This window comes from Lathyrus oleraceus, chromosome 4 (assembly GCF_024323335.1).
Source record: "Lathyrus oleraceus cultivar Zhongwan6 chromosome 4, CAAS_Psat_ZW6_1.0, whole genome shotgun sequence".
Taxonomy (NCBI): Eukaryota; Viridiplantae; Streptophyta; class Magnoliopsida; order Fabales; family Fabaceae; genus Lathyrus; species Lathyrus oleraceus.
This window is the reverse complement of record NC_066582.1, coordinates 354135409-354423766: the sequence shown is the minus strand read 5'-3', so window position 1 is coordinate 354423766 and position 288358 is coordinate 354135409. Positions and strand designations below refer to the sequence as shown.

Genomic DNA, 288358 nt, shown 5'->3' with positions numbered 1-288358 from the left:
GATCTTTGAGGCAATGCAATGTTATGATAGGATGTCATGAGGGATCTTAGGGACAAAATTGGGGTCTTACAGATGCCCCTATTTAAGGTCATTCTAGCCGGAGAAGTGAAGGTTAAAATCTTCATCTCGACGCGGTAGAATGGGCTTAAATAACAATAATGAGACAAATTTTGGTCCCTAAGAGACCTCATGATGCAAATGTATGAATGTAAAACAAACAAAACTCTGTGGGGATATGGGTCCACAAAAAAGAAAAGACGATCCATCGGAGTAATACACTCACCAGGAACAGAGACTCTAACAGGATTCTTATGGGGATAAGAAAAAGAATGCGTGAGCAGGACACGACTCTGAATTAGGGAAAGCAAGAACTTGACACTACGTGAGCAGGACACGACTGGACTGGAGACCTCAATGGGGAGTAAAGGACTCAAACTGGGAAAAAGAAGAAGTTTCCAAAGGGAACACATCCATTGGAAAGACTCAAGCTGATTCAAAGATGCGTGTATTGGGGAAAACGCCAACACAGCAAAACTATCCACAAAGGAAACTTCGGATAAAAATCCGGACTCGGACTGGAGAAAAAATCACAAAGAACCTCCCTGCCGGGGAAACATGTATATATTGGGGAAAACGCCAATACAGCAAAGGGGTAAAATACAACAGAAACTCCTCTAGGGAATGCCTAACAAAGAGACTCTCCTGGGGAAAATCTGCAAGATGAGGTGTTATCGGTTACTGGGTAACAAGCTCAAAGAGACATGTGATCTAAACACCGGTTACTGGGTGAAAGAACAACAAGCTCAGGAAGAATGAATATCTAAGACCGGTATAAGGGTGAGAGATATCAATCAACCAAAACATATGAGAAAGACTTGAAAAAGGTACATCAACTCAGGAAAATCTGACTCCACAGGGGACCAAGGTCATAATAGGGAGCAGAAAGGAGGGAACACCAGGGATACCGGTTACTGGGTATATAATAGGTGACCGACCAAAGCGTGAATTGGTATATATGCCAAAACACTCATCATCTGAAAGGAGGGCTTGAAGAAGCAAATCGACTTACAGGATGGGGAAGGAAAAAGGCTTCAGCCAAAGAGTGCATGAGAAATAATATCCATTACCGTCAGAACATGGATAGTATACTCGCATGAGATACATCATCTATTACCGTCAGAACGTAGATAACATACTCGCACGGAAGGAACACCAGAGATACCGGTTACTGGGTATATAATAGGTGACCGACCGAAAAGAGAAACAATCGTTACCAACAACAAACAGGGTAAACGAAAGATAACTCGCTGGGGATAAATTGCAAGCATCCGGCAATTATCCAGGAGACATATCATCGGCTACTGGGAGATACGCTCAAAAAAGGAGAACAAAGAATATTCGATTCCGCAAAAGGAACACGAATCTTACTCGACTGGGGAAACACAACAGGTTTCGACTGAAGAGTGCATGAGATATATTATCCATTACCGTCAGAATATGGATAGTATACTCGCATGGAAGATTATCCACAACCGGTTACTGGGTTAATAAAGGATAAATCAACTGAAAAGAAAGGCATCGGGATACCAAAACTAGGTATATAATGATGACCAATCAAAGGGAGCAACCATCATTACCAATCAAACGGGTAAATGAAAGAGGACTCACCGGGGATGCATTGATAAAAAAATCAATGATCCGGGGAACAAATCACTGGTAAACGGTGAAAGGACCCGCTGAGGATAAAATTGCTAGCCTTCGGCAATTATCCACAAAAACATGTTGGGGATACAATTGCTTACTCAAAGCAATTACCCAGACAAGGGAATATCAACATCAAATAGTGGATGAAGATAACCAACAAGAGTAACCATCATCGGTTAGGATGAATAACAAGGTTAACTCTGCAAAGGGGAGAATAAAGGATTTACAACTACCAAATACTAGGTAGAAGACCAAAGACTCTGGCTGAGGAAACAAGAGGTTTACCACTACCGACTACTGGGTAGAAAACCAAAGACTCAGTTGAGGCTAAAATTGCTAGCATACGTCAATTATCCACAAGAAAGCACAGACTCCGCTAGGGAGATAACATTAACATAGGATTTACAACTACCGAATACTGGGTAGAAGACTGCAAAATCCACCATCAACCAGAATGAACCACAAAGGTTACCTCTTCTAGGGGAATAGAGATAGGACTTACAACTACCGGTTACTGGGTAGAATACCAAAGCCTCTGCGTGGGGAGTGAAAGGATCACAATTCCGCACGGGGAAACAAAATAGGGTTTAAAACTACCAGTTACTGGGTAGAAAACCACAAACAATGCTGGAGAGCAAGAAAATAGGATTTACGACTACCGAATATTGGGTAGAAAACCACCAAATCTGCTGAGGAACAAAATATTTACAACCGCAGATTCCACAAAAGGGAAAAAAGGTACATAGGATTTATAACTACCGGTTACTGGGTAGAAAACCGCAAAGGATAGGACTTACAACTACCAGTTACTGGGTAGAGGCCCAAAAAGATAGGACTTATAACTACCGGTTACTGGGTAGAAGGCCCAAAAATCCGCTGGGGATATGATGAACTATTGCCGATTACTGGGCGAATATTCATTTATTCCACAGGGAAGCACAAGAGACAGTTGCAAAAGGCCAATTCAGGATCAAACCAAAAAGGCCAACTGAATCGAGACTCGTCCTAATGAGAATATAACTCAATAGGAAAATCCATCCCAATATATGTGTTGGGAGGAAACGGAAACAACCGTCATCCACGAGGATATATCTCAGTGGGGAACTGCAGAAGGGATGACAGACACTTTCTGCTTATGGGGCTGACTCTATGTTGAGAGATTAAACACCCAACATCTGCTTGGGGAGATCTACTGGAGAGATCTATGTCACCAATAGCAGGAGACAACAAACAAAAGATATATGTCAAGAATGCAACATGAATATCTGAATGTTAAAAGTATGCATGAATATGCGTGATTTATGTTTGATGAATGCTGACAAAACAGACATTTCTAACACAAACAGGTCCAGGAATCAAACGCCCGGTACTACACTTCTAGAGGAAAAATCCAAGAAATCCAACTGGAAAGCCAATCTGCTGGAGATTTGAATGCTAAAAAGCAAAGATCTGCTGGGAAAAATCCAGAGATATCAAGAAATCACAAAATCTTTGAGCGATGGATCATCAATCAACCCAACCGGGGAACAGAAGTTCATAATAGGCAGAAACTGCCACCAAAACAACTCTGTTGGGGAAGCGGAGAAATCACGAGATTTCTGCAAGGGGATCATCAGTCTCAACTGGAAAAAAAGGAGTTTACTGCATAAGCAGAAACTGCTGAAGAGAACAGAACACACAAGTAGAATATGGCCGCACAAGCAACTCTACCGGGGATACTGTCAGCAACTTCATTGGGGACGAATCCACTGAGGGAGAAAAGATCACGCGAGTAGATTCTGCCACACAAGCCACTCTACTGGGGATCAAAAGCATCAGAAAATCACCAAATCTCTGCAGGGGAGAAAATCATCATAGATACAATCCATCACCACAAACACTGGGGATTTATCTGAGGCAAAGAAGGAGAATTGGGGATCAACCACCAAATACCAAACCTTCCAAAAGGAAACCACAACTGCTGAGGAGGAAAGAATCACTGCTCTGCTGAAGGGAGGAGAGGTGAAAACCTCAACAAGCACTCTGATGGGGAGATAGCATAGATGAAGTACATCATACCAACAACTCCGCTGGCGACTTCACTGAGGAGAGAATAACGAAGTACCGGGATGTCAACCCACCATCTACCGAATCTTCCAGGAGGAAAGCACCCATGCTGGGGAGAGAATATTGCTGGAGAGGAAAACTGAAGTTTCCAACAAGCACTCTGCTCTAGGAACACAAAATCTCAACAGAAGCTCTGCTTGGGGAACAACCCCAACAACAATCTGGAGAAAGAGGATACAACCATGCCAGGAATATGAACAAATGTCTTACCCTGTTGGAAATCATGCCACCCTTGAGAGAGCACTGAGAAATTCTTAAGTATCCTTTCATCATTGTGAATGTTCACTTTTTTTAAAACAATTTTGAAATTTTTTATTGTTTAAAACAATGACATTTTATCAATTAAAACATGCAAAACATTTGTTGAAATGAAACAAATAAGATGTAAATAATTGGATAAAAGCTCAAATTTATTTATGGAATGGTAGTCTGCAAATGGCAAGACTCCATAGATCTGTACAAATTTGAAATCAGTGATATATATTGGAAGAGGGCTACATTGAACATAATGACCATTTTCTCTACCAATTTGAATCCGATGTATTCGAAGCTTCAGTAGATGACGAATCAAGAATCTATGACGAACAGACGACTGCGGAACAGAAAGTCTTGTCAGGATGCAGTTACTTGCCAAATCCCTAATTTTTGACTAGATTGCCCCAGGGTGAGGTACTCAATCTAGCGGGATGCAAATTCACTTTTTTTCAAGTCTCTAATTTTTGCCTGGATCACCCTTCTGGGTTTTCCACCGAGACGCTCATTTTTTCCTAAGCCGCCCTTTCGGGTTTTCAACTTAGCGAGCTATTCTGTTTTTCTTTTAGGCAAAGTATTTCTTGACTGCATCTGAATTCACAAGACGAGTGAAATCCTCCCCATCCATAGTTGTAAGCATCAAAGCACCGCCTGAAAAGGCTCTCTTGACAACATATGGACCTTCATAGTTTGGAGTCCACTTGCCCCTGGAATCGGGCGCGAAGGACAAGACTTTCTTGAGCACAAGGTCACCTTCTCGGAATACACGAGGCTTGACCTTCATACCGAATGCTTTCTTCATTCTCTGCTGATATAACTGACCATGACACATGGCAGTCAACCGCTTCTCTTCAATCAAATTCAGTTGGTCATAACGACTCTGAATCCATTCAGCATCAGTCAACTTGGCTTCCACCTCTACTGGGAGAACAGCCTCCATGCCGTAAACAAGAGAAAAAGGGGTTGCCCCCGTTGAAGTGCGGACAAATGTACGATAACCATGCAAAGCAAATGGCAGCATCTCATGCCAATCTTTGTACGTAACCGTCATCTTCTGGATAATCTTCTTGATATTTTTGTTAGCAGCTTCAACAACCCCATTCATCTTGGGTCTGTAGGGAGAGGAATTATGGTGTGCAATCTTGAACTCAGCGCACAACTCTTCCATCATTTTGTTGTTCAGATTAGATCCATTATCAGTAATGATCTTATCAGGCACACCATAACGGCATATCAGCTGATTCTTGATAAACTTCACGACCTCCTGCCTGGTCACATTAGCATACGACGCCGCTTCAACCCACTTGGTGAAGTAATCAATTGCTACGAGAATAAACCTGTGACCGTTGGACGCTTTTGGTTCAATCATGCCGATCATGTCGATTCCCCACATAGAGAAAGGCCATGGTGATGAAATCACATTCAGAAGTGTCGGAGGAATATGAATCTTATCCGCGTAAATCTGACACTTGTGGCATTTCTTCACATATTTGCAGCAGTCAGACTCCATTGTCAGCCAATAGTAGCCTGCTCTCAACATCTTTCTAGCCATGGCGTGTCCATTGGAATGAGTACCAAATGAACCCTCATGGACCTCAGTCATCAACAGGTTTGCTTCGTGTCTATCCACGCATCTGAGCAAAACCATGTCAAAATTTCTCTTGTACAGCACTTCACCACTGAGGTAGAAACTGCCTGACAACCTTCTCAGAGTTTTCCTATCTTTTACAGATGCCCCAGGTGGGTAGACCTTGTTCTGGAGGAAATTCTTGATATCAAAATACCAAGGCTTGTCATCATTCACTTCTTCAACTACAAACACGTGAGCTGGTCTATCCAAGCGCATCACGGTGATGTTGGGAACTTCATTCCAATACTTGACCACAATCATTGAAGCAAGCGTAGCAAGTGCATCTGCCATCCGATTATCCTCTCGAGGAATATGATGAAAGTCAACTTCTGTAAAGAACGTTGAAATCCTCCTCGCATAATCTCTGTATGGAATAAGACTGGGTTGATTCGTCTCCCACTCACCCTTGATTTGATTGACAACCAAAGTCGAATCACCATAAACGTCGAGGTGCTTGACCCTCATATCGCTGCATTCTTCCAATCCCATAATACAGGCTTCGTACTCAGCCATATTATTCGTGCATTTGAATGTTAGCCTTGCTGTAAACGGAATATGTGTGCCATGAGGAGTAATGATTACTGCCCCAATTCCATTTTCGTACTGATTTACAGCGCCATCAAACACCACCGTCCATCTGGAACCAGGTTCTGGACCTTCATCAAGTGTAGGCTCGTCACAATCTTTCATTTTCAAATACAGAATCTCCTCATCTGGGAAGTCGTACTGAACAGACTGATGATCTTCAATCGGATGGTGCGCTAAATGGTCAGCCAAGATACTACCTTTGATAGCTTTCTGAGCTCGATATCATACTCAGACAACAACATCTGCCAACGGGCAATCCTCCTGGTTAAAGCAGGCTTCTCGAAGATATACTTGATTGGATCCATTCTGGATATCAACCAAGTTGTATGATTTATCATGTACTGGCGCAAACGCTTAGCAGCCCAAGCCAAAGCACAACACGTCTTCTCAAGCATTGAGTATCGAGACTCACAATCAGTGAACTTCTTACTCAGGTAGTAAATATCAGATTCTTTCTTTCCCGATTCGTCTTGCTGACCGAGTACACAACCCATCGAGTCTTCAAGAACAGTCAGATACATGATCAGAGGTCTTCCTTCTACAGGCGGAGACAAGATCGGAGGTTCAGACAGATATTCTTTAATACTGTCGAAAGCTTTCTGGAAATCCTCGGTCTAATCATGAGACTGATCTTTCCGGAGGAGCTTGAATATCGGCGCACATGTGGCAGTCATGTGGGATATAAATCTGGAAATATAGTTCAAGCGACCAAGAAAACCTTGGACTTGCTTCTCAGTTTTGGGCGCAGGCATCTCTTGTATTGCTTTGACCTTTGCAGGATCAACCTCAATACCTCTCTTGCTGACAACAAAACCCAATAACTTGCCGGAACGGACTCCAAATGTACATTTGTTCGGATTCAGACGAAGCCTGAACTTCCTCAGACGCTGAAAAAGCTTCAACAAATGCTCAACATGTTCAACTTCCGTTTGTGACTTAGCAATCATATCATCGACATAAACCTCTATCTCCTTGTGCATCATATCATGAAACAAGGTAGTCATAGCTCGTTGATATGTGGCTCCGGCGTTCTTCAAACCGAAGGGCATCACTCGATAATAGAATGTTCCCCAAGGTGTGATGAATGTTGTCTTCTCCATATCCTCGGGTGCCATCTTTATTTGATTATATCCGGAAAATCCGTCCATAAATGAAAAAACTTTGAATTTAGTTGTATTGTCTACCAACATATCAATGTGTGGTAGAGGAAAATCATCTTTCGGACTAGCTTTATTCAAATCTCTGTAATCAACACACCTACGGACTTTCCTGTCTTTCTTAGGCACGGGCACAATATTGGCCACCCATAGAGGATATGTAGAAGTCACCACAAACCCCGCATCAATTTGCTTCTGAACATCCTCTTTGATCTTCACTGCCATATCTGGATGAGTTCTTCTGAGCTTCTGCTTCACAGGCACGCACTCAGGCTTCAGTGGCAGGAAATGTTGCACAGTATCTGTATCTAGACCTGGCATGTCTTCATACGACCAAGTGAAGATATCGGAATATTCTCGTAGCAAACTGATCAACCCCTTCTTGACAGACTCTTCAAGGAGTGCCCCAATCTTCACCAACCGAACACAATCTTCAGACCCCAAGTTGACTGTTTCCAGATTCTCAAGGTGCGACTGAATGATCTTCTCCTCGTGCTCAAGGAGCCGAGTGATCTCATCAGGAATCTCTTCAACATCATCTTCCTCTGCCTCGAATACAGGGAATTCAAAATTGGGAGATGGTGTTGGATCATTATGTTCAATGGGTTTAAGAATCAACCTGCATAATGATTTTTGATAATGAAAAGCTTCAGAATTTAAACAAACAAATCATTATGCAGATGAAATGATTGCTTTTATTCTTGTTTTTTAGAGTTTTTTGTGATCACCGATTTCATGCAAAAAGCAAAAAGTGAAAACAAATGGAAAAACAAATGTTTAACATGAGTTTATTTGAATGAAATATCATTGTATATATGATGCCAACAATGTCATCACTTCTCCTTTTGGCATGGGAGAAGGGTTTTTAACAAAGTGAACATATTATGCTGACTTATGAATGACCGTAGGAACATCCACAGCGACCCAATTGTGGCAAATCCCGCTAGGGATAACAAAGTTGTCAGTATCCTCCGCATCCTCTTCCAGAATAGCAGCAGCTTCGTCAGCTCGATCGGCGTGGATGAAACCTCCACCCTTGAACAACCCCTTCTTATTGAAGACCCCAGAAGAATAGCCAATGCCATCCCGGGACTTATTATCTTCCAGCTCAATCATCTTTCCTAACCCAGCAACTGCACCACATTCAATGGCCAGTTTCGCATCTCGGTAGGAAGCAAATGAAGGAGACTTCTTCTCAATCGGCTCAGCAATAGATAAAGCTTGGAAAGGCGTTCCAACTTCATCCTCAGCATCAATATATGAGAAAGAAGACAAGTGGCTAACCAGGAGAGCCTTTTCTCCCCCTACCACAACTAGTTTCTTATTCTTAACGAATTTCAGCTTCTGGTGTAGGGTGGATGTCACGGCGCCAGCCTCGTGAATCCATGGTCTACCAAGGAGACATCTATAAGATGGGTGGATATCCATAACCTGAAAGGTAACTTGGAAATCACTTGGTCCAATCTTGATCGGGAGATCAACTTCCCCAATCACAGTCTTACGTGACCCATCGAAAGCTTTCACAACAACACCACTCTGCCTCATGGGAGGCCCTTGATATGACAATCTCGAAAGAGTGGTCTTCGGCAATACATTCAAAGATGACCCAGTGTCCACCAACACATTGGACATGGCGTCGCTCTTGCAATTCATGGATATATGTAAAGCCATGTTGTGGTCTCTTCCCTCCTCAGGGAGATCAGCGTCACAGAAACTCAAAGTGTTGCAAGTAGTGATATTTGCAACAATGCCATCAAACTGTTCAATAGTGACGTCGTGATCAACATAAGCCAAGTTCAATACTTTCTGCAGAGCCTCCCTATGGGGTTCTGAATTCAGAAGCAACGATAGCACGGATATCTTGGACGGCGTTTGTAGAAGCTGGTCTATAACGTTGTACTCACTCTTCTTGATGAGCCTCAGCATCTCATCACAATCTTCATTCACAGTGCCACTCGGGCCAACAGAAGAAGTAGGAGTCTTTTGTATAGAGGAGGGTTTTACAACAGCAAGTGCCGGGTTTGGAGGATTAACAGCATTCCCCACCGGACGCTCAACAGAGTCAGCCTTAGCCTACGGCTTCGGCACTGAAAACACACGACCACTACGGGTCAACCCGCTCACATCAGCAATACTAACAACAGAGGATGAAGGCAACGACACTTCTTTCCCATCTTCCACAGCAACTGGATTATAGCGGAATGGAACTGCTTTATCAGACGAATAAGGCACAGGACCTGCAGGCTTGATAATCAACGAAGGAGAAACCTTCTGCTTGCTGCCATCATAGCGAATGACAACAGGCTCAGGAATCTTGAACACCGGAGAAATCACATTCACCTCTGGTTCGTCTTCATCAACATTTCTGTTTTGAAGAATCACAATAGTCCCATCATCTAGCAATTCTTGCAGCTCTCTACGCACTTGGCGGCAACCCAGAGGATTGACAGAGCAGATACGGCATTTGTCATGGTCGTGCTCCATATGACTGTAATCACACAGTAGACGATGCAACTCAACCAATGACTTTCGAATATGGCTTACATATTTGACCTTATATTTGCCAGGGCAATCCTGGACCATGTTAACCGACTTCCCATGCTCGGGCAATGGGTTCTTTGTAACATTGGGGCCTGAGTCCTCAAAGCTCAGAATGCCGCATCTCATAAGGTCTTGAACCTTAGTCTTCAATGGATAGAAATTTTCTACATTGTGACCCGGAGCACCCGAGTGATAAACACAATGCTGGTCGGGCTTGTACCACCACTGCGGGTTAGCAAGTACAGCCGGAGGCTCCCTAGGAGTAATCAATTTCCGCTCTATTAAAAAGGGATATAGCTCAGCATATGACATAGGAATTGGATCAAAAATGATCTTCTTCCTTTCATAATTCAAATTAGCTTGATTACTATTGCGAGGCTGGTAGACCTGCTGCTGAGGGCGATGCTGTTGTTGATACTATTGAGATTGTTGTTGACTATTGTGCTGTTGATGTTGATATTGCTGATTATCACGGAAGACAGGTGCTATATGAGCCACTTGGTGCTGATTGCTGGCATGACACACTGGCTTCCTTTTGGCAGAGGGTCTTCTGGGTTTAGCATGGGATTGCACAACATGTGCCTCCCCATCTTTCTTCTTAGCAAACGCCCCATACCGCTTGCTAGAAAAGCCTTCGTCCTTGGATAAACGTCCTTCACGGACTCCTTCCTCCAATTGCATCCCCATGTTCACCATCTCGGTGAAATCAGAGGGAGCACTAGCGATCATTCGCTCATAGTAAAATGAACTCAAAGTCTTCAAAAAGATTTTGGTCATTTCCTTCTCTTCCAGCGGAGGAGTAATCTGAGCTGCCAGCTCTCGCCACCTCTGGGCGTACTCTTTAAATGTCTCTTTGTCCTTCTAGGACATGGCTCTGAGCTGATCACGGTCCGGAGCCATATCCATGTTGTATTTGTACTGCTTGATGAAGGCTTCGCCAAGATCATTGAAGGAGCGGATGTTTGCACTATCTAGGCTCATATACCACCGAAGAGCTGCACCGGATAAACTATCCTGGAAGTAATGAATCAGCAGCTGATCATTATCTGTCTGAGTAGACATTTTCCTGGCATACATAACCAGGTGACTGAGCGGGCAGGTGTTCCCCTTATACTTCTCAAAGTCAGGGACTTTGAATTTGACGGGTATCTTCACACCGGGAACCAAACATAATTCAGCAGCAGACTTGCCGAACAAATCCTTTCCTCTAAGGGTCTTCAATTCCTTGCGATGTTCAAGGAATTGGTCGTTCATTGCGTCCATCTTCTCATTAACATTTGGACCCTCAGACGGCTCAGAATGATAGATGGTATCGTCTACCCTGGGAATGGTATGCACGACAGGAGGAGGCATCGCAAGGACCGGGCTAGATGCCGGCATGGAAGCAAATGTCGGAGCTGGAATATCAGGCATAAAACCAGGAGGCATCCCCCACAGGAACCCGGGCGGCATGGCTGTTGGCACAAAGTGGGCACTAGCAGCTGGCACTGTTGACGAAGCAACCTCAGATATAACAGTCCTCTGGGGAGGAGTTGTAGGTGGTGGAGATGGCTGGTTCTGAGCAGCTAAGAATTATTCCATCAGAGCGCTCAGTCTGGCGACCTCTTCCTTCAGCTCACGATTCTCTTATTCGATGTGATCCATCACTCTTGCAGAGTTGGCTCTGGTGTAGTACCGATAAGTCAGCTTGTCTTCAAAATAAATGAAGAGCACAGAGTTAGGCCACAGACAAGAAGACCGGAATGACACCTGCTTATGCATATGATGCATGCAATTCTCGTGCACATGATTTATTTTTATTTTCGAAGGAACTTTTAGGGTATTATTTGCAATTTTTTGAATATTAATCATTTTAATCGCATATGGAAAATATCTCATCAAATATATTTGAGTAAAAGAAGTACAGCATTGTCAATTACAAGAGAAAGGGAAACTAAACATCCTATGGATCCCTAGAAGCTCGGGATGCCGGAAGATAAGTTGCACGAAGCCTCTTAATCTCTCTCATATGCTGCTTCCATATCCGCCTTATCTTTGGCGAGTCTGTCATACCTCCTTTTCCAGAACTTGGAAGACTGAGGAAGTAGAGAAGTCCAAGTATCATCAGGATCATCAATGACCTGATGTTTGAGAAACTCGATCAGAGCGTCTTTCTCCTTCAGCTGTTGAAGCAACTCTTCTCTTTCACGGATCCAGGCACGTGAAAGGTCTTCTCCTCTCAACTCCTCTACGCCTTGGTTAGGGAGGGTTGAAGGCCCAGCCGCAACCAAAGGTGTAGGTATCGGATAATCATATGGCATGAGATACTCAGATGCTCTCTTCCTTACCCAAGTAGTGTATGGCTCCAAAGCTATGCAGTTCTTCGGACCCAATTCACTTCTACCCTTCTTGTGAATCTTCCGCCAAGCGCGGACCATCCTGGTATTCAGGCCTTGGGGATCTTTACCCTCCTGAAAGAGCACACCTTCTAACAGAATGTTATTAGGTTTATCCTTTAGGGGGAACCCAAGCTGACGACGTGCTATCACGGGGTTGTAGCTAATCCCACCACATGTACCAAGAAGAGGCACATTGGAGAATTCACCACAAGAATCGATAATCTGGACACCGTCATATGCACGATCATACCAAGAGATATCATCATTAGTGAGAGACATAAGTCTCGTAGACCACCGTAGACATCCCTTGTTCTCCTTGAAAGCGACCGTCTGAGGTAAGTGAGAAATAAACCACTTATACAACAGAGGCAAACAGCACACAATAGCACCACTAACCTTCGCATTCCTCAGATGCAAAGAGACATAGGCATCACCCAACAGAGTCGGAACAGGATTAAGAACATAAAAGATCCTAACAGCGTTGACATCCACAAATTTGTCGATGTTGGGGAACAATACCAATCCATAGATGAGAAGCACAAATATAGCCTCAAAGGCATCCTCACTCATGGCCTTCCCATAAACGGTAGCTTGAGCGACGGGGAACTCATAAGGGAGGCCTTAAATTCCACCTTTAGAAGTCATATGGGCTTTAACCAAGGATTCATCTATGTGCAACATGTCAGCTATCTCTCGAGAAGTAGGAATACTCTCCAAGCCACTGAACGGCACCTGATCCAGAATCGGAATACCCACAAGATGAGCATACTCCTCAAGGGTAGGCAATAGCTGAAAGTCTGGAAAAGTGAAACAGTGATACAGGGGATCATAGAATTGAACCAGAGTATTCATCAACCCTTCATCAACCTGAGTAGTCAGAAGAGGCAGAAGCTTTCCATAACGAGCTTTGAAACCCAAGGGATCTAATACATAAGATGTCAGATTACTTAACTCTTTCAGATCTGGGCTGTCTAAAGCTGTACTTCTTTGTATGCTTTGAAACCCATCTTTCGAATATTATCGAAGGAACGAATACTCGTATTCCAAAAATATTCTCAAGAGAGACTCTTATGAGTGTAGTATCGCATAACAAACGCATCAGATCTTACATCTGAACGACCTCCGCACTACATCCTAAAAATAGGCCAAGATGGGCTTGGTAAACTAAGGTCCTTGGCTTCTACGGCACACATCGGAAGAATAATGCCTAACAACAAATAACTTGTGTTACATCATTAATCCAACATGACCTCCACCAAGTGAATGGACTCGCAAGTCAACTTGCTAAGGAATAACTCCACACAAGTGGACGAGACTATGCCATTCTCCTATCATAAGGTGCACTCGAGTTCGGGTATAGAACTCATCTCACAGAGATCACCAAGCAAGCAAGCAATTGATATATCAAGCAAATCAATCATTACAAGCAATACAGTAATCCCAAATTGTACAAAAATATGTCATAAACAATATATGACAACAATTGTGAAAAGTAGGCAAACCCACTAGGAATTTTGTCATCCCCAGCAGAGTCGCCACTTTTCTGTAGCGTTGTATTCGTCACTTTATGATTTATTGACTAAATCAAAAGCAAAGCATACAAAGATAGAGTCGCCACCGCACTTTTATTTATCCAAAGGAATGGCTAAAAAGCGAACAAAAGCCTAAGAAGTTTTACACATAGAAAACTAATGAAAGGTCAGAGATCTGGGTAAGGGGGTAATTATGCAAAGGGAAGGTGTTAGGCACCCAATGCATCCTAGGTACTCCTAGGGAACCCTTTTCACAAATTGTTGCAAAAGATATTGTTTATGAAAATATTTATTGTGCAAACATTGATTGGGAGGATGAGAAAAGAATATACAATTTTTATTATTTTTGTGTTTGAACGGATGAACCCGTTGCCTATGTACCTCTCCATGGAAGGTAAGGATCAAAACGCCGTAGTTCGGCTAAAAGTTTTCCAAAAAGTAAGTGGATTGATTTTAAACAAAAGCCTTAAGGTCTTTCATTATCCACGGGAGAAAACTCAACCTATACAACCACAAGTCCACCATGTGAGAAAAGCTTCAACTTGCTAGTGAGGGACCATGCCCTATAATAAGCAAGGAAGTCTTACAATTCAATCACTAAGGACAAAAGGTGAGATTCACATCAACCACTAAGATAATTGAGATCTATGGCTAATGTATGAAAACTTATCAAGAAAGTGGACTTGAGCCACAAAACAATTGAATGAGTGAACTTAACCAATTAGGATTATTCACAAAAAGATGGTCAAAGTATGATTAGAATTCAATTCAAAAGAAGTATTGTGAAAATGAAGTTTGAAAACTCGAAGGCTTAAGGCCTAGGTTTCTAGTTTAAAAAGAAATGAAAATGTTTGCACAATATTTTTTGGTTTGAGTTAACATGCAAATGGAGGTTTAAAGAACAAAAAGGTGGGAGGTTAAGGGATGCAAAACTTCTTAGATGTCCACCTCTAGAGATCATATGTAGATGATCCAAGTGATTCCTTTGGAAAAGGCAACAAGCAAATAACAAGTAAACAAAGTATCAAGCGAAGCCAACATAAATGGAAACCAGATGCCAATCAATGGACTTACACTAGACTCACAAAACAAAGATGGATACCGGATGCCAATCAATGGACTTACACCAATCTCACAAAACAAAGAGAACATGGATACCGGATGCCAATCAATGGACTTACACCAATCTCACAAAACAAACATGGATACCAGATGCCAATCTATGGACTTACACCAATCTCACAAAACAAACATGGATACCAGATGCCAATCTATGGACTTACACTAGTCTCACAAAACAAAGGAAATAAATGCAATAAGCAAAAAGGAAACAAGTTGCCAATAAATGGTCTTACACTCGACTCCAAGGAAATGGGATGCCAATCAATGGTCTTAGTCCCAACTCCTACCAGATCATAGGAAACAACTGCCAATAAATGGACTTACAATCGACTCCTCAATGGATAAAGCAAAACAAGGAAACAGGTAACCAATCTATGGACTTACACCTGACTCCATAACAAATGATCATAGAAAACAGATAGCCGATCAATGGTCTTACATCTGACTCCTCACATAAACACACATGCTATGAAAAGCAAAAGCAAGCACATGGAATGATGGAAGTAGATATGCAAAAGCAAACATGAAAGATGCACAGTTAAGCAATCAGTTAGCACACACTATACACAATCAAGAGGCTCAATCAAGGTTGGGCTTTAGAAACAAGCCAACTGGAATGGGGTGTTTTGAGCTCTTAACCCTAACATTGAGAGTTAGGGTGAAGCAGATGAAATGGAGAGGAGGGTTATGCCTCATAGCTCTTATCCCTGGCCTGGGAGAGCTTTAATCAATAGAAAGTGTGGGAGTTCAGAATGAGGGAACTCTTCTCCACATATGGTAGACTCTATAAGATCTTGGGTTCTTATTCACAATGCATCAACACATGGTGTGAGCAAAGTGAATGACACAACTGAATAGCAGGGGATGGATTGCACATCCCTTTTATCTGCCAATTGCCTCTTAAGAGGACTTTACCTGCTTGGCACAAAATTAAACAAACAAAAACAAGGCCTCTTAAGGAGGGCTTCAGACAGGTGCCTGCCAATAACAACAGGTCTTCCAGACTACATGCAGATTAGGGGTTATACCTAAGTGGCATGCCAACCACAAGCAAAAGCAAAGCAAAGTTCAAATGAACTTAAAGCAACTTAAGTACCTATGGAAACAACTAAACAAATCAGTACAATACTCAGACAAACAAACAACAGTCAACAACAAACAGACAATCCCAATGTACAACACATAAGCCATAAGGCAAACTCAAGTGACTTATCATCAACCTACAAAACAGCAAATGTTAGCAATCAAAAGCAAATATCAACATTCAAATGGTGAAGCAACATCAACCATGGAATTTGGATGCTTGAACCTGAAATTCAAAGCTCACATGTAAGTACAAACCACTAGGTCAAAACCTAGGGTCAAAGGTGAAGAAAAAATTCAAAACAGGAGCTGAAATTCAACACAATGCAACTTCAAACACATATTAACATGGCCTAAAAAGGATCACATCAAAATCATCAAGCAAAGGCATTTCATGTGCAAAGGAAGTCAAAGACAATTTCAAAGCTCATATTTGGACATCATGAAGGAAAATTCCAAATCAAATCAGAAATGATTCAAATAATTATGGAAAAATTCATGAGCATTCAACACATCCAATATGATCATCATACAAAAAATCAGAATCATCCAAGTTCAAATGGCATGGAAATAAAATGGCACAAGTTGATCAACCAAATGTGTGACCCAAATTGTCACACCATGCAAACATGCGTATAAAACAGAAATGGAGCATGGGAAAAATGTCAAACCAAAACCAAAATGTCAATTAACATGTCAAGAATCATCATGCAAAATTTGGTTGCAATTGGATCAATATCAAGAATTTCACAATAGAAAGAGTAAGGCAAGGTCACAAATGTACACATGATCACATATTCTAACACTAATCAAAATCCAGCCATGCACAACTTCAAAAATTATCATCATCAAATAGAAGACATCTTAATGAACAAGTAGCAAAAAACCAGGGATTATTTGGAGCATTTTTTAATTTATTGTGAATTTTTAAAGTTGGAGAAAAAAAAATGAAATCAAAATGGACATGTACATGGAAAATAGGAGGGAAATGTAGAAAATGGAATTAAGTTTGAAAAGATGCTTCACGCTGGAATCGAACTTGGTCCAAATTTAAATGAGGCGCGCTAAATAAAAGAAAATCAAAAACGCCACAACATGGAATCGAAGCGTGTAACATGGATCAAACGAGGCTTGGGCGCGTTCTTCATCAAGAACCCTAGCGAACTAGGTTGGACGCTAAGCCGTCACTATGCCGTCGCTAAGACGATGATCTTCATCTTCACGAAGATGATGATGAACAGTATGAAGTTCATCAAAATTTTTCCAGAATTTCTCAGATTTTACAAAAAATTATACCAAAACGAAGCTCAAGCAATGGAGATTATAGATCAAGCATCAATTCATCCTAATTCAACATGATTCATCCAAATCGAAGCAAATAAAGTTTGACATTCAAAACTTCAATCAAGCATATCTCTCTCAATTCTTATCCAAATCGCACGAAATTTATATCAGATTGATCAACATCAAATGTTCTACAATATTATACACATAAAACAGAGAATTAAGGTGATCGAAAATGTGACCTCTTGAAGATCAGTTCTTGAATTTTTGCAGATTCCAGGCCAGGCAAGCATGCAAATCCACTCCAAATCACTTGTTATGAAGTTTGATGATGAAATTGAGGCTTGGAAACGTGTAGATCTAGCTCAATTTGCATTTGCCATTTTTGAGTTCTTGAACTTCAATGCTTGATTTCTACACGAATTCACCAATCCAAAGCTTGATATGCACTAAATCCACACCAGAGAACAAGAATATGGAATAAAAATGCAAGGTTATTTGAAGATTTTTCAAATTTTGGTTGAGAGAAAAAAATGGAGGGAAAAATTTCTTAGATCTAGAAATGGTGAAATGATCAAGTTTTTCTCAAATTCTGTTAGGGTTTCTATTTATATGATGTCCTAATCTCAATTTAATTAAAAGTTAATCATGTTTAGTTGAAATTAATGAAAATAAGGTGTTATGACCAAAACTTGAAAATTGCATGGTGCATGTAGTAAACCCACGTGAACAGTGCCATGTAGCTGATTATTTTTACTCAAAATCAATTTTTAAACACATTGGCAATGGTAAAAAGCTCCCATGATGCACTATTTTTAAATTTGCCATTTTCCCTCCAAAAAAGTCATGAAATAACAAATGATTATGTGATGAGATTTTATGTAATGTGATGCATGATTTGGAAATTAGAGGTCAAGAGAAGAATATTGCAAAAAGAACCACTCAATTTGGAGCTATGAATCAAAAGTTATGCCCACTTGAAGTCCCATGCACACTTGGCAATGATTGGATCATATCTCCTCAACCACACATCAGATGCTCATGATCTTGGACATTTTGGAAATGGGAGAGAAAGATCTACAACTTTCATGTTCAACAAAATTTCATTTGAAGCTCTTTTGATGATGTAAAATTGAGTTGAAGTTGGTCTAAAACCTTGCCATTTTTGGAAAGTTGAAATTATAGGTCACTTTCCATTTTTCGAAACTTTTGACTTGACTTCTAATTCTTCAACCTTGATCTTTGACATGATGAATAAGCATGATTTGGACATGAGTGGGATGAAGGAACTAAATTCTCACAATCAAAACCCACAGTTGACTTTTCATTTTACTGCTTAGGTCCTTAGATGACCTGAAAATGTTCTGATGAATTTGGGGCCTCAACCACTTGGGAATTTACTCCAAAATGAACCTCTAGCTCATATAAGCTCCATATGATGATCACATGATCCATTTCTCAGGAAAATACCATCTGCTATTTGTACCATGAATTCACCTGATGCCTTGACCTATTGACTGCTTAAGCTACAAGTAACAAAGGTTAATGACATATTTTTGTACATTTTTGGTTAGTGATTAAAAGAAACGCAATGACATACAAATGCAAGCAATGCTTGGTGATCAAGAACACTCTCAAAGAATATCCCACCCACATGGAAGGAAGCAAGGTGTCCAATGATCCTTGAGGCAATGCAATGTTATGATAGGATGTCATGAGGGATCTTAGGGACAAAATTGGGGTCTTACAAGAGTTAATGGCTCAACCACAACCATAGACATAGGTCTTTCACAAGGATAAGGCATCTTCAACTCCATAGCTCTTTTCTTCACCCAAAGAGTGTAAGCTTCCAAAGCAACACAATTGCACGGACCAAACTCGGGTCTTCCTTTCCTATGCACGTTATGCCAAGCATGCACAATCTTATGCTTCAAATGTTGGGGATTGATCGTCAAAATAGCAAGTGTACTATTTTGCCTTTTATAATAATAATGGGGAAATTCCCCGAATGTCGATCTCAAGGACTGCACGTTAATATTGAGTTTGAATTATCATTCAATTAAACAAAAAGTATTAATTTGGGTTTTTGAGTGTAAAAAGAAAATAATAAAGAAATATGAAAATAAGGGTTTATAGAGAAAAAGGAACAATGCCAGGGAAGGTGTATGAATTATTTCTGTAACAACTCTGAGTTACTATTGCATCAACAAATATCAATTACTACCACTTCTCAAGGGTATTTTCTCCCAAGTCCTTGGTGAGAAAACCTTTAATCAATATACCCTAATTCCTATGTCCATAGCCAATCAGGGTGAAACTAAGCTGTATAATATCAAGAATGCTCTGGTTCATACAGGGTATCCCTAGTCCTAGGTGATATCTACTGCAGAGTAACCTGATGAAAACCTTATCACTGGCGGTCCAGCCTAAGTGATAACCATAGATCAATCCCAATTGGTCCGAAAGAGAAAGCAATAAACACATCAAAAGGTTACCGTAAACAAAATATTATAAATGCAAATGTAAACTCAAATTCATTACAATTTTAAATCAGGGACAGCCCCCTAGCATTGAAGGGTTTAGCTACTCATATTGTTTAAAACAAATTCAAGATAAAAATTTCACATTACAAGTAATTGGATAACTTTGATCTTCAATCGCTCCTGCTCATGAATCTCTCCAGCTCTCCAAATTCCTTGATCTCTGTAATACTTGACTGCTTCATAATATTGTGGTTTGCTGTATTCCATGATGAGTTTTCATTTGGTAGAAGACCTCTTTTTATAGTTAAAGCTCCCAGCAGCAGTTGGACAGGTCCACAGATGTCTCCACAAAGCCCGAAGAATGAAAAGCCCGGAAAAATTGGAAATATTGGGCTTGGGCTGACACAGCCCGTGTCAGCTGACACGGCTGGCTGTGTCATCCTATTGGTTCTCCTGACAAGCCCATGGCATGCCCAACACGGGGTGAAGTTCTGCCTGACACGACCCGTGTCAGCTGACACGGGTGGCCGTGTCAGGCTACTGTTTTCTTCTTTTGTTTCCCTTTCCCTGACATGGCCCGTGTCAGGTGACACGGGTGGCCGTGTCAGGCCTCCTGTACCGGGATTTTCTGATCTTTTGCGTGTCGGTCTCTCGCACTGTCGTGTTCTGAGTTCTCTTGTTCTTCTACCTGGATCTGTCGGACAAACACACAGCTATCCCACGCATAAAATCACGATACACAAAGTAAAACCTAATAAAGATTAAAAATGCGTAAATAACATAACGGAACTAAAACTAATCGAATTGTACCTTAAATGCTTGCACAGTGTATCAAATGTCTTTGTTTAGCGTCGGATCAGTAATGAAAACTTACTATAAATGGTGACTGATCACAACCCCAAACTTAGCTCATTGCTTGTCCCAAGTAATGTTTTGGTATCACTCACAGAATTCTTTATGCTTTCCACCACTGCTGAGATCATTCGCGAACGTCTTCCTTTTTCTTCCACAAGTCCTAGCCATCCTCGTAAGTCATCACTCACACTTCAACTTTAAAGCACCGTTTCACCTGTCAGCTTATTCCACATTCTCACCAATTCTCTCAGGGTTAACTGTTTACACTCATAATTCAAAGTATGCAATATCACTCATAAGTTTGAATATTCTCTCTTTTCTCATCACCTACACACAACACACACAGTTTTGAGGTATTTAGGGTCGTAGCTTGGCTTGGGTTAGGGTATGAATTAGAAAGGAAAACACGGGGCTTTTGGTTCAGAGTCGATGTTACATCCTATGTTTGTTTCTTTTATTTCCTCGGTTTTCTTTCTTTCTTGAATTTTTACCGACTGCCCTTTTACAGTGCTTTTTCTTTTGAATCATCGATTATTTGATTTTTATTTTTCTTTCTTTTTCTCGATTCATCAGTTTTTCTTATTTCTTTTGTTTTTTCACTTTCTAGGGCTTTGAGAGCTTTCGGGGCTTTTACCCCAAACTTAGCTTTTCAACACATTTGGAATGTATTCTTATGAGTCTGAACAGGGTGAGGAAGTATTTTTGGCCAATGGTAACATTCATGGTGTTTTAAACAAAAAATGGATATAGGCTCAAAGGGGGTTAACGAAGGATATAATAATGCGAGATGGCTAGAAAGGCTCGGGGTTAATTACAAACAACGTGCCTCAGTGTGTGTATCATGCAGTGACAGTCCCAGAGAGTCTATGCAAATTTAGAGTGATAAAGACAAACATGAATGACGCTCATGATGATTAATGTGTTTGGCCTTTTCTGACTCACTTGGTTTGGTTCAGCTTTGACAGGATCCACATTGCTTCTTAATTTGGTGCAATTGCTTTCTTACTTCGGAGTGTGCAGGATACTTGTGTCGGTTAAGCTGTATACGTTGCGTCCGATCTTTACTTTCAGCAGTGTCACTTTCTGGGGAGATCCTTCACAACAAGCCATGGTGAGTGGTGTGATCTTTCATCCACTCTCACTTGTGATCATTACTTTAACAACCTGTCAACACATACTTGCAGCATAATGTACATTCAACAGACAAATTCAATACAAAATAAAAAAGTAAAAGTAATGCAATTTAAACAAGTAATAAAAAAGTAAAAATAATGCAATTTAAACAAGTAATAAAAAAGTAAAAATAATGAAATTTAAAAAGTAAAAACATAAAATATCCCCCACACTTGAACTCAACATTATCCACAATGTTTGTGAATAAGCGCGGAGGAGAGAACTCACAGGGTCCTACAGGAGGTGGTTACGGAAACTGCAACATCAACTGTCGCATCATGCTGCTCATGTCATCCAACATCGCGCCCTGACGGGCTTGCTCGATGCCTTGCCTTTGCTGTTCAGCCTCAAGTCACCTATTTCGGTCTGTATCCAGCCCCATTGGTCAGTTGACCAAGATAAGGAACCCGCCGCCTGCTGGTCGGGTTCCTAATACGGTGGGGAAAACTGCTCAGGCGGTGCTTGCGGATCTTCCTCTTCTATTGCCGTTCCTTCTGCCTGATCATCTACAAATTAGTCACCTGCATAAAAATGGTCAGTGTCGTGGCCCTCATCCACATCCGGATCGGCACTCACATACAACCAATTCGCACAATCAGTAATAACCACTCTGTCCGAATCCGACAGAGCGATGATAAACCGTTTATGAATGAGGACGGAATAGTAGGTGGGGGCAACCGCAATCATACCTTGGGCAATTAGAGCAGACATGTCAATTTTAGTATTACCTGCAATTGGCGTATCCTCGAGTAAAACAGCCTGATACCCGAAATGCAATGCAATTTGGGTGATCATACCTCACACGAAAATGCCTCCGGAGTTTGCTCGGCCGACTCTCCCCAGGTAATCTGCTGCAAAGGCAGCTACATTGATGGTCTTGTTCTGAGCCATCGAGTACATGAAAAATAACTCTCTCTGAGTAGCTACTCCAGTGTTGTCGCCTCTACCAAAAAATGTGTAGGCTAAACCTTTTTGGGCATACCTGAAACACGGATTCTGGATGCCCGATGCTTTGGCACCTTTAGAGGAGTAATCCATCCTCCCAGTTATGGCGATCCAGAAATCCTTAGGAGAAAATCCGTTTGGGACCGATTCGGGTCCGTTCAGCAGGAGTCGGAGTATAACAGCTAACTCCTCAACAGACAATTCATGGTAATTGTTAAACAACCGGAAGCGTAGAGTACTGAAATAATACCTGGTTGTGTTAACCCACTGCTTTTTCGAGGTGAAACTCCAAGGTGCTGAGGAACTCGAGAGTAATGCGCTCGTAGGTCGGCACCTCCAAACTCATAAACTCGAGCATGCCCAAGACGTGGAACATTCGGTATACCTCAATTTTCAATCCTAGATCGATCAGAGTCTTCTCACACATATACCGGGTCGGCGTGAGCTTACGTTTCCGGTGAATTTGGTAACGTCGCTCTTGATCCGGGTTGTCAAACACAATATTGTGGGGATTAGGATTCCGGCTCGGGCGCTTGCGAGACTTCGCCATCTCTGCACGTTGTTGCTTTCTGGTAAGGATTCTGTTTGAGGACATTTTAGACCTGTAAAAATAGCAAAATTCCGAACTTTTGAGTTAGAAAAATCTAAAACCGTGGTTGCGACCGGGACGGCGAGGTGAGAAATATTTGTGAAGGGTGTTTGGGCTATAGGTGAGTGGAGCTTGGTTGCATGTAAGGTTTTGTGTGGTGAGGTGAGTGAATTTCAATCGGGTTTGTTAGAGAGTGGGAGAAGAAGATGAAAAGTATGAGAGAGAGTATTGAAAAGTGAAGTAAAAATATGATAATGATGAGTGATTAAGGAAAAAATATGGTTGAGAGTGGTTTAAGTGGGTGGGCCCCACGAAAATTCAAATTTTTCAAAAAAAATTCAAAAAATCCGCACGCCTGACACGGTCGTGTCAGGCTACTATTTTTACCATTTTTCCAACTTCTTTTACAGTGGTCCTGACAAGGCTGGCCGTGTCAGGCCATTGTTTTTGTAGACATCCTTTCCAATTTTTCCTCTCCTGACACGGCCCGTGTCAGCTGACACGGGTGGCCGTGTCAGGCTATCCTTTTGGCTGGTTTTTGGTTTTCTTGTCAAGTCAACCGCTGGTTCCTCTTGCTCCTCCCCGTGGCACTCTTGTATACCTACAGACACAAAAAAATGCTTAGAAATAAAAAGCGTGGGTTGCCTCCCACGAAGCGCTTCGTTTAACGTCGCATGGCTCGACGGTTCTTCGTCTGCTTAGGTGCGACGGACTTTTTCTATAGGACCATTCTCCTGGTCTTGTATGTAACGTTTCACTCTCTTCCCATTTACCTTGAACGTGTCTCCATTCACTGGATTTCTTAGTTCAACAGCTCCATGGGAAAATACCTTTTGTATCTCAAAGGGTCCCGACCATCGGGACCTCAGTTTCCCTTGGAAGAGTTTCAACCTTGAGTTGAATAATAGCACCAGTTGTCCTTCCTAAAGGTCTTTCTTCTGAATGCGCTTGTCATGCCAGGTTTTGGTTTGTTCTTTGTAGATCTTAGCATTCTCAAACGCTCGATTCCTGAACTCTTATAGCTCTTGTAATTGGAGGATCCTAGACTTTCCCGCTTTGGCCAGATCATAGTTGAGGAATTTGGTGGCCCAGAATGCCCTATGCTCCAATTCTAGTGGCAGGTGACAAGCTTTACCATAGACTAACTGATAATGGGACATACCTATTGGTGTTTTGAACGCTGTTCGGTATGCTCAGAGTGCGTCATCGAGTTTGATTGACCAATCCTTTCTAGAGGCACTGACAGTTTTTTCCAGGATTTGCTTGATCTGCCGATTGGATACCTCAACCCGTCCACTGGTATGAGGATGGTATGGAGTGGCGATTCTATACTTGACATTGTATTTCCGCAGTAGGTTTTCCATCAATTTATTTAGGAAGTGGGTACATTCGTCACTAATAAGTGCTATTGGTACCCCAAACCGTGCGAAGATACAATTCTTAAGGAAGTGGGTGCATGTGTTTGACAAGAGGTTTAGGCCTCCTACCCTTGGTTGCTTTTTGTGAGCTTTTTGTGAATTTTAATGGCATGATTCATGTGGTTACATTTTGATTTGGGGGCAACTCTTGGTTACCCTATTTTGTTTCTCTAACCTGTTTGTTGAGTTTTGTTTTGTGAGGGCTCATATGACTCTTGCAGAGATGGTTTGCCTGGTATTCCACTTTATTTGTGGGATACCGCCTGGAGGTTTCATTCCGATTACCTATACTGACTCACTTTCTTTGATGGTGTTAGCTTGGGAAGATCTCAGGGTTTCCTTGTTCCGTTAATTACTGTTACTTCGGATCTTTATCCGTGTGGTACTTTTACATTTTCCCGTATTTTTACCGCTTTCTTAGCTGGAAGACCTCGATAGGAGGCAATGTTTTGTGTGTTTACTTTATGCAGGTTCCTTCGTCTAGGATTTCCTTTTTGCATGAGCATCCCTAACCCTACCGACTCATTGATTTTTCTTCTCCTAAGAACACGTTAACTCCTTCTACTACAGGCGAGTAAGTCTCCAAAGGTCGAGCATCCGGTAGATTGCGTAGTAACGTCGTTCGTCCAAAACCCAATCCATAACCCCGTAGTTAGCCGAACTACGGCTTGCTCTGATTCTCATTCCAGATGAGATACGTAGGCATAAGACGCGATGTCTTAGCGAGCACAATTACCCTTAACCCCTAGGTAGCCGAGCTACGAAGACTCTGATTCTCATATTCAGATGAGATACGTATGCAGTGGATGCGACATCCGTGCGAGTCATTTTCTTTTGACCCTTTTTTTAGTAAATAACACATTAGGTAAACCCACACCCTTTAGACAAGAACTACAAAAGTGGATCCCGTAGAGTACTACGGATGCGTAGGGGTGCTAATACCTTCCCTTCGCATAATCGACTCCCGAACCCAAGATTTGGTTGCGAGACCCTGTCTTGTCCTTTCCTTTTTCCAGGTTTACTTCGAGCGTTTCCTTTCCCTCCTTTGGGATAAATAACGCACGGTGGCGACTCTTCTGTCTTTCTTCGCCGGTTGTTTTTTTTCGCATTCCATTTTTCAGGTTGCGACAGCTGGCGACTCTGCTGGGGACCCGGTTTCCCTAAGCGAGTCCCTCCTAGCTTTTGTAGGTTGTTTGTTTATTGGGTGTTTATTCTTTTGTACAGTTATTTATCTTTCAGCATTTACCTGCTTTATTGCATTGTGTACATATGACTGCCGTATATGCTGGTTCTGTTTGTGAGATGAGTTCTATAACCGAACTCGAGTGCACTTAGGATAGGAGAATGGCATAGTCTTGTTGTCTTGTGTGGAGTTATTCCTTAGCAAGTTGACTTGCAAGCCCATTCACTTAGTGGAGGTCATGTTGAGATCAATAATGTCACACAAGTAAGTTGTGGTTAGACATTACTTTTTCCAATATAGACCTTAGAAGCCAAGGACCTTAGTTTACCAAACCCATCTTGGCCTATTCGTAGGACGTAGTGCGAAAGTCGTTCAAGTGTAAGATTTGATACGATTGTTACGCGATACTACACTCATAAGAGTCTCTCTTGAGAATATTTTTGGAATACGAGAAGTCGTTCCTCCGATAATATCCGAAAGATGGGATTATGACTATGGGAACCTTTTGTAGAACATGTTTGGCAGGTTTAAACCTTAGTACACTCCCTTTTGGTGGTTCTTAACCTAAACTCCATGCTCGTGACTTGCAACAAACCCTTGATTCATGGTTGATCCGTTCAGGTATCCTTAATATCAATGAAACTTGGGTGTTGATAAGGTGTAAACCATAATCCACCAAAAATGGATGGTTGATATTAAGGATAACATGATCCATCCCATGACCTTTGTTTGGTGTGCTTTACTTGATCCTCTTAATTTCTCTCTAGGCAGTGCAACCTGACAGATGTTCAAGCGGATCCAGCAATTCTGATTGACATGCCATTGCATTGCATAACATCATCTGCATATTTGCATCCAACATCTCATGCTTATTCATTTGCAGGTGTCGCATTACGCGAAAAACCGGTGGGAAAAGACACAAAGCCGCCACCGTGCGTTATTTATCCCGAAGGAGGGAAAGGAAACGCTCGAAGTAAACCTGGAAAGGACATGGTCTCGCGACCAGAGATTGATAGGATTGGGAGTCGGTTATGCGAAGGGAAGGTATTAGCACCCCTACGCATCCATCGTACTCGACGGGATCCATGCTCAGAAAGAATAGAAGAAAGGTTGCTAGATAAGAAAGGTTGCTAGATAACTGCTCAAACACTACACACACGCTGGAATCAAACACAGATGAAAGACGGAAGAAGAGAACTCGGCAGGATATCGCATCCTGGGCCTACGTAGTTTGTCAGACCCAAACATCAAAGTCGACGTAGTTCGGGGAAAGGGGAAACGTGCTCGCTAGGATGTTGCATCCTATGCATACGTATCTTCTCTAACCAGAGGAAGAATCAGAGCACTCGTAGCTCGGCTAACGCACGCCAAACAAAACACACAAACTGGAAATGGAATGCCAATCACTGGTCTCACATCCAACTCCAAACACATAGGAAAACATGGAAACCGAATGCCAATCGCTGGACTTACATCAGACTCCGAACCAACAAAAACACACAGGAAACCGACTGCCAATCGCTGGACTTATGTCAGACTCCAGACAAACAAACACACAGGAAATCGACTGCCAATCGCTGGACTTATGTCAGACTCCAGACCAACAACACACACAAAAAGGCTGAAAAAGCAAAAGGTTGCCAGGAGAGATCAGCTCAATCTCCTGCCTATGTACCTCATCTGGTATGAGGATCAGGGACACGTAGTTCCCCTTAACAGGGAAATAAATTTCTATCCTAACCAGAGACTAGGGAGATAACAAGCTACTAGGGAGACTACGACTCGAGCCTAGAAGTTGTCATGCACACGATCCCTATGTTGGGGTCTCTAATCCTAACTTGTACAGGAAGCAAGCTAGCCTAAACAGCACATCAGCAAACACAAGCACAAGAGAGCAAGCACGCACACTATATGCAAACAAGTGGCTCATACAAGGCTAGGCTTTAGTCAAGGGGTCAAATCAACCTCGACAAACAAGCCAACTGGAAAGGGGTGTTTTGAGCTCTTAACCCTAACATTGAGAGTTAGGGTGAAGCAGATGAAATGGGAAGTGAGGGTAAGACCTCACAGCTCTTATCCCTGGCATGGGAGAGCTTGAAACAATGAAAGTGTGGGAGTCCAGAATGTGGAACTCTACTCCACATGACTGACACAACAAGATTTTGGGGTTTTTATTCAAAGTGCATCAACACATGGTGTGAACAAGATGAAAGACACGACTGAATAGCAGGGGATGGATTGCACATCCCTTGTATCTTCCAATGCCTCTTCGCTTAGGAGGTCTTTGAATGTACAAGGCACAAAGATAAACAACCACAAATATTGCCTCTTAAGGAGGGCTTCAGACAGGTGCCTGCCAAAGTAACATGACAGGTCTTCCAGACTACGTGAAGAGTAGGAATTTACCTAAGTGGTATGCCAACCACAAGAAAAGCAAAGCAACTCAAATAATGAGTTAAAGCGGCTAAAGTACCTGTGTAAACAACCAGACAATCAGTATAGTATTCAGACAAACTATTCACAGACAAACAAACAGTACAAGGCCTAAGAGGAAAGAAACTCAAAGTGTTTCATCATTCAAAGATCCTACAAAACAGCAAATGTTAATCAACCAAAATAATTTGTATCTCAAGTGATGAGATCATATCAACCAATGTGGCTAATTGCTTTGAAACCTGAAATGCACAGCATTCAACACATCCAATACAATCATCATACAAAAAATCAGAATCAACAGAGGTCATTTGATATGGAAACAAAATTGCACAAGTTGAACGTCAAATTGTGTGACACAAATTGTCACACCTTGCAATCATGTGTATAAAAAAGAAATGGCAAATGAGAAAAATGCACAATCATGCCTCAAACATCCATCAACATGTTAGGAACAATCATGCAAAATTTCATGGAATTTGGATCGATATCAAGCATTTCACAATAGAAAGAACAAGGCAATGTCACAAACGTACACATGTTCAATCAACTTAACACAATTTAATTTCCAGGCATGGTAAAATCACAAAATCAAAACCATAAAATTCTAGACATTTCAAGGATCATGTGGAAAAAAACCTGGTATCATTTGGACTATTATTCTATTTGTTATGATTTTTGGAAGTTCATGTATAAAATGAAATAAAAATTGCAAATCATGAAGAAATAATAAAAATGAGTTATTGAAATTCCCACCGCGTTCCCAAAACGACGCCGTTTTGGATAAGTGACATAAAAATGAAAAAAAGAAGCAGAAACACGTTAGGCTAGGATCGAAGGGGGGAAGCATGGATCAAACCAGGCCTGGGCGTGTTCTTCATGCAAGAACCTTAGCGCCATATCAGATTTGCACCAGACGGACGCAAAATGGACGCTAGGCGGACGCTACATCGTCTTCTTCGCGAAGACGATGATGAATAGTACGAAGCTCAAAATATTTTTCCAGAAACACGAAATAATCATACCAATCGAAAGCTCTGACATCACACATTCCAAATCAATGATTAATTCAGTCTAAAACCTCATAACAAAGTCAAATCGAAGAAAAACAAAATGATCATACAAACTTCTACTAAGCATAACTCATGCAATATTTCACAATTTTCCATGAAATTCATACCAGAATCATCAGTGTTAAAAGTTCTACACGTCTATGTACATAAATTGGTAAATAATGGAGATCGAAATTTCACCTTCTTGAAGAACAGTGCAACGAAAACGCGTGCTACAGCTCTCTCTAGCTCCAAATATTCTTCTCAACTAGTATACTGAAGCTTGATGTCAAGTTTTGCAGCTAAAATCAACTCAAACGAGCTCAATCTTCAAAATTCATCTCCATCTTCAAGCTTGTGGTGTGTATGGTTCTGGCACGAATTGGGCAAAATAACAGTTGATTCTTGCTCTAAACTTCACCAGGATCAACAATCCACCAAGAAAAATGGTGTTTATGCGTGGAATTTGAGAAATCAAAATGAAGAGAAAAATGAGAATGGAAATGGATTTCTAGATCTGAAAGCTTGTGTTCTCTCCAATACAGTTACAATTAACCTTATATATGTCCTCCTAACCAATCTGAAATTATCACTAAGCCAAGGTTAATGGAGATTAGGAAGATATAAGGTCTATGAACCAATTGCTATTTTCACCTCATGCATGAAAAACCCACGTGAACAGTGCACAACAAAGCCCGAACTCACTCAAAATCAGCCCATGCACACATTGGAAATGGAATTATGTTCATATGATCAACCAATTTTGATTTTAGCAATTTCCCTTCAAAAATAACATGCATGAGCAAATGGTTGTATGAGTGAATTTCATGCCAAGTAGTGAGTGATTTGAAAAATTCATGTCATGAGGAGAATTATGCAAAAAGGAGCACTCAAATTGGAGTCTTGGTTCAAAAGATATGGCCATTTGAATTTTCATGCACCCTTTGCAATGATTTGATCATAACTCCTTAACCATTCATCATAAATTCATGATCTTGGACTTTTTGGAAATGGGAGAGAAAGATCTTCAACTTTCACGTTGGACAAAATTTCATTTGAAGCTTCTTTGATGTTGGAAAGTTGAGTTGAAGTTGGTCCAAACACTTGCCATTTTTGGAAACTTTCAAATTACAGGTCACTTTCCATTTTTGGAAACTTTTGATCTGGCTTCAAAATCTTCAACGTAGACACTTGTCATGATGAATGAACCTCTTTGGGACATGAATGAAGTGTCTCAAACCATTTCTCTTCCTCCTAGCCCTCAGTTGACTTCCAGTTGACTTTCAATTGAATTTTATGGGCCTCAGATGACTTGGACATGTACTGATGACTTTTGAGCCTCTAGCCTTTGGTCAAGTTGCTTCAAAATGATCCTTGATTCACACAAACTCTCTAGAACAAACATAGGGCCTTCATCTTATGGAAATGCTTGGTCTCTTGCACAGATGAATCCTCTTGATACCAGTCTTGACTGATAAGATGCAACATGATATGCAATGACAAGGTAATGTTAATGTGATGTTAGTGTAATGTCAATGACCTAAAAATGAAATGAACGTACAAATGGGGGGTGCAAATTTGAGGTGCTACAGCTGCCCCTGTCAGACCTTTAAGGTAAACAGGGATTGAATACCAAAGAACCGTAGAAATTTGCACTCTGCGGGGGATGAGTCAAAGAAATGTGGGGCCATTTACCGATGGCGGCTGCAAAACAAAACCTCAGCAAAGCGAGGCCATTTACCGATGGCGGCTTTACATGAAACTTGATATTTACCGATATCAACGTCAGCGAGGCCATTTACCGATGGCAACTAAGCTGGGCATTCGATATTTAAAGGAAGCGGGACCATTTACCGACGGTGGCTTCAAAAACAACTTTATATTTAAAGGAAGGAAGACCATTTACCGATGGTGGCTTCAAAACAACTTGATATTTACCGATATCAACGTCAGCAAGACCATTTACCGATGGCTGCTGGGGAACAGATGTCACAGAAAGCGAGGCCATTTACCGATGGCAACTAAGCTGGGCATTCGATATTTACCGATATCGAAGAAAGCGAGGCCATTTACCGATGGCGTCTCCAACTGGGGAGGAAAAAGATATTTACAGCTGGAACCAGACAAGACGTTTACCGACGACTCTACTAGGGATTTGATATTTATCGACTGGTCATTTACCGACGACTGGGAAAACTCGATGTTTACCGACATCGAAAGATGATGTTTACCGATATAAAAAAAAAGGATAACCAGACATTTACCGATGATTGGGATGGGACTCGATGTTTATCAACATCGAAAGATGATGTTTACCGACATCAAAAAAGGATGACCAGACATTTACCGATGACTGGGATGGGACTTGATATTTACCGACATCGAAAGATGATGTTTACCGACATCAAAAAAAGGATGACCAAACATTTACCGATGACTGGGATGGGACTCGATGTTTACCGACATCGAAAGATGATGTTTACCGACATCAAAAAAAAGAACACATACGGGTGTCGACATGACACTTACCGGTATCACAAGGATGACATCTACATGTGTCAAGACAAGACCAGACACTTGTCGAGGACTACGCTGGGGAGTCACGCTTTCCTTTCACGGACGGTTGAGTACATAAACCTCACTGGGGATTATCAGTCCTGAATGCTGTCAGGAACAACTGCTGCAAATGTGCCATACAGATGTTGAAATATGATCCGTCTCTGATGGGGATATCATCCAATCTGGTGTAACACATGTATGCATATGTTTGAGGTTTTATGTCGTAATGCTCCATACCGAATGGAAATGCTACGCGATTTGAGGATGCAATGATTACTACATGCAGAATGCAAAATGATGAAAACTCCTGCTGGGGAGTAAATGATCGCTCTGCTGAGCGCCCAAATCTGATTGGATCTTCCAACTTTGTGGGGACAACATAACAATTCTGCTGCGGGTACTTGCTGATCAGACACTCTGGAAACGACAGAGAAACCAACTCAACTGGGGAGTCATTTGTTGGGAGAACACCAACCTCTCAATCATGTTGGGGAATAGCACTGCTACTGGGGAACAGATGATCCTTACTGGGGATGACCTCTACTGCACCCGATTCGCTTGGGGATTCCGCTGGGGAAAATAAACAAACAATTCCACCTCCGTTGGGGGAACTGCCACTCAACCTTGCTGGGGATTACAACACTTCAGACCTGGCTGCTGAGGAACAAACTATCCACGGATACCTTCGCTGGGGAAATAGTAACCTTCAGGCTCGCTGGGGAACAAACTATCCTTAGACCTGCTGGGGAAAACTGCCACCTGCAGACCTGGTTGGAAAACATCCTCAACCTTGCTGGGGATTGCAATCAACTTCAAACCTGACTGTCGGGGCAACACTGATCTTGAAAATGCTAAGGAGACAAGTTCTGAACTTGCTTTGGACGACCCAACCTCTCACACTACTAGACAGTGTTGAAACACCTCTGAACAAACTGTGGCTCACCTGCTCTAGCCAACAATCAAAGATAATGACCTGCAAAACAGCAAGACATACATGCCCCAGGGGATGGTATGGATAAAATACACCCAAGTGTACTCAACATTCAAAATGATTTTCAAATGTTTATCTTTCTGCACATTATTGTCTAGCCTTCATGTTTTTAGATGCAATGTTTATCAAAAATTCGGACGTTTTTGCAAACAAAACAGTAAAATAAAAACAAGAGAGCAATTTATCTGAATAACGACTTTTATTGATTGAAAATGGGCCTGAAAAGGCAAATACATCAGGAAGCAATTCCTAGGAAGAGGTAATTACGCACAAAAGGAAATGAACTATCCTATTGGCAATGTGAACACGTCATCCACTATTTTCCAATTCTGTTATGACTCGCAGATCCTCAATTTCCCCCAAATTCCTTGCTTTCCGAGAAGAACGATTGGACCGATCATATCTTTCGAGATGGTAGACACTGAAGCGCGATGAAGTACAGATAACTCAGACTGTAGTCTTCGCTTTAATCCCTCTTTTGCCTGGATCGCCTTTTCAGGTTTTCAATCCACCGGGATACCCATTTTTGCCTAAGCCGCCCTTGCGGGTTTTTGACTTACCGGGTGTACATATTCTTTTTATTCTTTATCCCTAACTTTTGCCCGAACCTTTTTCTTCTTTTTTCTTGGTTCGCCGGGATGCCCTTTTTTGCCTGGACTTTTTATTCTTTTCGTCCAGCGGGTCAGTTTATGCGAAGTATATTTTGACTACATCTGAGTTCACAGGGGACGGAAAATATTCACCATCCATAGTTGTAAGCATCAAGGCTCCCCCAGAGAAAACCTTTTTAACAACATATGGACCTTCATAATTCGGAGTCCACTTGCCCCTGTTATCTGTACCGGGAGGAAGGATCCTCTTCAAAACCAAATCACCTGTCTGATAGCTTCGAGGATGCACTTTCTGATCAAAGGCCTTCTTCATCCTTCTCTAATACAACTGCCCATGGCACACAACTGCTAACCGCCTCTCTTCGATAAGGCTCAACTCATTAAACCTTGTTCGAATCCATTCAGCTTCGTCAAGTTTGACATCCAACAGGACTCTCAGGGAAGGAATCTCCACTTCAACAGGTAGGACAGCTTCCATACCATACACAAGGGAGTAAGGGGTTGCCCCGGTCGATGTACGTACTGAGGTACGGTACCCATGCAAAGCGAAAGGCAGCATCTCATGCCAATCCTTATACGTCACGACCATCTTCTGCACAATCTTCTTAATGTTCTTGTTTGCCGCCTCTACAATACCATTCATCTTCGGTCTGTAAGGAGAAGAGTTGTGGTGTTCGATCTTGAAATCTTTGCAGAGCTCCTTCATCATCTTGTTATTGAGATTCGAACCATTATCAGTAATGATTCTCTCGGGAACTCCATAACGACAGATGATTTCCTTCTTAATGAACTGGGCAACCACTTACTTGGTAACATTGGCATAGGAAGCTTCTTCCACCCACTTGGTGAAGTAATCAATCGCAACCAGGATGAAGCGATGTCCATTAGAAGCAGTAGGTTCAATCTTCCCAATCATATCGATGCCCCACATCGCGAATGGCCAAGGCGAATTCATAACATTCAGAGGGCTTGGTGGCACATGCACTTTGTCTGCATAAATCTGACATTTATGGCACTTCCGAGCGCATTTGAAACAATCGGATTCCGTGGTCATCCAGTAATAATCGGCTCTCAACAACTTCTTGGCTATTGCATGACCACCAGCATGGGTACCGAAAGATCCCTCGTGTACTTCCTGCATCAACATGTCTGCTTCGTGTCTATCCACGCATCTGAGCAGAACCATGTCAAAGTTCCTCTTGTACAACACATCATCCTGATTCAAATAAAAGCTTCCAGCTAGCCTTCTCAGGGTCTTCTTGTCATTCTTTGACGCTCCTTCAGGATACTCCTGACTCTTGAGGAAATTCTCAATGTCATAGTACCACGGCTTCTCATCAACGACAGACTCGGCTGCAAACACATACGCAGGCCTCTCGAGTCGATTCACAGCAACGTGTGGCACATGATTCCACCAATGGACTTTGATCATAGAAGACAAAGTAGCCAGAGCATCGACCATCTGATTTTCATCTCGGGGTACATGATACAACTTCACTGTCTTGAAGAAAGTCAGGATCCTTCTGGTGTAATCTCGATAAGGAATCAAATGCGGCTGATGAGTATTCCAATCTCAATTGACTTGGTTAATCACTAGAGCGGAATCTCCATAAATGTCCAGAGTTTTGATTCTTAGATCGATGGCTTCTTCAATCCCCATGATACAAGCTTCATACTCAGCCTCGTTGTTGGTTACGTCAAAAGTCAATCTGGTAGAAAAAGGTATGTGTGCACCTTTAGGATTAATAAGTACAGCCCCAACACCGTTGCCATTCACATTCACAGCCCCATCAAACATCAATGTCCACTTGTCATCAGGATCCGGTCCTTCCTCGACAAGAGGCTCTTCACAATCTTTCATCTTTAGATACATGATGTCTTCATCAGGGAACTCAAACATCATCGGCTGATAATCATCGATCGGTTGCTCGGCAAGGTAGTCTGACAGAATACTACCTTTGATGGCCTTCTACGACGTGTACTGGATATCATATTCTGTTAAAATCATCTGCCAACGAGCAACACGTCCGGTGAGAGCCGGCTTCTCAAAGATGTATTTCACTGGATCCATCTTAGAAATCAACAAGGTAGTATGGTTCAACATATACTGTCTTAGTCGGCGAGCAGCCAGGCTAAAGCACATCAAGTTTTCTCGAGCTACGAATATCTTACTTCACAGTCGGTAAACTTTTTGCTAAGGTAGTATATAGCATTCTCTTTTCGACCAGACTCGTCATGCTGTCCCAATACACACCCCATCGAGTTCTCAGTCACTGAAAGGTACATTATCAGAGGCCTCCCAGGAACTGGAGGTATAAGGATTGGAGGTTTCTGCAAATACTCTTTTATCTTATCAAAAGCTTTCTGACAATCATCATTCCACCTGATTGCTTGATTTTTTCTTAGCAATTTGAATATCGGTTCACACGTGGCAATTAGGTGAGATACAAACCGTGCGATGTAGTTCAGTCTCCCTAAAAACCCACGGACCTGCTTTTCCGTTTTTGGTTCAGGCATCTCTTGAATAGCTTTTACTTTCGCTGGATCAACCTCAATCCCCTTCTCACTAACAATGAAACCCAACAGCTTACCGGATCTCACTCCATACGTACACTTGTTTGGATTCAGCCTCAGTTTGAACTTTTTCAGCCTTTCAAACAACTTCTGCAGGTTTACCAAGTGCTCCTCTTCTGTTTGAGACTTCGGAATCATATCATCCACGTACACTTCAATTTCTTTGTGCATCATGTCATGAAAGAGAGTCGTCATAGCCCTCTGATAGGTAGCACCGGCATTCTTTAGCCCAAATGGCATCACCTTATAGCAAAACGTGCCCCAAGGTGTAATGAATGTCGTCCTTTCCATGTCTTCTAGCGCCATCTTAATCTGATTATAGCCAGAAAATCCATCCATGAAAGAGAAAACTGAGGATTGAGCCGTGTTATCAACCAATACATCAATGTGAGGTAATGGGAAGTCATCTTTTGGACTGGCTCTGTTTAAATCCCAGTAATCGACACACATCTTGACTTTACCATCCTTCTTCGGCACGGGAAAGATGTTGGCCACCCAAGGGGGATAACTGGTAACTGCCAGAAAACCCGCATCCAACTGCTTCTGAACCTCTTCCTTGATCTTGACCGCCATATCAGGACTAGTTCTGCGAAGCTTCTGCTTTACCGAAGGACAATCTTCTCTGAGAGGTAGCCTGTGCACCACAATGTCTGTACCCAACCCAGGCATATCTTGATACAACCAGGCGAATATCTCCACATATTCTCTCAGCATCTCAATCAGCCCTCTCTTGACAGATTCCTCTAAAGCAGCCCCAATTCTGATCTCTCTCCTGGCGTCCTTAGTACCAAGGTTAACAACTTCCAACTCCTCCTGATGAGGTTGGATGACCCTTTCCTTCTGCTTCAATAATCTGACCAGTTCTTTGGGGAGTTCACAATCTTCCTCACTCTCCTCTTCAACTTGGTAGATGGGATTATTGAAATCATACTGAGCCATAACATAATTTTTTTAATGTAGTCCGCAAGATCAATTCTGCATGTTTAATGCTTTATTTTAGAAAAGAGTTCAAGAAAGTCACAAAATCAAAAAAACATTGCCATTTTTATTGTTTTGAAAAAGGAAAATAAAAACAAAAAGACAGTGAGCACAAAATTTGTTTGCAAAACGTCCTTTATTAATGATATCATTGAAAACATGATGTGGCCCTACAATGAACCACTACGCCTCCGGCAGAGCGTAGGGTTTGTATGCAGAATGAAAAACAAAAGAAAATTACTCTGTCTGAAGAGTAACTTGGACTATTTCTTCAGCCTTCCAATTGTTGACCGACTCCCCTGGAGCACACGGGCGCACCCAGTTGTCCACCTCATAATCACTGTCACCATCTTCACTACCGGTTGCAAAGACGTCACCGTGATTCATCAACCCCGCGCTGGTGAAGGTACTCGGCCCTTTCTACTCACCCTGCTCTGCCTGAAGAGGTTGGTAGCCAATACCGAATTTGTCTTCTTTGACGGGCAGGTCAACCATCTTGCCCCATCCTTCTGCATTACCAGACTTGACCACCCCCACAGCCTGCTTGTAGGACGCGATTGAGACACCTGGCTTCTTCTGCTCAGCAAAAGCCACCTTCTCGATAGCAACGGTCTCAAACGCTTGGCACAGAGTTTCATGGATCTCGCCATCCACCTCCACATACTTGAAAGAGGATAAATGACTCACCAGAATATCCTCCTCGCCGCACACAGTTACAATCTGACCGTTCCATACATACTTCAGCTTCTGATGGAGAGTTGATGTCACCGCCCCAACCCCATGTATCCAGGGACGCCCCAATAGACAACTATATGCTGGTTGAATATCCATCACATAGAAGATAACATCAAACACTTCTGGGCCAATCTTCACGGGCAATGTGACTTCACCAAAAACAGACCATTTGGATCCATCAAATGCACGAACAATGAGATCACTCGGAGTGAGGACAACCCCTTCAATATCAATCTTGCTCAAAATCTTCTTGGGCAACACATTCAACGAGGATCCAGTATCCACCAACACATGTGACAATACTGCGCCCTTGCATTCCATAGTGATATGCAGAGCTTTGTTGTGATTACAACCTTCAGGTGTCAAATCCAGGTCCGTGAACCCCAAACCATGCCGTGTGCTGACATTCGCAATAACACCCTCCAACTGGTTGACAGAAATCTCCTGAGGCACGTAAGCCAGATTCAACATTTTTAGCAAGGCATTACGGTGTGCCTCAGAGCACAATAGCAATGAGAGTATAGAAATCTTGGACGGAGTTTGATTCAGCTGATCCACAATCTTATAATAACTTTTCTTAATGATCTTCATAAACTCCTCCACGTCTTTCTCAAATGAACCCTCAGGCGCCTCCTTTTGTACAGGTTCTTCCTCAACCACAGCTTGCTTACCTTTTGCCTTGGCAAGAGCCTCGGCATCATTGTCCCTCAGAGTCTGTGGTGCAAACAGACGCCCACTTCTAGTGAACCCTCCAGGTCCTCCCACATTGTCCACAACCGGACCAACAGTTACAGGAGCTCTACTTGGCAAACCAATGGTCACTAGAGCCTGATTCACTGGCCTTGCCTGACTTTCTTCCCTTCTGTTGTTAGGGTAAGCATTATCATACTTCCACGGAACGGCCTTACTATTCTCAATAGGTCTTCTATTAGAAGCAACAATAGTAGTAGGAGCACCCACAGTTACTGGCGCAAATATGGTCACCGGAGTACCAACAGTTGCGGGCGTATTAACAATTCTCGGGGCACGTCCAGGACCCTCGGACGGCTTGAAATAAATGGTGACAGTTGAGACCACCCCACGACCTTTCTCAGCCCGAGTAAACTGCAGGCAACCCTCATCAATCAGTCCCTGGATACCTTTCTTCAACTTCTCGCAACCATTCTCTCGATCCACACAGTCTAAACAGCCCTCATCACAGCCCGAGAACACTCCCCTTTTCAGCAGACGCTCTTTCACAACCAGCAATGATGTCTGAACCTCATTAACACTGACTATCAAATCTAAGGCCTCCTCACCTTCCATATTATTCACCCTATGCCCACCATGCTGAGGCATAGGATTATTCACAACATTCGGCACCGGAGCAAAATTGATTGTCTTGGCATCAATTAGATCCTGGACCTTATGATGAAAAGCCCTACAGTTTTCAATATGGTGTCCTGGCGCACCGGAGTGAAAGTCACAATGGACATTGGCATCATACCCAGCAGGTATCTTCGTTAACGGAGCCATGGTGCGTAACTCAACAAACCCTAACCTAAGCAATTCGGGCAGCAACTCAGCATACGTCATCGGCAACGGGTCGAAACGACGATCCGACATTCTCTGTCTCGGCTGAAATGGACGTTGTTGTTGTTGTTGTTGTGGTGGTGGTGGTGGTCCTCTTTGTTGTTGTTGTTGTCGTGGTTGAGGTGCTGGGATAGTTACAGCAGCAATCTGGTGATAATGTCCTCTGTTTGTATTCCTTTAATGTTGCACAACATTAGTCTCACCCTCCCTTCTTCTGGGTGCCCCAGCAAATGGCTTCTTTGAACTTGAAGATGAAGAACCAGAATCTTGAATCTTACCTGCTTTGATGAGACTTTCAGTCCTCTCTCCACAGATAACAACGTCTGAAAACCTACCGAACGGGCAACTCCCCATACGGTCCATAAACACACCTTGCAAAGTCCCGATGAACATGTCGGTCAACTCTCTCTCCAACATAGGAGGTTGCACTCTTGCGGCTAACTCACGCCATCTCTGGGCGTACTCTTTGAAACTTTCCCCAGACTTCTGACACAAGCTCTGTAACTGAGTTCGGCTCGGAGCCATATCCACATTATGCTTATATTGCCTCAAGAAGGCTTCACCCAGATCCCTCCAGCTTCTAACAGATTCTCTCTTCAGATCCATATACAAGTCCAAGGACGCTCCAGACAAGTTGTCCTGGAAAAAGTAAATCCACATCTTCTCGTCATCTGTGTATGCTGAGATTTTTCTGTAGTAAGCCTGCACATGGGTGCGAGGACAAGAAGTGCCATTATATTTGTCAAAAGATGGCGCCTTGAATTTGTAAGGAATCCTCAGCCCATCAACCAATCCCATATTCGTCACTTCAAATCCCAGAGAGTTTTGACACTCCATGGCTCTGATCTTCTCAGCCAGGGCATCGACCTTTCTGTCCCTTTCTTCAATCCTTCCCACATCATCATCCTCACTAAGGAGAGTAAACATATCTTCTTGTCTGTCAACTAACGGAGCAGGCTGACGAACAGGAGCGCGGGTCACTCTGGCATTAGCAGTCTCAGCAGCAATAGGTTGTCCATTGATCCGGATACCCCTCAACTCATCACCCACAACGTAGTTGTTGACGGGAACACCAGCAGTAGCAGTGTCATTGATTGGGCCTCCCTCTGGAAAAGTATGGTTGACGGGTGGAATTGCAGCTTCTTGTCTCTGGACAAGGGCTCGAAGTTCCTCTTGACCTTACGCAACCCCTTGCATCATATTCATAAACTGGGTCATGTTAGCCCTCATCTCAGCCAACTCAGCTTGAACTTGATCCATGTCTCTCTGTTGATTCTGTTGATTCAACCTGGTCGCGTAGCGGTGCGGACGTTGATCAGCAATCCTGCCTAAAACAGGAACCAGAATGAGAAGTCTTCTTCAAGAATACTTGTAATGCAAGAATGAATGTGTATGATGTGCATGATGCATATGATGCATATGATATGTTTCATCATTTCCCAAGCATTCAAGAGCCTTATTCATTTTTGAAAAATGGCAACCTGCAACATAAACAACAAAGAAGCAACCTTCACAGGATAATGAGCACAAGGTGAAACATCAACAATCTCATCTATATGCATGAGAAACAAGGATCATACAACATAGTTCAATCACAAATTCAAGTCATCAGAGTACAAGGAATCCCATCCAACAATCCTGGAGGTGATTCTCACAATAAACAACAAGAAAAACTAAGAAAGTCGTCCTCCAGGAATGAGAGTCCTCAGGTACTGGCACTGATCAATCAACCGGTCACATTCTGAACACTCGGGTAAAGGGGTAATCTTCTCCTTCAATTTCCTTCTGAGCTCCACAACTTCTTCTCCAAGTTGGCTCTCTGATGCATGCCTCAGGTCTACCTCCTTCTTCAACTGAATATCCTTGTCTTTAAGCTGCTTTTCCAAGTCTCGTATCTTCTTCTGGTAATTGACTTCCGCTCTTTGCAACCTCAATCGCTCACGGTGTTCTTCATCCAACATTGCTTCTACTTTCTCATAGGACCTCTTTTTGCTTCCCAATCTGCTGGCACTTTCACCTTGCACTCCTTTGAGTTTATGGGCCAGACTCATCTTATCAGCTTTGGCTTTGTACAACTCCATCTGGATATCTTGTTCCTTCTCTTTCAACCGACAATTCTCCATTAAGGCTTGCTTGTAATGCTCAACAGGCACATTCTCAGAAAGGATCAAAGGTGGTTGCTCCTGCAGTGGCTCCATCCTATCATAGGGCAACAAAAAGGTCTCAACTCTATTCTTGACCCAATCAATGTAAGCAGGCATAGCAATAGCAAACTTCTTCCCTAGAACAGATCCATCTCTGACACCAATAGTCTTCCAAGCCCTTCCCACTTGCTCCAATCTAGCTGGGTCACTCCGCTTCTCAAAATACACACTCTCAACTATCTCAGCATCTAGCGGTCTTCCATTCATAACAAATCCCAACTTACGAAGAGAAAGAACCGAGTTGTAATTGATGCAACCCTTAGTCCCTATAAGTGCCACATTACGAAACTCTCCATAGCTCATGATGACATTACGTACATTTAACCTGTAAGCTTGCCACCTGATATCATAGGATGTGAGAGACATGATCCTCTGAGTCCACTTATGAGTGTTCTGAGTATCCATAAAAGGTCCACTGGTTGGCAGGAAAGACAAGAACCACCTGAGCAGCAATGAGAGACAACACCTGATAGCTCCACCCTTGCCACGCCTGCTGTGTATAGCATAATAAGTGTCAGCTAACAAGGTAGGAACCGGGTTTCCTCCAATGAAAATAGTGATAGCAGCAAGATCCATAAAATTAGGCATACTCGGGAACAACACAACTCCATAGATCATGATAGCCAACTGAGCATTGAAAGCTTCCCAATTTCCTTTCTTCACTTCTTCCTTAGCCATTCTCACCAAGTACTTCAAGGACAAACGCACGACATCACCACTCGACTTCCAATTGTCACTCACTTCTTTGATACTCAAATAAAGAGTCTTAGCAACAACCTTGAAATCAACCTCCTTTGGCACATCTAAGAAGGGAACCTGATATCTGATCGGGACATTCATCAGGATAGAATACTCTTCAAGAGTGGGAGCTAACTGATAATCCTGAAAGGTAAAGCAGCGGAGCTCTGGATCATAGAACTGTAGGAGAGTCTGCAACGGTACTGGGTCAACCATCATCTTCAACAACATCAGAACGTCCCCATACTGATCATCAAACACCTTTTGATTACCGCCGGCCACAAGATTGCTCAACTCTACCAAAGGTGTCAATGGCTCACGGTGAAAACTGTAGGTGCAAGTCTTCCTCTTCAACTCTAGAATGGTTGCCATCTCAACAAACTCCTGAATGAACCTGGGAAATAATATGCATGAGGAGATTAGTTTCTTTTCTTCTTTTTTCCGTTTTTATTTTTATTTTTTTTGCATTATTTTTTTTGAAAATAAACATGCTATGATGCAAATGATGCAATTATGACTGGTTGGCTGTGTATCACGGAGCATAGGATCAGAACTTCGGCATCGGAACCGGAACCCACAAATCAAAGTCATCTGAAACCCATGCTTCAAAACCAAGTCACCAACAAGAACCAAGAGTCACCAACAGATACAGTCACCAACAATACATGTAATGATTCATTCCCTCCCCACTCACGGGTGTCATCTAGGCCAGGGTAAGGTCAAGAGAAACGCAGGATAAACAACCCTTTCAAGAATATCATCATGTACACACCAGATGTATGCAACGATAATACCCCATCAGGATCTAAACTGCTCGTGATGCCATGTTCCGCCAAGTGGCGCTATACCACCCGCTTCCCATGAATCACTCTATTCCTAGGTATCCTAGAGTTCACTCGTAGCCTGGCTATTGGGCCTTTTACCTCTTGTAACTCCCACCCCACAGAGAGACAGACACACAGCCAGCACAATGAAAGTATGATGCGTGCAAACATAAATGCAAACACATACAACCACAACATAATCATAAACGGAATAAATAAAACAGTAAAAGCAACCAAACCCTATCCTAAAGAGCGTTGGGATTGACTCGCTTAGGGAAGATAGACCAGCAATAGGTCAACCTCTCGGGATAGTCCCCAGCAGAGTCGCCAGCTGTCGCATTACGCAAAAAACCGGCGGGAAAAGACACAGAGCCGCCACCGTGCGTTATTTATCCCGAAGGAGGGAAAGGAAACGCTCGAAGTAAACCTTGAAAGGACGTGGTCTCGCGACCAGAGATTGATAGGATCGGGAGTCGGTTATGCGAAGGGAAGGTATTAGCACCCCTACGCATCCATCGTACTCGACGGGATCCACGCTCAGAAAGAATAGAAGAAAGGTTGCTAGATAAGAAAGGTTGCTAGATAACTGCTCAAGCACTACACACACGCTGGAATCAAACACAAATGAAAGACGGAGGAAGAGGACTCGGCAGGATATCGCATCCTGGGCCTACGTAGTTTGTCAGACCCAAACATCAGAGTCGACGTAGTTCGGGGAAAGGGGAAACGTGCTCGCTAGGATGTTGCATCCTATGCATACGTATCTTCTCTAATCAGAGGAAGAATCAGAGCACTCGTAGCTCGGCTAACGCACGCCAAACAAAACACACAAACTAGAAACGGAATGCCAATCGCTGGTCTCACATCCAACTCCAGACACATAGGCAAACATGGAAACCGAATGCCAATCGCTGGACTTACATCAGACTCTGAACCAACAAAAACACATAGGAAACCGACTGCCAATCGCTGGACTTATGTCAGACTCCAGACAAACAAACACACAGGAAACCGACTGCCAATCGCTGGACTTATGTCAGACTCCAGACCAACAACACACACAAAAAGGCTGAAAAAGCAAAAGGTTGCCCGGAGAGATCAGCTCAATCTCCTGCCTACGTACCTCATCTGGTATGAGGATCAGGGCGACGTAGTTCCCCTTAACAGGGAAATAAATTTCTATCCTAACCAGAGACTAGGGAGATAACAAGCTACTAGGGAGACTACGACTCGAGCCTAGAAGTTGTCATGCACACGATCCCTACGTTGAGGTCTCTAATCCTAACTTGCACAGGAAGCAAGCTAGCCTAAACAGCACATCAGCAAACACAAGCACAAGAGAGCAAGCACACACACTATATGCAAACAAGTGGCTCATACAAGGCTAGGCTTTAGTCAAGGGGTCAAATCAACCTCGACAAACAAGCCAACTAGAAAGGGGTGTTTTGAGCTCTTAACCCTAACATTGAGAGTTAGGGTGAAGCAGATGAAATGGGAAGTGAGGGTAAGACCTCACAGCTCTTATCCCTGGCCTGGGAGAGCTTGAAACAATGAAAGTGTGGGAGTCCAGAATGTGGGACTCTACTACACATGACTGACACAACAAGATTTTGGGGTTTTTATTCAAAGTGCATCAACACATGGTGTGAACAAGATGAAAGACACGACTGAATAGCAGGGGATGGATTGCACATCCCTTGTATCTTCCAATGCCTCTTCGCTTAGGAGGTCTTTGAATGTACAAGGCACAAAGATAAACAACCACAAACATTGCCTCTTAAGGAGGGCTTCAGACAGGTGCCTGCCAAAGTAACATGACAGGTCTTCCAGACTACGTGAAGAGTAGGAATTTACCTAAGTGGTATTCCAACCACAAGCAAAGCAAAGCAACTCAAATAATGAGTTAAAGCGGCTAAAGTACCTGTGTAAATAACCAGACAATCAGTATAGTATTCAGACAAACTATTCACAGACAAACAAACAGTACAAGGCCTAAGAGGCAAGCAACTCATAGTGTTTCATCATTCAAAGATCCTACAAAATAGAAAATGTTAATCAACCAAAATAATGTGTATCTCAAGTGATGAGATCATATCAACCAATGTGGCTAATTGCTTTGAAACCTGAAATGCACAGCTCAAAATGTGAGATCAAACCACTAGCTCAAAGGCTAGGGTCAAAAGTGAAGCTAAGAGCCAAAACAGAAGTTGAAATTTAACACAAAGAATCCTTAATCAAATGAGAACATGTCATAAAAAGAACCAAATAAAAAATCATTAGGCAAGGGCATGTAATAAGCAACAGAAGTCAAAGGCAAATTCAAAGCACACATTTGGTCATTGAGAATGAAAATTCCAAATCAAAACAGAAATGATTCAAATAATTATGGAAATTTTCATGAGCATTCAACACATCCAATACAATCATCATACGAAAAATCAGAACCAACAGAGGTCATTTGATATGGAAACAAAATTGCACAAGTTGAACGTCAAATTGTGTGACACAAATTGTCACACCTTGCAATCATGTGTATAAAACAGAAATGGCAAATGAGAAAAATGCACAATCAAGCCTCAAACATCCATCCACATGTTAGGAACAATCATGCAAAATTTCATGGAATTTGGATCGATATCAAGCATTTCACAATGGAAAGAACAAGGAAATGTCACAAATGTAAACATGTTCAATCAACTTAACACAATTTAATTTCTAGGAATGGTAAAATCACAAAATCAAAACCATAAAATTCTAGACATTTCAAGGATCATGTGGAAAAAAACCTGGTATCATTTGGACTATTATTCTATTTGTTATGATTTTTGGAAATTCATGTATAAAATGAAATAAAAATTGCAAATCATGAAGAAATAATAAAAATGAGTTATTGAAATTCCCACCGCGTCCCCAAAACGACGCCGTTTTGGATAAGTGACATAAAAATGAAAAAAAGAAGCAGAAACACGTTAGGCTAGGATCGAAGGGGGGAAGCATGGATCAAACCAGGCCTGGGCGTGTTCTTCATGCAAGAACCCTAGCGCCATCTCAGATTTGCACCAGACGGACGCAAAATGGACGCTAGGCGGACGGTACATCGTCTTCCTCGCGAAGACGATGATGAACAGTACGAAGCTCAAAATATTTTTCCAGAAACACGAAATAATCATACCAATCAAAAGCTCTTACATCACACATTCCAAATCAATGATTAATTCAGTCTAAAACCTCATAACAAAGTCAAATCGAAGAAAAACAAAATGATCATACAAACTTCTACTAAGCATAACTCATGCAATATTTCGCCATTTTCCATGAAATTCATACCAGAATCATCAGTGTTAAAAGTTTTACACGTCTATGTACATAAATTGGCAAATAATAGAGATCGAAATTTCACCTTCTTGAAGAACAGTGCAACAAAAACGCGTGCTACAACTCTCTCTAGCTCCAGATATTCTTCTCAACTAGTATACTGAAGCTTGATGTGAAGTTTTGCAGCTAAAACCAACTCAAACAAGCTCAATCTTCAAAATTCATCTCCATCTTCAAGCTTGTGGTGTGTATGGTTCTGGCACGAATTGGGCAAAATAACAGTTGATTCTTGCTCTAAACTTCACCAGGATCCACAATCCACCAAGAAAAATGGTGTTTATGCGTGGAATTTGAGAAATCAAAATGAAGAGAAAAATGAGAATGGAAATGGATTTCTAGATCTGAAAGCTTGTGTTCTCTCCAATACAGTTACAATTAACCTTATATATGTCCTCCTAATCAATCTGAAATTATCACTAAGCCAAGGTTAATAGAGATTAGGAAGATATAAGGTGTATGCACCAATTGCCATTTTCACCTCATGCATGAAAAACCCACGTGAACAGTGCACAACAAAGCCCAAACTCACTCAAAATCCGCCCATGCACACATTAGAAATGGAATTATGTTCATATGATCAACCAATTTTGATGTTAGCAATTTCCCTTCAAAAATAACATGCATGAGCAAATGGTTGTATGAGTGAATTTCATGCCAAGTAATGAGTGATTTGAAAAATTCATGTCATGAGGAGAATTATGCAAAAAGGAGCACTCAAATTGGAGTCTTGGTTCAAAAGATATGGCCATTTGAATTTTCATGCACCCATTTGATGATAACTCCTTAACCATTCAACATAAATTCATGATCTTGGACTTTTTGGAAATGGGAGAGAAAGATCTTCAACTTTCACGTTGGACAAAATTTCATTTGAAGCTTCTTTGATGTTGGAAAGTTGAGTTGAAGTTGGTCCAAAAACTTGCCATTTTTGGAAACTTTCAAATTACAGGTCACTTTCCATTTTTGGAAACTTTTGATCTGGCTTCAAAATCTTCAATGTAGACACTTGTCATGATGAATGAACCTCTTTGGGACATGAATGAAGTGTCTCAAACCATCTCTCTACCTCCTAGCCCTCAGTTGACTTCCAGTTGACTTTCAGTTGACTTTTATGGGCCTCAGATGACTTGGACATGTACTGATGACTTTTGAGCCTCTAGCCTTTGGTCAAGTTGCTTCAAAATGATCCTTGATTCATACAAACTCTCTAGAACAAACATAGGGCCTTCATCTCATGGAAATGCTGGGTCTCTTGCACAGATGAATCCTCTTGATACCAGTCTTGACTGATAAGATGCAACATGATATGCAATGACAAGGTAATGTTAATGTGATGTTAGTGTAATGTCAATGACATAAAAATGAAATGAATGTACAAATGGGGGGTGCAAATTTGAGGTGCTACAGCAGGGTATTCCCTTTTTAAGGGTGTCGCAACCTGAAAAATACAGTGCGAAAAAAACAACCGGCGAAAGAAAAAGACAGAAGAGTCGCCACCGTGTGTTATTCATCCCAAAGGAGGGAGAGGAAACGCTCGAAGTAAACCTGAAAAAAGGAAAGAACAAGACGGGTTCTCGCAACCAAATCTTGGGTTCGGGAGTCGGTTATGCGAAGGGAAGGTATTAGCACCCCTACGCATCCGTAGTACTCTACGGGATCCACTTTTGTAGTTCTTGTCTAAAGGGTGTGGGTTTATCTTGTGCTGTTTACCAAAAAAGAAGGGTTAAATGAAAATGACTCGCGCGGATGTCGCATCCACTGCATACATATCTCATCTGAATATGAGAATCAGAGTCTTCGTAGCTCGGCTGACCTATGGGTTGGGGGATGTGTGCTCGCTAAGACATCGCGTCTTATGCCTACGTATCTCATCTGGAATGAGAATCAGAGCAAGCCGTAGTTCGGCTAACTACGGGGTTATGGATTGGGTTTTGGGCGAACAACGTTACTACGCAATCTACCGGATGCTCGACCTTTGGAGACTTACTCGCCTGTAGTAGAAGGAGTTAACGTGTTGCTTTGGGTTTTAGGGTTTGGGATGCTCAAGGGCAAAAAGGGCAGTCCTTGACGAAGGAACCGCGCTACCTGCAGGGATATGAATACAAAACACAAAACATGTATCTCAAAGTAAAATGCCACCAAGGGGCTCAAACGTTGCCTCCTATCGAGGTCTTCCAACTAGGAAAGCAGTAAAATACGGGAAAAATGTAAAAGTACCACGCGGATAAAGATCCGAAGTAACAACAATTAGAGGAGTAAGAAACCCTGAGATCCTTCCAAGCTAATGCCATCAAAGAAAAGTGAGTCAGTACAGGTAATCGGAATGAACCTCCAGGGGTTATCCCACAAATAAAGTGGGAAACCACGCAAGTTATCCCTGCAAATGTCATGTGAGCCCTCACAAAAATTCAACAAAAGGGTTAGTGAAACACCATGAGCATTTTTTTCATGAACAACAATATGGTTTCAGAAACCTCAAACCCTGTGGCATACACTCAAAAATTAAACGGTTAAACATTCAAGGCATTGTTTATACATTCATATACATATTAAACCCATGGGCAAAGGTAATAGGAATAATGGCAAACCTGATTGGAGAGCTTGATTGAAATTGAGTTGCACCCGTTAGGTTTACAAAACAATCTTCAGGGTTTATGTGAGGCAGAGGTGATTCTGTGTAGTTGAGTTCCCTTCGGGGTTTGGAGGCTGCTCTGAACTCCGTTAGGTCTTCTCTCACTATCTTTTTCCTCAGGGTTTTGTTCCAAGGAAACCTCAGAGTATTTTGCTTCTCTTCAAAATCCCCCTTTTTGTTCTGTGTTCTCTCAAGTGAAGCCTTGGTATTTATAAACTGAATTTCATGGTTTTGTGGGCTCAAATGAGAGAGACCCAAGTCCAAAATTTTTTATTATATTTTATTTATTTAATTATTTATTTAATTAATTAATTAATTAATTAATTAATTAAAAAAATTTATTATTTTTTTATTTTTTTATTTTTTTTTGTAAAAAATTATATTTATTTTTTTCGTTTTTTTTTTTTTTCCAGATATAATTCTAATTGACATGATGAAATGCAATATGAAATGCTAAATGAATGCATGAATGAGGAGAGAAAATTTTGGGGTGTTACAAAGGGGGGGCCTTAAAATCGAATAACCAGTGCATCGCATACCATGCAAAGTCCCGATCAACATGTCGGTCAGCTCTCTCTCCAACATAGGAGGTTGCCCTCTTGCGGCTAACTCACGCCATCTGTGGGAGGTTACTAACCCTTGTTTGTTTTGCAGGTGTCACCGCAGTGTCTAATGTTTGTTCCCTGTTTCGGCAGTTATTGGTCCCAAGCGAGTTCACAAGTACCCGACAAAGGAAAACCGTCCACGACTAGCAATGGACCAGATACAGAAAGAAGTGGCTGATATGCGTGAAAGGATGGATCAGTTCATGACATTGATGACTGGTATGGCAGAAGGCCAGGTGAAGCTGAAGGAATTGGTTGAGCAACCAAGGCCCGATCCAGAGGTGGAAATACCAAGTGCTGAGGGGAACCCTGGTAACCCTGGGAACCCTGGTGACCCTGTGAACACTGGAAATGCGGGTAACGCGAATGCTGATTGAAACCCGGGTAATGTTGGCAACACGGGAAATGTTGGGAATGGTATTGGCGGAAGGTACAATGTGAATCAAGGGATTCGGATTAACGGGCGCCCCGTTACTGAAGATTATTAGTATGATCAATTCTCTGTGCACGACGAAGCTCACGAGACCACTTGCCGTATGGATAAGCTTGCTGAGAAGCTCAAATCTTTGGAGGCTCAAAATTCCTTAGGTTTTGATGTCACCAATCTTGGTCTGGTTCAGGGAGTAAGGATCCCTCACAAGTTCAAACCCCCTACTTTTGAGAAATACAACGGGGCTTCTTGCCCACGCACTCATCTTCAATCTTATCTGGGAAGGTTGGGAGCTCACACTGAAGATGAAAAGCTGTGGATGTACTATTTTAAAGACAGTTTAACTGGAGCTTCTCGTGAATGGTATTCTCATTTGTCTCGTACTACCATCAAGAGCTGGAAAGACTTGGCAGAGGCTTTTGTCAAGCAATATCAATACAACTTAGACATGGCTCCAAATCGGACCTTGTTGCAAGGAATGTCTCAGACTGCCAAGGAAACCTTTAGAGAATATGCTCAGCGTTGGAGACAGATTGATGCATTCGTCCAACCCCCTATGTCTGAAAGGGAGATGGCGGACATGTTCATGAACACTCTTCAAGGCAATTATATCGAGAGATTGGCTGCTTGCCCGTCAATCAGCTTTGCAGAGATAGTGATTGCTGGAGAAAGGATCGAGAGTCTGTTGAAGATGGGCCGAATTCAAGACAACAGTGCTTCCAACTCATCAGTTCCCAAGAAACCGTTTGCTGGTAATGGTCAGCGAAGCAAAGAAGGTGAGACGAGCATTGTATATGCCGACAGAGGCAGGGGCAGAGGACGCCCTAATTATTATCAAGATCAAGTGGCCGCAGTCACTAATCCAACACCTGTTCCTCAACAGCAACCCAGGTATAACAATCAACAACAAGGAGGTAATCCGGGTCAGCAGAGACCCTATCAACAACATCCAAGGCAGGCGGACCGGGTCATTTAGCCAATCCCAATGCCTTATTCTGTATTACTTTCCAAGCTGATTGACATGAATCTGGTTACGTTGAGAACTCTGGCCCCACCGGTCGATCCCAACAATCTGCCTAGAGGTTATGACGTCAACGCGATATGTGCTTTTCACTCCAACGCACCTGGCCATACTACAGATAATTGCAAGGCTCTCCAGCTAAAGGTACAAGATTTGAGAGATGCCCAGGCCATAAATTTTTCTTCGATGCCTAATGTTATCCAAAACCCGATGCCAACTCACGGCGGGCAGAGGATTAATGCTGTTGATAGTGGGGAAACTTTGAATTTGGTTTCTGATGTGACTAAAGTGAAGACTTCGCTATCGGTGGTCAAAGACCGACTCTTGAAAGGACAGATTTTCCCGGGTGGGGAAGAGTGCAGAAATTGTCAAGACGCCGAAAACGGATGTGATAGTTTGAGAAGGGGTATTCAGCAACTGATAAATGAAGGTTGTCTTCAGCTCGATCAGACTCGTCCAGTGAAGAATGATGTGTCGACAGTGACGTTTTATTTCACTCCTGAAGAAATATATGTTCCCGAGAGACCCTCTCCGACAACAATATATTTCCTAGAAAGTCCAGCACCAATTTACTCTGACAACCCTCAACCGACTTTGATTGGTCCGGTCACCATCACGGTATCAGGACCTGTTCCGTATGAGAAAGACAGTGCTATCCCGTGGCACTATGGGGATGATGTCTACTGCCAGGGGCAGAAAGTTAACGGAGAAGACATTGACATTGGTAGCTCCGCTGAGTGCCCATCAATCCACCGAAGAGGTTACTACCGAGGAAGCTCCTCCTAAGACCGCATTCGAGAAGGAAGTGGATGCGTTTATGAGGATTATCAAGAAAAGTGACTACAAGGTAGTCGACCAGCTAAATCAGACACCCTCAAAGATCTCCATTCTCTCACTGTTGATGTGCTATGAGGCACACAGAGCAGCCCTGTTGAAAGTACTGAATATGGCATATGTTCCACCAGAGATAATTGTTAACCAGCTGGAGTCGGTAGTTTCAAATGTAAACGCTAGCCATGCGCAAGGTTTCACCGATTATGACCTGACGTCTGAGTGTAGGAATCACAATAAGGCCTTGCATATCACAATGGAATGCAAAGGGACGGTGCTTTCCCATGTTTTGGTTGATACAGGCTCTTCTCTGAATGTTCTTCCAAAAAAAGCCTTGATGAAGTTGGATTGCGACGACACCACCTAGAGGGCTTTTGATAGCTCTAAGCGAGCTGTTTGTGGCGAAGTTGATTTTCTAGTTAAGATTGGACCGCAGGTATTCAAGAGTACCTTTTATGTGATGGATATCCAGCCTGCCTATAGCTGTTTGCTAGGTTGGCCCTGGATTCACGTTGTCGGTGCTGTTACTTCTACTCTCCACCAGAAGCTCAAATATGGACTAGAAGGTCAGATCGTCACTGTCTCTGGTGAAGAGGATATTTTTTTTAGCCACCTGTCTACGTTTAAGTATGTGGAGATGGATGGCGAGATGCATGAGATGCTGTGTCAGGGCTTCGAAACTATAAACATCAGTGAGGTCGCGCCCGAAGCTGTCTTTTCACCTGAGTTTGAGAAGGTCGGGACTTCTATCTCTTCATACAGGCAAGTTGTTGAAGTGGTTAAGGTTGGTAATGCCCAAGGCTGGGGAAAATTTGTGGAGCCAATCATAAAAGAAGACAAGTTTGGATTGGGGTATACTCCGGGGTCTCAGAAGAATGAAGCCGGTACTTTCTCCAGCGGGGGTTTGGTTTCTCCCCACACCGTCAATGCTGTAGAGGAAGACAACACTGACAGCGACTGTGACTTAGATAGATGGATTCGCCCGTGTGTCCCAGGAGAAAAGCTCGACAATTGGTCGTCTGAAAAAGTCGTCCGATTTACTCTACTGAAGGAGTAATTTTTATTGTTTTCTTTTTATCACATGCATAACAAAGTCTTACACTTTGACCAAGGTGTAATGACTCATCTGTAGGGCCATCCATTTAGTTACATTTCGCAATTATTTTCATCATCAATAAAGGACAGCTTTTGCAAACAATTTTGTGTTCTCTTTCTTTCTATTATTTTTACTTTTACAAAAACGGAAATGTTTCTTTTTCATGTTTCTTTTTCGTTTTTCTTTCCAAAAAACACCTCGTAAAACTGATCACCCGGATCTCACTGCTATGGCCATGTATGACTTCGACAATCCTATCTATCAAGCCGAAGAAGGGGTTGAGGAAGATTGTGAATTTCCTGAGGAGTTAGCCAGGTTGTTGAAACAGGAGGACCGAGCCATCACACCTTATCAGGAGGTGGTTAAGACCATCAACATTGGTACCGAAGACGACAAGAAAGAGATCAAGATCGGTGCCAGTCTACAGGCCGAGAGGAAAAGATCGTTGATCATGTACTTGACTGTGTTAGAAAGGTCAATGGGTTGTGTGCTCGGTCAGCATGACGAGTCAGGTCGAAAAGAGCATGCAATATACTACCTTAGCAAAAAGTTTACCGACTATGAAAAAAGATACTCACTGCTCGAGAAAACTTGCCGCGCTTTGGCATGGGCTGCTCGCCGACTAAGACAATATATGTTGACTCAGACGACTCTATTGATATCAATGATGGATCAAGTCAAGTACATTTTTGAAAAGCCAGCGTTTACCGGAAGGGTTGCTAGGTGGCAAATGATGCTGATAGAGTATGACATCCAATACACTTCACAAAAATCCATCAAAGGAAGTGTCTTGTCAGACTATCTTTCCGCGCAACCGATTGATGAATACCAACCTATGAGGTTCGACTTTCCTGATGAGGACATCATGTTTCTCAAATCGAAAGATTGCGAGGAACCACTTCCGGAGGAGGGGCCTGACCCTGAATCCAAATGGATTATGATGTTTGATGGGGCGGTCAACGTCAATGGTCGCGGAGTTGGTGCAGTGTTGATCACACCGGAGGGGGTTCATATGCCATTTTGTGCCAGAATAACTTTTCCTTGCACTAACAATGAAGCCAGACGAAGCAGAATGGGTCTGTTCTCGATACAATCAGCTAAGCCTAGTTGAGGAAAAGAGACTAGCAGCTATATGCCATGGCTAGCTATCTCAGAGACGGACGAAGAGAGCGTTTGATCAGAAAGTGCACCCTCGGGAGTATCGAGTCGGTGAATTCGTACTCAAAATAATTCTTCCTCCCAACACAGATCACAGGGGCAAATGTACACCGAATAACGAGGGTTCTGTAAGATCCCAATTTTGTCCCTAAGATCCCTCATGGCATCATATCATATCATTGCATTGCCTCAAGGATCATTGTACACCTTACTTCTTTCCCTATGGGTGGGTTATCTTTTTGAGAGCGGTTCTTGATCACCAAGCATGTTTGCATTTGTATGTCATTGCTTTCTTTTAATCACAAACCAAAAGTACAAAAATATGTCATCTAACCTTTGTCTTGCAGATGAAGCAATCAACAGTCAAAGCAGTTAAAGGCATTCATTGAGCAGTAGATGGTGGTCATTCTTGAGATTTGGACCCCACCATCATTCACAAGAGTTCATATGAACCATGATGTTATTTTAAAGCAAAATCCCAAGTGGTAGAGGCTGGAATCTCATCAGAACATTTGCCAGGTCATCTGAAGACCTAGAAAGTCAACTGCAAAGTCAACTGTGGATTTGGAGGTGGGAAGTGATTAGAAATACTTCATTCATGTTCAAACAAGTCTCATTTGACATTTCCAACATTCACATTGAAGAATTTAAAGTCAGGTCAAAACTTTCCAAAAATAGAAAGTGACCTATAATTTGAATTTGCCAAAAATGGAAAGGTTTTAACCCAACTTCAACTTCATATTACATCTTCAAGAAATCTTCAAATGAAATTTTGTTGAACATGAAAGTTGTATATCTTTCTCTCCCATTTCCAGAAAGTCCAAGATCATCAATTTCTCATGTGTGGTTAAGGAGATATGATCAAATCATGGCAAACTATGCATGGAACTTCAAATGGACATAACTTCTCAACCAAAGCTCCAAAATGGGTGGCTCTTTTTGCATTATTCTTCTCTTGACCTCTAATTTCCAAATCATGCATCACATTACATAAATTGTCATCACATGATCATTTGGTAATTCATTGGTTTTTGGGAGGGAAATTTTAAAATTCAAATTTGGTGCATTGTTTGAACTTTTGACCATCACCATTGGCTCCAAAATTGGATTTTAAGTGAAAATGAAAGAAAATTCGTGCACTGTTCACACATGCATTCCATGCATAAGATAAAAAACTCATTTTTGCACATACACCTCATTTTGGTTAATTTCACTTACCAATTGGCTTAAGCATGATTTAAACAGGATTAGCACAGCATATATAAGGAAAACCCTAACTGTTTTCAGGGATGAGCAACCATTTTTCATATCTAGATCAAGAATCTCAAGTTTTTCTCTCAAAAATTTCTTCCAAATTCTTCACATCCAAGCACTTTCTCTTGCTTGATTCTTACTCCTGAGGTCTTATTGAGAAGATTTACACGTGGAACTGAAGCAATCCATGCCATATTGAGCTATACTCGAAGATGGAAGCATCAATGGTGATTTCAAATTCTGTGGAATTCAAGTGTGTTTGAGCTGCAATTTCATCATCAATCAACTCCATAAGCGTTGTAGAATAGAATTGGAGCTATCACAAGCCTTGAATCAAGCCAAATCCAGTTCTGCTCTTCAAGAGGTTACAAATCGAATCTCTCATTTTTGAATTTCTTTGCCATGTTCTTGTAGATCTAAGTATGCTGATCATTTTAAGCCTTGAATCATGCAAATTGGTGCTGTTTGGAGTGAGATATGATTGTTTGAAGTTTTGATGATTGAATCTTATTTTCTTCGATCCGTGCGTGTTTGGATGTTTTTGCATGAAATAATTGTGGATCCTTGATGTATGTTGAATGCACTACATGATGTTGTGATTGATTTCAATTTCTGGACACATTTTTTGTTTTCTGGAAAATCCAGATGAAGATCTTCATGATATTCATCTTCAACCTTTGCATGTTCTTCGTTTCCAGATTTGCCACGACCTTGCTTCCAATTTGCTACGAAATTTGAATTTAGCTACGAAATGCATTGGCGCGCTAGGGTTTGAGCTATACAGTGTCGTTTTGAGCGCGCGCCCCTTTTGAATGTTGCCTGATTTCGATTCCTGGCCAATGCAATTATTCAAATGCTTCTCATATTTTCTCATTTCCCTCCTTATTCCATATGCTATGCTTCACATGTGTTTTTTTAATTTTTTTTCATCTTAGAAAATTCATATCAATTTGAAACTTAATCCAAAAATTACCAGGTATTTTGCATTGTGATCCTGATTCTCTCTAGTTTTTTATCATCATGATTTCACAAGTTGTGCTTGGCTGGATAATTTTTTGTGCTAGAATGATTGAACATATGTCCATATTTGACCTTGCCATGCTTATACCTTTGTGAAATGCTGGTCTTTGATCCAATGCTTCTAAGTTTTTGCAAGATGAACCTAGACACATTGCTTGACATTTTGGTGTTGATTTGGTATTTTTATCAATTGTCATTTCTGTTTTATGATTGTGCTAAGTTGGTGCGACAATTTGTGTCACAACTTTGCTTATCCAACTTATATGATGTGTTTGCCTTGCCAAATGATCTCCAATTGTCCTGATTTCTTGTATGATGTATGTTATGGATGTTGTGAATGAGCATGAATTTTGTTGGAATTATTTGAATCATTTCTGATTTAATTGAGATTTTTCATTCTGGTTGATTACATTTGAGCTTCAAAATTGCCTTGAACTTCAATTGATCATGAAATGCATTTGGTGATTGATTTTGATATGAGACCTTTTGGAATGTGTCAAGATGTGTTTGAAGTTGATTCATGTTAAATTTCAGCCCCTGTTTCAAATTTTGTCTCCATCTTTGACCCTAGGCTTTGACCTAGTGGTTTGTTGCTTATGTTTGAGCTTTGATTTCAGGTTAAGCATTCAAGTTCCATAATTGGTGATGCTTCATGATGTGAATATTGATGTTTGATTGTGATTACTAACATTGTGTGTTTTCCTTTGGCTTACACCTTTTGTACATTGAGATCATCTGTTGCTTATTGATTGTTATCTGTTTGTCTGAGTTTTGTACTGATCTGTTTAGTGTTTCCACAGGTACCTAAGTTGCTTTAAGTTCATTTGAACTTTGCTTTTGCTTGGTGCTTAACCACTTAGGTATAATCTCTAATCTTCATGTAGTCTGGAAGACCTACTGTTATTGGTAGGCACCTGTCTGAAGTCCTCCTTAAGAGGCAATGCTTGTGATTGTTTAATTTTTGTGCCAAGCAGGAAAAGTCCTCTTATGAGGCAATTGGCAGATAAAAGAGATGTGTAATCCATCTCTTGCTACTCAGTGTGTCATTCACTTTGCTCACATAATGTGTTGATGCATGGTGAATAATAACCCAAGATCTTATAGAGTCCATATGTGGAGAAGAGTTCCAACTTTCTGAACTCCCACACTTTCCATTGTTTAAAGCTCTCCCTGACCAGGGATAAGAGCTAAGAGCTTAAATTACCCCATTCCAGTTAGCTGTAAAGCCTAACCTTGCTTGAGCCTAATTGATTGTATATAGTGTGTGCTAATTGACTTGTTTGTCTGATTACTTGGTTCATCTGTACATGTTTGCTATGTGTGTCTTTGTGCATTTATCATCATCACTTGTATATCATTTCATAATCGTTGTTCATATCTTTGTGACACTTTTGTTTGCCCATTGAGGAGTCAATTGTAAGTCCATTTTTTGGCATTTGTTTCCTATGATATGGTAGGAGACTAGTATAAGTCCATTGATTGGCATCTGGTATCCATTTTGTTTTAGGAGACTAGTATAAGTCCATTGATTGGCATCTGGTATCCATGTTTCTTTTTGTTTTAGGAGATTGGTGTAAGTCCATTGATTGGCATCTGGTATCCATATTTCTGTTTGCTTTGGGAGATTGGTATAAGTCCATTGATTGGCATCCGGTATCCATTTTGTTTTATGAGATTGGAATAAGTCCATTGATTGGCATCCGGTATCCATTTTCTCTGTTATTTGTTATTTACTTGTTGCCTTATTCCTAAGGAATCACTTGAATCATCTACATATGATTTCAAGAGGTGAACATCTAAGAAGTTTTAATCCCTCACCCTCCCACCTTTTGTTTCTTTAAACCACCATTTGCATGTTAATCAAAAATTGAAAACTATTGTGCAAACTTATTCACTCCTTTTCAAAACTAGAAACCTAGGCCTTAAGCCTTTGATTTTTCAAACTTCATTTTCATAATACTTCTTTTGAATTGAATTCTAATCATACTTTGACCATCTTTTGTGAATAAATCCTAATTGGTTAATTTCACTCATTCAATTGTTTTGTGGCTTTGTCCATTCTTGATAAGTTTTCATACATTAGCCATAGATCTCAATTATCTTAGTGGTTGATGTTAATCTCACCTTTTGTCCTTAGTGATTGAATTGTAAGACTTCCTTGCTTATTATAGGGTTAACCCCTCACTAGCAAGTTGAAGCTTTTCTCACATGGTGGACTTGTTGTTTGTATAAGGTTGAGTTTTCTCTCGTGGATAACGAAAGACCTTAGGGCTTTTGTTTAAAATCAATTCACTCACATTTTGGAATTATTTTAGCCGAACTACGGCGTTTTGATCCTTACCTTCCATGGAAAGGTACGTAGGCAACGGGTTCATCTATTCAAACACAAAAATAATAACTTGTATATTCTTTTCTCATCCCTTCAATCCATGTTTGCACAATAAATATTTCATAAACAAATAACATTTCGTACAACAAGTGTGAAAAGGGCTCCCTAGGAGTACCTAGGACGTTTTGGGTGCCTAACACCTTCCCATTGCGTAATTAACCTCTTACCCAGATCTCTGATCTTTTCATTAGTTTTCTATGTGTAAAACTTCTTAGGCTTTTGTTCACTTTTTAGCCATTCCTTTGGATAAATAAAAGTGCGGTGGCGACTCGATTCTTTGTATGCTTTGCTTTTGGTTTAATCAATAAATCATAAAGTGACGAATACACCGCTACAGAAAAGTGGCGACTCTGCTGGGGAATTCCGTAGTCCTTGGTGGTTTTGCCTACTTTTCACCCTTGTTGTATGATATTTGTTTATCTGTTATATGACATATTTTTGTACAATTTGGGATTACTGTATTGATTGTAATGACTGAATTGCTTGATATACAACTGCTGTTTGCTTGGTGATCTCTGTGAGATGAGTTCTATACCCGAACTCGAGTGCACCTTAGGATAGGAGAACGGCGTAGTCTCGTTGACTTGTGTGGTGTATTCCTTAACAAGTTGACTTGCGAGTCCATTCACTTGGTGGAGGTCATGTTGGATTAATAATGTCACACAAGTTATTTGTGGTTAGGCATTATTCTTTCAATCATGTGCCTTAGAAGCCAAGGACCTTAGTTTACCAAGCCCATCTTGGCCTATTTTTAGGACGTAGTGCGGAGGTCGTTCAGATGTAAGATTTGATACGATTGTTACGCGATACTACACTCATAAGAGTCTCTCTTGAGAATATTTTTGGAATACGAGTATTCGTTCCTCCGATAATATTCGAAAGATGGGATGATGACTATGGGAACCTCTTGTAGAACATGTTCGGCAGGTTTAAACCCTAGTACACTCCCTTTGGGTGGTTCTTAACCGAGACTCCATGCTCGTGACTCTCAACAAACCCGTGATTCATGGTTGAGTCATTCAGACATCCTTAATATCAATGGAACTTGGGTGTCGATAAGGTGAAAACCATAATCCACCAAAATGGATGATTGATATTAAGGATGATTGAGTCGGTTCATGCTTCGTTAATATCAATGGAACTTGGGTGTTGATAAGGTGAAAACCATAATCCACCAAAATGGATGATTGATATTAAGGATACTATGAGCTTTCCCATGACCTTTGTCTGGTGTGTTTTACTTGATCCTTGAGTGTGATTGCTGCATTCATACATTCATGCATTCATCTGCATTCATGTCATCAGAAAAATCAGAAAATTTTCAAGGAACTTAAAGGGTTTATTTGCAAAATTTTCAGACATGGAAAGACCAAAAAGGCATACAAAGAAGTACAGCTTCAGACAACCCGATTTGAAAGAGTTAAGGAATTTGACATCCTATGTATTAGATCCCTTGGGTTTCAAAGCTCGTTATGGGAAGCTTCTGCCTCTTCTGACTACTCAGGTCGACGAAGGATTGATGGGCACTTTGGTGCAGTTCTATGATCCTCTGTATCACTGCTTCTCTTTTCCGGAATTTTAGTTGTTGCCTACGCTTGAGGAGTATGCTCATCTTGTGGGTATTCCTATTCTGGATCAGGTGTCGTTCAGTGGCTTAGAGAGTATTCCGACTTCTCGAGAGATTGCAGACTTATTGCACATAAATCACTACGCCAAAAAGGTTTTTTAACAGCGCATCTTAGACAGCGCTTTTAAAAGAAAGCGCTGTCTAAGGTTAAAATAAAAATAAAACACGGAAAATGTTCTAAAAAAATAATGAAAGCGCTGTCTAAGGGGGGGTCTTAGACAGCGCTTTTAGAAAGCGTTGTCTAAGACCCCCCCTTAGACAGCGCTTTTAGAAAGCGCTTTTAAATATAGACCTTAGTCAGCGCTTTTGAGAAAGCGCTGTTTAAAGTCTTTCAATTAAAAAGAAAAGGATAATTTACCTAAGTCCAGTGTTACCCCATTCAAACCAAAACCTGCTTCAAGGCTCACCGTACTCCCTCCGTCTCCTTCGCGCTGGAATCGCCTCCGGCAGCGGCGGAGGGCATATCATCACTTTCGTTACACCATTAAGACCGTCTCTTCGTCCTCTATCACAAATCAACCTCAATGCCTCTCAATTTTCAGTCAAACATCCAAACCAAACCAAAATCAAATGAACCCTAACTCACTAAATCTTGAATTAAACGCGAGCAAAGGGAGATTCGGAGACCAAACCATAAGGGATTGGCTCCATGGACTACAAAATACACCATAGTAAGGAGAATCGATCGAGAAAAATGGAATTTCACCAACCTGTAAGACGGCGGAGTGGACCGGTGAAAATTGAATTCAGAGCGAACGAACATGAAGATGAAGGCGCCTTCAGGTAATCTTCAGAATCCCCTCCTTCTTCCCTTTGATTCTTCTATTTTGTGCGATGCTTCTTCCTTCTTCTCCTCTTCGCGTATGCTTCTGTGATTGTTGTGTATGATGAAAGATTCATTGAAACTCTGTTACGTGAATTCTTGTGTGCGTCGCGTGTGAACAAATGCTCTGTGTGAATCGTTGTGTTTATGAATAATGTCATAAGCTCTTTTCATAAGTTTTCGAAAATAATCTCGGATGACTTATGTCAATTGATGAGTTCAAATAAGTTAATTCAAACAAACCCTTAAAGAATGATGTATGAGTATGAGAAATACTTGAGTTTAATTTTAAGATTGCAATACAATACAAAGTAATAAGCAGTTCATCATTGGCTTCTTTTACATTTTTGTTAATTTTATTTCTATATGATTAACTTTGGGATTCTTTGTGTTTAGGATTTTGAGCACTACTACTGCAAGTGCTAAGATTTTGCTGGAAGATGTCTTCTCTTACTTCGATAGATTTGTCTCATCACAATAGTAATGGAAATTTGAAAAGTCTAGACACACTATGTCCTGTGGCAGAGATTGGGGAAATTGATTTTTCTAAAGTGTTAGATAAGCCAAGGACTTTGAACATAGAGAGACAAAGATCATGTGATGAAAGATCAATGAGTGAACTATCAATAGGCTTTTCTCCTCGGCAACTGTTCGCAAAACCTGATATGTTTTCTCGCTTTGGAGATCATCTTGATTCTCCTATGCAAAAATCAGGTCTTAACACTCCAAGATCATTAATATTGGACTCTAATTCAATATTTCCTGAAGCTTGGGAAGCTCTGAGGCGTTCTTTGGTACATTTTCGTGGTGAGCCAGTTGGGACTATTGCTGCCATGGAAGATTCTGATGAGAAGCTTAACTATGATCAGGTAATAGGCGTTTGTAACCTTTTTTTGAGTACGATTTTACAACATGTTTTATTTTTATTATGGATTTGTACTTATAGTTCTTGTGAAAGTATCTATCATTTTAAGTTACTATGGAGGCCTAATGTGGGATGTTATCTTTGTACCTAGGTTTTTGTAAGAGACTTTGTTCCAAGTGCTTTGGCTTTTTTGATGCACGGGGAACCAGACATTGTTAAGAATTTTCTCTTAAAGACACTTCGTCTTCAATCATGGGAGAAAAAGATTGATAGGTTTCAGCTGGCAGAAGGGGTGATGCCTGCTAGTTTTAAGGTGTTCCATGATCCAGTCAGAAACCGCGAAACCCTGATAGCAGATTTTTGTGAAAGTGCAATAGGCAGGGTTGCTCCGGTTGATTCTGGATTCTGGTGGATTATATTACTTCGTGCATACACGAAATCTACAGGACAGAATTGGTCATTTAAATATAAACCAACAAAGTTGGGAAAATATTGAACAATAATCAAACTCAACACAATCTGTTTTTATGCTAGTACTGAATCAAAAGAGAATGAGATAAACAATCTAGCAGAGTTATACTAGATGTAGGCATTGACAGAGGATTTACTATGACTTTTATTCCTAGTGGTTAATTTATCCATGATTTTATGATTTCAGGGTGTTTATGGGTATCCAATTGAAATTCAAGCATTGTTCTTCATGTCTTTGAGATGTGCCTTGCAATTGCTTAAGCCAGATCCTGAAGGGAAAGAGTTTATGGAACGAATTATAAAACGTTTGCATGCCTTAAGCTATCATATGAGAAGCCATTTTTGGTTGGATTTGAAGCAGCTTAATGATATATATCGCTTCAAAACAGAAGAGTACTCCCATACTGCAGTGAACAAGTTCAATGTTATTCCCGATTCTTTACCAGATTGGATTTTTGATTTCATGCCTCATCACGGTGGATACTTTATTGGGAATGTGAGTCCTGCTAGGATGGACTTCCGCTGGTTTTGCCTTGGTAATTGCATTGCAATTTTGTCCTGCTTGGCAACTCCTGAGCAGTCAGTTGCAATCATGGATCTCATTGAATCACGGTGGGAGGAACTAATTGGGGATATGCCTGTCAAAGTTTGTTATCCAGCCCTTGAAACCCATGAATGGAGAATCATAACAGGATGTGACCCCAAAAATACTAGATGGAGTTACCACAACGGGGGATCTTGGCCAGGTATTCTTATGCTACCATTCTTAATTTCATAGAACAAGTGTGTGTGCGTGTGTATGTAAATCTATAGTAAAAATACACCACTTTTGAGGGAAAGCAAACTACATTTCATCAATAAACAAATGCAGTAGAAACATAGGAATAATATAATAGATGTAGATGATACGAGTGCAGAATACTATAATAGATGTAGATGGTATGAGTGCATGTTTGGTTCAATGGTAAGTTTGGCAGAATTACGATGTATCATCGTGATTTTGATCAAAACTACACTACTAGCTTGCCTCAAATAAGGGATACTCTAAAGCCAGAAAAAAGAGATTGAAATTTCCACTTTATATTTTGAACTCTTTTAGTATTTGCTTTTTTTTTTAATATGGTGATGATATTGGTTATGGTGTTTACAGTCATGTTATGGTTTTTGTCTGCGGCGACCATCAAGACTGGGCGACCCCAAATTGCAAAACGTGCCCTTCAAATTGCTGAAGCTAGATTGCTAAAAGACAACTGGCCGGAATATTATGTGAATTGTTCTAATTGCTTCATTTTTATTTTATTAGCGTCCTACAAGCTTTTCGGGCCCAACGAGATATCCAAACCTCAAGGAGGGGCGCCAACTCCATTACATGGATTAAAGTGGCGGTATATTTTTAATTACCACATTTTTTATTATATTAGTGATGACACTTGATAAAACTTAGGATTTATAATCCATATTTTTTTTTCATATGTAGTGTCCTCAACAATGTAATCAAATAGATTGCGGGTATTTCATGTTGAGGTTTATGCGAGATACTCTTGCTTTGGGCCGATTAAAGATTCCCACCGATGTATGTATTTCTAACTTATGAGTTATTTTTATATTTACACATATCTCATATAATTAAATAGTTGGAATTAATTCAAAATATGTTATATTATTATGTAGTACTTTGATGAATTCAAGTGTGCATTTTATACAAAGGATCAAGTGGACGAAATCAAAGAGGAGTGGTGTCAATTCATGATAAAGCTCAATGTTTGTTCATAAATTTGTGTAATTAATGTGTACATTTGTAGTATATGTTATGACTTGTAAATGTGTACATAAATTTGTATATATTTTGATACATTTAAGGCAAAATTGGTTTGAATTGGTATATATATATATTTGTTAGCCAAAAATTGGTAGAAAAAAGGCCAAAATGGCATATATAAAATGTGATAATTGTCTGTCAAAATCTGGTTGAAAACAGGTAGAAATTCTGGTTTATAAACCTGGAAAAAATGTGGTTCAAAACAAAAGCTTCAAAAATTTTTGTATACCTTAGACAGCGCTTTTGTAAAAAGCGCTGTCTAAGGGGGGGATTAGAAAGCGCTTTAGGCAAAAGCGCTGTCTAAGGGGGGGGGGCTTAGACAGCGCTTTTTGAAAAGCGCTGTCTAAGGTATACCTAAAAAAATTAAAATAGGAGGGTCTTAGAAAGCTCTTTTGGCCAAAGCGCTGTCTAAGGGGGTGGGGCTTAGACAGCGCTTTTCAAAAGCGCTGTCTAAGGTATACCTAAAAAATTTAAAATAAGAGGGTCTTATAAAGCGCTTTTGGCCAAAGCACTGTCTAAGGGGGGGGGGGGCTTAGACAGCGCTTTTAAGATTTAAAAAAGCGCTGTCTAAACCTTTAGCAGCGGAGGTTTAGACAGCGCTTTAAAGCGCTGTCTAAGGCTAAAAAAAGCGCTGTCTAAGGTCTTGTTTGTTGTAGTGGATGAATCCCTGATTGAAGCGCATATGACCACCAAGGGTGGAATTCAGGGTTTTCCTTCTGATTTCCTCGTTGCTCAAGCTACCGTTTATGGGAAGACCATGAGTGAGGATGCCTTTGAGGCCATATTTGTGCTGCTCATCTATGGTTTGGTATTGTTCCCCAACATCGACAAATTTGTGGATGTGAATGCCATTAGGATCTTCTCTATTCTTAATCCCGTTCCTACTCTGTTGGGTGATGCCTATTTCTCTTTGTATCTGAGGAATGCAAAGGGTGGAGGAGTTATTGTGTGCTGTTTGCCTCTGTTGTATAAGTGGTTTATTTCTCACTTACCGCAGACGGTTGCTTTCAAGGAGAACAAGGGATGTCTACGGTGGTCTACGAGACTTATGTCTCTCACTAATGATGATATCTCTTGGTATAATCGCGTGTATGATACAGTTCAGATCATTGATTATTGTGGTGAATTCCCTAATGTGCCTCTTCTTGGTACATGTGGTGGGATCAGCTACAACCCTATCTTAGCACGTCGTCAGCTTGGGTTCCCCCTAAAGGATAAACCTCATAACATTCTGTTAGAAGGTGTGTTATTTCTGGAGGGTAAAGATCCCCAAGGCCTGAAAGCCAGGATGGTCCGCGCTTGGCGCAAGATTCACAAGAAGGGTAGAAATGAGTTGGATCCGAAGAACTGCATTGCTTTGGAGCCATATACTTCTTGGGTCAGACAGAGAGCTTCTGAGTATCTTATGCCATATGATTATCCGAGACCTACGCCGTTGGATGTGGCTGGGCCTTCAACCCTCCCTAACCGAGGCGTAGAGGAGTTGAGAGAAGAAGACCTTTCACGTGCCTGGATCCGTGAAAGAGAAGAGTTGCTTCAGCAAATCAAAGAGAAGGACGCTCTGATTGAATTCCTCGAGCATCAGGTGATAGATGATCCGAATGATACCTGGACTTCTCTGCTTCCTCAGTCTTCCAAATTCTGGAAGAGGAAGTATGATCGACTTGCTAAAGAGAAAGCGGATATGGAAGCAGCATATGAGAGAGAGATCAAGAAGCTTTGCGTATCTCGTCTTCCAGCATCTCGAGCTTCTAGGGATCCATAGGATGTTCAGTTTCATTTTCTCTTGTAATGATCATCAATGATGTACTTCTTTGTCTTGAATATATTTGATGAGATATTTTTCCATATGCGATTAAGTGCTTTAAATTTCAAAAATTGCAAATAGAACCCTAAAAGTTCCTTGAAATAAAAACAAAGCATATGCACAAGCATTGCATGCATCATTTTGCATAAGTAGGTGTTGTTCTGGTCTCCTTGTCTGTGGCCTAACTCTGTGCTCTTCATTTATTTTGAAGACAAGCTGACTCATTGGTACTATACCCGACCCAATTCTGCAAGAGTGATGGAACAACTTTAACAAGAGAACCGAGAGCTAAAGGAAGAGGTCGCTAGACTGAGTGCTCTGATGGAGCAATTCTTGGCTACTCAGAATCAACCTTCTCCACCTCCTGCAACTCCTCCCCAGAGGATTGTTATATCCGAAGTGATTTCTTCAACTGTGCCAGCTGCCAGTGCCCATTTCATGCCGAATGCCATGCCAGCCGGGTTTCCGTGGGGTATGCCTCCAGGTTTCATGCCAGATATTCCAGCTCCTACTTTTGCTTCTATGTCGGCATCTAGCCCGTTCCTTGCAATGCCTCCTCCTGTCGTGCATACCACTCCCAGGGTAGACGATACCATCTATCATTTTGAGTTGTCTGAGGGCCCAGATGTTAATGAAAAGATGGATGCGATGAACGACCAATTCCTTGAGCTCCGCAAGGAATTGAAGACCCTCCGAGGGAAAGATTTGTTCGGTAAGTCTGCTGCTGAATTATGCTTAGTTCCCGGTGTGAAGATACCTGTCAAATTCAAAATCCCTGACTTTGAGAAGTATAAGGGGAACACCTGCCCGCTCAGCCACCTGGTCATGTATGCCAGGAAAATGTATACTCAGACTGATAATGATCAACTGCTGATTCATTATTTTCAGGATAGTTTGTCTGGTGCAGCTCTTTGTTGGTATATGAGCCTTGATAGCGCAAACATCCGTTCCTTCAATGATCTTGGCGAAGCCTTCGTCAAGCAATACAAATATAATGTTGATATGGCTCCTGACCATGATCAACTCAGAGCCATGTCCCAAAAGGACAAAGAGACATTTAAGGAGTACGCCCAGAGGTGGCGAGAGCTGGCAGCTCAGATTACTCCTCCGCTGGAAGAGAAGGAGATGACTAAAATCTTTCTGAAGACTCTTAGTTCATTTTACTATGAGCGGATGGTTGCGAGTGCTCCCTCTGATTTCACCGAGATGGTGAACATGGGGATGCGTTTGGAGGAAGGTGTCCGGGAAGGACACTTGACTAAGGATGAAAGCTCTTCTAAACGATATGGGGCGTTTAAGAAGAAAGATGGGGAGGCACATGCTGTGCAATCCCATGCTAAACCAAGAAGACCCTCTGCCAAGAGGAAGCCTGTGCGTCATGCCAGCAATCAAAACCAGGTGGCTAGTGTAGCACCTGTCTTCAGAAATAATTATCAGCATCAGCATAATCAGCAACAACCTCAGTATCAACAGCAACATCGTCCACAGCAACAGGCTTACCAGCCTCGTGGCAACAATAATCAAGCTAATTTGAATTATGATAGGAAGAAGATCACTTTCGATCCTATTCCTAAGTCATATGTTGAGCTTTATCCCTCTTTAATAGAGCGGAAACTGATTACCCCGAGGGATCCTCCGGTTGTGCCTGCTAACCCGCAGTGGTGGTACAAGCCCGACCAGCATTGTGTTTATCATTCTGGTGCTCCCGGTCACAATATCGAAAACTGCTATCCATTGAAGACTAAGGTTCAAGACCTTATGAGATGCGGCATTCTGAGCTTTGAGGACTCAGGCCCCAATGTTACGAAGAACCCATAGCCCGAGCATGGGAAGTCGGTTAACATGGTCCAGGGTTGCCCTGGCAAATATAAAGTCAAATATGTGAATTCATATTCGACAGTCATTGGTCGAGTTGCATCGTCTGCTGTGTGATTACAGTCATATGGAGCACGACCATGACAAATGCCGTATCTGCTCTGTCAATCGTTTGGGTTGCCGCCAAGTGCGCAGAGAGCTTCAAGAGCTGTTGGATGAGGGTACCATTGAGATTCTTCAAAACAGAAATGTTGATGAAGACGAACCAGAGGTGAATGTGATTTCTCCCGTGTTCAAAATTCCTGAACCTGTTGTCATCCGTTATGATGGTAGCAAGCCGAAGGTCTCTCCTTCTTTGGTCATCAAGCCTGCAGGCCCTGTGCCTTATTCTTCGGATAAAGCTATTCCCTTCCGTTACAATCCAGTTGCTGTGAAAGATGGGAAAGAAGTGTCGTTGCCTTCAACCTCCGTTGTTAATATTGCTGATGTGAGCGGGTTGACCCGTAGTGGTCGTGTGTTTTCTGCACCCCCAAAGCCTCATGTTGTTTCTGATTCTGCTGAGCGTCCGGTTGGGACTGCGGTGAATGTTCAGAATCCGGCACTTGCTGTTGCTAAACCCTCTTCTGTACAAAAGACTCCTACTTCTTCTGTTGGCCCGAGTGGCACTGTGAATGAAGACTGTGATGAGATGCTGAGGCTCATCAAGAAGAGTGAGTACAACGTTGTAGACCAGCTTCTACAAACGCCGTCCAAGATCTCTGTGTTATCTTTGCTTCTGAATTCAGAACCCCATAGAGAGGCTCTGCAGAAAGTATTGGACCTGGCTTATGTTGATCATGATGTCACTATAGAACAGTTTGACAGTATAGTTGCAAACATCACTGCTTGCAACACTTTGAGTTTCTGTGACGCTGATCTCCCTGAGGAGGGAAGAGACCACAACATGGCATTACATATTTCTATGAACTGCAAGACCGACGCCATGTCCAACATGTTGGTGGACACTGGGTCATCTTTGAATGTATTGCCAAAGACCACTCTTTCGAGATTGTCATATCAAGGGCCTCCCATGAGGCAGAGTGGTGTTGTTATGAAAGCTTTCGATGGGTCGCGTAAGACCGTGATTGGGGAAGTTGATCTCCCAATCAAGATTGGACCAAGTGATTTCCGAGTTACCTTCCAGGTTATGGATATCCACCCATCTTATAGTTGTCTCCTTGGTAGACCATGGATTCACGAGGCTGACGCCGTGACATCCACCCTACACCAGAAGCTGAAATTCGTCAAGAATAAGAAACTGGTTGTGGTAGGGGGAGAAAAGGCTCTCCAGGTTAGCCACCTGTCTTCTTTCTCATATATTAATGTTGAAGATGAAGTTGGAATGCCTTTCCAAGCTTTATCTATTGCTGAGCCAAGTGAGAAGAAGTCTCCTTCATTTGCTTCCTATCGTGATGCGAAACTGGCCATTGAATGTAGTGCAGTTGCTGCTTTGGGGAAGATGATTGAGCTTGAAGACAATAAGTCCAGGGCTGGCATTGGCTATTCTTCTGGGGCATTCAACAAGCGAGGACTGTTCAAGAGTGGAGGTTTCATCCATGCTGATCAAGCCGAGGAAGTTGCTGCTATCTTGGAAGAGGATATAGAGGACTTGAGCAACTTTGTTATCCCTGGCGGTGTCTGCCACAATTGGGTCGTTGTGGATGTTCCTACGGTCATTCATAAGTCAGCGTAATATGTTCACTTTGTTTCAAAATCCTTCTCCCATGCCAAAAGGAGAAGTGATGACATTGTTGGCAGCATTTATACAATGATATTTCATTCAATTAATGCATTGTTAAACATTTGTTTTCACTTTTTGCTTTTGCATGAAATCAGTGATCACAAAAAACCCTAAAAACAAGAATAAAAGCAACCTTTTTCATCTGCATAATGATTTGCTTGTTTAAATTCTAAAGTTTTTATTATCCAAAATCATTATGCAGGTTGATTCTAAAAGCCATTGAACATAATGATCCAACGCCATCTCCCAATCTTGAATTCCCTGTATTTGAAGCAGAGGAAGATGATGTTGAAGGGATTCCTGATGAGATTTCCCGTCTCCTTGAGCACGAGAAGAAGATCATTCAGCCGCATCTCGAAGATCTGGAAACAGTCAACTTGGGGTCTGAAGATTGTGTTCTTATGGTGAAGATTGGGGCACTTCTTGAAGAGTCTGTCAAGAAGGGGTTGATCAGTTTGCTACGAGAATATTCCGATATCTTTGCTTGGTCGTATGAAGACATGCCGGGTCTAGATACAGATATTGTGCAACATTTCCTGCCTTTGAAGCCTGAGTGCGTGCCTGTGAAGCAGAAGCTCAAAAGAACTCATCCCGATATGGCAGTGAAGATCAAAGAAGAGGTTCAGAAGCAAATTGATGCGGGGTTTCTGGTGACTTCTACATATCCTCAATGGGTGGCCAATATTGTACCTGTGCCTAAGAAAGACGGAAAAGTCCGTATGTGTGTTGATTACAGAGATTTGAATAAGGCTAGTCCGAAAGATGATTTCCCTCTACCACACATTGATATGTTGGTAGACAATACAGCTAAATTCAAAGTCTTTTCGTTTATGGATGGATTTTCCGGTTATAATCAAATCAAGATGGCACCCGAAGATATGGAGAAGACAACATTCATCACACCTTGGGGAACATTCTGTTATCGAGTGATGCCCTTCGGTTTGAAGAACGCCAGAGCCACGTATCAACGTGCTATGACTACCTTGTTTCATGATATGATGCACAAGGAGATAGAGGTCTATGTTGATGATATGATTGCTAAGTCCCGAACGGAAGTTGAACATGTTGAACATTTTTTGAAGCTTTTTCAGCATTTGAGGAAGTTTAGGCTTCGTCTGAATCCAAACAAGTGTATATTTGGAGTCCGTTCTGGCAAGTTGTTGGGATTTGTAGTCAGCGAGAGAGGTATTGAGGTTGATCCTGCAAAGGTCAAAGCAATACAAGAGATGCCTGCACCCAAAACTGAGAAGCAAGTCCGAGGTTTTCTTGGCCGCTTGAATTATATTTCCAGATTTATATCCCACATGACTGCCACATGTGCGCCGATATTCAAGCTCCTCCGAAAAGATCAATCTCATGATTGGACCGAGGATTGCCAAAATGCTTTCGACAGTATCAAAGAGTATCTGTCTGAACCTCCGATCTTGTCTCCGCCTGTAGAAGGAAGACCTCTGATCATGTATTTGACTGTTATTGAAGACTCGATGGGTTGTGTACTCGGTCAACAAGATGAATCAGGGAAGAAAGAATCTGCTATATACTACCTCAGTAAGAAGTTTACTGATTGTGAGTCTCGATATTCTACGCTTGAGAAGACGTGTTGTGCTTTGGCTTGGGCTGCTAAGCGTTTGCGCCAGTACATGATAAATCATACAACTTGGTTGATATCCAAAATGGATCTGATCAAGTATATTTTCGAGAAGCCTGCTTTAACTGGGAGGATTGCCCGTTGGCAGATGTTGTTGTCTGAGTATGATATCGAGTATCGAGCTTAGAAAGCTATCAAAGGTGGTATCTTGGCTGACCATTTAGCGCACCAGCCGATTGAAGATCATCAGTCTGTTCAGTACGACTTCCCAGATGAGGAGATTCTGTATTTGAAAATGAAAGATTGTGATGAGCCTACACTTGATGAAGGTCCGAAACCTGGTTCCAGATGGACGATGGTGTTTGATGGCGTTGTGAATCAGTATGGAAATGGAATTGGGGCAGTAATCATTACTCCTCATGGCATGCATATTCCGTTTACAGCAAGGCTAACTTTCAAATGCACGAATAATATGGCTGAGTATGAGGCCTGTATTATGGGACTAGAAGAATGTATTGTTTTGAGAATCAAACATCTTGATGTGTATGGTGATTCGGCCTTGGTTGTCAATCAGATCAAGGGAGAGTGGGAGATGAGTCAGCCAGGTCTCATTCCATACAGAGATTATGCGAGGAGGATTTCAACATTCTTTACAGAAGTTGACGTTCATCATATTCCTCGTGAGGATAATCGTATGGCAGATGCTCTTGCTACGCTCGCTTCCATGATTGTGGTCAAGTATTGGAATGAAGTTCCCAACATTACCGTGATGTGCTTGGACAGACCAGCTCACGTGTTTGCAGTTGAAGAAGTGAATGATGACAAGCCTTGGTATTTTGATATCAAGAATTTCCTACAGAAGCAGGTCTACCCGCCTGGGGCATCTGTGAAAGACAGGAAAACTTTGAGAAGGTTGTCAGGCAGTTTTTACCTCAGTGGTGAAGTGCTGTATAAAAGAAATTTTGACATGGTTCTGCTCAGATGCGTGGATAGACACGAAGCAAACCTGTTGATGACTGAGGTCCATGAGGGTTCATTTGGTACTCATTCCAATGGACATGCCATGGCTAGAAAGATGCTGAGAGCAGGCTACTATTGGCTGACAATGGAGTCTGACTGCTGCAAATATGTGAAGAAATGCCACAAGTGTCAAATTTATGCGGATAAGATTCATATTCCTCCAACATTTTTGAATGTGATTTCATCACCATGGCCTTTCTCTATGTGGGGAATCGACATGATCGGCATGATTGAACCGAAAGCGTCCAATGGGCACAGGTTTATTCTCGTAGCAATTGATTACTTCACCAAATGGGTTGAAGCCGCATCGTATGCGAATGTGACCAGACAGGTGGTCGTGAAGTTTATCAAGAATCAGCTGATTTGCCGTTATGGTGTGCCAGATAAGATCATTACTGATAATGGATCTAATCTGAATAACAAGATGATGGAAGAGTTGTGCACTGAGTTTAAGATTGCACACCATAATTCCTCTCCTTACAGACCAAAGATGAATGGGGCTGTTGAAGCTGCTAACAAGAATATCAAGATTATCCAGAAGATGACAGTTACATACAAAGATTGGCATGAGATGCTGCCATTTGCTTTGCATGGATATCGTACATCTGTCCGCACTTCAACAGGGGCAACCCCTTTCTCTCTCGTGTTTACGGCATAGAGGCTGTGCTCCCAGTAGAGGTGGAGATCCCATCAATGAGAGTCTTGATGGAAACTAAGTTGACTGATGCTGAATGGATTCAGAGTCGTTACGACCAGCTGAATTTGATTGAAGAGAAGTGATTGACTGCCATGTGCCACGGTCAGTTATATCAGCAGAGAATGAAGAAAGCATTCGATAAGAAGGTCAAGCCTCGTGTGTTCCGAGAAGGTGACCTCGTGCTCAAGAAAGTTTTGTCTTTCGTGCCCGATTCCAGGGGCAAGTGGACTCCAAACTATGAAGGTCCATATGTTGTCAAGAGAGCCTTTTCAGGCAGAGCTTTGATGCTTACAACAATGGATGGGGAGGATTTCACTCGTCCTGTGAATTCAGATGCAGTCAAGAAATAATTTTCCTAAAAAAAGTATACAAATAAAAACAGAATAGCTCGCTAAGTTGAAAACCCGAAAGGGCGGCCTAGGCAAAAATGAGCGTCTCGGTGGAGAACCCGCAAGGGTGATCCAGGCAAAAAGTTAGAGACATAAAAAAAAATATTTGCATCCCGCTAGATTGAGTACCTCCCCATGGGGAAATCTAGGCAAAAATTAGGGATTTGACAAGTAACTGCATCTTGACAAGACTTTCTGTTCCGCAGCTGTCTTTTCGTCAGAGATTCACGATTCGTCGTCGACTGAAGCTTCGAATACATCGAAATTCAAATTGGTAGAGAAAGGATCATTATGTTCAATGTAGCCCTCTTCCAATATATATCACTGATTTCAAATTTGTACAGATCTATGGAGTCTTGCCATTCGCAGACTACCATTCCATCAAATCAATTTGAGCTTTTATCCAATTATTTGCACTCTTATTTGCTTTAATTCAACAAATGTTTTGCATGTTTTAATTGATAAAATGTCATTGTTTTAAACAAACAAATTTTTCAAATGGTTGTTTTAAACAAAGTGAACATTCACAATGATGAAAGGATACTTAAGAATTTCTCAGTGCTCTCCCAAGGGTGGCATGATTTCCAACAGGGTAAGACATTTGTTCATATTCCTGGCATGGCTGTATCCTCTTTCTCCTGATTGTTGTTGGGGTTGTTCCCTAAGCAGAGCTTCTGTTGAGATTGTGTTCCCCAACCAGAGCATTTGTTGGAAACTTCAGTTTCTCTCTCCAACAGTATTCTCTCCCCATCATGGGTGTTTTCCCTCTGGAAGATTCAGTAGTTGGTGGGTTGACATCCCGGTACTTTGTCTGCTTCCTCAGTACAGTCGCCTGCAGAGATTGTTGATATGATATACTACATTCGCTATATCTCCCCATCAGAGTGCTTGTTGGAGTTTTCACCTCTTATCCCTTCAGCAGAGCAGTGATTATTTCCTTCTCAGCATCCTGGTAGTTTCCTCTTGGGAGGTCCAGCATTTGGTGGTTGATCCCCAGCTCTCCTCCTCATCCCCAGTGGAGCCACCAGTAGATTTGTGGTATGATGGATTGTATCTGTAATGTTTCCCTGCAGAATCCCCGCCAAAGTCGGTATCCCCAGTAGGGTCGGTTGGTGATCTATCATTCATAGAGTTTGGGTGATTTCCTAATGCTTTTGATCCCTAGTAGAGTGGCTTGTTGCAGAATCTACTTGTGTGATCTATTTTTCCCTCAGTGGGTTTATCCCCAATGGAGTGGCTGACATGTATTCCCAGTAGAGTTGCTTGTGCGACTAGATTCTACTTGGGTGTTCTGTTCTCTTCAGCAGTTCTCGCTTGTGCAGTGAACTCTTGTTTCCCAGTTGATACTGAGGATCCCCGCAGAAATCTCGGGATTTCTCCTTTTCCCCAACAGATTTGCTTTTGTGGCAGTTTCTGCCTATTGTGAACTTCTGTTCCCCAGTTGGGTTGATTGATGATCCATCACTCAGAGATTTTGTGATTTCTTTGATATCTCTGATTCTTTTGCTTTCCAGGCAGATCTTTGCTTTTCAACATGTAGATCCAGCAAATTGGCTTTCCAGTTGGATTTCTTTGGTTTTTTCCTCTGGAAGTGTAGTACCGGGCGTTTGATCCCTGGACCTGTTCGTATTAGAAATGTCTGTTTTGTCTGCATTCATCAAACATAAATCACGCATATTCATGCATACTTTCAACATTCAGATATTCATGATTGCATTTTTGCCATATATCTTTGGTTTGTTGTCTCCTGCTAAGGGTGATATATATCTCTCCAGTGGATCTTCCCAAGCAGATGTCGGGTGTCTAATCTCTCAATATAGAGTCAGCCCCATAAGCAGAAAGTGTCTGTCTTTCCTTCTGCAATTCCCCACTGAGATATATCCTCGTGGATGACGGTTTCTTCCGTTTCCTCCCAACACATATATTGGGATGGATCTTCCTATTGAGTTGTATCCTCATTAGGACGAGTCTTGATTTAGTTTGCCTTTTTGGTTTGGTCCTGAATTGGCAATTTTTCAACTGTCTCTTGTGCTTCCCTGTGGAATAAATGAATGAATTGCCCAGTAACCGGCAATAATTCTTTTTGTCCCCAGCGGAGTTTGGGCCTCTACCCTTATACCGGTAGTTATAAGTCCTATGTTCCTTTTCCTCTTTGCGGAATTTGTGGTTATATACCTTTTATTCCTCAGCAAGAGTCGATGGTTTTCTATCCCGTATTCGGTAGTCGTAAATCCTAGTTTTTGCTTGCTCCTCAGTAGTTGGTGGTTTGTTATAAACCCTAGTTTGCTTCCCGTGTGGAATTGCGATTCTTTCATTCCCATGCGGACGTTTTGGTTTTCTACCCCGTATTCGGTAGATGTAAACCCTATCTTTTTATCCTCATCAGAGTTGTTGGCTACTACCCGGTATTCGGTAGTTGTAAGTCCTATCTCTTCTCCCAAAGCAGAGGTAACCGTTGTGGTTCATTCTGGTTGATGGTGAGTTTTGGTCTTCTACCCAATATTCGGTAGTTGTAAATCCTATGTTGTTGTTGTCCCCCTAGCGGAGTCTGAGCTTTCTTGTGGATAATTGCCGGATGCTAGCAATTTTATCCCCAGCCAGAGTTTCTGGTCTTCTACCCCGTATTCGGTAGTATTTCTTGACTTTCCCTTTTTTTTTTAGGCAAAGTATTTCTTGACTGCATCTGAATTCACAGGACGAGTGAAATCCTCCCCATCCATTGTTGTAAGCATCAAAGCACCGCCTGAAAAGGCTCTCTTAACAACATATGGACCCTCGTAGTTTGGAGTCCACTTGTCCCTGGAATTGGGCACGAAAGACAAAACTTTCTTGAGCACAAGGTCGCCATCTCGGAACACACGAGGCTTGACCTTCTTATCGAATGCTTTCTTCATTCTCTGCTGATACAACTGACCATGGCACATGGCAGTTAATCGCCTTTCTGCAATCAAATACAGTTGGTCATAACGACTCTGAATCCATTCAGCATCAGTCAACTAGGGACTGGAGGGTATAATTTTTCTCTTTTCTTTTGAAAAAATTTGAAATTTTTTTCCTAATTTTTTATTTTTTCATCTTTTTCACCCTTTTTTTTTTACATTACATTTGTAATGCCCCAGTTTGACTGGTTTGCTGATTCTCATGATACAGTTGAATGAGCTTCTTTTCATTGCTCAAGTGCTCGGGTAATCTCATCAGGAATCCCTTCAACATCATCTTCCTCTGCTTCGAATACAAAGAATTCAAGATTGGGAGATGGCGTTGGATCATTATGTTCAATGGGTTTAGAAATCCCTGCATAATGATTATGGATAATGAAAAGCTTTTGAATTTTAAACAAGCAAATCATTTATGCAGATGAAAAATGTTATTTTCTTGTTTTTCAGGGTTTTTTGTGATCACTGATTTCATGCAAAGAGCAAAAAGTGAAAACAAATGGAAAAACAAATGTTTAACAATGCATTAATTGAATGAAAACATCATTGTATTAAATGCTGCCAACAATGTCATCACTTCTCCTTTTGGCATGGGAGAAGGGTTTTGAACAAAGTGAACAATTACTCTGATCTATGGATGACTGTAGGAACATCTACAGCGACCCAATTGTGGCAGACACCACCGGGTATGATAAAATTGTTCAAGTCTTCTGCATCCTCTTCCAAAATAGCAGCAACCTCTTCAGGTTGATCAGCATGGATGAATCCTCCACTCTTGAACAAACCTTGCTCATTGAACGCCCCAGAACAGTAGCCAATGCCAGCCCGGGATGGGTTAACCAGGAATAAATCCATCAACAGTACTTAGTCTGGAAAATTCCTCCTCGAGTTCACAATTCTCTTGCTCAGAACGGTCCATAAATCTGGCAGAGTCGGCTCTGGTATAGTACCGGCGAAGTGCGTCTTCAAAATAAATGAAGATCGCAGGGTCAGACCACAGGACGGGAAGCTGAGAACGACGCCTGCTTATGCAAATGATGCATGCAATGCTCGTGCAGATGATTTGTTTTTATCTTAAAGGAACTCGAGGGTTTTATTTGCAAACTTTGAAATATTAACATTTTGATCGTATATGAGAATATCTCATCAGATACATCAGGTGAAAAAAGTTTCCCGGTTTTTTCCATGTTTGAAAACTTTTGCAAATAAACTCCTTTGAGTTCCTTGAAAATTTTCTTTTTATCTGATGATATGGATGCAGATGAATGCATGAATGCATGAATGCAACAATCACACTCAAGGATCAAGCAAAGCACACCAGACAAAGGTCATGGGAAAGCTCATTGTATCCCTAATATCAATCATCCATTTTGGTGGATTTAGGTTTTCACCTTATCAACACCCAAGTTCCATTGATATTAACGGTACATGAACCGACTCTAACATCCTTAATATCAATCATCCATTTTGGTGGATTATGGTTTACACCTTATCAACGCCCAAGTTCCATTGATATTAATAATGTTTGAACGACTCAACCACGAATCACGGGTTTGTTGAGAGTCACGAGCATGGAGTCCTAGTAAAGAACCACCCAAAGGGAATGTACTAGGGTTTAAACCTGTCAGACATGTTCTACCAGAGGTTCCCATAATCATCGTCCCATCTCTCGGATATTGTCGGAGGAACGAATACTCGTATTCCAAAAATATTCTCGAGAGAGACTCTTATGAGTGTAGTATCGCGTAACAGTCGCATCAGATCTTACATCTGAACGACCTCCGCACTACGTCCTAAAAATAGGCCAAGATGGGTTTGGTAAACTAAGGTCCTTGGCTTCTAAGGCACATGATTGAACGAATAATGCCTAACCACAAATAACTTGTGTGACATTATCAATCCAACATGACCTCCACCAAGTGAATGGGCTCGCAAGTCAACTGGCTAAGGAATACTCCACACCAGTCGACAAGACTATGCCATTCTCCTATCCTAAGGTGCACTCGAGTTCGGGTATAGAACTCATCTCACAGAGATCACCAAAGCAAACAACAATTGTATATCAAGCAATTCAAACATTACAATCAATACAGTTATCCCAAATTGTACAAAAATATGTCAAATAACAGATAAACAGATATCATACAACAAGGGTGAAAAGTAGGCAATACCGCCAGGGAAGGTCTAATGTTATCCCCAGTGGAGTCGCCACTTTTCTGTAGCGGTGTATTCGTCGCTATATGATTTATTGATTAAACCATAAGCAAAGTATACAATGAATCGAGTCGCCACCGCACTTTTATTTATCCTAAGGACTGGTTAAAAAGCGAACAAAAACCTAAGAAGTTTTACACGTAGAAAACCAATAAAAGATCAGAGAATCTGGGTAAGGGGTAAATTACGCAATGGGAAGGTGTTAGGCACCCATCACGTCCTAGGTACTCCTAGGGAGCCCTTTTCACACTTGTTGTATAAAAATATTTATTTGTTTTTGACATATTGTGCAAACATGAATGGGATGATGAGAAAAGAATGTACAAGTTAATTATTTTTGTGTTTGAACGGATGAACCCGTTGCCTACGTACCTTCCATCAAAGGTAAGGATCAAAACGCCGTAGTTCGGCTAAAAGATTTCCAAAAACATGGATGAGTTCATTTTAAAACAATAGCACTAAGGCTTTACGTTATCCACGGGAGAAAACTCAACCTTATGAAACAACAAGTCCACCATGTGAGAAAAGCTTCCACTTGCTAGTGAGGGGTTAACCCTATAATAAGCAAGGAAGACTTACAATTCAATCAACTAAGGACAAATAGGTGAGATTAACATCAACCAACTAGGATAAATCAAACCTATGGCTAATGTATGAAAACTTAACAAGCATGGACACAGCCACAAAACAATTGAGTGAGTTGGGTTAATTGATAATGATTATTCACAAAAGGATGGTCAAAGTATGATTAAGATTGATTCAAAGAAGTGTTATGAAATGGAGTTTGAAAAGTCAAGGACTTAGGGTCCAGGTTTCTAATTTGGAAAGAGATGAAGATGTTTGCACAACAAGTCAAAGTTTTTGAAAGCAAAGTGTGAAATGGTTTAGGACAATGAGGGTATGGATGATGGAATGTAAAACTTCTTATAAAGGTTCACCTCTTGAAATCATATAGAAGATGATTCAAGTGTGTCCTTAGGAATGAGGCAACAAACAAATAAAAATAAAGCAAGGCGATACCGGATGCCATCAATGGACTTATACCAATCTCACAAACAAAAGCGGATATCGGATACCAATAAATGGATTTACACCAATCTCCTAAAACAAAACAATGATACCGGATGCCATCAATGGTCTTATACCAATCTCACAAAGCAAAAGCGGATATCGGATACCAATAACTGGGTTTACACCAACCTCCTACAGTAAAACAAAACTTGGATGTCGGATGCCAATCTATCTGGACTTATACTAACCTCCAAAGTATGGTCATAGGAATACAAATGCCACATCACAGGGACTTACAATTTGATCCTCTCATACAACAAACAAGAGCAAAGAAGATATGAGTGACCAGTGAGGTCATACACTCTATCCTTCCATATCATGGGAACAAAAGCCAATCAACATGAACTTACAATTGTCCTCAATGGGCAAACAAACATAGATCACAAGGATATGCAATAATGATCATATAAGAATTAACAATCAATAATGATGAATGCACAATGGCAAGTAAGCAATCATGTTCAAATGAATCAAATAATCAATCAAACAAGTTCAAGTAGCACACACTATAACCACACAATTGGGCTCAAACAAAGGTTGGACTTTAAAAGTCAACTGGAATAGGGTGAAAGGCGCTCTTAACCTTGACATTGAGAGCCAAGGTGAAGCATATGAAAGGATATGAGGGGTGTGCCTCATCACTCTTATCCCTGGTCAGGGAGAGCATTGAATATCAGAAGGTGTGGGAGTTCAGAAAGATGGAACTCTCTCCACAAGTTAGACTCGATAGATCTTGGGTTTTTACTCACTATGCATCAACACATGTGGTGTGAGCAAGGCGAGTGACTCACAGAATAGTAGAAGATAGGCTACATATCTTTTTTGTCTACCAATTGCCTCACATGAGGTCTTTACCTGCTTGGGGACAAAGTTAAACAATCACAAACATCGCCTCTTAAGGAGGACTTCAGACAGTTGCCTGGCTAAATAACAAGCCAGGTCTTCCAGACTACATGGAGACAAGAGAGTCTACCTCAATGCTTAAGCAAAGCAAAGCAATAGCTAGTTCTCAAAGAACTAAAGCGACTATGGTACCTGAAATCAATCAAATATAATCAGTATTCAAGTCATAAAGTCAAAACCAACAAGGTAATGAACCAACAGACAACACAATCAATCACAGGTGCAAAGCACAAACTCAAATGAAATGAGTTAGCATCCTACAAAATAAAACAAGTTAGTTCATGATAATCAAATAAACCAAAATCAATCAACTTGAATTAAGCTCTTCAAAGTATTTGATTCTTAACCTGAAAAAACAACTCAAATGTGAGAAGTAAGACCACTAGGACAAGCCTAGGGTCAAAAGGAGGTGAAAAATTCAAAACAGCAAGTGAAAATTGATCAAAGTCAAGATTTAGCAAACAAAAACAACTTCCAGCTGGTCCCATATCAAAAACATTCACCAATTGCATTTTATAAGCTAAACATGTCAAACTATGCATTTTGGAATCACATTGGAGTAAACAGAATGATTACAATCAAACAAATACCAAAATAGCTCAATAAATTTCCAGAAAATTCAAGCTTAAATAGAACACGTTCAATGAGCCACATATCAAATTTCATGGCGTTTGGATAAATGGAAGTAGGGAAATTAAAATCAGGAAGTCATGGTATGCAAATACAAACCCAACCAAGGCCACAAAGTGTACACCAACTTCAAGCAAATGCAAAACAGTGAAAACATATGATAAATGAATGGGACCAAAGCCAAAATGAAGTTAAGCATGTTAAGAAACACTCCACCAAATTTCATTTTCATATGGTAAGGTGTGAACATTTTACAAGTCATGTAAGTTGATCACTCAAGAAAAGTTCACAAAATGGTAAACAACAAAGAAAATTATCAATCAAATAGGAAATGTATCCACAAATCCTACAAAAACTCATGCTCAAACTAGGCATACAGATGGAATCACATGCAAATATCTAGAGCAGATTACATAGCATAGGCATGGAAACAAAGTTCATGAACATGGCATAACATAGTGTGACACGCATTGTCACACTCAAAAAGATCACATCATATCTATTAATCCAGAAACTCAAAATTAGCAAACTATACATCAAAATCACCAGGAAAGAGTCAAGAATATGCCTATAAAATTTCATACATTTTGGATGAGGCATCATTATTTTATGAATGAAATGGCAAAACATACACACATGGCATACATGACCAAAACCTCTAGGCAAAAGCAAAAATCAATCAGGCACAACTTTGATTATCATACCTAAAAACAACTAGAGAGAATTTGGAGATCAACACAAAAATTCCCACTCAATTTGGATTAAAGGTGAATTAATTATGATTTTTTGAAGTTTAATCAAGAAATGAAATAATTATTTAAACTATTAAAATGAATTAATGTGCACGAATGGCAAATTCGTAATTAACGGAGCCAGGGGGCAAAACACCCCGTTTCATTTAATGAAATGGCGTCACGCTATTGGTCGAGGCGCGCGGGAAACAAGTTTTCAAATCCAAAAGCCACGCCCGAAGATCAAACGCGAAACTGAGCCCAGAATTTTGAACCTTCATCGCGTTCTTCATGTTCTCGATGAACATGAACAAATTTTAACAAAAATGCACATGCCATATATGGTTGGAACCGGTGTTCAACGTAGATCATAAATATCACAGTGAAATTGTCCAGAAATCATCATACAAAGAGATCCAATCAAAAATAGTTTTGACATACAAACTTTAATTCAAGATTTCTTGATGAATAATGGATGAAATTGCACGATTCAAGCATCAGATTACTCTATGTTCAAGGCACTACCTAAACCACATGTTGATTGCAAGAATTAAAGGAGTTGAAATTTTACCTTCTTGATGTGCAGCTGTTGAGTCCGCGTGTGTTTGGCCTTGAATCGTGAAAACAGATCGTGTATATTGATGTAGGAGATGAATGGTGATGAATGCTCAACTCAACAATGCTCAGATCAATGAGATTTGCCAACTGCCATGGAAGAGTAAGCTTTGCAACAGTGAGATTTTTGATCGATTTTCCTCCTCAATTGCTTCAAACAGAACTCCAAAAACACCTGCAGATGAAGATTCAATAAAGAAATAGCACAAGCATTGATGAATTCTTGATGAATTGATGAAAAAAAGTGTATGTGAAGATGGAGAAAATTGAGAGAATTTTGAGATTTTGTGAATTTGATCTGAAAAGTGATTGTTGATTCTGAACTTTCTGTTAGGATTAAGCCTTTATAATACCACCCCTTAATCCATGCCTTAATCATGTTTAGCTCAAATTGGAGTAATTAGCCAAATTCTCATGTTATGCATTTTGGCCAATTTACCCTTTTTCATTTAGAACCAATGGAACAGTGATTTTCCTCTTGAAGCAAGTCTCAAATTGCATTTGGAAGTGAATAGAATTGGTTTCATGTGAAAATCCCTTGTATTTTGAAATTTGACTTTTCTTCCCACCAAAAATTAATTGGTTCACTTGAAAAATGACCTTTTTATGTGAAGGTTTTTGATGAAATGTGATGATGGATTTGGATAGTACACATCAAACGTGGTTTGCTCAAAAAAGAATCAACCAATTTGGCCTTTCCATTCAAAAGTTATGGCACTTTGAAATTCCAAAATTCTTGAAAATGATTTGATCATAACTTGCCAACCATAAATGAGAAATGAGTGTTCTTGGACTTTTTGGAAAGGCAAGAGCAATATCTTCAACTTTCATGTTGGACAAATTTTGATTTGAAGCTTTATTGGACATGTAATTTTGAGGAGAAGAACTTTCCATTTTGGGCAGGTGAAAATTACAGGTCATTTCTATTTTGGGAAACTTTTTTGTTTGACCTCAAATCCTTCAACCTTGATCTTTGAAATGCCAAATGAGGCTTATATGGACATGAATGAGACCTTTCCAACCATCTCACACCTTCAAATCCCTGATTAAATGCACAGTTGACCACAGTTGACTTTGCTAGGGTTTTGGTTGACTGAACCAATTTCTGATGAATTTCAAGCCTTTTTCTCTTGAGGTCTTGATACCAATGATGTCACAACTCATATGAACTCTTGATGAATGATCATGGTGCCCAAATTCTTCAAGAATGGTCACCATCCACTGCTCGATGAATGATTTGACTATTTTGACCTAGTTTGCTTCATCTGCAAGTAACATGGTTAGACGATAATATTTTTGTACTTTTGGTTAGTAAACAAATGAAAAGCAATGATATACAAATGCAATACATGCTTGGTGATCAAGAACCACACTCACAAGATACCCACCCACTAGGAGGCAAGCAAGGTGCACAATGTTCCTTGAGGCAATGATATGATATGTTATGATGTCATGAGGGATCTTAGGGCAAACATTGGGGTCTTACAGTAATGATGTTGCTCCCTTTGATCGGTCATCTTTATATACCTAGTTTTGGTATCCCGATGCCTTTCTTTTCGGTTGATTTATCCTTTATTAACCCAGTAACCGGTAGTGGATAATCTTCCATGCGAGTATGTTATCCACGTTCTGACGGTAATGGATAATATATCTCATGCACTCTTCAGTCGAAGCCTGTTGTGTTTCCCCTGTCGAGTAAGATTCGTATTCCTTTGTGGAATCGAATATTTGATATGTCTCTTGGATAATTGCCGGATGCTTGCAATCTATCCCCTGTGAGTTATCTTTCGTTTACCCTGTTGTTGTTGGTATCGATTGTCTCTCTTTTTGGTTGGTCACCTATTATATACCCAGCAACCGGTATATCTGGTGTCTCTTCCTTTTCGAGTGTATTATTCACGTTCTGACGGTAATGAATAATATATCTCATTCGCTCTTTGGTTGGAATCCTTTGTTGATTTTCCCCAACGGAGTAAGATTCGTATTCTTTGTAGAATCGAATACCCATCCTTTAACAAGTTTGTGTTTTGGATGATGTGTGTTTTGGCATATATACCAATTCACGTTTTCGGTTGGTCACCTATTATATACCCAGTAACCGGTATCCCTGGTGTTCCTTCCATGCGAGTATACTATCCACGTTCTGACGGTAATGGATATTATATCTCATGCGCTCTTTGGTTTTTTCCAGCTGAGTAAGATTAGTTTTCCCGTTGCGGATTCGAATGTCCATCCTGTAAGTCGATTTGCTTTTTCAAGCCCTCCTTTCGGATGATGAGTGTTTTGGCATATATACTAATTCACGCTTCGGTCGGTCACCTATTATACACCCAGTAACCGGTATCCCTGGTGTTCCTTCCTTTCTGCTCCCTATTATGACCTTGGTCCCCTGTGGAGTCAGTTTTTCCTGAGTTGATGTACCTTTTTCAGGTCTTTCTCAGATGTTTGGTTGATTGATATCTCTCACCCTTATACCGGTCTTAGATATTAATTCTTCCTGAGCTTGTTACCCTTATACCGGTAACACCTCATTTTGCAATTTTTCCCCAGGAGAGTCTTTTTGTTAGACCTTCTCCAGTGGAGTTTCTTGTTGTGATTTTACTCCCTTTTGCTGTATTGGCGTTTTCCCCAATATATGCAACTTTCCCCGGCAGGGAGGTTCTGTGTGAATTTTTCCCCAGTCCGAGTCCGGATTTTTATCCGAGATATTCTTTGTGGATAGTTTGAGTCCTTCACTCCCCAGTGAGGTCTCTAGTCCAGTCGTGTCCTATTCGCGCCGTGTCAGTTTTCCCCTACTTCAGAGTCGTGTCCTGCTCACGCTTTCTTTTTATTTTTCTTATCCCCATGAGAGTCTTGTTAGAGTCTCTGTTCCTGGTGAGTGTATTACTCCGATGGATCGTCTTTTTCTTTGTGGACCCAGATTCCCCACAGAGTTTTGTTTGTCTTGCATGCATACATCTGCATCATGAGGTCTCTTAGGGACCAAAATTTGTCTCATTACTGTTATTTAAGCCCATTCTATCGCGTCGAGATGAAGATTTTAACCTTCACTTCTCCGGATAGAATGACCTTAAATAGGGGCATCTGTAAGATCCCAATTTTGTCCCTAAGGATCATTGTATTGCCTCAAGGATCATTGTGCACCTTGCTTCCTTCCCTATGGGTGGGTTATCATTTTGAGAGTGGTTCTTGATCACCAAGCATGTTTGCATTTGTATGTCATTGCTTTCTTTTAATCACTAACCAAAAGTACAAAAATATGTCATCTAACCTTTGTCTTGTAGATGAAGCAATCAACAGTCAAAGCAGTTAAAGGCATTCATTGAGCAGTAGATGGTGGTCATTCTTGAGATTTGGACCCCATAATCATTCACAAGAGTTCATATGAACCATGATGTTATTTTAAAGCAAAATCCCAAGTGGTAGAGGCTTGAATCTCATCAGAACATTTGCCAGGTCATCTGAAGACCTAGAAAGTCAACTGTGGATTTGGAGGTGGGAAGTGATTAGAAATACTTCATTCATGTTCAAACAAGTCTCATTTGACATTTCAAACATTCACATTGAAGAATTTAAAGTCAGGTCAAAACTTTCCAAAAATAGAAAGTGACCTATAATTTGAATTTGCCAAAAATGGAAAGGTTTTAACCCAACTTCAAGTTCATATTACATCATCAAGAAAGCTTCAAATAAAATTTTGTTGAACATGAAAGTTGTAAATCTTTCTCTCCCATTTCCAAAAAGTCCAAGATCATCAATTTCTCATGTGTGGTTAAGGAGATATGATCAAATCATGGCAAACTATGCATGGAACTTCAAATGGACATAACTTCTCAACCAAAGCTCCAAAATGGGTGGCTCTTTTTACATTATTCTTCTCTTGACCTCTAATTTCCAAATCATGCATCACATTACATAAATTGTCATCACATGATCATTTGGTAATTCATTGGTTTTTTGGAGGGAAATTTTAAAATTCAAATTTGGTGCATTGTTTGAACTTTTGACCATCACCATTGGCTCCAAAATTGGATTTTAAGTGAAAATGAAAGAAAATTCGTGCACTGTTCACACATGCATTCCATGCATAAGATAAAAAATCATTTTTGCACATACACCTCATTTTGGTTAATTTCACTTACCAATTGGCTTAAGCATGATTTAAACAGGATTAGCACAACATATATAAGGAAAACCCTAACTGTTTTCAGGGATGCGCAACCATTTTTCAGATCTAGATCAAGAATCTCAAATTTTTCTCTCAAAAATTTCTTCCAAATTCTTCACATCCAAGCACTTTCTCTTGCTTGATTCTTACTCCTGAAGTGTTATTGAGAAGATTTACACGTGGAACTGAAGCAATCCATGCCATATTGAGCTATACTCGAAGATGGAAGCATCAATGGTGATTTCAAATTCTGTTGAATTCAAGTGTGTTTGAGCTGCAATTTCATCATCAATCAACTCCATAAGCGTTGTAGAATAGAATTGGAGCTATCACAAGCCTTGAACCAAGCCAAATCCAGTTATGCTCTTCAAGAGGTTACAAATCGAATCTCTCATTTTTGAATTTCTTTGCCATGTTGTTGTAGATCTAAGTATGCTGATCATTTTAAGCTTTGAATCGTGCAAATTGGTGCTGTTTGGAGTGAGATATGATTGTTTGAAGTTTTGATGATTGAATCTTATTTTCTTCGATCCGTGCGTGTTTGGATGTTTTTGCATGAAATAATTGTGGATCCTTGATGTATGTTGAATGCACTACATGATGCTGTGACTGATTTCAATTTCTGGACACAATTTTTGTTTTTTGGAAAATCCAGATGAAGATCTACATGATCTTCATCTTCACCCTTTGCATGTTCTTCGTTTCCAGATTAGCCACGGCCTTGCTTCCAATTTGCTACGAAATTTGAATTTAGCTACGAAATGCATTGGCGCGCTAGGGTTTGAGCTATACGGTGTCGTTTTGAGCACGCGCCACTTTTGAATGTTGCCTGATTTCGATTCCTGGCCAATGCAATTATTCAAATGCTTCTCATATTTTCTCATTTCCCTCCTTATTCCATATGCTATGCTTCACATGTGTTTTTTTAATTTTTTTTCATCTTAGAAAATTCATATCAATTTGAAAATTAATCCAAAAATTACCAGGTTTTTTGCATTGTGATCCTGATTCTCTCTAGTTTTTTATCATCATGATTTCACAAGTTGTGCTTGGCTGGATAACTTTTTGTGCTAGAATGATTGAACATATGTACATATTTGACTTTGCCATGCTTATACCTTTGTGAAATGCTGGTCTTTGATCCAATGCTTATGAATTTTTTCATGATGAAACTAGACACATTGCTTGACATTTTGGTGTTGATTTGGTATTTTTATCAATTGTCATTTCTGTTTTATGATTGTGCTAAGTTGGTGTGACAATTTGTGTCACACCTTTGCTTGTCCAACTTATATGATGTGTTTGCCATGCCAAATGATCTCCAATTGTCCTGATTTTTTGTATGATGTATGTTATGGATGTTGTGAATGAACATGAATTTTGTTGGAATTATTTGAATCATTTCTGATATAATTGAGATTTTTCATTCTGGTTAATTACATTTGAGCTTCAAAATTGCCTTGAACTTCAATTGATCATGAAATGCATTTGGTGATTGATTTTGATATGAGACCTTTTGGAATGTGTCAAGATGTGTTTGAAGTTGATTCATGTAAAATTTCAGCCCCTGTTTCAAATTTTGTCTCCATCTTTGACCCTAGGCTTTGACCTAGTGGTTTGTTGCTTATGTTTGAGCTCTGATTTCAGGTTAAGCATTCAAGTTGCTTTAAGTTCATTTGATGCTTCATGATGTGAATATTGATGTTTGCTTGTGATTACTAACATTGTGTGTTTTGTAGGTTGATTCTCACTCATTTGTGTTTGCCTTTGGCTTACACCTTTTGTACATTGAGATCATCTGTTGCTTATTGATTGTTATTTGTTTGTCTGAGTTTTGTACTGATCTGTTTAGTGTTTCCACAGGTACCTAAGTTGCTTTAAGTTCATTTGAAATTTGCTTTTGCTTGGTTGCTTAACCACTTAGGTATAATCTCTAATCTTCATGTAGTCTGGAAGACCTACTGTTATTGGTAGGCACCTGTCTGAAGTCCTCCTTAAGAGGAAATGCTTGTGATTGTTTAATTTGTGTGCCAAGCAGGAAAAGTCCTCTTATGAGGCAATTGGCAGATAAAAGAGATGTGTAATCCATCTCCTGCTACTCAGTGTATCATTCACTTTTCTCACACAATATGTTGATGCATGGTGAATAATAACCCAAGATCTTATAGAGTCCATATGTGGAGAAGAGTTCCAACTTTCTGAACTCCCACACTTTCCATTGTTTAAAGCTCTCCCTGACTAGGGATAAGAGCTATGAGGCACACCCCTCATCTCCATTTCATCTGCTTCACCCTAACTCTCAATGTTAGGGTTAAGAGCTCAAATTACCCCATTCCAGTTGGCTGTAAAGTCTAACCTTGCTTGAGCCTAATTGATTGTATATAGTGTGTGCTAATTGACTTGTTTGTCTGATTACTTGGTTCATCTGTACATGTTTGCTATGTGTGTCTTTGTGCATTTATCATCATCGCTTGTATATCATTTCATAATCATTGTTCATATCTTTGTGACACTTTTGTTTGCCCATTGAGGAGTCAATTGTAAGTCCATTTATTGGCATTTGTTTCCTATGATATGGTAGGAGACTAGTATAAGTCCATTGATTGGCATCTGGTATCCATTTTGTTTTAGGAGACTAGTATAAGTCCATTGATTGGCATCTGGTATCCATGTTTCTTTTTGTTTTAGGAGATTGGCGTGAGTCCATTGATTGGCATCTGGTATCCATGTTTCTGTTTGCTTTGGGAGATTGGTATAAGTCCATTGATTGGCATCCGATATCCATTTTGTTTTATGAGATTGGAATAAGTCCATTGATTGGCATCCGGTATCCATTTTCTCTGTTATTTGTTATTTACTTGTTACCTTATTCCTAAGGAATCACTTGAATCATCTACATATGATTTCAAGAGGTGAACATCTAAGAAGTTTTAATCCCTCACCCTCCCACCTTTTGTTTCTTTAAACCACCATTTGCATGTTAATCAAAAATTGAAAACTATTGTGCAAACTTATTCACTCCTTTTCAAAACTAGAAACCTAGGCCTTAAGCCTTTGATTTTTCAAACTTCATTTTCACAATACTTCTTTTGAATTGAATTCTAATCATACTTTGACCATCTTTTGTGAATAAATCCTAATTGGTTAATTTCACTCATTCAATTGTTTTGTGGCTTTGTCCATTCTTGATAAGTTTTCATACATTAGCCATAAATCTCAATTATCTTAGTGGTTGATGTTAATCTCACCTTTTGTCCTTAGTGATTGAATTGTAAGACTTCCTTGCTTATTATAGGGTTAACCCCTCACTAGCAAGTTGAAGCTTTTCTCACATGGTGGACTTGTTGTTTATATAAGGTTGAGTTTTCTCCCGTGGATAACGAAAGACCTTAGGGCTTTTGTTTAAAATCAATTCACTCATATTTTGGAAATCTTTTAGCCGAACTACGGCGTTTTGATCCTTACCTTCCATGGAAAGGTACGTAGGCAACGGGTTCATCCGTTCAAATACAAAAATAATAACTTGTATATTCTTTTCTCATCCCTTCAATCCATGTTTGCATAATAAATATTTCATAAACAAATAACATTTCGTACAACAAGTGTGAAAAGGGCTCCCTAGGAGTACCTAGGACGTTTTGGGTGCCTAACACCTTCCCATTACGTAATTAACCCCTTACCCAAATCTCTGATATTTTCATTAGTTTTCTATGTGTAAAACTTCTTAGGCTTTTGTTCGCTTTTTAGCCATTCCTTTGGATAAATAAAAGTGCGGTGGCGACTCGATTCTTTGTATGCTTTGCTTTTGGTTTAATCAATAAATCATAAAGTGACGAATACACCGCTACAGGTCCATACGTGGTTAAAAGAGTTTTCTCTGGCGGAGCTCTGATGCTAACAACCATGGATGGCGAAGACTTCTCGTCCCCTGTCAACTCAAACGCAGTTAAAAAATACTTCGCATAAAATAGACCCGCTGGACAGTAAAAAGAATGGTCCAGGCAAAAAAGGGGCATCCCGACGAACCAAAAAAAAAGAACAAAGAGGTTCGGGCAAAAATTAGGGATATAAAAAATATATATATATATACACCCGGTGAGTCGAAAACCCGAAAGGGCGGCTCAGGCAAAAAAGGGTATCCCGGTGGATTGAAAACCCAAAAGGGCGGTCCATGCAAAAGTTAGGGAATAAGCGAATAACTGCGATCTGAGTTCATCCGTGTTATATCACCGTTTCATTCAATCCGACAATCTTCGAAGGTAAAAGATCGACTAATCATCCACTTTAGAAAGCAAGATGAGCAGAGCGTCTTGAGGATATACGAGCCATAGCAGAGTCGAAACTTGGTGGGACCCCGTTTCCACATTGCCATTAGGATAGTTTCTCTTGTTCAATTTATAGCGATCGCCTCTTTCCAGGGATCAGCTTCCTGATGTACTCGCCTATTCCTGGCACAAATTTTTCAACCAACAAAAGTCGAATAATTCAGTTAAAAAGCCTCTTTACTTTTCATTTATCAGTTTGTTTGCAAAAGATGTCTGAATTCTTGAGGAAACATATTGCATCTGAATGTAATGGTGGCTTTTGCAGATGACTTGCGCAGGAAAACAGTCAAAATTGCTTTGAATGTGCTTAATCCCGGACGGTGAATTCAAACCGAGTAATTCCCCGGGGCATACGTGTATTTTTTTGTTACAGGTCACAGGAACCGGATGCCAAGTCATGAATCCTCACCCCCAAGCGGTTGACAAAGCCTCTCCTCTATAGAGCAGGTTCCCCAGTAGAGTTGACAGTATCCAGACTGTATATCCCCAGTAGAGTTGACAGTATCCAGACTGTATATCCCTAGCGGAGTCGACAGTGCCAGACTGTATCTTCCCAACAACAGCGGAGTAGTCGCATACCCAACAGACAAGAGGGTGGTGTTCCCAGTGTTCATATCGTCCCCAGCAAATTATCTTTTTTAACAGATTTGTTTTAATCCCCAGCCTGAGGACGATTAGCAAGTTCATATCCCCAGCAAAGGTCGATTCCTACGACATTTCCCCATGAAGTGCTTTCCTCACAGGCTCTCCTCGTAGAGCCTCGCCAAGCAAAGTTTCCATAGTTGATACTTCCCCGGCAAGGTCAACTTTTCAAAAAAGGCCAATTTATTTTCGGTGGCTCCCCGGTCCCGGCAGACGGATCGTTCCCCACAGAGCATTCAAGGATTGATACAACGATCCGCTCCCTGCCAGAGTTGCTTCCCCAAGCAGATTTCTTTTTTCTTTTGCACCATGCATAACATTTGCATTTGCATTTGCATGCATATCAAACATACACATAAGCTGATAAACAGGTTCTTCAAAGAAGACTGAAAAATTACTTTACAACCAAAGTCATGAGATTCGGCCAGAGGATCAAGTGTGTGTGTGACCCAGCATGAGGGTCATTTCGAAGATTCAGCCTGAGAATCATTTTCCAGAGATTCAGCCTGAGGGTCATTTCGAAGATTTAACTAGAGAGTCGACTACGAGCGTTATTTCCCCAGCAAGCTAGCTGGAGGAATAGATTGACAGCTCAACAGAAAATCAACCTACAACAGGATCCAGCCCGCGAATCGCATTTAAAAAAAACAAAGTCTAATCGAAGAGTCGTTATAACATGTTCTAGCCTGAAGAATATGTACGAAGCCCAAAAGTGGGATATTCTCGAAGCTGCATATCTAACATGAAGACTGTAGATTTCGAAAGAGGGTCAACCAGCGCATGCCCCAGATGCGAGATCCTGATGATGGGAATTTATCATCAAAATAATCCAGATCTAGCCAGAAGTTCAAAGTCAGGTCTAGCCCGAAGACCGAAAAATAGATAAATTCAGCCAGAGAATCAAAGAAATAGATTCAGCCAGAGAATCGAAACAAAAGAGATCTAGCCAGAGGATCGAAGAAGATCTAGCCAGAAGATTGAAGTCAGGTCTAGGCCGAATACCGGAAATAGATTCAGCCAGAGAATCGAAACAATTCAGATCTAGCCAGAAGATCGAAGTAGATTCAGCCAGAGAATCAAAGAAAATAGATTCAGCTAGAGAATCGAAACAAAGGAGATCTAGCCAGAAGGTCGAAGAAGATCTAGCCAGAAGATCGAAGAAGATCTAGCCAGAAGATTGAAACCGTATCAAGCCCGAGGATCAAATTTAACATCCAACCAGAGGACTAAATTGAGTATAGATTCAGCCAGAGGATCGAAACTCCAGATTAAGTCAGAAGACTAATTCAGATTCAGCCAGAGGATCGGAAGAGAAATAAACAGCGCGGTGTATTTCAGCATTTTTGTGGTGTTCTCAGAGCGCAAATTTTCGGTCTGTCTTTGGTATTCAATCACAACTCACCCTGTTTGTCTGATAAGTTGTTCGCTTTCATCCTGATCGGGTTAGCTGATGACTGAATAGGGACAGCTGTAACACCCCAAAATTTGCCCTCCTTATTCACGCATTCATTTTTAGGTCATTTAACATTAGATACATTGCATTTCATCATGTCAATCGGGATTATCTCCAAGAAGCTTGAACATCATCCAGGACACTTTGTGGGTTCTATTTAGATGATCACTCAACATAAGGGAAAGACTTGAGTTACTTCCAACAGGGGTCTATTCGTCAGTCAAAATGTTAATCTTGAAGGAGCAAAGGTTTGTTCATGAGCTGTCATGCTCGCTAGGCGAAGCCCACGTGTTATGCAAAAAAAAAAACGAAAAAACAAATAAAAGAACGGAAAACGAAAAAATAAATAATAAATAAATAAATAAATAAAAGAAAAAATCTCAGACTTGGACCTCTCTCATTTGAGCCCACAAAGTCATGAAAATCAGGTTATAAAAGAGGGAGAACAGACAGAAAAAGGAAGAGAAGCAAAACACTTTGAGGTTTCCTTGGAACAAAACCCTGGACAAAACCTTGAGAGAAACCTAGACAGAGAGAGTGAGAATTAATCTACAGCAACCTCCAAGCAACTCTGAAAGGTTCATTCTGACTCACACACTTTCAGCTCAAGCAAACCCTAACATTGGTTTGCAAATCCAGCCCTGCCATTTGATTTCAACTGATCTCTCCAATCAGGTTTGCCCTATATCCATCATCTTTATGCCTTTAATTTGAATGCTCTAAATGTAGGAGGTATTATGGGTGAATTTGATACCCTTTTGATGCATGTGTTTGACAAGAGGTTTAGGCCTCCTATCCTTGGTTGCTTTTTGTGAGCTTTTTGTGAATTTTAATGGCGTGATTCATGTGGTTACATTTTGATTTGGGGGCAACTCTTGGTTACCCTATTTTGTTTCTCTAACCTGTTTGTTGAGTTTTGTTTTGTGAGGGCTCATATGACTCTTGGAGAGATGGTTTGCCTGGTGTTCCATTTTATTTGTGGGATACCGCCTGGAGGTTTCATTCCGATTACCTGTACTGACTCACTTTCTTTGATGGTGTTAGCTTGGGAGGATCTCAGGGTTTCCTTGTTCCGGTAATTACTGTTACTTCGGATCTTTATCCGTGTGGTACTTTTACATTTTCCCGTATTTTTACTGCTTTCTTAGCTGGAAGACCTCGATAGGAGGCAATGTTTTATGTGTTTACTTTATGCAGGTTCTTTCGTCTAGGATTTCCTTTTTGCATGAGCATCCCTAACCCTACCGACTCATTGATTTTTCTTCTCCTAAGAACACGTTAACTCCTTCTACTACATGCGAGTAAGTCTCCAAAGGTCGAGCATCCGGTAGATTACGTAGTAACGTCGTTCGTCCAAAACCCAATCCATAACCCCGTAGTTAGCCGAACTACGGCTTGCTCTAATTCTCATTCCAAATGAGATACGTAGGCATAAGACGCGATGTCTTAGCGAGCACAATTACCCTTAACCCCTAGGTAGCCGAGCTACGAAGACTCTGATTCTCATATTCAGATGAGATACGTATGCAGTGGATGCGACATCCGTGCGAGTCATTTTCTTTTGACCCTTTTTTTTAGTAAATAACACATTAGATAAACCCACACCCTTTAGACAAGAACTACAAAAGTGGATCCCGTAGAGTACTACGGATGCGTAGGGGTGCTAATACCTTCCCTTCACATAATCGACTCCCGAACCAAAGATTTAGTTGCGAGACCCTGTCTTGTCCTTTCCTTTTTCTAGGTTTACTTCGAGCGTTTCCTTTCCCTCATTTGGGATAAAGAACGCACGGTGGCGACTCTCCTGTCTTTCTTCGCTGGTTGTTTTTTTTCGCATTCCATTTTTCAGGTTGCGACAATTCCCTTTCAAAGGGGGGGCGCCTTAAAATTGAATAAGCAGCGCATCGTTTACCATGCATATTAACCCTTGTCTGTTTTGCAGGTGTCACCGCAGTGTCTAAAGTTTGTTCCCTGTTTCAGGCATTATTGGTCCCAACCGAGTCCACAGGTACCCGACAAAGGAAAATCATCCGCAACTAGCGATGGACCAGGTACAGAAAGAGCTGGCTGATATGCGTGAAAGGATGGATCAGTTCATGACACTGATGACTGATATGGTAGAAGGCCAGGAAAAGCTGAGGGAATTGGTTGAGCAACCGAGACCCGATCCAGAGGTGGAGATACCAAATGCTGAGGGGAACCCTGGTAACCCTGGGAACACTGATAACCCTGTGAACACTGGTAATGCGGGTAACGCAAATGATGATGGAAACCCAGGTAATGTTGGCAATACGGGGAATGTTGGAAATGGTATTGGCGGAAGGTACCATGTGAATCAAGGAATTCGGATTAACGGGCGCCCTGTTACTGAAGATTATCAGTATGATCAATTCTCTGTGCACGACGAAGCTCACGAGACCACTCGCCGTATGGATGAGCTCGCTGAGAAGCTCAAATCTTTGGAGTCTCAAAATTCCTTAGGTTTTGATGTCACAAATCTTGGTCTGGTTCAGGGAGTAAGGATTCTTCACAAGTTCAAACCCCCTACTTTTGAGAAATACAACGGGGCTTCTTGCCCATGCACTCATCTCCAATCTTATTTGGGAAGGTTGGGAGCTCACACTGAAGATGAAAAGTTGTGGATGTACCATTTTGAAGACAGTCTAACTGGAGCTTCTCGTGAATGGTATTCTCATTTGTCTCGTACTACCGCCAAGAGCTGGAAAGACTTGGCAGAGGCCTTTGTCAAGCAATATCAATACAACTTGGACTTGGCTCCGAATCGGACCTTGTTGCAAGGGATGTCTCAGACTGCCAAGGAGACCTTTAGAGAATATGCTCAGCATTGGAGACAAATTCCTGCGTCCGTCCAACCCCCTATGTCTGAAAGGAAGATGGCGGACATGTTCATGACCACTCTTCAAGGCAATTATATTGAGAGATTGGCTGCTTTCCCGTCGATCAGCTTTGCAGAGATAGTAATTGCTCGAGAAAGCATCGAGAGTCTGTTGAAGATGGGCCGAATTCAAGACAATAGTGCTTCCAGCTCATCAGGTTCCAAGAAACCGTTTGCTGGTAATGGTCAGCGAAGAAGAGAAGGCGAGACAAGCGTTGTGTATGCCGGCAGAGGCAGGGGCAGAGGACGCCCTAATTATTATCAAGATCAAGTGGCCGTAGTCAGTATTCCGACACCTGCTCCTCAACAGCAACCGCAGTATCATCCGCAACCCCGATACAACAATCAACAACAAGGAGGTAACCCGGGTCAGCCGAGACACTATCAACAACGCCCAAGGCAGATGGACCGGGTCATTGAGCCAATCCCAATGCCTTATTTTGTGTTACTTCCCAGGCTGATTGACATGAATCTGGTTACCTTGAGAACTCTGGCCCCACCAATCGATCCCAAGAATTTGCCTAGAGGTTATGATGTCAACGCCAGATGTGCTTTTCACTCCAACGCACCTGGCCATACTACAGATAATTGCAAGGCTCTCCAGCTAAAGGTGCAAGATTTGAGAGACGCCAAGGCTATCAATTTTTCTCCGGTGCCTAATGTTATCCAAAACCCGATGCCAGCCCACGGCAGCCGATGATTAATGTTGTTGATAACAGGGAAATTTTGAATTTGGTTTCTGATGTGACTAAAGTGAAGACTTCGCTATCGGTAGTCAAAGTCCGACTTTTGAAAGGACAGATTTTCCCGGGCTATGGGGAAGAGTGCAGAAATTGTCAAGCTGCCGATAACGGATGTGATAGTTTGAGAAGGGGTATTCAGCAACTGATAGATGAAGGTTGTCTTCAATTCGATCAGACCCGTCCAGTGAAGAATGATATGTCGACAGTGACATTTTACTTTACTCCTGAAGAAATATATGTTCCCGAGAGACCCGCTCCGACAACAATATATTTCCCAGAAAGTATTGAACAAGCGACGGTGAACATCGAAAGTCCAGCACCAGTTACATTTCACTTTGACAGCCCTCAACCGGTTTTGGTTAGTTCGGTCACCATCACGGTACCAGGACCTATTCCGTATGAGAAAGACAATGCTATCCCGTGGCACTATGGGGCTGATATCTATTTACAGGGGAAGAAATTTAATGAAGAAGACTTTGACATTGGTAGCTCCTCTATAGACAATGTTGGAGGAGTTGGTGGCTTCACCCGCAGTGGACGCCTATTTGCACCATCAATATTGCGTACGAATACTGAAGCTGAGGCAGCTGCCAAGGCTAAAGGAAAACAGGTAGCCACCGAAGAGGTTACTACTGAGGAAGCTCCTCCTAAGACCGCATTCGAGAAGGAAGTGGACAAGTTTATGAGGATTATCAAGAAAAGTGACTACAAGGTAGTCGACCAGCTAAATCAGACACCCTTAAAGATCTCCATTCTCTCATTATTGATGTGTTCTGAGGCTCACAGAGCAGCCTTGTTGAAAGTACTGAATATGGCCTATGTTCCACCAGAGATAACTGTTAACCAGCTGGAGTCGGTAGTTTCAAATGTAAACGCTAGCCATGGGCTAGGTTTCACCGACTATGACCTGACATTTGAGGGCAGGAATCACAACAAAGCCTTGCATATCACAATGGAATGCAAAGGGGTGGTGCTTTCCCATGTTTTGGTTGATACAAGCTCTTCTCTGAATGTTCTTCCAAAGAAAGCCTTAATGAAGTTGGATTGCGATGGCATCATCCTGAGGCCAAGTAACTTAGTTGTGAGAGATTTTGATGGCTCTAAGAGAGCTGTTTTTGGCGAAGTTGAGTTTCCAGTTAAGATTAGACCGCAGGTGTTCAAGAGCACCTTTTATGTGATGGATATCCAGCCTGCCTATAACTGTCTGCTAGGTCGGCCCTGGATTCATGTTGCCGATGCTGTTACTTCTACCCTCCACCAGAAGCTCAAGTATGAACTAGAAGGTCAGGTCGTCACTGTTTGTGGTGAAGAGGATATTTTTGTTAGCCACCTGTCTACATTTAAGTATGTGGAGATGGATGGCGAGATGCATGAGATGCTATGTCAGGGCTTCGAAGCCACAACCATCATTGAGGTCGCGCCCGAAGCTGTCTTTTCACCTAAGTCCGAGGAGGTCGGGACTTCTATCTCTTCATACAAGCAGGCTGTCGAAGTGGTTAAAACTGGTAATGCCCAAGGCTGGGGCAAATTTATGGAGCCAATCATCAAAGAAGACAAGTTTGGATTGGGGTATACTCCGGGGTCTCAGAAGAATGAAGCCGGTACTTTCTCCAACGGGGGTTTGGTTTCTCCCCACATCGTCAATGCTGCAGATGAAGACAAGGCTGACAGCGACTGTGACTTAGATAACTGGGTTCGCCCGTGTGTCCCGGGAGAAAAGCTCAACAATTGGTCGTCTGAAAAAGTCGTCCGGGTTACTCTACTGAAGGAGTAATTTTTATTGTTTTCCTCTTATTACATGCATAATAAAGTCTTACACTTTGCCCAAGGTGTAATGACTCATCTGTAGGGCCATCCATTTAGTCGCATTTCGCAATTATTTTCATCATCAATAAAGGACAGCTTTTGCAAACAATTTTGTGTTCTCTTTCTTTCAATTTCTTTACTTTTACAATAGAAATGGCAATGTTTCTTTTTCGTTTTCTTTCCAAAAATCTCGTTCTAAGGTAAAAGCATGATCCTCCATCATGCATAGACGATCACCCGGATCTCACTGCTAAAGACACTGCTATGGCCAAGTATGACTTCGACAATCTTATCTATCAAGCCGAAGAAGGGGTTGAGGAAGATTGTGAATTGCCTGAAGAGCTAGCCAGGTTGTTGAAACAGGAGGACCGAGCTATTACACCTTATCAGGAGGTGATTGAGACCATCAACATTGGTACCGAAGACGACAGAAAGAGAGGTTCGTGGCTTCCTGGAATGATGATTGTTAGAAAGTTTTTGAAAGGATAAAAGAGTATTTGCAGGAGCCTCCGATTCTAATGCCTCCAGTAGAGGGAAGACCGTTGATCATGTACTTAACTGTGTTAGAAAGGTCAATGGGTTGTGTGCTCGGTTAGCATGACGAGTCAGGTCGAAAAGAGCATGCAATATACTACCTTAGCAAAAAGTTTACCGACTGTGAACAAAGATACTCACTGCTCGAGAAAACTTGTTGCGCTTTGGCATGGGTTGCTCGCCGACTAAGACAGTATATGTTGACTCACACAACTCTATTGATATCAAAGATGGATCCAGTCAAGTATTTTTTGAAAAGCCAGCGCTACCGGAAGGGTTGCTAGGTGGCAAATGATACTGACGGAGTATGACATCCAATACACTTGACGAAAAGCTATCGAAGGAAGTGTCGTGTCAGACTATCTTGCAGAGCAACCGATTGATGACTACCAACCTATGAGGTTTGACTTTCCTGATGAGGACATCATGTTTCTCAAATCGAAAGATTGCGAGGAACCACTCCCGGAGGAAGGGCCTGACCCTGAATCCAAATGGATTATTATGTTTGATGGGGTGGTCAACGTCAGTGGTCGCGGAGTTGGTGCAGTGTTGATCACGCCGGAGGGGGTTCATATGCCATTTTATGCGAGAGTAACTTTTCCTTGCACCAACAATGAAGCCGAATACGAAGCTTGTATCCTAAGACGTGAGGAAGCCATCAACCTACGGATTAAAACCCTGGATGTAGTTGAGGAAAAGAGACTATCAGCTATATGCCATGGCCAACTATATCAGAGACGGATGAAGAGAGCATTTGATATGAAAGTACGCCCTCGGGAGTGTCAAGTCGTTGAATTGGTACTCAAAAGAATTCTTCCTACCAACACAGATCACAGGGGCAAATGGACACCCAACTATAAGGGTCCATATGTGGTTAAAAAAGTTTTCTCTGGCGGAGCTTTGATTCTAACAACCATGGATGGCGAAGACTTCTCATCCCCTGTCAACTTAGACGCAGTTAAAAAATACTTCGCATAAAATAGACCCGTTGGACAATAAAAAGAATAGTCCAGGCAAAAAAAGGGCATCCCGACGAACCAAAAAAAAAAGAATGAAAAAGGTTTGGGCAAAAATTAGGGATATAAAAAAATAAAAAAGAGTACACCCGGTGAGTCGAAAACCCAAAAGGGCGGCTCAGGAAAAAAAGGGTATCCCGGTGGATTGAAAACATTCTTTGGAGAATACTAAACCCACTTATCACAAGCATTGATCCTTGAACCAAAATATCTTCCAAAGGAAGGAAAGAAGGTCAAGTTTCCACACAATACCATGAAAGTGGGGAGACTTACAATCTCACTAACTAGAATGCTTATGCCTTTTATGTCACAAATTTAGCACTATGTTAAGCAATCGTAATTGGACTTATGTAGAAGTCACAACTATTTTAGGCCGGGCAATAGAATTTTGGTGTTAATGCATATTAGAGACACAGTATAATGAACTATGCTCATTAAACATACCATGCGCAAAACGAATATGCAAAAGGTGTGGCCTAATCTCATCCATACTCATGTTAATTTTTCAATCAACTAGAATTAGGACTTTGAGATGTCATAGGCCAAATGGAATGAATGAATTAAGAAGAGGAATAAGATGAAGGGGGGAGGGGAAAGAATGAAATCACAAATTGGTCAAAGGAGGACTTTTATCAAATTAGTATCATTCATTCATTTTGGGAGATGGAATGTACATTCCATCAATCCCCTAAATCCAATGATATTAATTTGACAAAGTCAAATCAACCTTGACCAACAACAATAAGGAAACTCAAACAAGTCAATACTAATAGTCAACAAAAAAAATTTGGCATTTATTCAATTAAAAAAATAATAAAATAGTGCATATAAATCAAATATGGTTTGTCCAATTCTTAAAATCTCATCAAAACACCAAAGGAATGGCCATTATATTTATCATAGGTCAAACAAGGTCAAAGGACCTTGGAGAAAAAATTTCATAATTTTTGGACATTTAAAAATATTTTTAAACAATTAAAAATAAATGCAAAATCAATTAATTCATGAAAAATATTAATAATGATCCAAAAAATAATTTTAATTCAGAATATGAAAGAGAAAAATATTTGAAAGTCTTTGGTGAAAGTCCCATACTTTTTGGATCAATATTGAATTTAATATGAATTATTGAAAATAATGCAATAAAAATAGAAATTCAGAAAATCAAAAAGACGTGGACCATTTGATCTCCCTCATTAATTGAGGTGGCAGATCAGATGGTCCCTAGCGAGCATTCCACATGGACTTGAGTCAACAGCGCTGCACAGGTGGTAATTAAAACCAACGATCAAGATTAAAACAAAAGGAACGGATCATGTGGTTTAGAGCTTTGCCAACTCATCGCCGGAGCTAGAGCTCCGGTCATCTTCTCCGATGGACCTCACCAGACTGGTCCACCATGAACCATCACCAAAATGAAAAACAAGGACATGATCTTAAAGAAAAAATGGCACTGAGCTCGAATCTGACCTCCCTTCACTCCAACTCCAAGTATATTGAGAGATATATCGAGTTGAAATTTGAGGTACATGAACTGAGTTGCTTCGATTTGGCCTCAAAGCAACTCAATCTTCTTGCCTACATTGGTAGGACTTCAGATAACCAAAGAATCAATATAATTGAGCAAGAATTTGAGAGAATCGAAGAGTTCAAAATTTCTGGAAAATACCTTCAATGTAGGTCTGGATTCAATTGATCTTGATCTTGCTTGTGCTTGGTCTCACTCCACTTGATTGCAGGAGAAGGATTGAATGGTTAAGAAGCTGTGGATTCCTGGAGAATTGAATTTCAAAACAGTGAAAGTTCAATCTCAAATTCAAGAGAATTTTTCAGGCTTATCCTTTGCAAAATGAGGGTTTGAAATGGGGGATCAAAGTTGGCGCCAATGTGTGTTTATTTCTGAGCAATTGAAGCTCTATTTATAGCTGAAATGGTTGATGATTGCACACTTCAAATTACTTTCCAATTTCGGCAAATGGTGATACAATGGTGCATGGGCGTGCACAGGCCCATGAAATGATTGTTTGAGGTCCACAAATGAATACCAGATGGTCTGAAGTAAGCTTGTATTGCAAGGCAAATGCACATTGATGTTTGAAGTTTGATCTTTGCCATGTGATGTCACCCTGTTTAAGCCAAGCCCAACCTATGCATTTCTTATCCAAAATAAATAAATTTGATCTCTTTGGAAAGGTGAGATCAAGAGGAACAACTTTCATGTTTAAAACTTTTTCATTTGGAGCTTGGAACTTGGGGAAATTTGAGGTGGAAATTTGGATATTTTTGACATATCAAAATATTTCTAAGTGTCAAGCCATAGGTCTCAAAATTCCACCTTTCTTAACTTTTAATATGAGCTTAAAATGAGAAACGTGTCTTCATAAAACTTCTAACTCTCTCAAAGACCTTAAAAATGGTCACAAATTTCATGTCATTTGGATTTGAAATGATAGAGTTATGCATTCTTGAAGTTTGGAAAAATCACTTGATCAATGGTATAGGTCAAAAGTTACCTATAATGTAACCTCATATCACATGCTCAAAAAAGTTGAATTAGATCCCAATCCAAACATAAAAGTTGAAGTAGAAACATTTAATTTGATTGTGAAAATTGTAAATCTTTCATCTCATAAAAATTGAGCAAGTTATGGCCTTGGGAAGTTGACTTTAAAATTAGGGTTTAGACAAAATGACCTATAATGTTTCAACATAAAAAATGATTTTACAAGCAAAAATAGCTCTAGGTATAAACATGAAAGTTGTTTTTAATGTCATTTAGAGTAAGTTTTCTCTTGGAATAATTTTCATATGGTGAAAGGTGTAGGAGATAGGGTCTAGGGAGACCCAGTTTTGATTAGATGAATGCATCTGGCCAACCACCATCAACCAACTTGCTAAATTCCAATTCTCTTGACTTTCTTGGCTCATGGTAGATCATATATGCATTATATGACGAAATTTGAAGTGTCCCTTGAGAAATGTTATCAATTGGTGAGATAGCTTGTTGGAGAAGTTACTCAAGATACCTAATCAAACTAGGGTTTCCAAGGCAAATCACCCTCAAACTCTTGAAGAAAACTTGATCAATATAACATGTAGAGAATATTGGGACTCATATATGATGTTCATAACCATTATTGAATCAATTCTTGGTTGTTCTCTTTGTTCATGAGGGTCTCAAACCCTAGATGTGAACTTGATGAATCAATGAGATCATGCCCTTCTTACAAAATAGTTAGACAAATGCGAAGACATATTTTTGGTATTTAGTTAGTAAAATGATAAAATACAAGTATGATATAACCACAAAGTGCTTGGCGATCTCTCCCAAAACAAAACCCAATGAAAGAGGGGTAAGGAGGATGCCAAGACATGATCCCAATGCTAATGCTTATGATGGAATTGCATGAGGGATCTTAGGGTCAAAATTGGGGTCTTACAGTATGGATGAGATTAGGCCACCTATTTTGCATATTATTTTTGTGTGTGGTATGTTTCATGAGCCTAGTCCATTATACTATGTCTCAAACATGCATTAACACCAAAATTCCATTGCCTGACCTCAAATAGTTGTGACTTCTACATATATCCAATTACGATTGCTTTACATACCGCTAAATTTGTGACACAAAAGGCATAGCATTCTAGTTAGTAAGATTGTAAGTCTCCCCTCTTTCATGGTATTGTGTGGAAACTTGGCCTTTTTTCATTCCTTTAGAAGATGTCCTTGCTCAAGGACCCATACTTGTGATAAGTGGGTTGAGTGTTCTCCAAAGAATGTCTTAAAATGAAAAGCAAAAGCAAAACAATACTAACTTCTAACCCATTAACAACTAACTCTTAATTTCAAGCCATTTACTTTAATGTCATTTAATTTTAGCCTTTATTCATTTGCCATCGTTCATATCATTCTAATTGTTTATGTTAATGCAATTTTCACTTTGTCCACTTGGACCATATTGTGTGATATTTCTTGTTTGTATATACTTTGTTTGTTTGTGTGGTATTTGACCATTAATGTACATAATAACAATAACAAAAACCTAAAAAACTTTTGTGTTGACTGTTGGCTTGATCTTGGACAAATGGACCTAGAACTTAGACAACATTCCTATGCTAAAGGACTTGGCCAATGCCAACTTATTGAGAAACCAAGTGCTTGCAATGTGAAACTTCATCTGATACATCATTCAAGATCCCTCTAAGTTCATCTGCAACATGATCATTGTGTAGTTGTTATTTTGAACCTGTGACTTGTGGAATTCATCTGCTACATGAGCTAATTTTGAGGAAGTTCATGGAATGGATAAAGCTTGGATGTGGCTATCTTTACTTGATGCCTTTTCTCTTCCAGATAATATAATTGTGCATTTGTGTGTTTCTTGATTCTAAATGTCCAAGGGAATTCTGGGTTTCTATTGACATTCTTGTCTATTAGATTGCTACCCATTGGTCAGATCTTTTCAACTCTTAACTTTAAATTTTGTGCATAGGATTAGTCCCTTCATCTTCTCCCCATTTGTTTAATTTCAAAATCTCTCCCTCCCTTTTCAAAATATTCTTTGATTGAACTTGTTTTGTTCTAAACTTTGACCACTTTGCAAAAAGGTAGAAACTTTGGCCTTATGCCATTGGATTTTCAAAGTTCTCTTTCTTAAATCAAACTTGTAAATAAACTTAACTATACTTGACTTAAACTTTCAAAAATCCAAAAAGAACTAACTCATTCAAACCATTTTTAGGCCTTTGTGCCTTTCAAACTTAATTTTTGTTAAAAGCAATGCATCCACTTTGAAATTTGTATCACGAACTACGAGGTTTTGATCCCTCATTTTTATGTTGGTACGTAGGCACAAGTCCGAAGGACTTGTCAAACACAAAAATATAATTAATGAATTCGTTTCTCATCCCCCCATTCTATTTATTTGTAAACATCATTTTGTACAAAATACATATGCACACAAAAAGGGTTCCTTAGGAGTACCTAGGACTCTTTGGATGATAACACCTTCCCTCTATGTAACCAACCCTCTTACCTGTAATCTCTGAAATTTTATCAGTTTTGATTTGAAAACTTCTTACTTTTGGGTTTTGTTCGTACTTTTTCCCTTTTCCCTTGGAAACAATAAAAGCGCGATGGCGACTCTTGTTATTTGATCTCTAGCTTATCCATAGCTTGATGATCATGAATTTACCGTTACAGAAATTAAGTGGCGACTCTGCTGGGGAGTAGTCTCCAGTGGGTTTAGCCTACTTTTTGTGTGTATATATTTGTATATATGTGATGTTTGTATACATGTATTTGTGATATAATCTGCTTGTTGTGCTTGGTGATCTCTGAGTGGTGAGATAAGTTCTAACCCGAACTTGAGTGCAATTAAGATAGGAGGATGGTATAGTCATGTTAGACTTGTGTGGAGTAGTCCTTAACAAGTTGGCTTGAGATCCATCTGCTCAATGGAGACCCTTTTGGATTTGGAAATGTCACACAAGTATTTGTGGTTAGGCATTACTATCTCTAATTTGGGGTCCGAGAAGCTGAGGACCGTAGAACATTTAACCCCTTTTGGCCTATTTAGGACGTAGTGCGGAGACTGTTCAGGTGTAGACTTGATAATAGTTGTTACATGATACTACACTCATACGAGATTCTCTTGAGAATATTATGTGTTGATGAGTCAGTCATCCTAACCTGTAATATCTGATAGATGGAATTAAGACTTTGGGAACTTTTTAGAACATGATCTACAGGTTTTATCCTTAGTTCACTCCTTTGGGATGGTTCTTACCCAGACTCCATGCTCGTGACTTACAACAAACCCTTGATTCTTGGTTGATCCAATCAAGTCTTGTCAATATCAAGGGAACTTGGGTGTTGATAAGGTGAAAACCATAATCCACCAAAATGGATGATTGATCTTGACAATGACTTGATTCATCCCTTGACCTTTGCTTGTTTTCCTTGTGTGTGATCCCTTATTTGTGATTTTTGCATTTATGCGCATCATAACATTCATCACACGAAAATTTCAAGAAACTGAGGTATTATTTGCAAATATTTTCAGACCATGGATTATGGACGAAGGAACACTAAGAAGTACAGTTTCAAATGTCCCGATTTGAAAGAGTTAAGGAAGCTAGCATCTTTTGTATTATATCCCTTGGACTTCAAACAACGTCATGGGAAGCTTCTATCTATCTTGTCTGCTGATGTTGTTGAAGGACTTTTGAGTGTATTGGTGCAGTTCTATGATCCTCTCTACCGTTGTTTCACTTTTCCCGATGATAAACTTGTGCCTACGTTGAAGGAGTATGCCCATCTCTTGGGAATACATGTTTCTAACAAAGTGCCATTTAGTGGATTGGAAGACATTCCCAGATCTCATCTTATTGCTGAAGCTCTTCACTTGAAGAAGTTTGAGATAGAGACTCATTGGGTGAAGAAAGAAGGATTGTTTGGGTTGCCATCTGATTTCCTCATCAAGGAAGCTACTGCCTTTGCTCAAGTTGGTAATGCGGATGCTTTTGAAGCTATCTTTGTGTTGCTCATCCATGGATTAGCTTTGTTCCCTAACATTGACGGTTTTGTTGATGTTAATGCCTTTAGACTTTTCTTGATTAGGAATCCTGTGCCTACTTTGTTGGGTGATATATATTTCTCTTTGCATCTAAGAAATTCTAAAGGTGGTGGAATCATTGTCTGTTGCAGTCCTCTTCTGTACAAGTGGTTTATTTCGCACTTGCCTCAGACGCCTGCTTTTGTGGAGAACAAACAATGTCTACGGTGGTCTCAGAGACTTATGTCTCTCACTAATGAAGATATAGTTTGGTATGACCCAACTTTAAGTAGTTTGGAGATTATTGATATTTGTGGTGAATTCTCTAATGTGCCTCTCATTGGTACACAAGGAGGAATTAACTACAACCCTACTTTGGCTCGTCGTCAACTTGTTGTTAGAAGGTCTTTTCTATCAAGAGGGTAAAGATCCCTAACATTTGAAGCAGAAGATTATGCATGCTTGGCATAATATGCATTCTTGTTCCGTGTAATTGTGTAGCTTTGGAAGCTTACACTACTTGGGTGAAGAAGAGAGCTTTAGAGTTGAAGATGCCTTATCCTTGTGAGAGACCTATGTATATGGTTGTGGTTGAGCCATTAACTCTCCTTAACCAAGATGTAGAGGAGTTAGAAGACGTGCTCCCCAAGATGAAGAGAGAGAAGGATATGTGGGAAGAACGTTTCCATGCTTTAAGCAAGAAGCATTAGGAGTTGCAGCTTTAGTCTAAGGACAAAGACACACTTATTGAGCTACTTTAAGACCGAGTGACGAAGATACAGACAGAGTCGGAGGTTTCATCTTCTAGTATACCTCAGCCTTCCGTTGCTAGGAAGAAGATTGTTGATCAGTTTGTCCTTGAGAAGACTCAGATGAAGGCTTCTTTTGAGACCGAGATTCAATGCATTTGAAGGAAGTATGTTCCTACAACCAAATCTTCTGACGTTGTTGTTAGGAATCCTTAGGATGACTAGTCTCCTTTTCTCTTGTATTTTTCATTTGGTTTCTGAAATTATACTCAGTGTAACCCTTCCAATTATATAAATAAAAGAGAATTTTTGGTCATATCAAATTGTTGCAATTAATGTTGTATATATATATTTGCAAATAATATAAAGTTCCTTGAAAATAAAAACAATCAAGCATTGCATTTCAGGCATCATTTTCATAAACAGGTTTCTCTTTCGCCAGATGTCTCATTGGTGTTTCTTCTATGCTTCAACCAAGCTGACTCATCGGTACAATACTCGCGCCAATCACTCCAGAATCATGGAACATCTTGAGCAAGAAAATAGAGACCTGAAAGAGGAGATCGCCCGCCTGACTGCCATGATGGAGTCAGTTCTAGCCGTACAGAGCCAGTCTTCTCCAACACCTGCAACTCCTCCTCCAAAGAGGACTGTCATTTCAGAGGTGGCTACCTCTATTGTTCCCGCAACTACTGCTCATTTTGAGCCTGCTATAGCTGTCGGATTCCCGTGGGGAATGCCGCCAAACTTCGTGCCTGAAGTTTTTGCACCTACATTTGCTTCCATGCCGGCATCTAGCCCGGTCATGTCTATGCTACCGCCTGTAATGCATACTTTACCTCGTGTGGAAGACACCATTTATCATTCTGAGCCATCTATGGGCCCAGACATTTATGAGAAAATGGATGAAATGAAGGATCAATTTCTTGAGCTGCACAAGGAGTTGAAAACATTGAGAGGTAAGGACCTTTTTAGGAAGAGTGCCGCTGAATTGTGTCTGGTGCTGAATGTGAAGATTCCAGTGAAGTTCAAAGTGCCTGACTTTGAAAAATACAAAGGGAACACATGTCCGCTCAGTCATTTGGTGATGTATGCCCGCAAGATGTCTACCCAAATAGACAATGATCAATTGTTAATCCACTACTTTCAAGACAGTCTGACCGGAGCTGCATTAAGATGGTATATGGGGTTGGATAGTGCAAACATCGGCACTTTCAACGATTTGGGTGAAGCATTTGTTAAGCAGTACAAGTACAACGTTGATATGGTTCCCGGTCGAGATCAGTTGAGATTGTTGTCTCAGAAGGACAAGGAAACGTTCAAGGAGTATGTGCAGAGATGGAGAGTACTCGCTGCTCAGATCAACCCTCCTTTAGAGGAAAAGGAAATGACCAATTTTTTTTTGAAGACCCTGAGCTCATTTTACTATGAGTGGATGATTGCCAGTGCCCCTAGTGATTTTACCGAAATGGTAAACATGGGGATGAGGCTAGAAGAAGGTGCCCGAGAAGGACGGTTGTCTATGGAGGAGATATCGTCTAGCAAGAAGTACGACAACAATTTCGGTAAGAAGAAAGACAATGAAGCCAACGCAATAACTAGTGGGAGGCAGAGAAGGCCTAAGAGCAGAAGAAGTCAACCACCCCGTCAACATCATCATCAAGTATCTTCAGTAATTCCCATTTTTCAGCTAATCAATCAGTACCAGTTCAATAACAACGCCAACAACAACAACAACCACAACAACGAACAAACACCTACAACAACAACAATACCAACAATCATCAATAACAAACTTTCGAGAGGAAGAAGGTCTCTTTCGACCCGATTCCTATAACATATGCAGAACTCTATCCATCATTGGTTCTCAAGAACCTGCTACAACCAAGAAATCCTCCGTAAATCCCCGAACCACTTCTATGGTGGTACAAGTCTGACCTCCATAGTGCTTTTCATCAAGGAGCATCCGAACATGAATTGAGAACTGCTACCCTCTCAAATATGAAGTCCAGAAGCTAGTAAAAAGTGGAATGGTCTCTTTTGAGGACCATGCACCCAACGTGAAAGCTAACCCACTGCCCGCTCATGGAAATTTGTTTATCAACATGGTAGATGGCTGCCCTAGGGAATTCAAAGTGTTTGATGTCTGTTTTATTCAAAGGTCCTTGGTGACGATGCACAAGGATATTTGTTTGGTGAGCGATTGTGAGCATGACCATGATGGTTGTGCTATCTACAGTGTTAATCCAAGAGGTTGTGAGATTATAAAAAAGGACATTCAGCGGTTGATGGATGAGTGTATGATCCAGATTGTACAATCCTGTCACAAAGATTATGATGTGAGTATGATCGTTTCTATGTTTAAGAATCCCGAGAAAGTGGTAAATCAATATGATAGCAATAACAGCAACAAAATCAGCGAATGATCGGTATCACCGTTGATCATACGGTTGGCGGGTCCAATCCCGTACGCATCTGATAAAGCTATCCCTCATCAGTATAATACAACTATGGTGAAGGATGGTCAAGAGTTTCCATTACCTACAACCAATTTTGTCGTGAGCATTGCTGATGTTAGTAAGGTGAACCGCACTGGTCGAGTGTTTGGGCCGGTGTTCCCAAAATATTTGGAAGATTCAATAGTCAGTAAGAAAGTGGAAGTGCCTGCAGCAGATCCAGTTAGTGCTTCAAAGCGTCAGTCTGGTGAATCCAGCAATTTGAAGACTAATGATGATGATGAGGTGCTTCGGTTAATAAAGAAAAGTGAGTTTAATATGGTGGAGCAGCTGCTCCAAACCCCCTCAAAAATTTCAGTACTGTCTCTGCTTATGAATTCAGAAGCGCACAGAGAAGCACTGCAAAGAGTTTTAGAGTAAGCGTTTCTGGAACATGATGTTACGGTGGATCAGTTTGATCATATTATGGCTAACATCACTTCTTGCAACAATTTCAATTTTTGTGATGAAGAACTCCATGAGGAGGGTAGGAATCATAATTTGGCTTTGCATATCTCGATGAATTGCAAAGATGACGCTTTATCCAATGTGCTTGTTGACACCGAATCTTCATTAAATGTGTTGCCGAAGTCAATATTATCAAAGTTGTCATATCAAGGAGCGCCTATGAGATATAGTGGTATGATCGTCAAAACTTTTGACGGTTCACGCAAAACAGTGATTGGTGAAGTGGACCTTCCGGTGAAGATAGGTCCGAGTGATTTTCAAATTACTTTTCAAGTAATGGATATCCACGCGGCCTATAGTTGTCTGTTGGGAAGGACATGGATCCACGAGGCAAGAGTTGTTACCTCCATGTTGCATCAGAAGCTCAAATTTGTGAAGAATGGGAAATTAGTCATTGTTAGCGGGGAAAAGGCGTTGTTGGTTAGCCACATGTCATCTTTCTCTTACGTTGAAGCTGAGGATGAGGTTGGAACTCCGTTCCAAGCCTTGTCTATTGTTGTTGAAAAGAGAGTTGGGGCACCCATTTCCTCATTGAAAGATGCAAGAAAGATTGTTGAAGAGGGAATTGTTGATCAGTGGGGCGCGAGTGGTAGAGGTCTTCGATAACAAGAATATAACCGATTTGGGTTTTCAACAAGGATCGTCGGCTGCTAGATAAGAGGATATGCAACTTAGCTTCTGTAGCGGAGGGTTCATTCATGGCAATAATCAACACTTAGCTGTTGTGCTAGAGGATGACAAAGAGGAAGACTGCACCAATTTTGTGACACATGGAAAGGCTTGCGACAATTGGACTGATGTTGATATTCCTGTTATTATGCATCGATCTAAGTAATTACTTTTATTTGTTTTAAAAATCCTTCTCATATGCCTAAGGGAGAAGTGAATATTGTTGGGAATTTTCAAATTTGATCATCAATAAAATTAATTATATTCATCCACATCTATGATGTTTTTTTTTTACTTTTGCTTTATTTTGAAAATGGTAATCACAAAAAACATAAATAAATAAATAAACTTGTCCATCTGCATAATATTTGGTCACAAATTCACTTCTCTAAAATCAAAATATCAAATTATTATGCAGGTTGTTTTCTAACCCCGTTGAATACAATGATCCTTCTCCTTCTCCAAATTTTGAATTCCCTGTGTTTGAGACTGAGGAGGAAAGTGATGAAGAAGTGAGTGATGAATTGTCTCGTCTTCTTGAGCATGAAAGAAAATCCATTCACCCATTCGAAGAGCAAATTGAGTTAGTCAACTTGGGTTCCGAGGATGATGTAAAGGAAGTCAAGATTGGGTCTCGACTATGTCCAGATGCTAAGAAGGGGTTGACTGGTCTTCTCTGAGAGTATTCAGATGTGTTTGCTGGGTCTTATCAAGACATGCCTGGTTTAGATTCTGAGATAGTGGAGCATAGATTGCCGTTGAAGCCAGAATGCCCGCCAGTCAAGTAGAAGTTAAGAAGAACGCATCCTAATATGGCAGTGAAGATTAAAGAAGAAGTGCAGAAGCAGATTGATGTTGGTTTCCTTGTGACCGTCGAGTATCCGCAATGGGTGGCCAATATTGTCCCTGTTCCGAAGAAAGGCGGAAAAGTCCGCATGTGGGTTGATATAGAGATTTGAATAAAGTCAGTCCGAATGATGATTTCCCTCAGCCACACATTGATATATTGGTGGACAATACTGCTAAATTCAAAGTTTTTTCGTTTATGGACGGATTTTCTGGATATAATCAGATCAAGATGGAACCCGAAGATATGGAGAAGACCACATTCATTACACCTTGGGGAACATTCTTTTATAGAGTGATTCCTTTTGATTTAAAGAATGCTGGTGCAACTTACCAAAGACCAATGACTACTCTTTTTCATGATATGATGCATAAAGAGATTGAAGTTTATGTTGATGACGTGATTGCTAAATCAATTGAATCCCAATGACTACTCTTTTTCAGTGTTTGAGGAAGTATAAACTCCGATTGAATCCCAATAAATGTACTTTTAGTGTTCGTTCTGGTAAGTTGTTGGGCTTTATCGTCGGTGAGAAGGGTATTGAAGTTGATCCGGCCAAGGTCAAAGCAATACAAGAGATGCCTGCATCCAAAACCGAGAAGCAAGTCAGAGGTTTTCTCGTCCGCTTGAATTATATCTCAAGATTCATTTCACACATGACTGCCACATGTGCGCCTATATTCAAGCTTCTTTGGAACGATCAGTCTTGTGATTGGACCGAAGACGTGATAGTATCAAAGAATATCTGCTTGAGCCTCCGATTTTGTCTCCACCTGTTGAAGGAAGACCATTGATCATGTATTTGACTGTGCTCGAAGATAGTATGGGTTGTGTTCTTGGTCAGCAAGATGAGACTGGAAAGAAAGAATTTGCAATTTACTACCTCAGTAAGAAGTTCACCGACTGTGAGACTCGATATTCTATGCTTGAGAAAACTTGTTGCGCATTGGCTTGGGCTGCCAAGCATCCGCGTCAGTATATGTTGAATCATGCCACTTGGTTGATATCCAAAATGGATCCAATCAAGTATATATTTGAGAAGCCTGCTTTAACTGGGAGGATTGCCCGTTGGCAGATGTTGTTATCAGAGTATGATATTGAATATCGATCTCAGAAAGTAATCAAAGGTTGTATCTTGGCTGACCATTTAGCTCACCAACCGATTGAAGATTACCAGTCAGTACAGTATGACTTTCCTGATGAAGAGATCTTATACTTGAAAATGAAAGATTGTGATGAACCATTGCTTGAAGAAGGGACAGAACCTAGTTTCCGTTGGGGCATGGTATTTGATAGAGTTGTTAATCAGTATGGTAATGGCATTAGGGCAATGATTATTACTCCTCAAGGCACGCATTTTCTGTTTACAACTAGATTGACTTTCAATTGTACAAACAATATGGCAGAATATGAAGCTTGCATTATGGGGTTTGAAGAGGCCATTGATCTCAGAATCAAACATTTAGATGTCTTGGGAGATTTAGCTTTGGTGGTGAATTAGATCAAAGGTGAATGGGAGACGAATCAACCCGGTTTGATACCGTATGGAGATTATGCGAGGAGGATTTCAAGTTTCTTTACCAAGGTTGAGTTTCATCATATCCCTCGAGATGAAAACCGGATGGCATATGCTCTTGCAACTTTGGCTTAAATGATTGTAGTAAAGTATTGGACTGAGGTTCCCAATTTGACTGTGATGCGTCCTAATAGGCCAGCTCATGTGTCTGCTGTTGAAGAGATCAAAGACGAGAATCCGTGGTATTATGACATCAAGTGTTTCCTCCAAAGTCAGATTTACCCGCATGAAGCATCTTTGAAAGATAAGAAGACTTTGAGGAGATTAGCTGGCAACTTCTACCTTAATGGTGACCTATTGTACAAAGAAAACTTCGATATGGTTCTGCTCATTTGTGTGGATAGACACGAAGCAGAAATGTTGATGACCGAAGTCCATGAAGGTTCCTTTGGTACTCATTCCAATGGACATGCTATGGCAAAGAAGATGTTGCGAGCAGGTTACTATTGGATGACAATGGAATCTGACTGTTGCAATTTTGTGAAGGAGTACCACAAGTGTCAAATATATGCTGATAAGATTCTTGTTCCTCCGACACTGTTGAACGTCATTTACTCCCTATGGCCCTTCTCCATGTGGGGAACTGATATGATTGGCATGATTGAGCCCAAAGCTTCGAAAGGACATCGTTTCATTTTGGTAGCAATTGACTACTTCACAAAATGGGTTGAAGTTGCATCATACGCGAACGTAACCAAGCAAGTTGTTGTGCGGTTTATCAAGAATCAGATTATATGCCGTTATGGTGTGCCAAGTAAGATCATTAATGACAATGGGTCGAACTTGAATAACAATATGGTGGAAGCTCTTTGTAAAGACTTCAAGATTGCAAACCATAATTCTTCTCTCTACAGACCCAAGATGAATGGGGTTGTTGAAGCTGGAAACAAGAACATTAAGAAGATTATCCAGAAGATGGTTGTGACATACAAGGATTGGCATGAGATGCTCCCATTTGCTTTGCATGGGTATAGAACATCCATCCGCACTTCAACAGGGGCAACCCGTTTCTCTCTTGTATATGGTATGGAAGCAGTGCTCCCCGTAGAGGTTGAGATTCCTTCATTACATGTGCTCATGGAAGCCAAGTTGACTGAGGCTGAATGTTGTTAGACCAGGTCTGACCAGCTGAATTTGATCGAAGAGAAGAGATTGACTGTCATGTGTCATGGTCAGTTATATCACCAGAGAATGAAGAAAGCTTTTGATAAGATGGTCATACCTCGTGTGTTCAGAGAAGGTGACCTTGTGCTCAAGAAGATTTTATCATTCAAACCGGACTCTAGGGGAATATGGACTCCCAATTATGAAGGCCCATATGTTGTTAAGAGAGCCTTTTCAAGCGGTGCTTTGATTCTTATAACTATGGATGGTGAAGAGTTCACTCGTCCTGTGAAAGAGGATGCAGTCAAGAAATACTTCGCCTAAAAAGAAAAGAACAACTTGCTAAGTTGAAAACCCAAAAGGGCGACTTAGGCGAAAATAAGCGTCTCGGTGGATTGAAAACCCGAAAGGGCGATCCAGGCAAAAGTTAGAGATATAAAACAGAAAAATTATCCCGATAAATTGAATACCCCACCTTGGGGAAGTTTATGCAAAAATTAGGGATTATGGAAAGTAACTACATCCTGCTGATCTTCAGATTTTGAAGACTTTGTTGAGCACAACGGTCGACGGTGATTCATCATCCCTAGTGGCGGCCAAAAGCACAGTGGACATCAAGATTTGGTGGAAGGATTAGTGATCATTGTATTCAATGTAATCCTTTTCCGTGAAAATTACCATTTTCAAACTTTGTAAAAGTCTATGGAGTCTTGTCATTTACGGACTACCATTCCATTAAATAAAGTTGAACTTTTACCCAATTGTTTCTACTCTTGTTTACTTCAGCAAATAGTTTTAAATTTTATTATGATCATTTTTGAAAGTAAATTTTTTAATCAAAATCATTTCTCTTAAACATATAAAAGCATGAATCTTAAAATATTTAAAAGAAACATCATCAATGGTTCGAAAGCAGTAAGCCCTAAGTGTGGAGCAGTATTGGTCCTCCCCGACCAGTAGGCACAATTTCTCTTTCATCCTCAACAGCATTTTTAGCATTCAGCAATCGTTGTCCGTTATTCCCTAGTAGGGTAACCAGCATAGTTGGTTGATTCAGTCCCCTACGGAATGTTTATTCCTCAGTAGAATTTGTGTTTATTCCCCAGCTGAAAGCCGATTTCCTCATCAGTTCGCGTGGTTGCAGTATAACTTCGGTTTCCCCACCAATTGCCATCCGATTTTCTCCTGGTCAGAGTTTCCTCCTAGTTTCTGAGCAACTAGTTATGTTTATCCTCTGCATGGTTGTCTCCCATTTGATATGGTGTGGACCTAAAATTCCTCGCAGACTCGATAACGATTTTTCTCAATAGATCTCTTCTTTCCCCGACTAGGTTTGAGCCTTTGGGATGATGCTCTCTTTTCTCTAGCAAGTCGTCTCGCTCTTTTGTGGATTGGCCGAGAATTGTATCGATGATTCAAATTTGCGACACCTTTGTATCCTTTGCAATCAGTTTGTCAACATGATCATCACATATACATATACATATACATATACATATACATATACATATACATATACATATACATATACATATACATATACATATACATATACATATACATGTACATAAATACTCATACATTTCATCATCGTTTTTGTTGGTTCACTAATGAGATTCTCATTCTCCGTTATGGCGGTACTTTATCCACATACAAGTTTGATGTCTGTCCTCTCTTCATTATAGAGTGTCAACCCCTTAAGCAGAAATACTTTAACCTTTCTCCTCTCCTCACTGAGTTATTTCCTCGTGGATAATTATTATTTCAGTTTCCTCCCTAGTTGATTATCTGGATGGAATCACTCCCCTTGAGTTACATCCTCATTGGGCCGAGTCTTGATTGACCTTTTCTTTCTAGATCTTACCTAGACAGATGCTTTGGGTCCCCTAAGAGTTTATTACCCAGTAACTGGTAATATTCTTCTTAGTTTGCAGTTTGCTACTTCTTTCTCAATACCCGGCAAAAGTACCCCTGTTTTCTCTGCAGTGGAGTCCCCAGTGGATTCATTTTTTATGATTCCCCAAGAAGTATATCCATGATATGTTCATCCTGACCGATGATAGATATTTTCTTATCCTATTTCGAGTTTATCCTTGAGATGTTCATCCTAACTGGTGACGGATATTCTCATCTTTGATATTCTACTCAGTAAAGGGTGGTTATAATCCCCATTTTCATTCCCTATAGAGTTAATCCTTGATATGTTCATCCTAACCGATGAGGGGTTCCTTCTCTTTGCGCTCTTCTACCCAGTAACTGGTAGTTGTAAATCCTGTTTTTCATTCCCCTTTGTAGAGTCTATCCTTGATATGTTCATCCTAACCGGTGACAGCTACTCTATCTTGTGGTATTCTATCCAGTAAATGATAGATGTAATTCCTATTCCTTCCTTGCAGAGTCTATCCTTGATATGTTCATCATAACTGATGACGGATTTTCTCCTTGATGGTATTCTATCTAGCATTCGATAGATGTGATTCGTACGTTTTGTTCAGTGAGTCTATCCTTGATATGTTCATTCTAACTGATGACGAATATCCTCCTTGACATCCCCAGGCAAGTCTATCCTTGATATGTTCATCTTAACCGATGACGAATTTTCTTTCCTTTGAGTTTATCCTTTATATGTTCACTTTAACCGGTGACGGATATTCTCATCTTTGGTCTTCTGCCTAGTAACTGGTGTAAGACCCTAATTTTGACCCTAATATCCCTCATGGCATCATATCATTGCTCATTGCATTTGCCTCAAGGATCATATCATCTTGGCTCCTTAACCATTGGGTTGGGACTTGTGTGAGTTAGTTTGAGACCACAAAGCATGCTTGAATTGTATATTATTGATTTTATTATTTTGTTTACTAACCAAAAGCACAAAAATATGTCACTAACATCTTTTGTTTTGAAGCTTAAGATGTCATGAGATCCAAGGCTCCTAGAAGGCCCCTATGCCCATTGAAGTGGCCAGATGAAGATGAAAGCCAACATGACAATGGTTCCCAAATCTCTCAATCATCATATATGCCTCCCAAATATCTCAATTTGTCAATTTGATTAAGATAAACCAAGGGGCTTGAGGATTGTTTCCCAAGGAAACCCTAATTCAACTGTGCATTGACTGTGCCTTGCTTATGAAGCAACCTCAACCTATGGTCAAATAAAATCAAGGGAAGTTCTTTAATTCATCATTTTATGCATATATAAGCCTATGTGAGTGTCCTCAATCATTCATTCATCAAGATTTGAAGTTTGGCTTTGAGAAGTTGATCAGTCAAATCATCTAACTATTTTGAAATCCACTGAGACCTAACGTTTGATGTATTTGTCAAATGAAGATGACACCAAGAGAAAAAATATTATTAAGAACCATATGAACAACTTTCATGTCTATCAAAAATACATTTGAAACTTGGAAGGTCATCATTCATTTAAAAAAATTATAGGTCATTTTGATTGAAACCCTAATTTAGGGTCAACTTCCCAAAGACCTAACTCCTTCATTTTTTATGTTTTTGAGGTGAGACCAAGTGAATTGGAAATTTTAAGATGTCTAATTCAATTGTTATGTTGTACAAAATTTCATAATCCTAAAAGAAACACATGTTATAATACAAAACATTATAGGTCACTTTGAACCAAAGCCATTGAAATGAGAAAAAGTCCAACTTCAAGTGCCCATAACTTTCTCATTAAAAATCCAAACGATGCACAATTTAAGTCCAAATTGATTGTATTGAAAGGATCTAAAACTTTTATGTTTAAGGTTTTATCATTTGAGGCTTTCATCACTCAAATAGAAGGGCTTGAAGTTGGTCCATTTTGGCAAATTTCTCAAATACATGTTTTGTACCTTGAACTTCATGGCTAGTTTTCACAATTTTCCAAACTCCAAATGAATTTTTGTTCAACATAGCTTTTGTTCCTTATGTCGAGACCTTTCCAACCATTACCCACATGCTTATGTTTGAATTTTCCAATTGGTACTTTCGAAGAGATGAATTTTTATGATCAATTATGCATTTCATGTTAAATCTTCATGCACAATCCATTGCCTTGCCATCTGCACGTCCAAAATTGATTCATTTGAGTTTAACATGCAAAACCAACTGATCTTGGGCCTCACATGTGCCTGTACAGGGCCATGCATGGAGGACCCAACTTCACATGCACACGAGTTTTCCACCCCTTTACATCAGTTGTGGCTATAAATAGAAGGCATGGATTCACTTGAATTTCAACCTGAAGGCGCCTGAACCCCTCTTGAATTGCTTCCCTAACCTTTCACCAAAGGAATTTTCATTTTTACTTTTCATTTTCAAGTGTGATTTTCAACAACATCAGTTGATTGTCATCACTAATTCCTAAGCCTAGCTCTCATACCAAGCATCGAGATCAAGCTGCAAGCAAAGGATTGGTTGAACTGTGCTCTTGAAAGCTGCTCCACAAAGGTTTATACCATAACTTTTTTGCTTCAAATCTCACTGATTATTGTGCATTGCTTGTGTTGTTTTGCATTTCTGAAGTCCTCAAAAGAGAGGCAAGCCAATGGTGGCTTTAATTTTGTGAATTCGTTAACTTCAGATTGAACACCTTGTTTTTCAACCTCAGATTTCTTCTTCCATAAGAATCTTGTGCAAAAACTAAAGTCATAGGGGTGATGTACATCACCCCAGCTTTCATTTGGTATATGGATCGCGTGTTATAATTGAGGTTTCAAAACCTGCAATTGGTGGCTGGACTGAGCCTTCTCACCGGAGAAGACGGTGGTTTCCACCACCGTCCCCACGCGTCCAAGCCATAGCCGTTGGATGATGGTTCTCAGATCTAATCCTGGCCTTGGAATGTTATGACTTCATTTAATGTTGCGTGTTACGCGTTTAACTAATGTGTATAGTGAGCGCACGCTTGAGAGCCATGTGATCAGCCACGTCAATTAATGAGGTTAGATCTGACGCTTTTAGATTTTTCTAATTTCTTAATTTCTGTTTTAATTTCTTTTATTCCATTTTATTTTAAAGATTCATAACTTCTTTATTTGGAATCACAAAAATATGGGACCAATTGCAAAAAAATTCTCTTAAATTCTAGTTTCATAAAATGATTTTTAATTATTTTTGTGATTCCATTTAATATTTTTTGTGAATTATTTCATTTCTAATTATTTTTGACTCATTTAAAATACCATTTGATATTCAAAAATGCCAAAAATATTTTCTTAACATCTTTGGATGATGATGAATCTATGAAAAATATTCTCATCAATTTCTTAATTGATTTGAGATTTATTCGAGATTTTAGTCTAGTTATGTTATTTTTCTTCATTTTTAATTGTTTAAAATTAGTTTCTGTTTTCAAAAAATATTTATCCAAGTTGATTTAAATTGGATTTGAAGTTTGACCTTTATTTGTTCATTTTATTTTATGTATTATTTTAATTCCAAAAAATACAAAAAAATATGTTTGACCTTTCTTGACCTTTAAGCTTCATTTCACTTCTGTTTACCATTGATTGATGTTGATTCCATTCATGTTTGATGAATGTGTTTTGGTTATGTCATTTGAATTTTCATTTTGTACATTCTATCTTCATCTCCTTTCTTCATCTTTTTCTTTTGACCAATGAGTTAATGATTTGTGGTTAGCCTTGTCATATGAGAGGCTTAACCTTCTTTGATCCAAATCAAATTCATCTTGATCAAAGATCAAGTGAATTGCTTTGTGTCCAAGATGGGTTGCTTTTTGGTCAAGCAAAGAACCTGAAATCCATACAAGGTCATTCTTCTTTTCTTTTGGCATGGCAAGTTGTAGGAGCTTGGCTTACTAGTCATGATCTCTAACTTGTGTTTATTTGCCTATTGTTTTATTGACCGGCCTCAGATAGGTGTGACTACTACATTAGTCCACTTACGATTGCTTAACATTGCGCTAACTTGCCTTATGGCACACTAACACTAACTACTAATTACTAACTTTCAATTCAAGCATTTAATTCTTGCAATTTACTTTAATGCAATTTAATTTCTTGCTCATTTATTCATATTGCCTTTTCCTTTTGCTCACTTGAACTCATGTTTATGTTTATGCCATTTTCCTTTTGCTTACTTGAGCACATTATTGTAAATATACTTTTGCCTTGTGCTTGTTTTGTTTTGTTTGTGTGAACCCAATGGAAAAATGGAGATAGGAATTAGAATTAGGACCTTACCTATGCTTAATGGAGTTTCAAGAGAAACCAGGCCTCATGCCTTTAGAATGCTAAAAGTGGTTGAAGAGCAACTAGGCCTCATGCCTTTAGAATGATTAATCTTGAAGATGACTTGAAATGACCCCTATTTTAAACTCACTCTTGTCCATTCTTTCTATTGCATTGTGGAACTTTTTGATTTGTTTGTTCTTGTGTGATAGGGATTTCAAACTTGAGCTAAGTAGAAGGACCATTGTCATGAGCATCTAAGTTGAGAGAGACAAGTCCAATGGGAGGATCCTAGGAGCTTGATTGAATATTTGCTTGACTGCTTGAGTTAATTGCTTATTGCTTGCTAAGTCCAAAGGAAAGGAGCAACTTGCATCATCTTTATGATCTCAAGAAAGGAACTCCAAGGGTTTTATTTCTCTTCCCTCATCTTTGCATGTTTAGGATCTAGCCCTTCTCTTCTTCTCTCCACTCTAACCCAAGCCAAACTTATTTTCTGCAAACATTGACATTGTTTTCAAAATTAGAAACCTAGGCACTATGCCTTTGATTTTTCAAACTCTTTTCATAATACTTATTTTGAATTGAACCTTAAGTCAACTTTGACTTCCTTTTGTGAATACTTCTAATTGGTAAATCCAACTCACTTTAAATCCTTTTGTGGTTCCAATGGCCATCTTTGCCAAAGCTTTTCATAAACATTAGCTATTAGGTTTGAGTTATCATAGTGGTTGATGTAAACCTCACCTTGTCCTTAGTGATTGGACTATAAGTGTTCCATACTTATTATAGGGTGGATCCCTCACTAGTATGTTGAAGCTCTCCTCACATGGTGGATTGTGGTTTAGGTTGAGTTTTCTCCCTTTGATAACAAAAGACCTTAAGGCTTTTGACCAATCAATTCACCAATTTATTTTGAGATTTTTACCCCGAACTACGAGGTTTTGATCCTACCTTTGTGATGGTACGTAGGCAATGGGTTCATCCATTCAAACAACAAAAACTGTAAATATTGTATATTCTTCTCTCATCTCCCCAATCATGTTTGCACAAATATTTTCACAAATACCAACCTACCTGTTTACTGTGGAAATTGGTAAACAACCGCTGGTCCTCCCTAGGCCTTGAGACTAAGGGTTACTTGCAGGATCGGCCAGTTGATCCTAGGACATGTGCTAGTGCAAGTGTGGCTTATTCAATTCGACGGAACAACTTTGTGAGCTATGGGTGAGTCGTGACAAAGTATTGAACAAGCGCAAGTTTTTCCACACGAACGGTTTAAACGAAGCTATAAGCTATGGGTGAGTCGTGACCGACAGTGCTACAACATTCAAAAGACGAACACGACGAACACGATTTTGGTGAACTCTATTATCGTAATAGAATCAGTGTCGACAGCGTAGACGACAACGTAAAGTGATAACTCAAAAGTAAATGAAATTAAAATAAAATGTTCAACGGGAACAATTGAAAAGTAAGGAAGTTGCATTGAAATAAATGTGGTGATTCACGTACATAGCACTCTTAAAAACTCTTGCTTCCTCGCACTGGGAATGAGAAGTTTCTTACAAGTGATTTTTAGTACAAGGTGAACACCTCGAGCCCCTCGTGGGATATCCTATTTATACTAAACTAAAGAAAACTGCCTACAGGCTAAAAACTCCTAAAAACTAGCAGACGTCGTGCCACACGATCTGCAAACCGCTCTACCCACGTTTTGCAAACTTCTCCATATTCTGGCGCTTTTATTCTTCTTGTAACTGCTAGTCATTTTCCAATTTCAAATTTCTCCCGCCCAGATATTTAGGGCGACACTGTCTTCTATGTGTTTGGCACGATCCAAAATTCTTTAAGTCCCAAGCTTCATTTTAGTCGACGGAATGGCCTGTCGACCAAACGTGCTTCTTCTGTCGGCTTCATCCCTTGATGACTTACGCTTTTCTCAACTCTTGCTTACCTCAGGCACATCTCCACCCTTTGATGGGGTATAAACCCCAAATTCACAAGTCTCTTTCACCAATTACGCCTTCAACATGCCTTAGAGATTTCTCGTGGTAACACTACCATACAACATTTACAAAAAGGGCTCCCTTAGAGTACTAAGGATGTTTTGGGTGCTTAAAACCTTCCCATTGCATAACCAACCCCCTTACCCAGATCTCTGACATTTTTATTAGTTTTTGATTTGATAAAACTTCTCGAGTTTTGTTCTCTTTCTAACCTTTCCCTTGGATAAATAGAAGTGCGGTGGAGACTCGAATTGTATGATTTACTTTTGATTTAGTCAATAAATCTAAAGGTAACGAATACCCCGCTACCGAAAAGTGGCGACTCTGCTGGGGAGATACACTGTGTCCTAGTGGGTTTTGCCAACTTTTTGACTTTGTTGTATTGTATGTTATATTTACTTGTGACATATTTTTGTGCAAATTTGGGATGACTGTATTGTTTGTAATATATGAATTGCTTGATATATATCAATTGCTTGTGTGCTTGGTGGTCTCTTGTGAGATGAGTTCTATACCCGAACTCGAGTGCACTTATGATAGGAGAATGGCATTATCTTGTTGACTTGTATGGAGTTATTCCTTAGCAAGTTGACTTGCAAGCTCATTCACTTGGTGGAGGTTTTGTTGGGATCAATAAGGTCACACGAGTAGTCGTGGTTAAGCATTACTCTATCCAATATATACCTTAGAAGCCAATGATCTTAGATTACCTAACCCATCTTGGCCTATTTTAGGAGGTAGTGCGAAGGTCGTTCAAGTGTAAGATTTGATACAATTGTTACGCGATACTACACTCATAAGAGTCTCTCTTGAGAATATTTTTGGAATACGAGTAGTCGTTTATCCGATAATATCCGAAAGATGGGATGGTGACTATGGGAACCTCTTTTAGAACATGATTGTCAGGTTTAACCATAGTACAATCCCTTTGGGTGGTTCTTAACCGAGACTCCATGCTCGTGACTTGCAACAAACCCTTGACTCGCGATTGATCCATTCTCGTATATCCTTAATATCGATGGAACTTGGGTGTTGATAAGGTGTAAACCATAATCCACCAAAATGGATGCTTGATATTAAGGATGACTTGATCCATCCTGTGACCTTTGTATGGTGTGACTTGCTTGATCCTTGAGTGTGATTGTTGCATCCATGCATTCATGTATTCATTTGCATCCATATCATCCACAATGAGAAAATTTTCAAGGAACTTAAGAGGTCTATTTGCAAATTTTTAGACATGGATAAGCAAAGAAGGAATACGAAGAAGAACAGTTTCAGACAACCCGACTTGAAAGAGTTAAAGAGTTTGACATCCTCTGTATTAGATTCGTTGGAGTTCAAGGCTCGTCATGGGAAGCTTCTGTCTATTCTTGCTACTCAGGTGGATGAAGGTTTGATGAGTGTGTTGGTGCAATTCTATGATCCTCTGTATCGTTGCTTCACTTTTCCGAATTTCTAGCTTTTGCCTACGCTTGAGGAGTATGTCTAACTTGTGGGTATACCTATCCTAGATCAGTTGTCGTTCAATGGCTTGGAGAGAGTTCCTTCTTCCCAAGAGATTGGTGATATGTTGCATATAGATGAATCTAATATTGGTGCTCATATGACTACCAAAGGTGGAATTCAAGGTCTCCCATCTGATTTCCTCATTGCTCAAGCTACTTTACTTGGGAAGGCCATGAGTGAGGACGCCTTTGAAGCCATATTTGTACTTCTCATCTATGGGCTAGTGTTATTTCCCAACATCGACAATTTTGTGGATGTGAACGCTATTAGGATTTTCTCTACTCTTAATCTCGTTCCTACTCTATTGGGTGACACTTATTTCTCTTTGCATATGAGGAATGCAAAGGGTGGTGGTACCATTGTGTGTTGTTTGCCGCTGTTGTACAAGTGGTTTATTTCGCACTTGCCACAGACGCTCGCCTTCAAGGAGAACAAAGGATGTCTACGGTGGTCCACGGGACTTATGTCTCTCACTAATGATGATATCTTTTGGTACAACCGTGTGTATGATGGTGTGCAGATTATTGACTCTTGTGGTGAATTCTCCAATGTGCCTCTTCTTGGTACATGTGGTGGGAATAACCACAACCCTATTTTGGCACGTCGTCAGCTTGGGTTCCCCTTAAAGGATAAACCTAATAACATTTTGTTAGTGGGTGTGTTCTTTCAAGAGGGTAAAGATCCCTAAAACTTGAAGGGCAGGATGGTCCGCGCTTGGCGCAAGATTCATAGGAAGGGAAGGAAAGAGCTTGGTCCGAAGAATTGTATTGCTTTGGAACCCTACACCTCGTGGGTGAGGAAGAGAGCTTCTGAGTACCACATGCCCTATGACTACCTGAGACCTACACCTATGGTTATGGTTGGGCCTTCAACCCTCCCTGACCAAGGAGTAGAGGAGTTGAGAGATGAAGACCGTCCGCGTGCTTGGGTCCGTGAGCGAGAGGAGCTACTTCAGCAACTCAGAGGTAAGGATGCGTTGATAGATTTTCTGGAGCATCAGGTTATCGACGAGCCTGATGATTTGGTGACTTCTCTTCTTCCTCAGTCATCCAAGTTTTGGAAGAGGAAGTACGATCGACTCGCCAAGGAGAAGGCAGATATGGAGGCAGCCTATGAGAGAGAGGTGAAGAGGCTTCGTACAGCTTATCTTCCGATCTTGAAAGCTTTGGATGATTGTTTCTAGGGTTCCATAGGATGTTCATTTTCCTTCTCTCTTGTATTGTATTTGGTTACCAAGACTGTACTTCTTTGGTGTAAAATTTTTTCCAGATATTATTGATATGATTATTCCATATATGTCTAAATGATTAATATTTTCCAAATATTTGCAAATAGATCTCTAAAAGTTCCTCAAAATAAAAATAAATCATATGCACAAGCATTGCATGCATCATATGCATAAGTAGGTTTTGTTTAGGGCTTTTTGATCAGTGGTCTAACTCTGTGTTCTTCATTTGTTTTGAAGACAAGCTGACGCACCGGTACAACACCAGAGCCAATTCTTCAAAGCTAATGGATCACCTCGAGCAAGAGAACAGGGAACTCAAGGAGGAAGTGGCTAGGTTGACTGCCTTGATGGAGTCATTCTTGGCTTCCCAAAACCAGTCTTCTCCAACGCCTTCAACTCCTCCCCAGAGGATGGTCATCTCAGAGGTAGCTTCCTCTACCGTGCATGCTGCCACTGCTCATTTTGCTTCGTCTGCTATGCCAGCCGGGTTTCCCTGGGGGATGCCCGTGAATTTTTTTCTAGAGGGTATCGCCCCTACTTTTGCTTCTCTGCCAGCATCTAGCCCGGTCCTTGTTGTGCCACCTCCAGTTGTGTACACATTACCGAGAGTTGATGACACCGTTTATCACTCTGAGCCATCTGAGGCCCCAAATGTGTACGAAAAAATGGATGCTATGAATGACCAATTCCTTGAGCTGCGCAAGGAACTGAAAACTCTAAGAGGGAAGGACCTCTTCGGTAAATCTGCTGCTGAGTTGTGCCTCGTGCCAAATGTCAAGATTCCCATCAAGTTCAAAGTGCCTGACTTTGAAAAATACAAGGGAAACACTTGCCCTCTCAGCCATCTTGTGATGTACGCACGTAAGATGTCAACTCAGACTGACAACGATCAACTCCTCATCCACTATTTCCAGGACAGCCTGTCCGGGGCTGCACTAAGATGGTATATGGGTTTGGATAGTGAGAACATACGCTCCTTCAACGACCTTGGCGAAGCTTTCGTCAAGCAGTACAAGTACAACGTTGATATGGCTCCCGATAGGGACCAACTGAGGACTATCTCCCAGAAGGAGAAGGAAACATTTAAGGAGTACGCCTAGAGGTGGCGTGAATTGGCTGCACAAATTGTGCCCCCTCTCGAAGAGAAAGAAATGACGAAGATCTTCTTTAAGATTTTAAGCTCTTTCTACTACGAGAGGATGATAGCTAGTGCTCCCTCTGACTTCACCGAAATGGTGAACATGGGGATGCGACTAGAAAAAGGAGTCAGGGAAGGACGCCTGACCAGAGAAGAAGGCTCTTCTGCCAAACGTTATGGGGCGTTTGCCAAGAAGAAAGAGGGAGAGGCACATGCTGTGTCCTTCCATGTTAAAAGAAGACCCTCTGTGAAGAGGAAGACCGTGCGCCCTGCCAGTAACCAGCACCAGGTGGCTCATATAGCACATGCCTTCAGGGAAAATCAACATTATCAGCACCAGCAATAGCAACATCATCATTATCAACAGCAACAGCATCGTTCGCAACACCAGGCCTACCAGCCTCGAAACAACAATAATACCAACACTAGCTATGATAGGAAGGGGGTCACTTTCGATCCAATTCTGATGACCTACGCTGAGCTATATCCTTCACTGATTGAATGGAAGTTGATCACTCCACGTGACCCACCCGCTGTATCGACAAACCCTCAGTGGTGGTACAAGCCCGAGCTTCACTGTGTTTATCATTTCGGTGCTCCCGGACATGGTGTGGAGAACTGTTATCCTTTGAAGACCAAGGTTCATGACCTTGTTAGAAGCGGGATATTGTTTTTCGAGGACGTAGGTCCTAAAGTAAAGAAGAACCCATTGCCCGGGCATGGGAAGGTTGCAGTTAACATGGTTCAGGGTTGCCCTGGCAAGTACAAAGTCTGATATGTCAGCCATATCAGATAATCATTGGTCGAGATGCATAGACTGTTATGTGGATACAGTCACTACGAGCATGACCATGACAACTGCCATGTGTCCACTGTCAACGAGAGGGGATGTCGCCAAGTCAAGAAAGACATCCAAGAGACGATGGATCAAGGTGTGATTGAGATACTTCTGTTACAAGTATTTCTGATGTCAGTGGTATGACCCGCAGTGGTCGTGTTTTCTCGGCACCTTCGAAACCCCAGGTTGACATGAGGAGAGCTGATACTGTTGATAATTCTGCTAGTCTTGTGGGGACTTCTTCTTCTTCTCCGAATTTGGCACTTGTTATTGATAGACTTGCCGTTGTTGCTAGAACTCCTGTCCCTGTTGGCCAGAATTGCATATTGAGAGAGGATTGTGATGAGATGCTAAGGCTCATCAAAAGGAGCGAATATAATGTTTTAGATCAGCTACTTCAAACTCCATCAAAGATATATGTCCTATCTTTGTTGATGAAGTCCGAGCCACACCGCGAAGCTTTGTAGATGGTGTTGAACGTGGCATACATGGATCACGATGTCACAATAGAATAGTTTGATAGCATTGTTGCAAACATTACTGCTTGTAACAACTTGAGCTTTTGCGATGCTGATCTTCCCGAGGAGGGAAAAGACCACAATTTGGCTTTACACATTTCCATGAACCGCAAGGATGATGCCTTGTCTAATGTGCTGGTAGACACTGGATCGTCGCTAAATGTGTTTCCAAAATCCACTATGGCCAAACTTTCATACCAGGGGCCTCCCATGAGGCAGAGTAGAGTGGTAGTCAAAGCTTTTGATAGATCCAGGAAGACTGTGATTGGCGAGGTTGAGCTCCCAATCAAGATAGAGCCTAGTGATTTCCAGATCCCTTTCCAGGTCATGGATATCTACCCATCATATAGTTGCTTGCTTGGCAGACCATGGATTCACGAGGCAGGCGCCGTGACATCCACCCTACACCAAAAGTTGAAATTCATTAAGAATAAGAAGTTGGTGGTGGTGGGGGAGAGAAGGCTCTCTTGGTAAGCCATTTGTCTTCCTTTTCTTATATAGACGCTGAGGATGAGGTTGGGACGCCGTTCCAAGCCTTATCTATTGCTGAGCCTTTAAGGAAAGGAACTTCTTCATTTGGGTCCTACAATGGTGCGAAGTTGGCCATTGAGCATGGCGTAAGTACTGGTTTAGGATAAATGATAAAGCTGGAAGACAATAAATACCGGGTTGGCATAAGGTAGTCTTTAGGCACTTTCAATGAGCATGGGTTGTTTCAGAGTGGAGGTTTCATCCACGCGGTCGAAGACCAAGAGGCTGCTGCTATTGTGGAAGATGATGTTCCAGCAGAGGAAGATTCTGGAAACTTTATCATCCCTGGAGGAGTCTGCAATAATTGGGTCGTTGTTGATGTTCCAACAGTTGTCCATAAGTCCACGTAATATGTTCACTTTTGTTTAAAAACCCTTCTCCCATGCCAAAAGGAGAAGTGATGACATTGTTGGCACATTAATACAATGATATTCATTCAATAATTACATGTTAAATGTTTGTTTTTCCAAATTATTTTCACTTTTTGCTTTTTGCATGAAATTGGTGATCACCATAAAACCCTAAAAAGAGAATAAAATCAATCTTTTCATCTGCATAATGACTTTCCTTGTTTGAATTCTAAAATCTCTTTTATATCCAAAATCATTATGCAGGTTGATCAAACCCATTGAACATAATAATCCAACACCATCTCCCAACTTTGAATTCCCTGTATTTGAGGCAGAGGAAGATGATGTTGAAGAGATTCCTGATGAGATCATCCATTTTCTTGAGCACGAAGAAAAGATCATTTAGCCGCATCTTGAGAATCTGGAAACAGTCAACTTGGGGTCTGAGGATTGTGTTCGTGAGGTGAAGATTGGGGCACTCCTGGAAGAGTATGTGAATAAGGGGTTGATTGAGTTGCTACGAGAATATGTCGACGTCTTTGCCTGGTCATATGAAGACATGCCTGGTCTTATGAAGACATGCCTGGTCTGGATACTGATATCGTGCAACATTTCCTGCCTTTGAAGCCTGAGTGTGTGCCTGTGAAGCAGAAACTCAGAAGAACTCATCCTGATATGGCAGTGAAGATCAAAGAAGAAGTTCATAAGCAAATTGATGTTGGGTTTCTGGTGACTTCTACATATCCTCAATGGGTGGCCAATATTGTGTCCGTGCCTAAGAAAGATGGAAAAGTCCGTATGTTTGTGGACTATAGAGACTTGAATAAAGCTAGTCTGAAAGATGATTTTCCTCTACCACATATTGATATATTGGTAGATAATACAACTAAATTCAATGTCTTCTCATTTATGGACGAATTTTCCGGTTATAATCAAATCAAGATGGCACTCGAGGATATGGAGAAGACAACATTCATCACACCTTGGGGAACATTTTGTTATTGAGTGATGCCCTTCGGTTTGAAGCACGCCGAAGCGACATACCAACGAGCTATGACTACCTTGTTTCATGATATGATGCATAAAGAGATCGAGGTATATGTTGATGATATGATTGCGAAGTCGAAAACGGAAGTTGAACATGTAGAGCACTTGTCGAAGCTTTTTCAGCGTTTGAGGAAGTACAAACTCTGCCTGAATCCGAACAAGTGTACATTTGGAGTCCGTTCCGGCAAGTTATTGGGCTTTATTGTCAGTGAAAGAGGTATTGAAGTTGATCCTGCCAAGGTCAAAGCAATACAAGAGATGCCTGCGCCCAAAACTGAGAAGCAAGTCCGAGGTTTTCTTGGCCGCTTGAATTATATTTCCAGAGTCATATCCCACATGACTGCCACATGTACACCTATATTCAAGCTCCTCCAGAAAGATCAGCGTCATGATTGGACCGAGGATTGCCAGAAGGCCTTTGATAGTATCAAAGAGTATCTGTCCGAGCCTCTGATTCTGTCTCCGCCTGTGGAAGGAAGACCTTTGATTATGTACTTGATTGTTCTTGAGGACTCTATGGGTTGTGTATTGGGTCAGCAAGATGAATCAGCGAAGAAAGAGTATGCTATATACTATCTGAGTAAGAAGTTCACTGATTGTGAGTCTCGATACTCAATGCTTGAGAAAACATGTTTTGCTTTGGCTTGGGCTGCTAAGCGCTTACGCCAGTATATGTTGAATCATACGACTTGGTTGATATCCAAAATTGATCCAATCAAGTATATTTTTGAAAAGCCTGCTTTAACTGGGAGGATTTCCCGTTGGCAGATGTTGTTGTCTGAGTATGACATTAAGTATCGAGCTCAGAAAGCTATTAAAGGTAGTATCTTGGCTGACCATTTGGCACATCAACCAATTGAGGATTATCAGTCTGTTAAGTATAACTTCCCTGATGAAGAGATTATGTATTTGAAGATGAAAGATTGCGATGAGCCTACGCTCAATGAAGGGCCAGAACCTGGTTCCCGATGGGGTATGGTGTTTGATGGTGCTATAAATCAATATGGAAATGGTATTGAGGCAATGATTATTACTCCTCAGGACACACATTTTCCTTTTACAGCAAGACTAACTTTCAAATGCACGAATAATATGGTGGAGTGTGAGGCATGTATTATGGGATTGGAAGAGTGTATTGATCTTAGGATCAAGCATCTAGATGTTTATGGTGATTCGGCCCTTGTTGTTAATCAGATTAAGGGTGAATGGGAGATGAATCAGCCTGGCCTCATCCCATATAGAGATTATGCGAGGAGGATTTCAACATTCTTTACTGAGGTTGATTTCCATCATATTCCTCGAGATGAGAATCAGATGGCAGACGTTCTTGCTACACTTGCTTCGATGATTGTGCTAAAATTATGGAATGAAGTCCCCAATATCACTGTGATGCGCTTGGATAGACCAACTCATGTATTTGCAGTTGAAGAAGTAAAAGATGATAAGCCGTGGTATTATGATATCAAATGTTTTCTTCAGAGTCAGATTTACCCACCTAGGGCATCTGTTAAAGATAAGAAGACTTTGAGGAGATTATCAGGCAGTTTCTACCTCAATGGGGATGTACTTTATAAGAGGAATTTTGACATGGTTCTGCTCAGATGCGTGGATAGACACGAAGCAGACTTGTTGATGACTGAAGTCCATGAGGGTTCATTTGGTACTCATTCCAATTGACATGCCATAGCAAAGAAGATGTTGAGAGCATGCTACTATTGGCTGACAATGGATTCTGACTGCTGTAAAATGTGAAGAAATGCCACAAGTGTCAGATTTATGCGGATAAGATTCATATTCCCCTGAAACTTCTGAATGTTATTTCATCACCATGGCCTTTCTCTATGTGGGGAATCGACATGATTGGCATGATAGATCCCACGGTGTCTAACGGTCACCGTTTTATTCTCGTAGCCATTGATTACTTCACCAAGTGGGTTGAAGCGGCGTCGTATGCAAATGTGACCAGGCAGGTGGTTGTGAAGTTTATCAAGAATCAACTCATATGTCGTTATGGTGTGCCAGACAAAGATCATTACTGATAATGGATCTAACTTGAACAACAAGATGACGAAAGAGTTGTGTAGCGAGTTCAAGATTGCACATCATAATTCTTCTCCCTGTAGACCCATGATGATTGGGGCTGTTGAAGCTGCTAATAAGAACATCAAGAAGATTATCCAGAAGATGGTTGTTACGTACAAAGATTGGCATGCGATGCTGCCATTTTCTTTGCATGGTTATCGTACATCTGTCCGCACTTCAACAGGGGCAACCCCTTTCTCTCTTGTATATGGTATGGAGGTTGTGCTCCCCGTGGAGGTTGAGATCCCATCAATGAGAGTCTTGATGGAAGCCAAGTTGACTGATGCTGAATGGGTTCAGAGTCGCTATGACCAACTGAATTTGATTGAAGAAAAGAGATTAACTGCCATGTGCCATGGTCAGTCATATCAGTAAAGGATGAAGAAAGCCTTTGATAAGAAGGTCAAGCCTCGTGTGTTCTGAGAAGGTGACCTTATGCTCAAGAAAGTTTTGTCTTTCGCGCCCGATTCCAGGGGCAAGTGGACTCCAAACTATGAAGGTCCATATGTTGTTAAGAGAGCCTTTTCAGACAGTGCTTTGATACTTACAACTATGGATGGGGAGGATTTCACTCATCTTGTGATTTCAGATGCAGTCAAGAAATACTTCGCCTAAAATAAAAACAGAATAGCTCGCTAAGTTGAAAACCCGAAAGGGCGGCTTAGGCAAAAATGAGCGTCTCGGTGGATTGAAAACCTGAAAGGGCGGTCCAGGCAAAAGTTAGAGACATAAAAAAATGAATATATATATCCCGCTAGATTGAGTACCTCACCCTGGGGCAATCTAGGCAAAAACTAGGGATTTGGTAAGTAGTTGCATCCTGATAAGACTTTGTTCTACAGCTGTCATCTGTCAGAGATTCTCGCTCAATCACCGTCAACTGAAGCTTCAGATAAATTGGATTCAGAGTTGGTGGAGAAATGGTCATTATGTTCAATGTAGCCCTTTTTCCAATATATATCACCAATTTCAAATTTGTAAATATCCATGGAGTCTTGCCATTTGCAGACTACCATTCCATCAAATAAATTTGAGCCTTTATCCAATTCTTTACACTCTTATTTGTTTCTATTTAACAAATGTTTACATGTTTTAATTGATAAATATCATTGTTTTAAACAAATAAATTTTTTATAAACTGTTTTTAAACAAAGTGAACATTCACAATGACTGTAAGGATAGTTGAAACGTCTTCAGTGCTTTCCCAAGGATAGTACGACCTCCAAAAGGGTAAGACATCTGTTCATATTCCTAGCATATTTGTATCCTTTGTATCATCTTTCAGATTGTCTCCTCAGCGAGCGTAGAGAAAGGTGATACGCCACCAAATTCCCCAGAGAGTCTGGAGTTTTGGTCTTGGTCTTCTAACATCCTCAGATCCCCGGAGTCTCTGAGTATAACATCTGTGTTTTATCAAATATATGGTTGTCATCCCATGTGTGGATTGACCTAAAATCCCTTATAGATTGATAAAAATTGATATGCTATCTTTTTCGAGGAAGTTGGTCTTCCCCTCATTATGAATAAAAATCTCCCGCAGAGGTGAGCAGGAATTCCCAACATGAGTGGAATTTTTCAACAGGTTGATGTGTAGCTCATCCCCAGCAGATTCGCATACAGTTTTCCCCCCAGCAAGGTCGCTTACCACTCATCCTCAGTAGGGTTTCTCACGTTAGACTTCCCCCAGCTGGTTCGCCAGCAGATTATCTCCAGCATGATCGCCTACAGGTTATCCCCTAGTTCAGTCATCAGCAGTTGTTCCCTAGTGGAGTTGCCTGATCAGAGCCTGATTATTTGCTTCCCTCCCTTATTGGATGGTTTCCTCCTAGTAGAGCTGGTGTTGAAGATGTTTATTTCCTTCCCCAACGGAGCTGTAGTTCTTCCATTCTCCTCGGCAGAGATGTCTTTCCAGCAGATATGAGGAAATGTGTTGATTATTGGAAACTTCTGTTCGGTAGTTGTTCCCCACAGAGTTTTATATCATGCCCTGGTAAGTTCCCCAGTAGAGTTTCTTCTACGATGGATCTTCTCCGTGTTGACCTCCCCGATAGAGTTTCCTCTACATCGGATCTTTTGACTGTTCAGCAGCAAATCCCTGGTGATGGCTCTGTAGCTTCCCCAGCTGGGACTTTACCTGATTCTAGTTTGGCGTTGGGATTTCGAGGAAGATGTGTTGTTTCCTTCCTCGACGGAGTGATTTTGTTTCTTTCTCCGCAGTAGAGATGTTCCTTCAGTGGTTAGAAGTGAATGTTTGCTTGATGTGTTTCTATTTGGTGGTTGTTCCCCACAGAATTCCACATCACCCCCTGATAAGATCCCTAGTAGAGTTCTTCTATGGCCGATCTTATCCACATCTCTGCATACTATTGGAAGATCCCCAGTGTGTGGTAGTTGTGCCCTTTGGCTGATCCCCAACAGCGGTCTCTGATCCCCCGGTGATCCTGCTTGTTCCCCTAGCAGCAGTCTTTGTCCCTGACAGCGACTCTGCTTGATCCTTAGCTGTGATTGGTGTATCTCGGTATTTGTTGCTCCTCACCAGTTTGGATTTTCTCCTGTGGGCCTGGCTTTTCTCTTTCGAGATGTTGTACCGGATGTCCGTTCGTCCATTGATTCTTGGACTTGTTTATGTTAGATATGACTGTTTGTCAGCATTTATCATGCATAAACCACGCATATACATGCATAATCATAACATTCATATATTCATGTTGCATTCTTTTCCATATATCTTTGCTTGTTATCTCCTGCTAATTGGTGAAATGTTCTTCCCCAAGTAGATGTTTGTGTCTGATCTCTCCATATAGAGTCAGCCTTATAGGCAGAAATTGTCTATCTTTCTTTCATTATTCCCCATTGAGTTATGTCCTCGTGGATGATTTTTGTTTCAGCTTCCTCCCTGAATATGTATAGGGATGAATTACCCCCCCCCCCCTGAGTTATATCCTCATTGGGTTGAGTCTTGTTTCATTGTGTCTCTCTAGTTTGTTCCTAGATTGACTCCTCTCTTGTTATTTCCCCTGCACTTCCCGGTGGTTCAGGTGATCAATTACTCAGTAAACAGTAACTGTTCATCCTCTCCCCAGCGGATATTATGGCCTTCTACCCAGTAACCGGTAGTTATAAGTCCTATTTCTGTGGTTTTTCTACCCAGTTACCGGTAGTTGTAAACCCCATTTTGTCCCCTTGCAGAGTTAACTCCTGATTTTTTTCATCCTGACCGATGACAATTACGCTCACCCTTAGGTTTCTACCCAGTAACCGGTAGATGTAATTCCCTCTTTGTTGGTTATCTTTATCCAATATTTGGTATTGATATTCCTTCGTTTTGAGTATACCACCTAGTAACCGGTGATATATCTCCCGGGTGATTGCTTTTGTCAAGCAATTTATCCCCCGCGAGTCATCTTTCATTCACCCTCATTTGGTAATGATTGTTTCTCCCCTCGATTGGTCATTATTTTATACCCAGTAGCCGGTATCCCGATGTCCTTTCTTTTCGGTTGATTTATCCTTTATTAACCCAGTAACCGGTTGTGGATAATCTTCCATGCGAGTATGTTATCTATGTTCTGACGGTAATAGATAATATATCTCATGCGCTCTTCAATCGAAGTCCTTTTCTTCCCCAGTTGAGAAAGATTCGTTTTTCCTTGGGAAATCGAATGTCCACCCTATAAATTGAGTTTGCTTTTTCAGCCCTCTTTTTTAGATGATGAGTATCTTGGATATGTTCCCAATTCACGCCTGGTTGGTCACCTATTATATGCCAAGTAACCGGTATCCCTGGTGTTCCTTCCTTTTTGCTCCCTATTATGACATTTTGTCCCTTGTGGTGTCAGATTTTCCTGAGTTGAAGTATACCTTTTAGGACTTCCTCAGATGTTTTGGACGATTGATATCTCTCACCCTTATACCGGTCTTAGATATTCTTTCTCCCTGAGCGTGTTATTCTTTCACCCTTGTACCGGTGTATTTGATCACATGTCTCTTTGAGTTTATTACCCAGTAACCGGTAATACCTCATTTGTTGCTCCCTCAGCTGAGTCCTTTGTGGATTTCCCCGCCTGAGTCCGGATTTTTATCCGAAGTATCCTTTATGGATAATTTTGCTGTATTGGCATATTCCCGAATACATGCATATTTGCGTCAGCTCGAGTCTTTTCATCGATTTATTTTCATGGAATCCCTTCGTGTCTCAGCAAGTTTTAAGTCATGACCTGCTCACGTATTTTTACCCTTATTTTTCCCCCCAGAGACTCTGTCTCCCTAATGAGCGTATTACTCCTTTGGATTTTCAATTTCTTCTGATTTCTTTTTCTTTGTGGATAGATATCCCCAGAGTATTAACTTTTTCATACATACATTTGCATCATGAGGTCTCTTAGGGACCAAAATTCGTCTCTTTGTTATTATTTAATCCCATTCTACCTCGTCGAGACGAAGATTTTAACCTTCATATCTCCGGATAGAATGACCTTAAATAGGGGCATCTGTAAGACCCTAATTTTGACCCTAAGATCCCTCATGGCATCATATCATTGCTCATTGCATTTGCCTCAAGGATCATAGCATCTTGGCTCCTTAACCATTGGGTTGGGACTTGTGTGAGTTGGTTTAAGACCACCAAGCATGCTTGAATTGTATATTATTGCTTTTCTTATTTTGTTTACTAACCAAAAGCACAAAAATATGTCACTAACATCTTTTGTTTTGAAGCTTAAGCAGTCATGAGATCCAAGGCTCTTAGGAGGCCCCTATGGCCATTGAAGTGGCCAGATGAAGATGAAAGCAAGCATGACAATGGTTCCCAAAGCTCTAAATCATCATATATGCCTCCCAGATATCTCAATTTGTCAATTTTATCAAGATAAACCAAGGGGCTTGAGGATTGTTTCCCAAGGAAACCCTAATTCAAATGTGCATTGACTGTGCCTTGCTTATGAAGCAACCTTAACCTATGATTAAATACAATCAAGGGAAGTTCTTTCATTCATCATTTTATGCATATATGAGCCTATTTGAGTGTCCTCAATCATTCATTCATCAAGATTTGAAGTTTGGCTTTGAGAAGTTGATCAGTCAAATCATCTGACTATTTTTAAATCCACTGAGACCTAATTTTTGATGTGTTTGTCAAATGAAGATGACCCCAAGAGAAAACGTGTTATTACAAACCATATGAACAACTTGTATGTTCATCAAAAATCCATTTTAAACTTGGAAGGTCATCATTAATTTCAAAACATTATAGGTCATTTTGACTGAAACCCTAATTTTGGGTCAACTTCCCAAAGGCCTACCTCCTTCATTTTTTATGATTTTGAGGTGATACCAAGTGCATTGGAAAGTTTAAGATGTATACTTAAATTTTTATGTTGGACAAAATTTCATAATCCTAAAAGAAACACATGTGATAATACAAAACAATATAGGTCACTTTGGACCAAAGCCATTGAAATGTGAAAAAGTCCAACTTCAAGTGCCCATAACTTTCTCATTAAAAATAAATATGATGCAAAATATAAGTCAAAATTGATTGTCTTGAAAGGATCTACGACTTTGATGCTTAAGGTTTTGTCATTTGAGGCTTTCATCATTGAAACAGAAGGGCTTGAAGTTGGTCCATTTTGGCAAATTTCTCAAATACATGTTTTGTACCTTGAGCTTCATGGCTAGTTTTCACAATTTTCCAAACTCCAAATGAATTTTTGTTCAACATATATTTTGTTCCTTATGTCAAGACCTTTCCAACCATTACCCATATACTTATGCTTGAATTTTCCAATTGGTACTTTCGAAGAGATGAAGTTTTATGATCAATTATGCATTTCATGTTAAATCTTCATGCACAACCCATTGCCTTGCCATCTGCACGTCCAAACTTGATTCATTTGGGTTCAGCATGCAAAACCAACTGATTTTGGGCCTCACATGCGCCTTTACAGGCCCATGCATGGAGGACCCAACTTCACATGCACACGAGTTTTCCACCCTTTTGCATCAGTTGTGGCTATAAATAGAAGGCATGGCTTCACTTGAATCTTAACCTGAAGGCGCCTGAACCCCTACTGAATTGCTTCCCTAACGTTTCACCAAAGGAATTTGCATTTTTACTTTTCATTTTCAAGTGTGATTTTTGACAACATCAGTTGATTATCATCACTAATTCCTAAGCCTAGCTCTCATACCAAGCATCCAGATCAAGCTGCAAGCAAAGGATTGGTTGAATTGTGCTCTTGAAAGCTGCTCTACAAAGGTTTATACCATAACTTTTTTGCTTCGAATCTCACTGATTATTGTGCATTGCTTGTGTTGGTTTGCATTTCTGAAGTCCTCATGTGAGAGGCAAGCCAATGGTGGCTTTAATTTTGTGAATTGGTTAACTTTAGATTGAACACCTTATTTTTCAACCTCAAATTTCTTCTTCCATAAGAATCTTGAGCAAAAACTAAGGTCATAGGGGTGATGGTCATCACCCCAGCTTTCATTTGGTATATGGATCACGTGTTATAGTTAAGGTTTCAAAACCTGCAACTGGTGGCCGGACTAAGCCTTCTCACCGGAGAAGATGGTGGTTTCCACCACCGTCCCCACGCGTCCAAGCCATAGCCGTTGGATGATGGTTCCCAGATCTAATCATGGCCTTGGAATGTTATGACTTCATTTAATGTTGCGTGTTACACGTTTGACTAATGTGTATGGTGAGCGCTCGCTTGAGAGCCATGTGATCAGCGACGTCAATTATGAGGTTGGATCTGACGCCTGTGGATTTTTCTAATTTCTTAATTTCTGTTTTAATTTCTTTTATTCCATTTTATTTTAAAAATTCATAACTTCTTTATTTGGAATCACAAATATATGGGACCAATTGCAAATATTTTCTTTTAAATTCTAGTTTCATAAAATGATTTTTAATTATTTTTGTGAATCCATTTAATATTTTTTGTGAATTATTTCATTTCTGATTGTTTCTAATTCATTTAAAATGCCATTTGATATTCAAAAATGCCAAAAATATTATCTTAACATCTTTGGATGATGATGAATCTATGAAAAATATTCTCATCAATTTCTTAATTGATTTGAGATTTATTTGAGATTTTAGTCCAATTATGTTATTTTTCTTTATTTTTAATTGTTTAAAATTAGTTTCTGTTTTTAAAAAATGTTGAGAAAATTAGTCAAACCTTGTTTGACCATGTTAGACTGATGATGATCCAATTGGACTTATCCAAGTTGATTTGAATTGGATTTGAAGTTTGACCTTTATTTGTTCATTTTATTTTATGTATTATTTTAATTCCAAAAAATACAAAAAAATATATTTGACCTTTCTAGACCTTTAAGCTTCATTTCACTTCTGTTTACCATTGATTGATGTTGATTCCATTCATGTTTGATCAATGTGTTTTGGTTATGTCATTTGAATTTTCATTTTGTACATTCTATCTTCATCTCCTTTCTTCATCGTTTTCTTTTGACCAATGAGTTAATGATTTGTGGTTAGCCTTGACATATGAGAGACTTAACCTTCTTTGATCCAAATTAAATTCATCTTGATCAAAGATCAAGTGAATTGCTTTGTGTCCAAGATAGGTTGCTTCTTGGTCAAGCAAAGAACCTGAAATCCATACAAGGTCATTCTTCTTTTCTTTTGGCATGGCAAGTTGTAGGAGCTTGGCTTACTAGTCATGATCTCTAACTTGTGTTTATTTGCCTATAGTTTTATTGACCGGCCTCAGATAGGTGTGACTACTACATTAGTCCACTTACGATTGCTTAACATAGCGCTAAATTGCCTTATGGCACACTAACACTAATACTAATTACTAACTTTTAATTCAAGCATTTAATTCTTGCAATTTACTTTAATGCAATTTAATTTCTTGCTCATTTATTCATATTGCCTTTTCCTTTTGCTCACTTGAGCTCATGTTTATGTTTATGCCATTTTCCTTTTGCTCACTTGAGCACATTATTGTAAATATACTTTTGCCTTGTGCTTGTTTTGTTTTGCTTGTGTGAACCCAATGCAAAAATGGAGAAAAGACTTATGCCTTTAGAATGCTAATCATGAAGATGACTTGAAAGGACCCCTATTCTAAACTCACTCTTGTCCATTCTTTCTATTACACAGTGGAACTTTTTGATTTGTTTGTTCTTGTGTGATAGGGATTCCAAACTTGAGCTAAGTAGAAGGACCATTGTCATGAGCATCTAAGTTGAGAGAGACAAGTCCAATGGGAGGATCCTAGGAGCTTGATTGAATATTTGCTTGATTGCTTGAGTTAATTGCTTATTGCTTGCTAAGTCCAAAGGAAAAGAGCAACTTGAATCATCTTTATGATCTTAAGAAAGGAACTCCAAGGGTTTTATGTCTCTTCTCTCATCTTTTCATGTTTAAGACCTAGCCCTTATCTTCTTCTCTCCACTCTAACCCAAGCCAAACTTATTTTGTGCAAACATTGACATTGTTTTCAAAATTAGAAACCTAGGCACTATGCCTTTGATTTTTCAAACTCTTTTCATAATACTTATTTTGAATTGAACCTTAAGTCAACTTTGACTTCCTTTTGTGAATACTTCTAATTGGTAAATCCAACTCACTTCAAATCCTTTTGTGGTTCCAATGGCCATCTTTGCCAAAGCTTTTCATAAACATTAGCTATTAGGTTTGAGTTATCATAGTGGTTGATGTAAACCTCATCTTATCCTTAGTGATTGGACTATAAGTCTTCCATACTTATTATAGGGTGGATCCCTCATTACTATGTTGAAGCTCTCCTGACATGGTGGATTGTGGTTTAGGTTGAGTTTTCTCCCTTTGATAACAAAAGACCTTAAGGCTTTTGACCAATCAATTCACCAATTTATTTTGAGATTTTTACCCCGAACTACAAGGTTTTGATCCTACCTTTGTGATTGTACGTAGGCAATGGGTTCATCCATTCAAACAACAAAAACTGTAAATATTATATATTCTTCTCTCATCTCCCCAATCATGTTTGCACAAATATTTTGAGAAAAGGATGGAATACCTGACTCTACTTGGGGGAATATCTTGAGATCGAATGTTGAATCTATTGAGGAAAATCCCTAACAACGGTTTGGGAAATTCCAGATTTCGGTGAATTAAGTATAAGTTTTCAAAAGATACTTATGATGTGATGTCATGTATGCAAGATGTTGATGCATGCTTGGCTTTTTGTATGGGAATGCAGGGTTTGTAAGTTGTGTCAAGTATGATTTGTCTTGAAAAAAAGATTGGGGAAAGTGTACTGACTTTTCGACACTTGAAAAATTGGGACTTCTGACGTCCAAGCAAGCACTAGGTGCAATAGATGAGGGTTTCTGTCGGGGAGAAATTTGATTGGCCAAGTCCACAGGACTGTGTGGCGTTTCCAGGATAGGGATACCAAAACACGTTTTGTTTGCTTTTTAGGTACTTTTGAAACAAGAAGTAATTTGATGTTCTTTTCCCTTAAAGTTTTGTTTTAAAAAAGTTGTTTATATCAAGGAAATTCCGATGTGATATCATTTAGAGAAAAAGTCACATTTCGTAAACAAAGTAGAAAAAGTAAAAATATTGATCACATATGGGGGAACTGATTTTATTGATAAATGGTCCCCAAAATGGGTAATTTGTACAAAGAGGAAATTCCTAAAAGAGGTGATTCCGAAAAGAAATTGAAAAACTATAATGGAAATGAAATGTCTCAGATTTCCACCAAATTCTAACTCTGGTATAGTCTTTATGTCTTTGTTCATCCTTTGATCTTGCTTTAGAAGGAGAATGACTAGATTGACTTGTTGAGAAGCCACTGGATTGACTCGCTGAGGTGTGAAGAAAGATTCTTTGCGGGATGCAACCTCTCGCTTTTGTTAAATCCCTACTTTTTTTCCTAGACAGCCCTTTCAGGTTTTCAGTCTACCGAGATACCCATTTTTGCAGAAGTTGCCATTTCGGGTTTTCAACTTATCAGGATCTTTATTTTTATTTTTTTAAGCATAGTATTTTTTTACTACATCCACATTCACATGGGACGGGAGATCTTCACCATCCATAGTTGCAAGGATTAAGGCTCCTCTAGAGAAGACCTTTCTTACAACATATGGGCCTTCGTAATTTGGCGTCCATTTTCCCATTGGGTCAATGTGAATGGGAAGAATCTTCTTCAATACAAGGTCTTCGGCCTTTACGATATGGGGGAAGACTTTCTTGTCATGGACTCTTTTGATGCGCTTTTCGTAAAGATGGTCGTGGTAGATAGCTGCCAAGCGCTTTTCATCAATGAGATTTAGCTGGTCAAACCGTGCTTGCACACACTCGGCTTCATCAAGCTTGACATCAGTCAAAATCCTTAAAGAAGGAATCTCTACTTCAACAGGAAGGACTGCATCCATGCCATACACTAGAGAGAAAGGAGTTGCTCTAGTGGAGGTTCGTATTGAGGTACGATAGCCATGTAATGTGAATGAGATATTTTTGTGCCAATCTTTATAGGTTTAAACCATTTTTTGCATGATCTTCTTGATAGTTTTGCTAGTTGCCTCAACAATGTCATTCATCTTGGCCCTATAAGGTGATGAGTTATGGTGTTCTACTTTGAAGCTTCGACAGAGTTCTTTCATCATTTTGTTATTGAGGTTAGATCCATTATCCATAACGATCTTGTTGGGGACCCCATAAAGATAAATGATTTCCTTTCTTATGAATCAAGCTACCACTTGTCTTGTAACGTTGACGTATGAGACCGCTTCCACCCATTTTATGAAATAGTCAATGGCTACAAGGATGAAGCGATGCCCATTCAAGGCAGTTGGCTCTATGCGTCCGATCACGTCAGTACCCCACATGGCAAAAGGCAAAGGTGATGTTAGGACATTGAGTGACATTGGTGGCACATGGATCTTGTTGGCGTAGATCTGACATTTATGGCATGTTTGGACGTGGCGGTAACAATCGACCTCCATAGTCATTCAATAATAACCGGCCCTCAAGATTTTCTTAAACATGGTGTGCCCGCTGGCGTGCGTCCCAAAAGACCCTTCATGGATTTCCATTATAATATGGTTCGCTTCTTGCTTGTTCACACATCTTAGCAAAACCGAATCATAATTTCTCTTTAACAGTACCCATCCTCTTAAGAAGAACTTTGGTGACAACTTAAAAAGATACCTTTTGTAAGTTATGGATACGTCCTTAGGGTATTCTTGACTCTCTAGGAAACTCATGATATCATAGAACCAAGGATAACTGTCGGCTTCATCTTCTGTCGCCAAACAGTAAGCGGGCTCGTCCAGGTAGGTGAGGTGAAAGGATGGTTCTTCATTCTTCCATTTAACCTTAAACATGGATGCCAAGGTTGCCAAGGCGTCGGCCAAATAAATATCTTATCGAGGAATGTGATTGAATGTGATTTCGTCAAAGTATGGGATCAGTTTCAAGACATACTCCTTGTAAGGGATAAGCTTGTAATTTCTAGTGTCCTAATATCTTTTGAATTGGCTAATAACCAAGGTTGAATCTCCGTAAACTTCAAGGATTTTGATCCTAAGATCAATGGTTGTTTCAATGCTGAAGATACAGGCCTTGTACTCTGCCATATTGTTTGTACATTCTAAACACAACCTTGCGGTGAAGGGGAGGTGGAAATTAGTTAGAGAGGTGATGACTACCCCAATACCATTGCCATAAGAGTTAGAAGCTCCATCAAACACCAAGGTCCATCGGGATCCAGGCTCTGGTCCTTCTTTGGGGCCAGGGATTTTACAGTCTCTGATTAGCATGATGTCCTCGTCGGGGAATTCTAAGCGCATAGACTGGTAGTCTTCCAAGGGATGATGTGAAAGATAGTCGGATAATACACTCCATTTGATGGACTTTCGAGTGACATGTTGGATGTCATACTTGGTTAAATCCATTTGCCAACGGGCTACTCTACCGATTAGAGCAGGTTTCTCAAAGATGTATTTGAAAGGATCCATCTTGGAGATTAACATTGTTGTATGAGTTATCATGTATTGTCTTAAGCATTTGGCAGTCCTGGCCAGTGCATAACAAGTCTTTTCAAGCATCGAATACCTACTCTCGCAATTGGTGAACATCTTGCTTAAGTAGTATATTGCGTGTTCTTTTCTACCAGTCTCGTCATGTTGGCCGAGGACACACCCCATAGACCCTTCAGGGAAGGTAAGGTACATGATCAATGATCTACCAAGTACGTGAGACATCAACACAGGAGGTTCTTGCAAATACTCCTTTATATTTTCAAAAGTGTTCTGGAAATTGTTGTTCCAAATGATAACTTGATCCTTTCGAAGTGATTTGAAGATCGTCTCACAAGTGGCCGTTAGGTGAGATATGAATCTAGATATGTAGTTAAACCTCCCTAGGAATCCTCATACTTCCTTCTCGGTTTTGTGTGTAGACATAGCTTGTATGGCCTTCACTTTCTCAGGATCCACCTCAATGCCACATTGGCTAACCATAAAACCTAGAAAGTTTCCAGATCTTACTCCAAACATACACTTGTTGGGATTAAGCCTTAATTTGAATTTCCTTAGTCTTTAGAACATCTTTTCCAGATTGATAAGATACTCCTCTTAGGTTTGAGTTTTGGCAATCATGTCATTAACGTAGACCTCGATCTCTCTATGAATCATATCATGAAAGAGTGTGACCATGACTCGTTGGTATGTTGCGCCCGTTTTCTTTAATCCGAAAGGCATGACCTTGTAACAGAAGGTACCCCATGGGGTTATGAAAGTGGTTTTCTTTGTATCTTCTTGAGCCATTCGGATCTGGTTGTAACCGAAGAAACCATCCATAAAGGAGGAAATAGAGAACTGAGTGGTGTTGTCCACTAACACATCAATGTGGGGTAGTGGTAAGTTGTCTTTAGGACTTTCTCTATTTAGATTTCTATAATCTACACACATCCTTACTTTTCCGTCTTTCTTGGGCATGGGCATCAACGGGAATGAAGAAGGGTAAAAAAGGAACGACATCTTGACAACCCTAGCCCTCTCTTTTACCCACACAAAGTAGGTTTCCTTGGCTAGGATGTTCTTCTTGCCCCTTTCTTGGTCAATCCGGACTATGTTTGTCCAAGCTCTTCGCACTCTCTTCACGTTTGAATCAAACAAATCTACGGTATTGACGACGAAAGGAATGAAGTCTCTTTCCTCGGGAGGACTCAACATGGTGTACCCCAATTGTATTTTGAGTAAAGCGGAGTTGTAGTTTATACAATCTTACACTCCTATTAAGGGTGCGTTTGGGAACCCTCAACATCTTGCAATGACATTTTTTGTATCCCATCTCTCTTGTACCATAGAATTGAATTGGCGGAAAGAGATGCAAACTTTTGAGGCCATGTCAGATTTCTTTGAGCAAAAGGTCCACGTTGAGACATGAAATCCCTCATCCACAGGTGTAACAGGGGAGCACAACACAAGAAGGCTTATCCTTTCTTATCATGCCTTGTATGGAAGGTATGATAGAAGTCGGCAAGTCGAAACGACACGGGATTCTTTGTTAGAAAGACTTACTCCCAAGTGATCCACGAACTTGTCTACATTTGGGAATAGAACAATTCCATGAGTTAGAAGCGCTAAGGTTGCACTACAAAAGTCAGGCCTTTCTTCCTTTAACATCTCCCAATCATGGGCTTCGAGGAATTTTAGATTCAAACCCTTTACGAATCCTTTAGCGCCTCAATTGGCCACTAGCTTACTGGTGTTGATACCCAAGACAACTGAGAGCTCGGTCAAGCAGAAACCTTCTTCCAATTTGGGAAAAGGGTTGTATTCCTTTATTGATCAGTTGGGAAGTCTCTCAAGGTCTTCCAAGGTTGGAGATATTTGTAAATCGGGGAAAGTGAAGCATCTTAGAGGGATGTCATACTATTGAGCCATTGTAGTGATAACACCATAGTCAAATTTCTTAGTTAGAAGATCTATGATGTTCCCAAAATTGGCTCTGAATTTTTTGTCCTTGAGGGTTGTTACTTTTGAGAAAAGGACCTTCAATGAGCTGATGTCAGGACTCTTGAATTTGAAGGTAGAAGTGTTTTTCCTTGATGAGGAATCCATGATTGTGTCAGTAAAAAGTCTTATAATTCTGCATTTGAACAAACAAAAATCTTAAGAGCTTTGCTTATTAGTTTGATGATAAATGAATGATTGTTTTTTTATAATTTCCACAGAACTTAGGCATGGGTTCAAAGCTTCGGACCAACGTGACGAAGTGTGAGGTTTAATGACTGCTTTGTAAACCAAGGTTCTCGCTTTGCATGATCTAGGGCTTTTGAGAAGTTGGATGTAAGACATTACCCTTAGAGTCATGGATTTCCTTGACTATCAGCCGCTTATGTCAATTTACTTGCCAGGAGATTGCTCCATCAAGGTCATCTACTCTAAGTAAGATCTTTGTATCGACCCCTACGAGGAAGGCACCTCATAGACCTATACTACGCAACCATCGGTCTAGGCTGGCCATGATTAAATTTTCTAAAGAGAGGGTCTTAGGGTCATGAACTCTGATAAAATAAAGGATGCTTACGGTGAAAGCATGACGGTCATCAATCCCCTTAAGAGAGTCTACCACTAAGTGCGGTTCTCGTACGACCGTTACGAGGAAGGCACCTCGGGAACCAATACTACTCAACCTCGCATATCTCAAGCCATCTCTCAGACTCGGGTGGAGAGTCTTTCATACAAGGTTTTATTTTAAATCATTATTGCCTCCAAACTTTCTTCGTCATGGAATCAAGGTTACGGACCAACATACAAACAAAGAAAATATACATAGGTTAGTAATAACGGAAATATATACATAAAAAATAAATAATGGATAATCCCCTACGTACGTAAAAGAAAACAACCCAAATTAGGCTAAACTCGCGTAGAGAAAACCAACTCCCCAGCAGAGTCGCCAGCTGTCGCCACCGGAATTTTTCAATCGGTAATAAAACCGGGACCGTCGTCTTGTTTCAAAGAGAAAACAAGACAGTCACCACCTAATTTTATTTGTGTGCCTCTATTGGATAGGCGGGGGGAAATAGTCAATAAAACCCTTAAAAAAAGATACGCGCAGGGGAAGCGCTAAAAAGGGGATATGGGATTGGTCTCGTGACCGAGATTTGGGTTCAGAAGTCGGTTACGCAAGGGGAAGGTACTAGCACCTCTCACATCCATGGTACTCAATGGGAACCATTTGGGTTGTTTACCTATGAGTGGATTCATCATGTTATTATTTTATTTTCAAATGAGTGTGTGTGTGAAAGAGAGGGGTTTTGTTTTTTTATTATGGCGCTCGCCGAGGATTGTGGCCTTTGTGCCTATGTATCACTCATCGGGGATGAGGAATCAGAGCTTCGTAGTTCAAAGTAGGAAATGTTTATGTATTGATTGATTTTACCTTTGAGAAAAGGGTTTTCGGGTTGGTTCCCTAAGGCACATAAATTAGGTTTGATAGGTTATGTTAATTTTACCTTGACAGGGGTTTGTGAAAAAAGAATTTGTGATTAAATTGCACTCAAGTCTAGGGGAATATGTGAATATTCTAGACAACAAGCCAGGTGTCTTATGTCCAAAATAATCAGAGTGAGGGTAGAAATGCTTCATTCTCACTCATTCTTCACAACTTAAGGCTCGTGGCGCACAATACTAATCATAGTTATTAAGTATTTTGAATTTGATTAATAAAAAGTCGCTTGACATTGGATCAAGGGTTTGCTTATTTTATTAAAAAAATTGGCTTATGCAACATGAATGCAAAGTAACCAACAAGAAAGTAAAAAGGTCTCATTGTAAGGTAGCCCAAGAGAAATCCTTGTGCGTGTGAGGAGTGACCTAATCTAAACAAAGGATAATGGTCTTACAAACATGTCCCACTAATGTGGCGCCATGATGTAATTCTTACAACAGTTATGTAAGTACAAATGAAACCCAAAGTTCACCAAGTGTCACAAAGATAATGGAAAAGGCCTCCAAGCAAGGGTCCTAGAAATGATACTCTCTAAGCCCAAGTGGATTAAGTGAAATGAATTGTTTTTGTTGTTTTTTAATGTATGTGTAAGACCCTTTTGATCCTAAGATCCCTCATGCTATCTCATCATTTTACATTGTCTTTGGGATCACACCTTGGTATCCTCCCCACCCATCATTCATTGGGTTTTCATTGGGAGAGATCACCAAGCACATTTGTTTGTATCATACTTTGTTTTTATTTGTTCACTAACCAAAATACCAAAGATATGTCTAGTGTAGCTTTGTTTCTTTTTTAGGTAGTGTGCGTGTCCATCTATTACCTCACAAATTTCATATCTAGGGTTTGAGACCCTCTTTGCAAGAGATCAATCAAGGAAAGGTTCACCATGGTTCTAATCATCAAGAATTTGAAGCTTGTTTGCCTTGGAAGCCCTAATTCATTTGGGTATCTTGTGTGACTTCCTCAACAAGTTTCTTCATCAATTGGTCAAATATATTATGGGATACTTAATTATACATCATCTCAAGCATATATGATTTTCCATGAGCCCCAAATATCTAAAGAACTTCAAGTTTGCAAGTTGTGTCAAAGAGGTTGACCAGAGAAAGTCAAATGGTCAAAACTAAGGTCCCCTAGACCCTATCTTCTACAATTAATGTTGACATCAAGAGCTAAGTGTAAGACCCCAATTTTGTCCCTAAGATCCCTCATGGCATCATAACATTGCACTTGCATTGCCTCAAGGATAATTAGCATCTTGGTTCCCTTTGCCTTTGGGTGGGACCTCTTGTGAGTGGTTTGAGATCACCAAGCATGCTTGAATTGTATATCATTGCTTTTCTTATTTTGTTTACTAACCAAAAGCACAAAAATATGTCACTAATATCTTTTGTTTGTAGCTTGAGTAATCACAAGGTCAAAGGCTTCAAGGAGATCATTGGTACAAAGATATGGTCAAGAGGAGATGAAAGCAAGCATGGTAATGGTTCCAAAAGTTCTCATCCATAAAATATGCCTCCCTAGCATCTCAATTCATCATTTTGATCAAAGCAAGTCAAAGGGTTTGAGGTTTGTGCCGCAAGGAAACCCTAATTCATCTGTGCACCACAATGCCTTGCTCATGAAGCAACCTCAGCCCATGATCAAATGCAATCAAGGGAAGTTCTTTAATTCATCTTTTCATGCATATTTGAACTTATTTGAGTGCCCTCCATCATCAATTCATCAAGATATGATTCATGGCCTTGAGAAGTTGATCAGTCAATTCATCTGACTATTTTGAAATGCACTGAGACCTTACTTTTCATGTGTTGGTCAAATGGAGATGTTTCCAAAAAAAAATGTTATTAAGGACAATATGAACAACTTTCGTGTTCATCAAAAATTGATTTGAAGCTTGTAAGGCCATCTCCCATTCCAATACATTATAGGTCATTTTGACTGAAACCCTAATTTTAGGGCAACTTCCCGAGGACATAACTCATTCATTTTTTATGATTTTGATGTGGGATCAAATGAATTGGAAAGCTTAAGATGTCTACTTAAAATGATATGTTGAACAAAATTTTAAAATCTCAAAGTAAATACATGTGATAATGCAAGACATTATAGGTCATTTTGGGCCAAATGCATTAAAAGGCAAAAAAAAGTCCAACTTCAAGTGCCCATAACTTATTCAGCAAAAATCCAAATGATGCAAAATTTAAGTCCATTTTGTTTGTCTTGAAAATATCTACAACTTTGATGTTGGAGGTTTTTCATTTGAGGCTTGTATCATCAAAACAGAAGGGCTTGAACATTGGCCAAATTTAGAAACATTGCCTTTGCATGTTTTGCACCTTGCACTTTAAACTCCAATTTCACCAATTTCCACACTTCAAATGGTTTTTTTGCCCAACATAATAATTGTTTTTTACAACAAAACCTTTCTAACCATTACTCACATGCCTATGTTTGGATTTTCCAAATGGGACTTTCGAAGAAGGGAACATTTAGGTCCAAACATGGAATTCCCATGAAATCTTGATACACAAGCAAATGCCATTCAAATTACACGTCCAATTCAACTTGGTTTGTGTTCAACATTCATTTGCATTAGCTTTTGGGCCTCACATGCGCCTGTACAGGCCCATGCATGGAGGACCCAATTCTCATGCACACGAGTATTGCCTTGCATTGCTTCAAGCTCAACTATAAATACATGCTCCTCTTCATTCAATTCTCAACCTAATGGCGCCTGAGATGCTGCACAACTGAATCCATAACCATTACCAAAGAAGCTATTTCACTTTTCTTCAAAATTTTCAGATCCAAAATTCAACTACATCTGGTTGAATCCTTGGATCTAGAGCTTCTAAACCTTCATCCTTTAGCTCATTGATCTTCTGTTTTGGCAAAGCAAGCAAGGAATCGAGCTCAAATCTCCAGAATTCAAGTTTGTTCTCCAACTGGTATTTTCTTCGAAACTCATCATATATTGATCCATTTGCCTGGCCAAACTGTTTTCCGAAGTCCTCACTTGAGAGGCAAGCTAGTGGTAGCTTCAATTTTGTTTTTCTTTGATCTGCATTTTTCATACCTGAATCTTCCACCTCAGATTTCTCAACCTATAGGAATCTTGAGTGTGATTCAAGGTTACAGGGGTGATGTACATCACCCCAGCTTCATTTTGGTATAAGGATCGTGCAAAATGGTGAAGGTTTGAAAACCTGCAAATTTGGCCGGAATTTGGAAGCTCACCAGAGAAGAAGGTGGCTCCGGTGGCCGTCCATTGCCAGTTTGAATCTGGATCATTGGATCTCATTTCCAGATTCAATCCCAACCTTTAGATGTTATGACTTTTGTTTAATCAGCGTGTGGTTGCATTGACCTAGATTCACCATGAGTGTGTGCTTCAAGACCATCAGATTGGCCACGTCAATTAATGAACGTGATCCAACGCTTCCTGATTTTCCACATTTTTTATTTTCTAATTTTATTTTCTTTATTTCCTTTTATTTCAAAAATTCATATCTCGTTTATTATTGGTCCAAAAATTATGGGACCAATTGCATTAGTCTCCAAATAAATTATAGTTTCTGATTCTGATTTTTTATTTTTTTTATTTTTTCATTTTATATTTTTTGTGAATTTTCTCTTTTCTGGTTGTTTTTAATTCATTTTAAATAGTTTTTGATATTCAAAAAATACAAAAATATTTTCCTAACCTATTTGAATGATGATGAATCTATGAAAAATATTCTCATCAATTTTTTAATTGATTTGAGATTTATTTGAGATTTTAGTTCAATTAGGTTATTTTTATCCATTTTTAATTGATTAAAAATAGTTTCTGACTTTTAAAAATGCTGAAAGTTTTTGTCAAACTTTGTTTGACCTTGATGAACTTGGGATAAATTACTTGGACCTTTCAAGGTTGATTTGAAGTAATTTTGAAGTTTGGCCTTTCTTTTATTTTTAATTCAAGTTTAATTTTAAATATTTAAAAATGCAAAAGATATTTTGTTCACTTCTTGACTTCCAATCTTCATCCCACTTCTGTTTTTGATTGTCTGACTTTGACTTTCAATGTTATTGGTCAACATATGATGATCGGTACATTGTACTTCATTTAATTCATTTGTATTTTTGCCATTTTTATTTCCATTATTCATCTCCTTCTTCTGCTTCTTCTTTTTTTTCTTTTTGATCAATGAGTTGAAGGTTGATAAGTTAGCATTGATTAGGGAGACTTAATCTTCCTTAATCCAAATCTAATTCATCTTGATCAATAGATCAAGTGAATGGCTTTGCATTAAGGATAGGTTGTTTCCTAAATCATGCAAAAGGCTTAAACCTATACAAGATCAATTCTCTTCCTCTTTTTGGCATGGTAATTTGTTGGAACTTGGTTCACTAACCAAGACTTCTAACTTGTGTTGTTGCCTACATTATTATTGACCGGCCTCAGATAGTTGTGACTTCTATATAAGTCCAATTACGATTGCTTAACATAGCGCTAAATTTGCCTTATAGCACACTAACTATTAACTACTAACAATTAACATTTATTTTATGCACTTTACTTTTATGCAATTTACATTATTGCACATATTATTCATTTGCTTTTTCCCTTTGCTCATTTGAGCACATGTTTATGTTAATGCCATTTGCCTTTTGCTCACTTGAGCACATAATTGTGTATATATTATTGTGCTTGTGTTTTGTTTTGATTGTTGAGAACCAAATGCAAAGAATTGGACAAAATGGACTTAGATTTTAGGACCTTACCCAAGCAAAAATGGAATTGGAAGAGCAACTAGGCATTGAGCCTTTAGAGTGCTATAAATGTCAAAGAGCAACTAGGCCTCCTGCCTTTAGAATGCTTAAAGCTTAAGGATGAACATTGAAAGGACCAACCTCTAAACTCACTCTTGTCCATTCTTGATTTGTTTCATAAAACTCTTTGATGTGTGTGATCTTGTGCTAGGGATTCCACCTTGATTCAAAGTTGAGGAACCATTGCCATGTTCATCCAAAGTGGAAGAGACAAGATGCATTGAGGATCTCTTAAGAGACTTGTGTGATGAATGCTTGGGTTTATGTTTATGTGATTGCTTATTCCAAGGGATGAGAGCTACTTGGATCATCAACATGATCTCAAGAGAGAAACTCCATTGTGGTTTTGTTTCTTATTCCTTACCTCTTGTATGCTTAGGACTTTAGCCCTTCTTCTTCTTCTCTCCACTCTAACCAAAGCGAAAACTTTTTGTGCAAACATTTAACCATTGTTTTCAAACATTAGAAACCTAAGCCTTATGCTTTTGATTTTCAAACCTTCTTTTCATAACACTTATTTTGAATTGAATCTTCAAGTCAACTTTGACCATTTTTGTATATACTTCTAATTAGTAAATATAACCCATTCAAATGTCTTTTTGTGGTTCCAATGGCCACTTTCTTAATCAAATTTTCCATAACCTTTAGCTATTAGGTTAGAGTTATCCTTGTGGTAGATGTCATACTCACTTATATCCTTAGTGATGGACAATGAGTCTTCCATGTTTATTATAGAGTTAACCCTTCACTAGAATGTTGAAGCTATCCTCACATGGTGGATTTGTGGTTTGGTTGAGTTTTCTCCCTTTGATAACAAAAGACCTTAAGGCTTTTGGACCAATCAATTCACCAACTTGTTTTGAGATTTTTACCCCGAACTACGAGGTTTTGATCCTAATCTTTTTATAAGATGGTACGCAGGCAATGGGTTTATCCATCCAAACATAAAAATGTAAATAACTTGTATATTCTCTTCTCATCACTTCAATCATGTTTGCACAAATAAACTTTCACAAAACAACAACCTTGCAACAAGTATGAAAAGGGCTCCCTAGGAGTACCTAGGATGTTTTGGGTGCCTAACACCTTCCCATCACATAACCAACCCCCTTACCCAGATCTTTGTTTCTCTTTTACTAGTTTTTGTTAAAACTTTTAGGTTTTTGTTCGCTTTCTAACCATTCCTTTGGATAAATAGAAATGCGGTGGCGACTTGACTTGTATGGTTCACCTTGGATTTCGTCAATATCTCTAATGGTAACGAATACCCCGCTACAGAAAGGTGGCGACTCTGCTGTATTGTATGTAATGATTGAATTGCTTGAGATTAATTCCTTGTATGCTTGGTGATCTTTGTGAGATGAGTTCTATACCTGGACTCGAGTGCACTTAGGATAGGAGAATGGCGTAGTCTTGTTGACTTGTGTGGAGTTATTCCTTAGCAAGTTGACTTGCAAGTCCATTCACTTGGTGGAGGTCATGTTGGGATCAATAATGTCACACAAGTAAGTTGTGGTTATGAAGGTGAGAAAAACAAGAAAGAGGGGGTTTGAATTGTTTTGGAAAATAACCGCTTTTTCAGAATAAGACCACACAAGGAATTTATACTGGTTCGCTTATAACACAAAGCTACTCCAGTCCACCCGGCCAAGGTGATTTCGCCTTCAATAAGGACTTAATCCACTAATCTTGAAAGATTATTACAACCAACGTCTAAGAGATGGATCTCTTAGTCCTCTCAAGTATACAGACTACGTAGAGTCACTTGAGGAAATAAATAATAGATAGAAAGACTTTGTAATCTAGAGTGCTTCTAGAATAAAGCAAATATTACAACAGTAAGAACAAAAGAATGTTTCACGTTCTAAGCAAAAGCTTTGTGAAAGATTGAGAGAGAGAGAAGAAAAAGTTTATGTGCGTTGGTGTTTTTCTCAATGCTGTTTGCTGTCCTTTATATAGAGGTGAAAGGATCGTTGAATTTTGATGGCAGATATTTTGTCTTGAATAGAAATTAATGCCATAACTTCTGTTGTTTCTTGCCAAAACAACTTTGTCTCCCTGAATAACTTCTTTCCAATAATAGTTTCTTTCCATTTAAATTCGAAGTTTACGTTACTCTTTCTGAATTAGGAAATCCATTATCAGAGTCTACGTGACTCTGTTAATCTGAGATCTTGCTATGTGGATTCGGAGCTTCTGATGTTGATCTTTTAGAGTTCTGATGATGTCTTCAGATGACGCTGAGAGCTTATGGAATTCAGATATACCATTGTTCAGAGTCAGAACTTCTAGAGCGCACTTCTTCTACAAATGCTTCTGGTATTCTGCTGTTTTACTCAGAGTTAGACCTTCTTGAGCGCGTTTCTACTTCAGATGCTTCTGATAATTTCTATCTGATTGGATTCTGTATCTGATGACGTAATCAGATTCCTTTCTTCTAGTTGAGAATCCTGCACACTTAGAAATTTTTCGTTAGAGTGCCATTTTTGGTTTCATCCTTTGTTATCATCAAAATCCTGAAATCTGTTGTAGAACAATTTTTGTTCTTACAATCTCCCCCTTTTTGATGATGACAAAACAAAATTCAAATGACAGATGAAACATAAAAAATAGAGTTTATCAGATCAGATAGAAATGAGCTCCCCCTGAGATAGGCTAGGGAGTTCAGAACTTCTTACCAGAGCTTCCCAGAAATGAAGTTCTTCCCTTCTGCAATTTCTTAAGTCCAGTGTTAGATGAATTTATTTTTTAAAGATAGTATGTTTGCAAAGTGCTTAAGGTATTAGGCAATTTTTCATCAGAGCTATTTGATTTCTCCCCCTTTTTGTCAGAATCAAAAAGACTTAAACAAAATAATCAACAAAACATTATATATTCAGATAACAGAAAAACAAACATCAGAAACAAGGAGAAGCAAGGCAACAAGCAAAAAAAAATCCTAAGTGCCTAAGGGTTGGGAGGAGGAGGCATTCTCTGAAGCAGTTGATTCAACAGGTTCTGGATGTTGGTGTTGACATTGTCCTGTTGATCCATTCTTGCTCAGAGTTCCTTCTGGTCTTTCTGAAGTTCTTCAAGCGTCCTGAGAACCAGGGGGGCAAAAGAAGACGACTCCCCCTGAGTCAGAGCATGTTGTTCTTCAGCGGCTTTGGCTTCAGCTTCAGCAGCGGCTTTGGCTTCAACTTCAGCAGCAGCCTTTGCTTCAGCTTCAGCAGCAGCAGCCGCGTCAGCTAGAGCTTTAGCCTCAGCTTCCCTTGCCCTTTTGATTTCTTCTTCTCTAGCTCTTTCTTCTTCTTCCCTTCTGGCCTTTTCTTTAGCTTCTCGGGCCAAGCGCTCCTGTAGTCTTGCCTCAGCTTCTCTGATGAAGTTGTTTCTGACTTGCTCAGAGATGTGCTTCAGCTTGAAGGCCTCAGATGTCATCCAACCAATGACCCTGTTCCAGTGTGTCCTAACAGAGTCAGGATCATCACTGATGCCAGAGTTTATGGTCAGAGACTTGACCTTTTGCACTGAAGCCCCTGCGAACAACATAATGGCTTCCTCTAGGGTAGGCAAGGAATGGTCTGGTTCAGATGTTTGAGGTGGAGAGGTTGGAGGGCTTAGGTTGAGTGTTTGAGGTTCAGCGGAAGTGTGTGGAGGGGTAATGTCAGAGGCGTGGAGGTCTTAGGGTTGAAGTTCAGATGGAGTGATGGTTGGTTGTTCTGTGGATGGTGAAGTTACTTCAGGTTCAGGTGGAGGTTGTTGGGAATTTCGGTTTAGAGACTGAAGTTGGGCTAGTGTGGGAGAAGCGGGGTCAGAGGGTTCGGTGTCAGAGGAAATGTCCAAGTAGGGAGGTGATTCTGGGGCTGAAGATGAGGAAGTGGTTTGATTTAATTGTTCAGCTTCAGATAGGGGTAAGTAGGTATTGGCAAGGTTGAATTTGGGTAAGGGTTGAGAGGTTCTGGTGGTGGAAGGAGGAGTTTCAGAGGTGGTGTAGATGGGTGTAGGTAGAGGAGTAGAAGTAGCCAATGGCTGTACAGAGGGAGCAGTAGAGGCAGACTTACCAGAAGACTCGTGTAGAGGCACTGAAGGTCTTGATTCGGAAGATTCGCCTAGCTTTGCTTTCTTCGCTCTTGAAGACTTCTCAGATGGACCTCTTTTGAACTTCACGAATTCTGGTTCTGAATCTGGCAGATCGCCTAATCTGAAGTCTGAGATGTCCACTCCTTCATCCTTCAGACGTTGGAGATAGTGGAGGATTGCCTCTTTGGGTTCATTCTTGTAGAACCTTGCGAGATCATTTGGCATATCCCTCTGATCTTTTAAGGCGTCCCAAGAGGTGTCCAGAGTAGGTTTGACTTGAATCTTTTTCAGAATCCCCATGCTCTTCAGATTTCTGGAGTTCAGAGGCCTTCCAGTTTCTATTGCCATATCTTCCATGAGTTTATGTTTTTCCAGATGATCTACGAGCCCATTTTCTATCAGTACATCTGATAGAAGTCTTCCTAGAGGGATGTAGGTTCTGGGTTTCATGTTGTTCCTGGTCTCCCGTACGGAGTCTCTGAGGTATTTGAAGAGGAGTGCTAGGAGGCAGAGCTTCAAACCCTTGTGAATACAGTACAGAATACACTTCTGACCTGTATTGATGTAATCTGAGGAGTTTGATGCTGGGCGGTGATGAATGGTTCCCAGAATGATTTTGAGCCATACCCGGAGGTTCTGATGAAGTTCTTTGTTCTTTGAGGGATTGCCTTCTGTGTTGAGTTTGAAGATGGTAGGGATGATTTCATGAGCAATGTAATTTGCCCTAGGATTGATGTTGTAAATCCTTCTTCCTCCAGCTTTCTCCATGTTCAGCAATGAGGCTATAGATTTTTCAGTAATCACGATTTTTACCCCCAAAACGTAGGAGACGATGAAATGGTCGTCAGCGTCAGCAAACCTCCAGAATTCCTTGATGAGGTTTGGGTAAACAGGACCATAAAGGCGTTGAAAATAGTTTTCCCAGCCTTGTTGATGAAGTTCTTCAGTTAGGTCTACCCCATTCCTCTTCATGTTGTTGAAATCCACAAGTGATTCACACAAAACATCCAGTTTCTCGAAAGGAGTGGCAAGATTGATATGAGGCTCACGGTCAAGAATATGAGGCTCCTTGTACACTGGTGTTATAGTTACGCCTGTAACTGTTGGAGTAGGAATGCTTGTGCTTTGAGCTGCGTTGCTGGATTCCATTTGTTGAGAGTAGTTGAACACGGATTGTTGTTGAGAATCCATTGTTGATGAAGAACGAGATGAAGATGAACTGCTTGCAGAAATGCCTGAGAGAGAGCTGGTTTGAGAAAGTGAGTGAGAGTGAAGTGTGTGTACAATGTGAGAGTTGTGTTTATATACTAAAAAGAAACACATGCAAAACGACACAAAAAAAACAGAGTTTAGCATAAAAACCAAGTTAGCACGCTTAGAGGGAGAAATGATTATGGCTCATTAATGAATGTCTAAACCCAACAGTATGCACACTGCTCGAGGAGATCTCAAATGTTTGTCCTTTGAATTTCTTCTGGACAGCTGTCTAGAAGTTCCAAGGTTAGACGCAATTCACTCCACGTGTTGATGTATCTGATCTTCAGGAATACGAAAGGATTGGTTCCTGGAGATTTCTAACTCAGATATCTTCTTAACTTGGTAGAAGTATCAGAGTCAGAGGCAGAAGCTCATTTGTTTATGTCAGAGTCTCATTTTACATCTTCAGAGGCACAATTTTTTCAGGGCAATTTTGAATGTTCAGATTTTCTAGGATAAAAAGAAATCTATCTTCAGCTAAAGGCTTAGTAAAGATATCTGCCCATTGATGATCTGTATCAATGAACTTCAATGTTACTATCCCTTTCTGAACATAGTCTCTGATAAAATGATGTTTTCTTTCAATGTGCTTAGCTCTGGAGTGTAAAATGGGATTCTTACTTAAACAAATGGCAGCAGTATTATCACAGAAAATAGGAATGTTACTCTCGAAGATTTGCAGATCTTCTAACTGATTCTTCATCCAGAGCATCTGAGTTGTGCATAGTGATGCTGAGATGTATTCTGCTTCTGCAGTTGATAGAGCGATAGTTGACTGTCTTTTGCTGGCCCAGGATATCAGATTATTTCCTAGGAGCTGAAAATTCCAGATGTGCTTTTCCGTTCCAATTTATCTCCTGCATAATCTGCATCACACTAACCCGAAAGTCTATACTCTGATGTTTTCTTATACATCAGGCCCAGGTTAGGAGTTCCTTTCAGATATTTGAAAATTCTCTTAACTGCTGTTAAGTGAGTTTCTCTAGGATCTGATTGGAATCTGACACAGAGACAGACACTAAAGAGAATATCAGGTCGAGTAGCTGTCAGATAGAGAAGGGAGCCTATCATACCACGATAGAGCTTTGACAAACCTTTTTACTGACTTCTTCCTTTTCAAGAATGCATGTTGGATGCATGGGAGTCTTTGCAGGGTTGCATTCAGCCATGTCAAATTTCTTCAGAACATCTTTTATGTATTTGCTTTGATGAACGTACGTGACTTCTGAAGTTTGGTTAATTTGAATTCCTAGAAAGAACTTTAGTTCTTGCATTAAGCTCATTTCAAATTCTGCCTGCATTAACTCAGAGAATTCTTGACAAACAGAGGCGTTAGCAGAACCAAAAATAATATCATCAACATATATCTGACATATCATGAGGTCATTGTTAAGGTTCTTACAGAAGAGTGTGGAGTCAACTTTCCCTCTGATAAAATTGTGTTCCAGAAGAAAATTACTTAAACATTCATACCAAGCTCTGGGAGCTTGTTTAAGTCCATATAAAGATTTTTTAAGTTTAAAGACATGTTCTGGAAAATTTGGATTTTCAAAACCTGGAGGTTGGTTGACATACACTTCTTCTGATATATAACCATTAAGGATTGCGCTCTTGACATCCATTTGATATAATTTAATAGAATGGTTAATAGCAAAAGATACAATAAGACGAATAGATTCTAACCTTGCGACTGGAGCAAAGATTTCATTGTAGTCAATACCTTCTTGTTGACTGTAACCTTGAGCTACCAGTCGAGCTTGGTTTCTGACGACTTCTCCTTTCTCATTCAGTTTGTTTCTGAATACCCATGAGGTTCCAATAACGTGAGTGCTTCTGGGCTTGGGAACAAGATCCCAGACATCATTCTTTGTGAATTGATCTAACTCTTCTTGCATAGCTGAAACCCAGTCGTTATCTTGAAGTGCTTCATCACAGGACGTAGGCTCGATTAGAGACCCTAGTCCCAGAGGCGTCGCTTCAGAAGTCCTGAAGGTAGATCTGGTTCTGACAGGTTCGTCTTTGTTGCCCAGAATCAAATCTTCAGATACGTTGATGCGACTTTTAGCTTTCTTTGGGATTACTGGGGAATTAATTTCCTCAGAGTTCTGAGTGGCAGTTGCTTCTGGAGCTTTATCAGATCCTGCAAGAGTGATTTCTAAATCTGCAAAATTTTCAACTAGCTTTGACTTTTCAGGGTCAAGCTTATCGTCAAATCTGACATGAATTGATTCTTCCACAATTTTGGTTTCTGTATTGTATACTCTGTAGCCTTTAGAGCGTTTTGAGTATCCTAACATAATACCTTTCTGTGCTTTGGAATCAAACTTGTTCAGATGTTCTTTAGTGTTTAAAATAAAGCAAGAACATCCAAATGGATTGAAATATGAAATGTTTGGTTTTCTTCCTTTACACAGTTCATAGGGAGTCTTTTTCAGAATAGGTCTTATGGAGATTCTATTCTGAATATAACACGCTGTATTTACAGCTCCGGCCCAAAAGTGCTTAGCCACATTCGTTTCATTGATCATGGTTCTGGCCATCTCTTGGAGTGTCCTATTCTTCCTCTCTATAACTCCATTTTGTTGTGGAGTTCTAGGGCAGGAGAAATCATGGGATATTCCATTAGAGTCAAATAATTCCTCAAAATTTTTGTTTTCAAATTCCCCACCATGATCACTTCTGACTCTAATAATTTTAGAGTCAAATTCTTTTTGCACTTTGGAGCAGAAACTAGTGAATGCAGAGTGTGACTCACTCTTGTGCTTTAGGAATTTCACCCATGTCCAGCGACTGAAATCATCAACAATGACTAGTCCATACTTCTTTCCATTGACTGATGCTATTTTCACAGGACCAAATAAATCAATGTGAAGAAGTTCCAGAGGCTTAGAGGTGGTAACAATAGTTTTCTTTTTGAAAGAAGTTTTTGAAAATTTTCCTTTCTGACATGCTTCACATAGAGCATCTGAAGAAAACTTCAGTTTAGGTAGGCCTCTGACTAGCTCGAGTTTATTTAGTTGAGATAGTTTTCTCATGCTAATGTGGCCCAAGCGTCTATGCCATACCCATTGCTCTTCGTGAACAGACATCAGACATTTCACATTTTGTTCTTTTAAATCAGAAAGATTAATTTTATAAATATTGTTTTTCCTCTTGCCTGTGAATAGGACAGAACCATTGTTTTGATTTATGGCTTTACATGTTTTTTGATTAAAGATCACATCATACCCGTTATCACTTAATTGACTTATGGATAACAGGTTATGCATTAATCCTTCCACGTAAAGGACATCAGATATAGAGGGAAGAGTACCATTACCAATAGTTCCGGAGCCTCTGATCCTTCCTTTCTGATCTCCTCCGAAGCCTACGAATCCAGCGTCTTTAAGTTCCAGGCTTTGGAACATAGACTTTCTTCCCGTCATGTGTCGCGAGCATCCAGAGTCCAGGTACCATGACTGGTGTTTGAACTTTGCTGCATAGGATATCTACAACATAAACAATCTTATCTTTTGGTACCCAGAGTCTCTTGGGTCCTTTCTGATTAGTTTTCCCAGAGTTTCTTATAACTTTGGGTTTTCTAGCATTTTCAAATTTTTGTTCTTGTGTGTATGTGTAGTGATATGAAAATGGAGATTTGAGTTGGTCACTAGTAAAAGTTTTATCTTCCTTAGGATCATACCCAATTCCCTTTTTATTGTTTTGACTGACTCCATAAATCATGGATGCCATAACACTCCTTCCTATCCCATTTTTCAGAAATTCTTGAAAGGCTTCTTCATATTTATAAATTATTGTATTTGAAGTCTGTGGAGCTTGAGATAACGCTTCTTCCAGTTCTAAACGATTTTTATTTGCAGCATCTCTTTGTAATGTTAAAGATCTGATTTCATCTTCTCGTTTTAGAATTGTCATCTCAAGTTTGCCACATTCTTCAATTTTTTCTTCAAGACAGCCTTTTATTGCTTTAAACTTTTGTTTTAATTTCTGATATGAGCTAAGAGTTTCTGACAAGCATGATTCTAGATCAGATCGAGAGAGTTCAGAAAATACCTCTTCAGATTCTTCATCTGAACTGTTCCTGGATGTGGTAGCCATGAATGCCACATTGGCCTGTTCATCAGAGTCAGATTCTGATGAGTCAGATTCGCTATCATCCCAGGTAGCCATTAATCCTTTCTTTGTCCTGAAGGTATTTTTCTTGAAACTTTCTTTTCTGGAACTGTCTTTCTTTAGCTTGGGGCATTCATTCCTGTAGTGACCTGTTTCTTTACATTCATAACAAGTAATATCTTTGTTAGTTTTACCTTTTGAGGTTGATTCTGATCGATCCCCTCTGGGTCTTGGTCTTCTGAAGTTGTTGTTCCTCTTTTTCCAGAGTTGTTTAACTCTTCTGGTCAGGAGGGACAATTCTTCTTCCTCATCTGAATCTTCTTGTTCAGAGTCATCTGCATCTTCTGTCTCGGCCTGGAATGCTTTGGTTCTGTCAGATTTGCGTCTTTCAGATCTGGACTTTAATGCTACAGACTTGTTCTTCTTCTGAGGTTCGTCTTCCTCTAGTTCTATCTCATGGCTTCTGAGAGAACTGACAAGCTCTTCAAGACTGATATTGTTCAGATCCTTAGACAGCTTCAGAGCAGTGACCATGGGTCTCCACTTCTTTGGCAAGCTTCTGACTATCTTTTTGACGTGGTCTGCAGTTGTGTACCCTTTATCTAGAACTTTGAGACCTGCAATAAGAGTTTGGAATCTAGAGTACATTACCTCTATGGCTTCGTCATCCTCCATTTTGAAGGCTTCATATTTTTGGATAAGCACCAGAGCCTTTGTCTCTTTGACCTGAGAGTTTCCTTCATTAGTCATCCTTAGAGAGTCAAGTATGTCTTTGGCTATTTCTCTGTTGGTGATCTTTTCATACTCGTTGTAAGATATAGCATTGAGAAGTATGGTTTTGGCCTTGTGATGACTTTTGAAAACTCGCTTCTGATCATCTGACATCTTACTCCTGGGAATTTCAACTCCATCCTCTGTGACAGGAGGTTTGTATTCATCTCTGACAATGTCCCAGAGATCAGCATCATAGCCTAGAAAGAAGCTCTTAATCCTATCCTTCCAGTAGTCGAATTTTTCTCCATCAAAGACAGGAGGCTTAGCATTGTAACTGTCTCTTTCATTTGTGTGGGCCATGGTTTTTCTCGTTCTGGATCTCTCTACACTGTTAAGTGTTTGATTAGAAAATCAATAACAGAGCCGAAGCTCTGATACCAATTGAAGGTGAGAAAAACAAGAAAGGGGGTTTGAATTATTTTGGAAAATAACCGCTTTTTCAGAATAAGACCACACAAGGAATTTATACTGGTTCACTTATAACACAAAGCTACTCCATTCCACCCGGCCAAGGTGATTTCGCCTTCAATAAGGACTTAATCCACTAATCTTGAAAGATTATTACAACCAACGTCTAAGAGATAGATCTCTTAGTCCTCTCAAGTATACAGACTGCGCAGAGTCACTTGAGGAAATAAAATAATAGATAGAAAGACTTTGTAATCTAGAGTGCTTCTAGAATAAAGCAAATATTACAACAGTAAGAACAAAAGAATGTTTCACGTTCTAAGCAAAAGCTTCGTGAAAGATTGAGAGAGAGAGAAGAAAAAGTTTATGTGCATTGGTGTTTTTCTCAATGTTGTTTGTTGTCCTTTATATAGAGGTGAAAGGACCGTTGAATTTTGATGGTAGATATTTTGTCTTGAATAGAAATTAATTGCATAACTTCTGTTGTTTCTTGCCAAAACCACTTTGTCTCCCTGAATAACTTCTTTCCAGTAATAGTTTCTTTCCATTTAAATTTGAAGTTTACGTTACTCTTTCTGAATTAGGAAATCCATTATCAGAGTCTACGTGACTCTGTTAATCTGAGATCTTGCTATGTGGATCCAGAGCTTCTGATGTTGATCTTTTAGAGTTCTGATGATGTCTTCAGATGACGCTGAGAGCTTCTGGAATTCAGATATACCATTGTTTAGAGTCATAACTTCTAGAGCGCACTTCTTCTATAGATGCTTCTGGTATTCTGCTGTTTTACTCAGAGTTAGACCTTCTTGAGCGCGTTTCTACTTCAGATGCTTCTGATAATTTGTATCTGATTGGATTCTGTATCTGATGACGTAATCAAATTCCTTTCTTCTAGTTGAGAATCCTGCACACTTAGAAATTTTTCGTTGGAGTGCCATTTTTGGTTTCATCCTTTGTTATCAACAAAATCCTGAAATCTGTTGTAGAACAATTTTTGTTCTTACAGGTTAGACATTACTCTTTCCAATATAGACCTTAGAAGCCAAGGACCTTAGTTTACCAAGCCCATCTTGGCCTATTCTTAGGATGTAATGCGAAAGTCGTTCAGATGTAAGATTTGATACGATTGTTACGCGATACTACACTCATAAGAGTCTCTCTTGAGAATATTTTTGGAATACGAGTAGTCGTTTCTCCGATAATATCCGAAAGATGGGATGATGACTATGGGAACCTCTTGTAGAACATGTTTGGCAGGTTTAAACCCTAGTACACTCCCTTTGGTTGGTTCTTAACCGAGACCCCATGCTCGTGACTTGCAACAAACTCTTGATTCATGGTTGATCCGTTCATGTATCCGTAATATCAATGGAACTTGGGTGTTGATAAGGTGAAAACCATAATCCACCAAAATGGATGGTTGATATTAAGGATAACATGATCCATCCCATGACCTTTGTTTGGTGTGCTTTGCTTGATCCTTGAGTGTGATTGTTGCATTCATGCATTCATGCACTCATTTGCATCCATATCATCAATAATGAAGAAAAATTTTAAGGAACTTAAGGGGGTTTATTTGCAAAATTTTCAGACATGGAAAGACAAAGAAGAAATACAAAGAAGTACAGTTTCCGACAACCAGATTTGAAGAGTTAAGGAATCTGACATCCTATGTATTAGATCCTTTGGGTTTTAAGGCTCGTTTTGGGAAGCTTCTTTCTCTTCTGACTACTCAGGTGAACGAAGGGTTGATGAGTGTATTGGTGCAGTTTTACGATCCCTTGTACCGCTGGTTCACATTTCCGGATTTCCAGGTTTTGCCTACACTTGAGGAGTATGCCTACCTTGTGGGTATACCTATTCTAGACCAGTTGCCGTTCAGTGGCTTAGAGAGTGTTCCTACTTCTCAAGAGATAGCAGACATGTTGCACATAGATGAATCTTTGTTTGGTGGTCATATGACTACCAAAGGTGGAATTCAAGGTCTCCCCTCTGAGTTCCTCATTGCTCAAGCTACTATGTATGGGAAGGCCATGAGCGAAGATGCCTTTGAAGCCATATTTGTACTTCTCATTTATGAATTGGTATTGTTCCCCAACATCGACAAGTTTGTGGATGTGAATGCTATTAGGATCTTCTCTACTATTAATCCCGGTCCGACTATGTTGGGTGATACCTATTTCTCTTTGCATATGAGAAATGCAAAGGGTGGTGGTGCCATTGTATGCTGTTTGCCTCTGTTGTATAAGTGGTTTATTTCTCACTTACCGCAGACGGTCGCCTTCAAGGAGAACAAAGGATGTCTACGGTGGTCCACGAGACTTATGTCTCTCACTAATGACGATATCTCTTGGTACAATCGTGTGTATGATGGTGTGCAGATTATCGACTTTTGTGGTGAATTCTCCAATGTACCTCTTCTTGGTACATGTGGTGGGATTAAATACAACCCTGTTTTGGCACGTCGTCAGCTTGGGTTCCCCCTAAAGGATAAACCCAATAATATTCTGTTAGAGGGTGTGTTCTTTCAGGAGGGTAAAGATCCCCAAGGCTTGAAGGGCAGAATGGTCCGCGCTTGGCGCAAGATTCATAGGAAAGGAAGGAAGGAGTTGGGTCCTAAGAATTGTGTTGCTATAGAGCCTTACACCTCTTGGGCAAGGAAGAGAGCATATGAGTATCTCATGCCTTACGAGTATCCAAGACCTACACCTTTGGTTATTGCTAGACCTTCAACCCTCCCTAATCAAGGAGTAGAGGAGTTGAGAGACGAAGACCGTTCACGTGCTTTGATCCGTGAAAGGGAGGAGTTGCTTCAGCAGATTAAGGAGAAGGATGCTTTGATAGAGTTCCTCGAACATCAGGTTATTGATGATCCTAATGATTCATGGACCTGTCTACTTCCTCAGTCTTCCAAGTTTTGGAAGAGGAAGTACGACCGACTCGCCAAGGAGAATGCAGATATGGAGGCAGCCTACGAGAGGGAGGTGAAGAGGCTTCATGCATCCTATCTTCCCGTGTCCAGAGCTTTAGATGATTGTTTCTAGGGATCCATAGGATGACTATTTTCCTTTTCTCTTGTATACGATTGACAATGATGTACTTCTTTTCCCCGATATTATTTGATGAGATATTTCCATATGTGATAAATGTTTAATATTTCCAAAAATTTGCAAATAGAACCCTAAAGTTCCTTTGAAAATAAAAGAAAAAATCATATGCACGAGCATTGCATGCATCATGTGCATAAGCAGGTTTTGTTCCCGGCTTCTTGTCCTGTGGTCTAACTTTGTGTTCTTCATTTATTTTGAAGACAAGCTGACTCACCGGTACTACACCAGAGCCAACATTTCAAGACTGATGGATCATCTGGGACAAGAGAACCGCAAGCTGAAAGAGGAAGTGGCCAGATTAAGTGCCTTGATGGAATCATTCTTGGCTGCCCAGAGCCAGTCTTCTCCGACACCTTCAAATCCTCCCCAGAGGACAGTCATCTATGAGATTGTCTCCTCGACTGTGCCTGAAGCCAGTGCACACTTTGCTCCAACGGCCATGCCAGCCGGATTCCCGTGGGGGATGCCTCCCAATTTCATGCCCGATGGTCCTGGTCCTATCTTTGCTTCTATACCGGCATCTAGCCCGGTCCTTGTTGTTCCTCCTCCTGTCGTGCATACTCTGCCCAGAGTAGACGACACCATCTATCATTCTGAGCCGTCTGGAGGCCCAGATATCTATGAGAAGTTGGACGCTATGAAAGATCAATTTCTTAAGCTTTGCAAGGAATTGAAAACTCTCAGAGGAAAGGATCTTTTCGGCAAGTCTGCTGCCGAACTCTGCTTGGTTCCTAATGTGAAGATCCTAGTGAAATTCAAGGTCCCTGACTTTGAAAAATACAAGGGAAATACCTGCCCTCTCAGCCACCTGGTCATGTATGCCAGGAAGATGTCGACTCAGACCGACAACGACCAATTGCTCATCCACTACTTTCAGGATAGTCTGTCCGGTGCCGCTCTGCGTTGGTACATGGGTCTAGACATGGCGAACATGCGATCCTTCAACGATCTTGGCGAGGCCTTCGTCAAGCAGTACAAGTACAATATGGATATGGCTCCTGATAGGGATCAATTGAGGGCCATGTCCCAGAAGGACAAGGAAACGTTCAAAGAGTACGCCCAGAGGTGGCGAGAGTTAGCAGCATATATCGTGCCTCCGCTAGAAGAGAAAGAGATGACTAAGATCTTTTTGAAGACCTTATGTTCTTTTTATTATGAGCGGATGATTGCTAGCGCTCCTTCTGACTTCACCGAGATGGTGAATATGGGGATGCGTCTAGAAGAAGGGGTTAGAGAAGGACGTCTGACCAGAGAAGAAGGCTCTTCTGCCAAACGTTATGGGATGTTTGCAAAGAAGAAAGATGGAGAGGCACATGTTGTGACCTCCCATGGGAAACCAAGAAGACCCTATGTGAGGAGGAAGACCGTGCGTCCCGCCGGTAACCAGCACCAGGTGGCTCATATAGCACCGGTTTTCAGAGACAATCAACAGTACCAGCAACATCATAATAATCAGCAACCACATCCGCAAGATCAACAACAACAACACCGTCCGCAGCAGCAGGCCTACCAGCCTCGAAACTGTAATCAAACCAGCACGAGTTACGAGAGGAAAAGGGTCACCTTCGATCCTATTCCAATGACATATGCAAAATTATATCCCTCTTTGATAGAGAGGAAGTTGATTACTCCGCGAGACCCACCGGCTATACCTGCTAACCCCCAGTGGTGGTACAAGCCTGAATTACACTGTGTTTATCATTCTGGTGCTCCCGGCCATGACATGGAGAATTGTTACCCTTTGAAGACCAAGGTTCAAGACCTTGTGAGGTGTGGCATTCTGTGTTTCGAAGACGTAGGTCATAATGTGAAGAAGAACCCATTGCCCGAGCATGGGAAATCTGTCATCATGGTCCAGGGCTGCCCTGGCAAATACAAAGTCAAATATGTCAGTCATATTCGACAATCGCTGCTCGAGATGCATTGTTTGCTGTGTGATTATAGTCATTATGTGCATGACCACGATATATGCCGAGTTTGTTCTGTCAATCAAAGAGGTTGTCGCCAAGTGCGCAAAGATGTTCAGGAAATGTTGGATGAAGGAGTTATTGAGATCCTTCAAAACAGAAATGTTGACGAAGATGCTGATGAGGTCAACGTAATTTCTCCAGTATTCCGAATCCCCGAACCTGTTATCATCAAGTATGATGGTAGCAAGCAGAAGGTTTCTCCTACATTAACCATCAAGCCAGCCGGACCAATACCATACTCTTCTGAAAAGGCGATTCCATATCGCTACAATGCAGTCGCGGTAGAAGGTGGGAAAGAGGTGTCCTTGCCATCTTCCTCTGTTGTTAACATTGCGGATGTTAGTGGTTTGACCCACAACGGTCGTGTGTTTTCAGCACCCTCAAAGCCCCAAGCTAGTACTGATTTTGTTGAACGCCCGATTGGGAATGCTGTGAGCACTCTAAATTCGGCACCTGTTGTTAAGCCCTCCTCTACATTGGGAAATCCTACTTTTGTTGGCCCAAGTGGCAATATAAAAGAAGATTGTGATGAGATGCTGAAGCTCATCAAGAGAAGCGAGTACAATATTGTAGACCAGTTCCTACAAACGCCATCCAAAATATCGGTGTTATCATTGCTTTTGAATTCAGAACCGCATCGAGAGGCTCTATAGAAGGTTTTGGATGTGGCGTACGTAGATCATGATGTCATGATAGAGCAATTTGATAGCATTGTTGCAAACATTACTGCTTGTAACAATTTGAGTTTTTGTGACTCTGATCTCCCCGAGGAGGGAAGGGACCACAACTTGGCATTACATATATCTATGGCTTGCAAAGACGACGCCATGTCCAATGTGCTGGTGGACACTGGGTCATCATTAAACGTATTTCCAAAATCCACTCTCTCGAAACTGTCATATCAAGGGCCTCCCATGAGGCAGAGTGGAGTAGTTGTGAAGGCTTTCGATGGGTCTCGCAAAACTATGATTGGGGAAGTTGATCTCCCAGTGAAAATCGGACCGAGTGAAATCCAGATTACCTTCCAGTTTATGGACATTCACCCATCGTATAGCTGTCTCTTAGGCACACCATGGATTCACGAGGCAGGCGCCGTGACATCCACCCTACACCAGAAACTGAAATTTGTGAAGAATAAGAAACTGGTGGTGGTAGGGGGAGAAAAGGCTCTCCTGGTTAGCCACTTGTCTTCCTTCTCATACATAGATGCTGAGGATGAAGTTGGAACTCCTTTCCAAGCTTTATCTATTGCTGAGCCTATTGAGAAGAGAACTCCTTCATTTTCTTCCTATACAGATGCAAAGTTGGCCATTGAGTGTGGTGCAACTGCTGGTTTAGGGAAAATGATTGAGCTAGAAGACAACAAGTCTCGGGCTGGCATAGGTTATTCGTCCGGGGTTTTCAACGCGCAAGGGCTATTCAAGAGTGGAGGGTTCATCCACACCAGTCAGAGCGAGGAAGCTGCTGCCATTCTGGAAGAGGACGAAGAGGATTCTGGCAACTTCGTCATCCCTGGGGGAATCTGCAATAATTGGGTCGCTGTGGATATTCCAACAGTTATCCATAAGTCGAAGTAATGTTCATTGTGTTTAAAAACCCTCCTCGCATGCCAAAAGGAAGAGTGATGACATTGTTGGCGCATAAACACAATGATATTTTCATTCAATAGATTCATGTTAAATGTTTGTTTTTCCAATTATTTTCCCTTTTTGCTTTTTGCATGAAATTGGTGATCACATTAAACCTAAAAATAAAATAAAATCAATCTTTTCATCTGCATAATTATTGCCTTGTTTGAATTCTAAAGCTTTTCATATCCAAAATCATTATGCAGGTTGATCAAACCTATTGAACATAATGACCCAACACCATCTCCCAACTTTGAATTCCCTGTATTTGAGGCACAAGAAGATGATGTTGAAGAGCTTCCTGACGAGATTACCCGTTTACTTGAGCATGAAGAGAAGATCATTCAGCCGCATCTTGAGAATCTGGAAAAAGTCAACTTGGGGTCTGAAGATTGTGTGCGAGAGGTGAAGATTGGGGCACTCCTGGAAGAGTCTGTTAAGAAGGGGTTGATCGAATTGCTACGAGAATAAGTATGATGTCTTCACCTGGTCATATGAAGACATGCCTGGTCTAGATACAGACAATATGCAACATTTCTTACCCTTGAATCATGAGTGCGTGTCTGTGAAGCAGAAGCTCAGAAGAACTCATCCTGATATGGCAGTAAAGATCAAAGAGGAAGTACATAAGCAAATTGATGCGGGTTTCTGGTGACTTCTACATATCCTCAATGGGTGGCCAATATTGTGCCCGTGCCTAAGAAGGACGGAAAAGTCCGAATGTGTGTGGACTATAGAGACTTGACCACCTTGTTTCATGATATGATGCACAAGGAGATCGAGGTATATGTTGATGATATGATCGCCAAGTCAAGAACGGAAGTTGAACATGTAAAGCACTTGTTGAAGCTTTTTCAGTGTTTGAGGAAGTACAAGCTTCATCTAAATCCCAACAAGTGTACATTTGGAGTCTGTTCCGGCAAGTTATTGGGCTTTATTGTCAGTGAAAGAGGTATTGAGGTTGATCCTGCAAAGGTCAAAGCAATACAAGAGATGCCTGCGCCCAAAACTGAGAAGCAAGTCCGAGGTTTTCTTGGCCGCTTGAATTATATTCATATCCCACATGACTGCCACATGTGCGCCGATATTCAAGCTCCTCCGGAAAGATCAGTCCCATGATTGGACCGTGGATTGCCAAAAAGCTTTCGACAGTATTAAAGAGTATTTGTCTGAACCTCTGATCCTGTCTCCGCCCGTGGAAGGTAGACCTTTGATCATGTATCTGACTGTTCTGGAAGACTCAATGGGTTGTGTCCTTGGTCAACAAGACGAGTCAGGGAAGAAAGAATATGTTATTTACTACCTGAGCAAGAAGTTCATTGATTGTGAGTCTCGATACTCATTGCTTGAGAAGACATGCTGTGATTTGGCTTGGGCTGCTAAGCGCTTACGCCAGTATATGATAAATCATACGACTTGGTTGATATCCAGAATGGATCCAATCAAGTGCATCTTCGAGAAGCCTGCTTTAACAGGGAGGATTTTCCGTTGGCAGATGTTGTTATCTGAGTACGACATTGAGTATCGAGCTCAGAAGGCTATTAAAAGTAGTATCTTGGCTAACCACTTGGCACATCAGCCGATCGAGGATTATCAATCAGTTCAGTATGATTTTCCGGATGAGGAGATTCTGTATTTGAAAATAAAAGATTGCGATGAGCCTACACTCGATGAAGGGCCAGAGCCTGGTTCCAGATGGAGTATGGTGTTTGATGGCGTTGTAAATCAGTATGGAAATGGTATTGGGGCAATGATTATTACTCCTCAGGGCACACATATTCCTTTTACAGCAAGGCTAACTTTTAAATGCACGAATAATATGGCTGAGTATGAAGCTTGTATTATGGAATTGGAGGAATGCATTGATCTAAGGATCAAGCATCTTGATGTTTATGGTGATTCGACCCTCGTTGTTAATCAGATTAAGGGTGAATGGGAAACGAATCAGCCTGGTCTCATTCCATATAGGGATTATGCGAGGAGGATTTCAACGTTCTTTACTGAGGTTGACTTCCATCATATTCCTCGAGATGAGAATCAGATGGCAGACGCTCTTGCTACACTTGCTTCGATGATTGTGGTTAAACTTTGGAATGAAGTTCCCAATATCACCGTGATACGCCTGGACATACCAGCTCATGTATTCGTAGTAGAAGAGGTAAAAGATGATAAGCCATGGTATTATGACATCAAGTGCTTCCTTCAGAACCAGGTTTACCCGCCTAGGGCATCTGTGAAAGATAGGAAAACTTTGAGGAGATTATCAGGATGTTTTTACCTCAATGGCAATGTGCTTTATAAGATAAATTTTGACATGGTGCTGCTCAGATGCGTGGATAGACACGAAGTAGACCTGTTGATGACTGAGGTCCACGAGGGTTCATTTGGTACTCATTCCAATGGACATGCCATGGCTAGAAAGATGTTCAGAACAGGCTACTATTGGCTGACAATGGAGTCTAACTGCAGCAAATATGTGAAGAAATGCCATAAGTGTCAGATTTATGGGGATAAGATTCATATTCCCCCGACACTTTTGAATGTGATCTCATCACCTTGGCCTTTCTCAATGTGGGGAATTGACATGATTGGCATGATAGAACCGAAAGCGTCCAACGGACACAGATTTCTTCTTGTAGCAATTAATTACTTCACCATGTGGGTTGAAGCGGCATCGTATGCAAATGTGACCAGGCAGGTGGTCGTGAAGTTTATCAAGAATCAACTCATATGCCGTTATGGTGTGCCAGATAAGATCATTATTGATAAAGGATCTAACTTGAACAACAAAATGATGAAAGAGATGTGTAATGAGTTCAAGATCGCGCATCATAATTCTTCTCCTTACAGACCTAGATGAATGGGGTTGTTGAGGCTGCTAATAAGAATATCAAGAAGATTATCCAGAATATGGTTGTCACGTATAAGGATTGGCATGAGATGTTGCCATTTGCTTTACATGGATATCGCACATCTTTCCGCACTTCAACAGGGGCAACCCCTTTCTCTCTTGTTTATGGCATGGAGGTTGTACTCCCAGTAGAGGTGGAGATCCCATCAATGAGAGTCTTGATGGAGGCCAAGTTGACTGATGCTGAATGGGTTCAGAGTCGTTATGACCAGCTGAACTTGATAGAAAAGAAGAGATTGACTGCCATGTGCCATGGTCAGTTATATCAACAAAGAATGAAGAAAGCCTTTGATAAGAAGGTCAAGCCTCGTGTGTTCCAAGAAGGTGACCTTGTGCTCAAGAAAGTCTTGTTTTTCGCGCCCGATTCCAGGGGCAAGTGGACTCCAAACTATGAAGGTCCATATGTTGTTAAGAGAGCATTTTCAGGTGGTGCTTTGATACTTACAACTATGGATGGGGAGGATTTCACTCATCCTGTGAATTCAGATGCAGTCAAGAAATACTTCGCCTAAAATAAAAACAGAATAGCTCGCTAAGTTGAAAACCCAAAAGGGCGGCTTAGGCAAAAATGAGCGTCTCGATGGATTGAAAACCCGAAAGGGCGGCTTAGGCAAAAATGAGCGTCTCGATGGATTGAAAACCCGAAAGGGCGGTCCAGGAAAAAGTTAGAGACCTAAAAAAAATGAATATATGTATCCCGCTAGATTGAGTACCTCACCCTGGGGCAATCTAGGAAAAATTAGGGATTTGGCAAGTAACTGCATCCTGACAAGTCTTTGTTATACAACTGTCATCCGTCAGAGATTCTTGCTCATTCGTCATCAACCGAAGCTTCAAATACATCGGATTCAGAATTGGTGGAGAAATGGTCATTATGTTCAATGTAGCCCTTTTCCAATATATATCACCAATTTCAAATTTGTAAAGATCTATGGAGTCTTGCCATTTGCAGACTACCATTCCATCAAATAAATTTGAGCCTTTTATCCAATTATTTGCACTCTTATTTGTTTCTATTCGATAAATGTTTTGCATGTTTTAATTGAGAAAATATCATTGTTTTGAAGAAACGAATTTTTCATAACTTGTTTTTTAAACAAAGTGAACATTCACAACGACGAAAAGATACTTAGGAGATCCTCAGTGCTCTCCCAAAGATGGTAGAATCTCTAACAGGGTAAGACATTTGTTCATATTCCCGGCATGACTGTATCTTCTTCCTCCGGAGCCTTTTGTGGTTTATCCTACTGAGTGGAATGCTTGTTGAGGTATTCACCACTCTCCCCTTCAGCGGAGTAGCGACCTTTCCTCCTCAGCAGATGTGATCTCCTTGGTGGGTACGGTACTTGGTGGTTGATCCCCAGAATCCCTTTATCCCTAGGATAGATTTCCTAGTAGAATTGCTTATGTGGCGGATTTTTATCTGTGCAATAAGCTCCTGTCCCCAGCTGGAATGATTAATGATTCGTCCCCTGCAGTGATTTTGTTGCTTCTTGGTTTCTCTTGCCCTCGTCACATTGGATACTCTCCGTGGAATCTGGCTTTCTCTCTTGAGATGTAGTACCGGATGTTTGTGTGCTTATTTCTTTGAAGCTGTTTGTGTTAGAAATGTCTGTTTGTTAGCATTCATCATACATAAACCACGCATGTGTGCATATAACTTTCAAACATTCGGATATTCATATTGCATTCTTGGCCATATATCTTTGTTTCTTATTCACTGCTAGTTGGTAGTACATTCCACAAGCAGATGTCGGCGTCTGATCCCTCAATATCGAGTCAGCCCATTAAGCAGAAAGTATTCATCTTTCCTTCCGCATTCCCCACTGAGTTATATCCTCGTGGACGACGGTTGTTTTTGCTTCCTCCTAACACATATATTGGGATGGGTTTCCCTATTGAGTTATATCCTCTCTAGGACGAGTCTTGATTTAGTCTGCCTCTTTGGTTTGATCCTAAATTGGCCTTGTTGTGACTGTTTCCTGTGTTTCCCCGTGGTATAAATGAATAATTGCTCAATAATATGTAATTATTCATCTTATCCTCGGCGGAGTCTGTGGCTTTCTACCCTTATACCGGTAGTTGTAAACCCTATTTTCTCCCCTTTGCAGAGTTAACCTTTTTGTTCATCCTAATCGATGACGGTTACTCTTCCGTGGTTTTCTACCCAGTATCCTGTAGATGTAATCCCCTCCTTGACGGTTACCATTATCCAATATTCGGTGTTGATATTCCCTTCTTTTTGGATAATTGCTCTGATTAGGTAGTTTATCCCTAGCAAGCCATCTTTCATATACCGATTGTCGGTAATGTTTGTTGCTCCCCTTGATTGGTCATCATTATGTACCTAGTTTCGGTATCCCGATGCCCTTCTCTCTCGGTCGATCTATCCTTTATTAACGCAGTAACCGGTTGTGGATAATCTTCCATGCGAGTATATTATCTACGTTCTGACAGTAATAGATAATATATCTCATGCACTCTTTGGTCGAAGCCTTTTGCTCTTCCCCAATTGAGTAAGATTCGTATCCCTGTTTTGGAATCGAATGTCCATCCCATAATCGAGTTTGCTTTTTGCCCTCTTTTCAGATGATGAGTGTTTTGGGAATATTCCCCAATTCAGGCTTTGGTTGGTCACCTATTATATGCCCAGTAACCGGCATCCCTGGTGTTCCTTCCTTCTGCTCCCTATTATGACTTTTTGTCACCTGTGGAGTCAGATTTCCCTGAGTCGAAATATACCTTTTTAGGTCTTCCTCAGATGGTTTGGTTGATTGATATCTCTCACCCTTATACCGGTCTTAGATATTCATTCTTCCGGGGTATGTTGTTCTCTCACCCTCATACCGGTGTTCAGATCACACGTCTTTTTGAGCTTATTACCCAGTAACCGGTAATACCTCATCCCGTTGCTTCCCCGGGAGATTTCTGTTGGGATCTTCCTCAGTTGAGTCCTTAGTGGACATCCCCACCTCAGTCCGGATTTTTTATCCGAAGTATCCATCGCGGATAATTTTTTGGATGTATTGGCCTATTCCCCAATACATGCATCTTTGAGTCAGCTCGAGTCCTTCCATTGATTTATTTCATGGATTCTCTCTGTCTCTCTCAGCAAGTCTTAAGTCGTGACCTGCTCACGCATTTTCACGCTTTACTCCCCAGAGTCTCTGTCTCTCTAGTGAGTGTATTACTCCTTTGGATTTTTAGTTTCTCCGAATTTCTTTTTCTTTTGTGGACGCCTATCCCCACAGAGTTTTACCATTTGCATGCATACATCTGGATCATGAGGTCTCTTGGGACAAAAATTCGTCTCTTTGTTATTATTTAAGCCCATTCTACCCCATCGAGACGAAGATTTTAACCTTCACTTCTCCGACTAGAATGACCTTAAATAGGGGCACATGTAAGACCCCAATTGTGTCCCTAAGATCCCTCATGGCATCATAACATTGCACTTGCATTGCCTCAAGGTTCATTAGCATCTTGGTTCCCTTTGCCTTTGGACGGGACCTCTTGTGAGTCGTTTGAGATCACCAAGCATGCTTGAATTGTATATCATTTATTTTGTTATTTTGTTTACTAACTAAAAGCACAAAAATATGTCGCTAACATCTTTTGTTTGTAGCTTGAGTAATCACAAGGTCAAAGGCTTCAAGGAGATCATTGGTACAAAGATATGCCAAGAGGAGATGAAAGCAAGCATGGTAATGGTTCCCAAAGTTCTCATCCATCAAATATGCCTCCCTAGCATCTCAATTCATCATTTTGATCAAAGCAAGTCAAAGGGTTTAAGGTTTGTGCCTCAAGGAAACCCTAATTCATCTGTGCACCACAATGCCTTGCTCATGAAGCAACCTCAGCCCATGATCAAATGCAATCAAGGTAAGTTATTCAATTAATCTTTTCATGCATATTTGAACTTATTTGAGTGTCCTCAATCATGAATTCATCAAGATATGAGTCATGGCCTTGAGAAGTTGATCAGTCAATTCATCTAACTATTTTGAAATGCACTGAGACCTAACTTTTCATGTGTTATTCAAATGGAGATGGTTCCAAAAGCAAATATGTTCTTAAAGACAATATGAACAACTTTCATGTTCATCAAAAATTGATTTGAAGCTTGGAAGGTCATCTCCCATTCCAATACATTATAGGTCATTTTGACTGAAACCCTAATTTTAGGGCAACTTCCCAAGAACATAACTCATTCATTTTTTATGATTTTGAGATGGGATCAAATGAATTGGAAAGCTTAAGATGTCTACTTCAAATGTTATGTTTAACAAAATTTTAAAATTTCAAAGGAAATACATGTGATAATGCAAGACATTATAGGTCATTTTGGGCCAAATGCATTAAAAGGCAAAAAAAGTCCAACTTCAAGTGCCCATAACTTTTTCAGCCAAATTCCAAATGATGCAAAATTAAAGTCCATTTTGATTGTCTTGAAAATATCTACAACTTTTATGTTAGAGGTTTTTTCATTTGAGGCTTGCAGCATAGAAACAGAAGGGCTTGAACATTGGCCAAATTTAGAAACATTGCCTTTGCATGTTTTGCACCTTGCACTTTAAACTCCAATTTCACCAATTTCCACACTTCAAATGGATTTTTGCCCAACATAAGAATTGTTCCTTACATCAAAATCTTTCCAACCATTACTCACATGCCTATGTTTGGATTTTGTAAATGGGACTTTCGAAGAAGGGAACATTTAGGTCCAAATATGGAATTCCCATGAAATCTTGATACACAAGCAAATGCCATTCAAATTACACGTCCAATTCAACTTGGTTTGTGTTCAGCATTCATTTGCATCAGCTTTTGGGCCTCACATGCGCCTGTACAGGCCCATGCATGGAGGACCCAATTCTCATGCACACGAGTATTGCCTTGCATTGCTTCAAGCTCAGCTATAAATACATGCTCCTCTTCATTCAATTCTCAACCTAATGGCGCCTAAGATGCTGCACAACTGAATCCATAACCATTACCAAAGAAGCTATTTCACTTTTCTTCAAAATTTTCAGATCCAAAATTCAACTACATCTGGTTGAATCCTTGGATCTAGAGCTTCTAAACCTTCATCCTTCAGCTCATTGATCTTCTATTTTGGCAAAGCAAGCAAGGAATCGAGCTCAAATCTCCAGAATTCACGTTTGTTCTCCATCTGGTATTTTCTTCGACACTCATCATATATTGATCCATTTCTCTGGCCAATGTGTTTTTTGAAGTCCTGACTTGAGAGGCAAGCTAGTGGTAGCTTCAATTTTGTTTTTCTTTGATCTGCATTTTTCATACCTAAATCTTCCACCTTAGATTTCTCAACCTATAGGAATCTTGAGTGTGATTCAAGGTTACAGGGGTGATGTACATCACCCGAGCTTCATTTTGGTATAAGGATCGTGCAAAATGGTGAAGGTTTGAAAACCTGCAAATCTGGCCGGAATTTGGAAGCTCACCAGAGAAGAAGGTGGCTCCGGTGGCCGTCCATTGCTAGTTTGAATTTGGATCGTTGGATCTCATTTCCAGATTCAATCCCAACCTTTAGATGTTATGACTTTTGTTTAATCAGCGTGTGGTTGCATTGACCTAGACTCACCATGAGCGCGCGCTTTAGGACCATCCGATTGGCCACGTCAATTAATGAACGTGATCCAACGCTTCCTGATTTTCCACATTTTTTATTTTCTGATTTTATTTTCTTTATTTCCTTTTATTTCAAAAATTCATATCTCTTTTATTATTGGTCCAAAAATTATGGGACCAATTGCATTAGTCTCCAAATAAATTCTAGTGTCTGATTCTGATTTTTAATTTTTTTTATTTTGTCATTTGATATTTTTTTTGAATTTTCTCTTTTCTGGTTGTTTTTAATTCATTTTAAATAGTTTTTGATATTCAAAAAATACAAAAATATTTTCCTAACCTATTTGAATGATGATGAATCTATGAAAAATATTCTCATCAATTTTTTAATTGATTTGAGATTTATTTGAGATTTTAGTTCAATTAGGTTATTTTTATTCATTTTTAATTGATTAAAAATAGTTTCTGACTTTTAAAAATGCTGAAATTTTTTGTCAAACTTTGTTTGACCTTGTTGAACTTGGGATAAATTACTTGGACCTTTCAAGGTTGATTTGAAGTAATTTTGAAGTTTGACCTTTCTTTTATTTTTAATTCAAGTTTAATTTTAAATATTTAAAAATGCAAAAAATATTTTGTTCATTTCTTGACTTCCAATCTTCATCCCACTTCTATTTTTGATTGTTTGACTTTGACTTTCAATGTTATTGGTCAACATATGATGATTGGTACACTGTACTTCATTTAATGCATTTGTATTTTTTCCATTTTTATTTCCATTATTCATCTCCTTCTTCTTCTTTTTTTTTCTTTTTCTTTTTGATCAATGAGTTGAAGGTTGATAAGTTAGCATTGATTAGGGAGACTTAATCTTCCTTAACCCAAATCTAATTCATCTTGATCAATAGATCAAGTGAATGGCTTTGCATTAAGGATAAGTTGTTTCCTAAATCATGCAAAAGGCTTAAACCAATACAAGATCAATTCTCTTCCTCTTTTGGGCATGGCAAGTTGTTGGAACTTGGTTCACTAACCAAGACATCTAACTTATGTTGTTGCCCACATTATTATTGACCGGCCTCAGATAGTTGTGACTTCTATATAAGTCCAATTATGATTGCTTAACATAGCGCTAAATTTGCCTAATAGCACACTAACTATTAACTACTAACAATTAACATTTATTTAATGCACTTTACTTTTATGCAATTTACATTCTTGCACATATTATTCATTTGCTTTTTCCCTTTGCTCATTTGAGCACATGTTTATGTTAATGCATTTGCCTTTTGCTCACTTGAGCACATAAATGTGTATATATTATTGTGCTTGTGTTTTGTTTTGATTGTTGAGAACCAAACGCAAAGAATTGGACAAAATGGACTTAGATTTTAGGACCTTACCCAAGCAAAAATGGAATTGGAAGAGCAACTAGGCATTGAGCCTCTAGAGTGCTATAAATGTCAAAGAGCAACTAGGCCTCCTGCCTTTAGAATGCTTAAAGCTTAAGGATGAACATTAAAAGGACCAACCTCTAAACTCACTCTTGTCCATTCTTGATTTGTTTCATAAAACTCTTTGATGTGTGTGTTCTTGTGCTAGGGATTCCACCTTCATTCAAAGTTGAGGAACCATTGTAATGTTCATCCAAAGTGGAAGAGACAAGATGCATTGAAGATCTCTTAAGAGACTTGTGTGATGAATGCTTGGGTTTATGTTTATGTGATTGCTTATTCCAAGGTGTCGCAGCCTGAAAAATACAGAAGGTGCGAAAAAAAAAACCGGCGAGAAAGAAATGACAGAAGAGTCGCCACCGTGCGTTATTTATCCCAAAGGAGGGAAAGGAAACGCTCGAAGTAAACCTGGAGAAAGGAAAGGAAAAGACAAGGTCTCGCAACCAAATCTTGGGTTCGGGAGTCGATTATGCGAAGGGAAGGTATTAGCACCCCTACGCATCCGTAGTACTCTACGGGATCCACTCTTGTTGTTTCTTGTCTAAAGGGTGTGAGTTTATCTAATGTACTATTTACTAAAAGAAAGGGTCAAAGAAAATGACTCGCACGGATGTCGCATCCACTGCATACGTATCTCATCTGGAATGAGAATCAGAGTCTTCGTAGCTCGGCTACCTATGGGTGAAAGGGATGTGTGCTCGCTAAGACGTCGCGTCTTATGCCTACGTATCTCATCGGGAATGAGAATCAGAGCAAAACGTAGTTCAGCTAACTACGGGAACAAAGGTCTCGATTGCAACTAAGGGCAAGAGAAAGGGAAGGTCTCGATCGCAACGAGGGCGAGAGAAAGGATCGCAACGAGGGCGAAGGCAAACAAGGATTAGTTGTTAGTCGTTAGTCAAACTCGACAAGACGTCGCATCTTGTGCCTACGTATCTCATCTGAACATGAGAATCAGAGTTGCCGTAGTTCGGCTACATAGGGATTGCCATCTGAACATGGCACCTACACACAAAAAGGTGGCAAACATGGAGCCCGACTGCCAATCACTGGACTTACATCAGCATCCGAACCAAAAAACACACAAAAGGGCAAACGTGGAGCCTGACTGCCAATCACTGGACTTACATCAGCATCTGAACCGAAACACACACAAAAGGGCAAACGTGGAGCCCGACTGCCAATCACTGGACTTACATCAGCATCCGAACCGAAACACGCACAAAAAGAAAAAGAAAGGTGCCCGGAGTGGTCTCGCACGACCACCTGCCTACATACCTCGTCTGGAACAAGGATCAGGGCGATGTAGTTCCCCTTCATAGGGGTTGCCATCTGAACATGGACTTACAAAGGAGGACACCAGTTGTGTCAGAAGAGAGTGGGCGATGTGTTCACGTCCTAGCAGTAGGTGTCGCAGCTCGCTGAATCGAGTCTTAGGCAGTTACCTCTTTGCAATAGGACGGACTACATGCCACAGGATCGGAGACGCTCGGAAAGGTCTAGAAGTGGGGGAAGCTCTGCCCTAGTGTTGTCATGCAATATGTACTTAAATGTTAGGATTTACGAATGGGAATATCTACCTAATGTTAGCATGCAAAGGAAATGGGGATTCTAACTATGTTATCATACAAAAGGATATGGGAATCCTACCTATGTTATCATACAAAGGGTTCTATCTAATGGGTGCTACCTAATCGGAACAAGAATCGACGAATGGAGCGAGGAGAAGTGTTAGGGATAAGGGTAGATGGCGATGCATGAAGCAATCGACTTACAAGGTTGATGGCGATGCATAAAGCAATCGACTTACAAGGTTGATGGCGATGCATAAAGCAATCGACTTACAAAAGGGTGGATGAACACGTGCTGGTTCTGTTAGGTTTTGAAAAAAATGATTACTCGACGTTGGATCGAGGTTTTGGTCTTGTTTTGAAATGGTTATCGAATGTTCATTTAATTCTTGTATTAACAGATGAATGAAGAATGAAAGAATATTATACATTTCATGGGAGAGGGATACATTTGTTATGAATGGGGATTCAAAGTATTGGAATAATTAAATCGGGTCCAAACAATAAATAATGCAATGTATGAGTGTAAGTGCAAAGGAACCGGCTCATTGTAAGGAGGCCCAAGAGTAAGCCATGTGAAGAAAATAACACAACAAGTTATATTTACAACACACTTAAAAATTAAATCGAAAAAAAAGGGTAAAATCGGGATTTGCACGGATGGAAATTGAGGGACACACAAAACCTAAATAATGTGCTCAAAGCCGGTTTGCACATATTGACAACAATTGAAATGTCATATGCGATTAATCGAAACGCGGCGAAATACTATCAATATATCGATAAAAATAATCATGGATAAATAACAAGAAAATTGTCAAATCCATAAATTAAAAATCAATGTTTAACATTAAAATCAACAAGTGTTTTAAAAAAAATAGAAAGTATGTTAAAATGAAAAAAAGCTGAAAACCAAGGATTGAACCCCCAACCTAAGGTTTAACAAACAACATTTCTACCACTGGGCTAGAACTATTTTATTATTCAAATATTGCCTGCATTACTATAAATATAATAAACAGACGCTGAATATAATTAAATAACAAACATAACAGTAGCAATAACAGTAACAGTAGCAGCAGTATATGAAACGAAGATTTAACGTAAAAGAAAAAAAATCAAATGATGCACATGAAAACAACACACGGAAAAAAGGAGAGTTCGAGCATGAGTTACCGAAATACCAAGGTTGCCACCGCTTTGCGTTGTTGTTGCTGCCGGTAACGGAACTCGGTAACGGAACTGAGTTGAATGCTGATGTTGTTGCCGGAAGAACGTCGAGTTGTGATATGACGGTTCCGGTTGTAACCTTTATGGTTGCAACAAGGGTGGCGGAGGAGAGCTTAAGGGATTAGTGGTTTTTTACAGCTGAAGCGTGGAGTATTGAGGGTTATTTTTCTGTGTGAACACTGTTGCAGAGAGAGATATTTCGAAAATCTCTTTCTCCTCTCCTTTGTTGTCGTTTTGAATGGTAGCCGTCAATGTTCTCTTCACAATTAGGGTTTTTTCAGCTCTCCTCCTCTAGTGAACAGTAACGGATCCTCTTATAGTCCCACTGCTAGGGTTTTGAATTGGCAGCTGAGATCAAAAGGATGTCGGACTTGGAAGTGCTTTTGGTGCCGTCAGTTTGTCTACCCTGTTTTGGTGCCTATTCTGAAAAAAGGTAACATGTACGCTGTGAAAATGTTTCATTTTTGTTCCTTGTGAACTTTTACTGCCTTACTGAGTTATTGTGATTTTTTTACTGCAACGAAATTTCTCAACACACTTGAAGAAAAGGAGTGTGTGTAAAATTGATACAAAATGGGCATCCTGTCTACTACTTCAGCAAGCAATGGAGCGGGTAGTGCAACATGGACATGTTCAAAACCATTATGAGAAGGCAAATCATTTGTTTACCATTCTGAAGAAGTACAAGTAATTTGCTAACTATTCCATCCAAGTATGGCGTTAAAATATCAGGTGTACAATTCTCACTGAAGTTGAGTACTGCTGAGGCAGCATGAGCCTATACATGAGGGCGCTGAAAATCACCCATGGCGGCAGCTAGGGCTGGCAACACTCCTGGATGATATTGAACTTACAAATCAGGACCCAAATCAGTAGACAGTTGTCCAATTGCATTAATGGCTGCCCACTTCACACGGGGATGTTGATCGGGAAACGAGTTCCATACCATAGCCACCGCTTGCTCAAAATTTCTTTACCATGACCTTGGAGCATCATTCAGCTATCTGAGCAAGTGCAACTGATGCAGCATGGCGATTTTGCTACTCGGCTGCGGCCAAGTATGTAGGCAATTGTTTGGGATCCCAGATTGCTGCAAAACAGATGTCTTATTCAAGGAATCATCTTGTCTGGCAAAGGAAAACATGGACTGATTCTTGTCTTGGATTTTCCGCAAAGTAGGTGCTTTGAAGGCTATATCAGTTTCATCCAACAACTTAACTAGTGAATCTCCCCATGCATCTAGTTCCAAAGACAAAATGTTAGATATAATGTTGTTTTCTCCGATGTCTGAAGCAACCTTGTTTCCTTAAATGATTCTGGTTACAAATTTGATTTTGATGCTTCAGTTCATGGTTTGATTGGTTTGGATTCTGAAGATAATGAGGTGAATGATGCCCGGATGCTAAATTGTTAGTGCCTTTGCAGAACTATTGTTGATCAAAGTCTTTATTTAGCATATCATCCACAATTATATCTTCCCCAAAAGCTGGTGTGGTTGAATGATCTTTACAATATTCACTATCTTGAGGAAAATGCTTCCCTAGAGAGGAATTGATTGAGTTAGGAGAAAAAAGTAACTTGTCTGAATCCTGAGTGAAATATGAATCTTTAAGATTACTGTTGACGTTAACGGATGATAACTCAGAACATAAGCCATGCACATCCCGATTGGAAACTGCCTTGTTAGTATTCAAATTGTGAGGTCTGCCAGTCTCCAGGAAGCTTGTACTCGTAGAGGGTGCAACCTTATCTTGATCAAAGCCTACGAAAGCTGATGTTTGAGAACTTCCGCCAATGTGATGTTTGTTCAATGCTGAGTATCAATATCCCACACTCTCAAAAACTTGCCTTTGGATGAGCTAACTAGCTTTTTCCCAGAACCAATAAATACAACATCAGTCACCTGATCGCGATGACCGCGAAGGCGAAAAAGACCGGTTTCTCCAACAACATCATTATCTTTACTACCAGAAGCAAGTAACAAACCAACCTTATTGTATCGAAGAGTAGTTACAGCTCCTTTATGTCCATTCAAAGTAGTCTCGCAAGTTCCCTTATCAGAGTCCCAAATCCTTATGCTACCATCAGTACTTCTCTTCTGCAGTCTACCTGAGGTGTAAGTGTAGGTACTCGGCTTCTTCACCACACGTTTCCACTCATCAGATGTCTGGTTCACATACATTTGTTGTTCAAAATGATATTGTACACGCGAAGGTAAGAAATGGATTTCACTTTCTATAGATTGACTGTTGTTTGTTTTAACTATTCAAAAGGCGTAATGTTTGAACTATTTTGCAGCCTCAGACCATATCCATTGGATAAGTTGCGGACATAGCAATTATTCCAGCACATGCTCCAGCTGCTGTAGTATATCCATCGAAATTTACGAAAGATTAATGCTTAGGAGAATCACAAGCTTGAAGCAGCTGTGATGCAAAGTCGTTCTTCTCTTGATCACCAACTGAAGTCTTGAAAGTGGATGAAGAAAGTTGGGTTACATTTTTATCATGAACATCAGTAGTTCCACTGTGTCTTGGCATGAAACCGTCACTACCGGGCTGATGCCAACTTCTAAGCATCAATGTGAAAAACATGAAGACTAGGATCGAAACTTCCCCGAGAATCTCATCCGACACACCGTTAAAATTGTTGTAAAAAAAACCAAAAGATCTTTATATCAGCATTATCCGGAACTGAACTGGAAGTTTAAACGGCGGTGGCGGTAGAGTGAATGATGAAGAGATGAGGAAGCACTTATCTGCTACTGCACTTGATTAATGATGCTGAACCATTTGCTCTATGAATGTTAAAAGCCATTTGACAGAGTTTCTCTGCTTCATTAAATTGCAAAGTTTGAACATTAGCTTCAGCCGAATACCGACAAGTTTCGCCATGTCTTGGTTCTGTACCTCTTGTGTTCCTTTGCTTACTTTAATGATTCCCAGTGTCAAGCTACCAAGGATGTTGGTGTTATTGCTGGTCTTAATATCATGCGAATCATCAATGAGCCCACTGCTGTTATTCTCAAACTTAGAAAATGCTTTCAGCTTGGCCACCTTTCTTGCAGCATCGGCAGTGGAAAAATCCAGAGATAAATCTTGAACTTCAGAAAGCTTTCCTTTATTGAGAACTTTGAAAAGAGCGAAACCCGCCGGCGTTTCAAATTGTACCAGCATTTTAACAGATTTTGAACAAACCTTTGTTGAGACTGGTTTTGCGGTGTGCGAAGAAAATGAAACACGACGAGCCTTACTGTACACAATAAAAGCAGTCTCTTTTAAAATAACAAACTCACTCACTGATGGACTTGTGACTCTGAAAATGGCATCGACTGTAACTATCTGCAAGACCAATTTGGGAATACTAAACCCAAAAAGCACACGGATATTAGACCCTGAAGCTTCATCAACAGTTGCCAAGCCACTCAATGCCTTTACAACCTAATTATGCAAGCTAGATCTTCTCTCTCTAGCTGACTGTTGGATAACCGATCCAATGGCCACGGATTATTCAATAACAGTTTGTAAAATTGCAGATGGATCCGGAAATGGGCACACCATATAGATTACCAAACAGGAATTGTTAATTCCTTCAGTGGGGTTCGCAGAAAGACAAGAGTTGAGGTTTAAAGCTCGCAGCGCCTTTTAGCTTCATCAAGTAATTCATCCAATCGAACTATCTCGGTGTTGCGAGTCCGGAATCGTCTTCCATCGTCACCAAGAACAAAGCCAAAAACTACATGAGTGCATTTTGGATATCCATTTCCATCCTTTGGGAGTCATCCTACACACCTGTAAGCCTTAAAGAGCATGTCAAAATGTTGCCACTGCCCAACATCTGTAACATATATATTCCATTCAATATTTTCGACATCCAGACAGTACCAAGTTGATGTTAGATCAGTTGAAGAGTAGTTGTAGCCACCATCTCTTTTAACAACAATCTTTAAGGCAACAGGTTGCTCTTGAGCATGAAGCTTGGTGATACCTAATTCATCGCCACGGCACCCACATAGCGAAGAACTCACATCCCTCATCCACCACCTGATGAGCCAATACTGACTGGTCGATTCCATCATTTATCACGAGCCTATAAACTGCATCGGCAACCACAAAAGGATGTGGACTTAAATCAACAAATGCTGCTCCTCGGTGTGATCAACAAAAATTTGTTACCAATGACCAATGCTGGCTGGATATCTTTCGGTGAGATCTTGACTCATTTCCATTAACGTTTCCAGTTAATGTCCATGACCCGTAGGTATTTCCATCAACTAACAGTGGAAGGCTTGCCTTTTCCAGATGGTGTAAGACAAGAATAAGAGCCCGTGAAGACTGTTTACTTGGAGCTCCCACTTCAAAAGCAATTACAGGAGAAATCTTGTGCAAATATTCCTCAGCTAGAGCTCGAGCAAAAGATTATGTTACATCACTTTCATGTGACTTCGCATGAAACACAGATCCCTTAGATGATAATGGCTTGATATTTTTGTTAGCTTTATTTGATTTGTAGAAATAATATATCTGTTTTAGCACAACAATGTTAATGTGCATCTTGCCGGCAGATAAACCGCGTAGCTCCAGAAGAAAAGCACAAGAAGCAACAAGCATAGAATCCTCAAAAGATGCAAAATTGCAGTTGACCAAACAAATGAAAGTATCGTATCTTCATGTTGTCCTAGTGGTGAAAGAAGTTTCTGAACATCTAATTGAATGTTAGTTTGCCCAAAAGATGAACTAGTGCCTTCCCATTCCGACTTCCGATTTTGGACTCTTGGACCAATAATTTGGTTAAAAGCTGCCAGCGCTCGTCCACGATGCAAATGATGCTCAAGCCCAAATCCATTTTCCTCAAGTAACATACTAGTTTCTCCTTTGTATGCCACTTCAATTAAGATCTAACGAAGATTTATTATTTTCTCTTGCATAGTCTTAGCCTACTTTGAATGTCGCTCGGTTAACAAAAACATGATGCACATTTGTTTCCTTAGGATCCAAGCATAAAGTTTGCACATGACTATCAGTAGCTTCGACCAAATGCCCCCTTTAGATTTAAATCCCAATATCAAAACCAAATTATAGAACATGATCGAGACTCCTTTTGTGTTTCCCTTGAATTATCTATTAAAATCCATGCAGATAAAGGATGACCTTCGACCACTAGCTTGATTCCGACGATAACCAGGCTCGGTCCCTCTTGAAAAAACTCACATGATAACGACTCTCCCTTAAAACATGGTAAACCACTGGAATCTCCTTGAATCAAACAAATGTTCATCAAAGCTTTTCATGACTAATATTTTTGACCACATACTCTAATCCAAACACAATAATCCTCAAATTCCTTGATTACCAACCGACGCGGAATGCGCCTATGCATCCAAATATGTTGACGGTAGAACCTCGCCTTGAATGCGCACAACCCAACAAGGTGCACCCATAACAGAAAAGGAGACCACTTGATGCTCATGAAAAAGGAGTACCATAGTAGAGGAACAAAATCATGAGGAGCAAATAATGAATGAAATAATGATATGAACATCAGGGTTAAAATCGGGGTGTGACAGCTGCCCCTATTTAAGCGTCTTCAACTAGAGAATATGAAGCAAGACGTTCTTCATATGATCATAGTGGGAGATGGTTAAATACTAAGAAGACCCGGATTTTGATCCTGAATCCGTATGAAATAATTAACAATGTCTGTCAGAATCGGCAAAGAAGCAATCTCGAAAGAAGAGTCCGTCTGGTACGGTGAAAATCGGCCTGAGTACCAAAACAGAAAGTTGACCTGGATACCAAAATAAATGGTAACACAGGAATACCCATGGCCTGAACGCCACACATTAGTCTGAACACTAAGCATTGGAATATGAGAGTATCAATGTTGGTCTGATCACCGGAAATCTGGTCTGAACACCACTTCGATCTGGAAATCGGAAAACTGGCCTGAATGCCACAAGTACTTCGACTTGATCGTCGGAAACTTCTTCGATCTAAAAATCAGAAACTGGCCTGAATGCCACTTTGGTCTGGATACCGGAAAACTGGCCTGATTGCCACTTCGGTCTGAATACCGGAAACCGGCCTGAATGCCACAAGTTGCATCGACTTGGATGTCGGAAACTTCTTCGATCTGAAAATCGGGAAAGACTGGCTTGAATGCCACTTCGGTCTGGATACCGGGAAAACTGGCCTGAATGCCACTTCGGTCTGGATACCGGGAACTCTGGCCTGAATGCCACTTCGGTCTGGATACCGGGAACTGGCCTGAACGCCACTTCGGTCTGGGTACCGGGAACTGGCCTGAATGCCACTTCGGTCTGGATACCGGGAACTGGCCTGAATGCCACTTCGGTCTGGATACCGGGAACTCTGGCCTGAATGCCACCTCGGTTTGAATACCGAAATACTGGTCTGAATACCACCTCGGTCTGAATACCGGAAAACTGGTCTGAATACCATAAGTTCTTCGTCCTGATTGTTGAGAACTTCTTCGATCTGGAAATCGGAAACTGGCCGGAATGCCGCATTGGTCTGACTACCGCCTCGGTCTGAACACCGCCTCGGTCTGAACACCGGAAAACTGGTCTGAATACCACCTCGGTCTGAATACCGGAATACTGGTCTGAATACCACCTCGGTCCGAATACCGGAAAACTGGTCTGAATACCATAAGTTCTTCGTCCTGATTGTTGAGAACTTCTTTGATCTGGAAATCGGAAACTGGCCTGAACACCACTTCGGTCTGGATACCGGGAAAACTGGCCTGAATGCCACTTCGGTCTGGATACCGGGAACTGGCCTGGACGCCACTTCGATCTGGATACTGGGAAAACTGGCCTGAATGCCACTTCGGTCTGGATACCGGGAACTTCATGTCTATCAGCATCGGCGAAGATAACAAAACAGTGATACGTGAGCCGGCACGCATGCCAAAGACCCATGCTGGGGATAACAATCGAAAGATTGACCAAAGAGTGCATGAGATATATTATCTGTAGCCGTCAAAATGTAGATAATACACTCGCATGGAAGATTATCCACAACCGGGTTGTAGGTTGTTAAATGGATAAACGACCGAAAAGAAAGGCAACGGGGTACCAGACTAGGTATGCAAAAGATGACCAATCAAAAGAGGATAAAGTTGCTTACTCGGAGCAAGTATCCAAAGGGGGCAAGACTATCAATACCACAAAGAGGGGATTACATCTACCGGTTAGTAGGCAGAAAACCACGGAAAAGTAACCAGTCATCGATAGGATGAGCACACAGGGTTAACTCCACCAAGGGGATGAAAGTGGGATTTTACAGCTACCAGTTAATAGGTAGAAAACCACAAAGATAGGACTTACAACTACCGGTTTGTAGGTAGAAGCCAACAAACAGCATGAACCACAAAGGTTACCTCTGCTAGGGGGTGAAAGTGGGATTTTACAACTACTAGCTTGTAGGTAGAAAACCACGACGATACGACTTACAACTACCGGTTTGTAGGTAGAAGCCACAAATTCTGCTGAGGATAAGATGAATGAGTGCCGGTTAGTGAGCGACTATTCATTTATGCCCCAGGGAAGCACGGGAGACAGCCAACAGGAAGCCAATTTAGGATCGATCCAAAAAGGCAGACTGAAACAGGACTCATCCTAATGAGGACAGAACTCAATAGGGAAAACCCATCCCGTTAGGGAGGGAACGGAAACAACCGTCATCCACGAGGATATAACTCAGTGGGGAGCGCAGAAGGAAATGGTAGACACTTTCTGCTTAAGGGGTAGACTCTACATGGAGAGATCAGACACACCCAATTCTGCTAAGGGAATGGACCCAAGCTTTGCAAGATGCTGCCAACTTCGAGGAGTAACACTGCTGGGGATACCCACTCAACTAAGGAGCCACCTGTTGGGAAAGCACCAACCTCTCAACCATGCTGATGAACCCAATTCTGAAGCCGATCCAATGGCGCGATGCTAAACTCTTTCCAACAAACCAATCTCGGCTAGTCACCACGGCCTAGGGCTAATGGAAATGTTTGCAATGTTGATGCATGAGTTTTTTTTCTTGTTTTACACAATGCCCCATGATCATGGAAATGCTATGCACTAATGATGCAATATGCTATGCTTATCTAAATGATGAATGCATAAACACACGTTTCCTCCAGAGACAACACCGGGGAACTCCAGGAACTGTGCCGAGGATCTTATAATCACGTCAACTTCCACCCTGCCGGGGAAAGACAAACCTTGCTGAGGATGCACTCCATCGAACCCGAACTGCTTGGAGATTGCCCTGCTAGGGGGAGGCAACCCATTCTTATCTCTACTGGGGATGATTTTCTCCAAACCCGATCCGCTTGGGGACCTCGCTGAGGGAAAACCATCAACACAAACCCTACTGGGAAGGCAGTAACCTTCAGGCTCGCTGAGGAGACACTGATCTCAAATCTGTTAGGGAGGTAACCCTCTCACACCTACTGGGGAAATACAGCTTATTGGACACAGAACACCTGTCGAGTCGCCGAATTGCGGCATCCATCGTCCACCCACAGTGTCGGCTCTCCCTCTTTTACGAACTCCCAGACGCTTCTGGACTTTTCTGCTCCATCATCTTGTATTCCCAATCTCGCCCGTACTCCACGGAGATCGAACTCCTGGTATTCATACAAACTTTCCAATCATCAGACTTTGAAGAGTCTTCTTGATTAACTTTCCAGGACTGTCGTCGTAATCCTTCACTGTCTTTTCACCGTTCAACTATCTCTTGCCCCTGATCAGGCTCTGCAGCAGGGATCGTTAGATAAAAGCGTGCCCCAGGTATGCCCCAGGTGTTCCGATATTTCAACGCCTAAGTCACTCAAACTTCCGAATAAGATTTCCAGATTTCAACCTCATAAGCATGCATCGGAAGGGACCTCTATGTTTCAAAATGCAAATATTCTTATCAAAATAAACGGATGTTTTCGTAATCAAAACGGTAATGACACAAAAACAAAATTTATTTGACCGAACACACGCTTTATTAACTGGAATAAAAGATGGCTCACAACCGAGCAACACACAGGAAGCAAACCCTGGAAAGAGGTGATTGCACACAACAGAAAAAACTCTATCCTAGTGGCAATGTGAAACCATGATCTTATCGGGTTCCAACTCAGTTACACCTCATATGTCCTCAAGACTTTCCGCACTTTCCGTCTTCTGAACAAGATGCTTCCGATTGGTCTCTGTTGGAGATTATCCAAGTCATCATGAGCACAAACGATCATGCTAGACGCAGTTGTTCGTTTCATTCCCTCTTTTGCCTGGACCGCCCTTTCGGGTTTCAGTCCACCGGGATACCCTTTTTTGCCCAAGTCGCCCTTGTGGGGTTTTCGACTTGCCGGGTGTACAGTTCTTTTCATTTATTATCCCTAACTTTTGCCCGAACCCTTTTCTCTCTTTTTTTTTTTTGGTTCGCCGGGATGCCCTTTTTTGCCTGGACTCTTTTATTTTTTTTTGTCCAGCGGGTCTCTTTCCCACGAAGTATCTTTTAACTGCGTCCGCATTCACAGGGGATGGAAAATCCTCATCATCCGTGGTCGTCAGCAACAAGGCTCTGTCAGAGAAAAACCCCTTTTGACCACGAACGGATATTCATAATTGTTTATCCACTTGCCCTACGATCGTCTTGAGGAAGAAGGATCCTTTTCAACACCACATCTCTTCCATGCTACCCACGAGGTCGCACTTCTCGGTCAACAACACGCTTCATTGACTGGGTACAACTGCCCCATGACAAGTAACTGTCAGTCTCTTTTCTCAATCAGGCTCAATGCGTTATACCGAGTCCTCATCCACTCTCCCTTTTCTAACTTCTCATCCATCCGGACTCTTCACAATGAAATCTAGCCTCCAGCAGGTAATATCACTTCCATCCCATACCGCATGAGGGAGGTGTTGCCCCAGTAGATGCACGTACCAAAGTACGACACTCAGGATACCAACTTCGTACTCAGCCACTATCATTGGTGTGTTCACATGTTATCGGGGAAGCACTAGCTCACTCTCTTTAAACTCTCCCCATCAGACATCAAAACCCGTTCGGATTCGGGGTCAGGCCCCTCCTCCAGGATCGGTCACTCTCAATCTTTCGATTCGAGTACCTCGAGATGTCCTCATCAGGGACTTCAGACTTCCTTGGTTGACAATTAATCAGTGGGCTGTTGGGCGAGATAACCATACAATACCCTCCTCTTGGTTGCTTTCTGGGAGGTATACTGAATATCGTATTCAATCGACAAACTTGCCCTCTCACAACCCGTCCGTTCGATGCTAGCTCCTCAAGCACATACTTGATCAGATCCATTTTGGACATCCACAAGGTGTTATGAACCAGCATACACTGTCTCAATCGGCGAGCAGCCTATGCCAAAGTACATCAAGTTTTCTCGAGCAGTGAGTGTATTGTTTCACAGTCGATAAACTTTTTGCTTAGGTAAATTGCGTGCTCTTTTCGACAAGACTAGTCATACTGACTCAATATGCACCTCATAGACTTCTGATTGCACCATCATGTCATCAACATGGCATTTGCTTTCACGATGAATCATATCATGAAACAAAGTCACCCTAGACTTCTGATACTTGGCACCGGCCTTCTCGATACTGAACGACATCACCTTATAACCAGAAGGTGCCCCTTGTGTGATGGACATGGTTCACGTCATATCATCTGGCAACAGTTCAATCTGGTCTCGGCCAAGAAGCCATCCATGAAGATAAACTGAGCATTATAATCAACCAATACCTCGTTGTGACGTACCGGGAATTCATCTTTCAGATTAGCTCAGCTCACATCTCGACAGTCCACACACATTCTCATCTTTCGGCACCAGTTTCCACTTCCCTGGAGGACAGTCTTCTCTCCATGGTAACTCGTGCCTCCACAACATTGGTATCCTACCTTGGTGTATCTAGATACAACCAGGCGCACACATACCATCCTGTTCTTGACTTGCCCCTGAAGCGGCCTCAATATTCGCTTTCTGACCTCGGCGGTGCTTGGAGCAACAATTCTGAGCACTCCTCATGCGGTTGAATCACCTTCTCCTCTGGTTTCAACGACCCGGCTAATTCCAACAAATCACAATCTTCTTCGCCTTCTCCTTCGGCATGATAGATCGAATTGTCGAAGTCATACAAAGGTGTAACCAAATTGTTATCGATGAGATCAGGAGGGTAATCACTTTTGAGGTTGGAACGAGACAAGTTCAAAAGAAAAACGAAAAACATTGCCATTTTTTTTTATTTAAAAAACTGTAAAAAAATGAAAAACAGGGAACACCGCTTTTAATCACAAAAAACATCCATTTATTACTGATGCAAAACGTTGCAAAATGAAACACATGAGATGGCCCTTACAATGGACCAGTACGTTTCGGGCAAAACGTATGGCTTTCATGCAAACAATAATTGAAACACAGAAATACTACACTTCCGGATGAGTGACAATGATGCTTTTGGAGGCCTTCCAGTTGCCTGGTACGCACGACTTTATCCACAGCTCGAGTTCGCGGTCGCGGTCGATCTCTTCACTCACTGAACAAGCATGATCAGAATCCAGCATTCCTGCACTGACAAAGATGTACGGTGGACGACGTCCTCTGTTTGGTCTAGACGACTCTTGATCTGGATAACCAATCCCGAACATGTCTGCCTTTACCACTATGTCGATGATCCTGCCCCAACCTCGGGCCTCTTGGTTCTTCACCACCTCTAGAGCTTGTTTATAAGAAGAAATGGACAGCTTCTTCTCTTTCTCGACAACAAGAGCGCTCTCCACCTGGACGGTTTCGATTGCTTGACTGGGTATTTCAAGTTTTCCAATGTCCATTTCTACTTCTTTCATCTTCTGGGTCGTGTCTCCCATCAATACACACCCCTCTGTGGCAACGGCCGCACAACAATTATCAATAACAGGGTAAACTCCATCCTGCACTAGAGGTTCTGGGACCACAGACATGGGAACCTTTAACTGATCTTCCTCAGTCATCTCCATTCCTTTCTTGACCTTTTTCACCATCTTCACTTTTACAGGACCCTGCCTGGGTACCGGGTTGACATCCCCATCCATGATCTGTGTCAAGCTGATGATCTTGGAGTCCACCATGTCCTGGACAACATGCTTGAAAGCCCTACAACCCTCAACACCGTGCCCGGGTGCCCCAGAATGGAATTCACAACTGGCATTCTCATCATAGTGTGCAGGCCTCTTCTGTTGTGCTATGGGAATCAAAATCCTCGTCCGGACTAACCCCAAATCCCTCAATCTCCTGAACAGAAGGGTGTAGGTCACAGGTGGCTCCTCAAACTGACGATCCTCCTTCTTTCTCTTCACCTGGCTCCTAGCTCTCGGTGCCTTCTGTTGAGGTGGTGGTTGTTGCGGGGGTACGGGTGAGTTACCAACAAGAGTGGTTACAGCAACAGCATAAGGATGATAACGATCCTTACTGCGTTCTCTCTTTGCTGGCGCACCACTTGACTCAACCTCCTTTTTGAGCGGACCACTGTCAGAGAGTTTCTTTGCTACCGAGCCAGAGGGATTTGTTACATCGGATGATGGAGCCTTTCCCTGAACTTTCTCCTTGATCATCCAGCTCTCAATCCTTTCCAATCTTTCAGACATGGCTTTCTGTCCCAAGGCAAGCCCTTGCACAATACTGAACAATCCCCTCATCATCTCTTTTAGTTCAAGGATGTCGGCGTTGGGAAGATCCATCAGCTTGGATCTGTTGAGTCTGACTGTATGTCTGAATGGAAGAGCTATGCGCACCGGTTGACACCTTAAAAACAACAAATGGGTTAGTATGACTCACGCATGCAATGTCTATCCGTACCAGGAATATTCCTTTGATTTTGGTTTCACAGAGACAGATAATTTTTCATCAATAACATTCTGACATCTGGATATCTCTCAACCAGAATCTTAATCAAAAAGTGGACCCTGAGTACGGATAGACATGGGTGGAATGCAGATGAATGCGATGCAAATGCATGGATGCAGGTCACTGTGCCGTCGAGTCATCTGAAGACCCATTCTCTGAACCAGTCACAGTCATCGGGACTAAGTCACCATAAATCCGACTTGGGGAGTTCCGAAATAAACGGAACTGGGGATTACATCACTATCATCACAGGAACATCCACTGAACGGATGACAGTCGGATCCTCTGAACAGGTACTTTCAAATTCAACCCGGGGATCCGAAATAAACGGAACCCATTGATAAACCACGGACAGAACTCTGGCGTCCCAGAAACAAATGTCCAAAAAATTGGCTGAACTAAAGTCACCATCACAGCACCACGGGCAGAAACCGTATCTGTAGAGATCAAACCCTCCCTTCACTGGTAGGTTCTAAGAACAGAAGTTTGTCAGCTTCAGCCCTTCAGTCGAGAATAATACGTTTACCACTGAAGGTTTGGCATTATTACGGGATAAAAGACCTCTGCTGACTCCCCTCAACAGGATATCCTAAAGCAAGTTCCCAGTCTCGGGGTCCTCGGATTGAGCAGCGAGAATGCGCCCACCAGAGCTAACATAATCACGTCTCGGAGGAGAGGCCTCGACTGAGTTCTCGGGAAACGGTCACCAGAGTCGACGATTTCTAAAGGAATATCTGTCGTTATGGAACACCCATAGGACAAAATATATCCAACAGAAACCTCGTCTGGAATGTGGGTCTCATGAACGACTTAACGTAGCAACATACCACGCAAGCCTCATGACTATCCACTCTAACACCTATGTGTACACTCAAGCCTGGGTAGTGGGCTTATCTCTCATAGAACAGTCCCAACGCAACAAACAAACAACCCACAGAACCCACAGATACAACAAACATATGTACATGAATGCAATAAGATAGAGCAGGTAAATGCGGAAAATAAACGACTGTACAAAAGCATAAACACCCAACAAACAAGAAATCTACAAAAGCTAGGAGGGACTCGCTTAGGGAAACCAGGTCCCCAGCAGAGTCGCCAGCTGTCGCAGCCTGAAAAATACAGAAGGTGCGAAAAAAAACAACCGGCGAGAAAGAAATGACAGAAGAGTCGCCACCGTGCGTTATTTATCCCAAAGGAGGGAAAGGAAACGCTCGAAGTAAACCTGGAGAAAGGAAAGGAAAAGACAAGGTCTCGCAACCAAATCTTGGGTTCGGGAGTCGATTATGCGAAGGGAAGGTATTAGCACCCCTACGCATCCGTAGTACTCTACGGGATCCACTCTTGTTGTTTCTTGTCTAAAGGGTGTGAGTTTATCTAATGTACTATTTACTAAAAGAAAGGGTCAAAGAAAATGACTCGCACGGATGTCGCATCCACTGCATACGTATCTCATCTGGAATGAGAATCAGAGTCTTCGTAGCTCGGCTACCTATGGGTGAAAGGGATGTGTGCTCGCTAAGACGTCGCGTCTTATGCCTACGTATCTCATCGGGAATGAGAATCAGAGCAAAACGTAGTTCAGCTAACTACGGGAACAAAGGTCTCGATTGCAACTAAGGGCAAGAGAAAGGGAAGGTCTCGATCGCAACGAGGGCGAGAGAAAGGATCGCAACGAGGGCGAAGGCAAACAAGGATTAGTTGTTAGTCGTTAGTCAAACTCGACAAGACGTCGCATCTTGTGCCTACGTATCTCATCTGAACATGAGAATCAGAGTTGCCGTAGTTCGGCTACATAGGGATTGCCATCTGAACATGGCACCTACACACAAAAAGGTGGCAAACATGGAGCCCGACTGCCAATCACTGGACTTACATCAGCATCCGAACCAAAAAACACACAAAAGGGCAAACGTGGAGCCTGACTGCCAATCACTGGACTTACATCAGCATCCGAACCGAAACACACACAAAAGGGCAAACGTGGAGCCCGACTGCCAATCACTGGACTTACATCAGCATCCGAACCGAAACACGCACAAAAAGAAAAAGAAAGGTGCCCGGAGTGGTCTCGCACGACCACCTGCCTACATACCTCGTCTGGAACAAGGATCAGGGCGATGTAGTTCCCCTTCATAGGGGTTGCCATCTGAACATGGACTTACAAAGGAGGACACCAGTTGTGTCAGAAGAGAGTGGGCGATGTGTTCACGTCCTAGCAGTAGGTGTCGCAGCTCGCTGAATCGAGTCTTAGGCAGTTACCTCTTTCCAATAGGACGGACTACATGCCACAGGATCGGAGACGCTCGGAAAGGTCTAGAAGTGGGGGAAGCTCTGCCCTAGTGTTGTCATGCAATATGTACTTAAATGTTAGGATTTACGAATGGGAATATCTACCTAATGTTAGCATGCAAAGGAAATGGGGATTCTAACTATGTTATCATACAAAAGGATATGGGAATCCTACCTATGTTATCATACAAAGGGTTCTATCTAATGGGTGCTACCTAATCGGAACAAGAATCGACGAATGGAGCGAGGAGAAGTGTTAGGGATAAGGGTAGATGGCGATGCATGAAGCAATCGACTTACAAGGTTGATGGCGATGCATAAAGCAATCGACTTACAAGGTTGATGGCGATGCATAAAGCAATCGACTTACAAAAGGGTGGATGAACACGTGCTGGTTCTGTTAGGTTTTGAAAAAAATGATTACTCGACGTTGGATCGAGGTTTTGGTCTTGTTTTGAAATGGTTATCGAATGTTCATTTAATTCTTGTATTAACAGATGAATGAAGAATGAAAGAATATTATACATTTCATGGGAGAGGGATACATTTGTTATGAATGGGGATTCAAAGTATTGGAATAATTAAATCGGGTCCAAACAATAAATAATGCAATGTATGAGTGTAAGTGCAAAGGAACCGGCTCATTGTAAGGAGGCCCAAGAGTAAGCCATGTGAAGAAAATAACACAACAAGTTATATTTACAACACACTTAAAAATTAAATCGAAAAAAAAAGGTAAAATCGGGATTTGCACGGATGGAAATTGAGGGACACACAAAACCTAAATAATGTGCTCAAAGCCGGTTTGCACATATTGACAACAATTGAAATGTCATATGCGATTAATCGAAACGCGGCGAAATACTATCAATATATCGATAAAAATAATCATGGATAAATAACAAGAAAATTGTCAAATCCATAAATTAAAAATCAATGTTTAACATTAAAATCAACAAGTGTTTTAAAAAAAATAGAAAGTATGTTAAAATGAAAAAAAGATGAAAACCAAGGATTGAACCCCCAACCTAAGGTTTAACAAACAACATTTCTACCACTGGGCTAGAACTATTTTATTATTCAAATATTTCCTGCATTACTATAAATATAATAAACAGACGCTGAATATAATTAAATAACAAACATAACAGTAGCAATAACAGTAACAGTAGCAGCAGTATATGAAACGAAGATTTAACGTAAAAGAAAAAAAATCAAATGATGCACATGAAAACAACACACGGAAAAAAGGAGAGTTCGAGCATGAGTTACCGAAATACCAAGGTTGCCACCGCTTTGCGTTGTTGTTGCTGCCGGTAACGGAACTCGGTAACGGAACTGAGTTGAATGCTGATGTTGTTGCCGGAAGAACGTCGAGTTGTGATATGACGGTTCTGGTTGTAACCTTTGTGGTTGCAACAAGGGTGGCGGAGGAGAGCTTAAGGGATTAGTGGTTTTTTACAGCTGAAGCGTGGAGTATTGAGGGTTATTTTTCTGTGTGAACACTGTTGCAGAGAGAGATATTTCGAAAATCTCTTTCTCCTCTCCTTTGTTGTCGTTTTGAATGGTAGCCGTCAATGTTCTCTTCACAATTAGGGTTTTTTCAGCTCTCCTCCTCTAGTGAACAGTAACGGATCCTCTTATAGTCCCACTGCTAGGGTTTTGAATTGGCAGCTGAGATCAAAAGGATGTCGGACTTGGAAGTGCTTTTGGTGCCGTCAGTTTGTCTACCCTGTTTTGGTGCCTATTCTGAAAAAAGGTAACATGTACGTTGTACTTCTTCTGTGAAAATGTTTCATTTTTGTTCCTTGTGAACTTTTACTGCCTTACTGAGTTATTGTGATTTTTTTACTGCAACGAAATTTCTCAACACACTTGAAGAAAAGGAGTGTGTGTAAAATTGATACAAAATGGGCATCCTGTCTACTACTTCAGCAAGCAATGGAGCGGGTAGTGCAACATGGACATGTTCAAAACCATTATGAGAAGGCAAATCATTTGTTTACCATTCTGAAGAAGTACAAGTAATTTGCTAACTATTCCATCCAAGTATGGCGTTAAAATATCAGGTGTACAATTCTCACTGAAGTTGAGTACTGCTGAGGCAGCATGAGCCTATACATGAGGGCGCTGAAAATCACCCATGGTGGCAGCTAGGGCTGGCAACACTCCTGGATGATATTGAACTTACAAATCAGGACCCAAATCAGTAGACAGTTGTCCAATTGCATTAATGGCTGCCCACTTTACACGGGGATGTTGATCGGGAAACGAGTTCCATACCATAGCCACCGCTTGCTCAAAATTTCTTTACCATGACCTTGGAGCATCATTCAGCTATCTGAGCAAGTGCAACTGATGCAGCATGGTGATTTTGCTACTCGGCTGCGGCCAAGTATGTAGGCAATTGTTTGGGATCCCAGATTGCTGCAAAACAGATGTCTTATTCAAGGAATCATCTTGTCTGGCAAAGGAAAACATGGACTGATTCTTGTCTTGGATTTTCCGCAAAGTAGGTGCTTTGAAGGCTATATCAGTTTCATCCAACAACTTAACTAGTGAATCTCCCCATGCATCTAGTTCCAAAGACAAAATGTTAGATATAATGTTGTTTTCTCCGATGTTTGAAGCAACCTTGTTTCCTTAAATGATTCTGGTTACAAATTTGATTTTGATGCTTCAGTTCATGGTTTGATTGGTTTGGATTCTGAAGATAATGAGGTGAATGATGCCCGGATGCTAAATTGTTAGTGCCTTTGCAGAACTATTGTTGATCAAAGTCTTTATTTAGCATATCATCCACAATTATATCTTCCCCAAAAGCTGGTGTGGTTGAATGATCTTTACAATATTCACTATCTTGAGGAAAATGCTTCCCTAGAGAGGAATTGATTGAGTTAGGAGAAAAAAGTAACTTGTCTGAATCCTGAGTGAAATATGAATCTTTAAGATTACTGTCGACGTTAACGGATGATAACTCAGAACATAAGCCATGCACATCCCGATTGGAAACTGCCTTGTTAGTATTCAAATTGTGAGGTCTGCTAGTCTCCAGGAAGCTTGTACTCGTAGAGGGTGCAACCTTATCTTGATCAAAGCCTACGAAAGCTGATGTTTGAGAACTTCCGCCAATGTGATGTTTGTTCAATGTTGAGTATCAATATCCCACACTCTCAAAAACTTGCCTTTGGATGAGCTAACTAGCTTTTTCCCAGAACCAATAAATACAACATCAGTCACCTGATCGCGATGACCGCGAAGGCGAAAAAGACCGGTTTCTCCAACAACATCATTATCTTTACTACCAGAAGCAAGTAACAAACCAACCTTATTGTATCGAAGAGTAGTTACAGCTCCTTTATGTCCATTCAAAGTAGTCTCGCAAGTTCCCTTATCAGAGTCCCAAATCCTTATGCTACCATCAGTACTTCTCTTCTGCAGTCTACCTGAGGTGTAAGTGTAGGTACTCGGCTTCTTCACCACACGTTTCCACTCATCAGATGTCTGGTTCACATACATTTGTTGTTCAAAATGATACTGTACACGCGAAGGTAAGAAATGGATTTCACTTTCTATAGATTGACTGTTGTTTGTTTTAACTATTCAAAAGGCGTAATGTTTGAACTATTTTGCAGCCTCAGACCATATCCATTGGATAAGTTGCGGACATAGCAATTATTCCAGCACATGCTCCAGCTGCTGTAGTATATCCATCGAAATTTACGAAAGATTAATGCTTAGGAGAATCACAAGCTTGAAGCAGCTGTGATGCAAAGTCGTTCTTCTCTTGATCACCAACTAAAGTCTTGAAAGTGGATGAAGAAAGTTGGGTTACATTTTTATCATGAACATCAGTAGTTCCACTGTGTCTTGGCATGAAACCGTCACTACCGGGCTGATGCCAACTTCTAAGCATCAATGTGAAAAACATGAAGACTAGGATCGAAACTTCCCCGAGAATCTCATCCGACACACCGTTAAAATTGTTGTAAAAAAAACCAAAAGATCTTTATATCAGCATTATCCGGAACTGAACTGGAAGTTTAAACGGCGGTGGCGGTAGAGTGAATGATGAAGAGATGAGGAAGCACTTATCTGCTACTGCACTTGATTAAGAGCCATTTGACAGAGTTTCTCTGCTTCATTAAATTGCAAAGTTTGAACATTAGCTTCAGCCGAATACCGACAAGTTTCGCCATGTCTTGGTTCTGTACCTCTTGTGTTCCTTTGCTTACTTTAATGATTCCCAGTGTCAAGCTACCAAGGATGTTGGTGTTATTGCTGGTCTTAATATCATGCGAATCATCAATGAGCCCACTGCTGTTATTCTCAAACTTAGAAAATGCTTTCAGCTTGGCCACCTTTCTTGCAGCATCGGCAGTGGAAAAATCCAGAGATAAATCTTGAACTTCAGAAAGCTTTCCTTTATTGAGAACTTTGAAAAGAGCGAAACCCGCCGGCGTTTCAAATTGTACCAACATTTTAACAGATTTTGAACAAACCTTTGTTGAGACTGGTTTTGCGGTGTGCGAAGAAAATGAAACACGACGAGCCTTACTGTACACAATAAAAGCAGTCTCTTTTAAAATAACAAACTCACTCACTGATGGACTTGTGACTCTGAAAATGGCATCGACTGTAACTATCTGCAAGACCAATTTGGGAATACTAAACCCAAAAAGCACACGGATATTAGACCCTGAAGCTTCATCAACAGTTGCCAGGCCACTCAATGCCTTTACAACCTAATTATGCAAGCTAGATCTTCTCTCTCTAGCTGACTGTTGGATAACCGATCCAATGGCCACGGATTATTCAATAACAGTTTGTAAAATTGCAGATGGATCCGGAAATGGGCACACCATATAGATTACCAAACAGGAATTGTTAATTCCTTCAGTGGGGTTCGCAGAAAGACAAGAGTTGAGGTTTAAAGCTCGCAGCGCCTTTTAGCTTCATCAAGTAATTCATCCAATCGAACTATCTCGGTGTTGCGAGTCCGGAATCGTCTTCCATCGTCACCAAGAACAAAGCCAAAAACTACATGAGTGCATTTTGGATATCCATTTCCATCCTTTGGGAGTCATCCTACACACCTGTAAGCCTTAAAGAGCATGTCAAAATGTTGCCACTGCCCAACATCTGTAACATATATATTCCATTCAATATTTTCGACATCCAGACAGTACCAAGTTGATGTTAGATCAGTTGAAGAGTAGTTGTAGCCACCATCTCTTTTAACAACAATCTTTAAGGCAACAGGTTGCTCTTGAGCATGAAGCTTGGTGATACCTAATTCATCGCCACGGCACCCACATAGCAAAGAACTCACATCCCTCATCCACCACCTGATGAGCCAATACTGACTGGTCGATTCCATCATTTATCACGAGCCTATAAACTGCATCGGCAACCACAAAAGGATGTGGACTTAAATCAACAAATGCTGCTCCTCGGTGTGATCAACAAAAATTTGTTACCAATGACCAATGCTGGCTGGATATCTTTCGGTGAGATCTTGACTCATTTCCATTAACGTTTCCAGTTAATGTCCATGACCCGTAGGTATTTCCATCAACTAACAGTGGAAGGCTTGCCTTTTCCAGATGGTGTAAGACAAGAATAAGAGCCCGTGAAGACTGTTTACTTGGAGCTCCCACTTCAAAAGCAATTACAGGAGAAATCTTGTGCAAATATTCCTCAGCTAGAGCTCGAGCAAAAGATTATGTTACATCACTTTCATGTGACTTCGCATGAAACACAGATCCCTTAGATGATAATGGCTTGATATTTTTGTTAGCTTTATTTGATTTGTAGAAATAATATATCTGTTTTAGCACAACAATGTTAATGTGCATCTTGCCGGCAGATAAACCGCGTAGCTCCAGAAGAAAAGCACAAGAAGCAACAAGCATAGAATCCTCAAAAGATGCAAAATTGCAGTTGACCAAACAAATGAAAGTATAGTATCTTCATGTTGTCCTAGTGGTGAAAGAAGTTTCTGAACATCTAATTGAATGTTAGTTTGCCCAAAAGATGAACTAGTGCCTTCCCATTCCGACTTCCGATTTTGGACTCTTGGACCAATAATTTGGTTAAAAGCTGCCAGCGCTCGTCCATGATGCAAATGATGCTCAAGCCCAAATCCATTTTCCTCAAGTAACATACTAGTTTCTCCTTTGTATGCCACTTCAATTAAGATCTAACGAAGATTTATTATTTTCTCTTGCATAGTCTTAGCCTACTTTGAATGTCGCTCGGTTAACAAAAACATGATGCACATTTGTTTCCTTAGGATCCAAGCATAAAGTTTGCACATGACTATCAGTAGCTTCGACCAAATGCCCCCTTTAGATTTAAATCCCAATATCAAAACCAAATTATAGAACATGATCGAGACTCCTTTTGTGTTTCCCTTGAATTATCTATTAAAATCCATGCAGATAAAGGATGACCTTCGGCCACTAGCTTGATTCCGACGATAACCAGGCTCGGTCCCTCTTGAAAAAACTCACATGATAACGACTCTCCCTTAAAACATGGTAAACCACTGGAATCTCCTTGAATCAAACAAATGTTCATCAAAGCTTTTCATGACTAATATTTTTGACCACATACTCTAATCCAAACACAATAATCCTCGAATTCCTTGATTACCAACCGACGCGGAATGCGCCTATGCATCCAAATATGTTGACGGTAGAACCTCGCCTTGAATGCGCACAACCCAACAAGGTGCACCCATAACAGAAAAGGAGACCACTTGATGCTCATGAAAAAGGAGTACCATAGTAGAGGAACAAAATCATGAGGAGCAAATAATGAATGAAATAATGATATGAACATCAAGGTTAAAATCGGGGTGTGACACAAGGGATGGGAGCTACTTGGATCATCAATATGATCTCAAGAGAGGAACTCCATTGTGGTTTTGTTTCTTACTCCTTACCTCTTGTATGCTTAGGACTTTAGCCCTTCTTCTTCTTCTCTCCACTCTAACCCTAGCCAAAACTTTTTGTGCAAACATTTAACCATTGTTTTCAAACATTAGAAACTTAAGCCTTATGCTTTTGATTTTCAAACCTTCTTTTCATAACACTTATTTTGAATTGAATCTTCAAGTCAACTTTGAGTTATCCTCGTGGTAGATGTCATACTCACCTATATCCTTAGTGATGGACCATGAGTCTTCCATGTTTATTATAGGGTTAACCCCTCACTAGCATCTTGAGGCTATCCTCACATGGTGGATTTGTGGTTTGGTTGAGTTTTCTCCCTTTGATAACAAAAGACCTTAAGGCTTTTGGACCAATCAATTCACCAACTTGTTTTGAGATTTTTACCCTGAACTACGAGGTTTTAATCCTAATCTTTTTATAAGATGGTACGTAGGCAATGGGTTTATCCATCCAAACACAAAAATGTAAATAACTTGTATATTCTCTTCTCACCACTTCAATCATGTTTGCACAAATAAACTTTCACAAAACAACAACCTTGCAACAATTATGAAAAGGGCTTCCTAGGAGTACCTAGGATGTTTTGGGTGCCTAACACCTTCCCATCATATAACCAACCCCCTTACCCAGATCTCTGTTTATCTTTTACTAGTTTTTGTTAAAACTTTTAGGTTTTTGTTCGCTTTCTAACCATTCCCTTGGATAAATAGAAGTGCGGTGGCGACTCGACTTGTATGGTTTAACTTGGATTTAGTCAATATCTCTAATGGTAACGAATACCCCGCTACAGAAAAGTGGCGACTCTGCTGGGGAGATCTTTTGCCTAGTGGGTTTTGCCTACTTTTCATACTTGTTGTATTGTATTGTTTTGTAACATATTTTTGTGCAATTTGGGATTACTGTATTGTATGTAATGATTGAATTGCTTGATATTAATTCCTTGTATGCTTGGTGATCTTTGTGAGATGAGTTCTATACCCGTACTCGAGTGCACTTAGAATAGGAGAATGGTGTAGTCTTGTTGACTTGTGTGGAGTTATTCCTTAGCAAGTTGACTTGCAAGTCCATTCACTTGGTGGAGGTCATGTTGGGATCAATAATGTCACACAAGTAAGTTTTGGTTAGACATTACTCTTTCCAATATAGACCTTAGAAGCCAAGGACCTTAGTTTACCAAGCCCATCTTGGCCTATTCTTAGGATGTAGTGCGAAAGTCGTTCAGATGTAAGATTTGATACGATTGTTACGCGATAATACACTCATAAGAGTCTCTCTTGAGAATATTTTTGGAATACGAGTAGTCGTTTCTCCGATAATATCCGAAAGATGGGATGATGACTATGGGAACCTCTTGTGGTAACGAATACCCCGTTACACTAAGTTTTCTTGGAAAGTCATTTTTTATGGTGAAATATTATAGGTCATTTTGTTTGTGCCCTAGTTAGGAGGTCAACTTCTAAAGACCATAACTTGCTCAATTATTATCATATAAAGACCATCCAACTTTCATGGTCAAACTCAACATTTCTTCTTTGGAAAATGTAAAATGAAACTTGCAAGGGAATGTACCAAGAGGAAACATTATAGGTCACTTTGGGCCATCATCATTGAACAAGCAATTTTCCTCAACTTCTAAAAACCATACCTCCATCATGAAAGATCCAAATGGTGTCAAATTTGTGACCACATTTAAGAGAAATTAAAGAGCTACAACTTTGAAGAAGGAACCATTTTCATTTGAAGCTAATAGCAAAAGTCATTCAAGGTCCAAAAAATGGTCATTTGACTTTTAATTTGGAAAATTTTCAACTATGTTTGATTCCTCCAACTTCCACCTCAAAATTCCTCATGATCCATGCTCCAAATGGAAAAGTCTTCAACATCAAAAATGTTCCCCTTCATGTCATCTTTCATAAGAATCCAAGATCATGGCATTTGGACATTTTGGAAGGACCTGCGCATGGGTGTAATGCATGGCCCCATTTGGATGATTTTCATGACCAATCTTCAAATACATTTGCATGGTCTCATGTTAAGCTTTCAACATCACATGTACACAACTTTTGAAAAATTCCAATTATTTGATGGGCCTATCATACACCCATGCAAGCATGCACACTTGAATTACTATTTATGGCATTTCAATGGAAGTGTGTGGAAATCAATTGCGAAGCCTTTAAATGCAAGTCATTCTGCTCAGAATCAGGGACACCTTACCCAAGCCTTGCTCCTGCAAATTTCGCATCCTTCATTGATAGGATAAACTTGATGATTTCATTTGAAATCGAGTTTCAATTCCACTTATGTTTTGAGATGGAAACTCCAAGAGTCCGAACCGTTTGAGCATCCATTTCATCTCCTACAAGTTAGTGGAAGCAACTCGGATCATACATCTCAAATTTCAAATCCATGTATCTATCAATATACTTGGAATTAGAGAAAATTGAGGTCAGATTTGGCCTCTTGAGGATTTTTCCTTCAAAATAGTGTATTCACTTTTCATTTTTATGGAGGTTGGTGGTGGACCAGCCCAAGAGGTCCACCAGAGAAAAAGAGCGGAGCTAGGGCTTCGGTGGTGTGGTGGCACCCTCCTAACCATCTGATCATGTTTAAACGTTATAATCAGGGCTTGTGATTTGTTTGACTCTTTTGCAGCGCATTGACCTTGGTGTACCATGTTCCCTATACGCGTGGTCATCAGATCTGCCACCTCAATTAATGGGGGAGATTTGATGGCCCTTATTTTTTTGCGATTTATTTTATTTTCTGATTTTCTTTTAATTACTTCTATTTTATTTAATTCATATAAATTTCATTTTTAATCCAAAAAATATGAGACTTTCACCAAAAATAGTTAAATATTTTCCTTTTCTATATTATTAATTAAAATATTGTTTTGGATTAACTTTGATATTTTTTGTGAATTAAATGATTTTTGACTTGTTTTTAAATATTTTAAAATACTTCTGACCTTTTAAAAATTCTAAAATTCTTTGTCTAAGGTCCTCTGACCTTGTTTGACCTATGATAAATCCATTGGCCATTTATTTTGAGGTTTCGTCCATTTAAAATTGCATGTTAATTCATTTTAAAATTGATTTTTTAATTATTTAATTGCTTAAAAATATTGTTGACCATTTGATTGACCTTGTGATGCTTAACTTTCTGTTTGGCCTTGGTCATGGTTGATTTGAACTTTTATTTGGTCAATACTATTGGATTTAGGGGGTTGATGAAATGTATATTTCATCCCTCAAAATGAATGGATAGTATGGATCAGATGAATTTCCTCCTATGATCAATTTGGGTTTATATTTCCCTTTCCCTCTTCATCTTCATCCCTATTTGTTCCTAATTCATCCATTAACCAATGAAATCTAAAGTATCAATTGCTAGTTGATTCGTCAATGACAATGTGTTAGATGAACCAACATGAGTCTGATTGATATAGGTCCATCCCATCTTTATTTTTGTGTGTGGTATGTTTTAGGATTATGGTTCTTTATATCATATCTCTAACATGCATTAACAACAATATATTTATTGCCCGACCTCAGATAGTTGTGACTTTTACATAAGTCCAATTACGATTGCTTAACATAGAGCTAAATTTGTCCTATAACGCATAGCATTCTAGTAAGATTATAAGTCTCCCATTCTTCATGGTATTATGTGAAAACTTGACATTTTTTTCCATTCATGAGAGCTAGTGGCATACTTGTTGATTTATCCAAGTTGGAGCCCTCCTCATGGATGATGTCTTGGTTCATGTCTTCATACTTGTGAATGGATGGTTGAGTGTTCTCCAAAGAATGACTTAAACACTTGAAACTCTTCACTAACATTTGACTAACCCCTTATCAACATTGCTTTACTTTTAAGTTATTTACTTAATTCAATTTAAATTCCAGTACCTTTACCATTCATTGTCATTTACATTTCATGTAAGATGTTTATGTTTCAGTCATTTTTACTTTGCTCACTTGAGCCATATATTGTGATTGTATATATTGTGTGTTTTTTATTTTGTTGTGTTTGTGGTCTTAGGACCTTAAAATATCTAATAATATTCCTTATTCTTTAAAGGACTTGGCGAATTCCATTATTTTAAGACTGAACTATCCTTGACAGTGCCTTTCATCTGATGCAAGTCTTGATTTCTACTTGGTTTCATTTGTCACTTTGTCCATGTGCTTAATTGTTATAATGTTATTATTGACTGTCTGATGATTATTTCTGTAAGTTTGCCAAGGAATATTTCATCTGATACATTTGAAGACGTTGAAGATTGCTTGCTATTAAAGTGCTTTCTTGGATATTATGGCTATCTTTATTTGATGCCTTGGTCTCAATTATTTATTGCTTGGATATTGATTATGCTTGTCTCTTTCTCAAAAGTCCAAAGGAAATGGGTTTCTATCTAACATTCTTGTCTTGTGGATTGCATCCCACTGGTAAGATCTTTTCAACTCTTATCTTTTAATTTTGTTTAGGGTAGTCTCTTCATCTCCTCCCTTCTTTCTTAAATTTCAAAATCTCTCCCTATTTTCAAAACCTTCTTTGTTTGTGTTTTCAACTAAGACATATTTTAATAATTAGAAACTTTGGCCTTATGCCATTGAATTTTTAAACTTCTTTTATGAAATCAAACTTGTGAATAAACTTAATCATATTTATCTCAATTTCAAAAGGACAAAAATAACTAACAACTCCATCCAAGTCTTTTGGCTATTTTGTGCCCTTTTACTAAGAACTTTTGTTAAAATCAATTCACCAACTTCATTGAAATTTTTACCATGAACTATGGGGTTTTTATCCCTCATTTTTATGTTGGTACATAGGCATAAGACCGAAGGTCTTGTCAAACACAAAAATATAATAAATGAATTCTTTTCTCATCCCCCCATTCCATTTTTATCAAGCATTTTTTCAACTAAAACACTTGCACACAAAAAAGGGCTCCCTAGGAGTATCTAGGACACTTTGGGTGCTAATACCTTCCCTCTGTGTAACCAACCCCCTTAACCCCCTTACTATAATATCTGGAATTTTATTAGTTTTGATTTGAAAACTTATTATCTTTGGGTTTTATTCGTACTTTCCCCCTTTCCTTTAGAAACAAATAAGGCGCGGTGGCAACTATGATCTTTCAATTGACGTCGGGTTTATCCATAGCTCGATGGTCATGAGTGCACCGCTACAGAAATAAAGTGGCGTCTCTATTGAGGAGTAGTCCTTATTGGGTTTAGTCTTCTTTTTTGTGTATAATATTTTGTTGATATTTGATGTTTGTTTGTATATATTGTTTGTGTGATATAACCTGCATGTTGTGCTTGGTGATCTCTGAATGGTGAGATAAGTTCTAACCTGAACTTGAGTTCAATTAAGATAGGAGGATGGTATAGTCATGTTCGACTCGTGTGGAGTAGTCCTTGTTGATTCTAAGTGTTGGCAGCAATTTTGGTAAAACAAAGAGTGTTCACAAGATGTCATGTGCGATGTCTTAACATGAGATATCCTATGTACCTACTGGAGTTCAAGAACATGTGCATGCATGATTGTTTCAGAATGCCACATACAATGACAAGGCTTCTGATATGGATGTATCTGCTGGAGCTTAAATGAAAGACATGTTCATGCAGGATTGTTTCAGATGACATACACAATGTCATGGCATCTGATATGGTTGTACCTGCTGGAAGTTATAAAAGGAATTATTGGATTATGCAGGATTTTTCCAGGATGTCAGAACCGATGTCATGACATCCTGTACACAGAACATTCAGTATGAATGTCTGGTGTTTTGTGATTGCACAATTAATGGCAATCTTTGGATGATTGAAGATATGGCTAGCTGGCGCATTCAATCATGGATTACAACCAGATTTACTTATTTTCCAAGGAGATCTATACAACTGTTATAAAAAGATTTGATTGGAAAATAGATTTAGGGTTTTCAAGATGTCCAAGCCCAGCTGAAAGCTTCTATAAAAAGGAACTTAGAAAACCTGTTTGAACACACAACCAAGACTGAGCGAAATATAGAGAGAGAGCTAGGGTTTGTGTCTGTTTAGTCGTAAGACTTGTAGGTCATTCAAGTCATCTATTGATGATTGAATTGGACTGATTTGTGGTTGTAATTTGTCACTATATTGCTGTTAAGCAAGAGTGTGTGTCTACTTGATCAAAGCTGTGAAGCAAGATCAAGTGTGTGTCTTCTTGATCAAAGCTTTGATGCAAGATCAAGAGTGTGTCTTCTTGATTGAAACTGTGAAGTAAAATCAAGAATGTGTAATTGAAAAGTATTTTCTTTTCACAAGGGATTGTTGTTTAAGATCACTGGTGTGTGATTATAAGGGAAGTGAGTGGGTTCTCATATCTAAGAGTGCTTAGGTAGAAGTTGCACGGGTAGAGATTAGGTGAGAAAGACTGTAACTTGTTGAAGTGTACGGAGAGTCTTTGAACTAATTCTATTTTAGTGAATTTCCTTCCTGGCTTGGTAGCCCCCAGACGTAGGTGAGTTGCAACGAACTGGGTTAACAATTGCTTGTGTTATTTGCTTTACCATTCTGTTTATTTATCCATTGTGTGTTGACAGATATCAGTGTCATAACATTACCTTCGACATCTTATATCTGATACCAGAATTTCAGTCCTTAACGATTTGGCTTGAGACCCATCTACTCAATGGAGACCCCCTTGGAGTTATTGATGTCACACGAGTAAATCATGGATAGGCACTACTTTTTCCGACCTGGGAGTTCGAGAAGTCAAGGACCGTAGAACATTTAATCCAACTTGCCCTATTTAGGACGTAGTGTGGAGACTGTTCAAGTGTAGACTTGATTACGCGATCCTACACTCAGACGAGTTTCTCTTAAGAATACTATGGGTTGATGAGTTAGTCATCTAAACCTATAGTATCTGATAGATGGGATCACGACTCTATGAGCTTTTTAGAAGATGTTACACAATTTTTTATTCGTACTACACTCCTTTGGGATGGTTCTTAACTCGACTCCATGCTCATGACTCACAACAAACCCTTTGATTCTCGGTTGATTCGATCAGTCTCATCAATATCAATGGAACTTGGGTGTTGATAAGGTGAAAAACCATAATCCACAAAAATGGATGATTGATCTTGATAAGTACTTGATCCATCCTGTGACCTTTGTTAGTGTTTGCCTTATGTGTGATCCCTTGTGTGTGATTGTTGCATTCATGCACATCATAATATTCATCACACCAATAAATTTTCAAGGAACTAAGGTCTTATTTGCAAATAATTTTCAGGCCATGGATTGTGGACGGAGGACTACCAAAACGTATAATTTTAGATGTCCTAATTTAAAGAAGTTAAGGAAGTTGTCATCCTTTGTGTTAGATCCCTTGTATTTCAAACAATGTTTTGGGAAGCTTTTGTCCATATTGTCTGAAGAGGTTGTGGAAGGACTCTTGAGTGTATTGGTCCAGTTATATGATCCTTTTTACTGGTACTTCACTTTTCCAAATTATCAGCTCATGCCCATGATGGAAGAGTATGCCCATCTCTTGGGTATGCTTGTGTCTAACAAGGTGCCTTTCACTAGATTATAGGAGATTACCATATCTCAAGTCATAGCCAAAGCACTTCATTTGAAGAAATCTGAGATTGATGCTAATTTGATGAAGAAAGGAGGGATTCAGGGTTGACTTATGAGTTTCTCATAGGTATAGCTACTACTTTTGCTTAAGCCGGTAGCATGGATGCTTTTGAAGCCATCTTTTTCTTGCTCATCTATGGCTTAGCTTTGTTCCCTAATATTGACGGTTCTGTTGATATTAATACCGTTAGAAATTTCTTAATTGGGAATCTTGTTCCAACTCTGTTAGGTGACACATATTTCTCTTTGCATTTAAGGAATTCTAAGGGTGGTGGAACTATTGTATGTTGCGTTCCTCTTCTATACAAGGGGTTTATTTCGCACTTGCGTCAGACACCGGTTTTCTTGGAAAACAAGCAATGTGTATGGTGGTCTCAAAGACTTATGTCTCTCACTAATGACGATATTGTTTGGTATGATTCAGATATTGATGGCGTGGAGATTATTGACAATTATGGTGAATTCTCTAATGTGCCTCTCATTGGTACACAAGGAGGAATCAACTACAACCTTGCATTGGCTCGTCGTCAGCTTGGGTTCCCCTTGAGAGATAAACCTAATAACATTCAGTTAGAGGGTCTATTCTATCAAGAGGGTAAAGATCCTGAACATTTGAAGAATATATGGTGCATGCTTGGCACAATGGGCATAGGAAAGAAAGATTTGAGCTTGGTCCATGCAACTGTGTAGCTTTTGAAGCTTACACTATTTGGGTGAAGAAAAGAGCTTTGGAGCTTAAGATGTCGTATGCCTGCAAAAGACCTATGGCTATGGTTGTGTTTGAGCCATCAACTCTCCCTAACTAAGATGTAGAGGAGTTGGAATACACGCTCTCCAAGATGAAGCAAGAGAGAGACTTGTGGGAAGAGCGGTTCCATCCCTTGAATCGAGAGCATGTGGAGTTTCAACTTGAGTCGAAAGACAAATACACACTTATTGAAGTTCTTGAAGAGTGTGAAGTGAAGAGACAGAGAGACCCCGGGATTTATTTTTCTCTATCATTCCTCAGCCTTCTGGTGCTTGGAAGAAAATTGTTGATCGACTCATCCTCGAGAAAGCTCAAATGCAGACTACCTTTGAGTTCGAGATTAGACGCATCCGAAGGAAGTATACTCCCTTGGCCAGTTCATCTGATTCAGTCGCTAGGGATCCTTAGGATGATATTTTCCTTTTCTCTTGTATTTGTGTTTTTGGTTTCTGAAAATTTACTCGGTGTAATCCTTCCAAATTTTATGAATAAAAAGAGATGTTATTCTTAAAAAATGTTATTATTATTAAAATTAAATATTTGCAAATAGGACTTTATATGTTCCTTGAAAATTAAAATAAAAAACATTTCATTTCATACATCATTTGCATAAGCAGGTTTCTTCAGCCAGATGTCCTATCAGTTCTTCTTCTGTGTATCAGTCAAGCTGACTCATCACTACTACACTCGCGCTAATCGACTGAAGAGAATGGAGCATCTTGAACAAGAGAACATAGAACTCAAGGAAGAAATTTCCAGACTCACTACTCTGATGGATACTGTAATAGCTACTCAAAATCAACCATCTTCGCCTCCTGTAACTCCTCCTCCTCAAAGGACTGTCATTTCCGAGATCGCCTCAACGTTTGTGCCTGTTGCTGCTGCTAGCCAGTCTGTGCCTACCATGCCTGCTGGATTCCTGTGGGGACTGCCACCCAACTTTATGCATGAAGGTTATGCTCCACCCTTTGCTTCTATATCGGCATCTAGCCCGATCCTGTCTATGCCTCCTCCCATTGTGCACACTCTACCCCGTATTGAGGAAACCATCTACCATTCTGAACCTTTTGAAGGTCCTGATGTTTATGAGAAGATGGACGAGATGAAAGATCAATTTCTTGAGTTGCGCAAGGAATTGAAGACCCTAAGAGGGAAGGATTTGTTCGATAAGAGTGCGACTGAGTTGTGTTTAGTGCCTAATGTCAAGATTCTGGTGAAGTTCAAAGTCCCAGACTTTGAAACATATAAAGGGAATACTTGCCCTCTGAGTCATCTTTTCATGTATGCTCAAAAGATGTCTACTCAGACCGACAATGATCAGCTACTCATCCATTATTTCTAAGACAGTTTAACTGGTGCTGCACTCAGATGGTATATGGGCTTGGACAATCCTAGTGTATGTACTTTTAATGACTTGGGAGAGGCTTTCGTCAAGAAATACAAGTACAATGTTGATATGGCACCCAATTGGGATCAATTGAGATCGATGTCCCAAAAGGACAAGGAAACATTCAAAGAATACGCTCAAAGATGGAGAGAGCTTACTGCTCAAATTAGCCCACCTCTGGAGGAGAAAGAAATGACCAAGATACTTTTGAAGATGTTGATTTCATTTTACTATGAACATATGATTGCAAGTTCCCCTAATGATTTCACCGAAATGGTGAACATGGGGTTGATATTGGAATAAGGTTTCCAAGAGGGTCGGTTATCCAAAGATGAAGCTTCAGCAGGCAAGAAATATAGTGGTAGTTTCTCCAAGAGGAAGGAAAGGGAAACCAATGCAGTGTCTGCGGAAAAGAAGAGAAGGCCTCTTATGAAGAAGAATTCCCAGTCCTGTCAACATCATCATCAAGTATCATCAGTAAATCCATTTTTTTACCAATAATCCAGCAAATCAATCAGTTCCTATTCAACAATAACATCAGCAACAACCACAACAATGTACCAACTACAACAACAACAATCATCATCAGAACTTTGATAGGAAGAAGGTCTCTTTTGACCCTATTCCTATGACGTATACAGAATTATATCCCTCTTTGGTTGTCAAGAATCCTATTCAACCTAGAAATCCTCCACAAACTCCTGAACATTTTCCATGGTGGTTCAAACCTGACGTGCACTGTTCTTTTCACCAGGGAGCTCTTGGCCATGATATTGATAATTGCTATCCTTTGAAGTATGAGGTTCAGAAGATGATTAAAAGTGGCATGGTGTCCTTTGAGGACATAGCACCAAATGTTAAAGCAAATTTGTTGCCCCTCATGGCAACACCTATGTGAATATGGTGGATGGTTGTCCAGGTGAATTCAAATTTTATGATATCCGCCATATCCAAAGATCATTGGTGGAGATTCATAAGTATATATGATTGGTTAGTGATTGTGAACATGACCATGATAGTTGTGTGATATGTAGTGTAAACCCTCGAGGATGTGTAATTGTCAAGAAGGATATTCAGAGACTGATGGATGAAAGTCTTATTCAAGTCAACCAGTCCTGGAATTGGGGCAATGATGTGAACGTTATTGTATCGGTGTTCAAGACCCCCGAAGGGTAGTTATTCAGTTTGATAGCAGCAACAACAAGAATACTAACAGATCGGTAAAGCCATTGGTCATACGGTTAACAGGCTCCGTCCCCTACTCATCTGATAAAGTTGTGTCGTATAAGCATAATGCCACCATGATAGAGAAGGGGCAAGAGGTTCCTCTTCCCGCCGCGAATTCAGTGGTAAGCATAGCTGATGCAGTGAAGGTGATCCGTAGTGGTCGTGTTTTTGGTCCTGTACCTCCAAGAATTGTGGATGTTGTTATAGTGGGTAAGAAAGTTGATGTTCGTGCAGTTGATCCGGGTAATGCTCCAACTTGTCAGTTTGGAGAGTCCAGCCGGTTGAAGATTAATGATAATGATGAGGTGTTACGTCTGATCAATAAGAGTGAGTTCAACATTGTGGAGTAGCTGCTCCAAACGCCATCAAATATTCTTGGGTTATCGTTATTGATGAACTCCGAGGCACATTGAGAGGCTTTGAAGAAGGTATTGGAGCAAGCCTATGTGGAAAATGATGTTATTATGGATCAGTTTGACCACATTGTTGCCAACATTACTTTGTGTTATAACCCGAGCTTTTGTGATGAAGAACTTCATGAGGAAGGTTGAAATCACAACTTAGCGCTTCATATTTCAATGAACTGCAAAGAGGATGCTCTGTCCAATGTATTGATTGATACTAGTTCATCATTGAATGTGTTTCCCAAGTCAACATTAGCAAGATTGTCTTATCAAGGGGAACCAATGAGGTACATTGGTGTTGTGGTTAAAGCGTTTGACGATTCCCGAAAAATTGTCATTGGTAAGGGGGACATTCCAGTTAAGATAGGTCCGAGTGATTTTCAAGTTACTTTTCAAGTAATGGACATTCACCCGGCCTACAACTATTTGTTGGAAAGGCCATAGATCCATGAGGTTGGTGCCGTAACATCTAGTTTGCACCAGAAGCTAAAGTTTGTGAAGAACGACAAGGTTGTCGTTATTGATGGAGAGAAAGCGTTTCTAGTAAGCCATTTGTAATCCTTCAGCTATGTAGAAGCTGAAGCGGAAGTTGGAATATCATTCCAAGATTTGTCTATTGCTGGTGAATTAAAGGATGGGGCATCCATGTCCTCTCTCAAAGATGCACAAGAGGCTATTCAAGATTGCAAATCATAATTCTTCTCCCTATAGATCCAATATGAATGGGGTTGTTGAAGCTGCAAACAAGAACATCAAGGAGATTATTCAAAAGATAGTTGTGACGTATAAGGATTGGCATGATATGCTCCCATTTGCTTTTCATGGGTACCGTACATCCATTAGCATTTTAACAGGGGAAACCCCTTTCTCTCTTGTTTATGGCATGGAAGTTGTGCTCCCCATGGAGGTTGAGATCCCGTCATTGCGTGTGTTGATGGAAGCCAAGCTGACTGAAGATGAATGGTGTCAAACCAGATATGATCAGTTGAATTTGATTGAAGAGAAGAGATTGATTGCCATGTATCATGGTCAGTTATATCAGTAGAGAATGAAGAAAGATTTTGATAAGAAGGTCAAGCCTCGTATGTTCCGAGAAGGTGACCTCGTGCTCAAGAAGATTTTATCTTTCAAACCTGATGCTAGAGGAAAATGGACTCCTAATTATGAAGGCTCATATGTTATTAAGAGAGCCTTTTCAGGCGGTGCTTTAATTCTTACAATTATGGATGGTGAAGAGTTCACGCGTCCTGTGAATGTCGATGCAGTCAAGAAATACTTCGCCTAAAAAAAGAAAAGAACAACTCGCTAAGTTGAAAACTCGAAAGGGCGGCTTAGGCAAAAATGAGCATCTTGGTGGTTTGAAAACCCGATAGGGAGGTTCAGGCAAAAGTTAGAGACGTAAAACATAAAATTTATCCCCGTAGATTGAGTACCCTACCTTGGGGAAATCTAGGCAAAAATTAGGGATTATGGCAAGTAATTGCATCCAGCTAGTCATGATCATTGAAGCAGTTTTGAACAGTCATTTGGTTTTGATTCATCATTCTTAGCCGAAAATAAGAGCATAATGGATTTCAAAGTTGGTAGGAAGAGTAGTGGTCATTGTATTCAATGTAGCCCTTTTCCATGTAAATTACCAGTTTCAACTTTTGTAAAGATCCATGGAGTCCTATCATTTGCGGACTACCATTCTATTAAATAAAGTTGAGCTTTTTATCCAACTATTTCTATTCTTATTTGTTTCTGTTTTAATAAAATTAAATTTTTATGATGATAATTTTGAAATAAATAAATGAATAACATTTTTCTGAAATAATAAGGCATTTACTTTAAGAGCAACCGATTTCAAAAAAGGAATGTCAACAGTAATCTAAGAACATGTAAGTCTTGAAGTGTGAAGCATTGTTGTCTTCCCGAAGTAGTTGGTCGGTGATTTTACCTTCCCAATAGTTCGTCATTCATTCCCAGCATGGTCTATGAGTTGCTCCCCAAGCAATTTATCATCCCCGGTAGAGTTGATGGTTTTCTCCCCAGATAATCCATCATTAATCTCTAGTAGAGTTGATGTGTTGATCTAGTTGTAGTTCATCATATACCCCCCAGATGAAGATTTATGATCTTCACTTGCATTTGTTGTTGAATGAACCCTGGATCTTCGGGGAACCTTTACTTGGTTGCATGGCCGTGACGGTTTCTCCCCTTGTGTAAGTCTGCAGACCCCGTTGATCTCTTTGGTACCTTGGAATTGGTTTATTTTTCAATCTCCAAGAAGAATCTCATGATTGTAGCTTTCCTTTTAAAGAATTAGTGGTTGATTTGCACCCTCGTGTGGCCTTTGGTTTGTCCTGGAAGATTGTTGAATCCCCAGTGAAGCCCCAAAAAGTTTGATTTTTGATGAGATCCACAACAGTTTTCCAGATTCCCCACTCATAGTTTTTCCTATTGTTGTGACTTGGATCCCTGGTGGAGTTCCATCTTCTGATAAAAGTTCTCTTCATTCAGATAGTATTTTGATTCTGAGCAGTATTGATGTTGTCCCCTGTAGGTTTGTCTCCCATTTGATATGGTGTTGGCCTAAAATTCCCTCACCTTGAGATGCGAATCTTCAGCGGATCTCTTTTACCCTTAGCATGTTTGGTTGATGTTTTCAGTGGTGCTTTCTTCGCCCACAGAGTTTGACAGTCTGTATTTGTCTCCTCTCCCAGAGAGTTTGAGTTTTAAGCAAGATCTTTGTTAATCTTGGTTTATCCCCTAATTTGATAGTTGAGTTTGAGTCAGATTTGTTTGCTATATATATATATATATATATATATATATATATATATATATATATATATATATATATATATATATATATATATATATATATATATATATATATATATATATATATATATATATATATATATATATATATATATATATATATATATATATATATATATATATATATATATATTTCCCTTAGAGTGCTGAATTTCCAACAGTGTTTGGTTGGGGGGATGTTCTCCAGGTCTTTCCCCAGCCAGAGTTAAGTTTATCCTCGATGATTTATTTTCATCTCTAGCCGAGTATCTAGGTGTGATGATTCAAATCCTCATTTGTTTATATCCTTTGGGTTTATTTGTCAGCATAATCATATACATACTCATGTATATTCAAGCATAAAACATAGCATCAAAAATTTCATTGTGCACTTTTGTCGCATTGACTTTTCTTCTGGTCCCCTGCTTTGGTGATATTATTTCCTCATGCAGATTTGGTGTGTTTATCCTCCCTCAATTATAGAGTGTCAACCCCTTAAGTAGAAAGAGTTATCTTGTCTTCTTCCCCACTGATTTATTTCCTCGTGGATGATTGGTATTTCAGATTCCTCCCAAGTTCATTATCTGGATGGAATCACTCCTCTTGAGTTATATCCTCATTGGGTCGAGTCTTCTTTGGCCATTTTTTTCTAGATCTTTTGGTCCCCAAGAGTTTATTACCCAGTAACTAGTAATATCCTTCGTGGTGTTGAGTACTTTACCTATGTTAATTTACCCAGTAACCAGGAAAAGGTAATTTACTTCTTCTTTGATTTCCCCAACGAATTCATTTTTACGTTTTCCCAGCAAATCTATCCTTGATATGTTAATCCTAACCGGTGACAGATATTCTTCCTGTTTGGTATTCTACCTAATAAAAAGGTAGTTGTAATTCCTATTATTTCCTCAGAGAGTCTATCCTTGATATGTTCACTTTAACCGGTGATGGATTTTCTCTCCCTTTTGGTATTCTACCCAGTAAAAAGGTAGTTGTAATTCCTATTTGCGGTATTTTGTCCAGTAATGGCAGATATAAATCATATTCTCCCCTCTGAGTCTATCCTTGATATGTTCATCTTAACCAGTGACAGATACTCTCTCTTTGGTATTCTACCCAGTAACCAGTATTTGTAATCCCTTCTTTCCCAACAAGTTTATCGTTGATATGTTCATCCTAATCGATGACGAATATTCTTTCTCTAAGTTTATCCTTGATATGTTCATCTTAACCACTGATAAATACTCTCTTTTAGGTCTTCTACCCAGTAACCAGTAGTTGTAAATCCTATTTCTGTTAGGGGTCTATCCTTGATATGTTCATTATAACCGGTGACAAATATTCTTCCCCTTTCCCCAAGAAGTCTATCCTCAATATGTTCATCCTAAACATGATGGATATTCTCCCCTTTGAGTTTATCCTTGATATGTTCACCCTAACCGGTGACAGATACTCTCTCTTTGGTCTTCTACCCAGTAAAAGGTAGTTATAATTCCTATTTGGTTCCTTTTCCCCAGTAGGTTATTCTTACCCAGTAATCGGTAATGAGTATTCCTCATTTTCCTCAGTGAGTCATCTTTGATATGTTTACCCTAACTGGTAACAGATGTCCCTCTGTCCGGGTATATTATCTTCCTACCCAGTAACTGGTGACAGATAGTATATCTCTTTTACTCCTGTGTTGAAGTTTTTCTTCCCCAAGTTGATTTTCGGTTTGTATTTCTTTGTGAAATCGAATTTCCTTTGGCTTGAGTGTTTCAGCTTCGTTCTGATCTACTCTTATCCCCTGTAGATAGATTTACCCCAGTCTGAGTCTTTCCATTGATTTATTTTCATGGAAATCATCTCGTGTATGCAGCAGTTTTTAAGTCATAGTCTGGCCTTCGCATAGCTTTAATCCCTAGAGTCTTTGTCCCCCTATTGAGCTTTCCTTATGGAATGCGTTGTCCTCCTATGGATCTTCAGTCTCTCTAGGTTCTTTTCCTTTGTGACAATATATTCCCCACAAAGATTATTTTAACATTCATATTATATGCCTCATGAGGTCTCTTAGGGACCAAATTTTGTTTCTTGATGTTGTTATTTAAGTCCATTCTACTGAGTTGATACAGAGATTTTAACCTTCACATCCTCAACTAGAATGTCCTTAAATAGGGGCAGTTGAAAGACCCCAATTTTGACCATAAGATTCCTTATGTTATCTCATCATTTTACATTGGCTTTGGGATCACACATTGGTATCCTCCTTACCCCTCAATCATTGGGTTTGCATTGGGAGAGATCGCCAAGCACATTTTTATGTATCATACTTTGTTTCTATTTGTTCACTAACCAAAATACCAAAAATATGTCTAGTGTAGCTTTGTTTCTTTTGTAGGTAGTGTATGTGTCCATCTGTGCCCTCACCAAGTTCATATATAGGGTTTGAGATCCTCAATACAAGAGATACATCAAGGAAAGGTTCACCATGGTTCTAAGCATCATATATGGATGCCCATGTTCTTTATTGGTTCTTTTGATTAAGAAATCATTAAGAATTTGAAGCTTGTTTTTTGCCTTGGAAGCCCTAATTCATCTAATTATCTTGTGAGACTTCCTTAACAAGTTTATTCATCAATTAGTCAAAGATATTATGGGATACTTCATTATACATCAAATCAAGCATATCTGATTCTCCATGAGCCCCAAAGATCAAAATAACTTCAAGTTTGCAAGTTGGTTAAAAGAGGTTGACCAGAGAAAGTCAATTGGTCAAAATTAGGGGAACCCTAGACCCTATCTCCTACAATTTTGTCATATGAAAATGATTACAAGAACAAAGTTACTCTTTATTACATTCCAAACAACTTTCATGTTGACATCAAGAGCTAATTTTTCTTATAAACTCATTTTTTATGGTAAAGGATTATAGGTCATTTTGTTTGTGCCCTAGTTGGAGGTCAACTTCTAAACATCATAACTTACTCAATTTTTATCATCTGAAGACCATCCAAGTTTAATCATCAAATTCAAGATATCTTCTCAAACTTTTATTCTTTGAAAAATGTCAAATTCAACTTGCAATGGAATGTACCAAGAGGAAACATTATAGGTCATTTTGGGTCATCATCATTGAACAAGCAATTTTCCTCAACTTCTAAAAACCATACCTCCATCATGAAATATCCAAATGGTGTCAAATTTGTAAACACATTTAAGAGGAGTGAAAGAGCTACAACTTTAAAGAAGGAACCATATTCATTTGAAGCTCATAGGAAAAGTTATTCAAGGTGGAAAATGTGGTCATTTGACTTTCAAGGTGGAAAATTGCGCATGGGTGTAATGCATGGCCCCATTTAGATGATTTTCATGACCAATCTTCAAATAAGTTTGCATGGTCTCATGTTAAGCTTTAAGCATTACATGGACACGAGCTTTATGCATGGATTCCAATCATTTTATGGGCCTATCACACTCCCATGCGAGCATGCACACTTGAATTACTATTTTTGGCATTTGAAAGGAAGTGTGTGGAAATCAATTACCAAGCCTATAAATGCAAGTCATTATGCTCAGAATCAGGGACACCTTGCCCAAGCCTTGCTCCTGCAACCTTCCCACCCTCCATTGATAGGATAAACTTGAAGATTTCTTTTGAAATCAAATTTCAATTTCACTTCTGTTTTGAGATTGAAACTCCAAGAGCCCAAACCATTTTAGCATCCATTGCATCTCCTGCAAGCTAGTGGAAGCAAGCCCAAGAAAATTGAGATACAGATCGAGCTTCATCACTACAAATAGAAGGTAAATTTTGTGAAACTTTCCTTCTTCGATTCTCCCTCAATTCTCCATCATTTCACTTGGTTTTTGGTTGGCTGAAGTCCTACCAATGTAGGTGTAAGACCCCAATTTTGGCCCTAAGATCCCTCCTGGCATCATAACATTGCATTTGCAAAGCCTCAAGGATCATGAGCATCTGGGTTCCCTTTGCCTTTGGGTGGGACCTCTTGTGAGTGGTTTGAGATCACCAAGCATGCTTGAATTGTGTATCATTGATTTTCTCATTTTTATTTACTAATCAAAAGCACAAAAATATGTCACTAACATTTCTTATTTGTAGCTTGAGCAATCACAAGGTCTAAAGAACTTCTAGGAGATCCTTTGTACAATGATAAAGTCAAGAGGAGATGAAAGCAAGCATGGTAATGGTTCCTAAAGCTCTCATCCATCAAATATACCTTCCTAGTATCTCAATTTATCATTTTGATCAAAGCAAGTCAAGGGGTTTGAGGTTTGTTTCCCAAGGAAACCCTAATTCAACTGTTCATCAACTGTGCCTTACTCATTAAGCAACCTCAACCCATGGTCAAATACAATCAAGGGAAGTTCTTTAATCCATTATTCCATGCATATTTGAACTTATTTGAGTGCCCTCAATCATCAATTCATCAATATTTGAGGCATGGACTTGAGAAGTTGATCAGTCAATTCATCTGACTATTTTGAAATGCACTAAGACCTAACTTTTTATGTGTTGGTCAAATGGAGATGATCCCAACAACTTTCATATTTGAAGCTTGGAAGGTCATCATCCACTCCAAGACATTATAGGTCATTTTGACTGAAACCCTAATTTTGGGTCAACTTCCCAAGAACATAACTAAATCTTTTTTTATGATTTTGAGGTGGAACCAAATGCATTGGAAAGCCTATTTTGTCTACTTCAAATGTTATATTGAGAAAAATTTCAAAATCTCAAAAGAAATACATGTGATAATGCAAAACATTATAGGTCACTTTGGGCCAAATGCATTGAAATGGAAAAAAGTCCAACTTCAAGTGCCCATAACTTCTTCATAAAAAGTCCAAATGATGCAAAATTTAAGTCCAAATTGATTTACCTGAAAAGATCTACAACTTTCATGTTGAGGGTTTTATGATTTGGAGCTTGTATCATCAAAACAGAAGGGCTTGAAGTTGGTTCATTTTGACAAAATTCTCAAAGGCATATTTTGTGCATTGAAATTCATGGCCTGTTTTCATAAATTTCGACACTCCAAATGAGTTTTTGTTCAACATAACATTTGTTCCTTATGTCAAAACCTTTCCAACCATTACCCACATGCCTATGTTTGGATTTTGCAAAGGGGACTTTCGAAGACTTGAAGCTTTGTGACCAATTATGCATTTCATGATTAAATCTCCATGCACAAGCCATTGCAACTCAGAATGCACGTCCATTTCAATTTAGTATGATATCAGCTTGCATTTGCACTTGATTTTGGGCCTCACATGCGCCTGTACAGGCCCATGCATGGAGGACTAAACTTCATGCACACACGAGTTCCTCACTGGCTTGCATCCATTTCAGCTATAAATACATGCCTTGCCTCATTCAAATACCATCCTTGAATCAACCTGAAACTCTGCAGAAATTATTCCAAGCCATACTTAAAGGAATTTTCACTTTCTTCTTAAAAATTCAGATCTGAATTTCAACTACCTTGGTTGATTTCCAGACCTATAATTCCTTTGCCTCATCTCCTCTCCACCTCCAGAGCAAGCAACAAGCAAGAGTGTTGAAGGATCATGCTCCATAGATCTGCATTTCGAAGGTTGATGCTCAAACTTTTTTCCATCGAAACTCCCTAATTATTGCTTGTTCCTTATGTCTCTATGTTTGGCTGAAGTCCTCTCAACAGAGGCAACTTGTTTGTGACCTTAATTTTACAAATTCATGAAGTTCAGTATGAACACCATGATTTTCTCTCTCTGATTTCTCTCTCTATGAGGAACTAGAGGAGAAACCAATGGTACAGGGGTGATGTACATCACCCCATTTTTGCAATGATATGAGGATCGTCCCTTATGGTTGAGGTTTTATGACCTGCAACTTTGGCCGGAAAATGCAAGCTCACCGGAGAAGACGGTGGCGCTGGCCACCGTCTCTTTGGCAGATCAATTGTGAGCCCTTGGATCTCTTTTCCAGTTCGAATCCTGGCGCTTGGATGTTATGACTTTATTTAATGCATTGTACTTCTCAGTTGACTAATGACTCTGGTACGCGTGCGCTCCTGATCCATTGGATGTTGCCACGTCAATTAATAAAGTCATCCAACGCTTCCTCATTTTTGCCATTTTCTAAATTTCTGTTTTATTTTCTTTAATTCCATTTTATTTCAAAAATTCATAACTCTCTCATTTTAATTCCAAAAAATATGGGACCAATTGCATTACTTCTCTTATAATTTCTAGTTTCTAAAAATGATTTTTATTTTTTTTTTATTTTATCATTTGCTATTTTTTAATAATTTTCTCTTTTCTGGTTATTTTTAATTCATTTTAAATAGTTTTTGATATTCAAAAAATATAAAAATATTTTTCTAACCTCTTTGAATGATGATAGGTCTATGATAAATATTCTCAACAATTTATTAATTGATTTGAGATTCATTTGATATTTTAGTTCAATTAGGTTATTTTTATTCATTTTTAATTGATTAAAAATAGTTTCTGACTTTTAAAAATGCTGGAATTTTTTGTCAAACTTTGTTTGACCATGTTGAACTTGGGATAATTCACTTGGACCTTTTAAAGTTGATTTGAAGTGAATTTGATGTTTGACATTTCTTTAATATTTTAATTCAAGTTTATTTTCAAATATTAAAAAATGCCAAAAATATGTTGTTTATTTCTTGACCTCCAATGCAAAGAAATATTTTGTTTTGATTGTTGTGGACCAATGCAAAGAAATGGATAAATGGACTTAGTTCTCTAGGACTTTCCCTATGCAAATTGGAGTAAAAGGATCTTAATGTGAAGATGGATTAGAAGGACCATGCCTCTAAAGTCACTCTTGTCCATTCTTGATTTGTTTCATAAAACTTTTGATGTGTGTGCTCTTGTGCTAGGGAATCCTATGAGAGCTCAAATTGAAGAACCATTACCATGTTCATCCCAAGTGAAAGATACAAGATGCATTGAGGATCTCTTAGAGACTTGTTTGATTGTTGCTTGAGCTTAGTATTATTTTGCTTGCATATTCCAAAGGATGGGAGCTACTTGGATCATCAATATGATCTCAAGAGAGGAACTCCATTTGTGGTCTTGTTTTTTATCCCTTATCTCTTGTATGATTAGGACTCTAGCCATTCTTCTTCTTCCCTCCACTCTAACCCAAGCCAAAACTTTTTGTGCAAACATTAACACTTGTTTTCAAACATTAGAAACCTAAGCATTATGCTTTTGATTTTCCAACTTTTTTTTCATAACACTAATTTTGAATTGAACTTTTAAGTCAACTTTGACCATATTCTGTAAATACTTTTCATTGGTAAATATAACCCATTCAAATGTCTTTTTGTGGTTTCAATGACCACTTTCTTAATCAAACTTTTCATAACCTTTAGCTATTAGGTTTGAGTTATCCTTGAGGTAGATGTAATACTTGTAACACCCCGATAATAATATGATAATTATTTAAATTAAGTTAATAATATATTTATTAATTTAATTAGATAATTGGATTATTATTATTATTATTATTTTGGAATTATTGAATTATTATTATTATTGGAATAATAATATAATTTGGAAAATATATAAGTTGGAATAAGGAAAAGAGTTTCATTTGGAAAATAAGGTTTTCACGTGAAACTCAGAGAAGCGGCTGAAAGAGGAAAAGGGGCAAGAGGCAGAGCAAGAGGAAGAGGGTTGAAGAAGAGAAGAGCTTGGAGCTTAAAGATTCGCCGGATTAACTCAGGTAAGGGGGTTTATCGTCGTTTAATGGGTATTATGGGTTAGCATGTAATGGGTAGTGATAAACCGTGAATTGACCCTAATTGGGATTTTGAAATGCTGAGAAATTTTGATGAATAAGTTGTGTTAGACTGTAATTGAATCTGTGTTTGGGTTAGTTGTAAATTCCCGAACGTATAGCTTTTTACGGAATTGGAATCGGAGGTCCGGAAGTCCTCCAATGGCGGAAAATGCGGAGGATTCTGCATTCTGCCTTGAGTTAGCGCAGGAACAGCTTCTGTCTTGCGTTAACCGGTTAACCCAGGGTGTTAACCGGTTAACACTGTTTTGAATTGTGAAAATGTGCTGTTTTGCTTACGTTAACCGGTTAACCCAAGGCGTTAACCGGTTAACACTGTTGTGATTGCTGAAATATTGCTGTTTGTGCTGCGTTAACCGGTTAACCCAGGGTGTTAACCGGTTAACACTGTTAAGTTTTGGGACAGGAAGCGTGTTGTGCTGCGTTAACCGGTTAACCCAGGGCGTTAACCGGTTAACGCTGTTGCAGAGTGGAAAAAGTGTTAATTAAAATGTTGTGTGCCTAATTGGTGGTTGCCTATATCGGTGTGTGATATAGTAGGGATTATTTCCCGCTGTTTTCAGCAGTATAGGTATTAGTAGAGTGTGCTAATACTGTGTTTAATTATTTGACATGATATGATGTGTTGATACATGTGTTGATGATGTATGATGATATGCATAATGCTGCGAATGTATATATTATGCATGTATTTGTGAATGGATTGTTGTATGGCTTAGAGTGTGAGCATATGTCCATTGTGAATTGTTGTTGATGTTGCATTGCTAGATGATTAGCGTGCATAGCATAGCCTGTGGGGCTGTAGCTAATTCCCATGGTGAGGAATTAGTGAGTGAATCATTGTGAATTGTTGTTGATGTTGGCATACTAGGTGATTAGTGTGCATAGCATAGCCTTCGGGGCTGTAGCTAATTCCCATGGTGAGGAATTAGTGAGTGAGTCATTAGATCTCAAATGAGTGGGACTAGTGAGCTTAGTAGCCGTATCTGGATTGATCGGTGAGCTTGAACTATATGTTCGAGAATAGTCGGTACCGCATGTGTGGAGTCTCATTGCATAATGTATGTATGGCGTATAATATGAATGGATGTATTCCAATATTATACGTGTGGTTGTGTTGACATTGAGTATGAGTATGATTGAGTTGATGTTGCCGTTGCTGAATGTGTAATCTGATTGGGTGATGAAATGTGTTATTTACTTAACATGACATGAAAATTTATAATGCTTATTATATCGATTGAGGAACTCACCCTTACAACTATTTTTCAGGTAACGAGCAATGAGTTGAGTAGAAGCTAATACTTGGAGTCTAGTGTAGTCTCCTTAGTGGGTCATGCTCTGATAGATGTAACATCGGGATGGGATGTTTTGAATATTTTATTGATTGGTTGTGAACCATTTTACATGTAATATGTTACATGTTTTGAATGATAATTTGATCTCTATCCGCTGCGTATTATGCAACTGTTTTATTTGATAAATAAATGAGCATGACAAGCTACTTTGGTGAATAGTGTGGAATGTTGTGTGACACCCTTGGATGCATAATTACTCTGATTTATATATGTTGTTATTTTAATTAAATAATTGGGGTATTTTAGAAGGGTGTTACATTAGTGGTATCAGAGCATAGTCGGTCGAGTCGAGTCGTAATTATTCTGTTTCCCCTGTACGGGATAGGTGTTGTGTAACCCTATCAGTACTTATTGTTTTAGTTTGTTTGGGTTTTCAGAATAGAGATGGCTGGAAGAGGTAGAGATGATGCCGCGATTGCTGAGGCTCTGGGTATGCTAGCTGGAGTGCTTGGAGGGAATCCGAATGTGGTGTGAATGGGAGCTGCTCGTCAACTGAGTGAGTTCCAGAAGAACAATCCTCCAATGTTCAAGGGAGCATACGATCCAGATGGTGCTCAGAAGTGGTTGAAGGAGATAGAGAGAATCTTCCGAGTGACTGAGTGTGCCGAGAACCAGAAGGTCAGGTTCGGTACGCATATGCTGTCAGAAGAAGCTGATGATTGGTGGGTTGCTACCCGCACTGAGTTGGAAACTGCTGGGAATGCTGAAATCACTTGGGCTGTGTTCAGAGAGAGATTCCTGAGGAAGTACTTTCCAGAGGATGTCAGAGGAAAGAAAGAGATAGAGTTTTTGGAATTGAAGCAGGGTAACAAGTCTGTTACTGAATATGCTGCTAAGTTCACAGAGCTGTCGAAGTATTACACTCCCTATAATGAGGCTGCTGGAGAATTTTCGAAATGTGTGAAGTTTGAGAACGGGTTGCGTCCCGAGATCAAACAGGCTATTGGATATCAGCGGATCAGAGTGTTTTCTGACTTGGTTGACTGTTGCAGGATTTTTGAACAGGATTCCAAAGCCAGAGCAGAGAGCTATCAGCAAAGGGTTGATAGGAAAGGCAAGAATCAGAATGATCGTGGAAAACCGTATGTAGCTGGAAAAGGTTTTCAGAAGCAGAGTGGGATGAAGAGGCCTAGTGGGGGAGACTCTAGTGCTCCTGTTAAGTGTTACAGATGTGGTCGGGCTGGACATCGTGTTCATGAGTGTACCAGTGCTGAGATGAAGTGTTTCAAGTGTGGCAAAGGTGGTCATTTGGCTGCAGAGTGTCGGTTGAAGACTGTAACTTGTTTCAACTGTGGAGAGTTGGGTCATATCAGTCCACAGTGTCCTAAGCCGAAGAAAGAGAATCAGTCAGGAGGCAAGGTCTTTGCTTTATCGGGTTCTGAGACTTCTGCAGATGATCGTTTGATCCGAGGTACGTGTTATATTAATGGCTTTCCTCTTGTAGCTATTATTGACACAGGTGCTACTCATTCCTTTATATCTTTGGATTGTGCTGTGAAACTTAAGTTAGAGATATCTGAGATGCATGGAAGTATGGTGATTGATACTCCTGCGAAGGGTTCAGTGACTACTACTTCAGTTTGTTTGAATTGTCCTTTGAGTATTTTTGGTAGAGACTTTGGGATAGACCTTGTGTGTCTTCCACTAGTGCAGATTGATGTTATCTTGGGAATGAACTGGTTGGTGTTTAACCGAGTTTATATCAACTGTTTTGATAAGACTGTGATCTTTCCTGAGATTGAGGAAGGAAAGAGTTTGTTTCTATCAGCAAGGCAGGTGAATGAGGAAGTGGCAGATGGGGCAGAGTTGTTTATGCTGTTAGCGACCTTGGAGGCTAAAGATAAACTGGTGATTTGCGATCTAGCCGTGGTGTGTGATTTTCCTGATGTGTTTCCGGAAGAAGTGAATGAATTGCCGCCAGAACGTGAAGTTGAGTTCTCGATTGATTTGGTACCTGGTACTAGACCGATATCGATGGCTCCGTACCGTATGTCTGCTGTTGAGTTAACTGAATTGAAGAGTCAGTTGGAAGATCTGTTGGATAAGAAATTTATTCGTCCGAGTGTGTCACCGTGGGGTGCACCAGTGCTATTGGTTAAGAAGAAAGAAGGTACTATGAGGTTGTGTGTGGACTACAGGCAACTGAATAAAGTGACGATCAAGAATCGGTATCCTTTGCCGAGGATTGATGATTTGATGGATCAATTGGTTGGTGCGAGTGTGTTCAGCAAGATAGATTTGAGATCTGGGTATCATCAGATACGTGTGAAAACTGAGGATATTCAGAAGACTGCTTTCAGAACAAGGTATGGACATTATGAGTATTCTGTAATGCCTTTTGGCGTGACTAATGCGCCTGGAGTATTCATGGAGTATATGAATAGGATTTTCCATCCGTACCTAGACCAGTTTGTTGTGGTGTTTATTGATGACATTTTGGTGTATTCGAAATCTGAAGAAGAGCATGCTGAGCATTTGAGAGTGGTTTTAGAAGTTCTACGAGAAAAGAAGTTATTTGCTAAACTCTCTAAATGTGAATTTTGGTTAGAAGAGGTTAGTTTTCTTGGTCATGTGATTTCAAGAGGCGGTGTTGCTGTTGATCCTTCTAAGATAGAAGCGGTATCTAAGTGGGAAGCTCCGAAGTCAGTTTCTGAGATAAGGAGTTTTCTTGGACTTGCCGGTTATTATAGGAAGTTCATTGAGGGATTTTCTAAGTTGGCGTTACCGTTGACGATGTTGACCAGAAAAGGGCAAGCGTTTGTTTGGGACTCAAAATGTGAAGAAGGTTTCCAAGAGTTAAAGAGAAGGTTAACTATTGCTCCTATTCTGATATTACCGAGTCCGTCGGAATCATTTGAGGTTTACTGTGATGCTTCATTGTTGGGCTTGGGTGGTGTGTTGATGCAGAATAAGCAGGTTATAGCTTATGCTTCGAGACAGCTGAGGGTTCATGAGAAGAACTATCCGACACACGATTTAGAGTTAGCAGCTGTAGTGTTTGTTCTGAAGTTATGGAGGCATTACTTGTATGGATCAAGATTTGAGGTTTTCAGTGACCATAAAAGTTTAAAGTATTTGTTTGATCAGAAAGAGCTGAATATGAGACAGAGGAGATGGTTAGAGTTTCTGAAGGATTATGACTTTGGTTTGAATTACCATCCGGGTAGAGCAAACGTAGTGGCTGATGCATTGAGTCGGAAATCATTGCATATGTCTATGTTAATGGTTAAGGAATTGGATTTGATTGAGCAGTTTAGAGACTTGAGTTTGGTGTGTGAGAGTACTCACAAGAGTGTTAAATTGGGAATGTTGAAGTTGACGAGTGGTATTCTGGATGAGATCAGAGAGGGTCAGAAATCCGATGTGTTTTTGGTTGATAAGTTGACTTTAGTGAATCAAGGCCAAGGTGGTGAATTCAGAGTTGATGAGAATGGTGTTTTGAAATTTGGTAATCGGGTGTGTATTCCGGATGTTACCGAACTTAAGAAGAGTATTCTGGAGGAAGGACATCGTAGTGGCTTGAGTATTCATCCTGGAGCTACGAAGATGTATCATGATTTGAAGAAGTTATTTTGGTGGCCGGGAATGAAAAGAGAAATTGCGAGTTTTGTTTATTCCTGCTTGACTTGTCAGAAGTCAAAGATTGAGCATCAGAAGCCGTCTGGGCTAATGCAACCGTTGGCTATTCCAGAGTGGAAGTGGGATAGTATCAGTATGGATTTTGTTTCTGGTTTGCCGAGGACAAGTAAGAATTTTGAAGCTATTTGGGTGATTGTTGACAGATTGACAAAAACGGCTCATTTCATTCCGATCAGAATGGATTATCCGTTAGAGAGATTAGCCGAGTTGTATATTGAGAAGGTTGTAAGTTTGCATGGTATTCCGTCGAGTATTGTTTCGGACAGAGATCCTAGATTTACATCGAAGTTCTGGGAAGGTTTGCAGAGGGCTTTGGAAACTAAGCTGAGATTGAGTTCTGCATATCATCCGCAGACTGATGGTCAGACTGAGAGGACGATTCAGTCATTAGAGGATCTTTTGAGGGCTTGTGTTTTGGAAAAGGGAGGTGCTTGGGATTGTTATTTGCCTTTGATTGAGTTTACCTACAACAATAGTTTTCATTCGAGCATTGGTATGGCACCGTTTGAAGCTTTGTATGGTAGGAGATGTCAGACGCCTTTATGTTGGTATGAGTCCGGTGAGAGTGCTGTGGTTGGACCGGAGATTGTTCAACAAACTACGGAAAAGATTAAGATGATTCAGGAGAAGATGAGAATTGCTCAGAGTCGTCAGAAGAGTTATCATGATAAGAGGAGGAAGTCACTTGAGTTTCAAGAGGGAGATCATGTGTTTCTTCGTGTTACTCCGATAACTGGTGTTGGGCGAGCTTTGAAGTCGAAAAAGTTGACACCTCGATTTATTGGTCCTTATCAGATTTTGGAGAGGATAGGGGAGGTAGCCTATCGTATCGCTTTACCGCCGTCGCTTGCGAATTTGCATGAGGTTTTTCATGTGTCTCAGCTGAGGAGGTACATTCATGATCCGTCGCATGTAGTCCAAATAGATGATGTACAGGTGAGAGATAACCTGACTGTTGAAACATCACCTATGAGAATTGAGGATCGAGAGTTGAAGCAGTTGCGGGGTAAAGAGATTGCCTTGGTGAAGGTAGCTTGGGGAGGACCAGCAGGTGGCAATGTGACTTGGGAACTGGAGAGTAAGATGAAGGAGTCTTACCCAGAGTTGTTCGCTTGAGGTATGTTTTCGAGGACGAAAACTCTTTTAGTGGGGGAGAGTTGTAACACCCCGATAATAATATGATAATTATTTAAATTAAGTTAATAATATATTTATTAATTTAATTAGATAATTGGATTATTATTATTATTATTATTTTGGAATTATTGAATTATTATTATTATTGGAATAATAATATAATTTGGAAAATATATAAGTTGGAATAAGGAAAAGAGTTTCATTTGGAAAATAAGGTTTTCACGTGAAACTCAGAGAAGCGGCTGAAAGAGGAAAAGGGGCAAGAGGCAGAGCAAGAGGAAGAGGGTTGAAGAAGAGAAGAGCTTGGAGCTTAAAGATTCGCCGGATTAACTCAGGTAAGGGGGGTTTATCGTCGTTTAATGGGTATTATGGGTTAGCATGTAATGGGTAGTGATAAACCGAGAATTGACCCTAATTGGGATTTTGAAATGCTGAGAAATTTTGATGAATAAGTTGTGTTAGACTGTAATTGAATCTGTGTTTGGGTTAGTTGTAAATTCCCGAACGTATAGCTTTTTACGGAATTGGAATCGGAGGTCCGGAAGTCCTCCAATGGCGGAAAATGCGGAGGATTCTGCATTCTGCCTTGAGTTAGCGCAGGAACAGCTTCTGTCTTGCGTTAACCGGTTAACCCAGGGTGTTAACCGGTTAACACTGTTTTGAATTGTGAAAATGTGCTGTTTTGCTTGCGTTAATCGGTTAACCCAGGGCGTTAACCGGTTAACACTGTTGTGATTGCTGAAATATTGCTGTTTGTGCTGCGTTAACCGGTTAACCCAGGGTGTTAACCGGTTAACACTGTTAAGTTTTGGGACAGGAAGCGTGTTGTGCTGCGTTAACCGGTTAACCCAGGGCGTTAACCGGTTAACGCTGTTGCAGAGTGGAAAAAGTGTTAATTAAAATGTTGTGTGCCTAATTGGTGGTTGCCTATATCGGTGTGTGATATAGTAGGGATTATTTCCCGCTATTTTGAGCAGTATAGGTATTAGTAGAGTGTGCTAATACTGTGTTTAATTATTTGACATGATATGATGTGTTGATACATGTGTTGATGATGTATGATGATATGCATAATGCTGTGAATGTATATATTATGCATGTATTTGTGAATGGACTGTTGTATGGCTTAGAGTGTGAGCATATGTCCATTGTGAATTGTTGTTGATGTTGCATTGCTAGATGATTAGCGTGCATAGCATAGCCTGTGGGGCTGTAGCTAATTCCCATGGTGAGGAATTAGTGAGTGAATCATTGTGAATTGTTGTTGATGTTGGCATACTAGGTGATTAGTGTGCATAGCATAGCCTTCGGGGCTGTAGCTAATTCCCATGGTGAGGAATTAGTGAGTGAGTCATTAGATCTCAAATGAGTGGGACTAGTGAGCTTAGTAGCCGTATCTGGATTGATCGGTGAGCTTGAACTATATGTTCAAGAATAGTCGGTACCGCATGTGTGGAGTCTCATTGCATAATGTATGTATGGCGTATAATATGAATGGATGTATTCCAATATTATACGTGTGGTTGTGTTGACATTGAGTATGAGTATGATTGAGTTGATGTTGCCGTTGCTGAATGTGTAATCTGATTGGGTGATGAAATGTGTTATTTACTTAACATGACATGAAAATTTATAATGCTTATTATATCGATTGAGGAACTCACCCTTACAACTATTTTTCAGGTAACGAGCAATGAGTTGAGTAGAAGCTAATACTTGGAGTCTAGTGTAGTCTCCTTAGTGGGTCATGCTCTGATAGATGTAACATCGGGATGGGATGTTTTGAATATTTTATTGATTGGTTGTGAACCATTTTACATGTAATATGTTACATGTTTTGAATGATAATTTGATCTCTATCCGCTGCGTATTATGCAACTGTTTTATTTGATAAATAAATGAGCATGACAAGCTACTTTGGTGAATAGTGTGGAATGTTGTGTGACACCCTTGGATGCATAATTACTCTGATTTATATATGTTGTTATTTTAATTAAATAATTGGGGTATTTTAGAAGGGTGTTACAATACTCACTTATATCCTTAGTGATGGACAATGAGTCTTCCATGCTTATTATAGGGTTAACCCCTCACTAGCATGTTGAAGCTATCCTCACATGGTGGATTTGTGGTTTTTTTAGGTTGAGTGTTCTCCCTTGGATAACAAAAGACCTTAAGGCTTTTGGACCAATCAATTCACCAACTCATTTTGATATTTTTACCCCGAACTACGAGGTTTTGATCCTAATCTTTTTTTAAGATGGTACGTAGGCAATGGGTTTATCCATCCAAACACAAAATGTAAATAAACTTGTATATTCTCTTCTCATCTCTTCAATCATATTTGCACAAACAAATTTTCACAAAAATACCAACCTTACAACAAGTATGAAAAGGGCTCCCTAGGACTACCTAGGATGTTTTGGGTGCTTAAAACCTTCCCATTGCATAACCAACCCCCTTACCCAGATCTCTGACATTTTTACTAGTTTTTGATTTGATAAAACTTTTAGCTTTTTGTTCGCTTTCTAACCATTCCTGTGGATAAATAGAAGTGCAGTGGCGACTCGACTTTTATGGTTTACCTTGAATTTAGTCAATATCTATAATGGTAACGAATACCCCGCTATAGAAAAGTGGCGACTCTACTGGGGATCATTTGCCTAGTGGGTTTTGCCTACTTTTCATATTTGTTGTGTTATATTGTATATTGCTTTGTGACATATTTTTGTGCAATTTAGGATTACTATATTGTATGTAATGATTGATTTGCTTGAATATTAATTCCTTGTATGCTTGGTGATCTTTGTGAGATGAGTTCTATACCCGAACTCGAGTGAACTTAGAATAGGAGAATGGCATAATTTTGTTGACTTGTGTGGAGTTATTCCTTAGCAAGTTGACTTGCAAGTCCATTCACTTGGTGGAGGTCATGTTGGGATCAATAATGTCACACAAGTAGTTGTGGTTAGACATTACTCTTTCCAATATAGACCTTAGAAGCCAAGGACCTTAGTTTACCAAGCCCATCTTGGCCTATTCTTAGGATGTAGTGCGAAATTCGTTCAAGTTTAAGATTTGATACGATTGTTACGCGATACTACACTCATAAGAGTCTCTCTTGAGAATATTTTTGGAATACGAGTAGTCGTTTATCCGATAATATCTGAAAGATGGGATGATGACTATGGGAACCTCTTGTAGAACATATTTGGCAGGTTTAAACCCTAGTACACTCCCTTTGGATGGTTCTTAACTGAGACTCCATGCTCGTGACTTACAACAAACCCTTGATTCGTGGTTGATCCGTTCTTGTGTATCCTTAATATCAATGGATCTTGGGTGTTGATAAGGTGTAAACCATAATCCCCCAAAATGGATGATTGATATTAAGGATGACAGGATCCATCCCATGACCTTTGTTTGGTGTGCTTTGCTTGATCCTTGAGTGTGATTCTTGATTTCATGCATTCATGCACCCATTTGCATCCATATCTTCAATAATAAGAGAATTTTCAAGGAACTTAAGAGGACTATTTGCAAATTTTCAGACATGGAAAGACAAAGAAGGAATACAAAGAAGTACAGTTTCAAACAACCCGACTTGAAAGAGTTAAGAAATTTGACATCCTATGTACTAGATCCCTTAGGTTTCAAGGCTCGTTTTGGGAAGATTCTTTCTCTTCTGAATACTCAAGTGGATGAAGGATTGATGAGTGTATTGGTGCAGTTTTATGATCCCTTATATCATTGCTTCACTTTCCCGGATTTCCAGCTTTTGCCTACGCTTGAGGAGTATGCCTACCTTGTGGGTATACCTATTCTAGACCAGTTGTCGTTCAGTGGCTTAGAGAGCGTTCCTACTTCTCAAGAGATAGCTGACATGTTGCATATAGATGAATCTCTGGTTGGTGTACATATGACTACCAAAGGTGGAATTCAAGGTGTCTCTTCTGAGTTCCTCGTTGCTCAAGCTACTATGTATGGGAAGGCCATGAGTGAGGACGCCTTTGAAGCCATATTTGTACTCCTCATCTATGGGTAGTGTTGTTCCCCAACATCGACAAGTTTGTGGGTAGTGTTTGCCTCTGTTGTACAAGTGGTTTATTTCTCACTTGCCGTAGACGGTCGCCTTCAAGGAGAATAAAGGATGTCTACGGTGGTCCACGAGACTTATGTCTCTCACTAATGATGATATCTTTTGGTACAACCGTGTGTATGATGGTGTGCAGATTATCGGCTCTTGTGGTGAATTCTCCAATGTGCCTCTTCTTGGTACATGTGGTGGGATTAACTACAACCCTATTTTGGCACGTCGTCAACTTGGGTACCCCCTAAAGGATAAACCCAATAACATTCTGTTAGAAGGTGTGTTCTTTCAGGAGGGTAAAGATCCCCAAGGCCTGAAAGGCAGGATGGCCCGCGCTTGGCGTAAGATCCATAGGAAAGAAAGGAAGGAGTTGGGACCGAAGAATTGTATTGCTTTGGAACCTTATACTTCTTGGGTTAGGTGGAGAGCTGATGAATACCTCATGCCTTACGAGTATCCGAGACCTACACCTTTGGTTGTGGTTGGGCCTTCAACCCTCCCTGACCAAGGAGTAGAGGAGTTGAGAGACGAAGACCGTTCACGTGCTTGGATCCGTGAACGAGAGGAGTTGCTTCAGCAGATTAAGGAGAAGGATGCTTTCATAGAGTTCCTCGAGCATCAGGTTATTGATGATCCTAATGATGCATGGACTTCTCTACTTCCTCAGTCTTCCAGGTTTTGGAAGAGGAAGTACGACCGACTTGCCAAGGAGAAGGCAGATATGGAAGCAGCCTATGAGGAAGAGGTGAAGAGGCTTCGTGCATCTTATCTTCCAGTCACTCGAGCTTTAGATGATTGTTTCTAGGGATCCATAGGATGATCATTTTCCTTCTCTCTTGTATTTGGTTACCAATGTTGTACTTCTTGGATGTAAAGACATTTCCCATATATTATTGATATTGTATTTCCATATGTAACAACTGTTTAATATTTCCAACGTTTGCAAATAGAACTCTAAAGTTCCTTTGATAATAAAAACAAATCATATGCACAAGCATTGAATGCATCATGTGCATAAGCAGGTTTTGCTCCAGGCTTCTTGTCCTATGGTCTAACTCTATGTTCTTCATTTATTTTGAAGACAAGCTGACTCACCGGTACTACACCAGAGCCAACTCATCGAAACTGATTGATCATTTGGAACAAGAGAATCGCGAGATGAAGGAAGAAGTAACCAGATTGACTGCCCTGATGGAGTCATTCATGGCTTCCCAGAGCCAGTCTTCTCCAACACCCTCAACTCTTCCCCAGAGGACGGTCATTTCTAAGATCGTGACTTCTACTGTGCCTGCTGCAACAGCCCATTTTACGCCATCTATGCCGGCCGGGTTCCCGTGGGGAATGCCTGCAAATTTCATGCCAGAGGGTTTCGCTCCTACTCTTGCTTCTTTGCCGGCATCTAGCCCGGTCCTTTCAGTGCCACCTCCCGTTGTGCACACATTACCAAGAGTTGAAGATACCATCTACCATTCTGAACCATCTGAAGGTCCAAATATTTATGAGAAGATGGATGATATGAAAGACCAATTCCTTGAGCTTCGCAAGGAACTGAAAACATTGAGGGGGAAAGATCTCTTTGGTAAAAGTGCTGCTGAGTTGTGCCTTGTGCCCAACATGAAAATCCCTATTAAATTCAAAGTACCTGACTTTGAGAAGTATAAGGGAAACACATGCCCTCTCAGCGATCTTGTGATGTATGCTCGCAAGATGTCAACGCAAACTGATAATGACCAATTGCTCATCCACTATTTCTAGGACAGTCTGTCCGGTGCCGCTCTCCGGTGGTACATGGGTTTGGAAAGTTCGAACATCCGCTCTTTCAACGATCTTGGCGAGGCCTTTGTCAAGCAATATAAATATAATGTGGATATGGATCCTGATAGGGACCAACTGAGGGAAATGTCCCAGAAAGAGAAAGAGACCTTCAAAGAATATGCCTAGAGGTGGCGCGAGTTTGCAGCTCAGATAGTGCCACCCCTTGAGGAGAAAGAGATGACCAAGATCTTTTTGAAGACCTTGAGTTCATTCTACTATGAGAAAATGATAGCCAGTGCTCCCTCAGACTTCACCGAGATGGTGAATATGGGAATGAGACTGGAAGAGGGGGTCCGTGAAGGACGTTGAACTCGAGATGAAGGCTCTTCAGCAAAGAGATATGGAAGCTTTGCAAAGAAGAAGGAGGGAGAGGCACATGATGTGTCTTCCCATGCCAAGAGAAGACCCTCTCTGAAGAGGAAGATTACCCGCCCCATTAACAACCAACATCAGGTGGCTCATATAGCACCTGTTTTCAGAGAAGCCCAACATTATCAACAACAACAATCTTAGCAATATCAGCAACAACAGCATCGTCCACAACAACAGGCCTACCAGCCTCGAGACAATAACAATACCAGCACCAGCTACGAGAGGAAGAGGGTCACCTTTGATCCAATTCTGATGACTTATGCTGAACTCTATCCATCTTTGATTGATAGAAAGTTAATCACTCCACGAGACCCTCCCGCCGTACCTGTCAACCCCCAGTGGTGGTACAAGCCTGAGCTTCACTACGTATATCATTCTGGTGCTCCCGGACATGACGTGGAGAATTGTTATCCCTTGAAGACCAAGGTGCAAGACCTTGTGAGAAGTGGGATTTTGTTTTTCGAGGACGTATGTCCGAATGTGAAGAAGAACCTATTGCCCGAGCATGGGAAATCTATCAATATGGTCCAGGGCTGTCCTAGCAAGTATAAAGTCAAATACGTCAGTCATATCCGACAATTGCTGGTTGAGATGCATCGTTTGCTGTGTGACTATAGCCACTATGAGCACGACCATGATAGATGTCGAGTCTGTTCTATCAATCAGAGAGGTTGTCGCCAGGTGCGCAAGGATGTTCAGGAAATGCTAGATGAGGGAGTCATTGAGATCCTTCAAAACAGAAATGTTGATGAAGATGTTGTTGAAGTCAACGTAATTTCTCCGGTATTCCGGATACCTGAGCCTGTTGTCATCAAGTATGATGGTAGCAAGCAGAAGGTTTCTCCTGCTTTGACTATTCAGCCAGCCGGTCCTATACCATACTCTTCTGAGAAGGCAGTCCTTTATCGCTACAATGCTGTAGCATTGGAGAATCGGAAAGAGGTGCCCCTTCCCTCTTCATCAGTTGTTAATATTACCGATGTCAGCGGCCTGACCCGCAGCGGTCGTGTTTTCTCGGCTCCGCCGAAGCCGCAAGACGACGCTCGAAGGAATGACAATGCTGATTATGCTGAAAGCCCGATTGGGAATGCTGTGAACGCTCCGAATCCGACACTTGTTGTCAAGCCTACCTCTACGTTGAGAACTCCTACTTCTGCTGGCCCGAGTGGCAATACGAAAGAAGATTATGATGAGATGCTGAGGCTCATCAAGAGAAGTGAGTACAACGTAGTTGATCAGCTTCTACAAACTCCATCCAAAATCTCTGTTTTATCATTGCTGATGAATTTAGAACCACGCCGAGAAGCTTTGCAGAAGGTGTTGGATGTGGCGTACGTAGATCACGACGTCACAATTGAAAAATTTGATAGTATTGTTGCAAACATCACCGCTTGTGAAAATTTAAGTTTTTGGGATGCTGATCTCCCCGAGGAGGGAAGAGACCACAACTTGGCATTACACATATCCATGAGCTGCAAAGATGATGCCATGTCCAATGTGCTGGTGGACATTGGGTCATCATTGAATGTATTGCCAAAGTCCACTCTTACGAAGTTATCATATCAGGGGCCTCCCATGAGGCAGAGTGGAGTAGTTCTGAAGGCTTTCGATGGGTCTCGCAAAACTGTGATTAGTGAGGTTGATCTCCCAATCAAAATTGGACCAAGTGATTTCCAGATTACCTTCCAGGTTATAGACATTCACCCATCATATAACTGTCTCCTAGGCAGACCATGGATTCATGAGGCAGGCGCCATGACATCCACCCTACACCAGAAATTGAAATTTGTGAAAAACAAGAAGCTGGTGGTGGTAGGGGGACAAAAGGCTCTCCTGGTTAGCCATTTGTCTTCCTTTTCTTATATAGATGTTGAGGATGAAGTTGGAACTCCCTTCCAAGCTCTATCTATTGCTGAACCTGTTAAGAAGGGAATTCCTTCATTTGCTTCCTATAAAGATGCAAAGTTTTCCATCGAGCATGGTGCAACTGCTGGCTTGGGGAAAATGATTGAGTTGGAAGACAATAAGTCTCGGGCTGGCATAGGCTATTCTTCTGGGGTCTTCAACAAGCAAGGTTTGTTCAAGAGTGGAGGTTTCATCCACACCGGTCAAGATGAAGAGGCTGCTGCCATTCTGGAAGAAGACGAATAGGATTCTGGCAATTTCATCATCCCTGGAGGGATCTGCAATAATTGGGTCGCTGTTAATATTCCGACAATTATCCATAAGTCAAAGTAATGTTGATTGTGTTTGAAAACCCTTCTCCCATGCCAAAAGGAGAAGTGATGACATTGTTGGCGCATAAATACAATGATATTTCCATTCAATAAACTCATGTTAAATGTTTGTTTTTCCAATTATTTTCCCTTTTCGCTTTTGCATGAAATTCGTGATCACATAAAACCCTAAATAAGAATAAAATCAATTTTTTCATCTGCATAATGATTTGCTTTGTTTGAATTCTAAAATCTCTTTTATATCCAAAATCATTATGCAGGATGATCAAACCCATTGAACATAATGATCCAACACCATCTCCCAACTTTGAATTCCCTGTATTTGAGGCGGAAGAAGATGATGTTGAAGAGATTCCTGACGAGATCACCCGTCTACTTGAGCATGAGGAGAAGATCATTCAGCCGCATCTTGAGAATCTGAAAATAGTCAACTCGGGGTCTGAAGATTGTGTGCGAGAAGTGAAGATTGGGGCACTTCTAGAAGAATCTGTTAAGAAGGGATTGATTGAGTTGCTACGAGAATATGTCGATGTCTTTGCCTGGTCGTATGAAGACATGCCTGGTCTAGATACATATATTGTGCAACATTTCCTGCCTCTGAAGCCTGAGTGCGTGCTTGTGACGCAGAAGCTCAGAAGAACTCATCCCGATATGACAGTAAAGATCAAGGAAGAAGTTCAGAAGCAAATTGATGCGGGGTTTCTGGTGACTTCTACGTATCCTCAGTGGGTGGCCAATATTGTGCCCGTGCCTAAGAAAGATGGAAAAGTCCGAATGTGTGTGGACTATAGAGACTTGAATAAAGCTAGTCCGAAAGATGATTTCCCTCTACCACATATTGATATGTTGGTAGATAATACAGCTAAATTCAATGTCTTCTCATTTATGGATGGATTTTCTGGATATAATCAGATCAAAATGGCACCCGAGGATATGGAGAAGACAACATTCATCACACCTTGGGGAACATTCTGTTATCGAGTGATGCCCTTCGGTTTGAAGAACGCCGGAGCCACGTATCAACGAGCTATGACCACGTTGTTTCATGATATGATGCATAAGGAGATCGAGGTATATGTTGATGATATGATTGCGAAGTCAAGAATGGAAGTTGAGCATGTAGAGCATTTGTGGAAGCTTTTTCAGCGTTTGAGGAAGTATAAGCTTCGTTCGAATCCCAACAAGTGTACATTTGGAGTCCGTTCTGGCAAGGTATTGGGCTTTATCGTTAGTGAAAGAGGTATTGAGGTTGATCCTGCAAAGGTCAAAGCAATACAAGAGATGCCTGCGCCCAAAACTGAGAAGCAAGTCCGTTAGAGATTCCCGCTCAGTCATCATTAACCGAAGCTTCAAATACATCAAATTCGGAGTTGATGGAGAAATGGTCATTATGTTCAATGTAGCCCTTTTCCAATATATATCACCAATTTCAAATTTGTAAAGATCTATGGAGTCTTGCCATTTGCAGATTACCATTCCATCAAATAAATTTGAGCCTTTATCCAATTTTTTACACTCTTATTTGTTTCTATTCAACAAATGTTTTGCATGTTTTAATTGAGAAATATCATTGTTTTTAAATAATTAAACTTTCCATAACTTGTTTTTAAACAAAGTGAACATTCACAATGATGAAAGGATATTGGGATGTCTTCAGTGCTCTCCCAAGGATGGTAGGATTCTCGACAGGGTAGGACATTTGTTCATTTTCCTGGCATGTTTGTATCCTCTTCCTCCTGAGCCTTTTGTAGTTTCCTCTCCCGAGCAGAGTGTATGGTAAAGGTATTCAGCCTCCTTCCTCCTCTGCAGGTGTGAGCTCTTGGTTTGGTGACCTTGGAAGCTCCTGATTGGTGGTTGTATCCCCACAAAGATCCATCATCCCCTTTGATAATTTCCCCGGCAGAGCAGCTTCCCCAGCGGAATTTATCTGTGCCATGATCCTGTTCCCAGGTGGATTGGTTGTTGATCATTCCCCTGCAGAGGTCCGTGTACCCCTGATCCTCAATAGACGGGATGTTCTCCACTGAGCCTGGCTTTCTCTCTTGAGATGCAGTACCGGATGTTTACTCAGTCGATTAGTGGACTTGTTTGTGTTAGATATGTCTGTTCTGTCAGCATTCATCATACATAAACCACGTATATATGCATAGTTTTAACATTCAGATATTCATGTTGCATCCTTTGCCATATATCTTTGTTTGTTATCTTCTGCTTGTCGGTAATGTATCCCCAAGCAGATAATTTGTATTTGATCTCTCCATGAAGAGTCAACCCCATAAGCATAAAATGTTTATCCTTTCTTCCATTTCCCCCACTGAGTTATGTCCTCGTGGATGATGGTTGTTTCTGTTTCCTTCCAACACATATATTGGGATGGAACCCCCCATTGAGTTATATCCTCATAGGGATGAGTCTTGTTTATTGTGCATCTCTAGTTTGTTCCTAGATTTGGCTTCTGGAGATTATCCTTGCAGTTCCCCGTAGTTCAGATGAATGATTGCTTAGTAACCAGTAATTATCCATCTTTTCCACGGTGGAGTCTGTGGTTTTCTACCCTTGTACCGGTAGTTGTAAACCCTTTTTTTATCCCCTTGGCAGAGTTAACCTTCTATTCATCCTAACCGATGACGGTTACTTTTTCGTGGTTTTCTACCCAGTATCTGGTAGATGTAATCCCCTCCTTGACGGTTATCATTATCCAATATTCGGTATTGATAGTCCTTCACCCTTTTTGAATATATCTCCCGAATCATTGCCTTTGTCAATGTATCCCCGACGAGTCATCTTTCATTTACCGTTTTTCGGTAATGATCGGTCATCATTTTATACCTAGTTTTGGTATTCCTGATGTCCTTTCTTTTCGGTCGATTTATCCTTTATTAACCCAGTAACCGGTTGTGGATAATCCTCCATGCGAGTATGTTATCTACATTCTGAGGGTAATAGATAATATGTCTCATGCACTCTTCGTTCGAAGTCTTTGTTCTTCCCCAATCGAGTAAGATTCGTATCCCCTTTACGGAGTCGAATACCCATCTTGTTATCGAGTTTGCTTTCTAGCCCTCCTTTGGATGATGAGTGTCTTGGGAATATTCCCCAATTCACGCCCTGGTTGGTCACCTATTATATGCCCAGTAACCGGTATCCCTGGTGTTCCTTCCTCTCTGCTCCCTATTATGACTCTTGTCCCACGTGGAGTCAGATTTTCCAGAGTTGAAATATACCTTTTAGGTTTTCCTCAAATGATTTTGGATGTTTGATATCTCTCACCCTTATACCGGTCTTAGATATTCATTCTCCCCGAGCATATTGTTCTTTCACCCTAATACCGTTGTTCAGATCACATGTCTCTTTGAGCTTATTACCCAGTAACCGGTAATACCTCACCCTGGTATTTCCTCAGAGGAGTCCTGTTTGGATGTTCCTCAGAGAGGTCCTTTAGTGGATTTCCCCCATCTGAGTCCGGATTTTCATCCGAAGTATCCATTGTGGATAATTCCGCTGTATTGGCATATTCCCCAATACATGCGCCTTTGAGTCAGCTCGGGTCTTTCCATTGATTTATTCTTTTGGAATTCTGCTCCCCAAGTTTTGAGTCGTGCCCTGCTCACACAATTTACTTTTTTTTTCTATCCCCATAAGAGTCCCAAAGTCTCTATCCCATTGAGTGTGTTACTCATATGGATTGTCAGTTTCTCCTGACTTCTTTTCTCTTTGTGGACACATATCCTCCCCCCACGAAGTATTACCCTTTTGCATACATACATCTGCATCATGAGGTCTCGTAGGGACCAAAATTCGTCTCTTTGTTATTATTTAAGCCCATTCTACCTCGTCGAGACGAAGATTTTAACCTTCATATCTCCGGCTAGAATGACCTTAAATAGGGGCATCTGTAAGACCCCCATTTTGGCCCTAAGATCCCTCATGGCATCATAACATTGCATTTGCAAAGCCTCAAGGATCATGAGCATCTGGGTTCCCTTTGCCTTTGGGTGGGACCTCTTGTGAGTGGTTTGAGATCACCAAGCATGCTTGAATTGTGTATCATTGATTTTCTCATTTTTATTTACTAATCAAAAGCCCAAAAATATGTCAGTAACATTTCTTGTTTGTAGCTTGAGCAATCACAAGGTCTAAAGAACTTCTAGGAGATCCTTTGTACAATGATAAAGTCAAGAGTAGATGAAAGCAAGCATGGTAATGGTTCCCAAAGCTCTCTTCCATCAAATATACCTCACTAGTATCTCAATTCATCATTTTGATCAAAGCAAGTCAAGGGGTTTGAGGTTTGTTTCCCAAGGAAACCCTAATTCATTTATTCATCAACTGTGCCTTACTCATGAAGCAACCTCAACCCATGGTCAAATACAATAAAGGGAAGTTCTTTAATCCATTATTACATGCATATTTGAACTTATTTGAGTGCCCTCAATCATCAATTCATCAATATTTGAGGCATGGACTTGAGAAGTTGATCAGTCAATTCATTTGACTATTTTGAAATGCACTAAGACCTAACTTTTTATGTGTTGGTCAAATGGAGATGATCCCAAGAGAAACTCTGTTATTAAGGATAATATGAACAACTTTCATGTTCATCAAAAATTGATTTGAAGCTTGGAAGATCACCATCCACTCCAAGACATTATAGGTCATTTTGACTGAAACCCTAATTTTGGGTCAACTTCTTAAGAACATAACTCATTCTTTTTTTATGATTTTGAGGTAGAACCAAATGCATTGGAAAGATTCTTTTGTCTACTTCAAATGTTATGTTGAGCAAAATTTCAAAATCTCAAAAGAAATACATGTGATAATGCAAAACATTATAGGTCACTTTGGGCCAAATGCATTGAAATGGAAAAAAGTCCAACTTCAAGTGCCCATAACGTCTTCATCAAAAGTCCAAATGATGCAATATTTAAGTCCAAATTGATTGCCTTGAAAATATCTACAACATGAGGATATGGTTGAATTTGGAGCTTGAATCATCAAAATAGAAGGGCTTGAAGTTGGTTCATTTTGACAAAATTCTCAAAGGCATATTTTGTGCATTGAACTTCATGGCCTGTTTTCATAATTTTCCACACTCCAAATGAGTTTTTGTTCAACATAACATTTGTTCCTTATTTCAAGACCTTTCCAACCATTACCCACATGCCTATGTTTGGATTTTGCAAAGGGGACTTTCGAAGACTTGAAGCTTTGTGACCAATTATGCATTTCATGATTAAATCTCCATGCACAAGCCATTGCAACTTAGAATGCACGTCCATTTCAATTTAGTATGATATCAGCTTGCATTTGCACTTTATTTTGGGCCTCACATGCGCTTGTACAGGCCCATGCATGGAGGACCCAACTTCATGCACACACGAGTTCCTCACTTGCTTGCATCCATTTCAGCTATAAATACATGCCTTGCCTCATTCAAATACCATTCTGTAGCGGGGTGTCGCATCACGCGAAAAACCGGCGGGAAAAGAAAGAAACAACAGAGCCGCCATCGTGCGTTATTTATCCTAAAAGAGGGAAAGGAAACGCTCAGAGTAAACCTAGGAAAGAACATGGTCTCGCGACCAAAGAGGATGGGTTCGGGAGTCGGTTATGCGAAGGGAAGGTATTAGCACCCCTACGCATCCGTAGTACTCTACGGGATCCACGCACAAAAGGAAGGAAAATGGTTGCTAAACACTGCTCAAACTCACACACACTGGCTGAAAAGAGACAAAAGAAACTGACTGAAACTGACTCGGCAGGATATTGCATCCTGGGCCTACTTAGTCTATCAGGCATAGACATCAGAGTCGAAGTAGTTCGGACTGGGGAGACGACACATGCTCGCTAGGATATCGCATCCTATGCATACGTATCTTCTCGGACGAGAGAAGAATCAGAGCATTCGTAGCTCGGCTGACACGCACAAACAAAACAGACAAACACAGGCAAACGTGGAGCCCGACTGCCAATCACTGGACTTATGTCAGCATCCGAACCGTAAAACACACACAGGAAACCAACTGCCAATCGCTGGACTTATGTCGGACTCCAACCAGAACACACACAAGGGTGGTTAAGACACAAAGGGTTGGAAAAGAAGAAGGGCGAACAAACAGACTAAAAGGGAGACTAGAGCTCGAGCCTAATAGTTGCCAAACACGCACAAAAAAGAAAAAAAAGGCGCCCGGAGAGATCAGCTCAATCTCCTGCCTACATACTTCATCTGGTGTGAAGATCAGGGCGATGTAGTTCCCCTACGCAGGGACAAGGATCTAGCCTAACCAGATAACAGAGGGAGACACAACTCTAGGGAGACTACGACTCGAGCCTAGATGTTGTCATGCAAAGTCAACCCTAAGTTAAGGTTTCTAGCTAAATGGCACAAGGGCCAACCTATCCTAGACATGACTTGCACAGGAAGCAAGCCACACCTAACCTAACTTGCACAGGAAGCAAGGGTCTCGATTGCAACTAGGGCAAGAGAAAGGGGAAGTCTCAATCGCAACGAGGGCGAGAGAAAAGGATTAGTGTTAGTTATTAGTCAAACTCGGCAAGACATCGCGTCTCGTGCCTACGTATCTCATCTGAACATGAGAATCAGAGTTGCCGTAGTTCGGCCTGCAGGGAAAAAGGACTCGATTGCAACTAGGGCAAGAGAAAGGGAAAGTCTCGATCGCAACGAGGGCGAGAGAAAGGAAAAGGCTCGATCGCAACGAGGGCGAGAGAAAGGAAAAGGCTCGATCGCAACGAGGGCGAGAGAAAGGATCGCAACGAGGGCGAAAGCAAACAAGGAGTAGCCTAAACTAAACCTAACTTGCACAGGAAGCAAGCCTAAGCTAGCCTAAAAAGCAAAGCAATCACAATCACAGATAGCACACACTATATACACACAAGAGGCTCACACAAGGGTTAGGTTTTAGTTGAGGGGTCATATCAACCTCAACAAACAAACCTCTGGAATGGGGTGAAGTGTGCTCTTAACCTTGCCATTGAGGGGCTAAGGTGAAGCAGATGAAAGGAGATGAGGGGTGTGCCTCATTGCTTCTATCCCTGGCCTGGGAGAGCATTTGACAAGAATGTGTGAGTTCAGAAAGTGGGAACCCTTCTACACATTTAAAACTGACTCAACTGTGCATTTGCACAAGATCTTGGGTTTTCATCTGAAATGCATCAACACAGTGGTGTGAGCAAAACAGAAGACACACTGAATAGCAGGGGATAGATTGCTTATCCCTTGGTTCTGCCAATTGCCTCTTCACTTAGGAGGTCTTTGACTCTGTACAAGGACAAATTAAACATACACAAGCATTGCCTCTTAAGGAGGACTTCAGACAGTTTGCCCGGCCAAATAACGAGCCGGGTCTCCAGACTACATGAAGTAAAAGAGATTATACCTCAAACAAGTTGTTAAAAAGTAAAGCAAAGCAAGTTCAGAGAACTTAAGCAACTAAGGTACCTGAAAAAGTCAAAACAATCAGCAAACAGTTCAAAAGTTTAAATCAAAAGGAATTGGTAAACAGTCAACACAGATGGTCAACTGTGCAAGGCACAAGACTCAAACACATGAGTCAAACCTACAAAACAAAGGTTAGCACATGATAAACAAATCAAGTTTAAACAAGTTTGAATGATCTTTGAGGCATTGGTGCTTAACCTGAAACATTAACTCAATTGTAAGTACAAAAGACCACTAGGACTAGCCTAGGGTCAAGGATGAAAGAAAAAGTCAAAACAGCAAAGAAAAGTCAACCAAAGTCAAGGTCAAACATTTAAGAAGCTATCTCAATTGGATTCACAATCATATCATGCATCATCATCAACTCATAAGCAAAAGAAGGCAAGGCATGGCAAATGAAAGCTCAAAGAAGTCAACAGAATGACTTGCATCAAAAGTCAACCCAAACATTTTCAAAAATCATCAAATAAATCACACTCAATCCTAACATCTAGAATGGTAAGCATGTCAAATTTCATGGCATTTGGATGAGAGGAAGGCAGTCAATGAAAATCATGAAGTCAACATAATTTCAAGTAAGCACAATGAAAGTCAACAAACATGGGTCAACTTCAAAAAATCATAACAAATTGAAAACAGATGAGAAATGAATGAGATTAACACCAATGCAAAGCTCAAGATGTCTAGTTATCACATATGAAATTTCATGATCATACAATATGGTATGAGAATTTCCCAAAGGATTTGGCAACATGTAGCACAAAAAGTCAACATTTGACTAGGCAGGGAAGAAAATTCACAATCAAATGGAAAACAGCACAATCAATTCCAGGAAAAATCACACATGAACTAGACATGTAAGGGAGGGATCATGAAAAATTTGGGGTCATTTGGATGTAAGGAAGCATGTCAATCAAAATTGGGAAAATGCACATTCATGGTGTGACACCAAATGTAACACCTAACTTCAAAAAATCAAAGCTCACACACCACATATGATAAATGCACAAACTTTATATCAAAACAAAGGTGAATATGTCTAGTTTCTCCACAAAAAATTTCAGAACTAATGGATGCAACATGAGTATTTCACAATGGTTTTGGCAACATGTATCACTTTTGGTCACATAACATAAACCCTAGAGCCAATTAATATCCAATGATCAGAAAAAATATTAAAAATCATGGTAAAATACTAGACATCCAACAGGTCCCAATGCAAAAAATCCCATGATTTTTGGAGTTGAAATGAATTAGAAATGAATTGTTGAAGATGAGTGAACAAAATGGATGAAACATGAATACATGGCATGAATAATGGTCAAACATGTGGTCAGCGTGGCAAATTTGTAAATAAGGCCCTCACTAACTTAAACGGCCGCGTTTCACATGGACACACGAAATAACCTGATTGGCTAATTTTCAATGGAATAGTAACACCAACAACAACAGCCAATCACCATCCATTTTTCTGGGTTTAAAAAGAAACTTAGGGTTTTTCAAAACAGCAACATGAACATTCATCATCACCAAAATCGTGTTTGATGAAATCTTTCCAGAAATCCCAAATAAATACATGGACATGATCAGCAAGGCAAGGTGAACAACAATCCAACATTAATTTTCAACAAAACACAACATCTGCATGAATCGAGCAGAAAAAGTATGGACATCAAATTTTGCTCATGAACAAAAAGTTTCAGAAATGAATAAATGGCATACCAATAGGTTCATTCAAGCATGGTGAAGGCAAATCCATCATTATTTTTCAGTATAACACAGCATGGAGAGAGATTCGAACAAAAATACATATAGACACAAAACTTAAATCTCAGATTTCTTACAACCTAGTCAACCAATTCACACAAGGCAAAGTGCATGATGATCAGCATGTTAAGACCTATACTAAACATGGCATGAATTTGAAAAATGAGTGAATCGAAGATTTACCAAATGGAAGAGCAGTTGCAGATTCAGTCACTTTCTGGCCTTTAATGCTTGAAACAGATGAAGAATGTGCTTCTACAAGATGAATGGGGAAGTAAACTTGGCTCAATGAAGCTTGCTCGTGCTTGAATCCAAATCTGCCATGGCTAAGCTTCCAATGGAACAGTGGTTTTGAGCTGCTTACAGATGGGGAAATGCGATGAAAACAAGCTCATAAGGTTGTTTGAGTGAAGGAACAATGTTAACCAGGTCAAGTTCTTCGAGGGTTTTTGAAGTTTTTTGGAAAAATGCAAGTAAGATGATTTTGAGAGAGAGTGAAATTCTGTGTGTGAATGCTGCTAGCTAGGGTTGGTTTGTGACAGAAAATTGCTTATATGCATCTGTTTAAGGTCTGCTAATCCAATGCTAAGCTGGTTTTGTTTAAAATGAAGTAAAATGTAAATTGCTAATTTTGGTCATAAGGAAATGGAGGTGTAAATCTTGCACGATTTGGGCTTGTAAGCAGGCTGCAAATGACCATCATTTTGCTGTTTTTAGTTTGCCAATGGAGTGCTGAACTTGTTTTGTTTGAATGAACCAAAAATGCATTATTTGCCAATTTGACACCAAAGGCAAATGGAGGTGGTATGACAGCAAGCAACTTGAATTTGAGCTTGGAACATCTTGCAAATGACATTTAAAACACATCCCAATTGGCCAATTGTGTAAAAAATGTTTGAATCAAAAAGTCAACTATTGGTCAAACTTGATTTTTAAATGAAATAGGTCAAAAAATGCCATTTTGATTGGCAAGGTTTTGGTACATGATGTTTACATTTTTGGAAAGAGGGGAACAAATGTGGTTTGTAGGAAAAAACCCCATCAAATTTGGCCAAAGGAATCATGAGATATGGCCATTTGAAGTTCATGAAAATGTGAAAATGATTTGACCATATCTTGCAAACCATTCATGGGATTTGAGGGTTCTTGGACTTTTTGAAAATGGGAGAACAAGACCTTCAACTTTCATGTTGGACAAAAATTCATTTGAAGCTTGTATCATGATGCAAGTTATGGATCAAGAAGTTTCCATTTTTGGCAGTTGAAATTACAGGTCCACTTTCTATTTTGGGAGATTTTCTGATTGACTTCAAATTCTTCAATGATGTTGATTGCCATGATATATGAGGCCTATTAGGACATGAATAAGTTCTCTCAAACCATTTCCATCCATCAAAACCATAGAATCAAACACAGTTGACCAACTTTGACTTTTCTAGGGTTTTGGACTGACTGTGCACTTCTGGTGAATTCCAAACCCTAATTCCTTGAGAACTTGACTTCAAATGATGTCCCAAGTTGTATGGACTCTTGATTATTGATCATGGTGCCCAAATTCCACAAGAATGGCCACCATCCACTGCTTTGACTGACTGTTGACTGTCTAGGGTTTTTGCCTGACTGTGCATGAACTGATGGCTTCTGAGCCTTCAACCCTTGACTTAAACACTTCAAATGGGCCTCCAAGTCATGTGAACTTGTTGGACAAAACCTAGGGCTTTGATTCTTTGAGAAACACCCTTGCTTGATTGGTTGACTGATCTCCTGATCAGTTTGACCTAATTTCTTGCTTGCTTGCTCTTGAGGCAACTGGGGACAATGCAATGCTATGCACTGTATCATGATATGCTATGACCTACTATGAGAATGTATGTACAATGGTAGGTGCAAATTTGAGGTGCTACAGCTGCCCCTATTCAATCAGCTGGGAACCCGAATAGATGATAGCAGCGGCTGTCAGACTTTCAGGGTAACCAGGGATTGAATACCAAGAACCGTAGAATTTGCACAATAGGGCTCCACCAATGGGAACGTCCACTGGGATTTGATTTTTATTACTGGGTATATATGTTTTTTTTTCAACGGGTATAACCACATCCAGACACCGCAACGACGATGAATGGGAAAAGAAATCACAACTAGATGCCAACGGACAACTGGGAGAGGTAAATCCACAAGGGGACAGGTACAACTAGACGTCATAGGACGAATAGGAAGACTCACGTTTATCGACACCAACGGAGAGGAGGAAAACTCAGCCTGACGTCATAGGACGAAAGGGAGACTCACGTTTATCGACACCAACGGAGAGGAGGAAAACTTCAACCAGACGTCATAGGACGAAAGGGAGACTCACGTTTATCGACACCAACGGAGAGGAGGAAAACTTAAACCAGACGTCATAGGACGAAAGGGAGACTCACGTTTATCGACACCAACGGAGAGGAGGAAAACTCAGCCAGACGTCATAGGACGAAAGGTAGACTCACGTTTATCGACACCAACGGAGAGGAGGAAAACTTCAACCAGACGTCATAGGACGAAAGGGAGACTCACGTTTATCGACACCAACGGAGAGGAGGAAAACTTCAACCAAACGTCATAGGACGAAAGGGAGACTCACGTTTATCGACACCAACGGAGAGGAGGAAAACTTCAACCAGACGTCATAGGACGAAAGGGAGACTCACGTTTATCGACACCAACGGAGAGGAGGAAAACTTCAACCAGACGTCATAGGACGAGAGGTAGACTCACGTTTATCGACACCAACGGAGAGGAGGAAAACTCCACTAGGGAAGGGAGGGCGACGTTATGAACATCGAAAGAGGATGTTTACCGACATCCAAAGAAAACCAGACACTTACGCATGACTGGAAATCACCGAAGGATGGTGTTTACCGACACCAAAGAAGACCAGACACTTACGCATGACTGGAAATCACCGACGGATGGTGTTTACCGACACCAAAGAAGACCAGACACTTACGCATGACTGGAAATCACCGAAGGATGGTGTTTACCGACACCAAAGAAGACCAGACACTTACGCATGACTGGAAATCACCGACGGATGGTGTTTACCGACACCAAAGAAGACCAGACACTTACGCATGACTGGAAATCACCGAAGGATGGTGTTTACCGACACCAAAGAAGACCAGACACTTACGCATGACTGGAAATCACCGAAGGATGGTGTTTACCGACACCAAAGAAGACCAGACACTTACGCATGACTGGAAATCACCGACGGATGGTGTTTACCGACACCAAAGAAGACCAGACACTTACGCATGACTGGAAATCACCGACGGATGGTGTTTACCGACACCAAAGAAGACCAGACACTTACGCATGACTGGAAATCACCGACGGATGGTGTTTACCGACACCAAAGAAGACCAGACACTTACGCATGACTGGAAATCACCGACGGATGGTGTTTACCGACACCAAAGAAGACCAGACACTTACGCATGACTGGAAATCACCGACGGATGGTGTTTACCGACACCAAAGAAGACCAGACACTTACGCATGACTGGAAATCACCGACGGATGGTGTTTACCGACACCAAAGAAGACCAGACACTTACGCATGACTGGAAATCACCGACGGATGGTGTTTACCGACACCAAAGAAACAACACACGCGGGTGCTGACGGGATACTGACATCCACAAGATGACAGGGCAAGGCTGAAACACTTGCAGGGGGTCTCACTGGGGAACAAGGTCACGACAGCGAGCAAACAGGAAGGAACACCAAGGATACCGGGTTGTAGGTATGAAACGGGTGACCGACCAAACGTGAATTGGTTTGTGTTCCAAAACACTCAACATTCTGAAGAGGGCTAGAAAAGCAGTCTTGTCTAGAGGATGAACATTCGATTCCACAAGGAATACGAATCTTACTCTGCTGGAGAGGACGACTTCGACCCAAGAGCGCGTGAGACATATTATCTATAGCCGTCAGAACGTAGATAAAACACTTGCATGGAAGATTATCCATAACCGGGTTGTAGGTTGTTAAATGAATAATCGACCGAAAAGAAAGGCATCTGGGTACCAGGCTAGGTATGCAAAAGATGACCAATCAAAAGAGGATAAAGTTGCTAACTCGGAGCAAGTATCCAAAAAGAAAGTGAAGACCCAATGGGGACCATACTGCTTGATCAAGGCAAGTATCCAAAGGGGACAAGACCATTAATACCACAAAGAGGGGATTACATCTACCGGTTTGTAGGCAGAAAACCACGGAAAAGTAACCAGTCATCATCGGGATGAGCACAAAGGGTTAACTCCAACAAGGGGAGGAATGTGGGATTTTACAACTACCAGCTAGTGGGTAGAAAACCACAAAGATAGGACTTACAACTGCTGGTTTGTAGGCAGAAGCCAATGGAAAAGCAACCAGTCATCATCGGGATGAGCACAAAGGGTTAACTCCACCAAGGGGAGGAATGTGGGATTTTACAACTACCAGCTAGTGGGTAGAAAACCACAAAGATAGGACTTACAACTACCGGTTTGTAGGTAGAGGCCAATGGAAAAGTAACCAGTCATCATCGGGATGAGCACAAAGGGTTAACTCCACCAAGGGGATGAAAGTGGGATTTTACAACTACCAGCTAGTGGGTAGAAAACCACAAAGATAGGACTTACAACTACCGGTTCGTAGGTAGAAGCCACAAACAGTCTGCTGAGAGACAGAGTGAGAAAAAAGGATTTACAACTACCGGGTAATGGGTAGAAGACCGTAAAGAAAGGACTTACAGCTACCGGTTCGTAGGTAGAAGCCAATGGAAAAGTAACCAGTCATCATCGGGATGAGCACACAGGGTTAATTCCACCAAGGGGAGAACGTGGGATTTTACAACTACCAGCTAGTGGGTAGAAAACCACAAAGATAGGACTTACAACTACCGGGTCGTAGGTAGAAGCCAACAAATTCCGCTGAGGATAAGATGAATGAGTGCCGGTTAGTGAGCGACTATTCATTTATGCCCCAGGGAAGCACAGGAGACAGCCAATAGGAAGCCAATTTAGGATTGATCCAAAAGGCAGACTGAAACAAGACTCATCCTAATGAGGAAAGAACTCAATAGGGAAAACCCATCCCGTGTAGGGAGGGAACGGAAACAACCGTCATCCACGAGGATGTATCTCAGTGGGGAAATGGCAGGAAAGGATAGACACTTTCTGCTTAAGGGGTAGACTCTACATGGAGAGATCGGACACACCCATATCTACTTGAGGAAAATCTACTGGAGAGATCTGTATCAACAAATAGCAGGAGGCAACAATCAACAGATACACGGCAACAGCTGCAACATGAGTACCTGGATGTTATGATTATGCATGTATGCATTATACCTAAAATGTATGATGAATGTTGACAAACAGACATGTTCAACACGCAGGTCCGGGAATCAACCATCCGGAGGGAAAACCAGAGTCCTCATCCTACAGGGGAGGAAGAGCCGCAAGAGGCTTCCGGAGGGATCGTCGGTCCCAACCGGAGAACAGGGTTCAACATACAGGCGGATGCGCCACAACAACTTGTGCTGGAAATCAGGGATACCGAGAAGCAACCAGATTTCTGATGAGAAATACAAAAGCATTGATAAAGCTCCTCATGCCAACAACTCCGCTGGGGATCCATCTGATGACATGATGGAGTACTGGCATGTCAATTCACCGAATACTGAATCTTCCAAGAAAAGCAACTATGCTGGGAGAGAGAGGAAGACTGCTCTGCTGGAGAGAGGAAAGTTAAAGTCTTCAGTAAACACTCTGCTAGGGGAGCTGCCCCACAATAATGTCCGAAACAGCAAACTTGCTGGGGATGCCCCACGATAGGGCTAACAGGGATTTGGAGGAAGAATATGTACTGCCGGGAACATGAAGATGAATAACTTCAAACGACACTACATCGGGCAACTTCACTGAGGAGAGACCATACGAGGTTCTGCAGGACAAAGATACAGTCATGCTCGAGATACGAACAATTGTCTTACCTGTTGGTAATCATACCACCCCCGGGAGAGCACCGTGGGTCTCCTAAGTATCCTTCCATCATCGGGAATGTTCACTTTGTTTAAGAACAATTTTTTTTGAAAAATTTGTTTATTTTGAAAACAATGATACTTTATCATTTAAAACATGCAAAACATTTGTTGAGTTAAAACAAATAAGAGTGCAAACAATTGGCTAAAAGCTCAAATTGACGTGATGGAATGGTAGTCTGCAAAGGGCGAGACTCCATAGATCTGTACAAGTTTGAAATCGGTGATATATATTGGAGAGGGCTACACTGAACATAATGACCTTTCCTCTACCATTCTGAATTTTCGATGTATCCGGAGCTTCGGTCGATGACGAATCGAGAATTCCTGACAGATGACAGATGTACAGCACAGTCTTGTCAAGATGCAGTTACTTGCCAAATCCCTAATTTTTGCCTAGATTGCCCCAGTGTGAGGTGATCAATCTAGCGGGATGCAAATTCTTTTTTTTTTTTTTTTTTCAATGTCTCTAACTTTTGCCTGGATCGCCCTTTCGGGTTTTCAATCCACCGAGACGCTCCTTTTTTGCCTAAGTCGCCCTTTGGGGTGTTCGACTTAGCGAGCTATTGATTTTTTTGTTTTTGTTTTAGGCGAAGTATTTCTTGACTGCATCGGAATTCACAGGACGAGTGAACTTCTTCACCCATTGATGTAAGTGTTAAAACACTGCCTGAAAAGGCTCTCTTGAAAACGTATGGACGTTCTTAGCTTGGAGTCCACTTGCCCCTGGAATCGGGCACGAAAGACAAGACTTTCTTGAGCACAAGGTCCCTCGGAACACACGAGGCTTGACCTTCTTATCAAATGCTTTTTCACTCTCTGCTGATATGACTGACCATGACACATGGCAGTTGATCTCTTCTTTTCGATCGAATTCAGCATCAGCCAACTTGGGACTTTGAGGGTGCTATCTTTCTTTTGTTTTTTTTTTCTTTTGATTTGGATTTCTTTTGATTTCTTTTGATTTTGATTGATTTCTTTTTTTTTTTTTGATTTTGCACCCTCCTCTTTCTCTCTTTTTTTTTTGATAAATGCCCCAGTTGGCTGTTCTGCTGATTCTCGAGATGCAGCTGAGTGTGATCTTCTTTTCTTGCTCAAGAAGTCGGGAAATCTCGTCAGGAATCCCTTCAACATCATCTTCGTCCGCTTCGAATACAGGGAATTCAAAATTGGGAGATGACGTCCGATCATTATGCTCAATGGGTTTGAGAAACAACCTGCATAAAGATTTTGATATGAAAAGCTTTTTGAAAATCAAACAAGACAATCGTTATCCAGATGAAAAGATTGCTTTTATTCTTGTTTTTTAAGGTTTTTTGTGATCACCAATTTCATGCAAAAAGCGAAAAGGGAAAACAAATGGAAAAACAAATGTTTTAACATGAATTTATTCGAATGAAAATATCATTGCACAAAATGTTGCCAATAATGCCATCACTTCTCCTTTTGGCATGGGAGAAGGGTTTTTAAACAAAGTGATTATTACAAAGACTTATGAACAACTGTAGGAACGCCCACAGTGACCCAATAGTGATAGATCCCACCGGGGATGACAACTGTCAGTATTTCTTGCATCAGCAGCTTCTGCTTTCTGAACAACTCTTCTGAAGAAAAAGTCGGCGCCAGCCCGGGACTTGTTATCTTCAAGCTTGATTAGCATTGGGACCTAAGTCTTCCAAAATCAGAATACCTGACCTCACAAGGTCTTGAACCTTCATCTTCAGCTGGAAACAACTATCCACGTCATGACCAGGAGCACCCGAGTGATACACACAATGTTGTTCAGGCCTATACCACCACCGAGGGTTGACGGGTATGGGCGGCGGGTCTCTGGGTGTGATCAAGTTCCGCTCTAACAGAGAGGGATACAGTTCGGCGTAGGACGTGGGGATTGGATCAAAAGTGATCTTCTTTCTCTCATTACTTGTACCAGCTTGATTACCATCGTGAGGCTGGGAAGCCTGCTGCTGAGGATGACGTTGTGGACGCTGATGCTGCTGAGTTGGTCTTCTCTGTTGTTGTTGAGTTTGAGTTGCTGGAATAGTCACAGCAGCAACTTGCCGATACTGTCCTCTGTTTGCACTCCTCCGACGGTGCACAGCATTTGTTTCACTTTCTCCCCTTTTGGGTGCCCCAGAGTATGTCTTCTTAGAACTGGAAGAACTTGAAGAACCAGGATGGCGAACCGGAGCGCGGGTTGCTCTGATATTAACAGTCTCCGCAGCAAGAGGCTGTTCACTGATTCTAATCCCCTTCAATTCATCACCCACGGCATAATCATCGACGAGAATAGCGACAGCAGCATTCTCATGAACGGGTACATCCACTTGTGGAGTACGGTGGACTGGTGGAATCACGGCTTCCAGTCTCTGGGCTAAGGCACGCAGCTCCTCTTGCCCCTGAACAACTCCTTGCATCATTGTCATGAACTGGGCCATGTTTGCCCTCATCTCGGCCAATTCTGTCTGAACCTGATCCATAATCCTCTGATGACTGAGTCTGGTCGCGGTGCGGGTGGTGATCAACAATCCTGTCTGACAAAGGAACCGGAGTGAGAGGTCTTGTCCCCAAACATATCTGCAATGCAAGGATGACATGTGCATGATATGCGTATGATGCGAATGCTATTTTATCATGGATGATCCTGAAAAGGATATGCGTATGCGAGTTAACTTTTTCATGCATTATTATTTTTTTGAAAATAAATATGCTATGATGCAAATGATGTGAACATGACTGGCTGGTTGTGCAAACTCTGATTAGGTCGAAGCTTCAGTCAAAATCAGAACATAAATCCAACTTAAGGTCAACTGAACACACTGTTGTCTGAACTAGAGTCACCAACAGAACCGAGTCACCAACAGTACCTGTAATGAAATAACCCTTCCCCACTCACGGGTGTAGTCTAGGCCAGGGTAAAGCTGAGAGAAACGCAGCATAAATAACCTTTCGCAGAAATACTATCATATACACACCCGAAGTATGTAACGACAGTATCCCACCAGGGTCTGAACTGCTCGTGATATCAATGTTCCGCTAAGTGGCGCCATACCACCCGCTTCCCATGAATCACTCTATTCCTAATCATCCTAGATTTTCACTCATGGTCTGGGTATTGGACCTTTTACCTCAACTGACTCCCCCCCCACACAGAGAAAACAAATAACCAGCCAGACATCAACAAATGATGAATATGAATGCAAACATTAATGCACACAATCAATGCAATCAATAAATGTACATATATACAATGAATGCAATAAAATACAACAAGCAGAAAGCAACCAAAACCCTAACCTAGAGAGCGCTAGGAGAGACTCGCTCAGGGAAGATGGACCAGCATAGGTCAACTTCTCTACATCCCCAGCAGAGTCGCCAACTGTCGCATCACGCGAAAAACCGGCGGGAAAAGAAAGAAACAACAGAGCCGCCACCGTGCGTTATTTATCCCAAAAGAGGGAAAGGAAACGCTCAGAGTAAACCTAGGAAAGAACATGGTCTCGCGACCAAAGAGGATGGGTTCGGGAGTCGGTTATGCGAAGGGAAGGTATTAGCACCCCTACGCATCCGTAGTACTCTACGGGATCCACGCACAAAAGGAAGGAAAATGGTTGCTAAACACTGCTCAAACTCACACACACTGGCTGAAAAGAGACAAAAGAAACTGACTGAAACTGACTCGGCAGGATATTGCATCCTGGGCCTACTTAGTCTATCAGGCATAGACATCAGAGTCGAAGTAGTTCGGACTGGGGAGACGACACATGCTCGCTAGGATATCGCATCCTATGCATACGTATCTTCTCGGACGAGAGAAGAATCAGAGCATTCGTAGCTCGGCTGACACGCACAAACAAAACAGACAAACACAGGCAAACGTGGAGCCCGACTGCCAATCACTAGACTTATGTCAGCATCCGAACCGAAAAACACACACAGGAAACCAACTGCCAATCGCTGGACTTATGTCGGACTCCAACCAGGACACACACAAGGGTGGTTAAGACACAAAGGGTTGGAAAAGAAGAAGGGCGAACAAACAGACTAAAAGGGAGACTAGAGCTCGAGCCTAATAGTTGCCAAACACGCACAAAAAAGAAAAAAAAGGCGCCCGGAGAGATCAGCTCAATCTCCTGCCTACATACTTCATCTGGTGTGAAGATCAGGGCGATGTAGTTCCCCTACGCAGGGACAAGGATCTAGCCTAACCAGATAACAGAGGGAGACACAACTCTAGGGAGACTACGACTCGAGCCTAGATGTTGTCATGCAAAGTCAACCCTAAGTTAAGGTTTCTAGCTAAATGGCACAAGGGCCAACCTATCCTAGACATGACTTGCACAGGAAGCAAGCCACACCTAACCTAACTTGCACAGGAAGCAAGGGTCTCGATTGCAACTAGGGCAAGAGAAAGGGGAAGTCTCAATCGCAACGAGGGCGAGAGAAAAGGATTAGTGTTAGTTGTTAGTCAAACTCGGCAAGACATCGCGTCTCGTGCCTACGTATCTCATCTGAACATGAGAATCAGAGTTGCCGTAGTTCGGCCTGCAGGGAAAAAGGACTCGATTGCAACTAGGTCAAGAGAAAGGGAAAGTCTCGATCGCAACGAGGGCGAGAGAAAGGAAAAGGCTCGATCGCAACGAGGGCGAGAGAAAGGAAAAGGCTCGATCGCAACGAGGGCGAGAGAAAGGATCGCAACGAGGGCGAAAGCAAACAAGGAGTAGCCTAAACTAAACCTAACTTGCACAGGAAGCAAGCCTAAGCTAGCCTAAAAAGCAAAGCAATCACAATCACAGATAGCACACACTATATACACACAAGAGGCTCACACAAGGGTTAGGTTTTAGTTGAGGGGTCATATCAACCTCAACAAACAAACCTCTGGAATGGGGTGAAGTGTGCTCTTAACCTTGCCATTGAGGGGCTAAGGTGAAGCAGATGAAAGGAGATGAGGGGTGTGCCTCATTGCTTCTATCCCTGGCCTGGGAGAGCATTTGACAAGAATGTGTGAGTTCAGAAAGTGGGAACCCTTCTACACATTTAAAACTGACTCAACTGTGCATTTGCACAAGATCTTGGGTTTTTATCTGAAATGCATCAACACAGTGGTGTGAGCAAAACAGAAGACACACTAAATAGCAGGGGATAGATTGCTTATCCCTTGGTTCTGCCAATTGCCTCTTCACTTAGGAGGTCTTTGACTCTGTACAAGGACAAATTAAACATACACAAGCATTGCCTCTTAAGGAGGACTTCAGACAGTTTGCCCGGCCAAATAACGAGCCGGGTCTCCAGAATACATGAAGTAAAAGAGATTATACCTCAAACAAGTTGCTAAAAAGCAAAGCAAAGCAAGTTCAGAGAACTTAAGCAACTAAGGTACCTGAAAAAGTCAAAACAATCAGCAAACAGTTCAAAAGTTTAAATCAAAAGGAATTGGTAAACAGTCAACACAGATGGTCAACTGTGCAAGGCACAAGACTCAAACACATGAGTCAAACCTACAAAACAAAGGTTAGCACATGATAAACAAATCAAGTTTAAACAAGTTTGAATGATCTTTGAGGCATTGGTGCTTAACCTGAAACATTAACTCAATTGTAAGTACAAAAGACCACTAGGACTAGCCTAGGGTCAAGGATGAAAGAAAAAGTCAAAAAAGCAAAGAAAAGTCAACCAAAGTCAAGGTCAAACATTTAAGAAGCTATCTCAATTGGATTCACAATCATATCATGCATCATCATCAACTCATAAGCAAAAGAAGGCAAGGCATGGCAAATGAAAGCTCAAAGAAGTCAACAGAATGACTTGCATCAAAAGTCAACCCAAACATTTTCAAAAATCATCAAATAAATCACACTCAATCCTAACATCTAGCATGGTAAGCATGTCAAATTTCATGGCATTTGGATGAGAGGAAGGCAGTCAATGAAAATCATGAAGTCAACATAATTTCAAGTAAGCACAATGAAAGTCAACAAACATGGGTCAACTTCAAAAAATCATAACAAATTGAAAACAGATGAGAAATGAATGAGACTAACACCAATGCAAAGCTCAAGATGTCTAGTTATCACATATGAAATTTCATGATCATACAATATGGTATGAGAATTTCCCAAAGGATTTGGCAACATATAGCACAAAAAGTCAACATTTGACTAGGCAGGGAAGAAAATTCACAATCAAATGGAAAACAGCACAATCAATTCCAGGAAAAATCACACATGAACTAGACATGTAAGGGAGGGATCATGCAAAATTTGGGGTCATTTGGATGTAAGGAAGCATGTCAATCAAAATTGGGAAAATGCACATTCATGGTGTGACACCAAATGTAACACCTAACTTCAAAAAATCAAAGCTCACACACCACATATGATAAATGCACAAACTTTATATCAAAACAAAGGTGAATATGTCTAGTTTCTCCACAAAAAATTTCAGAACCAATGGATGCAACATGAGTATTTCACAATGGTTTTGGCAACATGTATCACTTTTGGTCACATAACATAAACCCTAGAGCCAATTAATATCCAATGATCAGAAAAAATATTAAAAATCATGGTAAAATACTAGACATCCAACAGGTCCCAATGCAAAAAATCCCATGATTTTTGGAGTTGAAATGAATTAGAAATGAATTGTTGAAGATGAGTGAACAAAATGGATGAAACATGAATACATGGCATGAATAATGGTCAAACATGTGGTCAGCGTGGCAAATTTGTAAATAAGGCCCTCACCAACTTAAACGGCCGCGTTTCACATGGACACACGAAATAACCTGATTGGCTAATTTTCAATGGAATAGTAACACCAACAACAACAGCCAATCACCATCCATTTTTCTGGGTTTAAAAAGAAACTTAGGGTTTTTCAAAACAGCAACATGAACATTCATCATCACCAAAATCGTGTTTGATGAAATCTTTCCAGAAATCCCAAATAAATACATAGACATGATCAGCAAGGCAAGGTGAACAACAATCCAACATTAATTTTCAACAAAACACAACATCTGCATGAATCGAGCAGAAAAAGTATGGACATCAAATTTTGCTCATGAACAAAAAGTTTCAGAAATGAATAAATGGCATACCAATAGGTTCATTCAAGCATGGTGAAGGCAAATCCATCATTATTTTTCAGTATAACACAGCATGGAGAGAGATTCGAACAAAAATACATATAGACACAAAACTTAAATCTCAGATTTCTTACAACCTAGTCAACCAATTCACACAAGGCAAAGTGCATGATGATCAGCATGTTAAGACCTATACTAAACATGGCATGAATTTGAAAAATGAGTGAATCGAAGATTTACCAAATGGAAGAGCAGTTGCAGATTCAGTCACTTTCTGGCCTTTAATGCTTGAAACAGATGAAGAATGTGCTTCTACAAGATGAATGGGGAAGTAAACTTGGCTCAATGAAGCTTGCTCGTGCTTGAATCCAAATCTGCCATGGCTAAGCTTCCAATGGAACAGTGGTTTTGAGCTGCTTACAGATGGGGAAATGCGATGAAAACAAGCTCATAAGGTTGTTTGAGTGAAGGAACAATGTTAACCAGGTCAAGTTCTTCGAGGGTTTTTGAAGTTTTTTGGAAAAATGCAAGTAAGATGATTTTGAGAGAGAGTGAAATTCTGTGTGTGAATGCTGCTAGCTAGGGTTGGTTTGTGACAGAAAATTGCTTATATGCATCTGTTTAAGGTCTGCTAATCCAATGCTAAGCTGGTTTTGTTTAAAATGAAGTAAAATGTAAATTGCTAATTTTGGTCATAAGGAAATGGAGGTGTAAATCTTGCACGATTTGGGCTTGTAAGCAGGCTGCAAATGACCATCATTTTGCTGTTTTTAGTTTGCCAATGGAGTGCTGAACTTGTTTTGTTTGAATGAACCAAAAATGCATTATTTGCCAATTTGACACCAAAGGCAAATGGAGGTGGTATGACAGCAAGCAACTTGAATTTGAGCTTGGAACATCTTGCAAATGACATTTAAAACACATCCCAATTGGCCAATTGTGTAAAAAATGTTTGAATCAAAAAGTCAACTATTGGTCAAACTTGATTTTTAAATGAAATAGGTCAAAAAATGCCATTTTGATTGGCAAGGTTTTGGTACATGATGTTTACATTTTTGGAAAGAGGGGAACAAATGTGGTTTGTAGGAAAAAACCCCATCAAATTTGGCCAAAGGAATCATGAGATATGGCCATTTGAAGTTCATGAAAATGTGAAAATGATTTGACCATATCTTGCAAACCATTCATGGGATTTGAGGGTTCTTGGACTTTTTGAAAATGGGAGAACAAGACCTTCAACTTTCATGTTGGACAAAAATTCATTTGAAGCTTGTATCATGATGCAAGTTGAGGATCAAGAAGTTTCCATTTTTGGCAGTTGAAATTACAGGTCCACTTTCTATTTTGGGAGATTTTCTGATTGACTTCAAATTCTTCAATGATGTTGATTGCCATGATATATGAGGCCTATTAGGACATGAATAAGTTCTCTCAAACCATTTCCATCCATCAAAACCATAGAATCAAACACAGTTGACCAACTTTGACTTTTCTAGGGTTTTGGACTGACTGTGCACTTCTGGTGAATTCCAAACCCTAATTCCTTGAGAACTTGACTTCAAATGATGTCCCAAGTTGTATGGACTCTTGATTATTGATCATGGTGCCCAAATTCCACAAGAATGGCCACCATCCACTGCTTTGACTGACTGTTGACTGTCTAGGGTTTTTGCCTGACTGTGCATGAACTGATGGCTTCTGAGCCTTTAACCCTTGACTTAAACACTTCAAATGGGCCTCCAAGTCATGTGAACTTGTTGGAAAAAACCTAGGGCTTTGATTCTTTGAGAAACACCCTTGCTTGATTGGTTGACTGATCTCCTGATCAGTTTGACCTAATTTCTTGCTTGCTTGCTCTTGAGGCAACTGGGGACAATGCAATGCTATGCACTGTATCATGATATGCTATGACCTACTATGAGAATGTATGTACAATGGTAGGTGCAAATTTGAGGTGCTACACGGGGTATTCGTTACCATTAGATATATTGACTAAATCCAAGGTAAATCATACAAGTCGAGTCGCCACCGCACTTCTATTTATCCAAAGTAATGGCTAGAAAGCGAACAAAAACCTAAAAGTTTTATCGAATCAAAAACTAGTAAAAATGTCAGAGATATGGGTAAGGGGGTTGGTTATGCAATGGGAAGGTGTTAGGCACCCAAAGCATCCTAGGTACTCCTAGGGATCCCTTTTCACATTTGTTGTAAGGTTGTTGTTGTTGTTTTTTTTTTGTGAAAATTTATTTGTGCAAACATGATTGAAGGGATGAGAAAAGAATAAACAAATTTATTTACATTTTGTGTTTGAATGGATGAACCCATTGCCTACGTACCATCTTAAAAAAAAGATTAGGATCAGAACCTCGTAGTTCGGGGTAAAAAAATTCAAAAAGAGGTTGGTGAATTGATTGGTCCAAGAACCTTAAGGTCTTTTGTTATCAAAGGGAGAAAACTCAACCTAAAACCACAAATCCACCATGTGAGGATAGCTTCGACATGCTAGTGAGGGGTTAACCCTATAATAAGCATGGAAGACTCATTGTCCATCACTAAGGATAAAGGTGAGTATTATATCTACCTCAAGGATAATTCAAACCTAATAGCTAATGGTTATAAAAAAAGGGTTTGATTAAGAAGGTGCCCATTGAAACCACAAAAAGAATTTGAATGGGTTATATTTACCAATTAAAAGTATTTACAAAAATATGGTTAAAGTGGATTAAAAGGTTCAATTCAGAATAAGTGTTATGAAAAATAAGTTTTGAAAATCAAAAGCATAAGGCTTAGGTTTCTAATGTTGAAAACAAAAGTTATTGTTTGCACAAAAAGTTTTGGCTTGGGTTAGAATGGGGAAAAAAAAGAAAAGGGTTAAATTCCTAAACATAAAAAAAGATAAGGGAAAATAAAATAAAACCACATTAGGAGTTCCCCTTTTGAGATCATATTGATGATCCAAGTAGCTCCCATCCTTTGGAATAAGCAGTCACATACGAATATCTCAAGCCATTAAGCACAGGTAATCGGAATAAACCTCCAGGGGGTATCCCACACATAAAGTGGAACACCAGGCCATCTCTGCAAGAGTCATGTGAGCCCTCACAAAAAAACTCAACAAACAGGTTAGAGAAACTAGATAGGGTAATCAAGAGTTGCCCCCAAATCAAAATGTAACCACATGAATCATGCCATTAAAATTCACAAAAAAAACTCACAAAAAGCAACCAAGGGCAGGAGGCCTAAACCTCTTGTCAAACACATACATTAAAAGGGTATCAAAAAATTTCAGGTTGAAAGTATAAAGTAGTGGAAATAGGGCATACCTGATTGGGGAGGATCGATTGAAATTGAGTTGCACCCGTGAGGTTTGCAGAGCAATCTGAGGGTTTATATGAGAGCGAATTGGTTCTTTGCCGATGAGTTCCCTTCAGCCTCTGGAGGTTGCTCTGAACTTTGTTAGCTTTTCTCTCACTTTCTTTTTCCTGCCAGGGTAATTGGAATGGCATGTCCTTTTGTTTCACTGAAACTCTGAATTTATAACCTGGTTTTTGTGGACCTGTGGGCTCAAATGAGAGAGGCCCAAGTCCAAAAAAAATTTTGTTATATTTTATTATTATTTTCTTTTTTTCTTTTTTTTTTCTTTTTTTCGTTTTCCTTTTTTCTTTTTTCTTTTTTTTTTTGGTAAACAAAAGTAAGAGAAACAATGATGTATAATTCAAGCATTTTTGGTGATCTCAAACCAATCACAAGGAGTCCCACCCAAAGGCAAAGGGAACCAAGATGCTCATGATCCTTGAGGCTATGCAAATGCAATGTTATGATGTCATGAGGGATCTTAGGGTCAAAATTGGGGTCTTACAGATGCCCTTATTTAAGGTCATTCTAGCCGGAGAAGTGAAGGTTAAAATCTTCGTCTCGACGAGGTAGAATGGGCTTAAATAATAACAAAGAGACAAATTTTGGTCCTTAAGAGACCTCATGATGCAGATGTATGTATGCAAATAGTACGAACTCTGTGGGGATATGTGTCCACAAAGAAGAAAAGACATCCAGAGAAATTGACAATCCATATGAGAAATACACTCAATGGGACAGAGACTCTGGGGACTCTTATGGGGATAGGAGAGGGAATAAAATGCGTGAGCAGGTCACGACTCAACGCTCGGGGAACAGAATTCCAAAGGGAAAATATCCAATGGAAAGACCCGAGCTGACTCAGAGGTGCATGTATTGGGGAATATGCCAATATAGCAAAAACTATCCACAACGGATACTTCGGATAGAAATCCAGATGAAAACAATCCACTAAGGGACTTTGTTGGGGATGCTTAAAAGGACACTCCCGGGGAAGCAGCGGGACGAGGTATTACCGATTACTGGGTAATAAGCTCAAGGAGACATGTGATCTGATTGCTGGTATGAGGGTGAGATACAACAGGCTCGGGAAGAATGAATATCTACGACTGGTATAAGGGTGAGAGATATCAATCAACCAAATCATCTGAGGAAGACCTAAAAAGGTATATCTCAAAAAGGTGACCAACTGAGGCGTGAATTGGAGAATATTCCTAAAACACTCATCATCCAAAAGAGGGCTAAAAGCAAACTCGATGATAGGATGGATATTCGACTCCGTAAGGGGGTACGAATCTTACTCGACTGAGGAAGAACAAAAGCTTCGACCAAAGAGTGCATGAGATATACTATCTATTACCGTCAGAACGTAGATAATATACTCGCATGGACGATTATCCACAACCGGTTACTGGGTTAATAAAGGATAAATCGACCGAAAGAAAAGGCATCGGGATACCGAAACTAGGTATATAATGATGACCAATCAAGGCGTGAATTGGGGAATATTCCCAAAACACTCATCATCCAAAAAGAGGGCAAAAAGCAAACTTGATTATGGGATGGACATTCGACTTCGAAAAGGGGGTACGAATCTTACTCAACTGGGGAAGAACAAAAGGCTTCGACCAAAGAGTGCATGAGATATACTATCTATTACCGTCATAACGTAGATAATATACTCGCATGGACGATTATCCACAACCGGTTACTGGGTTAATAAAGGATAAATCGACCGAAAAGAAAAGGCATCGGGATACCGAAACTAGGTGTATAATGATGACCAATTCAGGGGAGGAACAATCGTTACTAACAACAACAAGATAGACGAGAGATGACCCGCTGGGGATAAATTGCGTAATTAGAGCAATTATCCAAGAGATATATTACCGGTTACTGGGTGGTATACTAAAAAATTAAGGAATGTCAATATCGAATTTTGTATAAAGATAACCAACAAGGAGGGAATTACATCTACCGGTATGAGGGTAGAGAACCACAAAAGAGAGTACCCGTCATCGGTTAGGATGAACAACAATCAAGGTTTAACTCTGCACGGGGACAAAATGGGGTTTACAACTACCGGTTACTGGGTAGTAGACCACAGAAATATGACTTACAACTACCAGTATGAGGGTAGAGAACCACAGACTTCGCCGGGATAATAATTACTAATTATTGAGCGATTATTCATTTACCACGGGGAAAAAGGAAAAGAGTCTCAAGAGACCGATCTAGGATCAAACTAGATATGCACACCAAATCAAGACTTGTCCCGGTGAGGATATAACTTAATGGAGAAAACCATCCTAGTATATGTGTTGGGAAGGAACAAAAACAATCAACATCCACGAGGATATAACCCGTGGGGAATATGGAAGAAAGGATAGACGCTTTCTGCTTATGGAGCTGACTCTATATGGAGAGATCAAACACACACGTCTCCTTGGGGAAGTATATCACCAAATAGCAGGAGACAACAAACAACGATATATGGCAAAGAATGCAACATGAATACCTGAATGTTATAATTATGCATGAATATGCATGGTTTATGTATGATGTATGCTGACAGACAGACGTATCTAACACAACCAGGTCCAGGAATTAACCACCCGGTACTACATCTCAAGAGAGAAAGCCAAGTTCACCAGAGAGTATCCAATCTGCTGGGGATCAGAGATACCAGGAAGCAAAGAACTCTGCAAGGGATGAATCATCAATCATTCCAGCTGGGGATGAGAGTTATCACAGACAAGGTCCACCATACCAACAACTCTACTGGGGAATCTATCCGAGGAGATAAAGGATTTATCGGGATCAACCACCAAATACCGCTCTTGCCCAAAGAGATCCAAGTTGTTGAGGAAGAAAGATTGCTACTCTGATGAAGGGAAGAGAGGTGACTTTCAACAAGCAATCCACTTGGTCGGATAAACCACAAGGGGTTCCGGAGGGGGAGATATAGTCATGCCATGAATATGGACAAAAATCTTACCCTGTTGGGGATCGTACCACCCTTGGGAGAGCACTGAGGATCTCTTAAGTATCCTTTCGTCATTGTGAAGGTTCACTTTGTTTAAAAACAAATTATAAAAAATTTGATCGTTTAAAACAATGATATTTTCTTAATCAAAACATGCAAAAAGTTTGTTGAATAGAAACAGATAAGAGTGCCAATAATTGGATAAAAGGCTCAAATTTATTTGATAGAATGGTAGTCTGCGAATGGCAAGACTCCATAGATCTTTACAAATTTGAAATTGGTGATATATATTGGAAAAGGGCTACATTGAACATAATGACCATTTCTCCACCAATTATGAATCCGATGTATTTGAAGCTTTAGCTGATAATGAGCAAGGATCTCTGACGGACGACAGTTGTAGAACAAAGTCTTGTCAGGATGCAGTTACTTGCCAAATCCCTAATTTTTGCCTAGATTGTCCCAAGATGAGTTACTCAATCTAGCGGGATACATATATCATTATTATATATTTTTTGTGTCTCTAACTTTTCCCTGGACTGCCCTTTCGGGATTTCAATCCACCGAGACGCTCATTTTTGCCTAAGCCGCCCCTTCGGGTTTTCAACTTAGCGAGCTATTCAGTTTTTTTTTAGCACAAGGTCACCTTCTCGGAACACACGAGACTTGACCTTCTGTATACATGCGTTTTCGACGCCATGAGATTTGGTATGCAGAATAGTTCTTTCGACAAATGACGACATGGGATAAACGGTTTGGTTGATAAGTGTTGGTCGACACTTCGACAAAATTGAAGCTTCGACATTTCGACAAGATATCTGCAGCTGGAAAGGCACCTTTGACAGACATGGAGGATGTTGTGGTATTTCGACAATTCGAGAAAGCCTGGAGAAAGACGTCATTTCGACGCAAAGCATAAACTTCAAATTCAAAAGAGTTGTGACGTTTGGTAGAAGACGCGTGGAAGCATCTAGAAAAAGGAAGAAAGCCATGTGTCACAGTTTTAGGATTTGGTAGTTAGTAACAGTTATGTTATTTGTATATAAATAGGGTAGTTGTTATCGAAAAAGAGGTGAAAATTTACTTGTACAAAATTCCTGAAAATACTGAAAGTACCCGTGTGAGAGTAAAGAGTCATATTTGGAACATGTATGTGTAAACAAACACCAAATTCCTTCAAAGTTTATTTTATAAAGTTTAAAGTTCTTTACAAATTCCTTTTACGTTTTCCAGTCAATTATCTTTCTGCACTTTCTTTTCGACACTTTATGTTTTCGTCAGTTACTTTCTGCCATTTATCTTATCTTGTCAAATTTACATCTGTTTGAACGTTTTAATCAACATCTTTCGATATAAAATATTTAGAGAACCAAAATGAAAGAAATGAAAGTTGTTCTAGATATCTTCAAAGTCATTTAGATCTGCACATGTCCTAGGATTTGTGTGGTTGATCCTGCAAGTAACCCAATTATACAAGTTTTGGTAAACCAGAGGTTGTTCGCCAAAATTCACAGCGAACAAATTGGCACGCCCAGTGGGACAGTGCAGAAATCTAAAACTTAGATAATCGTTAATGAAGGTTTTTCTTCGTTGTATGAGACTAAGAAGCGGTAAATTAGCCGTATCTGACGTAGAAAGACCTAAAAGAACAAGAGTAAGGAAAATGGTGAATCAGCCAAATAATCCAAATAATCCTAATCCAAGTGAAGCCATACCAGTATCTAACCCTATCCCTTCGACGGGAGGCAATGTAGGATCAGTCCCTGTGTCAGAGGCTATGCCTTCGTCAACAGGGTCAATACCAGCGGTTTCAATTTCGCAAAATGCGCCTACTTCGTCCGTTAGGGCGCAACAAATGCCTGTTGGGACACCCCCTCCTATGGGAAACACTTCTAGGCCTTTTGTGACGAATTTCACCGTGCCTCTGCGTGGTAGGGAACAACCATTTGGAATGCCAACTTCAGTAATGGCAAATCTACACAATTCCCCGGTAGTGTATTTTGATTCTATGGTCAATATGTCTTCACCTTTACAAGGGCCAGGATATGGCGGAAACATGAGTAGACTAAATCAACAACCACTTTACGTGCCGCCGATAACAAATAATTCGGCGCAGGTGATTAGACAACAAATGGACGAGAGTAATCATGATATGGTCCAGATGCTGACACAACAAATGGGAGCGGTGTTTAATCCTCTAATTCAAAACACCACCCAAACAAACCAACTGTTGGTAGCGCAGATGACGCGCATTGCTGACTTTTTCGGGGTTCCTCAAACTCGACACAGAGAGCAAGTGGTTCATAACCCAGAGGTAGCGGTCCAGGAAGAGCCTACGATAAACCAAATACCGTTAGACAATCCTCAAACAAACGTCAGAAACCAAAAGGATGTAGTCGAACAGCCTCGTGTCGAAATCCCTGCTCCACAAGAGCCTAGAAGGATAGTAATCCAGAGAGGCCAAGACGCGGATGCTGTGTTGCAACAGCGAATCCGGTATAATAACCCCCCTGTCGAAAACAATTTAGCGGCCATGGTCGAAACGATAATGGCGCAAAATGGGATGAACATAGGATTACAAAGGTCCAGTTACGCTTCCCCACTATCGGAATATATTCTGCAAGAAGAACTGCCACCAAGGTGGAAAGTTCCTAAGTTCACAAAATTCTCAGGGGATACTAGCGAGTCCACCATAGAACATGTGGCACGTTATCTGATCGAAGCGGGGGAAATAGCCCGTAATTAAAATTTGAAAATAAAATATTTCCCTAGTTCCTTAACAAAAAACGCGTTTACTTGGTTTACATCTTTGCCTGCAAACTCAGTGTATACGTGGACCCAATTAGAAAGATTGTTCCATGAGCAATTTTACATGGGACAAACAAAAATAAGTCTGAAAGAATTAGCCAGTGTTAAGAGAAAACACTCAGAATCAATAGATGATTATTTAAATAGGTTCAGATTGCTAAGGGCTAGATGTTTCACTCCAGTTCCAGAACATGAGTTAGTCGAAATGCCCGCAGGGGGACTAGATTATTCTATAAGGAAGAAACTAGATACCCAGTATTTGAGGGATATGGCACAATTAGCAGATAGAGTGAGACAGGTCGAAAGGTTAAGGGACAAAAAATTTAGAGCAAATACGAATAAAAAAGAAAGGGTGGCCTACGTAGGGGTTCGCCAAGATGATGAGTACGACGAAAACGAACCAAGTAACTCCGACGAACAAGAGATTGACTTAGCAGAACTAAAGCAAGGCCCACCTTATTCATGTAAGGTACTAACTCCGTCGAACGGAAACCCAGTCGAAACCAGCGATAAGTTCCCCAAAAGGACTTATACATTCGACATGACCAAATGTGACGAAATTTTCGATCTGTTAGTTAAAGATGGTCAATTAATAAAACCTCCAGGCGCTAAAGAACCGCCTATGGAACAACAGAAAAAGAGAGGTTTTTGAAAATGCTATCCGTGATGGAAGGCTAAAGTTTTGTGACAAACCAAAACCACAGATGAGGGTCGACTCGAATCCTATGCAGCCAGTCGAAGCCCACTACGCTGAACCATCCATCGTGAACATGGTGGAGATCGAAGTTGCTCCTGATGGAAATTTGGAAATGGTGGAGGCCCCTGGAAGTTTCGACACAAACATCAACATGGTTGAGATTGCTGATGATCTCACAAGCCAGAACAAAGTTGAAGTTACTGGAGGCTTCGACAACCAGAAAAGGATGGAAACTACTGAAGGTTTCGACAAAAGGGACGGTGACGATACCAACGAAGATGTGAAGTTTCGACAAGAAGGAAATTGGGACCGCTTGGGACAGCCAAGTGGGAAGTATGATTACCTCGTGAAGTAAAATGCGCCGACAAGCTCTCAGATCGACATCAACACAATCCAACCAAGCGGTTGGGGAGATGTTTCTTCAGACAACAATGAAGAAACATATGAGGCAATCGAGAATCCCCCTAATACGAAAAAGAGGGTTACTGAAGACCTCATTATCGAAAACAAGGCTATTGAAGGCCTTGATTATGATCAAACGAAGACAGGTGACGTCGCAAACTGTGTCAACACTATGGGGCCTTTCAGTGAAGAAGTCACAAAAATTAAAGCGGAAGCTGTTAATGGTCCTTTGAAGCCCGTGGTCAGTGGAATTCTGCGTAGGGTAATGGAAAACCCCAAAAGGAATTGGAACAAACGTTGTTGCAAACATGGTCCCAAGAGGATATCTTGGTGCTGCTGCCCAGGGAAAGAGTTCGACCAAGCACCAAAAGGTGTCGAAGGTGAAGAGGAGAGACTCATTAGAAAGATGAACGAATTAAGCATCGCTGACGAACGAAATGTTGGGGTAAATATGGTGGAAATATCTCAGAGGGACCAGGCCGAAGTGGGCGAAGATCATCGTCGAAAGGAGCAACAAAGGCTGGCGTATCCTAAAGAGGAGGAAAATTTAATAGAATTCATCAAGAGGTGCCAAAGGATGAAAACCGAAGTAATGCTATACCCACGATGCAGTGCAATCTTCGACAGGAAGGCGGCAACCAACCTGGAAGCAGTGGATAAAGCCAAGAGGAAAGAGAATTGGGGAACAGTAAGATATGACTCAAGGAGAAGTGATCACCACCAGTGGAGGCATGGAGAAAGACGCCATAACACCTATAAACCATCTAACAAAGCAACAGACGACAAATGAGTTCAACCCATTAGAGATGCCCAGGGGCAGAAAAAATGGGGAAAGTTTGAGGTTCAAAGAGGCGCTTCGATGGAAGGCAAGAAGGAAATGGAAAAGCACAAGCCAAGACCATATCCTTCAGAGAATTACAAAGGCAAAAACCCCATGTCCAGATCCCAATGGAGGAGATTCCAGAGGCAGAAGAGGGCAGAAAAAGAGGCTGCAGAAAAGAGCGTGAATGAAAAAGACACTGACAGCAAAGATAAAGCGGAGTCTAGTAACAGTCGTCAAATAAGGAGCAGAAAAGAGTCTTCCCTCCAGATCAATCCTGGCAGCATTGTCGAACCAGGGCCGTCGAAAGAGAAGATGCAGGAAGACGACGAAATAACTGACAACTTCGAATCTGACTCAGAATCATCCTTCAATGTGATCTGCAACGTGGTCTCTGTCCTCCCTAGAGACTATGATAGAGTTATGGAGGTCGAAGACGAAGAAGGCGGGATGGAAGAGGAAACAATGGCACACAGACCCGTCTGTTACTACGTGATGAATAATGGATGCGTCGAAGAGCAGAACGCTTTCTTCGAAAGACCAGATGACTCCATGAAAGCGCATTTGGAGCCTTTGTTCATAAAAGGAAAGGTGGAGAATGTTGGTGTGAATAAGATACTGGTGGATGGGGGAGCAACAGTAAATTTGATGCCCCATTTCATGCTGAAGAAGATTGGGAAAGACGATTCAAACGCGAAACCTCACAACATGGTGCTGTCGAATTATGAAGGAAAAGCAGGAACCACCATGGGTGTTATCCAGGTGAATCTGACTGTTGGAACCATAATAAGGCCAACGATGTTTATGGTCATTGCTTCAAGGGCGAACTACAACCTACTGCTTGGAAGGGAGTGGATTCATGGCGTAGGTGTCGTGCCCTCGTCAATCCATCAGCGAATAGCCATATGGAGGCCAGACGGGATCGTCGAAAACATTGAGGCTGATCAAAGCTACTTCATGACAGAGATAAATATTGTCAACAGTCAAAGCTTCGACAAGAACCTGGCTCACATACCTCCATGCAGTCCAGCCGAATTCGACTTAAAGGCAACCGACAATGCCTACTGCTCCATGTACCTTCATACTACACATGGTTTCCAGTGGGATAAAGAAGTAATTGGCAAAACGTACATGTGGGGAACTACTCATATAGCGCCAACAGGATGGGGAAGCGAATTTGACGATGACGAGTAAAGAATCAGTGCTCGAAAAAATTACGGCTTACATAGCCAAAAACAAACTCAAAGAGGCCCTTAAGGCTGAAGTAAAATACATGGATGTCGAAGCCAACAAAGAAAATTTCGACAAACAATGTCCCCAAAGAGACGTTGCAGAAGATCATGATAACAACCAAATGGGCGAATGGCAACACCAAAAGCTTGATGCCATTTATGACGACGAACCTCTAGGGTTCGAAAAAGATCCAGTGTCAACTAACGAGAAGATGGTGGCGCAGGATCCATTAGAAGAAATAAACTTAGGAGTGGGGGCAGAAAATAGACCAACCTACATAAGCGCAAAAATGGACCCCCAGTTCAAGGTCGAAATAGTCCAGTTGTTGAAAGAGTTCAAAGACTGTTTCGCATGGGATTATGACGAGATGCCTGGTCTCGACAGAAGTTTGGTCGAAATGCAGTTGCCGATAATGGAAGGAAAGAATCCAGTAAAGCAGACTCTGAGACGCTTCGCACCAGAAATCCTGTCGAAAATAAAAGAAGAGGTCGAAAGACTTCTAAAATGCAAGTTCATCCGCACAACCAGGTATGTCGAATGGATTGCAAATATTGTTCCAGTAATTAAGAAAAATGGCAAACTTAGGGTATGCATTGATTTTCGAGACTTAAATTCGGCTACCCCAAAGGATGAATATCCTATGCCAGTGGCAGAAATGCTCATAGATTCTGCAGCCAGCCATGAGTACTTAAGTATGTTAGACGGATACTCTGGCTATAATCAAATTTTTATCGCTGAGGAAGATACTCCTAAAACGGCTTTCCGTTGTCCTGGAGCAATAGGAACTTACGAATGGGTAGTAATGCCTTTTGGTTTAAAGAACGCTGGAGCAACTTACCAACGTGCTATGAATTCCATTTTTCATGACTTCATTGAAACTTTCATGCAAATGTACATTGACGATATCGTGATTAAGTCTGTTTCAGGGAAAAGTCAAATAGATCATCTTCGACAATCCTTTGAAAGGATGAGGAAGTTTGGTTTGAAAATGAACCCACTTAAATGTGCTTTTGGTGTGAAGGCGGGTGATTTCTTAGGTTTTGTGGTCCACAAGAAGGGGGTCGAAATAAATGAAAACAAAGCCAAAGCCATAATGGAGGCGAAAGCACCATCAACCAAAAAGGGGTTGCAGTCTCTGCTAGGGAAAATCAACTTTCTTAGAAGATTCATCTCTAATCTCAGTGGGAAGACGCAAGCTTTCTCTCCTCTACTTCGACTAAAGAAGGAAGACTTTGCATGGGGGAAAGAACAGCAAGCGGCCTTCGACAAAATCAAGGAATACCTGGCTAGTCCCCCAATCCTGATGTCTCCTTGCAGAAAGAGAAGTATGAGATTGTACATTTCGGCATCAGACAAAACATTAGGAAGTATGTTGTGTCAAGAAGATGAGAATGGCGTCGAAAGAGCCATTTATTATCTCAGTAGAGTCCTGAATGATGCTGAAACTAGATATAGTATTATAGAAAAACTATGTCTATGTGTATATTTCTCTTGTATGAAATTGAAGCATTATATAAAACCTGTTGATGTATATATTTCCTCCCATTTCGACGTAATAAAGTATATGTTATCTAAATCTATTTTACATAGTCGAATTGGAAAATGGGCTTTAGCATTAACAGAATACTCCTTGAAGTATCTGCCTTTAAAAGCTGTGAAAGGACAAGTTGTAACACCCCGATAATAATAAAATAATTATTTAAAATTGAGTTAATAATTTATTTATTAATTTAATTAAATAATTGGGAATTTTATTATTATTATTTTTGGATTATTATTATTATTGGAAAAAAATAAATAAGTTGGAATAATAAAAAGTCCCATTTTTGGTAAAAAGGGTTTTCACGTGAAAAAGGAAAAGGGAGAAGCGGCGGAAAGTGGAAAAGGGCAAAGGCAGAGCAAGAGAAGAGGAAAAAGCTTGAAGCTAACGGAAGTGCCGGATTAACTCAGGTAAGGGGGGTTTATCATCGATTAACGGGTATTATGGGATGATATGTACTGGGTAGTAATAAACTATTGTTTTACCTCTGATTAGATTGATGTATGCTGAAAATGGTGAAATATTGGATGAACGAAATTGGGATTTTAATCGAAGGAATTCGTAGAAATTATATGTAGTGAGGTTAGGAATTGTGAAATCGAATAGGGGATGATTCGGGTTAGATGATATGAGTAATATTGTGTGAAATTTGGACTGTGGAAGGGTGAATTGGATAGATCTCGTAGCAGAGAAAGCCATTGCAGATCTGAGAGTTCTGGTTTCTGGTCATACGCGTATGGCACTAGGCAATACGCGTATGAGATGGCTGGTACGCGTATGGCACTAGGCAATACGCGTATGGATGAGGAAGATGATGTTTTGAACGTGCTTTGGTCTCTGTTGGTACGCGTATGGGAATGTGATACGCGTAGCATACGCGTATGGGCGTGGGCAGTACGCGTATGGACTTGGTCAGGTTTGGGCAATACGCGTATGGGCATAGGCAATACGCGTATGGGCAGAATTGTGATTTTCTGTGCTGTTGTTGTGCAGTTTTTGGTTGTTTAGGCTGAGTGATGTACTTAGCTGATGTATGATGTAGCAGGGACCATTTCCCGTTGTTTTGAGTAGTATAGGTATTAGTAGAGTGTGCTAATACTGTATTTGATTATGTGGCATGATGTGATATGCTTTTGTGATAAAATGTATTAATGATGTGTGATGATATGCATGATGCCGTGAATGTATCAGTTATGTATGCATTTGTGAATAGACTGTTTTATGGCTTAGAGTGTGAGCTTATGTCTATTCTTGAATTGTTGCTGTTGTTGTTGCATTGCTAGATGATTAGCATGCATATTCTAGCCTTTGGGGCTGTAGCTAATTCCCATGGTGAGGAATTAGTGAGTGAATCATTGTGGAATTGTTGTTGATGTTTGCATGCTAGATGATTAGCTTGCATAGTCTAGCCTTTGGGGCTGTAGCTAATTCCCACAGTGAGGAATTAGTGAGTGAGTCATTAGGTCTCAAATGAGTGGGACTAGTGAGCTTAGTAGCCGTATCTGGATTTGATCGGTGAGCTTGAACTGTATGTTCAAGAATAGTCGGGACCGCATGTGTGGAGTCTCATTGCATAATGAATGTATGGCATATAATATGAATGGATGTATTCCAGTATTATATGTGTGTTGTGTGTTGTGTTGTTGATGTTGAGTATGGTTGAGATTATACATATGCTATATGTTACTGCTGAATATGATGTTTGAATGGATATTGCCGTTGCTGAGTGCGTAGTCTGATTAGGGTGAATTGATGTGTTATTTACTTAGCATTACATGTTGTTCTATAATGCTTATTATATTGATTGAGGAACTCACCCTTACAACTATTTTTCAGGTAACGAGCAGTGAGTTGAGTAGAAGCTAGTGCTATGGAGTCTAGTGTCGTCCTTAGTGGGTCATGCTCTGGTAGATGTAACATCGGGAGGGGATGTTTGACTATGTTTTAATTTAGTTGTTGATCAACTTTACATGTAATGTAGTACATGATTTGAATGTCGGTGTTTTGTATCCGCTGCGAATTATGCAAAAGAGTCTTATTTTGATTAAATAAATGAGCATGACAGAATATTTTGATAATTGTTGTGAAATGATTGTGTGACACCCTTCGGGGCATAATTACTCTGATTGATATGTTATTATTTTAATTAAATATTTTGGGGTATTTAGAAGGGTGTTACATTAGTGGTATCAGAGCATAGTCGGTCGAGTCGAGTCGTAATTTTTCTGTTTCCCCTGTACGGTATAGGTGTTGTGTAACCCTATCAGTACTCATTGTTTCAGTTTGTTTGGGTTTTCAGAATAGAGATGGCTGGAAGAGGTAGAGATGATGCTGCGATTGCTGAGGCTCTGGGTATGCTAGCTGGAGTACTTGGAGGGAATCCGAATGTTGTGGGAATGGGAGCTGCTCGTCAACTGAGTGAGTTCCAGAAGAACAATCCTCCAATGTTCAAGGGAGCATACGATCCAGATGGCGCTCAGAAGTGGTTGAAGGAGATAGAAAGAATCTTCAGAGTGACTGAGTGTGCCGATAACCAGAAGGTCAGGTTCGGTACGCATATGCTGTCAGAGGAAGCTGATGATTGGTGGGTTGCTACCCGCACTGAGCTGGAAACTGCTGGGAATGCTGAGATTACTTGGGCAGTGTTCAGAGAGAGATTTCTGAGGAAGTACTTTCCAGAGGATGTCAGAGGGAAGAAAGAAATAGAATTCTTGGAATTGAAGCAGGGTAACCGGTCTGTTACTGAGTATGCTGCTAAGTTCACAGAACTGTCAAAGTATTATACTCCCTACAGTGAGGCTACTGGGGAATTTTCCAAATGTGTGAAGTTTGAGAACGGGTTGCGTCCCGAGATCAAGCAGGCGATTGGATATCAGCGGATCAGGGTGTTTTCTGATTTGGTTGACTGTTGCAGGATTTTTGAACAGGATTCCAAAGCCAGAGCAGAGAGCTATCAGCAAAGGGTTGATAGGAAAGGTAAGAATCAGATTGATCGTGGGAAACCGTATGCAGCTGGCAAAGGTTTCCAGAGGCAGAGTGGGATGAAGAGGCCTAGTGGGGGAGACTCTAGTGCTCCTGTTAAGTGTTACAGATGTGGTCGGGCTGGACATCGTGTTCATGAGTGTACCAGTGCTGAGATGAAGTGTTTCAAGTGTGGCAAAGGTGGTCATTTGGCTGCAGAGTGTCGGTTGAAGACTGTAACTTGTTTCAACTGTGGAGAGTTGGGTCATATCAGTCCACAGTGTCCTAAGCCGAAGAAAGAGAATCAGTCAGGAGGCAAGGTCTTTGCTTTATCGGGTTCTGAGACTTCTGCAGATGATCGTTTGATCCGAGGTACGTGTTATATTAATGGCTTTCCTCTTGTAGCTATTATTGACACCGGTGCTACTCATTCCTTTATATCTTTGGATTGTGCTGTGAAACTTAAGTTAGAGATATCTGAGATGCTTGGAAGTATGGTGATTGATACTCCTGCGAAGGGTTCAGTGACTACTACTTCAGTTTGTTTGAATTGTCCTTTGAGTATTTTTGGTAGGGATTTTGGGATAGACCTTGTGTGTCTTCCACTAGTGCAGATTGATGTTATTCTGGGTATGAACTGGTTGGTGTTTAACCGAGTTTCTATCAATTGTTTTGATAAGACTGTGATCTTTCCTGAGATTGAAGAAGGAAAGGATTTGTTTCTATCAGCGAGGCAAGTGAATGAGGCAGTAGTAGATGGGGCAGAGTTGTCTATGCTGTTAGCGACTTTGGAGGCTAAAGATAAACTGGTGATTGGCGATCTAGCTGTGGTGTGTGATTTTCCTGATGTGTTTCCGGAGGAAGTGAATGAATTACCGCCAGAGCGTGAAGTTGAGTTCTCGATTGATTTGGTACCTGGTACTAGACCGATATCGATGGCTCCGTACCGTATGTCCGCTGTTGAGCTAGCTGAATTGAAGAGTCAGCTGGAAGATCTGTTGGATAAGAAGTTTATTCGTCCGAGTGTGTCACCGTGGGGTGCACCAGTGTTATTGGTTAAGAAGAAAGAAGGTACTATGAGGTTGTGTGTGGACTACAGGCAACTGAATAAAGTGACGATCAAGAATCGGTATCCTTTGCCAAGGATTGATGATTTGATGGATCAGTTGGTTGGTGCGAGTGTGTTCAGCAAAATAGATTTGAGATCTGGGTATCATCAGATACGTGTGAAAACTGAAGATATTCAGAAGACTGCTTTCAGAACAAGGTATGGACATTATGAGTATTCTGTAATGCCTTTTGGTGTGACTAATGCGCCTGGAGTATTTATGGAGTATATGAATAGGATTTTCCATCCGTACCCAGACAAGTTTGTGGTAGTGTTTATTGACGACATTTTGGTGTATTCGAAATCTGAAGAAGAGCATGCTGAGCATTTGAGAGTGGTTTTGGGAGTTCTACGAGAAAAGAAGTTATTTGCTAAACTGTCTAAGTGTGAATTTTGGTTAGAAGAAGTTAGTTTTCTTGGTCATGTAATTTCAAGAGGTGGTGTTGCTGTTGATCCTTCTAAGATAGAAGCGGTGTCTAAGTGGGAAGCTCCGAAGTCAGTTTCTGAGATAAGGAGTTTTCTTGGACTTGCAGGTTATTATAGAAAATTCATTGAGGGATTTTCCAAGTTGGCGTTACCGTTGACAATGTTGACTAGAAAAGGGCAAGCGTTTGTTTGGGATTCAAAATGTGAAGAAGGTTTCCAAGAGTTAAAGAAAAGGTTGACTACTGCTCCTATCCTGATATTACCGAGTTCGTCGGAACTATTCGAGGTTTATTGTGATGCTTCATTGTTGGGTTTAGGTGGTGTGTTGATGCAGAATAAGCAGGTTATAGCTTATGCTTCGAGACAGCTAAGGGTTCATGAGAGGAACTATCCGACGCACGATTTAGAGTTGGCAGCCGTGGTATTTGTTCTGAAGTTATGGAGGCATTACTTGTACGGGTCAAGATTTGAAGTTTTCAGTGACCATAAGAGTTTAAAGTATTTGTTTGATCCGAAAGAGCTGAATATGAGACAGAGGAGATGGTTAGAATTTCTGAAGGATTATGATTTTGGTTTGAATTACCATCCGGGTAAAGCAAATGTAGTGGCTGATGCATTGAGTAGGAAATCATTACATATGTCTATGTTAATGGTTAAGGAATTGGATTTGATTGAGCAGTTTAGAGACTTGAGTTTGGTGTGTGAGAGTACTCACAATAGTGTTAAATTGGGAATGTTGAAGTTAACGAGTAATATTTTGGATGAGATTAGAGAGGGTCAGAAATCCGATATGGTTTTGGTTGATAAGTTGACTCTAGTGAATCAAGGCCAAGGTGGTGAATTCAGAGTTGATGAGAATGGTGTTTTGAGATTTGGTAATCGGGTGTGTATTCCGGATGTTACCGAACTTAAGAAGAGTATTCTTGAAGAAGGACATCGTAGTGGTTTGAGTATTCATCCTGGAGCTACGAAGATGTATCATGATTTGAAGAAGTTATTTTGGTGGCCGGGAATGAAGAGAGAAATTGCGAGTTTTGTTTATTCCTGTCTGACTTGTCAGAAGTCAAAGATTGAGCATCAGAAGCCGTCTGGGCTAATGCAACCGTTGGCTATTCCAGAGTGGAAGTGGGATAGTATCAGTATGGATTTTGTTTCTGGTTTGCCGAGGACAAGTAAGAATTTTGAAGCTATTTGGGTGGTTGTGGATAGATTGACGAAGTCGGCTCATTTCATTCCGATCAGAATGGATTATCCGTTAGAGAGATTAGCTGAGTTGTATATTGAGAAGATTGTAAGTTTGCATGGTATTCCGTCGAGTATTGTTTCGGACAGAGATCCTAGATTTACATCGATGTTCTGGGAAGGTTTGCAGAGGGCTTTGGGAACTAAGCTGAGATTGAGTTCTGCATATCATCCGCAGACTGATGGTCAGACTGAGAGGACGATTCAGTCACTAGAGGATCTTTTGAGGGCTTGTGTTTTGGAAAAGGAAGGTGCTTGGGATTGTTATTTGCCTTTGATTGAGTTTACCTACAACAATAGTTTTCATTCGAGCATTGGTATGGCACCGTTTGAAGCTTTGTATGGTAGGAGATGTCGAACACCTTTATGTTGGTATGAGTCCGGTGAGAGTGCTGTGGTTGGACCGGAGATTGTTCAACAAACTACGGAAAAGATTAAGATGATTCAGGAGAAGATGAGAATTGCTCAGAGTCGTCAGAAGAGTTATCATGACAAGAGGAGGAAGTCACTTGAGTTCCAAGAGGGAGATCATGTGTTTCTTCGTGTTACTCCGATAACTGGTGTTGGTCGAGCTTTGAAGTCGAAGAAGTTGACTCCTCGATTTATTGGTCCTTATCAGATTTTGGAGAGGATAGGGGAGGTAGCCTATCGTATCGCTTTACCGCCGTCGCTTGCGAATTTGCATGAGGTTTTTCATGTGTCTCAGTTGAGGAGGTACATTCATGATCCGTCGCATGTAGTCCAAATAGATGATGTACAGGTGAGAGATAACCTGACTGTTGAAACATCACCTATGAGGATTGAGGATCGAGAGTTGAAGCAGTTGCGGGGTAAAGAGATTGCCTTGGTGAAGGTAGCTTGGGGAGGACCAGCAGGTGGCAATGTGACTTGGGAACTTGAGAGCCAGATGAAGGAGTCTTATCCGGAGTTGTTCGCTTGAGGTATGTTTTCGAGGACGAAAACTCTTTTAGTGGGGGAGAGTTGTAACACCCCGATAATAATAAAATAATTATTTAAAATTGAGTTAATAATTTATTTATTAATTTAATTAAATAATTGGGAATTTTATTATTATTATTTTTGGATTATTATTATTATTGGAAAAAAATAAATAAGTTGGAATAATAAAAAGTCCCATTTTTGGTAAAAAGGGTTTTCACGTGAAAAAGGAAAAGGGAGAAGCGGCGGAAAGTGGAAAAGGGCAAAGGCAGAGCAAGAGAAGAGGAAAAAGCTTGAAGCTAACGGAAGTGCCGGATTAACTCAGGTAAGGGGGGTTTATCATCGATTAACGGGTATTATGGGATGATATGTACTGGGTAGTAATAAACTATTGTTTTACCTCTGATTAGATTGATGTATGCTGAAAATGGTGAAATATTGGATGAACGAAATTGGGATTTTAATCGAAGGAATTCGTAGAAATTATATGTAGTGAGGTTAGGAATTGTGAAATCGAATAGGGGATGATTCGGGTTAGATGATATGAGTAATATTGTGTGAAATTTGGACTGTGGAAGGGTGAATTGGATAGATCTCGTAGCAGAGAAAGCCATTGCAGATCTGAGAGTTCTGGTTTCTGGTCATACGCGTATGGCACTAGGCAATACGCGTATGAGATGGCTGGTACGCGTATGGCACTAGGCAATACGCGTATGGATGAGGAAGATGATGTTTTGAACGTGCTTTGGTCTCTGTTGGTACGCGTATGGGAATGTGATACGCGTAGCATACGCGTATGGGCGTGGGCAGTACGCGTATGGACTTGGTCAGGTTTGGGCAATACGCGTATGGGCATAGGCAATACGCGTATGGGCAGAATTGTGATTTTCTGTGCTGTTGTTGTGCAGTTTTTGGTTGTTTAGGCTGAGTGATGTACTTAGCTGATGTATGATGTAGCAGGGACCATTTCCCGTTGTTTTGAGTAGTATAGGTATTAGTAGAGTGTGCTAATACTGTATTTGATTATGTGGCATGATGTGATATGCTTTTGTGATAAAATGTATTAATGATGTGTGATTATATGCATGATGCCGTGAATGTATCAGTTATGTATGCATTTGTGAATAGACTGTTTTATGGCTTAGAGTGTGAGCTTATGTCTATTCTTGAATTGTTGCTGTTGTTGTTGCATTGCTAGATGATTAGCATGCATATTCTAGCCTTTGGGGCTGTAGCTAATTCCCATGGTGAGGAATTAGTGAGTGAATCATTGTGGAATTGTTGTTGATGTTTGCATGCTAGATGATTAGCTTGCATAGTCTAGCCTTCGGGGCTGTAGCTAATTCCCACGGTGAGGAATTAGTGAGTGAGTCATTAGGTCTCAAATGAGTGGGACTAGTGAGCTTAGTAGCCGTATCTGGATTTGATCGGTGAGCTTGAACTGTATGTTCAAGAATAGTCGGTACCGCATGTGTGGAGTCTCATTGCATAATGAATGTATGGCATATAATATGAATGGATGTATTCCAGTATTATATGTGTGTTGTGTGTTGTGTTGTTGATGTTGAGTATGGTTGAGATTATACATATGCTATATGTTACTGCTGAATATGATGTTTGAATGGATATTGCCGTTGCTGAGTGCGTAGTCTGATTAGGGTGAATTGATGTGTTATTTACTTAGCATTACATGTTGTTCTATAATGCTTATTATATTGATTGAGGAACTCACCCTTACAACTATTTTTCAGGTAACGAGCAGTGAGTTGAGTAGAAGCTAGTGCTATGGAGTCTAGTGTCGTCCTTAGTGGGTCATGCTCTGGTAGATGTAACATCGGGAGGGGATGTTTGACTATGTTTTAATTTAGTTGTTGATCAACTTTACATGTAATGTAGTACATGATTTGAATGTCGGTGTTTTGTATCCGCTGCGAATTATGCAAAAGAGTCTTATTTTGATTAAATAAATGAGCATGACAGGATATTTTGATAATTGTTGTGAAATGATTGTGTGACACCCTTCGGGGCATAATTACTCTGATTGATATGTTATTATTTTAATTAAATATTTTGGGGTATTTAGAAGGGTGTTACACAAGTGGTCGCTGATTTCATAGCCAATCACTCTATAGACGAAGATGTGGAATATGTCGAATTAGAACCTTGGAAACTGTATTTCGACGGTTCCAGTCATAAAAATGGAACTGGCGTTAGGATGTTGATTATTTCTCCTGACAGAATTCCAACAAAATTCAAGTACAAAGTTGAAAGTCTGTGTTCAAATAATGAAGCAGAATATGAAGCTTTGATCGCTGGACTTGAAATCTTGTTGAAATTGGGGGCAACAAGAGTCGAAATAATGGGCGACTCCGAACCGGTGATAAAGCAGTTGACTAAAGAGTATAAATGCGTGAAAGAAAATTTAATCATGTACTTTGTAATAGCCAATATACTTCTCAAGGAATTCGACAATGTGGTCTTCAGGCACATTCCCAGGTTGGAGAATCAAGAAGCGAATGATCTTGCTCAAGTAGCATCTGGATATAAAGTGTCGAAGGAAAAGTTAGAAGAAGCCATTGAAGTCAGAGGAAGACTCGTATCCACCAAGTTGTCCCCATCAGATCTGGAGTCAATAAGATTAGGATACGGTGACGAAGAAAACTTTGAGATATTCAACATAGATGATTCAGGAATTACAGACTGGAGAAAGCCTATCAAGAATTATCTACAAGACCCAAATCAAAAAGCAGAAAGAAAGATAAAATACAGATCTTTGAGTTATGTACTTTTGGGAAATGAATTGTTCAAAAAGACTGCAGAAGGAGTCTTGTTGAAATGTTTAGGTGAAGATGAAGCCTACATAGCCTTGTCGAATGTACACAGTGGAGCGTGTGGCACACACCAAGCAGATCACAAAATGAAGTGGTTATTATTTCGACAAGGAATGTATTGGCCATTAATGCTGAAGGACTGTGTCGAATTTGCAAAAGGATGTCAGGAGTGTCAAGTACATGCAGGCATACCTCATGTTCCTGCAAGTAAGCTGCATTCAATTATAAAGCATTGGCCATTTAGAGGATGGGCTTTAGACTTGATTGGGGAAATTCGACCAGCCTCTTCAAAAGGACAAAGGTACATTTTGGTTGGGATAGACTATTTCACAAAATGGATTGAAGCTATACCATTGGTTAATGTGGATCAAGAAGCAGTCATAGACTTTATCCAAAAATACATAATTTACAGATTTGGGATACCTGAAACAATAACAACAGATCAAGGATCTGTGTTCACTGGTAAAAACATGCAGAAATTTGCACAGGTTACTATGCTCAAGCCAATGGGCAGGTTGAAGCAGCCAACAAGGTAGTGATAAATTTGATCAAGAAGCATGTAGGGAAAAAACCTAGAAATTGGAATAAGACTCTAGATCAAGTCTTGTGGGCTTGTCGAACGTCTCCTAAAGAAGCAACGAATTCGACTCCATTTAAGTTGACTTACGGACATGATGCAGTTTTACCAGTCGAAATATATTTGCAGTCAGTTAGAGTGCAAAGGCATCATGAAATCCCATCAGATATATATTGGAGTATGATGATGGATGAATTGGTTGATCTGGACGAAGAAAGACTACGTGCGCTAGATCTAATAAGAAGACAAAAAGAAAGAGTCGAAAAGTTTTACAATAAGAGAGTAAAATTCAAGACCTTCTTAATTGGTGATCTCGTTTGGAAAGTAATCCTTCCTATGGATCGAAAAGATAAGTTAATGGGAAAATGGTCTCCTAAGTGGGAAGGACCTTTCCAGATTTTGAAAAT

At 40.5% G+C, this 288358-nt stretch overlaps 1 pseudogene; it reads left to right on the top strand.

Moving 5' to 3' along the window:
- Positions 1–61754: 61754 nt before the first annotated feature.
- On the top strand, positions 61755–184202 carry LOC127137401 (probable alkaline/neutral invertase B; annotated as a pseudogene).
- The last annotated feature ends 104156 nt before the right edge of the window (positions 184203–288358 follow it).